We start from the raw sequence: 288,358 nt of genomic DNA on the forward strand, positions 1-288,358 counted from the left end.
GGTTGTGTTACTTATTTGATGCCAGAGTAAAGGAGAGGGGCCCAGGCCCAGCACAGACAGAGCAGAGCAGACCTGCGTCCAATTACTGTTTAAAATCTTTAAATACTTTGAGCGTTTGCCAGGTGGATGGGATTTGTAGTTTTGGGACTAATCCATTGGCCCATTAAGCCAAGCAAGTGCAATTAAGCACAGATTAAGTATTTAAAATAATATCAAATAGTAGTTGAACCCAGGTCTGGAGCAGCGCGATAGCAGGAAGTAAAGGGATAGTCACAGAGTAGAGTAGCGCTGTGGCCAGGAAACAAGACTCATGGCCAGGGGGAGACCAGCTCCAGAACGTAACAGAACCATTATTGCCTGGTGGTTCCTTGGTTTCCTCAATTTGCGTGGTCTGTGTGTGTGTGTGTTGGTGGGGGGGGTTGTGTGTACACGCGTGCATTTGTGTGTGTGCGCGCACATGTGTGCGTGTGTGATTGGAATAAGACTCTTGAGAGCTGCTGAGCAGAGGAGAGCAGAGCAGCCCAATCAGAATGGCATTTCCTCTCCTCTCCCTCTGACGGCTGGACCAGCACCTGGGTTTGGCTCTCACACACACACACACATCCACACACGCGTACACACACACATCAAAATAAACAGATTCATCTTATTATCTTAAAAGAGGATATTTGTGTTACTCACTAACTCACTAACCTCAATAACAAGGTCATAAAAAACGATTATTTCTGTTCAGTTCTCCACAGGGCTTTTACTGATAAGGCATGTGGCACTGATTTCTGGAACAAATTCTCATTGAGTTATATGAAGTCATAAACGAGGGCCATCACAATTAAATGTTTCTACTCTGAAGTGGAAAATGATACAATGGCACTGGTCCTAATTGGTTCCATATCTCTGGGTTGGTTGGCAGGAGTTTCTGTGCCCTGCACACACAGTGTTGCACACGTTACACAGAGATGCAGGCTGTTCTCCACATGCTGTTGTCGCCAGGGTGATTTGTGGTTGCTATGGAGATTTGTGGTCCGGGTGTTGACGTGGTGGTGTCACCCATTGCATCCACCCGTTTTGGGTGGTTCAGAATGTGGTTTAAAGACCCACTGTTGCCCACCAGACACCAAACCATTATTTGGAGCAACAAACTACCACTGCCTGTCAACAAACCAAAGCACATCTTAAATAGCAATGCTAATGTTAAATCTTACAAAACAAAATACTGTTTTATTTTTCTTTCACTTATATTTAATGTAGTCTTGTCTACCCAGATCGCTGTGAAGGCTACTGTACAGTATATTCAAAGTGACTCAGCTAAAAAAGCCTGAGTCTAACAGTAACTGACGTTTCGGATGCTTGCTGACACTGTTAATGACGCATTGTAGAGGAGTAGAAACGACTCAGACTGACAGCTGAGGCGGAGAAACATGAAGCCTGAATGTTTGTGTCCTCATTTGTGGCTGCAGCCCTTCTATCTGCATGTCATCAGAGACTTTATTTATACACTCTTAGAAAAAAGGGTTCCAAAAGGATTCTTTGGCTGTCCCCATAGGAGAACCCTTCTTGGTTCCAGGTAGAACTATTTTGGGTTCCAGGTAGAACCCTCTGTAGAAAGGGTTCTACATGGAACCCAAAAGGGTTCTACCTGGAACCACAAAAGGTTCTTCAAAGGGTTCTCATATGGCAACAGCCGAATAACCCTTTTTCTAGATAGCACCTTTTTTGGGAGGGTTTGGGTAAGGCTCTCTACTGTGAGGGTTTGGGTAGGGTACAGGGTACAGGGTACAGGGTAAGGAGGGGGCGAGGCTCTCTACTGGGAGTGTTTGATTAGGGTACATGGTAAGGAGGGGCCGAGGCTCTCTACTGGTAGGGTTTGGGTAGGGTACATGGTAAGGAGGGGCCGAGGCTCTCTACTGGGAGTGTTTGATTAGGGTACATGGTAAGGAGGGGCCGAGGATCTCTACTGGGAGTGTTTGATTAGGGTACATGGTAAGGAGGGGCCGAGGCTCTCTACTGGGAGTGTTTGATTAGGGTACATGGTAAGGAGGGGCCGAGGCTCTCTACTGGGAGTGTTTGATTAGGGTACAGGGTAAGGAGGGGCCGAGGCTCTCTACTGGGAGTGTTTGATTAGGGTACATGGTAAGGAGGGGCCGAGGCTCTCTACTGGGAGTGTTTGATTAGGGTACATGGTAAGGAGGGGCCGAGGCTCTCTACTGGGAGGGTTTGGGTAGGGTACATGGTAAGGAGGGGCCGAGGCTCTCTACTGGGAGGGTTTGGGTAGGGTACATGGTAAGGAGGGGCCGAGGCTCTCTACTGGGAGTGTTTGATTAGGGTACATGGTAAGGAGGGGCCGAGGCTCTCTACTGGGAGGGTTTGATTAGGGTACATGGTAAGGAGGGGCCGAGGCTCTCTACTGGAAGTGTTTGATTAGGGTACATGGTAAGGAGGGGCCGAGGCTCTCTACTGGGAGTGTTTGATTAGGGTACATGGTAAGGAGTGGCGCAGTGGTCTAAGGCACTGCATCACAGTGCTAACTGTGCCACTAGAGATCCTGGTTCGAATCCAGGCTCTGTCGCAGCCGGCCGCGACCGGGAGACTCATGGGCGGCGCACAATTGGCCCAGCGTTGTCCAGGGTAGGGGAGGGAATGGCCGGCAGGGATGTAGCTCAGTTGATAGAGCATGGCGTTTGCAACGCCAGGGTTGTGGGTTCGATTCCCACGGGGGGCCAGTATAAAAAAAAATGTATTCACTAACTGTAAGTCGCTCTGGATAAGAGCGTCTGCTAAATGACTAAAATGTAAAAATGTAAGGAGGGGCCGAGGATCTCTACTGGGAGTGTTTGATTAGGGTACATGGTAAGGAGGGGCCGAGGATCTCTACTGGGAGTGTTTGATTAGGGTACATGGTAAGGAGGGGCCGAGGCTCTCTACTGGGAGTGTTTGATTAGGGTACATGGTAAGGAGGGGCCGAGGATCTCTACTGGGAGGGTTTGGGTAGGGTACAGGGTAAGGAGGGGGCGAGGCTCTCTACTGGGAGGGTTTGGGTAGGGTACATGGTAAGGAGGGGGCGAGGCTCTCTACTGGGAGTGTTTGATTAGGGTACATGGTAAGGAGGGGCCGAGGCTCTCTACTGGGAGTGTTTGATTAGGGTACATGGTAAGGAGGGGCCGAGGCTCTCTACTGGGAGTGTTTGATTAGGGTACATGGTAAGGAGGGGCCGAGGATCTCTACTGGGAGGGTTTGATTAGGGTACATGGTAAGGAGGGGCCGAGGATCTCTACTGGGAGGGTTTGATTAGGGTACATGGTAAGGAGGGGCCGAGGCTCTCTACTGGGAGGGTTTGGGTAGGGTACAGGGTAAGGAGGGGGCGAGGCTCTCTACTGGGAGTGTTTGATTAGGGTACATGGTAAGGAGGGGCCGAGGCTCTCTACTGGGAGTGTTTGATTAGGGTACATGGTAAGGAGGGGCCGAGGCTCTCTACTGGGAGTGTTTGATTAGGGTACATGGTAAGGAGGGGCCGAGGCTCTCTACTGGGAGTGTTTGATTAGGGTACATGGTAAGGAGGGGCCGAGGCTCTCTGCTGGGAGGGTTTGGGAAGGGTACAGGGTAAGGAGGGGCCAAGGATCTCTACTGGGAGTGTTTGGGAAGGGTACAGGGTAAGGAGGGACTGGCACAAGATCCCCCATCCCTCATACTCCACAGACTCTCAACCCTTGGAACTCTCTCATGGACCCAGGGGGCAGCTGGTTAGGACTGGCTTCGCCACCTCTCTCCCATTCCACTGCCAGAATTAGAATGATTAATGACAGATGTAGAGATGGAGCGACAGACAGAGAGAGGAAATGGAGGGGTGTGAGGATTAGCCTCGTTAGCATGTAAGGTGCTGCATGCTGAAAGGAGGGCAGCATTTGAGGAGCGCCCCATTTGAAACCCGAACCACCACAAAGTAAAGTGGCAATGCGTAGAGAGTGTATGCATGTGTGTTGAGTGTGTGTGTTAAAGCCTCACTCTCATAGCTAGCGACACGCATTCCTTGGTAAGATCATAACCAGGCATTTGGACTGCTAATGGGTGGTAGCAAAGTTGCAGTTACAGATTCAGCGGGGTTGGGATGTTTTTCATTATCTCACACACACCTAATGGAGTGTGTGTGTGTGTGTGTTTTGCGTCTGCTCAGTCCCTGCTGTTTCCTATCCATCAAACATGGATGAGTGTGTTGAGTGTGTGAATGTCTGAGTGTATGAATATCTCTGTTGTTCATCTCTAGGATGACTGTGGCAAGATGGGCCAGAGAAAGGAGACATGCTTCCCTGTACAGGCCACAGAGTGTTGAGTGAACACTGAGAGAGAGAGAGAGAGAGAGAGAGAGAGAGAGAGAGAGAGAGAGAGGAGAGAGAGAGAGAGAGAGAGAGAGAGAGAGAGAGAGAGAGAGAGAGAGAGAGAGAGAGAGAGACCCAAACAGTAGGACGAACAGGAGAAGCATGAGAGCTGGGTTATGAGCGTACACAGCTAATAAATACACCACATATAGGCTTCTGTACAGCGGGCTAGTGGTGCAATGGATATTGCGTCTGACTACGGATCTGAAGTTTCTAGGTTCGACTCCTGGCTGGCTCGTGAACCTTCTGCAATATTTTCTGATGAATAAAGTTAGAGGGAAAGAGTGGGGAAGTGAAAGTGGTCCTCTGTAGCTCAGCTGGTAGAGCACGGCGCTTGTAACGCCAAGGTAGTGGGTTCGATCCCCGGGACCACCCATACACAAAAAAAAAAAAAAAAATGTATGCATGCATGACTGTAAGTCGCTTTGGATAAAAGCGTCTGCTAAATGGCATATTATTTATTTATTATTTAAAGTGAGGGGGGAGCTGGGAATGAGGAGTTTGTCCAAAAGAGCATGACCCAGTTTAGGGTGCCACGGCCTGAGGGACCCGTCCTGTGTGAGTCGGGGAAGAAATGTAGGGGTGTGTGCAATGAGCCTGAACCTCCCTATAGGCTTGGGCGGTATCCAGATTGTCATACCTTCATACGACCTTGTGCAATACCGGGATATTCGGTAATACTGGCGCTGAACACAAGGGGCGCTTGTTAACAATATAAGCTTGATTTTGGAAGAAGTTAACCACTTAGCTAGATAGCTAACTAGCTACTAAATTAGCAAACCAAATGCACAACTGCAGAGCATTTAGCACATTTTAGACAGTTAACTTAATAGTTATAAGATACAGTGGGGAAAAAAAGTATTTAGTCAGCCACTATTTGTGCAAGTTCCCCATTACAGGCCTCTCTCATCTTTTTAAGTGGGAGAACTTGCACAATTGGTGGCTGACTAAATACTTTTTTTCCCCACTGTATCTAGCTGGCAAACATTTAGTTGTGAATTCCATACTGTAGCTAGATCACCTGACGTGTGCTGCACAACAGTGAGTGACTCACAAGGCTCCGGTCTCTCGTCGTTGTGTGCTTGTAAACAAATAAGAAAATAAAACACCACGTGACTGGGGACTACCGGTAAGCTTTATAATGAAAGATTATGTGACAGATGAAATTAAGAACGGGATCTTCTTGATCTCCTAACGTATTGCACAAGTTGACTGCAGTAATTTACTTAAAAAGTAGCTACAAATATTGAAATATATTAAAAAACTTCAAATAAATAGTTTTGACGGTATTGAAAAACCATCCCGTAGCTATTTCCAAATACCCTGGTATATGGCATAAATGGTATACCGCCCAAGCCTACCACCCTTTCCCCTTTATGACCTTCAGCCTCCCTCCACCCCTCTCTCCTCCCTGCTTTCACCTCCCCCTGCCACCTCCTCCCTCCCTCCCTGCAACTCCTAACCCTGCCTCACAGCCTGGTTATGACCCTCAGCTCTTTCCTCAAGCTTTAAAGGATTTCATTTGTTTGCCAACATGATCCATTATCCATCTCCGGGGTTTGCCAACATTATCCATCTCCGGTGTTTGCCAACATTATCCATCTCCGGTGTTTGCCAACATTATCCATCTCCGGTGTTTGCCAACATTATCCATCTCCGGTGTTTGCCAACATTATCCATTATCCATCTCCGGGGTTTGCCAACATTATCCATCTCCGGTGTTTGCCAACATTATCCATCTCCGGTGTTGGACATAACACAGAGTGGGTTTAAATGGTGATGATATGATGCATGCAGCTGTTATGTTCTGCCAAACATACTATAGTGTTATTTTGTTAGCTTGTCGCTCCACAATCATGGAATGTATGCAGTTACTGCTATGACCTGCCTTATTGCTTTCTGACATGACAACCAATGACAAATCCCATACTCATCCAGATGTCTTGTTCATCTTCCTTTGACAAAAACCCCCTCCTCACCACCACCACCACCACTCATCCTGCTGGTCACAGGCCACTGCAGCTCTGGGCTAATGAGCTCTCAGCACCCACCCCAGGGTCAGAACCAATCAATTAGAGCGCAGAACTGCCAACCTGGGCCGGGGCTGAAACCCAGCTGCACAGACGGAACATTCCACAGGCAGGTGGCAGGGGTGTGTGGAGTGCGCCATGTCACGTTCATGACCAACTGAGGGGTGGGAGGGGGAGGGTGACTAGGGGGTTTCGGTTGTGTGTGCTCTCTCTCTCTCAATTCAATTCCATTTCAATTTAAGGTCTTTATTGGCATGGGTAACATATGTTTACACTGCCAAAGCAAGTGAAATAGACAATAAACTAAAATGAAATAAACAATAACAAATTCACAGTAAACATTACACTCACAAAAGTTCAAAAGAATAAAGACATTTCAAATGTCATATTATGTCTGTATACAGTGTTGTAATGATGTGCAAATAGTTAAAGTACAAAAGGGAAAATAAATAAACATAAATATGGGTTATATTTACAATGGTGTTTGTTCTTCACTGGTTGCCCTTTTCTTGTGGCAACAGGTCACAGCAGGTCTTGCTGCTGTGATTCTCTCTCTCTCTCTCTCTCTCTCTCTCTCTCTCTCTCTCTCTCTCTCTCTCTCTCTCTCTCTCTCTCTCTCTCTCTCTCTCTCTCTCTCTCTCTCTCTCTCTCTCTCTCTCTCTCTCTCTCTCTCTCTCTCTCTCTCTCTGTCAATCACTCCCAGAGTGTGTTTCAGTATAGTGTGCACGTCAGCTCTTTCTGATACTATGGATATGTTTGAAGTGGTGGTTAGGTTCAATGTGTGAAATATCTTGCCCCAAAATAACCAGGCTTTTTGTATTTTAGTCTGTCTGGACAGCCTGTGTTGGTTGGGTTGAAAAACAAATGTTGTGAAACCAGGATAAAATGTTTTTGATTCAACGTAATTGTTCTGTAGGTTGAGTGCCAAAAGTTCATACTTTGAAATGAAACAGGATTTGGTGGCCTATAAATGCCTGTATTTCGATAGCATTTCCACAAAAAGAAGTGTGTTCGTTTGCGGTGCAATAGAGCAATATGATGTAATATAAAACTAAAATGTGAAGATGTCAGTTTGAAGTTCAGCCAACTAAATGGAAATCAGAATGGAAAAAATACCTGTTTAATTATTGAGCCCTGATCAAGCCAGGCTAGATCCAGACTATAGGTGCATCCCAAATTACACCCTATTCCCTACATAGTGCACTACTTTTGACCAGAGCCCTTTGCTAAATGAGAGAATGATGGTTCTGATAAGGTTCAGCAGAGTAGGCTGGGATTGTCATGATGAATCGTTGTAACAAACACCTCCCATGGGCTTTCAGTCAGGAAGTGAACACTTCTTTTGGCATCTCTTCATATACTTATTTTAACTTGTGGTAAAGCCAGTACATTCTGTAAGTACTGTATGTATCCCAACAAAGTCTGATGAGCTATGAGTTGATGTATGAATATGAATGTTGCACCAACGCATCCCACACATCTCTCCCAGGGAGAGTTTGGCTTTTGGGTTACCACCAGGGAGGGCCTCAGACAGAGCCTGAGGATGAGCAGGAGAGGAATGTGATGGAGATAGAGGGATGGAGAGATAGAATGAGCGAGCGAGAGAAAGGGAGAGAGAGAGAGAGAGAGAGAGATAGAGTAAACAGAAATGGAATGGCAACATTTATCAGTCATTGGATCTGTGTGCGGATGAGTAAACAGAGCAATGCAGAGGTCAAGGGTCACAAAGTCATATAACCAGAGAACCAACTGGGTGAGTACAGTACTGTGGAGAGGCAGAGCGAGGGAGAGGGGGATTGACGGAGTGACTGAGGGAGGGAAGTAGGTAAGTAGAGAGAGATGTGGACTATGAAGTAAACTGCAGTGTTTTCCAAGACCTCCCTGGTCCCCTCTAGTTGACCCTGTTTTATGGCTCTTTTATAGCCCGTAGTGAGGGCTGCTCTCTGGGCTGCAGCCTGGAGCGCTTTCCACTGCGGTCTCTCTGGGTTCCAGCTCTCTGCTCTAACCGTATCCTCTCACAGCCGGAGCCTCAGGTAGCAGCACTGTATTGAAGGAAAAGTTGACCAAAGTCAGGTAAACCTCAGCAGTAGGTGAAATGGCACATCAGGCTTAGAGTATTCATTACTCTCTGATTAACCACTGACTACCATCATTAACACCAGGACTGTGTGCCACCTGACTCTACACAGGCTGTATGGGCTGTCTTGTATGGGCTGTTGGTTGTCTTGTATGGGCTGTTGGCTGTCTTGTATGGACTGTTGGCTGTCTTGTATGGACTGTTGGTTGTCTTGTATGGGCTGTTGGCTGTCTTGTATGGGCTGTTGGCTGTCTTGTATGGACTGTTGGCTGTCTTGTATGGACTGTTGGTTGTCTTGTATGGGCTGTTGGTTGTCTTGTATGGACTGTTGGTTGTCTTGAATAGACTGTTGGTTGTCTTGTATGGGCTGTTGGTTGTCTTGTTTGGACTGTTGGTTGTCTTGTATGGGCTGTTGGCCGTCTTGTATGGACTGTTGGTTGTCTTGTATGGACTGTTGGTTGTCTTGTATGGGCTGTTGGTTGTCTTGAATAGACTGTTGGTTGTCTTGTATGGGCTGTTGGTTGCGTTCAGGAGAACTGACTACCGTGTTGGATGGCAGCATGGGTCCCATCACCTCCTGGAATAGATGATGTGCCAACAGACTAACAATTTATGGTCTTCTCCCCTCAGAGAAAACTCCCAAGCTAATGGTTTCTGAAGGAAGTGAACATAAACAGTCACTGAACAATCTAACATCTCATATTGGAGAAATACAGGGCCTAAAGCTGAACGGAATCTAGACCAGACCCAGGGTTGTGTGACATTGTGTGTGTGAGTGAGTGTGTGTTAGTGCATACGTGTGTGTGTGTGTGCGTTTGTATATGTGCGCGTATGTGTATCTGTGTGCATACATGCGTGCATTCGTACATTCATGTGTGTGTGTGTGTGTGTGTGTCAGGAAAGGCCGGGTCACATTTATCCCAGTCATTTATCAGACTGTGTAGAGAGTTCCCCCAGAGCGCAGCGGCACGGCTTTAAGTTATGGCCCAAATTTAGCCCCGTCACCATGCTCTGTAGCTACTGACCTGGGAACAGTCTGTCCCAGGGGTGGATTAACAGGACTGTGTGTTCAGACTGACCAATCTGCTGTGAGACAGGCCCCAGAACAGCCAGGGCTGAGGTCCCCGAAAGGTTAGTAGCTAATGTGATACTTTATTTCTCTAGATGATCCACACCACTCATTGAACAGCTAAGTGGCCACTGGTCCTCTTCATGGAGGTTTCAACTGTAAATACACCACCTATTTATATAAGTCTCTCTCGCCCCCTATCTCTCTGGTCCTATAGCAACACTAACTTATACCTGCTCTCAATTCAATTGTCTCTCTCTCTCTCTCGCTCTCTCTCTCTCTATCTCTCTCTCTCTCTCTCTCTCTCTCTCTCTCTCTCTCTCTCTGTCTCTCTCTCTATCTATCTCTTTCATACCTCTCTGTGTGGGTGCAGTGTGTTACCTTTCTAAACAGGCACTCTGAAAAATAATAATCTAATACACCTCAGCTGAGGGCTAACTGACAAGAGAGAGGGTGTAGGACAGAGGGGCCTTCTGAGCTGCACCACATGTACAGCAGTAACCTTCTGAGCTCCACCATACTACTTACAGCAGAAACCAACCACAGAATTATGGGCCAATCAAATAAATAGGACTTTAGACACACCTGTCAGTAAGTATTTGTCTTTCAGCAGCGCTGCGCTATGTAAAACAGTCTTCTCCTCTCTCACTCCTCACAGGGTGGCAGGGTGGTAGACTAACATGTCTGCACATTTTCATTAAGGGTGAACAAGGAGACAATTTCCTTTTATGGAAAGGCCATGCAAAATGTGTTTTTAAGTGGCTTGCTGAAAATGAAAATGCCATGGAAGAGAGAGAGAGAAAGAGGAGAAAAAGAGGAAGGGCAGTGACAGAGAGAGAGACGCTACGTTCAACTTATATACTATCGTAACTTCTACACTGTGTAGATGGTGAGACTGAAGTGGACTGTAAACACTGACTGTAGTAGACTATCAATTGTATTTATAAAGCCAAAGTGCTTATACTGAAACCCAGCGGAAAACCCCAAACAGCAAGCAATGCAGATGTAGAAACATGGTGGCTAGAAAAAACTCAGTAGAAAGGCAGGAACCTAGGAAGAAACCTAGGGAGGAAGCAAGCTCTGAGGGGGGGCCAGTCCTCTTCTGGCTGTGCCCGGTGGAGATTATAAGAGTACATGGCCATCCCTTTGAGCACCATGTGTTAGAGATCAGACTGCCCTGTGCCCTCCTCTCCTCTCTGTCTGGTGGAGGTTTCTCTGGGAGCCAGAACCAGTCTGGGTCTAGGACTGGGTCTGGGTCTAGGATTGGGTCTAGGACTGGGTCTGGGTCTAGGACTAGGTCTGGGTCTGAGACTGGGTCTGGGACTAGGTATGGGTCTAGGACTGGGTCTGGGACTGTCTGCAGAACGGAACAGAACATGCCCCATAGTAAGCCTCTTCTAATGGGACTTTCCATCCTTCCTCTCCCCTTCCGCTCTTCTCCCTCAAACCCTTTCCCTCGTGCTCACTCACTTTCTCTCTCTCTCTTGACCTACTCCCTCTTTCTTTCTCTCTCTCTCTTTCTTTATCTCTCTCTCTCTCTCAACTCGCTCGTTCTCTCTCTGGCATCACACTGAACCGTGAACTGCTGTTGACCCTGTGCGGGCCTGTGATTAATGTCCCCTATACAACTTTTCATCTTGTTAAGAAAAAAAAGGTCCTTGTTATCTTAGAGAGTGAGGGAAGGAGGAGAGGGGGCTAGGAAATGTGTAGTTAGGCCTTATGCCTACTGAGGGATTGCTGAGTACGAGAGAGGTAGAGGAAGGAGGAAGAGAGAGTAAAGTAGAGGGAGCTACTAAGATGAAGTAAAATAGAGAGAAGTCTGGTCTCTCTCTGCAACAGCTGGAGCTCGCTATCCCAGAGTTCCTTGCTCCAGGGACTGGAGGGCATACAGGTGTCTGGGTCTTTCTTTCTTTCTTTCTTTCTTTCTTTCTTTCTTTCTTTCTTTCTTTCTTTCTTTCTTTCTTTCTTTCTTTCTTTCTTTCTTTCTTTCTTTCTTTCTTTCTTTCTTTCTCTCTCTCTCTCTTTCCATCCGTCTTAATGATGCCATTACGCAGTAGCCCATTTGGTGTGATCCTGCTTTGAATTGGTCTGTAATAGAACAGAATTTATAAATCTAGGGGTGTTAATCCCATAGCCCCACCTCCCCCCAGGCTACTGTTGAACTGATCCCATAGCCCCACCTCCCCCCAGGCTACTGTTGAACTGATCCCATAGCCCCACCTCCCCCAGGCTACTGTTGAACTGATCCCATAGCCCCACCTCCCCCCAGGCTACTGTTGAACTGATCCCATAGCCCCACCTCCCCCCAGGCTACTGTTGAACTGATCCCATAGCCCCACCTACCCCAGGCTACTGTTGAACTGATCCCATAGCCCCACCTCCCCCAGGCTACTGTTGAACTGATCCCATAGCCCCACCTCCCCCCAGGCTACTGTTGAGCTGATCCCATAGCCCCACCTCCCCCAGGCTACTGTTGAACTGATCCCATAGCCCCACCTCCCCCAGGCTACTGTTGAACTGATCCCATAGCCCCACCTCCCCCCAGGCTACTGTTGAACTGATCCCATAGCCCCACCTGCCCCAGGCTACTGTTGAACTGATCCCATAGCCCCACCTCCCCCCAGGCTACTGTTGAACTGATCCCATAGCCCCACTTCCTCCCAGGCTACTGTTGAACTGATCCCATAGCCCCACCTCCCCCCAGGCTACTGTTGAACTGATCCCATAGCCCCACCTCCCCCAGGCTACTGTTGAACTGATCTCATAGCCCCACCTCCCCCCAGGCTACTGTTGAACTGATCCCATAGCCCCATCTCCCCCAGGCTACTGTTGAACTGATCCCATAGCCCCACCTCCCCCAGGCTACTGTTGAACTGATCCCATAGCCCCACCTCCCCCAGGCTACTGTTGAACTGATCCCATAGCCCCACCTGCCCCAGGCTACTGTTGAGCTGATCCCATAGTCCCACCTCCCCCCAGGCTACTGTTGAACTGATCCCATAGCCCCACCTCCCCCAGGCTACTGTTGAACTGATCCCATAGCCCCACCTGCCCCAGGCTACTGTTGAACTGATCCCATAGCCCCACCTCCCCCCAGGCTACTGTTGAACTGATCCCATAGCCCCACCTCCCCCCAGGCTACTGTTGAACTGATCCCATAGCCCCACCTCCCCCCAGGCTACTGTTGAGCTGATCCCATAGCCCCACCTCCCCCCAGGCTACTGTTGAACTGATCCCATAGCCCCACCTCCCCCCAGGCTACTGTTGAACTGATTCCATAGCCCCACCTCCCCCCAGGCTACTGTTGAACTGATCCCATAGCCCCACCTCCCCCCAGGCTACTGTTGAACTGATCCCATAGCCCCACCTCCCCCAGGCTACTGTTGAACTGATTCCATAGCCCCACCTCCCCCCAGGCTACTGTTGAACTGATCCCATAGCCCCACCTCCCCCCAGGCTACTGTTGAACTGAGCACCACTGGTCTCTGATCTGGTTCTCATGATGCTGCTCTGGTAGTAGGTTCCTACTTCATGACACTGACCAGCTCTCAGACCCAGAGACTTGCTTTCACTGGTAGCACACACATGTGCACTGTTTCACACACACACACACACACATGCGCAAGCACACACACGCACACACAGATACACACACACAGTTTTCAGATCCAGGCTCTTTCTCCGGTCGGTATGGCCTGTGGTAATCTGCCCTTTAGTGTTAGTGTATCTGAGGTTGAAGGATAGCAGGACACCTGTTGAAAAGACATCAGTGGGACGTTAGCATGCAGAATTACACGCTTCCAGAGGATGGAATTTCATTACGTTTACCACTGCTCCGGTTACTGCAAACTGAGAAGCACTCTGTTATGGCTCAAATTGTCTACCCCGCCTTTAGACTGAACCATAAATGAACCAGCCTATAAAAGGTATGGTTAATACAGAGAGAACATACCGTTGAGAATTAGATTCACTGCCTGTCAGTCAGTTAGCTGGCAGATTGGAGGGTTTTGTAAATACAGTGATATCTTGTTGCTGTCATGTCATATGCACCAGCATGCTTGTATCTTGCCCTCTTTCTCTCTCTATTTCTGTCTCTCTCTCTCACACACACACACAAACACGCACAAACACACACACACACACACTGTCTGAGCCTGCCTTTGAAGAGCTGCTCCAGCAGTAGTAATCCCTGCTTCTGATGGAAGCCTTCTCAGGTATACACTGTGGTGACTAGTTCGGTTCTGATTTATTTGACTACACTTGTGCGCACTAATTCTCCACGAGTCAGTAATCAATTCACATAACTCTCCGCAGTTCTGTTTTGGTCAGAATTACCATTTCAAAGACACCGTCGACCCTGATGGCATCCAGCACCAGCCCTAGCTCCCTCACATTCACAGGAAAATAAATGTGCTCTGTCTAACTCAACAATTGAACTGAAACTGCTTTCCTAGGGTGAGTTTCTCAAAAGCTTCGTAACAATAAGATCATCTTTCATACATTGTGAACTTAAGATGATTTTACATCATGCTATAAAGCTTTCAGGAAACTCACCCCTGATGAGTTAATGAGTACTCTCTATGTAGAAGCTCAACTAAAAGTAATCCTTGATTTTACTGAATGACCGTCTGTTATACTCTCACAGGGGCCAGCCCAGACACCTGGAGGCTAAAGGCCCTCTGACCTCCTGACCCTGGCTGACCCCAAGTGGCCGACATCAGAGAGACAGGGGCAGTGACCCCCCTGGCCTGGCCCTATCAACCTCACCCCACATTAGCCTCAACTGTCCCCAGGCTAGCCCAATGTCTCTGTGATTTGCGAGCACTGTGTCTGGCTGTCTAGGATTTCCAGGCTAGGCTTGGGGGAAGATGGAGTGCGAGATGGACAGAACAGAATGGGCTTTTTTTTGTCACATGCACAGGGTCGCAGATGTATTTGCAGGGTATAGTGAAATTCTTATGCTCCGGGGGAGACCACAACAGCCAGCTGGTCTGCACATGCTCTGAGCTAGGGTTGCCGTCTGGGCCCGCAGCTTTGCGAGGGTTAACACGTTTGAATGACTTACATACTGTACGTTCTCCGTGGAGACCGTAAGCACGTAGCCCTCGTTGTCCTCAGGGGCTCTCCTCAGCAGCTCAGAGTCGTTACGCTCGTAGCGTGAGAAAACACTCAGACATAATTTACAAATGAAGCATTTGTGTTTAGTGAGTCCACCAGATCAGAGGCAGTAGGGATGACCAGGGTTGTTCTCTTGATAAGTGCGCAAATTGGACCATTTTCCTGTCCTACTAAGCATTCAAAATTGAACGAGTACTTTTGGGTGCCAGGGAAAATGTATGGAGTAAAAAGTACATAATTTTCTTTAGGTATGTAGTGAAGTAAAAGTAAAAGTAAAGTACAGATACCACAAAAAACTACTTAAATAGTACTCTTAAGTAATTTTATTTAAGTACTTTACACCACTGCTCGTCCGGTAGGGCAGCGTTGGTGTCCGCAAAGTGACTGGCTTTGAGGCAGGGCGGACTGGAGTCGATCACCTTCTGTTGTGCCGTGGACTGTGGAACTCCGGTGATTCTACGCTTGGTAAAAGTTACGTGTCTAGGGTAGCAGGCATGTTACTCTCAGGTGTTCTAAGGTGTGAGACTTGGGGCTGATTCTTTCAACAAGGAGGGCGGATGGGTGCCTGTGGAACCCAGAACAGCTCCATGGACCCCCCTCCACCCCCCACCCCTCATGTCTCTCAGCACTGAAGGATTATGGTCCAGCTGAGGATACAATACACCACTGTTACTAAAATGCAACCTGGAAAAGATCTCCCTGAGTGAAAACACACTCATTCATCTCTCTCTTCCCCCCCTCTCTCTTCCACCCCCTCTCTTTCTCCCCCCCCACATTTCTTTTTCTCTCTATTTCCCCCCTCTCTCTTCCCCCTCTCTCTTCCCCCCTCTCTCTCCCCCTCTCTCTTCCCCCCTCTCTCTCCCCCCTCTCCCTTCCCCTTCCTCCCCTCTCTCTTCCCCCCTCTCTCCCCCTCTCTCCCCCTCTCTCTTCCCCCCTCTCTTCCTCCCCTCTCTCTTTCCCCTCTCTCTCCCCTCTCTCTTTCCCCCTCTCTCTCCCCTCTCTCTTTCCCCCTCTCTCTTTCCCCCCTCTCTCCCCCTCTTCCACCCCCTCTTTCTTTCCCCCCTCTCTTCCACCCCTCTCTCTTTCCCCCCTCTCTTTCCACCTCTCTCTCTCTCTCCCCCCTCTCTCTTTCGCCTTCTCTCTTTCCCCCCTCTCTACTCCATCTCCCTATTTTTTCTTGTCATGACCTGTTGTTAGTTTACTCCATTTCCTGTCCTGAGGTGCAGCCTACAGTAAGATGCTCTGTGTCAGAGAGACATATCTCTGCCATTTCCTGAATCCTGACACACACGCCGTGTTTCCTCTCTCATTTCCCTCTAGCTGTGTACCCACATGAAAAAATACTATAGTGTATACTATAGAAGGAATACTGTAGTGTATACTATGGAAGGAATACTATAGTGTATACTATGGAAGGAATACTATAGTGTATACTATGGAAGGAATACTATAGTGTATACTATGGAAGGAATACTATAGTGTATACTATGGAAGGAATACTATAGTGCATACTATGGAAGGAATACTATAGTGTATACTATGGAAGGAATACTATAGTGTATACTATGGAAGGAATACTATAGTGTATACTATGGAAGGAATACTATAGTGTATACTATGGAAGGAATACTATAGTGTATACTATGGAAGGAATACTATAGGATTCACTGTAGTGTTTCTGCTGACTTTAGGCAGGCGGAAGGGAGAGAGGGGTTGGCACACACACAGACAAGCATGCATGTGCACGCACACACACACACACACACACACACACACACACACACACACACACACACACACACACACACACACACACACACTCACGGCCTGTGGCAAGGCTCTTTGTAGAGCAGGTCTATCTGACAACAGGTCCTAGGAACTTGAGAACAACAGAAATAATGAGAGAAAGAGAGAGAACAACAGAAAGAATGAGAGAAAGAGAGAGAACAACAGAATGAGAGAGAGAACAACAGAATGAGAGAAAGAGAGAGAACAACAGAATGAGAGAAAGAGAGAGAACAACAGAATGAGAGAAAGAGAGAGAACAACAGAATGAGAGAGAGAACACAGAAAGAATGAGAGAAAGAGAGAGAACAACAGAAAGAATGAGAGAAATAGAGAGAACAACAGAATGAGAGAGAGAGAACACAGAAAGAATGAGAGAAAGAGAGAGAACAACAGAATGAGAGAAAGAGAGAGAACAACAGAAAGAATGAGAGAAAGAGAGAGAACAGCAGAATGAGAGAAAGATAGAGAATGACAAAGTGAACAGACTAACGAATATATTATAGGGGTCTCTCACACACACACACACACACACATACACACACACACACACACACACACACACACACACACACACACACACACAGGGTCTCGTCGTGCCCTGCGGCCACACTGGCACATACCAATATCACATTCCACCCTGACACAAACTCTCTCTCTGGACAAATTGGCAGACCCTGTGTTCCCTCTCTAAACAGTGGTGTCTCCCCGTCAAAGAAGAATCACAGAGGTTAATCTCCTGAGGGGCACACACAGGGCGACACACAGCCCGGGCTGACACAGTTCACAGGAATCCTCTCTGGTCTCTGTCAGAGCTGAGAGTGACTTGTCTGTCATTCTCACTAGGAGGGAAGTCTGGAAGCTGCAGTTGCTTTTGCTTTGAGCTTCTTGGTTATGGCTGTTATCTTCTTATGGTAACAGGAGGTTGGTGGCACCTTAATTTGGAAGGACGGACGGTTTCCATGTGTTTGATGCCATTCCATTAACTCCGTTCCAGCCATTATTATTATGAGCCGTCCTCCCCTCAGCAGCCTCCACTGCCTGTGGTATGCCCGAAGACAAGGCTGCACAGTTATTGGTATATTAAGCACTTAGTCATAATGTTATTGTTAGTTTGTATGTAGTTATACAGTAAGAGCAGACCCACGGTGTTGATCCACATAACATAACAAAGTCGTTTCCAGGATTTGTGGAGTAAATAGAGGGGGCCATTCAACATGCTCAATTACTATAAAATGCCCCCTGAGAGAAAGCGATTGACCTCTTCCCTCCATCACATGAACCACATCTAAGTAACTGTAGGCTATAGCAGGGAGTCTGAGAGAGAAGAGGAGAGCCCTGTTAGGTTCACTACCCAGCAGGCCATATAAGGAAACAGATGCCCCATACATCCTCTGGACCAGCAACACAGAGAAGAAGTTCCTCCATCCTCCGTGTTTCTCTAACCATATAGTATTAGTACTAACAACTTACAGTAGTGGATCTTTTTAATCACAGTCAACTACATTTTGACGTGGTCTGAATCACTGCTCAACATCACTGGCCTGAATCACTGCTCAAAATCACTGGTCTGAATCACTGCACTGGCCTGAATCACTGCTCAAAATCACTGGTCTGAATCACTGCACTGGTCTGAATCACTGCTCAACATCACTGGTCTGAATTACTGCTCAGAATCACTGGTCTGAATCACTGCTCAACATCACTGGTCTGAATCACTGCTCAACATCACTGGTCTGAATCACTGCTCAACATCACTGGTCTGAATCACTGCTCAACATCACTGGTCTGAATCACTGCTCAACATCACTGGTCTGAATCACTGCTCAACATCAATGGTCTGAATCACTACAGGGCATCGTGAGTATACTGGTTGGTGGTCATAAGAAATATTTAGTATTTTCACCCTTGAGTGATGAAAAGCCATGCTGTTGACTTCATCCTTCCTGCTTTCGCTCAGTACCACTTGAATGGTTTCAATGTGTAGTGGCCCTAACAGAGTAGCAGACCTACTGTAGCCAAGTCATTCCTCCTTTTAGCTTCAAATGATGGAGAGAAACAGATCCGCTAGCAATTAGGCTGTAATTGATTGTACCTCAGGACTGCTTTCAAGTGCTCTGTGTCCCTGCTTCCCTGCTTGCAAACAGATGGGGCTCATGTCGATGTGGTTACACACACACGCACACACACACACACACACACACACACACAAACAGTACATAGGTAGCCTACAGTGTATGGTATGGTAACACTTTGTCTCGAGTAATGAAGCAGTTAAGTGTTCCGTGTTTGAAATGAAACTACGACACGCTTTAGTAAACAAATACAGTGGATTGCTGTAAGCAGCAACAGCCTGTTGACTCTGAAAAGCACAGGGTTTCCCGAAAGCAGCAGGGACTGTAATTGGGGTGTCCAATTATGTTTGTCAGCCTGTGTGAGTGACGTCAGAACTGATGGCAGCTCTTACAGGAAGTTGTCCGTCAGTCCGTGTGAGTGGGGTCAGAACTGATGGCAGCTCTTACAGAAGGGTGTCCCTCAGAGTGGGGTCAGGCCTGATGGCAGCTCTTACAGGAGGGTGTCCGTCAGTCCGTCAGAGTGGGGTCAGGCCTGGTGGCAGCTGTTACAGGAGGGTGTCCGTCAGAATGGGGTCAGGCCTGATGGCAGCTGTTACAGGAGGGTGTCCGTCAGTCCGTCAGAGTGGGGTCAGGCCTGGTGGCAGCTGTTACAGGAGGGTGTCCCTCAGAGTGGGGTCAGGCCTGATGGCAGCTCTTACAGGAGGGTGTCCGTCAGTCCGTCAGAGTGGGGTCAGGCCTGGTGGCAGCTGTTACAGGAGGGTGTCCGTCAGAATGGGGTCAGGCCTGATGGCAGCTGTTACAGGAGGGTGTCCGTCAGAATGGGGTCAGGCCTGATGGCAGCTGTTACAGGAGGGTGTCCATCAGAGTGGGGTCAGGCCTGATGGCAGCTCTTACAGGAGGGTGTCCATCAGAGTGGGGTCAGGCCTGATGACAGGTCTTAAAGGAGGGTATCCGTCAGAGTGGGGTCAAGTCTGATGGCATCTCTTACAGGAGGGTGTCAGTCAGAATGGGGTCAGTCCTGATGGCAGTCATATCTATCCTGTGTCCTTCATGCTCAGTCTTTGCTGTTAAGTGGACATGGATATCACGCTGCTGTTGTAGCCTATACATGTACTGTGTGTATGTGTATGGGGGCACTGCTGAGGGCAGATAGGCCGTGTCTCGACACAATAGTGAAATTCAAGAGCGTGAATTGAGTTTGGAAACCAGGCTAACTATAGGCCCTGCTTTTTATTATTTAATTTGAACGAACCAATCATCTTAACTATATTTTGAAATTCATCTATTATACAAGTGACTGTCCTGTGTGGGTAGATGCATGCGATGCATCCATTTCTCAGGTCAGTCTGAAGGGATGAGGTTGTGTTTTTATTGGCTAGATATCTTCTGGAACAATAGGAGGAGACAGTTAGCTTGCCAAGGTCTGTGTGTGTGTGTGTGTGTGTGTGTGTGTGTACAGCAGACAGATAGTCATTCACAGGCAGAGGGCTTAGCTCATCATGATGCATCTCTGTCATCATCATCGGCACGATGGGCTGGGGTCCAATGGGACATCATCATAGATGGATCTCTGGACTTAGAGGCTAGATTTGTCAATGCTAGATGCTCTCAGGTCAGCCCTGGCTTGAAATAGTCTTAAACATCCTGTATCACACTTCTATTGTATGAAACCTCTTTCTTCATATCCAGTGCTATGTATTTGAAGGGGCCTCCTTTGGGTGATATGACCTCTTCTGTTCTTGTGTGTGTCGTTGTGTGTGTGTCAGTGGAGGCTCCTCAGAGGAGGAAGGGGAGGACCATCCTCCTCAAAGAGAGATATTTCGTAATTATTTTACACTTTTACTTTCACTTACTTAGCTAGCAAATGCAGCTAGCTAGTTTAGCCTACTCAAACACCCGGCTCAAACAGAGGGATGCTATGTTAGCTAGCTGGCTATGACTATCCAACACTGGAACTCTTCCAAGTCAAGGTCAGCTTTTGGTTTTACTCATTTATTGCCACCGGCTTACTACACTGTACTGTAGGGTTGAATGGCGGGAACCCAGTTACCGAGATTTACCGGGATTTATCCGCCCAAAACCACTCACTTTTCCCAGGATGAATAACTGCGAGAAACCGGTAAATTATAATAAATAATTTATATGAACAGCATTGTGTGAAATGGAATTGTCTAAATCTGGCTTCTCTACAGCCTCTGCATGATTAATCAATCGACTTGTGTCAGGGTGCATGGAGATGCCAACTCTGATCATACACACACACACACACACAGACAGCCCTGCCCTATTCAGACTCATCCCTTATCTCTGTCTATACACTGTCCACGGTTGAAAATCCTTCAGACACTCAGGAAAGCCTTCCAGTTATTTAGTCTAGTTGGTTTACAGTAAAAACATTAGGAGAAACTAGATAGGGTTTAGGTATACCAGAGGAGGCTGGTGGGAGGAGCTATAGGAGGACGGAGGAACGGAGTCAAATACCTCAAATATATGGAAACCACATGTTTGACTCTGTTCCATTAATTCCATTCCAGTCATTACAATGAGCCCGTCCTCCTATAGCTCCTCCCACCAGCCTCCTCTGAGGTATACATATATTTTTTATATAGATTGGATTTAAGTATACATTTTGTATCAATTGGATTTAGGTATACAGCATTGCTTGCTGTTTGCGGTTTTAGGCTGGGTTTCTGTATAAGCACTTTGTGACATCTGCTGATGTAAAAAGGGCTTTATGAATACATTTGATTGATTGATTGTATAGATTGGATTTAGGTATACTAATATTTGATATAGATTGGATTTAGGTATTGTTGTGACGTGACTTTCATTATTGTGATGACTATAATTTATCGAATCAGTGTAGTAGACGATGGTTTGAAGAGAGTAACAGGATGGACCCCTTCTCAGATACAGTACTTAGAACAGCTACTCAGACGTAACATTGATTGTTAGTGGAGGCAACTTTGTCGTCTTCACCTCGTGTTGATTTTCAGGGTCGGGACCAATATGGACCTTGCTGCAGCTTGAGGTCCGTCTAGTCTTCCTGGTCTGTAGCGTTTAAACCATTTTGCCATATTCAGCTCGCGCTGCATGTCGACTGGTCTGGTTTGTTAATTCTTAACTCAATATTTTATGCACTCTGGTAAAGAGGGCGTTTACGTCATGCTGACACTCTTTCTGAGCTCACGTGGGCGTGGCTAGTTATTGGGGCAAAGTATTCTGAACACTATGATTTCGTTTAAAGAACCTTCCTATGTTTATAAAAATATTAACTTTCTCCTGGATATTTCCTACACATTATAATGGATGCAAACTTGAAATGCACAGTATGAAAGCTCCTCAAGTTACAATGTTTTCGTTATAACGTTTTCATAAAAGTTTTAATGACATCACAAAATAGACATTAATTTTCCAAATTCTCTCTTTCATCACTCCCAACATTCGGATGTTGAAATATACTGTTCCAGTGTCCACCTTTGGTCGTTTAGAGTTTTGGGCGGCAATCTGTCCCTGTAACACAGAGACATTCAGATCGCCAATACCAGCAAACCATGTAGGATTTGGCACGAGGGGTCATAAAGCCCCCCCTTGTCAATCCCTCCTTTGTTCTGCGGGAGAGAGGGAGATCTGTAGACTGTTGCTTCTCTTTATTCCGATATTGGGCTTCTCACATGAAACCATCACATGAGAGACATGACAGTATACATATATGTTTATGCGAGTGGAGATGCAGGTTATGTTGCCCTGCTCTATGAACCTCTATAGAAGTTAACAATTGCCACTTCATAAGCTATTACCCGTATCCTACCAGGTATATAGTCCTCTCTCTCTCTCTCTCTGTTCAGGCCTTCTGAAGGGATGAGCTATGGCTCCCCAAAGGAAACAGTACAGAGTCGTCTCTTCTCTGTGGCTGTGTGTTTGGCTTGGCACCTCAGGGACAGAAGGCTACCCCAGAACATCTCTCTCTCTCTCTCTCTCTCTCTCTCTCTCTCTCTCTCTCTCTCTCTCTCTCTCTCTCTCTCTCTCTCTCTCTCTCTCTCTCTCTCTCTCTCTCTCTCTCTCTCTCTCTCTCTCTCTCTCTCCCTCTCTCTCTACCTCTCTCTCTACCTCTCTCTACCTCTCTCTCTACCTCTCTCTCTACCTCTGACTGTCAGAACTCTCCTACAGGCCGAGGGCTGCACCTGAACCAAGACCGGAGACCAGGGACCAGCTCCCTGCTGGGACATCATTCAAGGGCATTATTCATGCTTCACTAAACTGAAAGGGCAATGCAAAAAGCTGGATGATTGAGTAGACTTAAGGGGACCTCAGAAGTATAAAGAACTGGTGGATGTTTGATGATATACTGTAGGATACATGGCAATGTTTTACATCAAACGTGAAGGAAGGAGCCGTCCTGTGTGGCTCAGTTGGTAAGATCGTGGATCGTGAAATATTAAGGTTGTGGGTTCAATTCCTGCAGGGATCACAAACTGAAAATGTACTTACAGTCGAATGTGTGAGTTGAGGAAGAGACAACGCAAGAGGGATAACTGGGCCAAGAGGGATAACTGGGCCAAGAAGGATAACTGGGCCAAGAGGGATAACTGGGCCAAGAGGGATAACTGGGCCAAGAGGGATAACTGGGCCAAGAGGGATAACTGGGCCAAGAGGGATAACTGGGCCAAGAGGGATAACTGGGCCAAGAAGGATAACTGGGCCAAGAGGGATAACTGGGCCAAGAAGGATAACTGGGCCAAGAGGGATAACTGGGCCCAGAATCTGTCTTCTCCAGCAGGTGTCATATGTTCGCTCACCAAGCATGTTGAATTTGGTTAACAAATTTAATGGCTTATTTGCTACGTGTGGCTTATTTGATCTAAAAGACGTTTTGTAATGATTAGGTTGTTATGAGTGTACTGATATAAGTAGGACATGTCACATCCTAACAACTTTGAGAAAAAAAACGTTATATTGGAGTTGTGCCTGTTGTTCACACGAGTATCTGCCCTCTCATTGGCTAGAATGGTCCCACTTGATCTTGACTTCTACTGACTGCCTTTAATTCTTTACGAAATGTATTTTCATTCTTAGAGCGGCCACTTGGGTATCTGGTCAATATAATGGATAATCTGTTGTTCTGTCCATAGCCTAGAGCAGGGGTGTCAAACGTACGGCCCGCGGGCCAGATCAGGCCCGCAAACGGGTTTAATCCGGCCCGCGAGATGATTTAAAAAAAAAAAAAAACGTTTTTTTTTTTTGTTTTTTTTTTTAGTATAAAATGCGCTGCAATTTTTCAATAAAGTAAACTGCTGTTCCAATTGCGTCCACTGGATGGCGCAATAGCAATTGTGTTAAGCAAGCAAACTGTTTATACCGGGGCAGAGCAAGTAGGTCAAGCACGTGCAGCCAATGAGCTACTTTGTTTTGCCCGCGATATTTATTACGGCTTCTACTTTTAACATTATGTGCTTTGGCACCCTCATTGCCCCAATATGTCTCTGTCAAAAAAGAGAAAAGTGGACGCAGAGTGCAGAGTGTTCCAAGAAAAATGGTCATCCTATTTAATCACGGAATTGAATGGGAAAGCTGTATGTTTGGTGTGTTCAGAGCATGTTGCAGTGCTGAAAGAATATAACCTTCGTCGCCACTATGTGAGTCTTCATGCCGACAAATATGACAACTTTCAAGGACAGCGGAGATGAGAGAAGGTGAATGAACTGTTGGCGGGTCTGAAGAAACAGCAGTCTGTGTTTACTCATAGCCGAGACATCAGTGACGCTGCAGTGAAAGCTAGCTACCTCATTGCAAATGAAATCGCAGTGGCTTCAAAACCATTTAGTGAGGGTGAATTTGTAAAAAAATGCATGATGAAGGCAGCGGAGATTGTGTGCCCTGAAAAGCGGTAGGCTTTTGCAAATATCAGCCTGACAAGAAACACAGTTGCAGACAGGATTTCCGATCTTTCAGTGGATTTGGACAGCCAGTTGAAGCAAAAAGTAAAGTCATTTATTGCGTTTTCGGTTGCAATTGATGAAAGCACGGACATTACAGATGTTGCACAACTGGCCATTTTTTCATCCGCGGAGTTGATGACACATTGACCGTCACCGAGGAGTTCGTGGAGTTCGTGCCGATGAAAGATACAACGACAGCAGCTGATATTTTTACCGCACTCGTCGGCGCGCTGGACAGGGTCGGAGTGGACTGGTCCCGCGCTGTCAGCCTGGCTACAGATGGTGCGCCCTCAATGATCGGGAAAAAGCAGGCGTTGTGACAAAGTTCAGAGAGAAAGTGCAATCTGCAAATGGAGGATGTGATTTTTTGACTTTTCACTGTATTTTGCACCAGGAGGCTTTGTGTTGCAAGTCATTAAAGATGGATAACGTCATGAAGGTGGTCATCCAAACTGTTAATTTCATCCGATCCAGAAGCCTGAATCACCGTCAGTTTGACAGCCTTCTCAGAGAGAAAGACCACATCTATGGCCTGCCATACCACACTGAGGTAAGATGGTTAAGCCGAGGTGCTGTGCTGAGGCGTTTCTTTGATTTACGAGAAGAAATTGAACAGTTCATGGAAGAAAAGGGCAAACCAGTGTTAGAATTTCATTCCGCAGAATGGATGCCGGACCTTGCATTTATGGTGGATGTTACAGAGCACCTGAATAACTTGAACAAACAGCTGCAAGGGCGCAACAAAGTTGTCACGCAGTATTATGACAGCATACGTTCTTTCAAGTTGAAGCTGTCATTGTGGGAGACGCAACTTGCCGGTGGTGATGCAGCTCACTTCCCCTGTCTGAAAAATGTGTGCACGACCCAACATGTGGCAGACATGAAGCGGTTCAAAGATAAAATAACTGGACTGTTACGGGAGTTTGAGCAACGCTTTCAGATTTATGTTTATATGTTTTTATGTTGATGTGCTGTTGTTTTTAATTGATTTTATTTTATTTGTATATTTAACCTATTCTTGACTCTGTGGTTCTTGCACTTGTTTGGGGAACAGGATTTCATTATTTTAATCTACATTTCTGCCTGAGAAATGACACCCTGATATAGTTCTGTGATCTGTGATATACTTCTGTGAATCACTGAGGCATTGTGTGTTTGTGTGTTCTTTGTCCTCAGAACTTTCAAATAACTTGAGGTGTGTTATGATTAATAGTGATGTTGTGCTTTTGGACACTGTCCTCAGGCTCCAGCTTTATGTTTATATGTTTTTATGTTGATGTGCTATTGTTTTTAATTGTTTTTATTTTATTTGTATATTTAACCTATTCTTGACTCTGTGGTTCTTGCACTTGTTTGGGGAACAGGATTTCATTATTTTTATCTACATTTCTGCCTGAGAAATGACACCCTGATATAGTTCTGTGATCTGTGAAACAGTTCTGTTAATCACTGAGGCATTGTGTGTTTGTGTGTTCTTTTTCTTTAGAATTTTCAACTAAACTTGACGTGTTTTATGATTAATAGTGATGTTGTGCTTGTACTATTTTGGACACACTGTCCTCAGGCTCCAGCTTTATGTTGTATGTTGATCGTATTAAAACAAAGAAAACAATCTGAAGTTGTTGTTTTTAAGTTATATATACCATGATTTTTCCGGTCCGGCCCACTTGGGAATAGATTTTCCTCCATGTGGCCCCTGAGCTAAAATGAGTTTGACACCCCTGGCCTAGAGGAAACATGGCTTGGTGTTGAACCTTGAGCCACTACACCTTGTGACTGACGGACGGTGAATGATGACTGGGCTTGGCCCTCTCTCCTGGCTCAATGCTATCCGGGATCCTTGAGACGTCCCTACCCATACCATAACCCTAACCTTAACCCCTACCATTACCCTAACCTTAACCCCTACCATAACCCTAACCTTAACCCCTACCATTACCCTAACCTTAACCCCTACCATTACCCTAACCGTAACCCCTAACATTATCCTAACCTTAACCCCTACCATTACCCTAACCTTAACCCCTACCATAACCCTAACCTCAACTCCTACCATTACCCTAACCTTAACCCCTACCATTACCCTAACCTTAACCCCTACCATAACCCTAACCTCAACTCCTACCATTACCCTAACCTTAACCCCTACCATTACCCTAACCTTAACCCCTACCATTACCCTAACCTTAACCCCTAACATTACCCTAACCTTAACCCCTACCATTACCCTAACCTTAACCCCTACCATAACCCTAACCTTAACCCCTACCATTACCCTAACCTTAACCCCTACCATTACCCTAACCTTAACCCCTACCATTACCCTAACCTTAACCCCTACCATTACCCTAACCTTAACCCCTACCATTACCATTACCCTAACCTTAACCCCTACCATTACCCTAACCTTAACCCTTACCTTAACCATTTTAACTTTCAACTTCAATGGGGGGTAGGGACGTCCCAAGGATCCCGGATAGCACGGACCCTCTCTCCTGTGCCTGGATGATGACATCACTGGGTCCATCTTCATCCTATTAGATTAAGGTCCGTGTTGCGTCGTTGTTGTTTTACTTCGTCAGGACTTGGCGCAGAGCGGAACGTGGAGAAGCAGAACAAAGCAGAACGGCGGCCCTCTAAACAGCAAAGGAAGGCTCGGTCCAGCACCACACAATTGATTTTTGGCTTAGAACCCAGCAGAGAATCTGGGAACAATTTAGCTGGAGCTTTGGAGAGGGAACCAACCTCTGCCCCAGAAACTCTCTTTCAGAGAGGGGGGTTTATGGTAAACATAATGGGGCACATGATAACCCTCCACCCCCTCCTGCCGTTTGAAGTGGTACGCCCTAACCTAATGCAAGCAAACATCATATACATGCTGCTGGACTGAAGACTGTGTTTTCCTTTTAATATATTTTCATTTCAGTTACATAACTGTATATTTTTCCATAACAATCTGAGGTGGCTGTGGTTAGAGGGAGACTGCCTGTGATTTAGACAGCCACAGTGTGTGTGTGTGTGTGTGTGTGTGTGTGTGTGTGTGTGTGTGTGTGTGTGTGTGTGTGTGTGTGTGTGTGTGTGTGTGTGTGTGTGTGTGTGTGTGTGTGTGTGTGTGTGTGTGTGTGTGTGTGCGCGCGTGCGCGTGTGTGTGTTTGCACACTCGTGCATGTGTCTGCATGTGTATGACTCTTGGTCCCCCCTGACGACAGTACGCTGTAGTTCCGATGTTAAATGAGGTGTGTGTGGAGTGCACAGAACACAGGCCAGAGGTTGTCGTCGTCGCCACTGCTCTGTGGTATTCTCACAGTGGCGGTTTCGTGGGAAGAAGTAGTCTAAGTCATCACCATCCTCCTCCTCTTAGTCTAGACCCGTCTGTGCTTGCCCAGGGTGACTCATTAGAAATGTAAAAAATGACCCGCCTGCCCGCTGGATGCAGTGAGCTATTTTATTAGGAACTATCGGATGTCATATTTTTATGAAGCCTTTGGCCATGGGCTCTCCCTTCCATCTTGCTCCAGCTTCTCTTTATTACAGTCCATTAACAGACCAGGGCTCAATGGTCCCTTTGTGCTCTTCGGTGTGCCATCTAAAAGTGGAATGTGACATGTTGTTCACTAGCCTAACCTGCTGGGGTCATGCTGTTCCTGCCTGGCTTATAGCCCGTTATCCATTCCAAACTGAATTCACGCTTCGTTTCAATACATGTAAAGTAGTGAAACAATAGTGAAATTCAAGAGTGTGAATTGAGTTTGGAAACCAGGCTAACTATTTTTATTATTTAATTTGAACGAATCAATCATCTTAACTATATTTTGAAAATCATCTATTACAAAAGTGACTGTCCTGTGTGGGTAGATGCATGCGATGCATCCATTTCTCAGGTCAGTCTGAAAGGATGAGGTTGTGTTTTTATTGGCTAGATGTCTTCTGGAACAATAGGAGGAGACAGTTAGCTTGCCAAGGTCTCTGTGTGTGTGTGTGTGTGTGTGTGTGTGTGTGTGTGTGTGTGTGTGTGTGTGTGTGTGTGTGTGTGTGTACAGCAGACAGATAGTCATTCACAGGCAGAGGGCTTAGCTCATCATGATGCATCTCTGTCATCATCATCGGCACGATGGGCTGGGGTCCAATGGGACATCATCATAGATGGATCTCTGGACTTAGAGGCTAGATTTGTCAATGCTAGATGCTCTCAGGTCAGCCCTGGCTTGAAATAGTCTTAAACATCCTGTATCACACTTCTATTGTATGAAACCTCTTTCTTCATATCCAGTGCTATGTATTTGAAGGGGCCTCCTTTGGGTGATATGACCTCTTCTGTTCTTGTGTGTGTCGTTGTGTGTGTGTCAGTGGAGGCTCCTCAGAGGAGGAAGGGGAGGATCATCCTCCTCAAAGAGAGATATTTCGTAATTTTTTTACACTTTTACTTTCACTCACCAAGCAAGCAAATGCAGCTAGCTAGTTTAGCCTACTCAAACACCCGGCTCAAACAGAGGGATGCTATGTTAGCTAGCTGGCTATGATTATCCAACACTGGAACTCTTCCAAATCAAGGTCAGCTTTTGGTTTTACTAATTTATTGCCATCGGGCCCTCCAGTGTAACTGCTAAACTGCTTACTACACTGTACTGTAGGGTTGAATGGCGGGAACACGGTTACCGAGATTTACCGGGAGTTATCCGCCCAAAACCACTCGCTTTTCCCAGGATGAATAACTGCGAGAAACCGCTAAATTATATAATAAATAGTCTACAGCCTCTGTATGATGAATCAACGCTCAGGGTGGGGGACAGACAGCCCATCTCAGTATGGAGCGCAGTTCACAATGCATGTAGACATATCATCAAATCAAATTGTATTTGTCACATGCGCCGAATACAACAGGTGTAGACCTTACCGTGAAATGCTTACTTACAGGCCCTTAACCAACAATGTTAAGAAAATATTTACTAAATAAAATAAAGTAAAAAAATAAAATAAAAAGTAACACAATAAAATAACAATAACGTGGCTATATACAGGAGGTACTGGTACCAAGTCAATGTGCGGGGGTACAGGTTAGTCGAGGTAATTTGTACATGTAGGTAGGGGTAAAGTGATTATGTGACTATCATAGTAACTTTTTTTCTTGTAACAGGTAGACCTACATTTGCTGCAACATAGCCTATGCTACAGTAATATAAAGACTGAATGCGTGTCTAATTTACCCATCTCCGTCTGGCTTTTGGGGGTCACCTTGTTTTTTAATTGTAAATAATATAATTTTTTTAATTGCAGCTACAGAGTTTTAAAACAGCCTATCACTGCACTCGCGAGCACTCTCTCACACTCTATCTCTCCATTAACACAATTCCAATGGCATACAAAATCATTTAGATAATCCTGTTCTAGATTGATATATAGCCCTATATATATATATATATACAGTGGGGAAAAAAAGTATTTAGTCAGCCACCAATTGTGCAAGTTCTCCCACTTAAAAAGATGAGAGAGGCCTGTAATTTTCATAATAGGTACACGTCAACTATGACAGACAAATTGAGAAAAAAAATCCAGAAAATCACATTGTAAGATTTTTCATGAATTTATTAGCAAATTATGGTGGAAAATAAGTATTTGGTCACCTACAAACAAGCAAGATTTCTGGCTCTCACAGACCTGTAACTTCTTATTTAAGAGGCTCCTCTGTCCTCCACTCATTACCTGTATTAATGGCACCTGTTTGAACTTGTTATCAGTATAAAAGACACCTGTCCACAACCTCAAACAGTCACACTCCAAACTCCACTATGGCAAAGACCAAAGAGCTGTCAAAGGACACCAGAAAAAAATTGTAGACCTGCACCAGGCTGGGAAGACTGAATCTGCAATAGGTAAGCAGCTTGGTTTGAAGAAATCAACTGTGGGAGCAATTATTAGGAAATGGAAGACATACAAGACCACTGATAATCTCCCTCGATCTGGGGCTCCACGCAAGATCTCACCCCCGTGGGGTCAAAATGATCACAAGAACGGTGAGCAAAAATCCCAGAACCACACGGGGGGACCTAGTGAATGACCTGCAGAGAGCTGGGACCAAAGTAACAAAGCCTACCATCAGTAACGCACTACGCCGCCAGGGACTCAAATCCTGCAGTGCAAGACGTGTCCCCCTGCTTAAGCCAGTACATGTCCAGGCCCGTCTGAAGTTTGCTAGAGTGCATTTGGATGATCCAGAAGAGGATTGGGAGAATGTCATATGGTCAGATGAAACCAAAATATAACTTTTTGGTAAAAACTCAACTCGTCGTGTTTGGAGGACAAAGAATGCTGAGTTGCATCCAAAGAACACCATACCTACTGTGACGCATGGGGGTGGAAACATCATGCTTTGGGGCTGTTTTTCTGCAAAGGGAGCAGGACGACTGATCCGTGTAAAGGAAAGAATGAATGGGGCCATGTATCGTGAGATTTTGAGTGAAAACCTCCTTCCATCAGCAAGGGCATTGAAGATGAAACGTGGCTGGGTCTTTCAGCATGACAATGATCCCAAACACACCGCCCGGGCAACGAAGGAGTGGCTTCGTAAGAAGCATTTCAAGGTCCTGGAGTGGCCTAGCCAGTCTCCAGATCTCAACCCCATAGAAAATCTTTGGAGGGAGTTGGAATGTCCGCGTTGCCCAGCGACAGCCCCAAAACACCACTGCTCTAGAGGAGATCTGCATGGAGGAATGGGCCAAAATACCAGCAACAGTGTGTGAAAACCTTGTGAAGACTTACAGAAAACGTTTGACCTGTGTCATTGCCAACAAAGGGTATATAACAAAGTATTGAGAAACTTTTGTTATTGACCAAATACTTATTTTCCACCATAATTTGCAAATAAATTCATTAAAAATCCTACAATGTGATTTTCTGGATTGTTTTTTCTCATTTTGTCTGTCATAGTTGACGTGTACCTATGATGAAAATTACAGGCCTCTCTCATCTTTTTAAGTGGGAGAAATTGTACAATTGGTGGCTGACTAAATACTTTTTTTCCCCACTGTATATATATATATACACTGCTCAAAAAAATTAAGGGAACACAAATGTTTCACCGTACAATAGTTTTACAGTTAAAATGGGTTTAAAATGGTCTGGCCAGATTTGAGTCAGATGTTATAAGATGTCAAATTTATTTTCTGCGGATTGTGTTTTTAGTTTCGTTTTCAAATGAGAGATTATTATAATACATGACATCATACATTTATTTGAGTGAAAAAATACTTTAAAGGGGCAATCTGCAATTGCTACATCCATTTGTGGGCTTATAAATTAATGATATGTACCCATTTGATTTTTTGAAGAATATAACTTATAAATGCCTCATTAGCTTAGTTTAACTGTCATACCTCGTCAAAACCCAACATATAATAAAATACACTGCTCAAAAAAATAAAGGGAACACTAAAATAACACATCCTAGATCTGAATGAATGAAATAATCTTATTAAATACTTTTTCTTTACATAGTTGATTGTGCTGACAACAAAATCACACAAAAATTATCAATGGAAATCAAATTTATCAACCCATGGAGGTCTGGATTTGGAGTCACACTCAAAATTAAAGTGGAAAACCACACTACAGGCTGATCCAACTTTGATGTAATGTCCTTAAAACAAGTCAAAATGAGGCTCAGTAGTGAGTGTGGCCTCCACATGCCTGTATGACCTCCCTACAACGCCTGGGCATGCTCCTGATGAGGTGGCGGATGGTCTCCTGGGGGATCTCCTCCCAGACCTGGACTAAAGCATCCGCCAACTCCTGGACAGTCTGTGGTGCAACGTGGCGTTGGTGGATGGAGTGAGACATGATGTCCCAGATGTGCTCAATTGGATTCAGGTCTGGGGAACGGGCGGGCCAGTCTATAGCATCAATGCCTTCCTCTTGCAGGAACTGCTGACACACTCCAGCCACATGAGGTCTAGCATTGTCTTGCATTAGGAGGAACCCCAGGGCCAACCGCACCAGCATATGGTCTCACAAGGGTTCTGAGGGTCTCATATCGGTACCTAATGGCAGTCAGGCTACCTCTGGCGAGCACATGGAGAGCTGTGCGGCCCCCCAAAGAAATGCCACCCCACACCATGACTGATCCACCGCCAAACCGGTCATGCTGGAGGATGTTGCAGGCAGCAGAACGTTCTCCACGGCGTCTCCAGCCTCTGTCACGTCTGTCACATGTGCTCAGTGTGAACCTGCTTTCATCTGTGAAGAGCACAGGGCGCCAGTGTCGAATTTGCCAATCTTGGTGTTCTCTGGAAAATGCCAAACGTCCTGCACGGTGTTGGGCTGTAAGCACAACCCCCACCTGTGGACGTCGGGCCCTCATACCACCCTCATGGAGTCTGTTTCTGACCGTTTGAGCAGACACATGCACATTTGTGGCCTGCTGGAGGTCATTTTGCAGGGCTCTGGCAGTGCTCCTCTTGCTCCTCCTTGCACAAAGGCGGAGGTAGCGGTCCTGCTGCTGGGTTGTTGCCCTCCTACGGCCTCCTCCACGTCTCCTGATGTACTGGCCTGTCTCCTGGTAGCACCTCCATGCTCTGGACACTACGCTGACAGACACAGCAAACCTTCTTGCCACAGCTCGCATTGATGTGCCATCCTGGATGAGCTGCACTACCTGAGCCACTTGTGTGGGTTGTAGACTCCGTCTCATGCTACCACTAGAGTGAAAGCACCGCCAGCATTCAAAAGTGACCAAAACATCAGCCAGGTAGCATAGGAACTGAGAAGTGGTCTGTGGTCACCACCTGCAGAACCACTCCTTTATTGGGGGTGTCTTGCTAATTGCCTATAATTTCCACCTGTTGTCTATTCCATTTGCACAACAGCATGTGACATTTATTGTCAATCAGTGTTGCTTCCTAAGTGGACAGTTTGAATTCACAGAAGTGTGATTGACTTGGAGTTACATTGTGTTGTTTAAGTGTTCCCTTTATTTTTTTGAGCAGTGTATATGGCTCATCAGGCTCAGGTAGCATCAGGTTAGAATTTTCATGCTGATCAAAGCTCTAATCAAATCCAGACATTTATATAATTTTTTATGCTTTTGACACTTTCGGTTTTGGCGGGAAATACCGGGTTTTCGGGAAAAAGGTGATTTATTCTCGGGATGGAACATTTGTAAAATACTGGGAAAACGGAAGCAAACGTGTGACACTCTGGCTCCATGAACTTTGATTATTGAGCCAGGGTTGTTCATTTTCTTTTGGGTGTATTTCTATGTTGGTTTTCTAGGTGTTCATTTCTATGTTTGTGGTGGTTCTTGATTATTCATGTGACTCCCAATCGGAGGTAACGAGTGACAGCTGTCGGCTCGTTATCTCTGATTGGGAGCCATATTTAAACTGTTGTGGTTTCACTGTGTGTTTGTGGGTTTTTGTTCCAGTGTTGTATGTTCTGTCGGTGTCACAGAGGACTTCACGTATCGTCATTTGTTGTTTTTTCGTGGTTGCTTTAATTAAATAAAGTCATCATGTTCACTCCACGCGCTGCGTATTGGTCCGCTCCTTCAGACGATCGTGACAGAAAAACCCACCGTAAAAGGACCAAGCAGCGTGTCCAGGAGCAAGACAGCTGGACATGGGAGGAAGCGCCTGGTAAGGAGATCGAGAGGCTGGCGATGGCCCAGGTGGGCAAATCGTGGTCCTGGGAGGACATGCTCGGGGGCAAGGGACCTTGGGGGAGAATCAAGGCCCTGGCGAGAGAGGAGCAACGGCGTCAGCAGGTCCATCGTTGGAAGGACGAGAGGCAACCCCAAAAAATTTTTTGGGGGGGGCACATGGCTTGGGCGGCTGGGCAGCAGGAAGCTGCCACAGGGAGATATGGAGAGAAGGCTTTCGGATTACGGGAGCCATTGGCGAGTAGAGGGAGGGAAGTTGTTGTGGCACGGCGTGAGAGACTGAAGTGTGTTACCAGTCCGGTCCGGCCCGTTCCTGATCCCCAGTTAAGGCCAGTGGTGTGTGTTCCCGGTACGGACCGGCCTGTTCCTACTCCACGCACCAGGTCCACGATGTGCGTCGCCAGCCCAGCCCGGCCTGTTCCTGCTCCACGCACCAGGGATACGGTGTGCGTCGCCAGTCCAGCCCGGCCTGTTCCTGCTCCACGCACCAGGGATATGGTGCGCTCGCCAGCCCGGCCCGGCCTGTTCCGGCCACTCGCACCAGGGATACGGTGCGCGTCGCCAGCCCAGCCCGGCCTGTTCCTGCTCCACGCACCAGGGATATGGTGCGCTTCGCCAGCCCGGCCCGGCCTGTTCCGGCCACTCGCACCAGGGATACGGTGCGCGTCGCCAGCCCAGCCCGGCCTGTTCCTGCTCCCCGCACTAGCCCTGAGATGCGTGTCCTCAGCCTGGGACCACCAGTTCCGGCACCACGCATCAGGCCTACGGTGCGTCCCCAGGGCCCAGCATGCCCTGTTCCTTCTCCCCGCACTAGCCCTGAGATGCGTGTCCTCAGCCCGGTACCTCCAGTTCCGGCACCACGCATCAGGCCTATGGTGCGTCCCCAGGGCCCAGCATGCCCTGTTCCTTCTCCCGCACTAGCCCTGAGATGCGTGTCCTCAGCCCGGTACCTCCAGTTCCGGCACCACGCATCAGGCCTACAGTGCGCCTCAGCCGGCCAGAGTCTGCCGTCTGCCCAACGGCGCCTGAACTGCCCGTCTGCCCAACGGCGCCTGAACTGCCCGTCTGCCCAACGGCGCTTGAACTGCCCGTCTGCCCAACGGCGCTAAAGCCGCCCCGTCTGTACTGAGCCTGCAAAGCCGCCCCGTCTGCCATGAGCCTTCAGAGCCGTCCGCCAGACCGGAGCCGCTAGAGCCTTCCGCCAGACAGGAGCCGCTAGAGCCTTCCGCCAGACAGGAGCAGCCGAGGTCTTCCGCCAGACAGGAGCCAGAGCCTTCCGCCAGACAGGATCAGCCAGAGCCTTCCGCCAGACAGGATCAGCCAGAGCCTTCCGCCAGACAGGATCAGCCAGAGCCTTCCGTCAGACAGGATCAGCCAGAGCCTTCCGCCAGCCATGAGCAGCCAGATCCGTCAGCCAGCCATGAGCAGCCAGATCCGTCAGCCAGCCATGAGCAGCCAGATCCTTCAGCCAGCCATGAGCAGCCAGATCCGTCAGCCAGCCATGAGCAGCCAGATCCGTCAGCCAGCCATGAGCCGTCCAGCCAGGATCCGCCAGAGCCGTCCAGCCAGGATCCGCCAGAGCCGTCCAGCCAGGATCCGCCAGAGCCGCCCAGCCAGGATCCGCCAGAGCCGTCCAGCCAGGATCCGCCAGAGCCGTCCAGCCAGGATCCGCCAGAGCCGTCCAGCCAGGATCCGCCAGAGCCGTCCAGCCTGGATCCGCCAGCCAGCCAGGATCCGCCAGAGCCAGCCAGCCAGGATCCGCCATTTAGTCCGGTACTGCCCCTTAGCCCGGTGCTGTCCCTTATCCTGGTGCTGCCCCTTATCCTGGTGCTGTCCCTTATCCTGGTGCTGCCCCTTAGTCCGGTGCTGCCCCTTAGTCCGGTGCTGCCCCTTAGTCCGGTGCTGCCCCTTAGTCCGGTGCTGCCTCTTAGTCCGGTGCTGCCCCTTAATCCAGTGGGGGTTGAATGGGAGGGTGGTCATTTGGAGGAGGCTACGTGGGCGGGTAGTGACTATGGTGGGGTGGGGACCACGACCAGTGCCAGAGCCGCCACCATGGACAGACGCCCACCCAGACCCTCCCCTAGACTGTATGCTGGTGCGCCCGGAGTTCGCACCTTTGAGGGGGTACTGTGACACTCTGGCTCCATGAACTTTGATTATTGAGCCAGGGTTGTTCATTTTCTTTTGGGTGTATTTCTATGTTGGTTTTCTAGGTGTTCATTTCTATGTTTGTGGTGGTTCTTGATTATTCATGTGACTCCCAATCGGAGGTAACGAGTGACAGCTGTCGGCTCATTATCTCTGATTGGGAGCCATATTTAAACTGTTGTGGTTTCACTGTGTGTTTGTGGGTTTTTGTTCCAGTGTTGTATGTTCTGTCGGTGTCACAGAGGACTTCACGTATCGTCATTTGTTGTTTTTTCGTGGTTGCTTTAATTAAATAAAGTCATAATGTTCACTCCACGCGCTGCGTATTGGTCCGCTCCTTCAGACGATCGTGACAAAACGGAACAAAACAGAATAAACATGCCTGAATTTGTCCAATAGAAACTCTCGTTTGCAACTGTTGGACTAATGATTACACCCTAGATCAGCTAGATGCAGGCAAGAGTGTGCAAGGCGGTATTGAATGTCACTGTCTGTCCATGTGGCACTCTCTGTCACCTCAATTCTTTCTCTCGACCTGTGTGCACCTACATTGTAAACTTTCATTCATAAACTTGGTTGTAGCAACCTCATGATGGGTACAGGGAAAATTAGAGTATCATGCAGTAGCTTAACCTTATCGAAGTTACATTGAACCGGGTGAATGGAATATGAATGATATGAATGACAATATGCTGTAATAGAAATAAGGCCATGCACATTAAGAAATAATTGTCCTCCCTGAAACGGCACCGACCAACACTGGTGTGTGTCTGTTTCTATCCCACAGAGACTGCCTGAGAGTGGATACATGGGGTACATGTAATTGCGTATCAGTTGACACGTAGTGGGCGAGCGGGTGTCTCTGTTGTGGATCAGATGACAGTATGAGGGTGATGGTGTTATGAGAAAGTGAAGTGGTTATCCACTCTGTCCTGTGCTAACCTTTTTGACTAATAGAGGTGTGTGTGTGTGTGTGCGTGTTACCAGACTGCTTAGCTTCACCATCCCACCACCTCAGTTGATTTTATTGTTAATAGGCCTGTTAGCAGCCCACACATCACTGATACATGATCATCTTAGGAACTAGGCCACATGTTCAGACCTCCATTAGGGTTGTTGGGTCCTTATATTAGCCTGTAAGAGGAAAGCTGAGAGGCCATGAAGTTGATTTACTGTGTATATTGTACTCAGTTGAAAGAGAGCATTTCAAGCTAAAACACATCGACACTTACAGCAACACTTATACATGTACGTGCAGTACATAGAAAGTCATTGTTGTAGTATTGACTGTAATTGCAGTCCTACGTGTTTGGGTCTTGTTTAAGTCACTGCGTTGCGGTGCGTGGGCAGTATTAGACATTCAGACTTGATGACTCATAAGAGGCAGATGAGGTTGAGGTAATTCATTAGAGAAGAAGTTGATGTAATAAATCCAGCTGTCTGCTATAGTGTTTTTGGTGGGCTGTGGCCCTCTGCAGGCTTCTCTAGGGGTACGTCCCAAATGGCACCCTATTCCCTATTTAGTGCACCATGTTTGACACTACTTGCACTACTTATTGTTTTCATTATAAATTCCATGCAGGAATAGTTGTGTGTTGTTTTTGGTCTGTGATTAAACAACGGCTGTGGCATTTTTTATGTCGACAAGCTAGAAAGAACTTAAGCTAGCGATTAATAATAAGAGTGTGTGTCAGAGTGTTTAAGGTCTCCTATGTTGGGCTTGTGCACAGGCAAGCAGTGGGGAGGAGAGGAGAGGAGAGGAGAGGAGAGGAGAGGAGAGGAGAGGAGAGGAGAGGAGAGGAGAGGAGAGGAGAGGAGAGGAGAGGAGAGGAGGAGTGGAGGGGAGGAGAGGAGAGGAGAAGAGAGGAGGAGGTGAAAATGACAGAGGCTTTATTTAAGCCAGCTGGATAATCACCTATTAGGAGAGAGGGTTGTAAAACATGCAGGAATTTGCCGTCAGGTCCTCTGAGGTCTTCATCAGGGAGGGAGGTAATGAGATAGGCTAAAGTTACCCTCAGGGGACCTAGAGAGAGAGTGAGAGAGAGTGACAGCATTCCCTCCCACATATGCCCCCCTAGGCACAACTATGACAACATAACCAACAAAACGGGTCACAACTCCTGCAGCTCTGTCGCACACTGGGTATGTACATAGTCAATGGTAGGCTTCGAGGGGACTCCTATGGTAGGTATACCTATAGCTCATCTCTTGGCAGTAGTACTGTAGACTACTTTATCACTGAGTCTCTCAGAGCAATCAGTCAGCCCACTGACACCCCTATCAGATCACAGCAAAATCACAGTCTACTTGAACAGAGCAATACTCAATCATGAGGCATCAAAGCCAAAGGAACTGAATAATATTAAGAAATGCTATAGATGGAAGGAATGTAGTGTAGAAACCTACCAATAAACAATTAGGCAGCAAATTCAATCCCTTTTAGACAACTTCCTGGACAAAACTTTTCACTGTAATAGTGAAGGTGTAAACTTGGCAGTAGAAAACCTAAACAGTATATTTGACCTCTCAGCTTCCCTATCAAATCTAAAAATGTCTAACAGAAAACCGAAGAAAATGAACAACAATGACAAATGGTTTGATGAAGAATGCAAAAACATAAGAAAGAAATTGAGAAACATATCCAACCAAAAACATAGAGACCCAGAAAACCTGAGCCTATGCCTTCACTATGGTGAATCACTAAAACAATACAGAAATACACTACGGAAAAAGAAGGAACAGCACGTCATTAATCAGCTCAATGTAATTGAAGAATCCATAGACTAACCACTTCTGGGAAAATTGGAAAACACTAAACAAGCAAAAACACGAAGAGGTATCTATCCAAAATGGAGATGTATGGATAAACCACTTCTCCAATCTTTTTGGCCCTATAACAAAGACAAACAGCAAAAACATATACATGATCAAATACAATTCTTAGAATCAACTATTAAAGACTACCAGAACCCACTGGATTCTCCAATTACATTGAATGAACTACAGGACAAAATACAAACCCTCCAACCTAAAAAGGCCTGTGGTGTTGATGGTATCCTCAATGACATGATCAAATATACAGACCACAAATTCTAATTTAACATCATCCTTAGCTCTGGCATCTTCCCCAATATTTGGAACCAAGGACTGATCACCCCAATCCACAAATTTGACCGCAATAACTACCGTGGGATATGTGTCAACAGCAACCTTGGGAAAATCCTCTGCATTATCATTAACAGCAGACTCGTACATTTCCTCAGCGAAAACAATGTACTGAGAAAATGTCAAATTGGCTTTTTACCAAATTACCGTACGACAGACCACGTATTCACCCTGCACACCCTAATTGACAAACAAACAAAACAAAACAAAGGCAAAGTCTTCTCATGTTTTGTTGATTTCTAAAAAGCTTTTGACTCAATTTGGCATGAGGGTCTGCTATACAAATTGATGGAAAGTCGCTCTGGATAAGAGCGTCTGCTAAATGACTAAAATGTAAAATGTAAATGTGTTGGGGGAAAAACATACGACATTATAAAATCCATGTACACAAACAACAAGTGTGCGGTTAAAATTGGCAAAAATACACACATTTCTTTCCACAGGGCCGTGGGGTGAGACAGGGATGCAGCTTAAGCCCCACCCTCTTCAACATATATATCAACGAATTGGCGAGGGCACTAGAACAGTCTGCAGCACCCGGCCTCACCCTACTAGAATCTGAACATTAAATCTCAGTAAGACAAAAATTATGGTTCCAAAAAAGGTCCAGTTGCCAGGACCACAAATACAAATTCCATCTAGATACCGTTGCCCTAGAGCACACAAAAAACTATACACACCTCTGCCTAAACATCAGCGCCACAGGTAACTTCCACAAAGCTGTGAACGATCTGAGAGACAAGGCAAGAAGGGCCTTCTATGCCATCAAAAGGAACATAAAATTCAACATACCAATTAGGATCTGGCAAAAAATGCTTGAATCAGTTATAGAACCCATTGCCCTTTATGGTTGTGAGGTCTGGGGTCCGCTCATCAACCAATAATTCACAAAATGGGACAAACACCAAATTGAGACTGCATGCAGAATTCTGCAAAAATATCGTCTGTGTACAATGTAAAACACCAAATAATGCATGCAGAGCAGAATTAGGCCGATACCCGCTAATTATCAAAATCCAGAAAATAGCTGTTACATTTTACAACCACCTAAAAGGAAGCGATTCCCAAACCTTCCATAACAAAGCCATCACCTACAGAGAGATGAACCTGGAGAAGAGTCCCCTAAGCAAACTATAATGCTATTTGGCCCTAAACAGAGAGTACACAGTGGCAGAATACCTGACCACTGTGACTGACCCAAAATTAAGAAATTATTTGACTATGTACAGACTCAGTGAGTATAGCCTTGCTATTGGGAAAGGCCGCCGTAGGCAGACCTGGCTCTCAAGAGAAGACAGGCTATGTGCACACTGCCCACAAAATGAGGTGGAAACTGAGCTGTACTTCCTAACTTCCTGCCAAATGTATGACCATATTAGAGACACATACTTCCCTCAGATTACACAGACCCACAAAGAATTCAAAAAAACAAATCCAATTGGGATAAACTCCCATATCTATTGGATGAAATACCACAGTGTGCCATCACAGCTGCAAGATTTGTGACCTGTTGCCAGAAGAAAAGGGCAACCAGTGAAGAACAAACACCATTGTAAATCAGGGACGGCCTGTTCAATAGGGCGATATGGGCGACGCACTGCCAAACGGGAAAAGGAAGGGATTTTTTTTCTAATCAATTATATCACGGCAACAGTAGTTATCAGTGTTGTAATCTATACGTCTGATCTGCCACAGTGCCACACTGCCACTAAATGTCGAATCAGGCTAAAGTCGTGCTTCAAATGGCTCCACCCCCTTTTGGGGCGATTTCAGTCAGATTGAAAATCGCCCAGAACTTCTGTCATAGACTCCCATGTAAAATCTATTTTTTTCAAATTTCAGAGCCTTCAATACAATCTCAATGGGTGTCTGTGGGCTTGCACTTACGCGCTTTCGTCATACGTTACGTAACCATGAACGTAACTGAGAAAAGAGTGGATTGTTTGAAAGAAGTTCCTTTTTGTCGGCGAACAAATGAAGATAAATTGGCAACGAAACAATTAGGACCTCCCAGACCAAATTTAATAATTCAACAGGTTTCTACTAAAGGCGGAAAGTCCTACACCCGAGGATTTTCCAAAAATTGGTACGAACTAAAAAGACATTGCCACTCACTCAACTGGATGACGAGGGATACAGGCTAGCTGTCCGCCGCCACAACGATGAGGTTAGTGTTGATAATCACAAGTTTACTGGATGTGGATATGGTGTAATAAAGGCAGTTTATTCAGAGGTAAATATATCTGGAATCGCGTTCACGGACCCGTTCGTCAAACTCTTAGGGAGCTATAAATTAAGCCCCATTACTTACCATATCAGATAAGAGAAATTGCTGCAGCTACATATATTTTACATCCTGGCCCTACATAGTTCACTATTTGCATCACTTACCAAAATATTACATGTGGTCATATATGCTTGGAAAGTGGAGATGCCATAGAACGTCAAAAAAGTAAACATTGCTGGAGACACATTGCCGTTTTGGAGAAGACATCGCGTTTGCTAGCGAAGAGATTTGTTGTGGCAAATGAACTTGGGCTGGGAATTGCCAGGAACCTCACGATAAGATATATGCATCAGCATTGCGAGTCTCATGATTCTATACGTATTGCGATTCGATACTGTGATTTTATTGCGCACCATATGTCTGTTGCAGAGGGATCAGAAAGCCATGAGAACGAAGTTTTGATCAGTCATGGAAATAAAAGTGCTGAAAACAAATTGGCTCCCAATGTGAAAAGATTGAGAACAAGCTATGAAGGAACAATAATGGTGTTTTGGTGCAGGTACAGCCAACTAGCGCTAAAATATTGCGATATTGTCAATACAGTATATCGTAAAGTATCACTATGTAACTCGATTTCTTTCACCCCAATCCCTCAAATTAATGGTAAATAACTGAATTGTTTGCCCCACATTTAGCTAAGATGATTAGCTAGCCAGCTAAAATGTTTTAGTTAGTTAGCAGTCGCATCTACAATAGTTTACTGTCAATAACATGTCTCCAAAAATGACGTGGTGTCTCCAATTGTGTTGACATTTTACAATTGCAATGCGCATCCATGAGTATCCACTTTCTGTAGCTCAGCTGGTAGAGCATGGTGCTTGTAACGCCAAGGTAGTGGGTTCGATCCCCGGGACCACCCATACACAAAAATGTATGCACGCATGACTGTAAGTCGCTTTGGATAAAAGCGTCTGCTAAATGGCATATTATTATTATTATTATTATTATTATTATTATCTGAAGAGAGCCCCGAAACATTGTGTGCAGACATTTTATGCAATAAATGAAGTAGGTTCAATCTAGTAGTTCTGATCTTCTGATTGGTCCTGATGAGTTGGGCGAGGTCCCCTGCAGGCTACTGTCACTGTTGCATTGGCTCTGAGTCGGGTTCTCTGTCTTCAAATGTTCAGCCTAAGAGAGGGATTTGTGTGTGTGTGTGTGTGTGTGTGTGTTTAACAGTGATGATGTGTGTGTGTGTGTGTGTGTTTAACAGTGATGATGTGTGTGTGTGTGTGTTTGTGTGTGTGTGTGTCCTCAGAGCAAGAACTCGTGAGTTGGAAGAACTGAGAGGCCTATGGCGTGGGTGTTGTCCTTGGCCACCTGCTGACAAGGCTGACAAGATAGGACCCTTTTGTCCATTGTTATTGGATAGGAACAGAACTTATAACCAGCTCCTGACCTAAATAGATCTTAGCACAACATTTTACTCAACATATCATATTCCATATTCACTATAACAAATATATTTACTACGACATTAGCAAGAACCGCCACATCCTCAGCCGGCTAATCCAGTGTGTGAAGTTTTGCGGAGTGTTTGAGTTAGCTTTGCGAGGCAAAGATGAAACTGAGGGCTCCACCAACCCTGGTAAGCCAACACTTTTGAGATCAGTCAATAAATGCTTCTGGTATTGACTTATATGCTGCCCCTGTCTTCATGTTGTTGCTGGACATATCTTTTTTTAAATGTGTGTAGGTCACCTAAATCATCAGAAAAATTGCCCCTCCTGAGAATTTTTTCAGGAGCCGCCACTGTTGTAAATATAACCTATATTTATGTTTATTTATTTTCCTTTTTGTACTTTAACTATTTGTACATTATTATAACACTGTACATAGACATAATATGACATTTGAAATGTCTTTATTCTTTTGGCACTTTTGTGAATGTTTTGTTTACTGTACATTTGTTATTGTTTATTTCACTTGTGTTTATTATCTATTTCACTTGCTTTGGCAATGTAAACATATGTTTCCCATGCCAATAAAGCCCTTAAATTGAATTGAATTGAGAGAGAGAGAGAGAGAGAGAGAGAGAGAGAGAGAGAGAGAGAGAGAGAGAGAGAGAGAGAGAGAGAGAGAGAGAGAGAGAGAGAGAGAGAGAGAGAGAGAGAGAGAGAGAGAGAGAGAGAGAGAGAGAGAGAGAGAGAGAGAGAGAGAGAATGTTGTTTCACTCAGTAAGCAAAAATTGATGTGTTTGAAAGTCAGATTCCCCTCTTGTCCAGTAGCCTGAGGGTGTGAGCTTTCGGCCACAATGGCAGCAACAGCAGAAACTCCATTGTGTATCCCAACAGTGGGCCAGTTGTGCAATGGATAACGTGTCTGACTACGGGTCAGAAGATTCTAGGTTCAACTCCTGGCTGGCTAGTGACATTTTGCATTAGTGTCTCTTTACTGGGGTACACAAAATGTCCCACTCATTCAAGAGAGACAGGTAAGGGAGTGATAGACAGCCAGACTAGAAATTGACAGTTGAAGACAGTTTAACACAGCTATAGCCACTGAGTTAATGAAGACTAAGATAAATTAGATAAGAACTGTGGAATCCATCCAGCAAAACTTCTGGTATGTCCTGCATCAATATCGACAGCAGGGAGTGGCCAGACGTTGCCATGGTGGTCTCTATCTCTCTCTTTCCTTGTCTCTGAAATATTTATGTTCCCTTGCACGTTTCCTAATCAGGTACTGACAGGCTCCAAGTTCACACAACAATTTTCCCCTATAAAGAGTATTCAGCAGCATGCCCTTTAAAGTGTATTCCCCATCCTATCATAAAGACTACTCACCATCCTGCTGTCATAACACAGAGAACACAGTGGGGTGGAGAGACAGAGTCAAGAGACACACACACACACACACAGTGAGAGAGAGCAAGAGAGAAACAGAAATATATTTAGAGAGAGAGAATTAGAGAGAGGGAGAGTGATAGAGATAGATAGGGCTACCGCACATAGGGCTATCGCAGACAACCCTGAGGCTACAGCTGAGGACAGGAACATGTACAGGAAGTCCTGCTACGACCTCCGCAGTCATCAACCGAGCAAAAGAACAATATAGGAATAAGGTGGAATCATATTACACAGGCTCCGACGCCTGCCGCATGTGGCAGGGGCTACAGTCCATTACGGTTTACAAAGGAAGACCCAGCCATGATCTGCCCAACGATGCCACTCTACCAGATGAACTCAGTGCATTTTATACACGCTTTGACAATAACAACACCGTACCGTACGTAAGGGCCCCCACTGACTCAGTTGACTGGGTGATCTTGCTCTCCGAGGCTGACGAGAGTAAGGTCTTTAATCAGGTCAACACTCGCATGGCCACGGGGCCGGACGGAATTCTAGGGCGCGTTCTCAGAGCATGCGCAGATCAGCTGGCAGCCATAATCACGGTAATTTTCAACCTCTCCTTGTTCCAGTCTGTATTCCCCACGTTTTAAGATGACTACCGTCATTCCTGTTCCCAAGAACAGGCTTTATGCCACAATGACTACCGCCCTGTAGCACTGTACTTTGAAAGGCTTGTTATGGCACAAATCAACTCCATCATCCCAGACACCCTAGACACACTCCAACTGCCATACCGCCCCAACAGATCCATAGACGACGCAATCTCAATTGCACTCCACACTGCCCTCACTGACCTAGATAAGAGGAACACCTATGTGAGAATGCTGTTCATTGACTACAGCTCATTCTTCAAAATGTTCTACAGCTGTACCATTGAGAGCATCTTGACTGGCTGCATCACTGCTTGGTATGGCAACAGCACCGCCCTCGATTGCATGGCGCTACAGAGGGTGGTGCGGACTGCCCAGTACATCACTGGGGCCGAGCTCCCTGCCATCCAGGACCTCTATATCAGGCAGTGTGAAAGGAAGGCCCGGAAAATCGTTAAAGACTCCAGCCACCCAAGCCACAGACGGTTCTCTCTGCTTCCGCATGGCAAGTGGTACCGGTACGTCAAGTCTGATACCAACAGGCTCTTGAACAGCTTCTATCCACAAGCCATAAGACTGCTAAATAGCTAACAGAATGGCTACACTGACTATCTGAGTTGACCCTTGTATTTTATTTGTATCTATGCACTCTCACAGGACTGTACACACTCATGCACACTGACACTCCAACACACACATAAGATGCACACACAATTATACTGACTCTACACACATACACACACACACACACACACACACAAACACACACACACACACACACACACACACACACTCACTCACATACAATCATAATTTGTGACCGACCGCCTCGATTCGGTCTTACGTAGCTACATTTGAAATTGTATTTTTTATATTGGATAAAAGTAGAGACTCAGAGCTACAAAATGGTATATCATACAGTTGAGGAACAATGGGAAGGTAATTCTGCTTTGAAAGTTGATGAGCTTGTGACCCCACTTTTGACAAAATGGCCGTTGAATGTTTTGGTACAGCTACTGGAGAGCTCTTCTTTGTCTACACCCATTCAGCGTCGTTCCAACTAGGTTCAATGTTAGCTAGCTAACATTAGGCTATAACTAGCAATGCAAATTGGTTTCTGATTTGAATATTATTACTACACAGATCATACACGTAACGTTAGCTAGCGAGCCAGCAAGCTAATGTTCACTAGCTAGCTAACAGTACGCTTTAACTTGCAATGAAAACGACTTTCTGACAAAATTAGAAACGTATAATATCTGAAAATCTAGCTAGACTCTTACCCGTATACATGGATGAACGCTTCACGGCAGACTGGAACCATTTAACTCCATTTTGTTTGTAGCTACAGTGAGGGAAAAAAGTATTTGATCCCCTGCTGATTTTGTACTTTTGCCCACTGACAAAGAAATGATCAGTCTATAATTTTAATGGTAGGTTTATTTGAACAGTGAGAGACAGAATAACAACAAACAAATCGAGAAAAACGCATGTCAAAAATTGTATAAATTGATTTGCATTTTAATGAGGGAAATAAGTATTTGACATGGCAAAACCCTTGTTGGCAATCACAGAGGTCAGACATTTCTTGTAGTTGGCCACCAGGTTTGCACACATCTCAGGAGGGATTTTATCCCACTCCTCTTTGCAGATCTTCTCCAAGTCATTAAGGTTTCGAGGCTGACGTTTGGCAACTTCAGCTCCCTCCACAGATTTTCTATGGGATTATGGTCTGGAGACTGGCTAGGCCACTCCAGGACCTTAATGTGCTTCTTCTTGAGCCACTCCTTTGTTGCCTTGGCGGTGTGTTTTGGGTCATTGTCATGCTGGAATACCCATCCACAACCCATTTTCAATGCCCTGGCTGAGGAAAGGAGGTTCTCACCCAAGATTTGACAGTACATGGCCCTGTCCATCGTCCCTTTGATGCGGTGAAGTTGTCCTGTCCCCTTAACAGAAAAACACCCCCAAAGCATAATGTTTCCACCTCCATGTTTGACGGTAGGGTGGTGTTCTTGCGGTCATAGGCAGCATTCCTCCTCCTCCAAACACGGCGAGTTGAGTTGATGCCAAAGAGCTCCATTTTGGTCTCATCGGACCACAATACTTTCACCCAGTTCTCCTCTGAATCATTCAGATGTTCATTGGCAAACTTCAGATGGGCATGTATATGTGCTTTCTTGAGCAGGGGGACCTTGCGGGCGCTGCAGGATTTCAGTCCTTCACGGCGTAGTGTGTTACCAATTGTTTTCTTGGTGACTATGGTCCCAGCTGCCTTGAGATCATTGACAAGATCCTCCCGTGTAGTTCTGGGCTGATTCTTCACTGTTTTCATGATCATTGCAACTCCACGAGGTGAGATCTTGCATGGAGCCCCAGGCCGAGGGAGATTGACAGTTCTTTTGTGTTTCTTCCATTTGCGAATAATCGCACCAACTGTTGTCACCTTCTCACCAAGCTGCTTGGCGATGGTCTTGTAGCCCATTCCAGCCTTGTGTAGGTCTACAATCCTGTCCCTGACATCCTTGGAGAGCTCTTTGGTCTTGGCCATGGTGGAGAGTTTGGAATCTGATTGATTTATTGCTTCTGTGGACAGGTATCTTTTATACAGGTAACAAGCTGAGATTAGGAGCACTCCCTTTAAGAGTGTGCTCCTAATCTCAGCTCGTTACCTGTATAAAAGACACCTGGGAGCCAGAAATCTTTCTGATTGAGAGGGGGTCAAATACTTATTTCCCCCATTAAAATGCAAATCAATTTATAACATTTTTGACAGCGTTGTGTCAAGTCATTTCGGTTCACAATGACCGTGGTGTGTACATAAAGCAGCCCATCACTTTTTCCAACTGATCTGTTGATAGCGCTTGCTAAATTCAGGCCATCAATGTTCTCAATGTTGAGAAAAGTAGCTAAACCATTGTAGTTCTCGATGGTTAACGTTATGTCTTTCAAAAACGGCACGGTAGAAAGGACTATCAACACATACTGAGCAGCTCACGTTACAGACAGATGCACGCTACATGGTAGACCAATACAAACTAATCTCCCGGCATGTCCAGCCCATCCATTGTCTCAGCCAATAATGGCTAGCAGAGAGGTTCCTGTCTTTTTCCATGACTAAACCAACTAGGCTCGTAATGTAACAATTGTATTCATATTTACGGATGGAATACAAGTTTGTTCCAGAAGGCATTACTGGTATTTTACTGCTGCTCGTTAATTATTTGTTATTTATCTATTTTTTGCTTAACACTTTTTTTCTTAAAACTGCATTGTTGGTATATAGCTTCTGACCCTGGAACTGACCCTGGAACTGACCCTGGAACTGACCCTTTATATAGCTTCTTAATTTCGTCTTATTATTTCTTATTTTTATTTCTTGTGTGTTTTTGTTCTAACTCATATTATTTTTCGTGCTACATTGATATTGATTACTGGATTGTTGGGTTTGGAGCTTGCAAGAAAGGCATTTCACTGTACTTGTGCACGTGATATAAAAACCTGAAACTTGAAAGAGATTTAGAGAGAGAGAGAGAGAGAGAAAGGGATTTATAGAGATGGAGAGAGAGAGAGAGAGAGAAAGGGAGCTCACCCAAATTACCCAGATGCCAATTAGAGAGCAGCTACCTTGAGGCTGCAGGGTGGGACGTCCAGAGAGAGGAGGGGAGGACGGGGGTGAGAAGGGGGAAGGAGGGGCTGAGTTTACAGCTGTTAACATATCATGTTTGACATCACTCTCCTGCTCTCCACCCACTACTCAGTCTAGAGATTTATAGGCCTCTGGATCGCCCCTGGGCTTCTTCCACTTTAAATTCCCTTCATTCTGCATAACTCCCTCTCCATTCCCTCATCTACCCTTTCTTTTCTCTACTTTTCTTTTCTTTTCTTCTCTCCCTCCATAGTGTGTGGAGCCTGTGATTATGGGCCAAGCTGGAGCGAGTAACACTGAGTCAGCAGGATGAAGGAAGGCAGGCAGGCAGGCAGGCAGGCAGAGCTCTCAGCCATTAGCCAACTCACTCACCCCCATAATACTAACAAAGTCCAACCCCACCTATCTAATGCACCCTCACCCCAGCCCTCAGCCAACTAACTCACTCGCCCCCATAACCCTAACAAAGTCCGACCCCAGCTATCTAATGCACCCGCCCCATTTTACCTCATACATTCTCACCACAGCCCTCACCCCAACCCTCTGCCAACTCACTCACCCTCAAAACCCTGAAGTATTACAGTCCTTCCTTATAAACCCTCAGCCTAGCCCTCAGATAACTCATGAGCCCCCTCTCATACCATCCCCACAGCCCTGGCCTGCACCACCCCTCTCATGCATTTGACCTTTCACCTTAGTCATCCACAAGCTTATGCACTGGAAGCCCTTATCCCCTCTCACCCCACCCCATCCTGACACACATCACCAACTCCACCCCCCCCTCAGCCCCCTGCCCCAATGTACTGTAACCTCATTACCACACACACATACAGTAGGGCTGGACAATTACCATATAATCGTGTAATCAACGTTTATGTATGAAGACTGTCATACATAAACGAACAGCTGACTGAAGACTGCCAGACATTCGTGCGGTTTAATCCGTTTCCGCGGTTACATGGACTCTTTACAACCTGATGAAACTTTGTTGCTCCTTTGCACCTTGCTGAAACAAGCAAGGTGTTGTAGCAAACAAGTGTTTGGTTGCCTAACATGCTGACCAAACCGCCTACGTCGCATGTTATACATGTTGTTCAATCGTTGCATCCACACTGCTCGCGCGTGTCAACAAGCTTCTGCGGAGCCAGGTGCTAAAATAGAACTTGGTTCTATTTGTGACGCTTGATGTGCTGCAAGTCCCGCCTATCCCATCTCCTAATTGGTTTTTAGTAGCATATACTCACGTGGGTAATTTAAAGATGAACTGAGGTCCAGTTGGTGGTGGTAATGCACCTTAAAGTTGGTTGCCAACCGCCATATAAAGTCCAAAGAAGAAGAAGAAGCCTGAAGGAGGAGAGATTACTAGAAACGAACTCGGTTTACCCTTTTATCTGTGGATTAGTTGTTGGAGTAGAGGACCTTGTGCATTTCAGGTAAAATAACAACCCAATGTTTATATGCCAGGACAAATTAGCTAGCAACCGCAAGCTAGCTAGCTAAATTGCCATAAATGTTTAATGCTTTTCGACCTGTCCCCAAATTAATATAGTTGGTTTAGAGTTCATTTTGATATTTCAACCTGCGTGTCCTGATCACGTCTGGTGTGGGTGGACAAAATCAACATGCACGCGATGGCTTACGTGGACGCACGCGTGCGAGCGGTGTGGTCAGCATGTAAGCAACGACTCCTTCCTGCAGCAGCAGCACATGCAGCCAGGAGAGGAGAACGTGCTATTCAAACGATTATAACGGTGATTGTCATCCAAACTTCCAGGCCTACTCACACACATACACACACACACACACACACACACACACGCACACACACACACACATCAGTGCCACTCCAAAGAGCACCGTCAGCTCATGGATGCCTGTTGATTACCAAAGCGTGTCCCTGTGAAAGGGGGGAAGGGGTTTACATTAGGATCAGAGAACTACAGTTTGTGTAGATTAGATTCAATGATCTGATTGGAGGTACATGTCTGAATTACATTATGAACAGAAAAGATGATTGGGCAGTTGTGTTTCAGGTATGGCTGCTGGAGAGAGACAGAGAGTATGGAGAGATTGGAAGGAGGGAGGGAGAGGTGAGGACACTCCCTCCCTCTCATCCCTCCACTCTCCTCCCTCCCCCTCTCTTGGTCCAGGTGCACAGCTCTGTGTGTGGTCCATTCAGGCCATGCTTTCAGACCACCATGGCCAGCCAACCCAACCTGACCCAACTCAGCCTGAATCTCTCTACTGCCAATAAATGACTTCCTGTCTCATGAAGTCAATACCTGAGCATGCAGTCAGCAAACTACATGGAAGAAGTGAAAGTATTAGTCCCACTTCTCACCTCTTAGCACCTTTCTTTTCCTCTGTGCCGTCTTGAGTAACACAACACTGGCAACACCTAATGATGAATAACAAGCTGGAATACATCAGTACAAAAAAAAGTATGAAAATGTATGCACTCACTATTGTAAGTCACTCTGGATAAGACCGTCTGCTAAAATGTAATGTAAAATGTAATGTAAATGTAAAACTTTTGCCATGTTATTGGCATAGGTAGGCATGTTTTAAAAATATATATGACTTTAGTAAGTGTCATCTGGACAAATCAAGGACATCTGCTAAATGACAAGTGTACTGAAGTGTAAATGTGTAACTATCCCAGGCTTCTGAGTATGGAATGTAAATACAAAATAGTTTGTGAGAGCAGCAGGCAATACTATACTCTACTGTACAGTAATGTGTGTGTGTGTGTGTGTGTGTGTGTGTGTGTGTGTGTGTGTGCATGTGTGTGTAGCCCTGTTAATGTTCCTGCCCCAGCCACTCACCCACTTCCCAACACACAGCCACAGCTTGTAAAAGTCACAACTGGTGTGAAACTAAAGAGCTGCTTACTGCGTTTATGAGCGCCAGCCCTCTACACGCCTCTCTAGCTATGTGTGTGAAGTAAAAGTGTGCCATGCCATGCTGCAGGGTTGACTTATCCCTCCATCTCTCACTCTCTCTCTCTCACTCTCTCTCTCTCTCTCTCTCTCTCTCTCTCTCTCTCTCTCTCTCTCTCTCTCTCTCTCTCTCTCTCTCTCTCTCTCTCTCTCTCTCTCTCTCTCTCACTTTCTATCTTTCTCACTGACTTTTTTATTTTTCTTGCCCTCTGTTTATTGCCCTCTCTCCGCCTCTCTTTCTCTTCTGTTTTTCTCTCTCTATGTCTCCGCCTCTCTCTCTCTCCTGTTTCTCTCTCTCTCCTGTTTCTATCTCTCCCTGTTTCTCTCTCTATCTCTCCCTGTTTCTCTCTCCCTATTTCTCCGCTTCTCTATTTCTCCTGTTTCTCTCTCTCTCCTGTTTCTATCTCTCCCTGTTTCTCTCTCTATCTCTCCCTGTTTTTCTCTCTCTATGTCTCCGCCTCTCTCTCTCTCCTGTTTCTCTCTCTCTATCTCGCCCTATCTCTCTCCCTGTTTCTCTCTCTCCCTGTTTCTATCTCTCTCTCTCTCTCTCTCTCTCTCTCTCTCTCTCTCTCTCTCTCTCTCTCTCTCTCTCTCTCCCTGTTTCTCTCTCTCTCTATCTCTCCATCTCTCTCCCTCTCTCTCTTGCTCTCTCTAAATTACTTACATTGTCAAAGTATACATATAGCAAAAATGGTGGGACCAACAGCAATAATAATAGTAGTAGTGGAAATGGGATTACCATTAACAGCAACTACAACAACAATATTAATGAGAATAACAAGACATTAAAGCAATAGTAGTAGACCAGTCTCAACATGACTGAGAAGACACATGACATGGTATGAAAGCCAAAACAAAACAGGAAATATTATTGACATTACATTACACTTTTCACTAGCTGTCCCTCAGGTGAAAAAGGTTGTGGCAGGAGTACACATATTTGGCTGCCAAAACTGCACATTTTGGCTTTTCACCCAATAAATATTTGATTTTATAGTTTCAAATTCTTTGTACCTAATGATAATTTTGGGAAAGAAAGATTTTCTTAGGTCTGAGTATTTGACACAGTGTAGTAGGAAATGCAGCTCTGTCTCTACCTCTCCCCGGGGGCAGAGTGAGCACAGCCTGTCCTCTCTGGGCAGCAAGGTTTGCCTGTGACGACCGGTCTCTATAGCCAGACTGTGCTCACTGAGTCTGTACCTAGTCATTGTTTTCCTCAGTTTTCTATCAGTCACAGTGGTCAGATGGTCTACCACCATGTACTGTCTGTTTAGAGCCAAATAGCATTGAAGTTTACTTAGATTTTTTGTTGTGTCTTTCCAATAGGTGATATATTTTCTTTTTCCTTTGTGATGATTTGGTTGGGCCAGATTATCTGAGTGCTGTCCTGAGGCTCTATGAGGTTGGTTTGAGTTAGTGAACTGAGCCTCAGAACCAGCTGGCTGAGGGGACTTCTCTTGTTTCATCTCTTAACATAGTAGATCTGTGTGATGGAATGTTTTGGGGTCACTTGTTTTTAGATGGTTGTAAAATTTGATAGCTTTTTTTTCTATACGAATAAGGAGGGGGTATTGGCCCAATTCTGCTCTATATGCATTATTTTGAGTTTTTCTTTGCATTTGCAATACAGTCTTGCAAAACTCTGCATGCAGTATTTTGATTGGATGTTTGTCCCATTTGATAAATTCATTATTAGAGAGCGGACCCAATACTTTGCTGCCATATAGAGCAATTGGTTATATAACTGATTGGAAATTTTTTAGCCAGATTCTAATTTGAATTTTGATTTTAATGATCCTTTTAATGGCATAGAATGCTCTTTTTGCTTTGTCTATCAGCTCATTCACAGCCATGTGAAAGCTACTTGTGTTGCTGATATTTAGTCCTAGATACGTGTAGTTTTTTGTGTGTTCTAATAGAACTGTGTCCAAATAGAATTTATATTTGTCATCCTTATTTCCGGACCTTTTTTGGAATATCATTATATTCGGTTTTTTAGATTAACGGTCAGAGCCCAGGTCTGACAGAACCTGTGCAGATGATCTAGATGCTGCTGTAACTCCTCCTTAGTGGGAGACAGTAGCACCAGGTCATCTGCTTACAGCAGACACTTGATTTCAGTGTTGTGTAGGGTGAGACCAGGTGCTGCCGATTCTTCTAATGTTTTTGCCAATTCATTAATGTAGATGTTAAATAGTGTTGGACTTATTGGGCAGCCCTGTTTCACTCCACGTCCCTGAGAGAAGAAGTATGTTTGCTTGTTGCCAATTTGAACCGCACATTTGTTTTTAGAGTACATTGATTTAATAACATCATGTTTTCCCTCCAATACCACTTTCTATTAGTTTATAAAAAATACCTTTGTGCCAAATTGAATCAAATGCTTTCTTGAAGTCTACAAACCACGAGTAGATTTTGCCTTTGTTTTGGTTGACTTGTTTGTCAATTAGAGTGTGGAGGGTGTAAATGTGGTCTGTTGTACTAGGATGTTGTGTTCATCAAGGAAATGATGTAGTCTTCTATATATGATACTGCAGAGAATTTCCCCCAAGTTGCTGTTAACGCAAATTCCTCTGTGATTATTTGGGTCAAATTTGTCTCCATTTTTATAGATTGGTGTGCTCAATCCTTGGTTCCAAATATCGGGGAAAATACCTGCAGTTAGGATAATGTTGAAGAGTTTGAGTATAGCCAATTTGAATTTGTGGTCTGTATATTTGATCATTTCATTTAAAATACCATCAGCACAACAGGTCTTTTTGGGTTGGAGACTGCAACGTTTTTCCAAAAATTCTTGTTCTGTAATTGGGTTATCCACAGGATTTTGATAGTCTTTGACTGCTGATTCAAGGATTTGTAATTTTTCTTGTATATTTTGTTGTTCTTTGTTATATTGCTGTAGAGGTTTGCAAAGTGATTTCTCCACATATCCCCATTTTGGATAGCCAATTCCTCATGATGAGGTTTGTTTAATTTATTCAATTTCTCCCAGAAGTGGTTTGATTCTATGGATCCTCAATTACATCCAGCTGATTTGTAATGTGCTGTTCCTTTTTTGTTCTAAGGGTGTGTTTGTATTGCTTCAGTGTTTCCTCATATTGAAGGCGTATATTTTTGTTGTCTGGGTCTCTGTGTTTTTGATGAGATATATTTCTTAGATTTTTTAAATCATTATCAAACCATTTTTCATTATCTATTATTTTTGGTTTGCTCTTATGTTTCTTTAGATTAGCCAAGGAGGCTAATTTGTCAAATATAAAGTTTATGTTCCAAACGGCCAAATGTACACCTTCATTGCTGTAAAATGTTGTCCAGGAGAGATTGTATTTTTTGGCTACTAATTGCTTTTTGGTAGATATCTGTACTGTTTGCACTCCATCTATAGGCCTGTTTAGTACCATGTAATTTATTGGGCCGTGATGCTTCATGGTTGGGTTCTGCTCTTCTCACATACACTGTGATTTTACTGTGGTCTGAGAGAGGTGTTAGTGGGCTGACTGTGAATGCTCTGAGAGACTCTGGGTTGAGGTCGGTGATGAAGTAGTCTACAGTACTGCTGCCAAGGGATGAGCTGTAGGTGTACCTACCAAAAGAGTCCCCTCTTAGCCTACCATTGACTATGTACAGACCCAGTGTTCGACAGAGCTTCAGGAGCTGTACTCCATTTTTGTTTTTCACTTTGTAATAGTTGTTTCTGGGGGGGTATATGGGGAGGGAAAGGTTGTTGCTTCCCGGTAGGTGTTTGTCCCCATGACTGTTAATAGTGTCTAGTTCTTCTTCTGTTCTAGCATTCAGGTCTCCACAGACCAGCACGTTGCCTTGGGCCTGAAAGTGGCTAATCTCCCCCTCTAGAATGGAGAAACTCTCTTCATTGAAGTAGGGGGGACTCTGATGGGGGAATGTATGTGGCACAGAGGAAGACGTTTTTATCTGTTAAGATAGCCTCCTTGTTAATTTTTAACCAGATAAATAATTTTCCTGTTTTGGGTGGGTCTGAAGCTCGTCTGGGTGGGTCTGAAGCTGGGCTGGGGTGGTCTGTGCTGTGCTGGCAGTGGTGGGCATTGAGGTTGTTGGTGCTGTGGCCGTGACTGGTGGGTCCAGGGTGCTGGTCTGGGGTGTTGTCTCGGGGATATCGGGGTGGTGGAGATTGCTCCGCTGTTCCTGGGTGGAGAGGTCGGGCTGCGGTTTAAAGCGACGTCCTTGAGAGTCTTGGCAAGGATGGGGACTGTCTCCCTGTACTGGTGAACATGGTCATAGAGACAGTCCAGATTGAGGGTGGGATGGTGGGCCACGTGTACATTGGGTTCGCAGGGCACAGTACCAGGAGAGGCTGGCGTTTATTCTTTGGATTGTGGCAGGGTGGAAGTCCTTCCTCTGTAGAAGGGTTGACACCACAATCCTTGAGTTAGGTAAGATTGCGGAGGCCTTCTCAATCACTCCCCGTAGTGAAGTCGCCACCCTCTCCTGCTGAGCACGCAGGTCGTTGCTTCCAGTGTGTATGATTATGTGGCTTGGCGACCCGAGCTGGGCCTTATCAAGCAGCTCCATGGCACTCTGCGTTGATGGGCACCACACCTTTCTCGTTTTGTGTTTAGGGAAAAGTTTATTCTCCTGATTTGAGTCCATCAACAGGACGATCTCAGCCAATGTTTCTTCTGGACTGGAGGGGGTAGAGTGGGGGCTGGTGGGTGTTGGAGCTGGGTTGTGGCTGGTCTGTGCCGGTGCCACTGTCAGTGGGAGGCTGTTCTGTGGGCTGGGGGGAGGCATGCAGCAGGCAGGGCTGGGGAGGCCTGGCTGGTTGAGGTGGGCTCCTCTGCTGTGTGAGGGCAGGTCATAGAGTGGTGATCTAGCTGCTCCTGCAGCCTGTCCTCTGTTCTCTCCTCTCTTAGTGCAGTCAGCTGCTTATTACTGCTCTGCCTGTCTTTTTGTTAGATCAGCCAGCTCTCTCTTGAGTCTGTCTCTCTCTTGCTGAACTTCTTTCAGCTGTGTTGCAAGGCTGCTGTCCTGCTCTGTCCGCACCTTGTTTTCGGAGCTCCTCTAAGGTGTAGATGTCTGGTTGCTGTTTGCTCACACTCTCCCTGAGCAGGACCACCTCTGGAGGGTAGAGAATGGACTCAGCACTGAGGGGGAGTGGGAACATGGTGCCTGTGGGCTCTGCTACTGCTGCTGCCAGTGTTGCCAAGTCCTCAGTAAGGAAAGTAGCTATTGGCTGTCCTAAAAGTCGCTAGAAGTCGCTAAATGACATCATCACCTAATTTGCATAATTGGCCATATGCATGTAATTGTGATTGACACTGTAGGAGAGAGGAATAACGTTGTGGGAGAGACAAAAAGTGAGTAAAAAGCCGCACGAGGATTGGGCTGCCTGTGAGTGCTTTGGGACGGGGGTGGGGCCCTGAATACTTGCTAAATATAGCGACAAAGTCGCTAAGTTGGCAACACTGGCTGCTGCTGCTGCTCTGTTCTGCTGCACCATTGCCATGGCAACCCATTTTTTGTCTGCTGCTGTTGCTAGCTAGCTCTAATTTAGCTAAAAAACCATCAAAAAGAGTGAAAAAGCTTCACACACGAAAACAGAAGATACAGTGGGGGAAAAAAGTATTTAGTCAGCCACCAATTGTGCAAGTTATCCCACTTAAAAAGATGAGAGAGGCCTGTAATTTTCATCATAGGTACACGTCAACTATGACAGACAAAATGAGAAAAAAAATCCCAGAAAATCACATTGTAGGATTTTTTATGAATTTATTTGCCAATTATGGTGGAAAATGAGTATTTGGTCAATAACAAAAGTTTCTCAATACTTTGTTATATACCCTTTGTTGGCAATGACACAGGTCAAACGTTTTCTGTAAGTCTTAACAAGGTTTTCACACACTGTTGCTGGTATTTTGGCCCATTCCTCCATGCAGATCTCCTCTAGAGCAGTGATGTTTTGGGGCTGTCGCTGGGCAACACGGACTTTCAACTCCCTCCAAAGATTTTCTATGGGGTTGAGATCTGGAGACTGGCTAGGCCACTCCAGGACCTTGAAATGCTTCTTACGAAGCCACTCCTTCGTTGCCCGGGCGGTGTGTTTGGGATCATTGTCATGCTGAAAGACCCAGCCACGTTTCATCTTCAATGCCCTTGCTGATGGAAGGAGGTTTTCACTCAAAATCTCACGATACATGGCCCCATTCATTCTTTCCTTTACACGGATCAGTCGTCCTGGTCCCTTTGCAGAAAAACAGCCCCAAAGCATGATGTTTCCACCCCCATGCTTCACAGTAGGTATGGTGTTCTTTGGATGCAACTCAGCATTCTTTGTCCTCCAAACACGACGAGTTGAGTTTTTACCAAAAAGTTCTATTTTGGTTTCATCTGACCATATGACATTCTCCCAATCCTCTTCTGGATCATCCAAATGCACTCTAGCAAACTTCAGACGGGCCTGGACATGTACTGGCTTAAGCAGGGGGACACGTCTGGCACTGCAGGATTTGAGTCCCTGGCGGCGTAGTGTGTTACTGATGGTAGGCTTTGTTACTTTGGTCCCAGCTCTCTGCAGGTCATTCACTAGGTCCCCCCGTGTGGTTCTGGGATTTTTGCTCACCGTTCTTGTGATCATTTTGACCCCACGGGGTGAGATCTTGCGTGGAGCCCCAGATCGAGGGAGATTATCAGGGGTCTTGTATGTCTTCCATTTCCTAATAATTGCTCCCACAGTTGATTTCTTCAAACCAAGCTGCTTACCTATTGCAGATTCAGTCTTCCCAGCCTGGTGCAGGTCTACAATTTTGTTTCTGGTGTCCTTTGACAGCTCTTTGGTCTTGGCCATAGTGGAGTTTGGAGTGTGACTGTTTGAGGTTGTGGACAGGTGTCTTTTATACTGATAACAAGTTCAAACAGGTGCCATTAATACAGGTAACGAGTGGAGGACAGAGGAGCCTCTTAAAGAATAAGTTACAGGTCTGTGAGAGCCAGAAATCTTGCTTGTTTGTAGGTGATCAAATACTTATTTTCCACCATAATTTGCAAATAAATTCATTAAAAATCCTACAATGTGATTTTCTGGATTTTTTTTTCTCAATTTGTCTGTCATAGTTGACCTGTACCTATGATGAAAATTACAGGCCTCTCTCATATTTTTAAGTGGGAGAACTTGCACAATTGGTGGCTGACTAAATACTTTTTTTCCCCACTGTATATTTAAAGTTAGAGTCCGTGCTCCTTTTTGATTTACTCAGTTTGGTCGTTTTATGTAGTTGTAATAACTCCCCTTGCTAGGTTTGTCCTAGGCTGACTTGTTAGCCTGCTGGCTAGGTTTTTGTGGTGTAGCTAGCTAGCGAGAGACAAAACTTCTTAATTTGAGGCGCAAAGTTATTTTTTTCAATATTCTGATTGAATAGAGTTGTTGTTCATCACTTCTTGTCTTGAATTCTTTTTAGATTTAGATTTAGTTTATCTCATTCAAAAAAAAGGAGCTCACGTTGAGCATGTCTCTCTCTCTCTCTCTCTCTCTCTCTCTCTCTCTCTCTCTCTCTGTTCTCCCTCTCTCTCTCTCTCTCTCTCTCTCTCTCTCTCTCTCTCTCTCTCTCTCTCTCTCTCTCTCTCATCTCCCTGTTTCTCTCCCTCTCTCTCTCTCTCTCTCTCTCTCTCTCTCTCCTCATCTCCCTGTTTCTCTCTCTCTCTCGCTCTCATCTCCCTGTTCCCTCTCTCTCTCTCTCTCTCTCTCTCTCTCTCTCTCTCTCTCTCTCTCTCTCTCTCTCTCTCATCTCCCTGTTTCTCTCCTCTCTCTCTCTCTCTCTCTCTCTCTCTCTCTCTCTCTCTCATCTCCCTGTTTCTCTCTCTCTCTCGCTCTCATCTCCCTGTTTCTCTCCCTCTCTCTCTCTCTCTCTCTCTCTCTCTCTCTCTCTCTCTCTCTCTCTCTCTCTCTCTCTCTCTCTCTCTCTCTCCCTCTCTCTGTTTCTCTCTCTCTCCCTGTTTCTCTCTCTCTCTGTTTCTCTCTCTTTATCTCTCCTTCTTCCTCTCACTCCAACCGTGGCCATATTCAAATCCATTACCCCGGATGATTACCCAGGATGATTCATACTGTTGTGTGTCTCCCTCACTAATACTTGTATTATGACAGCATGGCACACATCATAATATGATTAGCTGTCCATGAATGGGCACCAGTGGGTAGCGTGTCACTCCTGCTTACCCTCCGACGTGTTGAGCTAGTGGAAAACACGTAACACAATCACCCTACCCTAATGACCTGTACGACTGTATCACAACGCTGTTGTCATAAATCAGCTTGAAAATGGTTTGAAACGTTATTCCCAGTTATTCCGAGGACCGGCAACGACTTTGAAGCTGCTTTAAGGATAATGACAGTGTTTGTTAGGGCATGCATAAACCCTGCAACCTGATCCGGCCCTGCACTGGCTCAGCAGTGGGCCAGTGCAGGCAGCGGGTATTATGGAAGTGGATCGACACTGTGTCAAATCAGTTAGAAAGCATGTTTAGAGAAATAACCAGATGGATAGCTTGGTGTTTTGTTATTTACCTTCATGCCTTCTAGGACTCAGCCTTCTCGATCCCTCACTCCACTCCTCCTCTACCCTAGCCTTCCCTCACTCCACTCCTCCTCTACCCTTCCCTCACTCCACTCCTCCTCTACCAAAGCCTTCCCTCACGCCACTCCTCCTCTACCCTAGCCTTCCCTCAATCCACTCCTCCTCTACCCTAGCCTTCCCTCACTCCACTCCTCCTCTACCCTAGCCTTCCCTCACTCCACTCCTCCTCTACCCTAGCCTTCCCTAACTCCACTCCTCCTCTACCCTAGCCTTCCCTCACTCCACTCCTCCTCTACCCTAGCCTTCCCTCACTCCACTCCTCCTCTACCCTTCCCTCACTCCACTCCTCCTCTACCCTAGCCTTCCCTCACTCCACTCCTCCTCTACCCTAGCCTTCCCTCACTCCACACCTCCTCTACCCTAGCCTTCCCTCACTCCACTCCTCCTCTACCCTAGCCTTCCCTAACTCCACTCCTCCTCTACCCTAGCCTTCCCTCACTCCACTCCTCCTCTACCAAAGCCTTCCCTCACGCCACTCCTCCTCTACCCTAGCCTTCCCTAACTCCACTCCTCCTCTACCCTAGCCTTCCCTCACTCCACTCCTCCTCTATCAAAGCCTTCCCTCACGCCACTCCTCCTCTACCCTAGCCTTCCCTCACTCCACTCCTCCTCTACCCTAGCCTTCCCTAACTCCACTCCTCCTATACCCTAGCCTTCCCTAACTCCACTCCTCCTCTACCCTTCCCTCACTCCACTCCTCCTCTACCCTAGCCTTCCCTCACTCCACTCCTCCTCTACCCTAGCCTTCCCTCACTCCACTCCTCCTCTACCCTAGCCTTCCCTAACTCCACTCCTCCTCTACCCAAGCCTTCCCTCACTCCACTCCTCCTCTACCAAAGCCTTCCCTCAATCCACTCCTCCTCTACCCTAGCCTTCCCTCACTCCACTCCTCCTCTACCCTAGCCTTCCCTCACTCCACTCCTCCTCTACCCTTCCCTAACTCCACTCCTCCTCTACCCTAGCCTTCCCTCACTCCACTCCTCCTCTACCCTAGCCTTCCCTAACTCCACTCCTCCTCTACCCTAGCCTTCCCTCACTCCACTCCTCCTCTACCCTAGCCTTCCCTCACTCCACTCCTCCTCTACCCGTCCCTCACTCCACTCCTCCTCTACCCTAGCCTTCCCTAACTCCACTCCTCCTCTACCCTAGCCTTCCCTCACTCCACTCCTCCTCTACCCTAGCCTTCCCTCACTCCACTCCTCCTCTACCCTAGCCTTCCCTAACTCCACTCCTCCTATACCCTAGCCTTCCCTCACTCCACTCCTCCTCTACCCTATCCTTCCCTCACTCCACTCCTCCTCTACCCTAGCCTTCCCTAACTCCACTCCTCCTCTACCCTTCCCTCACTCCACTCCTCTTCTACCAAAGCCTTCCCTCAATCCACTCCTCCTCTACCCTAGCCTTCCCTCACTCCACTCCTCCTCTACCCTAGCCTTCCCTCACTCCACTCCCCCTCTACCCTTCCCTCAATCCACTCCTCCTCTACCCTAGCCTTCCCTCACTCCACTCCTCCTCTACCCTAGCCTTCCCTCACTCCACTCCTCCTCTACCCTAGCCTTCCCTCACTCCACTCCTCCTCTACCCTTCCCTCAATCCACTCCTCCTCTACCCTAGCCTTCCCTAACTCCACTCCTCCTCTACCCTAGCCTTCCCTCACTCCACTCCTCCTCTACCCTAGCCTTCCCTCACTCCACTCCTCCTCTACCCTTCCCTCACTCCACTCCTCCTCTACCCTAGCCTTCCCTCACTCCACTCCTCCTCTACCCTAGCCTTCCCTCACTCCACTCCTCCTCTACCCTAGCCTTCCCTAACTCCACTCCTCCTCTACCCTAGCCTTCCCTCACTCCACTCCTCCTCTACCCTAGCCTTCCCTCACTCCACTCCTCCTCTACCCTTCCCTCAATCCACTCCTCCTCTACCCTAGCCTTCCCTCACTCCACTCCTCCTCTACCCTAGCCTTCCCTCACTCCACTCCTCCTCTACACTCCTCTACTCCACCCCTCTTCTCCTGGTTTTCCAGCAGGCCTTTTGTGGAGCAGTGATTTGGGCATTTTAAATGTACCTACCTACTGTAATTCTTGTGTAGAATGTTCTGCTCTGCTCTGTTCTGTAGCCCTGCTGTTACCCGGGGTTAATAATGTCAGCCAGTAAAACTTTAGGAGCCACACTCAGAAAGCCTTTATATGATTGCACTGAAGGGACTTCCCTCCAGTCTACCAGCCAAAACCTCCCAATCTGTTCCCCAAAACGAGACACTCCGCTAGGACAGTGTAGACCTGCTGCCTCCAGCCTGGTCCCTGGCCCTCTCTAGGTTGTCCAGTCCAGGACACAGGGCAGACGTAAACCCTCCTTACATACTGTAGCCTTCCAGGGCTTGGAGGCTTAACCCACCCTGCCTCTACCTCTCTCCCCAACCCACCCTGCATCTACCTCTCTCCCCAGTCCCTCTCTCCTTAATCCACCCTGCCTCTACCTCTCTCCCCAGTCTCTCTCTCCTTAACCCACCCTGCCTCTATCTCTCTCCCCAGTCCCTCTCTCCTTAACCCACCCTGCATCTACCTCTCTCCCCAGTCCCTCACTCCTTAACTCACCCTGCATCTACCTCTCTCCCAGTCCCTCTCTCCTTAACCCACCCTGCATCTACCTCTCTCCCCAGTCCCTCTCTCCTTAACCCACCCTGCATCTACCTCTCTCCCCAGTCCCTCACTCCTTAACCCACCCTGCATCTACCTCTCTCCCCAGTCCCTCTCTCCTTAACCCACCCTGCATCTACCTCTCTCCCCAGTCCCTCTCTCCTTAACCCACCCTGCATCTACCTCTCTCCCCAGTCCCTCACTCCTTAACCCACCCTGCATCTACCTCTCTCCCCAGTCCCTCTCTCCTTAACCCACCCTGCATCTACCTCTCTCCCCAGTCCCTCACTCCTTAATCCACCCTGCCTCTACCTCTCTCCCCAGTCTCTCTCTCCTTAACCCACCCTGCCTCTATCTCTCTCCCCAGTCCCTCTCTCCTTAACCCACCCTGCATCTACCTCTCTCCCCCAGTCCCTCACTCCTTAACTCACCCCTGCATCTACCTCTCTCCCAGTCCCTCTCTCCTTAACCCACCCTGCATCTACCTCTCTCCCCAGTCCCTCTCTCCTTAACCCACCCTGCATCTACCTCTCTCCCCAGTCCCTCACTCCTTAACCCACCCTGCATCTACCTCTCTCCCCAGTCCCTCTCTCCTTAACCCACCCTGCATCTACCTCTCTCCCCAGTCCCTCACTCCTTAACCCACCCTGCCTCTATCTCTCTCCCCAGTCCCTCTCTCCTTAACCCACCCTGCCTTTATCTCTCTCCCCAGTCCCTCTCTCCTTAACCCACCCTGCCTCTATCTCTCTCCCCAGTCCCTCTCTCCTTAACCCACCCTGCCTTTATATCTCTCCCCAGTCCCTCTCTCCTTAACCCACCCTGCCTCTATCTCTCTCCCCAGTCCCTCTCTCCTTAACCCACCCTGCCTCTATCTCTTTCCCCAGTCCCTCTCTCTAGACTGGACTTAACCCACCCTGCCTCTACCTTTCTCCCCAGTCCCTCTCTCCTTATTCCACCCTGCCTCTACCTCTCTCCCAAGTCCCCATTCCACCCTGCCTCTACCTCTCTCCCCAGTCCCTCTCTCCAGACTGGACTTAACCCACCCTGCCTCTATCTCTATCTCTCTCCCAAGTCCCTCTCTCCTTATTCCACCCTGCCTGTACCTCTCTCCCCAGTCCCTCTCTCCAGACTGGACTTAACCCACCCTGCCTCTATCTCTCTCCCAAGTCCCTCTCTCCTTATTCCACCCTGCCTCTACCTCTCTCCCCAGTCCCTCTCTCCAGACTGGTTTTAAGAGCTCAGTGTGTCTGCCAGCTACACAAGCAGAGAGCCATGGCACAGAGAGGGGCGCAAGGACCTTACAGTTACAATACATTAACAGTCCATACAGTAACAGGAACAGTACGTACCAGTCTGTTCTGGTACTGTTTGCTATTTATAGTTATTTGACCGCTGGACTACCTGCAATAGCTGGCCGCAAATCCACATTACCTAGCATGAGTGGGAAAGAAAAACATTTTTGGGAGATCTTGTAAAATGGGGTACATAAACAGACCTGACCAGGGCTTACTGTACTGTATGTAGGTGGGTTCATGTCTTTCCTTTTGATTTGGACAGGATTACGGTCTGTTGGATAACAGGTTATTTTCTTCTTAAATTCAATAATAACTTTATTTATCCCACAACAATGGACAAGGTAGCAAGCCAGCAAGGAGTCAAACCTAGAATCTTCTGACCCGTAATCAGACGCGTTATCCATTGCACCACTTTCCCGCTGTGGAGATGGCCTTTGTGGGGTGTAGATTTTAGCTGTGTACAGTCGTGGTCAAAGTTTTGAGAATGACACAAATATTAATTTTCACAAAGTCTGCTGCCTCAGTTTTTATGTTGGCAATTTGCATATACTCCAGAATGTTATGAAGAGTGATCAGATGAATTGCAATTAATTGCGAAGTCCCTCTTTGCTATGAAAATGAACTTAATCCCCAAAAAACATTTCCACTACATTTCAGCCCTGCCACAAAAGGACCAGCTGCCATCATGTCAGTGATTCTCTCGTTAACACAGGTGAGAGTGTTGACGAGGACAAGGCTGGAGATCACTCTGTCATGCTGATTGAGTTAGAATAACAGACTGGAAGCTTTAAAAGGAGGGTGGTGCTTGAAATCATTGTTCTTCCTCTGTTAACCATGGTTACCTGCAAGGAAACACGTGCCGTCATCATTGCTTTGCACAAAAAGGGCTTCACAGGCAAGGATATTGCTGCTAGTAAGATTGCACCTAAATCAACCATTTATCGGATCATCAAGAACTTCAAGGAGAGAGGTTCAATTGTTGTGAAGAAGGCTTCAGGGTGCCCAAGAAAGTCCAGTAAGTGCCAGGACCGTCTCCTAAAGTTGATTCAGCTGCGGGATCAGGGCACCACCAGTGCAGAGCTTGCTCAGGAATGGCAGCAGGCAGGTGTGAGTGCATCTGCACGCACAGTGAGGCGAAGACTTCTGGTGGATGGCCTGGTGTCAAGAAGGGCAGCGAGGAAGCCACTTCTCTCCAGGAAAAACATCAGGGACAGACTGATATTCTGCAAAAGGTACAGGGATTGGACTGCTGAGGACTGGGGTAAATTCATTTTCTCTGATGAATCCCCTTTCCAATTGTTTGGGTCATCCGGAAAAAAGCTTGTCCGGAGAAGACAAGGTGAGCTTTACCATCAGTCCTGTGTCATGCCAACAGTAAAGCATCCTGAGACCATTCATGTGTGGGGTTGCTTCTCAGCCAAGGGAGTGGGCTCACTCACAATTTTGCCTAAGAACAAAGCCATGAATAAAGAATGGTACCAACACATCCTCCGAGAGCAACTTCTCCCAACCATCCAAGAACAGTTTGGTGATGAACAATGCCTTTTCCAGCATGATGGAGCACCTTGCCATAAGGCAAAAGTGATAACTAAGTGGCTCGGGGAACAAAACATCAACATTTTGGGTCCATGGCCAGGAAACTCCCCAGACCTTAATCCCATTGAGAACTTGTGGTCAATCCTCAAGAGGCGGGTGGACAAACAAAAACCCACAAATTCTGACAAACTCCAAGCATTAATTATGCAAGAATGGGCTGCCATCAGTCAGGATGTGGCCCAGAAGTTAATTGACAGCATGCCAGGGCGGATTGCAGAGGTCTTGAAAAAGAAGGGTCAACACTGCAAATATTGACTCTTTGCATAAACTTAATGTAATTGTCAATAAAAGTATTTGACACTTATGGAATGCTTGTAATTATACTTCAGTATACCATAGAAACATCTGACAAAAATATCTAAAAACACTGAAGCAGCAAACTTTGTGAAGACCAATACTTGTGTCATTCTCAAAACGTTTGACCATGACTGTACACTCATTACCCAGGTCTCATGTTTCTCCTGTTGGTCCCACTGTGGTGAGGGGGGGGTCTAAAGTACACACCCTCTGGCTAGTGGAGAGGACAGTGTTCACTGTTCAAACATGATTGACGGGCAGAGAGAAAATGTAGCAATTTTATAAAAAATGTCATGCAATTCTACTCATTTTGCCATGGGGCAGAGAGTAATTTTTGCAGTTTTAAAGCAAGTTTTCTGCAGTTCTTCACATTTTGCCATGACTTATGCTATGTTAATGATATCTGAGTGAGAGTGACTAACAAAATATATGTGGGCCCCCTGGAGGTCAGGGTCCCTGCGTGCCGGTCGGTATTTGGACATGATTACTACAAGTTTAGATAACTGGCTAACTTACCAATCTAAAAGTTGTTAGCTGACATGGCTAATTGAATGACTGTCAGTCACTGACAAACTACTGATGTGCAACCAGATTTCAAACTTGCACCTTGTGTATTCTACTATTCTAACTCTCAATAGTAAGATGAGACTGCTTATGTCGCGTATGCATGGAGCCAACCCTGGTGAGGTGAATCTGACTCTGAGATTATGTGTGTGTGCGTGTTGGAGAGAGAATTTATGGTAGATATTAATTTTGAACTATGAACTGTGTAATGTCCAGTCTTTTTGCTCTTGCCCACATTGAAACAAAGGAAGGAGGAAAGTAATAGCAAAGAAGAAGGGATGGAGGGAGGACGTGAGGGACACATAAACAAACAAGAAGTTAATTGCCCCAGAAAGAGGAAGACCGTAGGGGTGAAACATTTTGATTAAAACTGGTCCCCCAGCCTCTCGAGTGGCGCAGCGTTCTAAGGCACTGCATCGCAGAGCTAAAGGCGTCACTACAGATCCGGGTTCGATCCCGGGCTGTGTCGCAGCCGGCCGCGACCGGGAGACCCATGAGGCGGCGCACAATTGACCCAACGTCGTCCGGGTTAGGGGAGGGTTTGGCCGGCTGGGATGTCCTTGTCCCATCGTGCTCTAGTGACTCCTTGTGGTGGCCGGGCGCATGCACGCTGACTTCGGTCGCCATCTGTACAGTGATTCCTCCGACACATTGTCGTCAAGAAGCAGTGCAGCTTGACGGGGTCGTGTTTTGGAGGATGCATGGCTCTCGACCTTTGCCTCTCCTGAGTCCGAACGGAAGTTGCAGCGATGGACAGGACTGTAACTACCAATTGGATATCACGAAAAAGGGGTAAAAAGTACCATAAAAAAAACTGGCAGTGCAAAGGAAAATGCAGTGCAGAAATGACTCTAAAAGTGTACTCTTCTACAACAAGGGCGTAAAGTTTTATGACACAGGAGTACATGTTATTGCTTTCTATTTTTCAACTCCAGACGGATTAATATAGCCTATATCATCCCCTCTCTTCGAACACACACACACACACACACACACACACACACACACACACGAACACACACACACACACACAATATTGGCCTTCCTCATTGAATCAAATCCTTCAATCCCTCTGTTTTATGCACCAGGTGAAATGACCGATCTCCTGTACTGGTTCCCATTCTGTCTGTGGAGTAAGTGTGCTCTCTGGCTGGGCCAAGCAGAGAGCAGAGACTTCCAGGTATATAAAGAGAGAAATATGTGTGGATTATACTGAATGCTAGGGTGGGCGGCGGAATCTCTCTCTCTCTCTCTCTCTCTCTCTCTCTCTCTCTCTCTCTCTCTCTCTCTCTCTCTCTGTCTCTCTTTCGGTTTCTCTGTTTCATTCTTTCTGTTTCTTTCTCTCTGTCTTTCTCTCTCTCTCTCTCTCTCTCTCTCTCTCTCTCTCTCTCTCTCTCTCTCTCTCTCTCTCTCTCTCTCCCTCCCTCCCTCCATCCCTTTCCCTCTCCCCTGTCTAGATATTATGGAGCTCTTTGAGCACTTGTCGTTTGTGTCCCTTTTTCACATGAAAAGCTGAAACTTTTAAACCTCATGTTACTGTGCTCAGCTGTTATGGTTTCCTCTCTTCAGCCCTACTGTTTGGACAACATAAAACTGGAGACATCAAAGGCTGGAAGCCTTCTCCTCGTCTCTCTTCTCTTCTATTCTCTACACTTCTGTACTTTACTCTTTTCTCCTCCTGTTCCCCTCCTTTCCTCTCCTCTCCTCTCCTCTCTTTTGTCCCCCTGTTCTTCTCTCCTCCTCTGTACCTTCTCTGCGATTCCCTCTCTCCTCATGTGTGACTGATTATAAGATGGGACTGGAGGAAAACACCGGCTTTGTTTTCCCGGCCGCGGCGTTCCCAGCATTCCGAGGGATTTACAGCTCCGAGCGCCCTCAGATCACAGTGATCAATGGCACCCCCGACATGGACAGATGGAGTGTCCCTCTTTCCCTGCTCCGCACCCCCCCTCCCCCTCACCCCTTCCTCACCCCCTCCTCTCCCCCCTTACCCAGATTCCAGATGAGACAGACTCCATGTCAGTCTCAGTGGGTAGAGAGAGATACAATTAGTCCATTGAGCTGCTGAGTGACTGGTCATTTTCTCATCACAGCTGCCTCTCTACCTGTCAGTCAAAGGCTAATGAAAGGTCATAATGAAGTTATGATTTTTCCAATGGGATCCTTTGTCTCCCAGGTGGGATCCTTTGTCAGACAGATAGCACTGGGGGACGTTTGAGGAGTGTCCTCCTTGCCACCCCATGCAGAGACCTACTGTATGTGCAGATTACACACACACACAGACCTCTTCTCACGTAAACATCACAATCAGCCCCCAGACCTTCTACAGTGATAGGACAGCGAGAGCTACGAGAGTGTAATTTCTACCAAAAACAATCAGAGTAAGTGAAGCGTGGATGGATCAGAGGGTCCTCTGATTGTAGCCTAATTAAATGACGTAGAGCTGAAGCCTGAATAACAGTCAAGCCAAACAAACCTCCCAAAATAAGACTTGGAGAGTAACACAGCCATGTCATTCCTGCTAGTGATTTTACTCCGCTGGACAGATGCTGTGCAGAATGGCAGGAGTATTTGTGTATGTGTGTGGGTGTGTACAGGAGTATGTGTCCGTGCTTGTGTCTGGTTCTGTATATGTGTGTGATTGCGATTTAGGTGGTGTTGGGGGGTTGAGTGAGTTTAACTATAGGCTTTGTTGTTGGAGTTCCCATAGACGTTGTCAGAAGTGTGTGTGTGTGTGTGTGTGTGTGTGTGTGTGTCAGTGTGATGTGTGTAACGTGTGTAGCGTATGATGTGGGCTCCTCCAGATCAGGCTGATTAGATAGTAGGGTCTCTGAGGTGACTGCAGACCCCATGATATCTCTGTTGTATAACTGCAGCTGTGGAGGGGCTGTCTTGTCTTGCCTTGAGAACCCTGACAAGTAAACAGTTTTCAGATCTCTATTTAATGCTGTTAGGGCTTGATCCAGCCACACGTGGAAGCAATACTACATTCTGCTGGTTTATCCAGAATGACTGGCTGTTATGTAGAATTTGATTTGTATCTGTTCTGTTAGAAAAAATTATTCAAGGCGTTTAGCTGGGTGTGTGTAGTGGGACAGTGGGACATCATTTTAAGACATTTCTTATAGTGTTTTTTTCTCTCCCTTTGATAGAACAATTCCATTGACTAACCTGACTTAATTGTCTCAGAGTGAACAGATCTTACAGCCATCCCATCCCAACCCATCATGGTCAGCATATTCAGTGGCTAATGTTTAAACAGGAGAGTGTCTGACTGAATGAATAACTGAGTGTCTGGATGACTCTGCCTTACTGTCCTGCTCCAGTCCCCCCAGCCTGGCTCGTCCTTCCCCCAGCCTGGCTCGCCCCCCTCCCCCCAGCCTGGCTCGTCCGTCCCCCCCAGCCTGGCTCGTCCGTCCCCCCCCAGCCTGGCTCGTCCATCCCCCAGCCTGGCTCGTCCGTCCCCCCAGCCTGGCTCGTCCCGTCCCCCCAGCCTGGCTCGTCCGTCCCCCCCAGCCTGGCTCGTCCATCCCCCCAGCCTGGCTCGTCCATCCCCCCAGCCTGGCTCGTCCATCCCCCCCAGCCTGGCTCGTCCGTCCCCCCCAGCCTGGCTCGTTCGGCACCCCAGCCTGGCTCGTCTGTCCCCCCCAGTCTGGCTCGTCCGTCCCCCCAGCCTTATGGTAGGGTGTCAGTTGTTGTCAGTGGGCTGGCTGACAGAAAGACTGAGCAGGCTGTAAAAGTTCTTAGTGTCTGCATGGCTCTGGCTCTGGTCGTCTCCTTAGCATGCCTAGCTCATCAGAGAGGTCACCAGACTGCTTGACACGCCTTGATCCTAACCCGCTACCCTCTCTCTCTGCCGGGGGGCAGGAATGGATGAGGGAAGGAGTTATTTAGGACCGGGGTCTTGGTGAAGATGAATAATATCCAAGACAAATATCAAGACAAATGGAATATGTCGAACCCTTTCTGCACACCTAATAATACTCTCTTCCATGTTTGGATTTCCCGTTCTCAGCTCAGAGAGTGTTCAAATGAGACGTGTTCCTAAACGCTATCAAAACAGTTATTCTAGTGTAGATTTAAGCGTCAGGTCGTAAACGGAGATGACGGACGCACATTAAAATATCATTATTAACCCAGATGTAAGGGGCCAGTGTTTTAACGGGCGAGACCGAGACGGATTCAGAGAGAAATGTGGTCAGATATTATTACTCAGCATTTAGCTACCCTTTAGCAACCCCTACTCCATTCCACAACACACCACAAATCTGCTGAAAGTCGACACAAACACTTCAGTTCCACTTCCCCTCCTATATAAGTCATAGTGAGAGGGAGTGGAGACTGGAAAAGAGGGAAAGACAAAGAAAAGGAATGTTTCTGGAAGAGTGGATATCAAAGCAGGACTTGACTTGCTGCACTGTGTAAAAAATATATGACAGTGAGTGACTGTGTGACTAGCACCGGTTTTCTCTCTCTCCTCCCTGCTGCAGCCACCACCACTGTTCTGTTACTGAAATCTCTCATTTGTTTAGGAAAAACATTCCCTATTCACTCAACCCTTGCTCTCTATACGTGACACATGTATGCATCACATGCACTTGACCAATAGGACCTGACCTATAGCATATCATAATCACATCAATAAATTGATTATAACAAACTCTGAACACCGTAACAGCATAATGGATGCAGAGGACGTGACAAATAAACTCGAAACGGGTGAATGTTTACTGGTTGCTCAGGAGGTAAAGGGGAAGTCAGATTTGTGGAATAAATTTGACTAGTTGTGGAAAATACTGGATGATCAAGAAAAATAAGGTAAGGAGCAAGCGCTGTGTGCATATTATGTGTGACAAACAGGGGCTGTAAAAGAAATGTTAACAACACTAAATAAATGATAAGCGTACCAGAGAGTCTGTTGTTTTTTGTTAAGCATTTATTACAGCAAAGACTAAAAACAGTCGCATTCATTGGGAATGCAATTTCCAAAATGGAACGGTTTATTTATTGTTTACGCTAATTATTCAAGGTTCACTTTGTTATTTTATTTTAAATGATCAAAATAATAATAGCAATAATAACAATAAGAAGGAGATGAAGAAAAAGGAGGGTTATTATTATTACATTTGGAACAGTGTAAAGAACACTAAATGATGTCACTAAACCGATGTGGATGTGGTGGAGGAGTCAAGCGCAGGAAACAGAGGTTAGTCCAACAAGACTTTAATAGTCTAAATAACACGAGTGGAAAACCCCGACCTCGAAAATACACGAAGTGGCGAGGGAAAATTACGCACACGCGTAAAACACTAAACATGAAACAAAACGGAACACAAGCACGTAGCATCGACAAAGTGGCAACAAAATAACAACACACAATTACCCTAGAGCAAAACACGGAACTTATAAGACACGTAATCAACACCCAAACAGACACAGGTGTGACAGACAGACAAAAGCAATCAAATACAGAAACATAGAGCGGTGGCAGCTAGTACTCCGGGGACGGCGAACGCCGAAGCCTGCCCGAACCAGGAGGAGGAGCAGCCTCGGCCGAAACCGTGACAAATGAATTATAAATAATACCAGAGACCTAATTAAGTTTGGGTTTCCTCTCTCCTCACTTTTCTTAGACAAATAAATAAATTGGTCATTTAGCAGACACTCTTATCCAGAGCGACTTACAGGAGCAATTAGGGTTAAGTGCCTTGCTCAAGGGCACATCGACAGATTTTTCACCTAGTCAGCTCGGGGATTAGAACCAGCAACCTTTTGGTTGCTGGCACAATGCTCTTAACCACTAAGCTACCTGCCCAATAAGGCGAGGACTGTTTTCTCATCTCCTCATTCTGCTGCTGCCTCCGCCGCATTGTTCTCAACACCAATATGCTGGTTAACTTTGCTATGATGCAAATAGAAACATGATCTAGGAAAAGGCGCCAATTCAACAGCGCACTGATGTCTTCCAGAACCGCAGACAGGCGACCACTATCCAACGCGGGTGAAAGCGCATTTGTTATAAAATAATATATTTTTTATTAGTGTTGCACCATTGTTCTTATGTGGTCCTCTGTAGCTCAGCTGGTAGAGCACGGCGCTTGTAACGCCAAGGTAGTGGGTTCGATCCCCGAGACCACCCATACACAAAAAAAAAATGTATGCACGCATGACTGTAAGTTGCTTTGGATAAAAGCGTCTGCTAAATGGCATATTATTATTATTATGTAATATAACCATATACAATTTCAGGAGCATGTCTTAGACTGATGGATTGTGCCATCCCCACGGCCTCCACAATGGATCAGTCCACTCAGACAAGCGCGAATCAGAGAGGTGTCATGTACACCATTACATTTAAAAATATATATTTGCTACTGCTCAACTAAAGAAATCTTGGTCAACCAACAGCCTACCGACTAAACAGGGACAGGTGAGAGGGAACGAAGGAAGGAGGAGGGAGGGTCCTGGGAAGGCCTTTGTGGATTGTCAACAGTGGCTGCTCATTTCAAAGCTTGCTTGCAGACAGACGGGCTGAACTTCAAACTACACAGCAGATATTCCAGATGTGGAGACTAGTGAAAAACACTGAAGTGCCTCGCGTCTGTCTGGCTGCGACCCAAATGCCACCCTATTGCCGATATAGGACACTACTTTTGACTAGGGTCCAGACAGTCTAGAGCAGTCTAGAGCCACAGACCCTATACATGTCAGTTAGAAGATAACAGTAGCTCTCCTCTCAGGCATAGCCAGGGGACCTGCTGACTCGCATTAAAGGATAGTCAATCATGCCATTAAAAGGGGCTGTGTGGTTCTGAGTGGTTCAATTCTCTCCTCTTCCAGGGACCAGAGACCAAGGGAGGGTGGCCAGAGTGACCCAGCTAGCATCCATCAAAACCCTCATGGAAGTCTAACCAGCAAGGCCTGGGGTTAATCCAGTTTAAACCATCCAAAAGAACGCCCTTTAATCTGTAGCAAACAAGGGTGATATGCACCTCCCAACCAGTGCTGGGCAAAAACTATACTGTGACCTAAATAAATGAAAAAGAAAGTCCTACACATGGTGTAATACTGTAATCTGAGTAATCTTGGGTTAGACAGAACAAAGTGATTATAATTTGTAACTGAACCACAACTACTCGTGTGTATTTATGCTTTCATAGGTTTGGCAAACATTTAGATTTAGCATATTTTTTAAACCACATTTAGTTACAGTATCTACAGACAGAGTGGAGTTCCAGTAACACAACAGTCCACTGTTCTTCTTCTCCTTTGAAGACTGGGGGATTGGGTATATTACTGTGTGTGTGTGTGTGTGTGTGTGTGTGTATGTGTGTGTGTGTGTGTGTGTGTGTGTGTGTGTGTGTATGTGTGTGTGTGTGTGTGTGTGTGTGTGTGTGTGTGTGTGTGTGTGTGTGTGTGTGTTGAAGGCAGGATGATTGTGTACAATAGACCCACTAGATAATGGGTATATTACTTTGAGAGGAACCCGGTCAGGTTGTCTAATGTGTGTATATAAAGAAACGTTGTCTACTGTGTATCCCTTCCCTATGAGAGAACACTGGTACTTTAGATAGATGGCAAGAGCATTCTTTGAAAACAAACACAGTAGTACATTGTGAGAGTAGTTTTTCCTTACCCGGGCGCAGAGAAGAGAGGAGGAGAGGGGAAAATAGTTGAGAAGAGAAGAGAGGAGGAGAGGGGAAATAGTTGAGAAGAGAAGAGAGGAGGAGAGGGGAAAATAGATGAGAAGAGAAGAGAGGACAGCCCTTGTTTCTAGGCAGATCAGTGGTGGTACAGCCTGGTACGATATTATACTGTGATGAGAACATCTGATCCACGAAATGAAGCGGCGCGATAACATCAGGGGAGAGCAATTCTGTAAACATCTTCCATATGCCCTCCTCCTCCTTCCCCCTTTCCTTCTGTTCTTTATCCTCCTCCTCCTCCTCCTCCTCCTCCTCCTCCTCCCCTCCTCCTCCTCCTCCTCTCCTTCTCCTCCTCCCTCTCCTCCTCCTCTCCTCCTCCTCCTCCTCCTCCTCCTCCTCCTCCTCCTCCTCCTCCTCCTCCTCCTCCTCTCCTTCTCCTTCTCCCTCTCCTCCTCCTCTCCTCCTTCTCCTCCTCCTCCTCCTCTCCTCATTGTCCTCCTCTCCTCCTCCTCCTCTCCTCCTTCTCCTCCTCCTCTCCTCCTCCTCCTCTCCTCGTTGTCCTCCTCTCCTCCTCCTCCTCCTCTCCTCGTTGTCCTCTCCCCTCCTCCTCCTCCTCCTCCTCCTCCTCCTCCTCCTCCTCTCCTCCTTCTGCCCCCTCCTCCTCCTCCTCTCCTCCTTCTGCCCCCTCCTCCTCTCCTCGTTGTCCTCCTCTCCTCTCCTCCTCCTCCTCCTCCTCCTCCTCTCCTCCTTCTGCCCCCTCCTCCTCCTCTCCTCCTCCTCCTCCTCTCCTCCTTCTGCCCCCTCCTCCTCTCCTCGTTGTCCTCCTCTCCTCGTTGTCCTCCTGTCCTCCTCCTCCTCTCCTCCTCCCCCCTCCCCCTCCTCCTCTCCTCGTTGTCCTCCTCTCCTCCTCCCCCCTCCCCCTCCTCCTCTCCTTGTTGTTCTCCTCCTCCTCCTCCTCCTCCTCCTCCTCTCCTTGTTTTTTGTTTTATTGAGGCACATAACCTCCTGACTCCTGGACGTTTCAATTGCGGTAAGGGTTTGATCTTACTGGTTCCTTGACAGCCCTCACCCCTGGGGGGCTAAGGAGGGAGGTAGGGGGAGGAGGGGTGAAGTCGTGCCCGCATGTGTCCCCAATTACCCAGCTGGAAATGAAAGGGTGCAGCAGGTTTATTCTGAGGTGCTTCTCTCGACAGGAATAAAACACCTAATCAGACCCAGACCCACTGGCAGCTCTAACACACACACACACACACACACACACCCTTTACATCCACCACTACACTCCACAACCACGGCCTACCATCTCCAACCCTACTTCCACCGTTGATGCAATCATCTTCACCCTTCCTTCTCAATCCCTCCATTCTCCCCTCTACCGTGTACTGAGCAGACTTGTCTTCAGATCAGGCTTTAGGAAGCCATATTTTCTGGAGACCACTACTGGAGACCAGACCACTACTGTTTACCTGCACATTATTATTAACAACTATAGCCATCGCCACATACTCTAGACCTGGCGTATTGATGGAGAGGAAGCAACAGGAACAATATGGTCAGGTGCGTAGCAGTGTTATATTGCATCAGGAACACATTTAATCTCCTTCAGAGTCAGCAAACTGGCAGATTTCACTGACTCTCACTCTGCCTCTCTCTCTCTCTCTCTCTCTATCTCTCTCTCTATCTCTCTCTCTCTCTCTCTCTCTCTCACTCTCTCACTCTGCCTCTCTCTCTCTCTCTCTCTCTCTCTCTCTCTCTCTCTCTCTCTCTCTCTCTCTCTCTCTCTCTCTCTCTCTCTCTCTCTCTCTCTCTCTCTCTCTCTCTCTCTCTCTCTCTCTCTCTCTCTCTCTCTCTCTCACTCTCTCACTCTACCTCTCTCTCTCTCTCTCACTCTCTCACTCTGCCTCTCTCTCTCTCTCTCTCTCTCTCTCTCTCTGTGTCTATGGAAGAGTTATGGAGTGTTGGAGCTTCTTTTGTTCAGTAAGGTTTTTCAGTAGGATATGAAGTGGCAGAGCTAGAGTTAGTAGGATGTGAGGTGAGAGGGTGAGAGTGTTTTAGGGTGTTGAGGTGAGAGGGTGAAACTGTTTCAGGGAGGTGAGGTGAGAGGATGAGACTGTTTCAGAGAGGTGAGATGAGAGGGTGAGACTGTTTCAGGGAGGTGAGATGAGAGGGTGAGTGTTTCAGGGAGGTGAGATGAGAGGGTGAGCTTGTTTCAGGGAGGTGAGATAAGAGGGTGAGACTGTTTCAGGGAGGTGAGATGAGTGCATGCGACTGTTTCAGGGAGGTGAGATGAGAGGTTGAGACTGTTTCAGGGAGGTGAGATGAGAGGGTGAGACTGTTTCATGGTGGTGAGATGAGAGGGTGAGACTGTTTCAGGGTCGTGAGATGAGAGGATGAGAGTGTTTCAGGTGTCGTGAGATGAGAGGGTGAGAGTGTTTCATGGTGGTGAGGTGAGAGTGTTTTGGGATGTGGTTGAGCAGGAGTTGGCCAACCCTGGGTGTTTACTGAGTTACTGGCACCTGGAGTATTCAGTGCACCAGTATAAAGAGAGAAACAGTTCTGCTGCATTCAGTCAACCTACCGCAGGGAGGGAGAACATGTAACTCCCTTTCCCTCTCTGTCCCCCTCTCCCGTCTTCCCCTTGTTACTATTTCTACCGTAAACCCATGAGTCTAACCAGAGCCAGGTTTCCTCCATACTCCTCTCTCTTTGTTCTACTGTTTTAGAAGCCATGTTCAAGGCCATGCAGACACGGTTGGATTAAGTGTTTCCTAAAACGTATGGCACATTTCAGTCTGAAATGGCTTGTCTACAGATTGCATTTGGTACTACTGTGGACCTGTCTGTGTGAGTTTATTCTGTTCCATTCTGTACATATAGAGATCTAGTGCTGTAGTATTAACAGTAGACTCATTTTCCATGCCTAAGAGTTCTCCATTAGTCACTCACTTCACTCAGTACCCATAAAATACCTGCACAGCCTCTGGGTTGCCCCCTTTTCTCCTCAGAAATTAGGGGCTAGCCAAGCCCTCCTCCATCTCTTCTCTTCCCACCCTCCCCTCCCTCATACCCCTCTCTTCCCTCACTGGGACAGTGCCAGGCCAGGTGCTGCCTGGCGCAGCGCCCTCTTCTCACATTTTGAGACAGATCCATTAGACGGGGATCGGAAACCTGCAAAATGGGATCCTGTTTCCGTCCACATCTCGTTCTGTGTGTATGTGTGTGTGTGTGTGTGTGTGTGTGTGTGTGTGTGATTGATTAATTAATTGACTGGAGTACCAATGCCCTAGCTACCTGAATGCAGATAGCTAGGGCAATATATTACACTGGTGAGAAATCAGCATAGAAAATCTTCTGATGAACACATAATGTGGGTTTGTTTACATTTGACAAGTATGCTATACCCTCAACAGTAATTTATTTGACAGTGGCCTGTAGTTTAGTAACTGACAGTGGCCTGTAGTTTAGTAACTGACAGCGGCCTGTAGTTTAGTAACTGAATACTGCCATTATTATGGCCTGGCAGAAATGACTCTGTACAGACTTTCTCTCAGCTGTAGAATAGGTGGTCCTCTGTAGCTCAGCTGGTAGAGCACGGCGCTTGTAACGCCAAGGTAGTGGGTTCGATCCCCGGGACCACCCATACACAAAAATTTATGCACGCATGACTGTAAGTCGCTTTGGATAAAAGCGTCTGCTAAATGGCATATTATTATTATATTAATAGTGAAATGTATGAGTCAGTCCAGCAGTAGTCAGCACACGCTGTGTCTGTGTCTGTGTCTGTGTCTGTGTCTGTGTCTGTGTCTGTGTCTGTGTCTGTGTCTGTGTCTGTGTCTGTGTCTGTGTCTGTGTCTGTGTCTGTGTCTGTGTCTGTGTCTGTGTCTGTGTCTGTCAGCTCATGCTGTGCTGAGCCTGTCTCCCTCAGTCAGTCTGCTCCTGGCAGTCACCACAGCTTACTGAGCCTGTCTCCCTCAGTCAGTCTGCTCCTGGCAGTCACCACAGCTTACTGAGCCTGTCTCCCTCAGTCAGTCTGCTCCTGGCAGTCACCACAGCTTACTGTAACAGAGGACTAACACTCAGTTAAACCATGCATCTCCTAGCAGAACTTATGTTATTCTTTAATGCAGCCAATTGATCACAGTCAGCTTGATGTTCCTTCCCTACTAGCAGCATCAGCAGCAGCAGCAGTAGTAGCAGTAGTAGAAGTAGTAGTAGCAGTAGCAGTAGATGTATTAATAGTATCAGTAGCAGTAGTAGCAGTAGCAGTAGACAAAGTAGTAGTAGTAGCAGTAGAAGTGGCAGTAGTAGAAGTAGTAGTAATAGTAGCAGTAGCAGTAGTAGCAGTAGTAATAGCAATAGTAGTAGTTGTGGTAGTAGTATTAGTATTTGCAATAGTAGCAGTAGTAGTGGCAGTAGTAGTAGTAGCAATAAAAGTAGTTGTAGTTGTAGTAGCAGTAGCAGCAGCAGTAGTAGTAGTAGTAGTAGTAGTAGTAGTAGCAGCAGCAGCAGTAGTAGCAGCAGCAGCAGTAGTAGTAGTAGTATTAGCAGTAGTAGCAGTAGAAGTAGTAGTAGTAGCAGTAGTAAAGCAGTAGTAGCAGTAGCAGTAGATGTATTAATAGGATCAGTAGTAGTAGTAGCAGTAGCAGTAGACAAAGTAGTAGTAGTAGCAGTAGAAGTAGTAGTAGTAGCAGTAGCAGTAGCAGTAGTAGTAGTAATAGTAGTAGTAGTAGTAGCAGTAGTAGTGGCAGTAGTAGTAGGAATAGTAGCAGTAGTAGCAGTAGTAATAGCAATAGTAGTAGTTGTGGTAGTAGTATTAGTATTTGCAATAGTAGCAGTAGTAGTGGCAGTAGTAGAAGCAGTAGCAGTAGCAGTAGTAGTAGGAGTAGTCTTAGTAGTAGTATTAGTAGTAGCAGTAGTAGTAGTAGTAGTAGTAGTAGCAATAAAAGTAGTAGTAGTAGCAGTAGAAGCAGTAGTAGTAGTAGTAGTAGTAGTAGCAGCAGCAGCAGCAGTAGTAGCAGCAGCAGCAGTAGTAGTAGTAGTATTAGCAATAGTAGGAAGAGCAATAGTATCAGTAGGAATAGCAGTAGTGGCAGTAGTAGTAGGAATAGTAGCAGTAGCAGTAGTAGCAGTAATAATAGCAATAGTAGTAGTCATGGTAGTAGTAGTAGTATTTGCAATAGTAGCAGTAGTAGAAGCAGTAGAAGTAGCAGTAGCAGCAGTAGTAGTAGTAGTAGTAGTAGTAGTACTAGTAGTAGTAGTAGCAGCAGCAGTAGTAGCAGTAGTAGTAGTAGTAGTAATAGCAATAGTATTAGCAATAGTAGCAGTAGTAGTAGTAGTAGTTGCAGTAGTAGTAGTAGCAGTAGGAATAGCAATAGTAGCAGTAGTAGTAGTAGCAGTAGTAGTAGCAGTAGTAATAGCAATAGTAGTAGTAGTAGTAGTAGCAGTAGAAGTAGTAGTAGTAGCAGTAGCAGTAGAAGTAGTAGTAGTAGCAGTAGCAGTAGTAGAAGTAGTAATAACAATAGTAGTAGTCGTAGTAGTAGCAGTAGTAGTAGTCATAGTAGTAGTAGTAACATTAGCAATATTAGCAGTAGTAGTAGCAGTAGGAGTAGTAGTAGAAGTAGTAGTAGCAGTAGAAGTATTAGTAGTAGTAGCAGTAGAAGTAGTAGTAGTAGTAGCAGTAGTAGTAGTAGTAGTAGCAGTAGTAGTAGTAATAGTAGCAGTGGCAGTAGTAGCAGTAGTAATAGCAATAGTAGTAGTCGTAGTAGTAGCAGTAGTAGTAGTCATAGTAGTAGTAGTATTATTAGCAATAGTAGCAGTAGTAGTAGCAGAAGGAGTAGTAGTAGAAGTAGTAGTAGCAGTAGCAATAGTAGCAGCAGCAGCAATACTAGTATTAGTAGCAACAGCAGCAGTAGTAGTAGAAGTAAAAACAATAGTAGTAGTTGTAGCAGTAGTAGTATTAGCAGAAGCAGCAGCAGTAGTAGAAGTAGTAGGAGTAGCAGTAGTAAAAGTAGTAGTAGCAGTAGTAGTAATAGCAGTAGTAGCAGCAGTAGTAGTAATAGCAGCAGTAGTAATCTTGCGACTTGTGATGGCCGGCCGCCCAATAACCTGCCCGCTTGACCCTATCTCCTCCTCTCTTCTCCAGACCATTTCCGGAGACCTTCTCCCTTACCTCACCTCGCTCATCAACTCATCCTTGACCGCTGGCTATGTCCCTTCCGTCTTCAAGAGGGCGAGACTTGCACCCCTCCTCAAAAAACCTACACTCGATCCCTCCGATGTCAACAACTACAGACCAGTATCCCTTCTTTCTTTTCTCTCCAAAACTCTTGAGCGTGCCATCTCTAGCCAACTCTCCTGCTATCTCTCTCAGAATGACCTTCTTGATCCTAACCAGTCAGGTTTCAAGACTGGTCATTCAACTGAGACTGCTCTTCTCTGTGTCACGGAGGCTCTCCACACTGCCAAAGCTAACTCTCTCTCCTCTGCTCTTATCCTTCTAGACCTATCTGCTGCCTTTGATACTGTGACCCATCAGCGAGTTGGGCATCTCCGGCGCTGCTCACTCTTGGATTGCGTCCTACCTGACAGGTCGCTCCTACCAGGTGGCGTGGCGAGAATCTGTCTCCGCACCACGTGCTCTCACCACTGGTGTCCCCCAGGGCTCAGTTCTAGGCCCTCTCCTATTCTCTCTATACACCAAGTCACTTGGCTCTGTCATATCCTCACATGGTCTCTCCTATCATTGCCACGCAGACGACACACAATTAATTTTCTCCTTTCCCCATTCTGATAACCAGGTGGCGAATCGCATCTCTGCATGTCTGGCAGACATATCAGTGTGGATGTCGGATCACCACCTCAAGCTGAACCTCGGCAAGACAGAGCTGCTCTTCCTCCCGGGGAAGGACTGCCTGCTCCATGATCTCGCCATCACGGTTGACAACTCCATTGTGTCCTCCTCCCAGAGTGCAAAGAACCTTGGCGTGACCCTGGACAACACCCTGTCGTTCTCTGCTAACATCAAAGCGGTGACCCGATCCTGCAGGTTCATGCTCTACAACATTCGCAGAGAACGACCCTACCTTACACAGAAAGTGGCACAGGTCCTAATCTAGCCACTTGTCATCTCCTGTCTGGATTACTGCAACTCGCTGTTGGCTGGGCTCCCTGCCTGTGCCATTAAACCCCTGCAACTTATCCAGAATGCTGCAGCCCGTCTGGTGTTCAACCTTCCCAAGTTCTCTCATGTCACCCCGCTCCTCCGCACACTACACTGGCTTCCAGTTGAAGCTCGCATCTACTACAAAACCATGGTGCTTGCCTACGGAGCTGTGAGGGGAACGGCACCTCCTTACCTTCAGGCTCTGATCAGACCCTACACCCAAACAAGGGCACTACGTTCATCCACCTCTGGCCTGCTAGCCCCCCTACCTCTACGGAAGCACAGTTCCCGCTCAGCCCAGTCAAAGCTATTCGCTGCTCTGGCACCCCAATGGTGGAACAAGCTCCCCCACAACGCCAGGACAGCGGAGTCACTGACCACCTTCCGGAGACACTTGAAACCCTACCTCTTTAAGGAATACCTGGAATAGTATAATAGTAATCATTCTACCCCCCCCTTTACTACCACTGTCTTTTGACTAAACTAACACCTGACTTATTTCACCTGCTAGCACTGACTTGTTTAAAGAAATGTACTTATTGTGATCGAGATTTAGTTGTCCCTGATTGCACTGACTTTGCTCACAGCTGCTTGTTTGAAAAAGTGTACTTACTGTGATCAAAGATGTGGTTGTCCCACTGGCTATCCTAAGATGAAAGCACCAATTTGTAAGTCGCTCTGGATAAGAGCATCTGCTAAATGACTTAAATGTAAATGTAAATGTAGTAGTAGTAGTAGCAGTAGTAGCCGTAGTAGTAGAAGCAGAAGCAGTACTACTACTATTAATGCTGTAGTGTTTGTGGTTGTATGGTGTGGCTGTGTCAGAGATGTTAGACCGTTTTAGTGTCTCTCTGTCGGGCCCTACTGAGTTTGGCCCCCTTCAGACCCCGAGGGACAAGCTTTTCTCTCCACTTCTCTCTCTCTTCTCCCTCTTGTCTCTCTCCTCCTTCACTATCTTCATCATTACGTCTCCCAAACAGGGCTGTGGAATGCTGGATATTATTTTCTTAACCTTTAGTGGATGAGGGATTTGGACTGGAGAGAGGAATAACGCTCGCAGCTGGGCGGTGATTGACAGGGAAGAGTTTCTCGGCTTTTGTTGTCCCTCTCTTTCTTTCTTTCTCTCTCTCTCTCTCTCTCTCTCTCTCTCTCTCTCTCTCTCTCTCTCTCTCTCTCTCTCTCTCTCTCTCTCTCTCTCTCTCTCTCTCCCTCTCCCTCTCCCCCCCTCTCTCTCTCCCCCTCTCTCTCTCTCTCTCTCTCTCTCTCTCTCTCTCTCTCTCTCTCTCTCTCTCTCTCTCTCTCTCTCTCTCTCTCTCTCTCTCTCTCTCTCTCTCTCTCTCTCTCTCTCTCTCTTCTCTCTCTCTCTCTCTCTCTCTCTCTCTCTCTCTCTCTCTCTCTCTCTCTCTCTCTCTTTCTTTCTTTCTTTCTTTCTTTCTTTCTTTCTCTCTCACCCCATTCTCTCTCTTTCTTTATTTCTTTCTCTCTTCCCGTCTCTCTCCCGTCTCTCTCCCTGTCTCGCTCCCTGCCTCTCTCCCTGTCTCTCTCCCTGTGTCTCTCTCCCTGTCTCTTTCCCTGTCTCTCTCCCTCTCCTTTGGTGTTGGCTACGCTGGAATGAGAGTGGAAGAATAACAGGCAGTGTCGTTTTTCCTGGAAATAATCCCTGTGTCTGTCTAGATCTGGCCTGGGATCAGTTTAATGTGGGTTATGAGTGGAGCTGCATGGATCTGTATGCCTTAAAGGTAGGCATGGGGTCAGGTGAAAGGGGGCTCAGTGTCTCGGGAGACGTCCTAAACAGACAGGTGTTTCCTGGTCCCATGCTGAGAGGGTCAGGCCATTCATTCTGAACTGGATACAGTTATAAACTATCAACAGATCCTTGAAGTAGGTTTTTCATAATTTGATATATACCATTTTAATCTAATAGATAATTTATGTGAAATACTTTGTTGATATATACTGTATTTTAGGGTTGGGGCGGTATCCAGATTTTCATACCATTTCTGTACCATACTGGGGTATACGGTATTACCGGAAGACTACACAAGGGACGCTATAAAAAACAATTTAGGCAACATGGATGTTGATCCAGGAGGGGATTGATTGTCTCTGCTGTAACCAAGAAGCTTGATCTTGCCATCTAGCCACTTAGCTAGCAAGTTAGCAAACCAAATGCATAGCTGGAGTCCTGAGCTGGATATCATTTATTTTATACATATTAAATGTCTTATACTTATATTTAACGTATAGTTATAAGCAGTGGCGTAGCACGCACATATATTTTTCTAACAATGTTTTTGCGGTATTGAAAATCATGCCATTGCTATGTATAAATACCCCGGTGTATATATACGGTATATCGCCCAAGACTACAGTGTATTTATATATACCGTACCTTTAGTCAATCCAATATTTTCCATATTTGAAAACGAATAAAGTACACTAAGATACCCTTGTTTGTCAGTATAGAGGGGATGAGGTCTGTCTGTCAGTATAAGGAGGGATGAGGTCTGTCTGTTAGTATAGGGAGGGATGAGGTCTGTCTGTCAGTATAGGGAGGGATGAGGTCTGTCTGTCAGTATATGGAGGGATGAGGTCTGTCTGTCAGTATAAGGAGGGATGAGGTCTGTCTGTCAGTATAAGGAGGGAATGAGGTCTGTCTGTCTTTCTCTCTGTAACTGGGCATCAGTATAGGGAGGGGAGGAGGTCTTTCTGTCTCTCACTCTCTGCAGCTGGCTGTCAGTATAGCGAGGGGATGAGGCCTGTCTGTCAGTATAGGGAGGGGATGAGGTCTGTCAGTATAGGGAGGGGATGAGGTCTGTCAGTATAGGGAGGGGATGAGGTCTGTCTGTCAGTATAGGGAGAGAATGAGGTCTGTCTATCTCTCTCTCTCTCTCTCTCTCTCTCTCTCTCTCTCTCTCTCTCTCTCTCTCTCTCTCTCTCTCTCTCCCTCTCCCCCTCTCTCTCTCCCCCTCTCTCTCTCTCTCTCTCTCTCTCTCTCTCTCTCTCTCCTCTCTCTCTCTCTCTCTCTCTCTCTCTCTTTATTTCTCTCTCTCTCTCTCTCTCTCTCTCTCTCTCTCTCTCTCTCTCTCTCTCTCTCTCTCTCTCTCTCTCTCTCTCTCTCTCTCTCTCCTTTTTATTTCTCTCTCTCTCTCTCTCTCTCTCTCTCTCCTCTCTCTTTCTTTCTTTCTTTCTTTCTTTCTTTCTTTCTCTCTCACCCCATTCTCTCTCTTTCTTTATTTCTTTCTCTCTTCCCGTCTCTCTCCCGTCTCTCTCCCTGTCTCGCTCCCTGCCTCTCTCCCTGTCTCTCTCCCTGTGTCTCTCTCCCTGTCTCTTTCCCTGTCTCTCTCCCTCTCCTTTGGTGTTGGCTACGCTGGAATGAGAGTGGAAGAATAACAGGCAGTGTCGTTTTTCCTGGAAATAATCCCTGTGTCTGTCTAGATCTGGCCTGGGATCAGTTTAATGTGGGTTATGAGTGGAGCTGCATGGATCTGTATGCCTTAAAGGTAGGCATGGGGTCAGGTGAAAGGGGCTCAGTGTCTCGGGAGACATCCTAAACAGACAGGTGTTTCCTGGTCCCATGCTGAGAGGGTCAGGCCATTCATTCTGAACTGGATACAGTTATAAACTATCAACAGATCCTTGAAGTAGGTTTTTCATAATTTGATATATACCATTTTAATCTAATAGATAATTTATATGAAATACTTTGTTGATATATACTGTATTTTAGGGTTGGGCGGTATCCAGATTTTCATACCATTTCTGTACCATACTGGGGTATACGGTATTACCGGAAGACTACACAAGGGACGCTATAAAAAACAATTTAGGCAACATGGATTTTGATCCAGGAGGGGATTGATTGTCTCTGCTGTAACCAAGAAGCTTGATCTTGCCATCTAGCCACTTAGCTAGCAAGTTAGCAAACCAAATGCATAGCTGGAGTCCTGAGCTGGATATCATTTATTTTATACATATTAAATGTCTTATACTTATATTTAACGTATAGTTATAAGCAGTGGCGTAGCACGCACATATATTTTTCTAACAATGTTTTTGCGGTATTGAAAATCATGCCATTGCTATGTATAAATACCCCGGTATATATACGGTATATCGCCCAAGACTACAGTGTATTTATATATACCGTACCTTTAGTCAATCCAATATTTTCCATATTTGAAAACGAATAAAGTACACTAAGATACCCTTGTTTGTCAGTATAGAGGGGATGAGGTCTGTCTGTCAGTATAAGGAGGGATGAGGTCTGTCTGTTAGTATAGGGAGGGATGAGGTCTGTCTGTCAGTATAGGGAGGGATGAGGTCTGTCTGTCAGTATATGGAGGGATGAGGTCTGTCTGTCAGTATAAGGAGGGATGAGGTCTGTCTGTCAGTATAAGGAGGGAATGAGGTCTGTCTGTCTTTCTCTCTGTAACTGGGCATCAGTATAGGGAGGGGAGGAGGTCTTTCTGTCTCTCACTCTCTGCAGCTGGCTGTCAGTATAGCGAGGGGATGAGGCCTGTCTGTCAGTATAGGGAGGGGATGAGGTCTGTCAGTATAGGGAGGGGATGAGGTCTGTCAGTATAGGGAGGGGATGAGGTCTGTCTGTCAGTATAGGGAGAGAATGAGGTCTGTCTATCTCTCTCCCTCTGCAGCTGACCATCAGTTTAGCGAGGGGATGAGGTCTGTCTGTCAGTATAGGGAGGGGCTGAGGTCTATCTGTCAGTATATGGAAGGATGGGGTCTATCTATCAGTATAGGGAGGGGATGAGGTCTGTCAGTATAGGGAGGGATGAGGTCTTGTCTATCTGTCTCTCTCTCTGCAGCTGGCCGTCAGTATAGGGAGGGGATGAGGTCTGTCTGTCAGTATAGGGAGGGGATGAGGTCTGTCTGTCAGTATAGGGAGGGGATGAGGTCTGTCTGTCAGTATAGAGAGGGGATGAGGTCTGCCTGTCTCTCTCTCTCTTTGCAGCTGGCTGTCAGTATAGCGAGGGGATGAGGTCTGTCTGTCAGTATAGGGAGGGACTGAGGTCTGTCTGTCAGTATATGGAGGGATAGGGTCTATCTATCAGTATAGGGAGGGATGAGGTCTGTCTGTCAGTATAGGAAGGGATGAGGTCTGTCTGTCAGTATAGGGAGGGATGAGGTCTGTCTGTCAGTATAGGGAGGAGATGAGGTCTGTCTGTCTGTCAGTATAGGGAGGGGATGAGGTCTGTCTGTCAGTATAGCGAGGGGATGAGGTCTGTCTGTCAGTATAGGGAGGGGATGAGGTCTGTCTGTCAGTATAGGGAGGAGATGAGGTCTGTCTGTCAGTATAGGGAGGAGATGAGGTCTGTCTGTCTATCAGTATAGGGAGGGGATGAGGTCTGTCTGTCAGTATAGGGAGGGGATGAGGTCTGTCTGTCTGTCAGTATAGGGAGGGGATGAGGTCTGTCTGTCAGTATAGCGAGGGGATTAGTCTGTCTGTCAGTATAGGGAGGGGATGAGGTCTGTCTGTCAGTATAGGGAGGAGATGAGGTCTGTCTGTCAGTATAGCGAGGGGCTGAGGTCTGTATATCAGTACAAGGAGGGATGAGGTCTGTCTGTCAGTATAGGGAGGGATGAGGTCTGTCTGTCTCTCTCCCTGCAGCTGGTCGTCAGCCCAGTTTAATTTAAGCATACTGGTGTGTTAGGGGATGGGCCTGCTGACAGGTGTGTGTTTGTGTGTGTGCGTGTGTGTGACTCCATGCATGCGTGTGTGTGTGATGAAACACACACTGATGAAAGACAGGTCAGATGGATTGTGTGTAATAATAATGGAACCTTTCTCCTCCAATTACAAATCATCTTGCTCAACCCTCAGAATAACGGTGTTCTAATCAAAGCTCCAAACTCTATAGTCATCTCCAAGCTACTAGAGGGTGACTGTTCCTCTGGATAACAACATGAGGGTGAATGTTCCTCTGGATAACAACATGAGGGTGAATGTTCCTCTGGATAACAACATGAGGGTGAATGTTCCTCTGGATAACAACATGGGGGTGAATGTTCCTCTGGATAACAACATGAGGGTGAATGTTCCTCTGGATAACAACATGAGGGTGAATGTTCCTCTGGATAACAACATGAGGGTGAATGTTCCTCTGGATAACAACATGAGGGTGAATGTTCCTCTGGATAACAACATGGGGGGTGAATGTTCCTCTGGATAACAACATGAGGGTGAATGTTCCTCTGGATAACAACATGAGGGTGAATGTTCCTCTGGATAACAACATGAGGGTGAATGTTCCTCTGGATAACAACATGAGGGTGACTGTTCCTCTGGATAACAACATGAGGGTGACTGTTCCTCTGGATAACAACATGAGGGTGACTGTTCCTCTGGATAACAACATGAGGGTGAATGTTCCTCTGGATAACAACATGAGGGTGAATGTTCCTCTGGATAACAACATGAGGGTGAATGTTCCTCTGGATAACAACATGAGGGTGACTGTTCCTCTGGATAACAACATGAGGGTGAATGTTCCTCTGGATAACAACATGAGGGTGAATGTTCCTCTGGATAACAACATGAGGGTGAATGTTCCTCTGGATAACAACATGAGGGTGAATGTTCCTCTGGATAACAACATGAGGGTGACTGTTCCTCTGGATAACAACATGAGGGTGAATGTTCCTCTGGATAACAACATGAGGGTGAATGTTCCTCTGGATAACAACATGAGGGTGAATGTTCCTCTGGATAACAACATGAGGGTGACTGTTCCTCTGGATAACAACATGAGGGTGACTGTTCCTCTGGATAACAACATGAGGGTGAATGTTCCTCTGGATAACAACATGAGGGGTGAATGTTCCTCTGGATAACAACATGAGGGTGAATGTTCCTCTGGATAACAACATGAGGGTGAATGTTCCTCTGGATAACAACATGAGGGTGAATGTTCCTCTGGATAACAACATGAGGGTGAATGTTCCTCTGGATAACAACATGAGGGTGAATGTTCCTCTGGATAACAACATGAGGGTGAATGTTCCTCTGGATAACAACATGAGGGTGAATGTTCCTCTGGATAACAACATGAGGGTGACTGTTCCTCTGAAGAACAACATGCTTCAGTCATCAACGGATTTACAGACCAAGGCAGAGATTCAAATCTCAGTGGAAATGCTGAAATTCCGATCAGCATACGGAATGGTTTTGGAATAGATCCCAGTCCCAGGTCGTCACGATGTCTAAATCTAAATTACGTTTAAATCCAGTCACTTTATCCTGGGCTTCCCAGATTCACATCTGCCCATGGGCTAGATCAGCAGGGAGGAATTCTCACTATGATCCAATGGGATATTATCTGTCAGTGGTGCGTGTGTTCTATGCATGCACAGACAGACAGTGACACAGACAGACAGACACACACCCTGCTGCTTAAGATGACGTCAGGATTTCAGCACTCAGTCAGTACTGATCAGGTTCACCCGCATCACACACACACACACACACACACACACACACACACACACACACACACACACACAATACAGACAGACACGCAGGCACAATGACATCCACGCACACACGCACTAACCCACACACACAAACACCTATTAACACACACACTCCTGCGTGTTGTCCTGTCATGGAAAATACAAATGATCTTTACAGTAGGTGGTATTCCTATAGTCGCCCCTAAATCTGTCCTAATCTGAGTCCAGGGGGTACGGCAACGCCTTGAGCCCTGCAGTTATTAAACCGTAAGGCAAACCCGCATCTATGACACGATGCACGTCTCTCTGTGACACGCTACACGTCTGGACAAACAGGGCTGTCTGAACATGGCACCAGACTGCAATGTAAACAGCACTCTCCTCTCGTGGTCTGTGGGGATGGAGGAAGTGCTAACACACTATGCTAATGACCTGTTGGCCTGCTACGGCTGTCTGAACTAATTCACATCAGACTGTGTGTGTGTGTGAGTGCGTGTGTGTGTGTGAGTGCGTGCGTGTGACCGACCATCAGAACCAGCTGGTACTGGGATCCAACCCCCTAATATGGGTTTGACAGATCCACTTTGACCGAGAGAAGCGACTTTTAAAGGTTGTGGACATTCTTCACAATCACTGGAAACGGCCATCAAACGGGCCACAAAAATCAGTTTGTGTTTTTAACAGAGAGATGTTCTGTTTTATGCAACATTTCAGCACTGCTTGTCATGTACAGTCAATTCAGTGTGTTCAGGCTGGCTTTGACTCTCTAGTGCAACAGGAGCCTTTTCGTCCTTTCCCTCCTTTCCTGCTGAGTAATGTTTTATTCCATAAGGGCCTTGTAGTACATCCTCTGTGACTCTCCTCCTTACCTGGTTCACTGACCTGCACAGCCTTCTCTCTCTCTCCTTTCCTCTACTCCTCTCCCTCTCTTGCTCTCTCTTTCATCCTTTCTCTCTCTCTCTCTCTCTCTCTCTCTGTCTCTCGCTCTCATCCTCTCTTTCTCTGTCTCTCTCTCTCTCTCTCTCATCCTCTCTCTCTCTCTCTCTCTCTCTCTCTCTCTCTCTCTCTCTCTCTCTCTCTCTCTCTCTCTCTCTCTCTCTCTCTCTCTCTCTCTCTCTCTCGCTCTCTCTCTCTCATCTTCTCTCTCTCTCTCTCTCAGCCCTATAGTGTTATTGGGTTACCGCAGGGCTTCCTGGGATGGGACAGGGGGTTAAGTTAGTTCCTGTGTTTCGCTGCCTGTGGTGCATTCAGGTGAACACTGTGTCCCTGGGCTGTTCCCCTTTCAATGCTTGAGTTGACCAGCCAAGTACTACACTGCAACAAGTAGTCCTCAACATACACACACACACACACCACATGCAGGGGCACAGGCACACACACACACACACACTACTCAGTCCTTACCCACCACATCCAATTCCTCCATCCTCATCTCATCCACCTTCTCAAGTTCCATCACAACGTTCCATCACAACCGTGAGAGCGCCATGTTTCTCCTCTCCTGTGATGCCCGGGGTCTGGTCTGGTCTGTCCAGTGTAGCAGTTATTCCCATCAGGACAGTGACAGTGGAGCTCCCTCCAAGACCAACCTGCTCAGAGCCAAGTGGGACCAGAGCCCACCTCACAACACACAGAGTTTACAAGCATCTTCATCAGCCCTGAGCTTTCCCCCTCTCCTCTCCTCTCTCCATCCCTCTCCTTCATGAAAAGTATTTCATCTCTCCAAACCCGCTCCTCTGGCCAAGAGGCTCATCATTTCCACTTGTATCTGAGTCACATACAAGCTTAATTACTCTAATAATTCATTACGGCAGTTGGAGGGAGTTTGAGGAGCTGTAGGCTACATGGCTGCAGTCTGGACATATGCACAGTCGCACACCCCTCCAAACATGTCGCACACCCCTCCAAACATGTTGCACAGCCTTCCAAACATGTCGCACACCCCTCCAAACATGTCGCACACCCCTCCAAACATGTCGCACACCCCTCCAAACATGTTGCACACCCCTCCAAACATGTCGCACACCCCTCCAAACATGTCGCACACCCCCTCTCCAAACATGTCGCACACCCTCCAAACATGTCGCACACCCTCCAAACATGTCGCACACCCCTCCAAACATGTCGCACACCCCTCCAAACATGTCGCACACCCCTCCAAACATGTCGCACACCCCTCCAAACATGTCGCACACCCCTCCAAACATGTCGCACACCCCTCCAAACATGTCGCACACCCCTCCAAACATGTCGCACACCCCTCCAAACATGTCGCACACCCTTCCAAACATGTCGCACACCCCTCCAAACATGTCGCACACCCCTCCAAACATGTCGCACACCCCTCCAAACATGTCGCACACCCCTCCAAACATGTTGCACACCCCTCCAAACATGTTGCACACCCCTCCAAACATAATAATAATATGCCATTTAGCAGATGCTTTTATCCAAAGCGACTTACAGTCATGCATGCATACATTTTTGTGTATGGGTGGTCCCGGGGATCGAACCCACTACCTTGGCGTTACAAGCGCCGTGCTCTACCAGCTGAGCTACAGAGGACCATAACATAAACATGTTGCACAGCCCTCCAAACATGTTGCACAGCCCTCCAAACATGTTGCACACCCCTCCAAACATGTTGTACACCCCTCCAAACATGTTGCACACCCCTCCAAACATGTTGTACACCCCTCCAAACATGTCGCACACCCCTCCAAACATGTTGCACACCCCTCCAAACATGTTGCACACCTCTCCAAACATGTTGTACACCCCTCCAAACATGTCGTACACCCCTCCAAACATGTTGCACACACCTCCAAACATGTTGTACACCCCTCCAAACATGTCGCACACCCCTCCAAACATGTCGCACACCCCTCCAAACATGTCGCACACCCCTCCAAACATGTCGCACACCCTCCAAACATGTTGTACACCCTCCAAACATGTCGCACACCCTCCAAACATGTTGTACACCCCTCCAAACATGTTGCACACCCTCCAAACATGTCGCACACCCCTCCAAACATGTTGTACACTTCTCCAAACATGTTGCACACCTCTCCAAACATGTAGTACACCCCTCCAAACATGTCGCACACCCCTCCAAACATGTCGCACACCCCTCCAAACATGTCGCACACCCCTCCAAACATGTCGCACACCCCTCTAAACATGTCGCACACCCTCCAAACATATCGCACACCCTCCAAACATGTCGCACACCCTCCAAACATATCGCACACCCCTCCAAACATGTCGCACACCCCTCCAAACATGTTGCACACCCCTCCAAACATGTCGCACACCCCTCCAAACATGTCGCACACCCTCTAAACATGTCGCACACCCTCCAAACATGCTTCGCACACCCTCCAAACATGTCGCACACCCTCCAAACATGTTGTACACCCCTCCAAACATGTTGCACACCTCTCCAAACATGTTGTACACCCCTCCAAACATGTCGCACACCCCTCCAAACATGTCGCACACCCCTCCAAACATGTCGCACACCCCTCTAAACATGTCGCACACCCCTCCAAACATATCGCACACCCCTCCAAACATGTTGCACACCCCTCCAAACATGTCGCACACCCCTCCAAACATGTCGCACACCCCTCCAAACATGTCGCACACCCCTCCAAACATGTCGCACACCCTTCCAAACATGTCGCACACCCTCCAAACATGTCGCACACCCTCCAAACATGTCGCACACCTCCAAACATGTCGCACACCCCTCCAAACATGTCGTACACCCTCCAAACATGTTGCACACCCCTCCAAACATGTTGTACACTCTCCAAACATGTCGCACACCCTCCAAACATGTCGCACACCCTCTCCAAACATGTCGCACACCCCTCCAAACATGTCACACACCCTTCCAAACATGTCGCATACCCTCCAAACATGTCGCACACCCCTCCAAACATGTCGCACACCCTCCCAAACATGTCGCACACCCCTCCAAACATGTTGCACACCCTCCAAACATGTTGCACACCCTCTCCAAACATAATAATAAATAATAATATGCCATTTAGCAGATGCTTTTATCCAAAGCGACTTACAGTCATGCATGCATACATTTTTGTGTATGGGTGGTCCCGGGGATCGAACCCACTACCTTGGCGTTACAAGCGCCGTGCTCTACCAGCTGAGCTACAGAGGACCATAACATAAACATGTTGCACAGCCCTCCAAACATGTTGCACAGCCCTCCAAACATGTTGCACACCCCTCCAAACATGTTGTACACTCTCCAAACATGTTGCACACCCCTCCAAACATGTTGTACACCCTCCAAACATGTCGCACACCCCTCCAAACATGTTGCACACCCTCCAAACATGTTGCACACCTCTCCAAACATGTTGTACACCCTCCAAACATGTCGTACACCCCTCCAAACATGTTGCACACACCTCCAAACATGTTGTACACCCTCCAAACATGTCGCACACCCTCCAAACATGTCGCACACCCTCCAAACATGTCGCACACCCTCCAAACATGTCGCACACCCCTCCAAACATGTTGTACACCCCTCCAAACATGTCGCACACCCTCCAAACATGTTGTACACCCTCCAAACATGTTGTACACCCTCCAAACATGTCGCACACCCTCCAAACATGTCGCACACCCTCCAAACATGTTGTACACCCCTCCAAACATGTTGCACACCTCTCCAAACATGTAGTACACCCCTCCAAACATGTCGCACACCCCTCCAAACATGTCGCACACCCCTCCAAACATGTCGCACACCCCTCCAAACATGTCGCACACCCCTCTAAACATGTTGCACACCCCTCCAAACATATCGCACACCCCTCCAAACATGTCGCACACCCCTCCAAACATATCGCACACCCCTCCAAACATGTCGCACACCCCTCCAAACATGTTGCACACCCCTCGAAACATGTCGCACACCCCTCCAAACATGTCGCACACCCCTCTAAACATGTCGCACACCCTCCAAACATGTCGCACACCCTCCAAACATGTCGCACACCCTCCAAACATGTTGTACACCCCTCCAAACATGTTGCACACCTCTCCAAACATGTTGTACACCCCTCCAAACATGTCGCACACCCCTCCAAACATGTCGCACACCCCTCCAAACATGTCGCACACCCCTCTAAACATGTCGCACACCCCTCCAAACATGTCGCACACCCCTCCAAACATGTCGCACACCCCTCCAAACATGTCGCACACCCCTCCAAACATGTTGTACACCCCTCCAAACATGTTGCACACCTCTCCAAACATGTTGTACACCCCTCCAAACATGTCGCACACCCCTCCAAACATGTCGCACACCCCTCCAAACATGTCGCACACCCCTCCAAACATGTCGCACACCCTCTAAACATGTCGCACACCCTCCCAAACATATCGCACACCCTCCAAACATGTCGCACACCCCTCCAAACATATCGCACACCCCTCCAAACATGTCGCACACCCTCCAAACATGTCGCACACCCTCCAAACATGTCGCACACCCTCCAAACATGTCGTACACCCTCTAAACATGTCGCACACCCCTCCAAACATGTCGCACACCCCTCCAAACATGTCGCACACCCCTCCAAACATGTCGTACACCCCTCCAAACATGTTGCACACCCCTCCAAACATGTCGCACACCCCTCCAAACATGTCGCACACCCTTCCAAACATGTCGCACACCCCTCCAAACATGTCGCACACCCCTCCAAACATGTCGCACACCCCTCCAAACATGTTGCACACCCCTCCAAACATGTTGCACACCCCTCCAAACATGTTGCACACCCCTCCAAACATAATAATAATAATAATAATATGCCATTTAGCAGATGCTTTTATCCAAAGCGACTTACAGTCATGCATGCATACATTTTTGTGTATGGGTGGTCCCGGGGATCGAACCCACTACCTTGGCGTTACAAGCGCCATGCTCTAGCAGCTGAGCTACAGAGGACCATAACATAAACATGTTGCACAGCCCTCCAAACATGTTGCACAGCCCTCCAAACATGTTGCACACCCCTCCAAACATGTTGTACACCCCTCCAAACATGTTGCACACCCCTCCAAACATGTTGCACACCCCTCCAAACATGTTGCACACCCATCCAAACATGTTGCACAGCCCTCCAAACATGTTGCACACCCTTCCAAACATGTTGCACACCCCTCCAAACATGTTGCACACCCTTCCAAACATGTTGCACAGCCCTCCAAACATGTTGCACACCCCTCCAAACATGTTGCACACCCCTCCAAACATGTTGCACAGTCCGTCCTGCGTCCGCTCTTCTTTAACAACGGCTAGTGTTCCAGAGAAGTGTTTAGACTCTCCTGTAGGGAACCATGCTAGCGCTCCACTCGGATACAGAGAGAAAATATGGAGAGGGAAAATATGGAATATTTCAATATAACACTGGATCAACGGTGCACATCCTCCCCAGCTTCTAATGCGGAAATCTGATAGTCAGTTAAGATGTTGTTTTGTTATTATTCTTGGATATTATGGGATACCCCTCAATTTAATAGTTACATTCTTCAGCAAATATGAGGGAAGGGAAAGCTGGGATCCCTTAATGATAATGTAGGAGAGCTGATCCATCAACCACACACAGACACACATACACACACACACACCGCATGAAGGACATCCTACTTGGAACAGACGTCAGTTCAACGTCTAGTTTTGATTTACATTTGGTTGAGTTGTCAACTAACGTGAATTCAACGTGAAATCAACAACACATTTCACCATGTCATTGGATTTATGTTAAAAGGGGTGAACAAAACCCAAAATACCCTTATGTTGATTACTTCTCACAAATCCAATCAGTCTTCCACATTGATTCAACGTCATCACATAGATTTTGTGGGGTTGAAATGATTTGCAAACAACGTTGATTCAACCAGATTTTGCCCAGTGGGATGAGACCCAAATCATACGGTAATATTAGCCGCCTTGCATATCCGCCGCTCAAATTGAACATTTCTGATTTTATTGTATTCCTCTATTCCCCCCTTGGCCGGCTCTCTGTCTGGCCAGAGTTTAAGTCTCCTCTGTTCCACTTGTTACCACATCACATGTGGTGCTTTCACAGTTGAGCTGCGTAAAATCTGAAGAAAGTATTTTTATAGAATAAGCTCAAGTCGCTTTGTGATTTTATTATCATTATGTAAATACAGCTGGAGGGATCAGACACGGAGCTCAGTGAATATAGTGTGAGAGATCTGGATGATGAGATGCTCTGATGTGAGGTGGAAGCCTGTTTGAAGAGAGATCACTGCTGCAGAGTCCAAGGCAAGAGCATAACTAACATATCTCTCACGTCATCCAAATGTGCTACAATTGCAGTTTATTTAATTGTTTTCAATGAATGCAATATGACATTGTTTCTTCTTCCAGCACACATGTGAAATACACTGAGAAAAAAAGAAATGCACCTCTATTAACTTTTCCTCATCGTCTCCCTAATTTAATCAATCTGATTCCAGAAGTGTGTGTGTGTGTGTGTGTTTGTGTGTGTTTGTGTGTGTGTGTGTGTGTGTGTGTGTGTGTGTGTGTGTGTGTGTATGCGTGTGATTCTGTATGTGTATGTGTGCGTGTGCTTCTGTGTGCGCGCATACAGTTGAAGTTGGAAGTTTACATACACTTAGTTTGGAATCATTAAAACTCATTTTTCAACCACTCATTTTTCAATTTCTTGTAAACAAACTATAGTTTTGGCAAGTCTACATCTACTTTGTGCATGACAGAAGTAATTTTTCCAACAATTGTTTACAGACAGATTATTTCACTTATAATTCACTGTATCACAATTCCTGTGGGTCAGAAGTTAACATACACTAAGTTGATTGTGCCTTTAAACAGATTGGAAAATTCCAGAAAATTATGTCACGGCTTTAGAAGCTTTTGATAGGCTAATTGACATAATTTGAGTCAATTGGAGGTGTACCTGTGGATGTATTGCAAGGCCTACCTTCAAACTCAGTGCCTTTTTGCTTGACATCATGGGAAAATCAAAAGAAATCAACCAAGACCTTAGAAAAAGAATTGTAGACCTCCACAAGTCTGGTTCATCCTTGGGAGCAATTTTCAAATGGCTGAAGGTACCACATTCATCTGTACAAACAATAGTACGCAAGTATAAACACCATGGGACCACGCAGCCGTCATACCGCTCAGGAAGGAGACGCGTTCTGTCTCCTAGAGATGAACGTACTTTGGTGCCAAAAGTGCAAATCAATCCCAGAACAACAGCAAAGGACCTTGTGAAGATGCTGGAAGAAACAGGTACAAAAGTATCTATATCCACAGTAAAACGAGTCCTATATCGACATAACCTGAAAGGCCCCTCATCAAGGAAGAAGCCACTGCTCCAAAACCGCCATAAAAAAAGCCAGACTACGGTTTGCAACTGCACATGGGGACAAAGATCGTACTTTTTGGAGAAATGTCCTCTGGTCTGATTAAACAAAAATAGAACTGTTTGGCTATAATGACCATCGTTATGTTTGGAGGAAAAAGGGGAAGGCTTGCAAGTCGAAGAACACCATCCCAACCGTGAAGCACGGGGGTGGCAGCATCATGCTGTGGGGGTGCTTTGCTACAGGAGGGACTGATGCACTTCACAAAATAGATGACATCATGAGGAAGGAAAATTATGTGGATATATTGAAGCAACATCTCAAAGCCCTGACCTCAGTCATATAGAAAATGTGTGGGCAGAACTGAAAAAGCGTGTGCGAGCAAGGCCTACAAACCTCAGTTACACCAGCTCTGTCAGGAGGAATGGGCAAAAAATTCACCCAACTTATTGTGGGAAGCTTGTGGAAGGCTACCCAAAACGTTTGACCCAAGTTAAAACATTTAAAGGCAATGCTACCAAATACTAATTGAGTGTATGTAAACTTCTGACCCACTGGGAATATGATGAAAGAAATAAAAGCTGAAATAAATCATTCTGTCTACTATTATTCTGACATTTCACATTCTTAATATAAAGTGGTGATCCTAACTGACCTAAGACAGAGAATTTTTACTAGGATTAAATGTCAGGAATTGTGAAAAACTGAGTTTAAATGTATTTGGCTAAACCTCCGACTTCAACTGTACATGTTTGAGCGTGTGTGTCAAGTTTTTGTGTGCGTCATAAATGATATTCATGCGTGGGTCGTGTGCATATTTGTACATAGCTCCTGCTCCACAATGCCAATGCTGCAGTAACCACAGAACCACAGAACCAGTCAGCTGTTTCCTTTGTTTCCTGACCGGACATTCTTTTCTGTTTCATCTCTGCAGACCCTGGATCAGTCACTGTGACCAGCTCTAACCAAGCCCTATTTTTAGGCCTTCATTAACAAATGGCTCTAATAAAACCAACCCTTTGTTGCTGGGAAACATTAGAATGCTAATCTCCAAATTACCCTGCAATTTCCCAGATATTCCTTGATTGTGTAATGATGGGGTTCGGGTTGGCGTAGCTTGCAGATGTGAGGAGGGAACACAGGGCCTCTCATCTGGGTTGATATTTCCCCGGGACCGATCGACCGGACGGGATAGTTTGGCCTTCCCTGAAACAGACCCCCTTTACAGGCCCCTCGATAGTACACCTACCTAGCCCCCCTCTTTCTTCCATCTTATCTCCTTTCTTCTCCTCTCTCCACATCCACTTCCTCTGTAGGGTCCTCACCTGGCTCCACTTCCTCTGTAGGGTCCTCACCTGGCTCCACTTCCTCTGTAGGGTCCTCACCTGGCTCCACTTCCTCTGTAGGGTCCTCATCTGGCTCCACTTCCTCTGTAGGGTCCTCACCTGGCTCCACCTCCTCTGTATGGTCCTCACCTGCTTCCAGTTCCTCTGTAGGGTGCTCACCTGGCTCCACTTCCTATGTAGGGTCCTCAACTGGCTCCACTTCCTCTGTAGGGTCCTCATCTGGCTCCACTTCCTCTGTAGGGTCCTCACCTGGCTCCACTTCCTCTGTAGGGTCCTCACCTGGCTCCACTTCCTCTGTAGGGTCCTCACCTGGCTCCACTTCCTCTGTATGGTCCTCACCTGGCTCCACTTTCTCTGTATGGTCCTCACCTGGCTCCACGTCCTCTGTATTGTCCTCACCTGGCTCCACTTTCTCTGTATGGTCCTCACCTGGCTCCACTTCCTCTGTTGGGTCCTCACCTGGCTCCACTTCCTCTGTTGGGTCCTCACCTGGCTCCACTTCCTCTGTAGGGTCCTCACCTGGCTCCACTTCCTCTGTTGGGTCCTCTCCTGGCTCCACTTCCTCTGTAGGGTCCTCACCTGGCTCCACTTCATCTGTAGGGTCCTCACCTGGCTCCACCTCCTCTGTAGGGTCCTCACCTGCTTCCAGTTCCTCTGTAGGGTGCTCACCTGGCTCCAATTCCTCTGTAGGGTCCTCACCTGGCTCCACTTCCTCTGTAGGGTCCTCATCTGTCTCCACATAATCTGTAGGGTCCTCACCTGGCTCCACGTCCTCTGTAGGGTCCTCACCTGGCTCCATGTCCTCTGTAGGGTCCTCACCTGGCTCCACTTTCTCTGTATGGTCCTCACCTGGCTCCACTTCCTCTGTTGGGTCCTCACCTGGCTCCACTTCCTCTGTTGGGTCCTCACCTGGCTCCACCTCCTCTGTAGGGTCCTCACCTGGCTCCACTTCCTCTGTTGGGTCCTCACCTGGCTCCACTTCCTCTGTAGGGTCCTCACCTGGCTCCACTTCCTCTGTTGGGTCCTCACCTGGCTCCACTTCCTCTGTAGGGTCCTCACCTGGCTCCACTTCATCTGTAGGGTCCTCACCTGGCTCCACCTCCTCTGTAGGGTCCTCACCTGCTTCCAGTTCCTCTGTAGGGTCCTCACCTGGCTCCAATTTCTCTGTAGGGTCCTCACCTGGCTCCACTTCCTCTGTAGAGTCCTCATCTGGCTCCACTTAATCTGTAGGGTCCTCACCTGGCTCCATTTCCTCTGTAGGGTCCTCACCTGGCTCCACTTCCTCTGTTGGGTCCTCACCTGGCTCCACTTCCTCTGTTGGGTCCTCACCTGGCTCCACTTCCTCTGTAGGGTCCTCACCTGGCTCCACTTCCTCTGTAGGGTCCTCACCTGGCTCCACTTCATCTGTAGGGTCCTCACCTGGCTCCACCTCCTCTGTAGGGTCCTCACCTGCTTCCAGTTCCTCTGTAGGGTCCTCACCTGGCTCCAATGCCTCTGTAGGGTCCTCACCTGGCTCCACTTCCTCTGTAGGGTCCTCATCTGGCTCCACTTAATCTGTAGGGTCCTCACCTGGCTCCACTTCCTCTGTAGGGTCCTCACCTGGCTCCACTTCCTCTGTAGGGTCCTCACCTGGCTCCACTTCCTCTGCAGGGTCCTCACCTGGCTCCAATTCCTCTGTAAGGCCCTCACCTGGCTCCACTTTCTCTGTAGGGTCCTCACCTGGCTCCACTTCCTCTGTAGGGTCCTCATCTGGCTCCACTTCCTCTGTAGGGTCCTCACCTGGCTCCACCTCCTCTGTATGGTCCTCACCTGCTTCCAGTTCCTCTGTAGGGTGCTCACCTGGCTCCACTTCCTATGTAGGGTCCTCAACTGGCTCCACTTCCTCTGTAGGGTCCTCACCTGGCTCCACTTTCTCTGTATGGTCCTCACCTGGCTCCACGTCCTCTGTATTGTCCTCACCTGGCTCCACTTTCTCTTTATGGTCCTCACCTGGCTCCACTTCCTCTGTTGGGTCCTCACCTGGCTCCACTTCCTCTGTTGGGTCCTCACCTGGCTCCACTTCCTCTGTAGGGTCCTCACCTGGCTCCACTTCCTCTGTTGGGTCCTCTCCTGGCTCCACTTCCTCTGTAGGGTCCTCACCTGGCTCCACTTCATCTGTAGGGTCCTCACCTGGCTCCACCTCCTCTGTAGGGTCCTCACCTGCTTCCAGTTCCTCTGTAGGGTGCTCACCTGGCTCCAAATTCCTCTGTAGGGTCCTCACCTGGCTCCACTTCCTCTGTAGGGTCCTCATCTGTCTCCACATAATCTGTAGGGTCCTCACCTGGCTCCACGTCCTCTGTAGGGTCCTCACCTGGCTCCACGTCCTCTGTAGGGTCCTCACCTGGCTCCACTTTCTCTGTATGGTCCTCACCTGGCTCCACTTCCTCTGTTGGGTCCTCACCTGGCTCCACTTCCTCTGTTGGGTCCTCACCTGGCTCCACCTCCTCTGTAGGGTCCTCACCTGGCTCCACTTCCTCTGTTGGGTCCTCACCTGGCTCCACTTCCTCTGTAGGGTCCTCACCTTGCTCCACTTCCTCTGTTGGGTCCTCACCTGGCTCCACTTCCTCTGTAGGGTCCTCACCTGGCTCCACTTCATCTGTAGGGTCCTCACCTGGCTCCACCTCCTCTGTAGGGTCCTCACCTGCTTCCAGTTCCTCTGTAGGGTCCTCACCTGGCTCCAATTTCTCTGTAGGGTCCTCACCTGGCTCCACTTCCTCTGTAGAGTCCTCATCTGGCTCCACTTAATCTGTAGGGTCCTCACCTGGCTCCACTTCCTCTGTAGGGTCCTCACCTGGCTCCACTTCCTCTGTAGGGTCCTCACCTGGCTCCACTTCCTCTGTTGGGTCCTCACCTGGCTCCACTTCCTCTGTAGGGTCCTCACCTGGCTCCACTTCCTCTGTAGGGTCCTCACCTGGCTCCACTTCATCTGTAGGGTCCTCACCTGGCTCCACCTCCTCTGTAGGGTCCTCACCTGCTTCCAGTTCCTCTTTAGGGTCCTCACCTGGCTCCAATTCCTCTGTAGGGTCCTCACCTGGCCCCACTTCCTCTGTAGGGTCCTCATCTGGCTCCACTTAATCTGTAGGGTCCTCACCTGGCTCCACTTCCTCTGTAGGGTCCTCACCTGGCTCCACTTCCTCTGTTGGGTCCTCACCTGGCTCCACTTCCTCTGTAGGGTCCTCACCTGGCTCCACTTCCTCTGTTGGGTCCTCACCTGGCTCCACTTCCTCTGTAGGGTCCTCACCTGGCTCCACTTCCTCTGTAGGGTCCTCACCTGGCTCCACTTCATCTGTAGGGTCCTCACCTGGCTCCACCTCCTCTGTAGGGTCCTCACCTGCTTCCAGTTCCTCTTTAGGGTCCTCACCTGGCTCCAATTCCTCTGTAGGGTCCTCACCTGGCCCCACTTCCTCTGTAGGGTCCTCATCTGGCTCCACTTCCTCTGTAGGGTCCTCATCTGGCTCCACTTAATCTGTAGGGTCCTCACCTGGCTCCACTTCCTCTGTAGGGTCCTCACCTGGCTCCACTTCCTCTGTAGGGTCCTCACCTGGCTCCACTTCCTCTGCAGGGTCCTCACCTGGCTCCAATTCCTCTGTAAGGCCCTCACCTGGCTCCACTTTCTCTGTAGGGTCCTCACCTGGCTCCACTTCCTCTGTAGGGTCCTCACCTGGCCTCCACTTCCTCTGTAGGGTCCTAACCTGCCTCCAATTCCTCTGTAGGGTCCTCACCTGGCTCCACTTCCTCTGTAGGGTCCTCACCTGGCTCCATTTCATCTGTAGGGTCCTCACCTGGCTCCACTTCCTCTGTAGGGTCCTCACCTGGCTCCACTTCCTCTGTAGAGTCCTCACCTGGCTCCACTTCCTCTGTAGGTTCCTCACCTGGCTCCACGTCCTCAGTAGAGTCCTCACCTGGCTCCACTTAATCTGCAGGGTCCTCACCTGGCTTCACTTCCTTTGTAGGGTCCTCACCTGGCTCCACTTCCTCTGTAGGGTCCTCACCTGGCTCCACTAACTCTGTAGGGTCCTCACCTGGCTCCACTTCCTCTGTAGGGTCCTCACCTGGCTCCACTTCCTCTGTAGGGTCCTCACCTGGCTCCACTTCCTCTGTAGGGTCCTCACCTGGCTCCACGTCCTCTGTAGGGTCCTCACCTGGCTCCACTTAACCTGCAGGGTCCTCACCTGGCTCCACTTCCTTTGTAGGGTCCTCACCTGGCTCCACTTAATCTGTAGGGTCCTCACCTGGCTCCACTTAATCCGCAGGGTCCTCACCTGGCTCCACTTTCTCTGTAGGGTCCTCACCTGGCTACAATTCTTCTGTAGGGTCCTCACCTGGCTCCACTTCCTCTGTAGGGTCCTCATCTGGCTCCACTTCATCTGTAGGGTCCTCACCTGGCTCCACTTCCTCTGTAGGGTCCTCACCTAGCTCTACTTCCTCTGTAGGGTTCTCACCTGGCTCCACTTAATCTGCAGGGTCCTCACCTGGCTCCACTTTCTCTGTAGGGTCCTCACCTGGCTACAATTCTTCTGTAGGGTCCTCACCTGGCTCCACTTCCTCTGTAGGGTCCTCACCTAGCTCCACTTAATCTGTAGGGTCCTCACCTTGCTCCACTTAATCTGCAGGGTCCTCACCTGGCTCCACTTTCTCTGTAGGGTCCTCACCTGGCTACAATTCTTCTGTAGGGTCCTCACCTGGCTCCACTTCCTCTGTAGGGTCCTCATCTGGCTCCACTTAACCTGCAGGGTCCTCACCTGGCTCCACTTCCTTTGTAGGGTTCTCACCTGGCTCCACTTAATCTGTAGGGTCCTCACCTGGCTCCACTTAATCTGCAGGGTCCTCACCTGGCTCCACTTTCTCTGTAGGGTCCTCACCTGGCTACAATTCTTCTGTAGGGTCCTCACCTGGCTCCACTTCCTCTGTAGGGTCCTCGTCTGGCTCCACTTCCTCTGTAGGGTCCTCACCTAGCTCTACTTCCTCTGCAGGGTTCTCACCTGGCTCCACTTCCTCTGTAGGGTCCTCACCTGGCTCCACGTCCTCTGTAGGGTCCTCACCTGGCTCCACTTCCTCTGTAGGGTCCTCACCTGGCTCCACGTCCTCTGTAGGGTCCTCACCTGGCTCTACTTAATCTGCAGGGTCCTCAGCTGGCTCCACTTCCTTTGTAGGGTCCTCACCTGGTTCCACTTCCTCTGTAGGGTCCTCACCTGGCTCCACTAACTCTGTAGGGTCCTCAACTGGCTCCACTTCCTCTGTAGGGTCCTCACCTGGCTCCACTTCCTCTGTAGGGTCCTCACCTGGCTCCACTTCATCTGTAGGGTCCTCACCTGGCTCCACGTCCTCTGTAGGGTTCTCACCTGGCTCCACTTAATCTGCAGGGTCCTCACTTGGCTCCACTTCCTTTGTAGGGTCCTCACCTGGCTCCACTTAATCTGTAGGGTCCTCACCTGGCTCCACTTAATCTGCAGGGTCCTCACCTGGCTCCACTTCCTCTGTAGGGTCCTCACCTGGCTCCACTTCCTCTGTAGGGTCCCCACCTGGCTCCACTTCCTCTGTAGGATCCTCACCTGGCTCCACTTCCTCTGTAGGGTCCTCACCTGGCTCCACGTCCTCTGTAGGGTCCTCACCTAGCTCCACTTCCTCTGTAGGGTCCTCACCTGGCTCCACTTCATCTGCAGGGTCCTCACCTGGCTCCACTTGTGTTAGGAGAGCCAGCGAGCCGTCACGCCTCTCTCCCCTCTCCACTATCCACCTCCTGGGTTTTTCTTACTATGATTACATCATAAAAACGAGGCTACGTTATAGCTCATGAGACTGTTTGTAGTTTCATTAGATTGAAGTCTCAGCCACAGCCCCTGTAGTCTTTACTAGAGTAAATAGAACCCTCCCTAGAGTTCCACAGCCTAGAGTAAATAGAACCCCCTCTAGAGTTCCACAGCCTAGAGTAAATAGAACCCTCTCTAGAGTTCCACAGCCTAGAGTAAATAGAACCCTCCCTAGAGTTCCACAGCCTAGAGTAAATAGAACCCTCCCTAGAGTTCCACAGCCTAGAGTAAATAGAACCCTCTCTAGAGTTCCACAGCCTAGAGTAAATATAACCCTCTCTTGAGTTCCACAGCCTAGAGTAAATAGAACCCTCTCTAGAGTTCCACAGCCTAGAGTATATAGAACCCTCTCTAGAGGTCCACAGCCTAGAGTAAATAGAACCCTCTCTAGAGTTCCACAGCCTAGAGTAAATAGAACCCTCCCTAGAGTTCCACAGCCTAGAGTAAATAGAACCCTCCCTAGAGTTCCACAGCCTAGAGTAAATAGAACCCTCTCTAGAGTTCCACAGCCTAGAGTAAATAGAACCCGCCCTAGAGTTCCACAGCCTAGAGTAAATAGAACCCTCTCTAGAGTTCCACAGCCTAGAGTAAATAGAACCCTCTCTAGAGTTCCACAGCCTAGAGTAAATAGAACCCTCTCTAGAGTTCCACAGTCTAGAGTAAATAGAACCCTCTCTAGAGTTCCACAGCGTAGAGTAAATAGAACCCTCCCTAGAGTTCCACAGCCTAGAGTAAATAGAACCCCCTCTAGAGTTCCACAGCCTAGAGTAATTAGAACCCTCCCTAGAGTTCCACAGCCTAGAGTAAATAGAACCCTCCCTAGAGTTCCACAGCCTAGAGTAAATATAACCCTCCCTAGAGTTCCACAGCCTAGAGTAAATAGAACCCGCCCTAGAGTTCCACAGCCTAGAGTAAATAGAACCCGCCCTAGAGTTCCACAGCCACATTCAGCAGTGTCATCATCAACATCACCCACAAGTATGAATCAGTGTGCCAAAACATTCCATCAACACTAATTTTTATGTGCTGAAATACACCTGATTATAATACCAGCATGTTGTTTACAGCCACAGTAACAGGTGCAGCAGTCCTACACCATGCAGCCTCATTAACCCAGGCTAGATTCCTGCACCGCACTCGTTATTCCCTCCCAACACTCCACGCGTTGAACCGCAGATTATCACCCAATTAACACCTCCCAGTCCGTTCCACCACAGCTCTCACAGGACCTCTAGTCTACTGCCTCACACTCTGCCACTCCTCTCTCACTACCATGGCCCTCTGCTCTGAACCCAGATGGCACAGCTGCGGTTGGTAATCAGTCATAAATCTGTTATAAGAAGTGAGACCTGGCTAATCTTGTGTGTTATTTGGATTCTCATCTTTTGCTCCTGCAGGATAGTGTATAGTATGATATATTATTATAGTGAAGTGAGTAAGGATAGTGGATTCAGTAAGTGGACAATTTGGGTCAGTTTGAAAGGTTCCGTTGAGCAGGGGTGGGGTGTCTCCAGTAAGGCTACTAACAGTAGAGTCTGAGGCCTTGACAGAGAAGGCCCATGTCTGTCTGTCTGTCTGTCTGTCTGTCTGTCTGTCTGTCTGTCTGTCTGTCTGTCTGTCTGTCTGTCTGTCTGTCTGTCTGTCTGTCTGTCTCTCTCTCTGTCTGTCTGTCTCTCTGTCTGTCTGTCTCTCTGTCTGTCTGTCTCTCTGTCTGTCTGTCTGTCAGCAGTCTGTCCATTCGTAATGTTAAACAAGCACAGCAACCTGCAGAGAGGCTGTGGGAGCCTGTCCCATTAAACACACTCACTCAGACATGGCTGTGCATGGGGACTCACTACTTCACAGAGAGGCGCAGAGAGAAGGAGAAAAAAATCTATGAGAGAGAGAGAGAAGAAGTTGGACAGAGAGAATCGGAGAGATACAGGTTGTAAATGTGTTGACACCAGTCGGTCAGAGAGAGCTACATTATAATAGTTTCTGACCCACACAGCTCCAGGACAGAAATCACCTGGATGTGAATAGTTCATTCTGCCTGTCTCATCTCTGGATATGAAACATAGCCTGCATCCCAAATGACACCCTATTCCCTATATACAGTAGTGCACTACTTTTGAAAAGGGGCTCTGGTCAAAAGTAGTGCACTATGTAGGAAGAAGAGTGCCATTTAGGATGCAGACAGAGAGGAGAGCTGCTGTGTTCAGGTATTAATAAGACCGGAGCATGACTCCATGATGTTACCTATCTGATACTACTGCCCTCTGGTCTTCAGTAATAACATTATTATTATTACTCAGGGATGAACTGTCTTTACTGCTTTTATATTTTCTTCTTAAATGTAAAACCCTGCTTTTCTCCCTGTCCATGTGTATGACTTGATGGCGGAGCAACCCAGTAACAGTAATTTCTCCTCTCTCTCCTGTCTACAGGGTCTGAGTTCCCCCAGGACCCCAGTGTTGTAGCCACCTCCACTTGGAACAGCTCAGGTGAGAGATAACACGTCTAACAGACAGCAAACACACGATGATGTACACATAAACACACAATGATGTACACACAAACACACGATGATGTACACACAAACACACGATGATGTACACACAAACACACAATGATGTACACACAAACACACGATGATGTACACACAAACACACGATGATGTACACACAAACACACAATGATGTACACACAAACACACAATGATATACACACAAACACACAATGATGTACACACAAACACACAATGATGTACACACATAAAACTTTGACACACACACACACAGTGGTGTACACAGACAGACGAACAAACAATTAGATAAACAAACAAAGATAAATATGCCTGTTAGAAGGATACCATTGTGACCTCCCAGGTAGAGACGTGGGTGGGATAAAGAAGAACCAATGGGTGAACTTGTTACTGTGATGACGATAAGACCAACCAATGGGTGGACTTGTTACTGTGATGATGATAAGACCAACCAATGGGTGGACTTCTTACTGTGATGACGATAAGACCAACCAATGGGTGGACTTGTTACTGTGATGACGATAAGACCAACCAATGGGTGGACTTGTTACTGTGATGATGATAAGACCAACCAATGGGTGGACTTGTTACTGTGATGACGATAAGACCAACCAATGGGTGGACTTGTTACTGTGATGACGATAAGACCAACCAATGGGTGGACTTGTTACAGCGATAACTGTGATGTTGATTATTTGGCATGTTATGTCAATGTTGTACTCCATGCACTTTGGACCAGGATCCTGTGTTGTTTGTTTGTGTCTATCAGCTGTTCCACTCCACTATTCCTTCAACACAGAGGCTAAGATCGTATTCATGCCAAAGCAGGAGTCCTGTACTTTGTATATCAGCATCCCTCCACTCCACTATGTTTAGCCTACAACACAGTGGCTAGCTAGCTAACGTATGTCTCTGTTATCTGATGGAAGGATGCTGATTGGCCAGTGTTGTGTCTGGAGGCAGGGTGTGGTTTTGATTCATCGAGCAGACAGCATTTAGGTCCAACGAAAGCAGCTGGGTCTATCTGCATGCTCCACTGGAATTAAGTCATTATTGGGAAAGAGAGACATATTGTGGCTGTCTGACGTTAGTTTACAGCTACATAAACCTGAGTTTACATCCTGGGGTTTTCCCATAGACTGAGTGTACAAAACATTGACATAGAATGACCAGGTTAATCCAGTTGAGAGCAATGATTCCTTATTGCTGTCACCTGTTAAATCCACTTCAATCAGTGTAGATGAAAGGGAGAAGGATTTTCAAGCCTTGAGACAATTGAGACATGGATTGTGTATGTGTGCCATTCAGAGGGTGAATTGGCAAGAAAAAATATTTAAGTGCCTTTGAACAGTGTATGGTAAGTGCCTTTGAACAGTGTATGATAGTAGGTGCCAGGCGCAGCGGTTTGTGTCAAGAACTGCAACGCTCCTGGGTTTTTCACGCTCAACAGTTTCCCGTGTGTATGCAGAATGGTCCACCACTCAAAGGACATCCTGCCAACTTGACACACTGGAGTCAACATGGGCCAGCATCCATGTCGACACCTTGTAGAGTCCATGCCCCTACGAGGCTGTTCTGAGGCCAACTGAATATTAGAAAGGTGTTCTTAATGTTTTATACCCTCAGTGTATATATTTACCGTTGAAGTCGGAAGTTTACATACACTTAGGTTGGAGTCATTAAAACTTGTTTTTCAACCACTCCACACATTTCTTGTTAACAAACTATAGTTTTGGCAAGTCGGTTAGGACATCTACTTTGTGCATGACACAAGTAATTTTTCCAACAATTATTTATAGACAGATTATTTCACTTATAATTCACTGTATCACAATTCCAGTGGGTCAAAAGTTTACATACACTAAGTTGACTGTGCCTTTAAAAAGCTTGGAAAATTTCAGAAAATGATGTCATGGCTTTAGAAGCTTCTGTTAGGCTAACTGACATCATTTGAGTCAATTGGAGATGTACCACGCAGCCGTCATACCGCTCAGGAAGGAGACGCGTTCTGTCTCCTAGAGATGAACGTACTTTGGTGCCAAAAGTGCAAATCAATCCCAGAACAACAGCAAAGGACCTTGTGAAGATGCTGGAGGAAACAGGTACGAAAGTATCTATATCCACAGTAAAACGAGTCCTATATCGACATAACCTGAAAGGCCGCTCATCAAGGAAGAAGCCACTGCTCCAAAACCGCCATATAAAAGCCAGACTACGGTTTGCAACTGCACATGGGGACAAAGATCGTACTTTTTGGAGAAATGTCCTCTGGTCTGATTAAACAAAAATAGAACTGTTTGGCCATAATGACCATCGTTATGTTTGGAGGAAAAAGGGGGTTGCTTGCAAGCCGAAGAACACCATCCCAACCGTGAAGGATGAGGGTGGCAGCATCATGCTGTGGGGGTGATTTGCTGCTGGAGGGACTGGTGCACTTCACAAAATAGATGGCATCATGAGGAAGGAAAATGATGTGGATATATTGAAGCAACATCTCAAGACATCAGTCAGGAAGTTAAAGCTTGGTCGCAAATGGGTCTTCCAAATGGACAATGACCCCAAGCATAATTCCAAAGTTGTGGCAAAATGGCTTAAGGACAACAAAGTCAAGGTATTGGAGTGGCCATCACAAAGCCCTGACCTCAATCCTATAGAAAATGTGTGGGAAGAACTGAAAAAGCGTGTGCGAGCAAGGAGGCCTACGAACCTGACTCAGTTACACCAGCTCTGTCAGGAGGAATGGGCCAAAATTTACCCAACTTATTGTGGGAAGCTTGTGGAAGGCTACCCGAAACGTTTGACCCAAGTTAAACAATTTAAATGCAATGCTATCAAATACTAATTGAGTGTATGTAAACTTCTGACCCACTGGGAATGTGATGAAATAAATAAAAGGTGAAATAAATCATTCTCTCTACTATTATTCTGACATTTCGCATTCTTAAAATAAAGTGGTGATCCTAACTGTCTTAAGACAGGGAATTTTTACTAGGATTAAATGTCAGGAATTGTGAAAAACTGAGTATAAATGTATTTGGCTAAGGTGTATGTAAACTTCCGACTTTAACTGTATGTACGTCATTGGGTTTTCCACACCTTGTAGTGAGGCGGAGTTGGCTGGCGGTAGACAGTACAGTATGACACTGTTGTGGTGAGGAAGACAGATATTATAACAGCTCTGCATCACCTACACTGTTACATATAAGCAATAAGGGGGTATGGTATATGGCCAATATACCACGGCTAAGGGCTGGTTTTAAGCATGATGCAACACGGAGTGCCTGGAAACAGCCGTTAGCCGTGGTATATTGGCCATATACCTCAAACCCCCGAGGTGCCTTACTGCTATTATAAACTGGTTACCAACGTAATTAGAGCAGTAAAAATAAATGTTTTGTCATATCTGTGGTATACAGTCTGATATACCACGGCTGTCAGCCAATCAGCATTCAGGGCTCGAACCACCCAGTTTATAATATGGAACATTCTAGTGAGAATACAAAGAGATTATACACTTACTGTGCTTCTAATGTGTTTGGCTCATCTTGATTGTATACATTTCCATCATAGCTTTCACACGTGCACACGCAGGCACACACACACACATACACACACATGCACATGCACACACATGCACACACAGACTCCTAGCAGCTCTTTTGCTTATCATATGGATTTAGAGCTTCACCTTTGCCAGAGCTGGCTACAGTGTAGAGCAGGGCCAGGCAGCTCAGCATCACTCCCATGTTATGTTAGCTGTGCTCCAGGTCAGGTTTCTAGCCTGTCTACTGCTGTGCGGGCCAGGCCAGCAGACTTTCTATGGCAGTATCAGACTGTATTAACCAATGACTTACTTACAGTAGCACACACAATGTGTGTGTGTGTGTGTGCATGTGTGTGTGTGTCTTTGTGTGTGTGTGTGTGTGTTTTTCCCCCTCTCAGACACGGGTCCAAACAAAGCCACAGTAATAAAGAGAGGAGTGATGATGGGAACAATTTAGTAATCTGGTGATATTAAAGAAACGTCATGAGCCAGGCTGGGTTTTGGTTTCAGAGGGATTGGGTTGCCAATCACTACAACACTCCACACAAGACAATTAGGGGAAGAATGGGCTTGTTGTACAAACATTGGCAGGACATCGCTTTCCTCCTCTCTCCTCCTCCTCTCCTCTTCTCCTCTCCTCTCCTCCAGCTCTGTTAGCTATAATTAAGGCAGGCAGGGGAGTGTGCATACAGGCTGTTCCAAAAGTCATTTTCCCCTCAACCTCTTCAGCCAATCAGAGTGTGGTATATTGGGATTTGACATTTTGTGACCTCTGTCATGGTCCTGTTAAGTTGCGTCAATTCAAATCTGATATTGGAACAAAAAGAGGTCAATACACGTCTTCTAAAATAGACTAGTATTTTAATTAATGCAAAACACTTCAATGGTAAATATGATGTTCGTTTATACGGGTCCACTGAAAAACCACGCAGGGCAGTCAGAGAACTGGTCCATTGTTATAAGTTCTTCTTTAAATACTCTGACAGAGATAGTTCCCGCTCCCTGCTGGCCTATCAGAGTAGAGACTGAGCGTGGTTTAGACTTACTCAGCCTATCGTTGGCGCACAGGCTGGTCCCAGCCCCTTGGCGCTTCACTGTTGCCAGGTGTCAGTTGTTTTCTCCACAACTTGTCCCGAGTCAGCAAACCCAGACATCTTTGTAGCAGGACACATGTCCTTGAGCGTTCTAACAAAGAAGCTGTGTTTGTGTAAGTGAGACACAAGTCTTATCTCATCCTACCCCCTAACGTTCCTCACATTAATCACAGCTTGTTAGGTTAAACAATTTATATCAGTACAGTACAAACCTTTTATGTTTAATCATTAATGCTTTCTTTTTAAGCTAACAGCACGTCTAAAATATAAGAGAATAATTTCCCACAGTCCCAAACATTTTGCCTCATGGGGAGGAGTGAGTTTACAGACAGACAGACAGACAGGTGCACACACACACACACACACACACACACACACACACACACACACACACACACACACACACACACACACACACACACACGCACACGCACACAAACTGTCATCTCAGAAGTGTGTGCTTAGACAGCTCTCTATGTGGTGCCTGAGTGTGAGAGATCTTGACCTCTGAAGAGGAGAGTGGAGTCTGTGAGTGGTAGAGTGCTCATCCTATCAGACGTGTCCAGACATGAGTCACACATCGCTGGCAGACATAGTGCTCTGTGTACGAGGTACCACATCACCTAACATAGCTCTGACACACAGACACATAGACCTGACACCGGACTAGCCACGGTTAGCCTAGCACCACAGCCATGTAGTTTTGGCTGGTCGCAGTAGTAGGGAAACTTAAATGCTGGAGCTATAGTCTCATGTTGTATTCATTTAGTCCGCTATGAGAGTTATGACGTGTTAAACTGTGTTGGGATCAAATGAATGCAGACTCTTTCTCTGCTGTACAGGTCAGGTCAGACAAACCGACTATCTGTTTGTGCAGTCAGTGGCTTGTGTTTGAGTGATTTCCAACAGACTCCTCTCAGAATGCTACAGTGAATGGTTTGAGGTAGCCATACGGAGCACTGCAACTCTCAGAATGCTACAGTGAATGGTTTGAGGTAGCCATACGGAGCACTGCAACTCTCAGAGGCAGTTAACAACATGCATGGAGAAACAATCTAAACCCCTCTATCATAAAAAGTTTTAGTATTTGTTCACTGTTTTTTAAATAGATTATTTTGAGCTATAAAGCACATGTTCTCGTCATATTCCCCATCTCTCTCTCCATCTCTCTCTCTCTCTCTCTCTCTCTCTCTCTCTCTCTCTCTCTCTCTCTCTCTCTCTCTCTCTCTCTCTCTCCATCTCTCTCTCTCTCTCTCTCTCTCTCCATCTCTCTCTCTTTCTCTCCTCTCTCTCCTCTCTTTCTCTCTTCTCTCTCTCACCCCTCTCTCTCTCTCTCTCTCTCATCTCTCTCTTTCTCTCTCTCTCTCTCTCTCTCTCTCTCTCTCTCTCTCTCTCTCTCTCTCTCTCTCTCTCTCTCTCTCTCTCTCTCTCTCTCTCTCTCTCTCTCTCTCTCTCTCTCTCTCTCTCTCTCTCTCTCTCTCTCTCTCTCTCTCTTTATTATCAACCCTTATTTTACCAGGTAAGTTGACTGAGAACACATTCTCATTTACAGCAAAGACCTGGAAAATAGGGCAATTTTTTTGACCATAGGAAAGAGTGCGTCCTACTGGCCCTCCAACACCACTCACATTGTTTGTTTCTTTTATGCCTTTTTAAACAGTTTTATGTTTTATGGGAATTTAAAAATATAAACTACGTGACCAAAAGTATGTGGACACCTTTGCTGCTATAACAGCCTCCACTCTGCTGGGAAGGCTTTCCACTAGATGTTGGAACATTTCTACGGGAACTTGCTTCCATTCAGCCACTAGAGCATTAGTGAGGTAAGGCACTGATGTTGGGCGATTAGGCCTGGCTCGCAGTCAGCATTCCAATTCATCCCAAAGGTGTTCGATGGGGTTGAGGTCAGGGCTCTGTGCAGGCCAGTCAAGTTCATCCACACCGATCTCGACAAACCATTTCTATATGGACCTCGCTTTGTGCACTGGGGCATTGTCATGCTGAAACAGGAAAGTGCCTTCCCCAAACTGTTGCCACAAAGTTGGAATCACAGAATCGTCTAGAATGTCATTGTATGCTGTAGTTTTAAGATTTCCCTTCACTGGAACTAAGGGGCCTAGCTCGAACCATGATTAGTCTGTCGGACTGCCAGATGGTGAAGCGTGATTCATCACTCCAGAGAATGCGTGTCCACTGCTCCAGAGTCCAATGGCGGCAAGCTTTACACAACTCCAACCGACGCTTGGTATTGCGCATGGTGATCTTAGACTTGTGTGCGGCTGCTCGGCCATGAAAACCCATTTCATGAAGCTCTAGACGAACAGTTCTTGTGCTGATGTTGCTTCCTGTGGCATATTGGAACTCGGTAGGGAGTGTTGCAACCGAAGACAGACGATTTTTACACGCTACGCACTTCAGCACTAGGCTTGTGTGGCCTACCACAATAAGAGCACTTACAGTTGACCGGGGCAGCTCTAGCAGGGCAGAAATCTGACAAACTGACTTGCTGGAAAGGTGGCATCCTATGACGGTGCCACGTTGAAAGTCACTGAGCTCTTCAGTAAGGCCATTCTACTGCCAATGTTTGTCTATGGAGATTGCATTGCTGTGTGTTCGATTTTATACACCTGTCAGCAACGGGTGTGGCTGAAATAGCCGAATCCACTAATATGAAGGGGTGTCCACATACTTTTGTATATATAGTGTATACTGTATCTCAGTGACCGTATGGCAGACAGTGGGGCTATATCTCAGTGACCGTATGGCAGACAGTGAAGCTATATCTCAGTGACCATATGGCAGACAGTGAGGCTATATCTCAGTGACCGTATGGCAGACAGTGAGGCTATATCTCAGTGACCATATGGCAGACAGTGAAGCTATATCTCAGCCAGTGACCGTATGGCAGACAGTGAAGCTATATCTCAGTGACCATATGGCAGACAGTGAAGCTATATCTCAGTGACCGTATGGCAGACAGTGAAGCTATATCTCAGCCAGTGACCGTATGGCAGACAGTGTGGCTATATCTCAGTGACCGTATGGCAGACAGTGAGACTTTTTAGGGCAACTGAGGTTGTGTCCTGATTCTCCAAACTTCTCCCAAAGTGTACACTTGCACACTCCCCATGGTTGGTGTAAGATTTGGCTGGAGGGAGTTTCCACATTGTTAAATCCATGATGGAGAGTGTGCAAATTTGGCTGGTCAGAGGTCTGTAGACACACTCTGGTCCATTCCACACGTGTGTGTTTCAGCCTGGTAGCTGAGGACCATGTGGCCAGTGGCCCCTGTTGGCCCCCTCAGGCCCCTTGTTAAGTCAGAGGTGATTCATAGCTTCCACCCCCTCTACCCAATGCAGGTTAGAAAGTTAATAAACAGGGTTGTATGTGTCTCTGACATCTGTCATTACAACCCTCCTGACGATCATACGGCCGCCGCCGTTTCGAGTCCTTAGGTAGGTACAACCCTCCTGATTATAACTGTCAGTACAACCCTCCTGATTATTACTGTCAGTACAAAGTTAATAAACAGGGTTGTATGTGTCTCTGACATTTGTCATTACAACCCTCCTGATTATCACTGTCAGTACAATCCTCCTGATTATTACTGTCATTACAACCCCTCCTGATTATTACTGTCAGTACAACCCTCCTGATTATTGCTGTCAGTACAATCCTCCTGATTATTACTGTCAGTACAATCCTCCTGATTATTAATGTCATTACAATCCTCCTGATTATTGCTGTCAGTACAATCCTCCTGATTATTACTGTCATTACAACCCTCCTGATTATTACGGTCAGTACGGCCCTCCTGTTCATAAACACTACTATCGGTCAGTGTCAGTACAGCCCTCCTGTTTATAAACACTACTATCGGTCAGTGTCAGTACGGCCCTCCTGTTTATAAACACTACTATCGGTCAGTACGGCCCTCCTGTTTATAAACACTACTATCGGTCAGTACGGCCCTCCTGTTTATAAACACTACTATCGGTCAGTACGGCCCTCCTGTTTATAAACACTACTATCGGTCAGTACAGCCCTCCTGTTTATAAACACTACTATCGGTCAGTACAGCCCTCCTGTTTATAAACACTACTATCGGTCAGTACGGCCCTCCTGTTTATAAACACTACTATCGGTCAGTACGGCCCTCCTGTTTATAAACACTACTATCGGTCAGTACAGCCCTCCTGTTTATAAACACTACTATCGGTCAGTACAGCCCTCCTGTTTATAAACACTACTATCGGTCAGTACAGCCCTTCTGTTTATAAACACTACTATCGGTCAGTACAGCCCTCCTGTTCATAAACACTACTATCGGTCAGTACGGCCCTCCTGTTTATAAACACTACTATCGGTCAGTACAGCCCTCCTGTTTATAAACACTACTATCGGTCAGTACAGCCCTCCTGTTTATAAACACTACTATCGGTCAGTACAGCCCTCCTGTTTATAAACACTACTATCGGTCAGTACAGCCCTCCTGTTCATAAACACTACTATCGGTCAGTACGGCCCTCCTGTTTATAAACACTACTATCGGTCAGTACGGCCCTCCTGTTTATAAACACTACTATCGGTCAGTACAGCCCTCCTGTTTATAAACACTACTATCGGTCAGTACAGCCCTCCTGTTTATAAACACTACTATCGGTCAGTACAGCCCTCCTGTTTATAAACACTACTATCGGTCAGTAAAGCCCTCCTGTTTATAAACACTACTATCGGTCAGTACAGCCCTCCTGTTTATAAACACTACTATCGGTCAGTACAGCCCTCCTGTTTATAAACACTACTATCGGTCAGTACAGCCCTCCTGTTTATAAACACTACTATCGGTCAGTACAGCCCTCCTGTTTATAAACACTACTATTGGTCAGTACAGCCCTCCTGTTTATAAACACTACTATCGGTCAGTACAGCCCTCCTGTTTATAAACACTACTATCGGTCAGTACGGCCCTCCTGTTTATAAACACTACTATCGGTCAGTACAGCCCTCCTGTTTATAAACACTACTATCGGTCAGTACAGCCCTCCTGTTTATAAACACTACTATCGGTCAGTACAGCCCTCCTGTTCATAAACACTACTATCGGTCAGTACAGCCCTCCTGTTTATAAACACTACTATCGGTCAGTACAGCCCTCCTGTTTATAAACACTACTATCGGTCAGTGTCAGTACGGCCCTCCTGTTTATAAACACAACTATCGGTCAGTACGGCCCTCCTGTTTATAAACACTACTATCGGTCAGTACAGCCCTCCTGTTTATAAACACTACTATCGGTCAGTACAGCCCTCCTGTTTATAAACACTACTATCGGTCAGTACAGCCCTCCTGTTCATAAACACTACTATCGATCAGTACGGCCCTCCTGTTTATAAACACTACTATCGGTCAGTACAGCCCTCCTGTTTATAAACACTACTATCGGTCAGTACGGCCCTCCTGTTTATAAACACTACTATTGGTCAGTACAGCCCTCCTGTTTATAAACACTACTATCGGTCAGTACAGCCCTCCTGTTTATAAACACTACTATCGGTCAGTACGGCCCTCCTGTTTATAAACACTACTATCGGTCAGTGTCAGTACGGCCCTCCTGTTTATAAACACTACTATCGGTCAGTCCGGCCCTCCTGTTTATAAACACTACTATCGGTCAGTACAGCCCTCCTGTTTATAAACACTACTATCGGTCAGTACGGCCCTCCTGTTTATAAACACTACTATCGGTCAGTACAGCCCTCCTGTTTATAAACACTACTATCGGTCAGTACAGCCCTCCTGTTTATAAACACTACTATCGGTCAGTACAGCCCTCCTGTTTATAAACACTACTATCGGTCAGTAAAGCCCTCCTGTTTATAAACACTACTATCGGTCAGTACAGCCCTCCTGTTTATAAACACTACTATCGGTCAGTACAGCCCTCCTGTTTATAAACACTACTATCGGTCAGTACAGCCCTCCTGTTTATAAACACTACTATCGGTCAGTACAGCCCTCCTGTTTATAAACACTGCTATTGGTCAGTACAGCCCTCCTGTTTATAAACACTACTATCGGTCAGTACAGCCCTCCTGTTTATAAACACTACTATCGGTCAGTACGGCCCTCCTGTTTATAAACACTACTATCGGTCAGTACAGCCCTCCTGTTTATAAACACTACTATCGGTCAGTACAGCCCTCCTGTTTATAAACACTACTATCGGTCAGTACAGCCCTCCTGTTCATAAACACTACTATCGGTCAGTACAGCCCTCCTGTTTATAAACACTACTATCGGTCAGTACAGCCCTCCTGTTTATAAACACTACTATCGGTCAGTGTCAGTACGGCCCTCCTGTTTATAAACACAACTATCGGTCAGTACGGCCCTCCTGTTTATAAACACTACTATCGGTCAGTACAGCCCTCCTGTTTATAAACACTACTATCGGTCAGTACAGCCCTCCTGTTTATAAACACTACTATCGGTCAGTACAGCCCTCCTGTTCATAAACACTACTATCGATCAGTACGGCCCTCCTGTTTATAAACACTACTATCGGTCAGTACAGCCCTCCTGTTTATAAACACTACTATCGGTCAGTACGGCCCTCCTGTTTATAAACACTACTATTGGTCAGTACAGCCCTCCTGTTTATAAACACTACTATCGGTCAGTACAGCCCTCCTGTTTATAAACACTACTATCGGTCAGTACGGCCCTCCTGTTTATAAACACTACTATCGGTCAGTGTCAGTACGGCCCTCCTGTTTATAAACACTACTATCGGTCAGTACGGCCCTCCTGTTTATAAACACTACTATCGGTCAGTACAGCCCTCCTGTTTATAAACACTACTATCGGTCAGTACGGCCCTCCTGTTTATAAACACTACTATCGGTCAGTACAGCCCTCCTGTTTATAAACACTACTATCGGTCAGTACAGCCCTCCTGTTTATAAACACTACTATCGGTCAGTACAGCCCTCCTGTTTATAAACACTACTATCGGTCAGTAAAGCCCTCCTGTTTATAAACACTACTATCGGTCAGTACAGCCCTCCTGTTTATAAACACTACTATCGGTCAGTACAGCCCTCCTGTTTATAAACACTACTATCGGTCAGTACAGCCCTCCTGTTTATAAACACTACTATCGGTCAGTACAGCCCTCCTGTTTATAAACACTACTATTGGTCAGTACAGCCCTCCTGTTTATAAACACTACTATCGGTCAGTACAGCCCTCCTGTTTATAAACACTACTATCGGTCAGTACGGCCCTCCTGTTTATAAACACTACTATCGGTCAGTACAGCCCTCCTGTTTATAAACACTACTATCGGTCAGTACAGCCCTCCTGTTTATAAACACTACTGTCGGTCAGTACAGCCCTCCTGTTCATAAACACTACTATCGGTCAGTACAGCCCTCCTGTTTATAAACACTACTATCGGTCAGTACAGCCCTCCTGTTTATAAACACTACTATCGGTCAGTGTCAGTACGGCCCTCCTGTTTATAAACACAACTATCGGTCAGTACGGCCCTCCTGTTTATAAACACTACTATCGGTCAGTACAGCCCTCCTGTTTATAAACACTACTATCGGTCAGTACAGCCCTCCTGTTTATAAACACTACTATCGGTCAGTGTCAGTACGGCCCTCCTGTTTATAAACACTACTATCGGTCAGTACGGCCCTCCTGTTCATAAACACTACTATCGGTCAGTACGGCCCTCCTGTTTATAAACACTACTATCGGTCAGTACAGCCCTCCTGTTTATAAACACTACTATCGGTCAGTACAGCCCTCCTGTTTATAAACACTACTATCGGTCAGTACAGCCCTCCTGTTCATAAACACTACTATCGGTCAGTACGGCCCTCCTATTTATAAACAATACTATCGGTCAGTACAGCCCTCCTGTTTATAAACACTACTATCGGTCAGTGTCAGTACGGCCCTCCTGTTTATAAACACTACTATCGGTCAGTACGGCCCTCCTGTTTATAAACACTACTATCGGTCAGTACAGCCCTCCTGTTTATAAACACTACTATCGGTCAGTACAGCCCTCCTGTTTATAAACACTACTATCGGTCAGTACAGCCCTCCTGTTCATAAACACTACTATCGGTCAGTACGGCCCTCCTTTTTATAAACAATACTATCGGTCAGTACGGCCCTCCTGTTTATAAACACTACTATCGGTCAGTGTCAGTACGGCCCTCCTGTTTATAAACACTACTATCGGTCAGTACGGCCCTCCTGTTTATAAACACTACTATCGGTCAGTACAGCCCTCCTGTTTATAAACACTACTATCGGTCAGTGTCAGTACAGCCCTCCTGTTTATAAACACTACTATCGGTCAGTACAGCCCTCCTGTTTATAAACACTACTATCGGTCAGTACAGCCCTCCTGTTTATAAACACTACTATCGGTCAGTACAGCCCTCCTGTTTATAAACACTACTATCGGTCAGTACGGCCCTCCTGTTTATAAACACTACTATCGGTCAGTACGGCCCTCCTGTTTATAAACACTACTATCGGTCAGTACGGCCCTCCTGTTTATAAACACTACTATCGGTCAGTACAGCCCTCCTGTTTATAAACACTACTATCGGTCAGTGTCAGTACGGCCCTCCTGTTTATAAACACTACTATCGGTCAGTACAGTCCTCCTGTTTATAAACACTACTATCGGTCAGTACGGCCCTCCTGTTTATAAACACTACTATTGGTCAGTACAGCCCTCCTGTTGATAAACACTACTATCGGTCAGTACAGCCCTCCTGTTTATAAACACTACTATCGGTCAGTACAGCCCTCCTGTTTATAAACACTACTATCGGTCAGTACAGCCCTCCTGTTTATAAACACTACTATTGGTCAGTACAGCCCTCCTGTCGATAAACACTACTATCGGTCAGTACAGCCCTCCTGTTTATAAACACTACTATTGGTCAGTACAGCCCTCCTGTTGATAAACACTACTATCTGTCAGTACGGCCCTCCTGTTTATAAACACTACTATCGGTCAGTACGGCCCTCCTGTTTATAAACACTACTATCGGTCAGTACGGCCCTCCTGTTTATAAACACTACTATCGGTCAGTACAGCCCTCCTGTTTATAAACACTACTATCGGTCAGTACGGCCCTCCTGTTTATAAACACTACTATCGGTCAGTACGGCCCTCCTGTTTATAAACACTACTATCGGTCAGTACGGCCCTCCTGTTTATAAACACTACTATCGGTCAGTACGGCCCTCCTGTTTATAAACACTACTATCGGTCAGTACGGCCCTCCTGTTTATAAACACTACTATCGGTCAGTACGGCCCTCCTGTTTATAAACACTACTATCGGTCAGTACAGCCCTCCTGTTTATAAACACTACTATCGGTCAGTACGGCCCTCCTGTTTATAAACACTACTATCGGTCAGTACAGCCCTCCTGTTTATAAACACTACTATCGGTCAGTACGGCCCTCCTGTTTATAAACACTACTATCGGTCAGTACAGCCCTCCTGTTTATAAACACTACTATCGGTCAGTACAGCCCTCCTGTTTATAAACACTACTATCGGTCAGTGTCAGTACGGCCCTCCTGTTTATAAACACTACTATCGGTCAGTACAGCCCTCCTGTTTATAAACACTACTATCGGTCAGTAAAGCCCTCCTGTTGATAAACCCTACTATCGGTCAGTACAGCCCTCCTGTTTATAAACACTACTATCGGTCAGTGTCAGTACAGCCCTCCTGTTTATAAACACTACTATCGGTCAGTGTCAGTACGGCCCTCCTGTTTATAAACACTACTATCGGGTCAGTACAGCCCTCCTGTTTATAAACACTACTATCGGTCAGTACGGCCCTCCTGTTTATAAACACTACTATCGGTCAGTACAGCCCTCCTGTTTATAAACACTACTATCTGTCAGTACGGCCCTCCTGTTTATAAACACTACTATCGGTCAGTACAGCCCTCCTGTTTATAAACACTACTATCGGTCAGTACAGCCCTCCTGTTTATAAACACTACTATCGGTCAGTACAGCCCTCCTGTTTATAAACACTACTATCGGTCAGTACGGCCCTCCTGTTTATAAACACTACTATCGGTCAGTAAAGCCCTCCTGTTGATAAACACTACTATCGGTCAGTACAGCCCTCCTGTTTATAAACACTACTATCGGTCAGTACAGCCCTCCTGTTTATAAACACTACTATCGGTCAGTGTCAGTACGGCCCTCCTGTTTATAAACACTACTATCGGTCAGTACAGCCCTCCTGTTTATAAACACTACTATCGGTCAGTACAGCCCTCCTGTTTATAAACACTACTATCGGTCAGTACAGCCCTCCTGTTTATAAACACTACTATCGGTCAGTAAAGCCCTCCTGTTTATAAACACTACTATCGGTCAGTACAGCCCTCCTGTTTATAAACACTACTATCGGTCAGTACAGCCCTCCTGTTCATAAACACTACTATCGGTCAGTACAGCCCTCCTGTTTATAAACACTACTATCGGTCAGTACAGCCCTCCTGTTTATAAACACTACTATTGGTCAGTACAGCCCTCCTGTCGATAAACACTACTATCGGTCAGTACAGCCCTCCTGTTTATAAACACTACTATTGGTCAGTACAGCCCTCCTGTTGATAAACACTACTATCTGTCAGTACGGCCCTCCTGTTTATAAACACTACTCTCGGTCAGTACGGCCCTCCTGTTTATAAACACTACTATCGGTCAGTACGGCCCTCCTGTTTATAAACACTACTATCGGTCAGTACAGCCCTCCTGTTTATAAACACTACTATCGGTCAGTACGGCCCTCCTGTTTATAAACACTACTATCGGTCAGTACGGCCCTCCTGTTTATAAACACTACTATCGGTCAGTACGGCCCTCCTGTTTATAAACACTACTATCGGTCAGTACGGCCCTCCTGTTTATAAACACTACTATCGGTCAGTACGGCCCTCCTGTTTATAAACACTACTATCGGTCAGTACGGCCCTCCTGTTTATAAACACTACTATCGGTCAGTACAGCCCTCCTGTTTATAAACACTACTATCGGTCAGTACGGCCCTCCTGTTTATAAACACTACTATCGGTCAGTACAGCCCTCCTGTTTATAAACACTACTATCGGTCAGTACAGCCCTCCTGTTTATAAACACTACTATCGGTCAGTACAGCCCTCCTGTTTATAAACACTACTATCGGTCAGTACAGCCCTCCTGTTTATAAACACTACTATCGGTCAGTGTCAGTACGGCCCTCCTGTTTATAAACACTACTATCGGTCAGTACAGCCCTCCTGTTTATAAACACTACTATCGGTCAGTAAAGCCCTCCTGTTGATAAACCCTACTATCGGTCAGTACAGCCCTCCTGTTTATAAACACTACTATCGGTCAGTGTCAGTACAGCCCTCCTGTTTATAAACACTACTATCGGTCAGTGTCAGTACGGCCCTCCTGTTTATAAACACTACTATCGGTCAGTACAGCCCTCCTGTTTATAAACACTACTATCGGTCAGTACGGCCCTCCTGTTTATAAACACTACTATCGGTCAGTACAGCCCTCCTGTTTATAAACACTACTATCTGTCAGTACGGCCCTCCTGTTTATAAACACTACTATCGGTCAGTACAGCCCTCCTGTTTATAAACACTACTATCGGTCAGTACAGCCCTCCTGTTTATAAACACTACTATCGGTCAGTACAGCCCTCCTGTTTATAAACACTACTATCGGTCAGTACGGCCCTCCTGTTTATAAACACTACTATCGGTCAGTAAAGCCCTCCTGTTGATAAACACTACTATCGGTCAGTACGGCCCTCCTGTTTATAAACACTACTATCGGTCAGTACAGCCCTCCTGTTTATAAACACTACTATCGGTCAGTGTCAGTACGGCCCTCCTGTTTATAAACACTACTATCGGTCAGTACAGCCCTCCTGTTTATAAACACTACTATCGGTCAGTACAGCCCTCCTGTTTATAAACACTACTATCGGTCAGTACAGCCCTCCTGTTTATAAACACTACTATCGGTCAGTAAAGCCCTCCTGTTTATAAACACTACTATCGGTCAGTACAGCCCTCCTGTTTATAAACACTACTATCGGTCAGTACAGCCCTCCTGTTTATAAACACTACTATCGGTCAGTACAGCCCTCCTGTTCATAAACACTACTATCGGTCAGTACAGCCCTCCTGTTTATAAACACTACTATTGGTCAGTACAGCCCTCCTGTTTATAAACACTACTATCGGTCAGTACAGCCCTCCTGTTTATTTACACTACTATCGGTCAGTGTCAGTACGGCCCTCCTGTTTATAAACACAACTATCGGTCAGTACGGCCCTCCTGTTTATAAACACTACTATCGGTCAGTGTCAGTACAGCCCTCCTGTTTATAAACACTACTATCGGTCAGTACAGCCCTCCTGTTTATAAACACTACTATCGGTCAGTACAGCCCTCCTGTTCATAAACACTACTATCGGTCAGTACGGCCCTCCTGTTTATAAACACTACTATCGGTCAGTACGGCCCTCCTGTTTATAAACACTACTATCGGTCAGTGTCAGTACGGCCCTCCTGTTTATAAACACTACTATCGGTCAGTACGGCCCTCCTGTTTATAAACACTACTATCGGTCAGTACAGCCCTCCTGTTTATAAACACTACTATCGGTCAGTACAGCCCTCCTGTTTATAAACACTACTATCGGTCAGTACAGCCCTCCTGTTTATAAACACTACTATCGGTCAGTACAGCCCTCCTGTTCATAAACACTACTATCGGTCAGTACGGCCCTCCTGTTTATAAACAATACTATCGGTCAGTACAGCCCTCCTGTTTATAAACACTACTATCGGTCAGTACGGCCCTCCTGTTTATAAACACTACTATCGGTCAGTACGGCCCTCCTGTTTATAAACACTACTATCGGTCAGTACAGCCCTCCTGTTTATAAACACTACTATTGGTCAGTACAGCCCTCCTGTTTATAAACACTACTATCGGTCAGTACAGCCCTCCTGTTTATAAACACTACTATCGGTCAGTGTCAGTACGGCCCTCCTGTTTATAAACACAACTATCGGTCAGTACGGCCCTCCTGTTTATAAACACTACTATCGGTCAGTGTCAGTACAGCCCTCCTGTTTATAAACACTACTATCGGTCAGTACAGCCCTCCTGTTTATAAACACTACTATCGGTCAGTACAGCCCTCCTGTTCATAAACACTACTATCGGTCAGTACGGCCCTCCTGTTTATAAACACTACTATCGGTCAGTACAGCCCTCCTGTTTATAAACACTACTATCGGTCAGTACGGCCCTCCTGTTTATAAACACTACTATCGGTCAGTACGGCCCTCCTGTTTATAAACACTACTATCGGTCAGTGTCAGTACGGCCCTCCTGTTTATAAACACTACTATCGGTCAGTACGGCCCTCCTGTTTATAAACACTACTATCGGTCAGTACAGCCCTCCTGTTTATAAACACTACTATCGGTCAGTACAGCCCTCCTGTTTATAAACACTACTATCGGTCAGTACAGCCCTCCTGTTTATAAACACTACTATCGGTCAGTACAGCCCTCCTGTTCATAAACACTACTATCGGTCAGTACGGCCCTCCTGTTTATAAACAATACTATCGGTCAGTACAGCCCTCCTGTTTATAAACACTACTATCGGTCAGTACGGCCCTCCTGTTTATAAACACTACTATCGGTCAGTACGGCCCTCCTGTTTATAAACACTACTATCGGTCAGTACAGCCCTCCTGTTTATAAACACTACTATCGGTCAGTGTCAGTACAGCCCTCCTGTTTATAAACACTACTATCGGTCAGTACAGCCCTCCTGTTTATAAACACTACTATCGGTCAGTACAGCCCTCCTGTTTATAAACACTACTATCGGTCAGTACGGCCCTCCTGTTTATAAACACTACTATCGGTCAGTACGGCCCTCCTGTTTATAAACACTACTATCGGTCAGTACGGCCCTCCTGTTTATAAACACTACTATCGGTCAGTACGGCCCTCCTGTTTATAAACACTACTATCGGTCAGTACAGCCCTCCTGTTTATAAACACTACTATCGGTCAGTGTCAGTACGGCCCTCCTGTTTATAAACACTACTATCGGTCAGTACAGTCCTCCCTGTTTATAAACACTACTATCGGTCAGTACAGCCCTCCTGTTTATAAACACTACTATTGGTCAGTACAGCCCTCCTGTTGATAAACACTACTATCGGTCAGTACAGCCCTCCTGTTTATAAACACTACTATCGGTCAGTACAGCCCTCCTGTTTATAAACACTACTATCGGTCAGTACAGCCCTCCTGTCTATAAACACTACTATTGGTCAGTACAGCCCTCCTGTTGATAAACACTACTATCGGTCAGTACAGCCCTCCTGTTGATAAACACTACTATCTGTCAGTACGGCCCTCCTGTTTATAAACACTACTATCGGTCAGTACGGCCCTCCTGTTTATAAACACTACTATCGGTCAGTATGGCCCTCCTGTTTATAAATACTACTATCGGTCAGTACAGCCCTCCTGTTTATAAACAGTACTATCGGTCAGTACGGCCCTCCTGTTTATAAACACTACTATCGGTCAGTACATCCCTCCTGTTTATAAACACTACTATCGGTCAGTACGGCCCTCCTGTTTATAAACACTACTATTGGTCAGTACAGCCCTCCTGTTTATAAACACTACTATCGGTCAGTACAGCCCTCCTGTTTATAAACACTACTATCGGTCAGTACGGCCCTCCTGTTTATAAACACTACTATCGGTCAGTACAGCCCTCCTGTTTATAAACACTACTATCGGTCAGTACGGCCCTCCTGTTTATAAACACTACTATCGGTCAGTACAGCCCTCCTGTTTATAAACACTACTATCGGTCAGTACTGCCCTCCTGTTTATAAACACTACTATCGGTCAGTACGGCCCTCCTGTTTATAAACACTACTATCGGTCAGTACGGCCCTCCTGTTTATAAACACTACTATCGGTCAGTACAGCCCTCTTGTTTATAAACACTACTATCGGTCAGTACGGCCCTCCTGTTTATAAACACTACTATCGGTCAGTACAGCCCTCCTGTTTATAAACACTACTATCGGTCAGTACAGCCCTCCTGTTCATAAACACTACTATCGGTCAGTACGGCCCTCCTGTTTATAAACACTACTATCGGTCAGTACAGCCCTCCTGTTTATAAACACTACTATCGGTCAGTACGGCCCTCCTGTTTATAAACACTACTATCGGTCAGTACGGCCCTCCTGTTTATAAACACTACTATCGGTCAGTGTCAGTACGGCCCTCCTGTTTATAAACACTACTATCGGTCAGTACGGCCCTCCTGTTTATAAACACTACTATCGGTCAGTACAGCCCTCCTGTTTATAAACACTACTATCGGTCAGTACAGCCCTCCTGTTTATAAACACTACTATCGGTCAGTACAGCCCTCCTGTTTATAAACACTACTATCGGTCAGTACAGCCCTCCTGTTCATAAACACTACTATCGGTCAGTACGGCCCTCCTGTTTATAAACAATACTATCGGTCAGTACAGCCCTCCTGTTTATAAACACTACTATCGGTCAGTACGGCCCTCCTGTTTATAAACACTACTATCGGTCAGTACGGCCCTCCTGTTTATAAACACTACTATCGGTCAGTACAGCCCTCCTGTTTATAAACACTACTATCGGTCAGTGTCAGTACAGCCCTCCTGTTTATAAACACTACTATCGGTCAGTACAGCCCTCCTGTTTATAAACACTACTATCGGTCAGTACAGCCCTCCTGTTTATAAACACTACTATCGGTCAGTACGGCCCTCCTGTTTATAAACACTACTATCGGTCAGTACGGCCCTCCTGTTTATAAACACTACTATCGGTCAGTACGGCCCTCCTGTTTATAAACACTACTATCGGTCAGTACGGCCCTCCTGTTTATAAACACTACTATCGGTCAGTACAGCCCTCCTGTTTATAAACACTACTATCGGTCAGTGTCAGTACGGCCCTCCTGTTTATAAACACTACTATCGGTCAGTACAGTCCTCCTGTTTATAAACACTACTATCGGTCAGTACAGCCCTCCTGTTTATAAACACTACTATTGGTCAGTACAGCCCTCCTGTTGATAAACACTACTATCGGTCAGTACAGCCCTCCTGTTTATAAACACTACTATCGGTCAGTACAGCCCTCCTGTTTATAAACACTACTATCGGTCAGTACAGCCCTCCTGTCTATAAACACTACTATTGGTCAGTACAGCCCTCCTGTTGATAAACACTACTATCGGTCAGTACAGCCCTCCTGTTGATAAACACTACTATCTGTCAGTACGGCCCTCCTGTTTATAAACACTACTATCGGTCAGTACGGCCCTCCTGTTTATAAACACTACTATCGGTCAGTATGGCCCTCCTGTTTATAAACACTACTATCGGTCAGTACAGCCCTCCTGTTTATAAACAGTACTATCGGTCAGTACGGCCCTCCTGTTTATAAACACTACTATCGGTCAGTACATCCCTCCTGTTTATAAACACTACTATCGGTCAGTACGGCCCTCCTGTTTATAAACACTACTATTGGTCAGTACAGCCCTCCTGTTTATAAACACTACTATCGGTCAGTACAGCCCTCCTGTTTATAAACACTACTATCGGTCAGTACGGCCCTCCTGTTTATAAACACTACTATCGGTCAGTACAGCCCTCCTGTTTATAAACACTACTATCGGTCAGTACGGCCCTCCTGTTTATAAACACTACTATCGGTCAGTACAGCCCTCCTGTTTATAAACACTACTATCGGTCAGTACTGCCCTCCTGTTTATAAACACTACTATCGGTCAGTACGGCCCTCCTGTTTATAAACACTACTATCGGTCAGTACGGCCCTCCTGTTTATAAACACTACTATCGGTCAGTACAGCCCTCTTGTTTATAAACACTACTATCGGTCAGTACGGCCCTCCTGTTTATAAACACTACTATCGGTCAGTACAGCCCTCCTGTTTATAAACACTACTATCGGTCAGTACAGCCCTCCTGTTTATAAACACTACTATCGGTCAGTACGGCCCTCCTGTTTATAAACACTACTATCGGTCAGTACAGTCCTCCTGTTTATAAACACTACTATCGGTCAGTACGGCCCTCCTGTTTATAAACACTACTATCGGTCAGTACGGCCCTCCTGTTTATAAACACTACTATCGGTCAGTACAGCCCTCCTGTTTATAAACACTACTATCGGTCAGTACGGCCCTCCTGTTTATAAACACTACTATCGGTCAGTACAGCCCTCCTGTTTATAAACACTACTATCGGTCAGTACAGCCCTCCTGTTTATAAACACTACTATCGGTCAGTACAGCCCTCCTGTTTATAAACACTACTATCGGTCAGTGTCAGTACGGCCCTCCTGTTTATAAACACTACTATCGGTCAGTACAGCCCTCCTGTTTATAAACACTACTATCGGTCAGTAAAGCCCTCCTGTTGATAAACACTACTATCGGTCAGTACAGCCCTCCTGTTTATAAACACTACTATCGGTCAGTGTCAGTACAGCCCTCCTGTTTATAAACACTACTATCGGTCAGTGTCAGTACGGCCCTCCTGTTTATAAACACTACTATCGGTCAGTACAGCCCTCCTGTTTATAAACACTACTATCGGTCAGTACGGCCCTCCTGTTTATAAACACTACTATTGGTCAGTACAGCCCTCCTGTTTATAAACACTCATATCTGTCAGTACGGCCCTCCTGTTTATAAACACTACTATCGGTCAGTACAGCCCTCCTGTTTATAAACACTACTATCGGTCAGTACAGCCCTCCTGTTTATAAACACTACTATCGGTCAATACAGCCCTCCTGTTTATAAACACTACTATCGGTCAGTACGGCCCTCCTGTTTATAAACACTACTATCGGTCAGTAAAGCCCTCCTGTTGATAAACACTACTATCGGTCAGTACGGCCCTCCTGTTTATAAACACTACTATCGGTCAGTACAGCCCTCCTGTTTATAAACACTACTATCGGTCAGTGTCAGTACAGCCCTCCTGTTTATAAACACTACTATCGGTCAGTACAGCCCTCCTGTTTATAAACACTACTATCGGTCAGTACAGCCCTCCTGTTTATAAACACTACTATCGGTCAGTACAGCCCTCCTGTTGATAAACACTACTATCTGTCAGTACGGCCCTCCTGTTTATAAACACTACTATCGGTCAGTACGGCCCTCCTGTTTATAAACACTACTATCGGTCAGTATGGCCCTCCTGTTTATAAACACTACTATCGGTCAGTACAGCCCTCCTGTTTATAAACACTACTATCGGTCAGTACGGCCCTCCTGTTTATAAACACTACTATCGGTCAGTACATCCCTCCTGTTTATAAACACTACTATCGGTCAGTACGGCCCTCCTGTTTATAAACACTACTATTGGTCAGTACAGCCCTCCTGTTTATAAACACTACTATCGGTCAGTACAGCCCTCCTGTTTATAAACACTACTATCGGTCAGTACGGCCCTCCTGTTTATAAACACTACTATCGGTCAGTACAGCCCTCCTGTTTATAAACACTACTATCGGTCAGTACGGCCCTCCTGTTTATAAACACTACTATCGGTCAGTACAGCCCTCCTGTTTATAAACACTACTATCGGTCAGTACTGCCCTCCTGTTTATAAACACTACTATCGGTCAGTACGGCCCTCCTGTTTATAAACACTACTATCGGTCAGTACGGCCCTCCTGTTTATAAACACTACTATCGGTCAGTACAGCCCTCTTGTTTATAAACACTACTATCGGTCAGTACGGCCCTCCTGTTTATAAACACTACTATCGGTCAGTACAGCCCTCCTGTTTATAAACACTACTATCGGTCAGTACAGCCCTCCTGTTTATAAACACTACTATCGGTCAGTACGGCCCTCCTGTTTATAAACACTACTATCGGTCAGTACAGTCCTCCTGTTTATAAACACTACTATCGGTCAGTACGGCCCTCCTGTTTATAAACACTACTATCGGTCAGTACGGCCCTCCTGTTTATATACACTACTATCGGTCAGTACAGCCCTCCTGTTTATAAACACAACTATCGGTCAGTACGGCCCTCCTGTTTATAAACACTACTATCGGTCAGTACAGCCCTCCTGTTTATAAACACTACTATCGGTCAGTACAGCCCTCCTGTTTATAAACACTACTATCGGTCAATACAGCCCTCCTGTTTATAAACACTACTATCGGTCAGTACGGCCCTCCTGTTTATAAACACTACTATCGGTCAGTAAAGCCCTCCTGTTGATAAACACTACTATCGGTCAGTACGGCCCTCCTGTTTATAAACACTACTATCGGTCAGTACAGCCCTCCTGTTTATAAACACTACTATCGGTCAGTGTCAGTACGGCCCTCCTGTTTATAAACACTACTATCGGTCAGTACAGCCCTCCTGTTTATAAACACTACTATCGGTCAGTACAGCCCTCCTGTTTATAAACACTACTATCGGTCAGTACAGCCCTCCTGTTGATAAACACTACTATCTGTCAGTACGGCCCTCCTGTTTATAAACACTACTATCGGTCAGTACGGCCCTCCTGTTTATAAACACTACTATCGGTCAGTATGGCCCTCCTGTTTATAAACACTACTATCGGTCAGTACAGCCCTCCTGTTTATAAACACTACTATCGGTCAGTACGGCCCTCCTGTTTATAAACACTACTATCGGTCAGTACATCCCTCCTGTTTATAAACACTACTATCGGTCAGTACGGCCCTCCTGTTTATAAACACTACTATTGGTCAGTACAGCCCTCCTGTTTATAAACACTACTATCGGTCAGTACGGCCCTCCTGTTTATAAACACTACTATCGGTCAGTACAGTGTCACAGTTCCCTCAGCCAGAACCCAGAAGCAGACCAGGACAAGGAGAGTTGAACGAAAGTGAGGGTTTATTCGGATACAACAAAAGGTGCAGAATAATCCAGGGACAGAGCGGGCGGCGTGGATGAGTAGTTGGGGGTGCAGTATAGGTCCAGTGATGGCTCGGCAGCCGCCGACCATCAGGCAGAGGTGGGGTGAAGGTTCCGGACGTGTGATGTTCATGGCTAACGATCCGGCAGGAACTGGATGTTGGGCCAGAGCCTAAGAAGGGTGATGATTAGGCCCAGGTGTGCAGATTGCTGATGGGAAGCAGGTGCGGAAACCAGAGCGCTCCCGGAGCGTTCCCGAACCCTCGGGAAACTGGAGATTACGACCAGGAACACTAGTCACCAGACAGGACCCGACTCAGACAGCCGGGATCGTTACAGTACCCCCTCCGACGAACGCCACCGGGCGGACTCCCCGGAGCGCCAGGATGGAGGCGGTAGAAGTCCCTGATGAGATCCGGATCTAGGACCTGTCGCCGCGGAATCCAACTCCTCTCTTCAGGACCATACCCCTCCCAGTCCACGAGATACTGGAAACCCCGGCCCCGCCGTCTGGAATCCATAATGCGACGCACCGTGTAGGCAGGACCACCTCCAATCATCCGAGGAGGAGGAGGAGGAGGCGGAGGAGGCAACAGAGGACTGAGGAAGACAGGCTTGAGGCAGGAGACATGAAAGGTGGGATGGACTCTGAGCGTCCTCGGTAGTTTGAGTCGAACTGCCACTGGATTGATCACCTTCTCCACCACAAACGGACCAATGAACTTCGGTAACAACTTCCTAGACTCAGTCCGTAACGGAAGATCCCGTGTGGCCAACCAAACCCTATCTCCGATGGTATAGGTGGGAGCGGGGATCCGGCGACGATTCGCCTGGAGCTGATACCGGTCCGAACCTCTAAGGAGTGCCTTTCTGGCCCGATGCCAGGTCCGGTGGCAACGACGAATATGGGCCTGAACAGAAGGCACTGAGAGCTCCTTCTCCTGAGAAGGGAACAGGGGAGGTTGGTAGCCATACAGGCACTGGAAGGGAGACATCCCAGTGGCAGATGTAGGGAGAGTATTGTGGGCATACTCAACCCAAGGCAACTGAGAGGCCCAGGAGGTGGGGGTTGGAAGAGACCAGACAGCGTAGCGTGGATTCCATCTTCTGGTTGGCTCTCTCCGCCTGACCATTGGATTGGGGGTGAAAACCAGATGTGAGACTGACTGTAGCTCCAATGGCCGAACAGAAGGACTTCCAGACAGCAGAGGTAAACTGAGGGCCACGGTCGGAAACGATATCACTGGGCAAACCGTGGACCCTGAAAACCTCCCTAACCAGGATCTCGGACGTCTCCGAGGCAGAGGGAAGCTTGGCAATAGGCACAAAGTGGGCGAACTTGCTGAACCTGTCCACGATAGTCAGAACGACCGTGTTCCCCTCAGAATCGGGCAACCCCGTGACGAAGTCCAGGGCCAGATGCGACCATGGACGCCGGGGAATAGGAAGGGGGTGAAGTAGTCCAGAGCTGGGCCGATTGGTACTCTTATTCTGCGCACACACTGGACAGGCAGCAACAAAACCCCGAGTATCCTCGGCCATGGCAGGCCACCAAAAACGTCTGCGAAGAAACGCCATTGTCCGAGCCACGCCAGGGTGACAAGCCATCTTACTGGCGTGGGACCATTTGAGAACAGCAGGACGAACCGACTCAGGCACAAACAACCGACCGGGTGGACCGTTACCGGGACCGGGCTGAGTCCGAAGGGCCGCCAGCACCTCCTCCTCAATCCTCCACATAACTGCTCCCACGACGCAGTTCCGGGGGAGAATTGTCTCGGTCTTGGACCCACTCTCCTCCGTCTTGGAGAACATCCGGGACAAGGCGTCCGCCTTGCCGTTCTTAGATCCAGGTCGGAACGTCAGGACAAACTTGAATCGTCCGAAAAACAACGCCCACCTGGCCTGACGGGGAGTTGGAGACGTTTAGCCGATTGCACGTAAGCAAGATTCTTGTGGTCAGTCCAGACAATAAACGGTTGCTCCGCCCCTCCAACCAGTGGCGCCACTCCTCCAAGGCAAGTTTCACCGCGAGAAGCTCCCGGTTACCCACATCGTAATTCCTCTCCGCAGGTGAAAGGCGACAGAGTAGTAGGCGCAGGGATGGAGTTTACTGTCCGTGGAGCATCGCTGCGACAGGATGGCGCCAACTCCCACATCAGACGCGTCCACTTCAACGACGAACTGACGGGCCGTGTCCGGTTGAGAGAGAATCGGTGCGTTGGTGAATCGCCTCTTCAAATCCAGAAACGCTCGATCCGCCTCCGGATTCCACTTGAAGGTCCTGATGCTGGAAGTCAAGGCAGTTAATGGAGCGGCCACACGGCTGTAATCCCGGATGAATCTGCGGTAGAAATTCGCAAACCCCAAAAATCTCTGGAGCTGCAATCTCGTACCGGGCTGGGCCCATTCCAGAACCGCTCTAACCTTCTCCCTGGTCCATCCTAATCTCACCCCTGGAGATGATGTACCCGAGAAAGGATGTCGTGTGGGCGTGAAACTCGCACTTCTCGGCCTTCACGAACAGGCGATTCTCCAATAATCGCTGCAGAACCTGCCGGACATGCTGGACGTGGTCGGAAGGTTCCTTCGAGAAGATCAGAATGTCATCCAGGTAAACAAACACGAAGAGACCGATCATATCTCTCAGGACGTCGTTCACCATACTCTGGAATACCGGCGGGAGCATTGGTCAGTCCAAACGGCATCACCTGATACTCGAAGTGCCCCATCGGTGTATTGAAACCCGTCAACCACTCGTCCCCCTCTCTGATCCGGACCAGGTGATACGCATTGCGTAGGTCTAACTTGGTGAACACCGTAGCACCCTGTAAGGAGTCGAAGGCAGAACTCATCAAGGGCAGGGGATACTTGTTCTTGACCGTGATGTCATTCAACCCCCCGATAATCAATACATGGTCGAAGAGAGCCATCCTTCTTACCCACAAAGAAGAATCCTGCCCCCCAGGGGTGATGACGAGGGACGAACGAGACCAGCAGCTAGGGACTCCTTGATGTAGGTCTCCAACGCCTCACGTTCAGGTCGGGAGATACTGTATAACCTTCCCTTGGGGTAGACAGCTCCAGGAACCAGGTTGATGGCACAATCATATGGTCGGTGGGGAGGGAGTGACAGAGCCTTCTGCTTACTGAAAACTTCCCCAAATCGTGATATGTCTCGGGAACCAGGGACAAATCTGGAGGTTTAGCCTCAATCACCTGACTGGGAACCGAATGGGGGCAGGCAGTCTTGAGACAGTTAGCATGACAATCCAGGCTCCAACTCGTTACCTTGCCCGTCACCCAATCGAACGTGGGATTGTGTTCCTTCAGCCAGGGGTATCCAAGGACCAGAGGAACATGGGAAGACGGCAGAATGAAAAATGAAATCATCTCAGAATGATTCCCTGACAACCGCATCTTAACCGGTTCAGTCCTCATCGTGATACGTGCCAGACTACTGCCGTTCAGAGTGGTCGCTTCAATGGCTTCCGGCAATTGCTCCTTGGAAAGCCCCAGCTGTTCCACCAACTCGGCATCAAGAAAGCTTCCATCGGCACCTGAATCGATAAAAGCGTTAAGCGCTAAGCTCTGATTCCTGTTCACAAGGGTAGCCGGGAAGCGGGGTCTGACAGAGGTACTGAGAGGTTGAAACTGGCTCGCTAAAAGTCCTCCCAACTTTAGCGAGCCGGGCAGTTTGACGACCGCAGGGAGCAAGTGGAGATGTAATGTCCCGAGCGACCACAGTAGAGGCAGCAGTTGGTCCTACGTCTATGTTGACGCTCCTCCTTGGTTAACCCGTGCCGCCCCACTTGCATGGGTTCAGAATCGGGAGAGAGGTCCTCTCCACTACTCCTTTGTGGTGGAGAATGATCGACGTGTTCTGGTCCACCACCCGACCCGACTGGGAACTGAGAAGCTGATCGATTGGACGGACCCCATTGCTTCTCCCTCCTTCGCTCTCGGACTCGATTATCCACCCGAATAGACAAGGCTACCAAGCTGTCCAGGTCACTAGGCTCCGGATAGGAGATCAACTCATCCTTGAGCTGCTCCGACAGGCCCTGGTAAAAGGCCGCTTGCAAAGACTCCTCGTTCCATCCACTCTCCACAGCCAACGTCTTGAACTCGATCACGAAGTCGGCCACGCTGCGAGTTCCTTGGTGAAGAGAAAACAGACGCCTAGCTGCGTCCCTCCCTCGGACGGAATGGTCGAAGAGCTTCCTCATCTCGGCCGTGAACCCCTGGTATGAAGCCATGCAGGGATCCTGTCGTTCCCAAACGGCTGAAGCCCACTCCAGCGCCGACCACGCAGCAACTCAATCAAAAAGGCTATCCTAGCCTTGTCAGTGGCATAAGAGTAGGGCTGTAGATCGAACACTAATCCACACTGCATAAGGAAGGAACGGCATCTTCCCAGCTCCCCCTCATATTTATCCGGCGTCGGAACCTTGGGCTCACGGAGGGACACAACTTCAGAAGCGGCAGGCGAGATGGGTGAAACCGATAGTGGGTCCTCCACCGGACACTGGCGTTGGTTCTGGACCTCCGTCAGGCCGGTAGAAAGGTTCCGAACTGACAACGCGATCTCCTGTAGTACCATGCTATGATGGCCCAACATCTTCTCCTGCTGGGTAATGGCATGGCGAACAGAGTCCAGGTCCGCTGGGTTCATATTTGGCCGGATCGTTCAGTCACAGTTCCCTCAGCCAGAACCCAGAAGCAGACCAGGACAAGGAGAGTTGAACGAAAGTGAGGGTTTATTCGGATACAACAAAAGGTGCAGAATAATCCAGGGACAGAGCGGGCGGCGTGGATGAGTAGTTGGGGGTGCAGTATAGGTCCAGTGATGGCTCGGCAGCCGCCGACCATCAGGCAGAGGTGGGGTGAAGGTTCCGGACGTGTGATGTTCATGGCTAACGATCCGGCAGGAACTGGATGTTGGGCCAGAGCCTAAGAAGGGTGATGATTAGGCCCAGGTGTGCAGATTGCTGATGGGAAGCAGGTGCGGAAACCAGAGCGCTCCCCGGAGCGTTCCCGAACCCTCGGGAAACTGGAGATTACGACCAGGAACACTAGTCACCAGACAGGACCCGACTCAGACAGCCGGGATCGTTACATACAGCCCTCCTGTTTATAAACACTACTATCGGTCAGTACGGCCCTCCTGTTTATAAACACTACTATCGGTCAGTACAGCCCTCCTGTTTATAAACACTACTATCGGTCAGTGTCAGTACGGCCCTCCTGTTTATAAACACTACTATCGGTCAGTACAGCCTTCCTGTTTATAAACACTACTATCGGTCAGTACGGCCCTCCTGTTTATAAACACTACTATCGGTCAGTACAGCCCTCCTGTTTATAAACACTCATATCTGTCAGTACGGCCCTCCTGTTTATAAACACTACTATCGGTCAGTACAGCCCTCCTGTTTATAAACACTACTATCGGTCAATACAGCCCTCCTGTTTATAAACACTACTATCGGTCAGTACGGCCCTCCTGTTTATAAACACTACTATCGGTCAGTAAAGCCCTCCTGTTGATAAACACTACTATCGGTCAGTACGGCCCTCCTGTTTATAAACACTACTATCGGTCAGTACAGCCCTCCTGTTTATAAACACTACTATCGGTCAGTGTCAGTACGGCCCTCCTGTTTATAAACACTACTATCGGTCAGTAAAGCCCTCCTGTTGATAAACACTACTATCGGTCAGTACGGCCCTCCTGTTTATAAACACTACTATCGGTCAGTATGGCCCTCCTGTTTATAAACACTACTATCGGTCAGTCTCAGTACAGCCCTCCTGTTTATTAACACTACTATCGGTCAGTACAGCCCTCCTGTTTATAAACACTACTATTGGTCAGTACAGCCCTCCTGTTTATAAACACTACTATCGGTCAGTGTCAGTACAGCCCTCCTGTTTATAAACACTACTATCGGTCAGTGTCAGTACAGCCCTCCTGTTTATAAACACTACTATCGGTCAGTACAGCCCTCCTGTTTATAAACACTACTATCGGTCAGTACAGCCCTCCTGTTTATAAACACTACTATCGGTCAGTGTCAGTATAGCCCTCCTGTTGATAAACACTACTATCGGTCAGTACAGCCCTCCTGTTTATAAACACTACTATCGGTCAGTGTCAGTACAGCCCTCCTGTTTATAAACACTACTATTGGTCAGTACGGCCCTCCTGTTTATAAACACTACTATCGGTCAGTACAGCCCTCCTGTTTATAAACACTACTATCGGTCAGTACGGCCCACCTGTTTATAAACACTACTATCGGTCAGTACGGCCCTCCTGTTTATAAACACTACTATCGGTCAGTACGGCCCTCCTGTTTATAAACACTACTATCGGTCAGTACGGCCCTCCTGTTTATAAACACTACTATCGGTCAGTACGGCCCTCCTGTTTATAAACACTACTATCGGTCAGTGTCAGTACAGCCCTCCTGTTGATAAACACTACTATCGGTCAGTATGGCCCTCCTGTTTATAAACACTACTATCGGTCAGTCTCAGTACAGCCCTCCTGTTTATAAACACTACTATCGGTCAGTACAGCCCTCCTGTTTATAAACACTACTATTGGTCAGTACAGCCCTCCTGTTTATAAACACTACTATTGGTCAGTACAGCCCTCCTGTTTATAAACACTACTATCGGTCAGTATGGCCCTCCTGTTTATAAACACTACTATCGGTCAGTCTCAGTACAGCCCTCCTGTTTATAAACACTACTATCGGTCAGTACAGCCCTCCTGTTTATAAACACTACTATTGGTCAGTACAGCCCTCCTGTTTATAAACACTACTATCGGTCAGTGTCAGTACAGCCCTCCTGTTTATAAACACTACTATCGGTCAGTACAGCCCTCCTGTTTATAAACACTACTATCGGTCAGTACAGCCCTCCTGTTTATAAACACTACTATCGGTCAGTACAGCCCTCCTGTTTATAAACACTACTATCGGTCAGTACAGCCCTCCTGTTTATAAACACTACTATCGGTCAGTGTCAGTACAGCCCTCCTGTTTATAAACACTACTATCGGTCAGTACAGCCCTCCTGTTTATAAACACTACTATCGGTCAGTACAGCCCTCCTGGTTATAAACACTACTATCGGTCAGTACAGCCCTCCTGTTTATAAACACTACTATCGGTCAGTACGGCCCTCCTGTTTATAAACACTACTATCGGTCAGTACGGCCATCCTGTTTATAAACACTACTATCGGTCAGTACAGCCCTCCTGTTTATAAACACTACTATCGGTCAGTACAGCCCTCCTGTTTATAAACACTACTATCGGTCAGTACAGCCCTCATGTTTATAAACACTACTATCAGTCAGTACGGCCCTCCTGTTTATAAACACTACTATCGGTCAGTGTCAGTACAGCCCTCCTGTTTATAAACACTACTATCGGTCAGTACGGCCCTCCTGTTTATAAACACTACTATCGGTCAGTACGGCCCTCCTGTTTATAAACACAACTATCGGTCAGTACGGCCCTCCTGTTTATAAACACAACTATCGGTCAGTACAGCCCTCCTGTTTATAAACACTACTATCGGTCAGTACGGCCCTCCTGTTTATAAACACTACTATCGGTCAGTCTCAGTACGGCCCTCCTGGTTATAAACACTACTATCGGTCAGTACAGCCCTCCTGTTTATAAACACTACTATCGGTCAGTGTCAGTACAGCCCTCCTGTTTATAAACACTACTATCGGTCAGTACAGCCCTCCTGTTTATAAACACTACTATCGGTCAGTACGGCCCTCCTGTTTATAAACACTACTATCGGTCAGTGTCAGTACAGCCCTCCTGTTTATAAACACTACTATCGGTCAGTACGGCCCTCTTGTTTATAAACACTACTATCGGTCAGTACGGCCCTCCTGTTTATAAACACTACCATCGGTCAGTACAGCCCTCCTGTTTATAAACACTACTATCGGTCAGTGTCAGTATAGCCCTCCTGTTGATAAACACTACTATCGGTCAGTACAGCCCTCCTGTTGATAAACACTACTATCGGTCAGTACGGCCCTCCTGTTTATAAACACTACTATCGGTCAGTATGGCCCTCCTGTTTATAAACACTACTATCGGTCAGTCTCAGTACAGCCCTCCTGTTTATTAACACTACTATCGGTCAGTACAGCCCTCCTGTTTATAAACACTACTATTGGTCAGTACAGCCCTCCTGTTTATAAACACTACTATCGGTCAGTGTCAGTACAGCCCTCCTGTTTATAAACACTACTATCGGTCAGTGTCAGTACAGCCCTCCTGTTTATAAACACTACTATCGGTCAGTACAGCCCTCCTGTTTATAAACACTACTATCGGTCAGTACAGCCCTCCTGTTTATAAACACTACTATCGGTCAGTGTCAGTATAGCCCTCCTGTTGATAAACACTACTATCGGTCAGTACAGCCCTCCTGTTTATAAACACTACTATCGGTCAGTGTCAGTACAGCCCTCCTGTTTATAAACACTACTATTGGTCAGTACGGCCCTCCTGTTTATAAACACTACTATCGGTCAGTACAGCCCTCCTGTTTATAAACACTACTATCGGTCTGTACGGCCCTCCTGTTTATAAACACTACTATCGGTCAGTACGGCCCTCCTGTTTATAAACACTACTATCGGTCAGTACGGCCCTCCTGTTTATAAACACTACTATCGGTCAGTACGGCCCTCCTGTTTATAAACACTACTATCGGTCAGTACGGCCCTCCTGTTTATAAACACTACTATCGGTCAGTGTCAGTACAGCCCTCCTGTTGATAAACACTACTATCGGTCAGTACGGCCCTCCTGTTTATAAACACTACTATCGGTCAGTATGGCCCTCCTGTTTATAAACACTACTATCGGTCAGTCTCAGTACAGCCCTCCTGGTTATAAACACTACTATCGGTCAGTACAGCCCTCCTGTTTATAAACACTACTATCGGTCAGTACGGCCCTCCTGTTTATAAACACTACTATCGGTCAGTACAGCCATCCTGTTTATAAACACTACTATCGGTCAGTACAGCCCTCCTGTTTATAAACACTACTATCGGTCAGTACAGCCCTCCTGTTTATAAACACTACTATCGGTCAGTACAGCCCTCATGTTTATAAACACTACTATCGGTCAGTACGGCCCTCCTGTTTATAAACACTACTATCGGTCAGTGTCAGTACAGCCCTCCTGTTTATAAACACTACTATCGGTCAGTACGGCCCTCCTGTTTATAAACACTACTATCGGTCAGTACGGCCCTCCTGTTTATAAACACAACTATCGGTCAGTACGGCCCTCCTGTTTATAAACACAACTATCGGTCAGTACAGTCCTCCTGTTTATAAACACTACTATCGGTCAGTACGGCCCTCCTGTTTATAAACACTACTATCGGTCAGTCTCAGTACGGCCCTCCTGGTTATAAACACTACTATCGGTCAGTACAGCCCTCCTGTTTATAAACACTACTATCGGTCAGTGTCAGTACAGCCCTCCTGTTTATAAACACTACTATCGGTCAGTACAGCCCTCCTGTTTATAAACACTACTATCGGTCAGTACGGCCCTCCTGTTTATAAACACTACTATCGGTCAGTGTCAGTACAGCCCTCCTGTTTATAAACACTACTATCGGTCAGTACGGCCCTCTTGTTTATAAACACTACTATCGGTCAGTACGGCCCTCCTGTTTATAAACACTACCATCGGTCAGTACAGCCCTCCTGTTTATAAACACTACTATCGGTCAGTGTCAGTATAGCCCTCCTGTTGATAAACACTACTATCGGTCAGTACAGCCCTCCTGTTTATAAACACTACTATCGGTCAGTGTCAGTACAGCCCTCCTGTTTATAAACACTACTATTGGTCAGTACGGCCCTCCTGTTTATAAACACTACTATCGGTCATTACAGCCCTCCTGTTTATAAACACTACTATCGGTCAGTACAGCCCTCCTGTTTATAAACACTACTATCGGTCAGTACGGCCCTCCTGTTTATAAACACTACTATCGGTCAGTACGGCCCTCCTGTTTATAAACACTACTATCGGTCAGTACGGCCCTCCTGTTTATAAACACTACTATCGGTCAGTACGGCCCTCCTGTTTATAAACACTACTATCGGTCAGTGTCAGTACAGCCCTCCTGTTGATAAACACTACTATCGGTCAGTACGGCCCTCCTGTTTATAAACACTACTATCGGTCAGTATGGCCCTCCTGTTTATAAACACTACTATCGGTCAGTCTCAGTACAGCCCTCCTGTTTATAAACACTACTATCGGTCAGTACAGCCCTCCTGTTTATAAACACTACTATTGGTCAGTACATCCCTCCTGTTTATAAACACTACTATCGGTCAGTGTCAGTACAGCCCTCCTGTTTATAAACACTACTATCGGTCAGTGTCAGTACAGCCCTCCTGTTTATAAACACTACTATCGGTCAGTACAGCCCTCCTGTTTATAAACACTACTTTCGGTCAGTACAGCCCTCCTGTTTATAAACACTACTATCGGTCAGTGTCAGTATAGCCCTCCTGTTGATAAACACTACTATCGGTCAGTACAGCCCTCCTGTTTATAAACACTACTATCGGTCAGTGTCAGTACAGCCCTCCTGTTTATAAACACTACTATTGGTCAGTACGGCCCTCCTGTTTATAAACACTACTATCGGTCAGTACAGCCCTCCTGATTATAAACACTACTATCGGTCAGTACGGCCCTCCTGTTTATAAACACTACTATCGGTCAGTACGGCCCTCCTGTTTATAAACACTACTATCGGTCAGTACGGCCCTCCTGTTTATAAACACTACTATCGGTCAGTACGGCCCTCCTGTTTATAAACACTACTATCGGTCAGTGTCAGTACAGCCCTCCTGTTGATAAACACTACTATCGGTCAGTACGGCCCTCCTGTTTATAAACACTACTATCGGTCAGTATGGCCCTCCTGTTTATAAACACTACTATCGGTCAGTCTCAGTACAGCCCTCCTGTTTATAAACACTACTATCGGTCAGTACAGCCCTCCTGTTTATAAACACTACTATTGGTCAGTACAGCCCTCCTGTTTATAAACACTACTATCGGTCAGTGTCAGTACAGCCCTCCTGTTTATAAACGCTACTATCGGTCAGTGTCAGTACAGCCCTCCTGTTTATAAACACTACTATCGGTCAGTACAGCCCTCCTGTTTATAAACACTACTATCGGTCAGTACAGCCCTCCTGTTTATAAACACTACTATCGGTCAGTACAGCCCTCCTGTTTATAAACACTACTATCGGTCAGTACAGCCCTCCTGTTTATAAACACTACTATCGGTCAGTGTCAGTACAGCCCTCCTGTTTATAAACACTACTATCGGTCAGTACAGCCCTCCTGTTTATAAACACTACTATCGGTCAGTACAGCCCTCCTGGTTATAAACACTACTATCGGTCAGTACAGCCCTCCTGTTTATAAACACTACTATCGGTCAGTACGGCCCTCCTGTTTATAAACACTACTATCGGTCAGTACGGCCATCCTGTTTATAAACACTACTATCGGTCAGTACAGCCCTCCTGTTTATAAACACTACTATCGGTCAGTACAGCCCTCCTGTTTATAAACACTACTATCGGTCAGTACAGCCCTCATGTTTATAAACACTACTATCGGTCAGTACGGCCCTCCTGTTTATAAACACTACTATCGGTCAGTGTCAGTACAGCCCTCCTGTTTATAAACACTACTATCGGTCAGTACAGCCCTCCTGTTTATAAACACTACTATCGGTCAGTACGGCCCTCCTGTTTATAAACACTACTATCGGTCAGTACTGCCCTCCTGTTTATAAACACAACTATCGGTCAGTACAGCCCTCCTGTTTATAAACACTACTATCGGTCAGTACAGCCCTCCTGTTTATAAACACTACTATCGGTCAGTACGGCCCTCCTGTTTATAAACACTACTATCGGTCAGTCTCAGTACGGCCCTCCTGGTTATAAACACTACTATCGGTCAGTACAGCCCTCCTGTTTATAAACACTACTATCGGTCAGTGTCAGTACAGCCCTCCTGTTTATAAACACTACTATCGGTCAGTACAGCCCTCCTGTTTATAAACACTACTATCGGTCAGTACGGCCCTCCTGTTTATAAACACTACTATCGGTCAGTGTCAGTACAGCCCTCCTGTTTATAAACACTACTATCGGTCAGTACGGCCCTCTTGTTTATAAACACTACTATCGGTCAGTACAGCCCTCCTGTTTATAAACACTACTATCGGTCAGTACAGCCCTCCTGTTTATAAACACTACTATCGGTCAGTACAGCCCTCCTGTTTATAAACACTACTATCGGTCAGTACAGCCCTCCTGTTTATAAACACTACTATCGGTCAGTACTGCCCTCCTGTTTATAAACACTACTATCGGTCAGTGTCAGTACAGCCCTCCTGTTTATAAACACTACTATCGGTCAGTACGGCCCTCCTGTTTATAAACACTACTATCGGTCAGTACGGCCCTCCTGTTTATAAACACTACTATCGGTCAGTACAGCCCTCCTGTTTATAAACACTACTATCGGTCAGTGTCAGTACAGCCCTCCTGTTTATAAACACTACTATCGGTCAGTACGGCCCTCCTGTTTATAAACACTACTATCGGTCAGTACGGCCCTCCTGTTGATAAACACTACTATCGGTCAGTACAGCCCTCCTGTTTATAAACACTACTATCGGTCAGTACAGCCCTCCTGTTTATAAACACTACTATCGGTCAGTACAGCCCTCCTGTTTATAAACACTACTATCGGTCAGTACAGCCCTCCTGTTTATAAACACTACTATCGGTCAGTACAGCCCTCCTGTTTATAAACACTACTATCGGTCAGTACAGCCCTCCTGTTTATAAACACTACTATCGGTCAGTACGGCCCTCCTGTTTATAAACACTACTATTGGTCAGTACAGCCCTCCTGTTGATAAACACTACTATCGGTCAGTACGGCCCTCCTGTTTATAAACACTACTATCGGTCAGTGTCAGTACGGCCCTCCTGTTTATAAACACTACTATCGGTCAGTACGGCCCTCCTGTTTATAAACACAACTATCGGTCAGTACAGCCCTCCTGTTTATAAACACTACTATCGGTCAGTACGGCCCTCTTGTTTATAAACACTACTATCGGTCAGTGTCAGTACAGCCCTCCTGTTGATAAACACTACTATTGGTCAGTACAGCCCTCCTGTTTATAAACACTACTATCGGTCAGTACGGCCCTCCTATTTATAAACACTACTATCGGTCAGTACAGCCCTCCTGTTTATAAACACTACTATCGGTCAGTACGGCCCTCCTGTTTATAAACACTACTATCTGTCAGTACAGCCCTCCTGTTTATAAACACTACTATCGGTCAGTACGGCCCTCCTGTTTATAAACACTACTATCGGTCAGTACGGCCCTCCTGTTGATAAACACTACTATCGGTCAGTACGGCCCTCCTGTTGATAAACACTACTATCGGTCAGTACAGCCCTCCTGTTTATAAACACTACTATCGGTCAGTACAGCCCTCCTGTTTATAAACACTACTATCGGTCAGTACAGCCCTCCTGTTTATAAACACTACTATCGGTCAGTACAGCCCTCCTGTTTATAAACACTACTATCGGTCAGTACAGCCCTCCTGTTTATAAACACTACTATCGGTCAGTACAGCCCTCCTGTTTATAAACACTACTATCGGTCAGTACGGCCCTCCTGTTTATAAACACTACTATTGGTCAGTACAGCCCTCCTGTTGATAAACACTACTATCGGTCAGTACGGCCCTCCTGTTTATAAACACTACTATCGGTCAGTGTCAGTACGGCCCTCCTGTTTATAAACACTACTATTGGTCAGTACAGCCCTCCTGTTTATAAACACTACTATCGGTCAGTACGGCCCTCCTGTTTATAAACACTACTATCGGTCAGTACAGCCCTCCTGTTTATAAACACTACTATCGGTCAGTACGGCCCTCCTGTTTATAAACACTACTATCTGTCAGTACAGCCATCCTGTTCATAAACACTACTATCTGTCAGTACAGCCATCCTGTTCATAAACACTACTATCGGTCAGTACAGCCCTCCTGTTTATAAACCCTTCTATCGGTCAGTACGGCCCTCCTGTTTATAAACACTACTATCTGTCAGTACGGCCCTCCTGTTTATAAACACTACTATCGGTCAGTACAGCCCTCCTGTTTATAAACACTACTATAAAACAGCCATCCTGTTCATAAACACTACTATCTGTCAGTACAGCCATCCTGTTCATAAACACTACTATCGGTCAGTACAGCCCTCCTGTTTATAAACACTACTATCGGTCAGTACGGCCCTCCTGTTTATAAACACTACTATCGGTCAGTACGGCCCTCCTGTTTATAAACACTACTATCGGTCAGTACAGCCATCCTGTTCATAAACACTACTATCTGTCAGTACAGCCATCCTGTTCATAAACACTACCTTCCTTCAAATACTATCTCTGTCTGTGAGCATCAGGCCATTGGGTCACACACACACACACTCACACACACACACTAGCAGTACAGTTAGTACAGATCCTTCTCTAAACCCTGGTATCATAACAAACATCAAAATCATTACTGCAGTTATTCCATTTCATTATTAATTCAATTAGCTAGGTAAACAGACAAGAGAGAAGAATGTGGTTGTGTGGGTGTTTCTGTGTCTGTGTGTGTGTTTCTGTGTGTGTGTGGGTGTGTGTGAGTGTTTCTGAGTCTGTGTGTGTGTGTTTGTGTGTGTTGCTGTGTCTGTTTGTGTTTCTGTGTCTGTGTGTGTGTGTGTCTGTGTCTGTGTGTGTGAGTGTGTGTTTTGGGTATAGGAGAGAATAGTGTTTTGATCACGGGTGACCGTGACGCATACATGTCCTACATTCATTACTGGAAACATGCGTTAGAGTGATCACAGGGGTGGAACAGCCTGTATCTGAGGCTAATGTAATAATATCCACTAATAATATCCACTCTCTCTCTGTTTCTCTCTCTCTCTCTCTCTCTCTCTCTCTCTCTCTCTCTCTCTCTCTCTCTCTCTCTCTCTCTGGGGAGACTGGGGAGGCTGGGGAGACTGGGGGAGACTGGGGAGGCTGGGGGAGACTGAGGGAGGCTTGGGGGGAGATGGGGAGACTGGAGGAGGCTGGGGAGCCTGGAGGATGGGGGAGAAAGGGGGAGAGGGGAGGCTTGGGGAGGCTTGTAGGAGAGGGGGAGACTGGGGGGAGACGGGGAGTCTGGGGGAAGGGGAGACAGGGGAGCAGGGGAGACTGGGGGAGAGAGGGGAGGCTGTGTCTGGGGTTGCAAAGGGTACATGCCAAGACAAACGTCCCCACACACACATCTCTCAAACACCAACACACACACATCAGACACACATCACACACACACACACACACACACACATCAGACACACCCCGTGACAGCGTGTTAGGTCTGTGACTCAGTCAAGAGCCTTTATAGAACAACAACAAGGACCACTGTGTGGTTGCTATAGCGATGCTGAGGACTGAGACATGTGTGGGATAACTGGTATATACCAGCTACCAGTTTAATGCCATATCAGCTTGGTTGATCGCCCTAATAATGACCTGTTAAGTGTACTGAAACCTTTCATTGTGGTATTACCTTTCACTATTTTCAGTCCATTCAAGAGGTTGATTTACATACATTATTGAGAAAGAAGAGAGGGTTTTCCCAAATCCTACTAGTCACTCCATCACATTAAGAAAAATATTGATCCTCTTAATGGTTTATGATTGGCTGATGAAGTTTCATTGTTCATTACAGGACAATATAGTGGTTTACATAATTACATTTACATCATTTAGCAGACGCTCTTATCCAGAGCGACTTACAGTTAGTGAGTGCATACATTATAATTATTTTATTTTTTTCATACTGGCCCCCGTGGGAATCGAACCCACAACCCTGGCGTTGCAAACGCCATGCTCTACCAACTGAGCTACATCCCTGCCGGCCATTCCCTCCCCTACCCTGGGGCAATTGTGCGCCGCCCCATGGGTCTCCCGGTCGCGGCCGGCTATGACAGAGCCTGGATTTGAACCAGGATCTCTAGTGGCACAGCTAGTACTGCGATGCAGTGCCTTAGACCACTGCGCCACTCGGGAGGTTATAATGTAAAGTATCAAGTGATTATTTATTTTACTAAATTCCATTAAATTGGCCTTTTACATTTTTACCTTTAAAATACCTTTACAAACTGATGAACAAGATTACAGATAGTGTTGGTTATAGGAGAAGGATCTAGGACCTCCTTGTTCGGGCAGGCTTCGGCGTTCGTCGTCACCGGCCTTCTAGCCACTGCCGCTCCACATCTCATCATTCCATTTGTCTTGTCTTGTCAATTACACACACCTGGTTCATATTCCCCTCATTAGTATGTGTTTAAGTGTTCCCTCTGCCCCCTTGTCCTTGTGGGTGATTGTTTATTGTGAGGATTAGTAGCTCAGTTGAGCTCAGTATTTTGTATTGCCGGGGTATTTTCCCGTGTGCATGTTTGTTCCAGTGCGCCTGTTTTGTGCACTGGACTGGTTACGCTGGATTACGGAATAAACTCTGTATACTGTGATTTACCCTCCTGCGCTGTCACGCCCTGGCTCTGGGGACTCTTTAATGTTGAGCCAGGGTGTTAGTTTCTATGTTTTGTGTTTCTATGTTGGCCGGGGTGGTTCTCAATCAGAGGCAACGTGAATCAGCTGTTGCTTGTTGTCTCTGATTGGGAACCATACTTAGGTAGTCGTTTGGCATTTGTGTGGTGTGGTATCTTGTTCCGTGTAGGTTTGTGTTTGTGAACATGTGGACTTCACGTATCGTTTGTTGTTTTTGTTCGTGTGTTGTACATCTAATAAATCATGTACGCTTATCACGCTGCGCCTTGGCCCGTTTCATTAAATGACGATCGTGACAGAAGATACCACCTCGACTGGGTCAAGCAGCGTGAAGAGGAGAGAGGTTGGACTTGGGAGCAGAAGAGGGAGAGTCTGGCGAGAGCCATGGAGGCCATATCCACGGGGGAGAGACAAGCCCAATACATTTTTAGGGGGGGGGCTCACACCGTGGACGACGGGGCTGCTGGAGGCAGATAAGGGGCGAGTTTGTGGACAAGGAGAGAAGGGAGCCATTGGTGATTAGAGGGAAGGAAAGTGTAGAGGCACGGCGAGAGGTACTGAAGTGTGTTGCCAGTCCGGTCCGGCCCGTTCCTGATCCCCGTATAAGGCCAGTGGTGTGTGTTCCCAGTGCGGTCCGGCCTGTTCCTGTCCCTCGCACCAAGCCTGTGATGCACGTCGCCAGCCCGGCCCGGCCTGTTCCTGCTCCTCGCACCAAGCCAATGGTGCGCGTCGCCAGCCCGGCCCGGCCTGTTCCTGCCCCTCGCACCAAGCCTATGGTGCGCGTCACCAGCCCGGCCCGGCCTGTTCCTGCCCCTCGCACCAAGCCAATGGTGCGCGTCGCCAGTCCAGTCCGGCCTGTTCCTGCTCCCCGCACCAAGTCAATGGTGCGCGTCGCCATCCCAGCCCGGCCTGTTCCTGCTCCCCGCACCAAGTCAATGGTGCGCGTCGCCAGCCCGGCCCGGCCTGTTCCTGCTCCCCGCACCAAGCCTATGGTGCGCGTCCCCAGCCCGGCCCGGCCTGTTCCTGCTCCCCGCACCAAGCCTATGGTGCGCGTCAACAGCCCGGCCCGGCCTGTTCCTGCTCCCCGCACCAAGCCTGTGGTGCGCGTCGTCAGCCCGGTCCGGCCTGTTCCTGCTCCCCGCACCAAGCCAGTGGTGCGCTTCGTCAGCCCGGTTCGGCCCGTCCCTGCTCCCCGCACCAAGGCAATGGTGCGCGTCGTCAGCCCGGTCCGGCCCGTCCCTGCTCCCCGCACCAAGCCTGTGGTGCGCGTCGGCAGTCCGGCACAGCCCGTGCCCGTTTCACCGGTGCCTGGTCAGGTACTGGTCAGCTGCTCCACACCGGAGCCTAAGCAATCCGCTCCACCGATGTCCAGTCCAGCTCCAGCCAGCGGGGCCAGACCAGACCAGGGGCGCTACGGGGGGTTGGTAGAGGGTGGCGGTCAAGCCCAGAGCCGGAACCGCCTCCGAGGAGGAATGCCCACCCGGTCCCTCCCCTGTGGTGTTTGGTTGGGGGGTACTGTCACGCCCTGGATCTGGGGACTCTTTAATGTTGAGCCAGGGTGTTAGTTTCTATGTTTTGTGTTTCTATGTTGGCCGGGGTGGTTCTCAATCAGAGGCAACGTGAATCAGCTGTTGCTTGTTGTCTCTGATTGGGAACCATACTTACAGTGGGGAAAAAAAGTATTTAGTCAGCCACCAATTGTGCAAGTTCTCCCACTTAAAAAGATGAGAGAGGCCTGTAATTTTCATCATAGGTACACGTCAACTATGACAGACAAAATGAGAAAAAATATTCCAGAAAATCACATTGTAGGATTTTTAATGAATTTATTTGCAAATTATGGTGGAAAATAAGTATTTGGTCAATATCAAAAGTTTCTCAATACTTTGTTATATACCCTTTGTTGGCAATGACACAGGTCAAACGTTTTCTGTAAGTCTTCACAAGGTTTTCACACACTGTTGCTGGTATTTTGGCCCATTCCTCCATGCAGATCTCCTCTAGAGCAGTGATGTTTTGGGGCTGTCGCTGGGCAACACGGACTTTCAACTCCCCTCCAAAGATTTTCTATGGGGTTGAGATCTGGAGACTCCAGGACCTTGAAATGCTTCTTACGAAGCCACTCCTTCGTTGCCCGGGTGGTGTGTTTGGGATCATTGTCATGCTGAAAGACCCAGCCACGTTTCATCTTCAATGCCCTTGCTGATGGAAGGAGGTTTTCACTCAAAATCTCACGATACATGGCCCCATTCATTTTTCCTTTACACGGATCAGTCGTCCTGGTCCCTTTGCAGAAAAACAGCCCCAAAGTATGATGTTTTCACTCCCATGCTTCACAGTAGGTATGGTGTTCTTTGGATGCAACTCAGCATTCTTTGTCCTCCAAACACGACAAGTTGAGTTTTTACCAAAAAGTTATATTTTGGTTTCATCTGACCATATGACTTTCTCCCAATCCTCTTCTGGATGCACTCTAGCAAACTTCAGACGGGCCTGGACATGTACTGGCTTAAGCAGGGGGACACGTCTAGCACTGCAGGATTTGAGTCCCTGGCGGCGTAGTGTGTTACTGATGGTAGGCTTTGTTACTTTGGTCCCAGCTCTCTGCAGGTCATTCACTAGGTCCCCCCGTGTGGTTCTGGGATTTTTGCTCACCGTTCTTGTGATCATTTTGACCCCACGGGGTGAGATCTTGCGTGGAGCCCCAGATCAGGGTTCTTCAATTCCGGTCCTGGAGGGCCGAAACACTTCTGTTTTTTATTTCTACCTGGTAGTTAATTGCACTCACCTGGTGTCCCAGGTCTGAATTAGCCCCTGATTAGAAGGAGAGGATGAAAAACAGAGGTGTTTCGGCCCTCCAGGACCGGAATTGAAGAACCCTGCCCCAGATCGAGGGAGATTATCAGTGGTCTTGTATGTCTTCCATTTCCTAATAATTGCTCCCGCAGTTGATTTCTTCAAACCAAGCGGCTTACCTATTGCAGATTCAGTCTTCCCAGCCTGGTGCAGGTCTACAATTTTGTTTCTGGTGTCCTTTGACAGCTCTTTGGTCTTGGCCATAGTGGAGTTTGGAGTGTGACTGTTTGAGGTTGTGGACAGGTGTCTTTTATACTGATAACAAATTCAAACAGGTGCCATTAATACAGGTAACGAGTGGAGGACAGAGGAGCCTCTTAAAGAAGAAGTTACTGGTCTGTGAGAGCCAGAAATCTTGCTTGTTTGTAGGTGACCAAATACTTATTTTCCACCATAATTTGCAAATAAATTTATTAAAAATCCTACAATGTGATTTTCTGGATTTTCTTTTCTCAATTTGTCTGTCATAGTTGACGTGTACCTATGATGAAAATTACAGGCCTCTCTCATCTTTTTAAGTGGGAGAACTTGCACAATTGGTGGCTGACTAAATACTTTTTTCCCCACTGTAGGTAGTCGTTTGGCATTTGTGTGGTGTGGTATCTTGTTCCGTGTAGGTTTGTGTTTGTGAACCTGTGGACTTCACGTATCGTTTGTTGTTTTTGTTCGTGTGTTGTACATCTAATAAATCATGTACGCTTATCACGCTGCGCCTTGGCCCGTTTCATTAAATGACGATCGTGACATGCGCATGACTCCTTCAAATCACGCATCACAGATATATTGTGAAATTACCTATATACTGGTATGAATCCACACACTGGTATATATTTTATATATATTATATACAGTGCTAAATTAAATGAAATTAAATGACTACTTCACTGTCAGTTTTGTATAAAATCTTCATGGGGATGAACTACTCATAAAGCACATTTAGAACTTCTGTTATTCAGAAACATGCAATACCGTCAAAAATGAGAAAAGTATTGTGATATGATATTTTGGCCCTAGAAGAATCTGACCCCAACACACACTCAGACTCACACATACACAACCTACGCCCCTGGAGAGAGCGGAATGTGTGTGTTGTCTGCAGTGTTCTGTGTGTGTATGTATGTGTGTGTCCAACACACAGACAGCTGTAGGGTCCGCGGCCCCCTCCTGCCCCTCTAGGGGCCACTTTGGGCTCAGAACAATGTGCTTTCATTAACGTGGCCCTCAACGTCACATTCCATGCATTGCTATATGAACTCAGCAAAAAAAGAAATGTCCTCTCACTGTCAACTGCGTTTATTTTCAGCAAACTTAACATGTGTAAATATTTGTATGAACATAACAAGATTCAACAACTGAGACATAAACTGAACAAATTCCACAGACATGTGACTAACAGAAATTGAATAATGTGTCCCTGAACAAAGGGGGGGTCAAACTCAAAAGTAACAGTCAGTATCTGGTGTGGCCACCAGCTGCATTAAGTACTGCAGTGCATCTCCTGCTCATGGACTGCACCAGATTTGCCAGTTCTTGCTGTGAGATGTTACCCCACTCTTCCACCAAGGCACCTGCAAGTTCCTAGACATTTCTTGGGGGAATGGCTCTAGCCCTCACCCTCCGATCCAATAGGTCCCAGACGTGCTCAATGGGATTGAGATCCGGGCTTTTCGCTGGCCATGGCAGAACACTGACATTCCTGTCTTGCAGGAAATCACTCACAGAATGAGCAGTATGGCTGGTGGCATTGTCATGCTGGAGGGTCATGTCAGGATGAGCCTGCAGGAAGGGTACCACATGAGGGAGGAGGATGTCTTCCTTGTAACGCACAGCGTTGAGATTGCCTGCAATGACAACAAGCTCAGTCCGATGATGCTGTGACACACCGCCCCAGACCATGACGGACCCTCCACCTCCAAATCGATCCCGCTCCAGAGTACAGGCATTGGTGTAACGCTCATTCCTTCGACGATAAACGCGAATCCGACCATCACCCCTGGTGAGACAAAACCGCGACTCGTCAGTGAAGAGCACTTTTTGGTCCAGCGATGGTGGGTTTGTACCCATAGGCGACGTTGTTGCCGGTGATGTCTGGTGAGGACCTGCCTTACAACAGGCCTACAAGCCCTCAGTCCAGCCTCTCTCAGCCTATTGCGGACAGTCTGAGCACTGATGGAGGGATTGTGCGTTCCTGGTGTAACTCAGGCAATTGTTGTTGCCATCCTGTACCTGTCCCGCAGGTGTGATGTTCGGATGTACCGATCCTGTGCAGGTGTTGTTACACGTGGTCTGCCACTGCGAAGACGATCAGCTTTCCGTCCTGTCTCCCTGTAGCACTGTCTTAGGCGTCTCACAGTACGGACAATGCAATTTATTGCCCTGGCCACATCTGCAGTCCTCATGCCTCCTTGCAGCATGCCTAAGGCACGTTCACGCAGATGAGCAGGGACCCTGGGCATCTTTCTTTTGGTGTTTTTCAGAGTCAGTAGAAAGGCCTCTTTAGTGTCCTAAATTTTCATAACTGTGACCTTAATTGCCTACCGTCTGTAAGTTGTTAGTGTCTTAACGACCGTTCCACAGGTGCATGTTCATTAATTGTTTATGGTTCATTGAACAAGCATGGGAAACAGTGTTTAAACCCTTTACAATGAAGATCTGTGAAGTTATTTGGAATTTTACAAATTATCTTTGAAAGACAGGGTCCTGAAAAAGGGACGCGTCTTTTTTTGCTGAATTTACATGAAAGCCTGTCCATGGCCTCCCTCTCATACAGAGAGCAGTGGGTATGGAGAGCTGTCAGCGAGAGAGAGAGAGATCAAATATAATGTAATGTTATTTGTCACATGCTTGGTAAACAGTGAGAAAATAGAGAAATAATAGAAAAGTAATACATGTAAAACGAATACTGAAAGTAATAATAAATACACAATGAGTAGCGATAACTTGGCTATATACACGGGGTACCAGTACTGAGTCGATGTGCAGGAGTACGAGGTAATTTAGGGAGATACTGTATGTACATATAACTAGGAATAAAGTGACTAGGGAACAGGATCTGTGGAGGCTGCTGAGGGGAGGACGGCTCATAATAATGTCTGGAAAGGAGCGAATAGAATGGCATCAAATCGTGGTCATTGCTCCAGCCATTACCACGAGCCTGTCCTCTCCAATTAAGGTGCCACTAACCTCCTGTGAACAGGATAGATAATAAACAGTAGCAACAGCGTATGTGATGAGTCAAAAAAGTTAGTGCAAAAAGGCATATAGTCTGGGTAGATATTTGGTTAACTATTTAACTAACTATTTAGTGGTCTTATGGCTTGGGGGTAGAAGCTGTTCAGGGTCCTGTTGGTTCCAGATTTGGTGCATCGGTACCACTGAAAGCAATGGCTAGCTAGTATGCTAACTATTCTAGCTAACTAACTGGCTGAATAAGTTGACGACGGACTCGCTCAAGCTGTCGGGACTAACTCACAACGTTAGACACGGACACGAATGATCTGCTTGGCGTGTTGACACACTGGTGGTTTGTTGTGGCCGAGTATTAGTGCTAAACCGTGTTGTTGGAGTCCGGCATGCTAGCTGGCTGTGGCGTCTTATGACTAGGTGCCCTGGACGATTTTCACGGAAGAATACTGTACCAAGTTAGCTAGCTGAATAAACTAAGTTAGTCTATTCCTAGAAAACATTGAACCGTTGTAGTTTACAACAATTATAGTTTCTGAGGTGGAAGTTGGGAGAGTTATATTTGGGTGTTGTGGTGAGGGAGGCCCGCTCTCTCCTTTCCCAGATGTTTAGTTCATTTCATTCCGATCTCCTTTGCATTATTGTAGCCATTTTCTGTAGCCTGTCAACTATGCCTCTGTCTATCCCTGTTCTCTCCTCTCCGCACAGGCTATGCAAACGCCTCACACTGCGTGGCTGCTGCCTCTCTAACCTGGTGGTCCCTGCACGCACCACCCACGTGGAGTTCCAGGTCTCAGGCAGCCTCTGGAACTGCCGTTCTGCTGCCAACAAGGCAGAGTTCATCTCAGCCTATGCTACCCTCCAGTCCCTCGACTTCTTGGCGCTGACGGAAACATGGATTACCACTGAAAACACTGCTACTCCTACTGCTCTCTCCTCGTCTGACCATGTGTTCTCGCATACCCCGAGAGCATCTGGTCAGCGGGGTGGTGGCACAGGAATCCTCATCTCTCCCAAGTGGACATTCTCTATTTTTCCCCTGACCCATCTGTCTATCTCCTCATTTGAATTCCATGCTGTCACAGTCACTAGCCCATTTAAGCTTAACATCCTTGTCATTTATCGCCCTCCAGGTTCCCTTGGAGAGTTCATCAATGAGCTTGACGCCTTGATAGGTTCCTTTCCTGAGGATGGCTCACCCCTCACAGTTCTGGGGGACTTCAACCTCCCTACGTCTACCTTTGACTCATTTCTCTCTGCCTCCTTCTTTCCACTCCTCTCCTCTTTTGACCTCACCCTCTCACCGTCCCCCCCCTACTCACAAGGCAGGCAATACGTTTGACCTCATCTTTACTAGATGCTGTTCTTCTACTAATCTCACTGCAACTCCCCTCCATGTCTCCGACCACTACTTTGTATCCTTTTCTCTCTCGCTCTCCTCCAACACTACTCACTCTGCCCCTACTCAGATGGTAATGTGCCGTCACAACCTTCGCTCTCTCTCTCCCGCTACTCTCTCCTCTTCCATGCTATCATCTCTTCCCTCTGCTCAATTCTTCTCCCTCCAATCTCCTGATTCTGCCTCCTCAACCCTCCTCTCCTCCCTTTCTGCATCCTTTGACTCTCTATGTCCCCTATCCTCCCGGCCGGCTCGGTCCTCCCCTCCAGCTCCGTGGCTTGATGACTCATTGCGAGCTCACAGAACGGACCTGGCATCTTTTCACTCCCTCCTCTCTACATTTTCTTCATCTGTTTCTGCTGCTAAGGCCACTTTCTACCACTCTAAATTCCAAGCATCTGCCTCTAACCCTAGGAAGCTCTTTGCCACCTTCTCCTCCCTGCTGAATCCCCCCCCCCCCCCTCCCTCTCTGTGGATGACTTCGTCGTCAACCATTTTAAAAAGAAGGTTGACGACATCCGATCCTCGTTTGTTAAGTCAAATGACACTGCTGGTCCTGCTCACACTGCCCTACCCTATGCTTTGACTTCTTTCTCCCCTCTCTCTCCAGATAAAATCTTGCGACTTGTGACGGCCGGCCACCCAACAACCTGCCCGCTTGACCCTATCCCCTCCTCTCTTCTCCAGACCATCTCCGGTGACCTTCTCCCTTACCTCACCTCGCTGATCAACTCATCCTTGACCGCTGGCTATGTCCCTTCCGTCTTCAAGAGAGCGAGAGTTGCACCCCTTCTCAAAAAACCAACACTCGATCCCTCTGATGTCAACAACTACAGACCAGTATCCCTTCTTTCTTTTCTCTCCAAAACTCTTGAGCGTGCCGTCTTTGGCCAACTCTCTTGCTATCTCTCTCAGAATGACCTTCTTGATCCAAACCAGTCAGGTTTCAAGACTGGTCATTCAACTGAGACTGCTCTTCTCTGTGTCACGGAGGCTCTCCGCACTGATATAGCTAACTCTCTCTCCTCTGCTCTTGTCCTTCTAGACCTGTCTGCTGCCTTTGATACTGTGAACCATCAGATCCTCCTCTCCACCCTCTCCGAGCTGGGTATCTCCGGCGCGGCTCACTCTTGGATTGCGTCCTACCTGACCGGTTGCTCCTACCAAGTGGCATGGCGAGAAGCTGTCTCCGCACCACGTGCTCTCACCACTGGTGTTCCCCAGGGCTCAGTTCTAGGCCCTCTCCTATTCTCGCTATACACCAAGTCACTTGGCTCTGTCATATCCTCACATGGCCTCTCCTATCATTGCTACGCAGACGACACACAACTAATCTTCTCCTTTCCCCCTTCTGATAACCAGGTGGCGAATCGCATCCCTGCATGTCTGGCAGACATATCAGTGTGGATGACGGATCACCACCTCAAGCTGAACCTTGGCAAGACGGAGCTGCTCTTCCTCCCGGGGAAGGACTGCCCGTTCCATGATCTCGCCATCACGGTTGACAACTCCGTTGTGTCTTCCTCCCAGAGTGCGAAGAGCCTTTGCGTGACCCTGGACAACACCCTGTCGTTCTCCGCTAACATCAAGGTGGTGACCCGATCCTGTAGGTTCATGCTCTACAACATTCGGAGAGTACGACCCTGCCTTACACAGGAAGCGGCACGGGTCCTAATCCAGGCACTTGTCATCTCCCGTCTGGATTACTGCAACTCGCTGTTGGCTGGGCTCCCTGCCTCTGCCATTAAACCCCTACAACTCATCCAGAATGCCACAGTCCGTCTGGTGTTCAACCTTCCCAAGTTCTCTCACGTCACCCCGCTCCTCCGCACACTCCACTGGCTTCCAGTTGAAGCTCGCATCTGCTACAAGACCATGGTGCTTGCCTACGGAGCTGTGAGGGGAATGGCACCTCCGTACCTTCAGGCTCTGATCAGTCCCTACACCCAAACGAGGGCATTGCGTTCATCCACCTCTGGCCTGCTGGCTCCCCTACCTCTGCGGAAGCACAGTTCCCGCTCAGCCCAGTCAAAACCGTTCGCTGCTCTGGCACCCCAATGGTGGAACAAGCTCCCTCACGATGCCAGGACAGCGGAGTCACTCACCACCTTCCGGAGACATTTGAAACCCCACCTCTTTAAGGAATACCTGGGATAGGATAAAGTAATCCTACTTTTTGAGGATCTGAGGGTCCATGCCAAATCTTTGCATCCTCCTAAGGAGGAAGAGGCGTTGTCATGCTCTCTTCACGACTGTGTTGGTGTGTGTGGACCATGATAGGTCCACGTCGATGTGAATGGGGACGTGCTCGGCCCTCCGTTTCCTGTTGTCCATGATCAGTTCCTTTGTCTTGCTGACATTGAGGGAGATGTTGTTGTCCTAGCACCACGCTGCCAGTTCTCTGACCTCCTCCCTATTGGCTGTCTCATCATCGTCGGTGATCAGGCCTACCACCGTTGTGTTGTCAGAAAACGTAATGATGGTGTTGGAGTCGTGTGCGGCCACGCAGTCGTGGGTGAACAGGGAGGAGGGGACTAAGCACACACCCCTGAGGGGTAGGCTTGGTCCGTGTACTATATATACCGTATACCAGGGTATTTGGAAATAGCCATGGGATGGTTTTTCAATACCATCAATACCTTTGAAGCTATTTCTTTTAAGTTTTTCAATACATTTTAATATTTGTAGCTACTTTTTAAGTAAATACCTGCAGTCAACTTGTGCAATACGTTAGGAGATGAAGCAGATTGCGTTCTTCATTTCACCTGTCACATTATTTTACATTATGAAGCTTACCGTAGTTCCCCAAAACAGTTGAGCCAGTCAGGTGTTTGTTTGAGTCCAGCTGTGTATTGACAGGGGTCGCATTTTATATTGAAAGTTAACAGTGTTGTTTTGCTTCAATAGAGTGATCAGGGGCATGCAACTATAGTTTTCCTTCACAGAAAATACATTAGTGCTACACATTCAGCAGAAAATAGCTTCATTTTCATCAGATGACAACAGAAGTGCAAAGCTATTTGGCTGGCAGCCACACAAGTAAATGAACTTACAATGAAAAAGCAAGGCATTTTTGCAAAAACTATGCATAGCCATCATATTTCTAATGTTTATCATAGAAAGAATGTAGTCAGCTACATTTCCTAATGTTTTTCTTAAAGTTAATCTTGCGTTTTACTGGAGAAAAGTAGGCTGGCTACACCAAGAAAAGTACATGAAGAAAAGTAGCTACACATCTGTCAGAGCGCTGTCTGCTGATAGAATACGCGCTGTCTGCTGATAGAATACGCGCTGTCTGCTGATAGAATATGCGCTGTCTGCTGATAGAATATGCGCTGTCTGCTGATAGAATATGCGCTGTCTGCTGATAGAATGTGCGCTGTCTGCTGATAGAATATGCGCTGTCTGCTGATAGAATATGCGCTGTCTGCTGATAGAATATGCGCTGTCTGCTGATAGAATATGCGCTGTCTGCTGATAGAATGTGCGCTGTCTGCTGATAGAATACGCGCTGTCTGCTGATAGAATATGCGCTGTCTGCTGATAGAATACGCGCTGTCTGCTGATAGAATGCGCGCTGTAAATTCTCATCCGAGTGGAGAAGTGCAACTGAAGCATAAAATTAGTCTGATGCTGAGCAGAAATTACCATAACAAGCATTTTAGATCTGCATTGACAAAACGCCGCAAGATATTTCTTATGCGTTTAATATAGATATTTTTTTTCTGCTTGAAAAACGCAGAATTCTGCGTTATCGCTACCCCTAAGTTTAACTTGCTAGTTATCTATGTAAGTGGCTGAATTAATAAGGTGATGTGGCATCATATGGTGTTAGCTTTCTGCAATGTTTGAGAAGTCAAAGCGCTTTGGATGAATTATCTGTACAGCTGTCACTGCTATCTTGATTTCCTTGCATTTTTTTCTCCTCTCCGACTCCAGACTCCACACAGACACAGCGTGTACACATGCTGCTCCAGAGCCAGCACTGCTCTTCCTTCAGAAAAGCATGCGTAAAAAATGTATCTTGTTCACATTCACATTCGCTTGTAATTGTCAAAAAATGACATTCGGTAGCTACTAACTATATATGTATAACTTTATGAGCTGTTACTTGTGCTAATTTTGTGCAAATTTCTGTAGCATTATGGTAACAGATGCCCACTGAGCTTTTTTTGCGCCCCCTTGTGTACTAAGCCGGTAATACCATACATCTTATATGACGATAAGAAAATCTAGATACCGCCCAACCCTACTGAGGGGCCCCTGTGTTGAGGTTCTGCGTGGTGGATGTATTGTTGCCTACCCTCACCACCTGGGGGCGGCCGTCAGGAAGTCCAGGATCCAGTTGCAGATGGAGGTGTTCAGTCCCAGGGTCCTTAGCTTAGTGATGAGATTGGAGGGTACAATGGTGTTGAACTCTGAGCTGTAGTCAATTAACAGCATTCTCACATAGGTGTTCCTCTTGTCCAGGTGGGAAAGGGTAGTGTGGCGTGCAATAGAGATTGCGTCATCTGTGGATCTATTGGGGCGGTATGTTAGAGGACACCTGATATCTCCAGGAGTGATAAGTGTATTTTTTGTCTTTATCTGTTGGCTAGTACTGTGTTTTTGCTAGCTAGGGCCATTTACCTTTGGTGCTGCCTGTTTTCCCAGTAGCCTACTTGGTGTGTGAACTGCTGACTGCGCATAACTTGCAGATGATTGTTGACACATCAACCAGGATCAAGGGGTAGGGCAATTTGTGACTTGTTTTGGTAATCAGTGGCTGTATTGGAGGGGGAGTGGTTTCTCCTCTCCTAGGCAATCAGCAATTAGTACAGGGAGGTGTGCTCTTCACCTCTGCTAGGCAGTTAGCTATTAGTGTTAGTACTTCAGTCTCCCCTGGTTTCTCAGCGGCAGCTGTAGGCGGTGGTCGTGTCAGTGGTGGTCTCGTCGACAAAACTAAGACCATCACTGAAACAAAGACTGTTTTGCAGAGTTGTTCGAGGAAGGAAAGAGAGGAAGGCTCCACCCCACTCTCTCACTTGAGTATCTTACCTAGTTATTTTCTGATTATCTAATTTTGCTCTTTTTTAGCTTTGTCAACTATGTGTGTGTTTTCTATACCTGTTCGCTCCTCTCCCTGTAGGCTTTACAGACTTTCCCCACCCCTTGGCTGCAACCCTTCTAATTTAGTGTAACCTGCGCACACAACCCATGTGGAATTCCGTGTCTCTGGCCGTGTTTGGAACTGCCGATCTGCGGTCAAGAATGCCGAGTTCATTTCAGCCTATGCTGCCTTTCAGTCCCTTTACTTTTTGTCCCTAATGGAGACATGGATCACCACAGAGAACACTGCTACTCCAGCTGCTCTCTCTTCATCTGACTACATATTCTCTCATAGTCCAAGAGCATCTGGTCGTCACAGTGGTGGCACAGGGCTACTGATTTCTCCTTACTGGAGATTTTCTATTTTCTCCCTCTCTCACTTGTCCATCTGTTCATTTGAATTCCATGCTGTCACTGTCACTTGTCCACTCAAGCTTAACATTGTTGTCATCTATCGCCCACCAGGTGCCCTTGGAGAGTTCCTCAATGAGCTTGACACCTTGATAAGCTAATTTCCTGACGATGGCTCACCGCTCTTCGTACTTGGCGACTTCAACTTCCCGACATTTGCCTTCAATTCATTTCTTTCCAACTCTCTCTTTCCCCTCTTTGCCTCTTTTGACCTCACCCTTTCCCAATCCCCTCCAACTCACAAGGCAGGCAATACGCTTGACCTCATCTTTACTAGAGGCTGTTCGACTACTAATCTCACTGCAAACTCCTCCAGGTCTCTGATCACTACTTTGTTTCCTTTTCTTTCTCATTTTCCTCCAACCCTAGCCACTCAGCACTTACCCAGATGGTCATGCACCATTGCAATCTTCGCTCTCTCTCCCACTACTCTTTCCTCTTCTATCCTATCATCTCTCCACTCTGTTAAATCCTTCTCCCTCCTGTCTCCTGATTCTGCCTCTTCGACCCTAATCTCCTCCCTTTCCGCATCCTATGACTCGCACTGTCCCCTTTCCTCCCAGCCGTCTCAGCCCTCCCCTCCTGCTCTGTGGCTGAGTGACTCATTGCGAGCTTACAGAACAGGGCTGCGGGCAGTTGCGCGAAAAAATTGAGGGAAACTAAACTTCTGGAGGACCTATCATCCTTTCACTCCTTACTCTCTACATTCTCTTCCTATGTAGCCACTTTATATCACTCTACATTTCAAGCTTCTGCCTCTAACCCTAGGAAACTATTTTCCACCTTCTACCCCCTCCCTCCTCCCTCTCTGCGGACAACTTTGTCAACCACTTTAAAAAGAAGGTTGACGACATCTGCTCCTCAGTCACTCAGCCTATTGAGTCCACTGGTCCCACACATAACTACCTTACGCCTTGACCTCTTTCTCCCCTCTCTCTCCAGATGAAATCCTGCGACTAGTGAGGTCTGGCCACCCGACAACCTGCCCGCTTGACCCCAGCCCCTTCTCCCTTCTCCAGACCATCTCTGGAGACCTTCTCCCATTCCTCACTTCCCTCATCAACTCATCACTTGCTGCATCCCCTCTGACTTCAAAATGGCCCGGGACGCTCTCCTCCTCAAGAAACCAACACTCGACTCATCTGACGTCAAAAACTATAAACCTGTGTCCCTTTTTATTTTCTTTCCAAAACACTTGAGCATGCTGTCTCTGATCAACTCTCTCACTATCTCTCTCAGAATGACCCTAACCTGTCAGGCTTCAAGACGGGTCACTCAACCGAGACTGGTCTTCTCTGTTCTCATCCTGCTAGATCTATCCGCTGCGTTCGACACTGTGAACCATCAGATCCTGCTCTCCCCCCTCTCAGGGCTGGGCGTCTCAGACTCTGCACACTCTTGGATTGCATCATACCTGGCAGGCCGCTCCTACCAGGTGACGTGGAGAGGATCTGTGTCTGCACCACATACTCTCACTACTGGTGTCCCCCAGAGCTCGGTTCTAGGCCCTCTCCTCTTCTCTATATACACCAAGTCACTCGGCTCCGTCATATCCTCACATGGTCTCTCCTATCATTGCTATGCGGATGACACTCAACTACTTTTCTCCTTCCCCCCTTCTGACACCCAGGTGGCGACATGGATCTCAGCTTGGATGTTGGCCCACCACCTCAAGCTCAACCTCGACAATACAGAGCTGCTCTTCCTCCCGGGGAAGGCCTGCCTGCTCAAAGACCTCTCCATCACGGTTGACAACTCCACAGTGTCGCCCTCCCAGAGTGCAAAGAACCTTGGCGTGACCCTGGACAACACCCTGTCGTTCTCTGCAAACATCAAAGCAGTGATTCGCTCCTGCATGTTCAGGCTCTACAACATCTTTAGAGTACGACCCTACCTCATACAGGAAGCGGCGCAGGTCCTAATCCAGGCACTTGTCATCTCCCGTCTGGACTACTGCAACTCGCTGTTGGCTGGGCTCCCTGCTTGTCCCATCAAACCCCTACAACTTATCCAGAATGCTGCAGGCCACCTGGTTTTCAACCTTCCCAAGTTCTCCCATGTCACCCTGCTCCTCTGCACACTCTACTGGCTTCCAGTCGAAGCTTGTATCCACTACAAGACCATGGAACTGCCCCTCCCTACCTTCAGGCTATGCTCAAACCCTTCACCCCAATCCGAGCACTCCGTTCTGCCACCTCTGGTCTCTTGGCTCCTACGGGAGGGCAGGTCCCGCTCAGCCCAGTCTAAGCTTTTCTCTGTCCTGGCACCCCAATGGTGGAACCAGCTTCCCCCTAAAGCTAGGACAGCAGAGTTCCTGCCCATCTTCCGAAAGCACCTGAAACCCTACCTCTTCATAGAGTATCTTAAATAATCCCCCGCCCCATCTCGACCCCCCCAAAAAAGAAAACCTTTCCTGAACCAACACTTGCACTTGACTCCCCCTTTCTAGCTCAGACTTTGCTGATAACTACTTTATTGAGGAAAAGTATACTTACTATGCCTGTGATATGTGGTTGTCCCACATAGCTATCTTAAGTTGAATGCACGAACTGTAAGTCGCTTTGGATAAGAGCATCTGCTAAATTACTAAAATGTTAAATGTCCAGGGTGTCTAGGATGATGGTGTTGATGTGAGCCACGACCAGCCTTTCAAAGCATTTCATGGCTACAGATGTGAGTGCTATGAGGCAATAGTCATTTAGACAGGTTCTTGGGCACAGGGACTATGGTGGTCTGCTTGAAACATGTAGGTATTACAGACTGGGTCAGAAAGAGGTTGAAAATGTCTGTCACGTTCGTTGAAGGATGGGTCAGACCAAGGCGCAGCGTGAAATGCATACATGTTTATTATCAAGATAAACACACGAACAAAACAACAAAACAACGTAACGTGAAGTCCTCAGGCTGAAACACAACACAAGCCTCTACACGGAACAAGATCCCACAACTAATGATTGCCAATAGGCTGCCTAAGGATGATCCCCAATCAGAGACAACGAGCGACAGCTGTCTCTGATTGGGAATCACACCCGGCCAAACATAGAACTACAACACCTAGAACGTAAACATAGAAAATACAACATAGAACTCCACACCCTGACTCAACATACTAGAGTCCCATAAGTCAGGGCGTGACAATGTCAGTGAAGACACTTGCTCTGAGTATGCTTTCTGGTAATCCGTCTGGCCCTGCAGCATTGTGGATGTTAACCTGTTTAAAGGGTTTACATCGGCTACAGAGAGTGTGATCACACTGTTTCCAGAACAGCTGGTGCTCTCATGCATGCTTCAGTGTTGCTTGCCTTGAAGTGAGCATAGAAGGCATCTGGTATGCTTGCGTCACTGGGCATCTTGCGGTTGGGTTTCCCTTTGGAATCCGTGATAGTTTGCAAGCGCTGCCACATCCGACGAGCATCAGAGCCGGCGTAGTAGGATTCGATCATAGTCCTGTATTGATGCTTTGCCTGTATGATGACTCGTTGGAGGTCGTTGCGGGATTTCTTATAAGCGTCCGGGTTAGTCCTCTCCTTGAAAGCAGCAGCTTTAGCCTTTAGCTCAGTGCAGATGTTGCCTGTAATCCATGGCTTCTGGTTGGGAAATGTACGTACGGTCACTGTGGGGTCGACGTTGTCAATGCACATTAATGAAGCCAGTGACTGATGTGGTAAACTCCTCAATTCCATCGGATAAATCCAGTCTGTGCTTGCGAAACAGTCCTGTAGCTTAACATCCACTTCATCGGACCACTTCCATATTGAGGCGTCACTGGTACTTCCTGTTTGAGTTTTTGCTTGTAAGCAGGAATCCGGAGGATAGAGTTATGGTCACATTTGCCAAATGGAGGGAGAGGGAGAGCTTTTATGCGTTTCTGTGAGTGGAGTAAAATTGATCAAAAGTTGTTTCGCCTCTAGTTGCACAGGTGACATGCTGGTAGAAATGCTAATTAACTAATTAATTAACTAATTTCTCTTTCCCTGCATTAAAATCACCAGCCACTAGGATCGCCGCCTCTGGATGAGCATTTCCTTGTTTGCTTATGGCCCTATACAGCTCATTGAATAGACAGCTATGAAAAATATAGATAAACTTTATCCATATATTCACCCACTACAAACTTTACTTATGGTTAGAGTTCATTGGAATGTTAAAACATGACAATGAGTTTAGTATTACTAGGGCTGTTACGGTGACCGTATTACGGCCACACCAGCGGTCACGAGTCATGACGGCAGTCAAATTCCAGGTGACCGTTTAGTCACGGTAATTAGGCTTCTCCAAGCTCTGACGCTGCTGATGGTCATTAGTAGTCTACCAAACTTGCTAACTGCCTGGTACTCAGCACTCTTTTGTTCCTCTAATCACTCTGACATCAATGCAAATGTAATCGAAAATCGAATCAAACACTTCATGAGAGCCCATGAGCTCATGTTGCGCATCATTTCTATAGGCTGTGCAATTGCATGAGAAAACAGAGTGATGTCCTCTATTAAAAAGAGGAGGATCCCATCAGCTTTCTATACATCAACCACCCGAGCCACAACCTGTTCACCCTGCTATCATCCAGAAGGCGATGTCAGTACAGGTGCATCAAAGCTGGGACAGAGAGACTGAAAAACAGCTTCTATCTCAAGGCGATCAGACTGTTAAATAGCCATCACTAGCCGGCTACCACCCGGGTTACTAAACCCTGCCCCTTAGAGGCTCACTTTAATGTTTACATACTGCTTTACTCATTTAATATGTGTATACTGTATTCTATTCTACTGTATTTTAGTCAATGCCACTCCGACATTGCTCATCCTAATATTTATATATTTATTTTTTTCCATTATTTTACTTTTAGATTTGTGTGTATTGTTGTGAATTGTTAGATACTACTGCACTGCTGGAGCTAGGAACACAAGCATTTCGCTACACCCGCAATAACATCTGCTAAATATGACCAATAAGATTTGATTTGATTTTGATTTGATTTATAGGCTAGGCCTACTATAATTATTTCTCAACTTTCCTAATATTAAGCACATTGCTTCTCATTACAACAGGAGTATAGCTTACCTGGCTGGCATGAAAATGAACCACGGGAAAAGTGTCCTCCATTCGCTATTTATTAAGTTCCTTGGTGTCCACATCAACAATGAACTGACATGGTCCAAACATCACCAATGAACTGTCATGGTCCAAACACACCAAGACAGTCGTGAAGAGGGTACGACAACACCTATTCCCCCTCAGGAGACTAAAAAGATTTGGCATGGGTCCTCAGATCCTCAAAAAGTTCTACAGCTGCACTATCGAGAGCATCCTGACTGGTTGCATCACCACCTGGTATGGCAACTGCTCGGCCTCTGACCGCAAGGCATTACAGAGGGTAGTGCGTACGGCCCAGTACATCACTGTCAGAGGAAGGCCCTAAAAATTGCCAAAGACTCCAGCAACCCTAGTCATAGACTGTTCTCTCTGCTACCGCACGGCAAGCGGTACCGGAGCGCCATGTCTAGGTCCAAAAGGCTTAATGGCTTCTACCCCCAAGCCATAAGACTCCTGAACAGCTAACCAAATGGCTTTTCTGACTATTTGCATTAACCCCCCCCCCCCATTTTTACGCTGCTGCTACTCTCTGTTTATTATCTACGCATAGTCACGTTACCTCTACCTACATGTGCATATTACCTCAATTACCTTGACTATCCTGTGCCCCCGCACATTGACTCTGTACCGGTACCCCCTATATACAGCCTTGTTACTGTTATTTTATTGTTGCTCTTTAATTATTTGTTATTTTTCTATTTATTTATTTTATTTATTATTTACTTCAGTTTATTTACTAAATGCTTAACACTTATTTTTTCTTAACTGCATTGTTGGTTAAGGGCTTGTAAGTAAGCATTTCACCTGTTGTATTCGGCCCATGTGACAAATAAAATTTGATTTGATTTATTTAAGTGCATAGATGATGTATTTTTTTCCGCTGCCCCTGTTTCAAGACAGGTGCATGATAATGGACAATTCTAAATCAAAACAAATTTCACACATATATTATTTAGTATATGTAAAGACGAGATTAAATCCAGAATAATGTGATGTAGGACAATATTAGCCTATCACTTGTGAATTATATATTATCACTTGTGAATGAGGCCCAGCACATGCTTTTTTGGGACTTTTTCAAATCATAGTCGCACACCTCATGTAGCCTAGCCCATAAGCCTATATGTTTTGATAAGGTTTGTATTACAATTAAGTGGCCAAATAACTTCTTAAAATGAAGCACATTAATCCGCTTTACAACGGGTGTAGAGCCTAACTGGCATGCATACGCAGCGCTCAGTTTCAATTTTGGGGAAGATAATTTTCAACATAAAAATGAACCTTTATAATAAAAGCATTACATGCATAATCAAATTTGTGGTCACTTTTGAGAATGGTGTTTTCCTGCTAATGGAACATTCGAGCTTATAACCTACTGCCGTGTGCGCATTGCTGTGCTTACAATGTGAATAGATAACCTAAGAGTTTATCAATATTTTAAGCTAAACATTCTCATCTGTTGCATCAGGCTCATTGCTTAAAATAAGTGTTTTGATGCTAGTGGTTGTATTTATTTGGGAGGTATTGCATCCCACAACTGTCCCAGACTATGTTTGGCATATTTATTTCTTGCACAGAATAGAATAGGTCAACTTTTGTACTATGCTAGTGCTTTTGCTGTTTGTTAGGCCTACTCATCTTGTTGGCTGACGAAAAGTAAATGTGGACAGTTCTTCCAATATCTTCAATATGCGCCTTGGAATTGGATAACGACGTGCGCAGTTGCGTCCCCGATGTGTCTGTCTTCACTTGTAGCCTGTGAGACAACATAAACATAACAGGGTAGGGGCCGGGTGGGCATTCCGCCTCGGAGGCGGATCCGGCTCGGGGCGTGGCGACCTCTCACTCTCCGCCTCCCTGTTGCGCCCCTGGTCTGGTCTGGACCTCAGCGTGCTGCTTCCCCTCTCCTTCCTCCCACGATACGCCAGGCCCAGTCTGGCCCCTGGTGTGGGAGACCCCGAACCTGGAGAGGGGCTGACGTCATGGTCTGGACTGGAGCCGCTGACCGGAGCTGGATCAGGCACCGGTGGAGCGGCCTGCTCTGGCTCCGGAGTGGAGCCTCTGACCGGAGCTGGACTGGACCCTGGTGGAGCGGACTGCTCTGGCTCCGGAGTGGCGCAGCTGACCGGAGCTGGATCAGGCACTGGTGGAGCGGACTGCTCTGGCTCCGGAGTGGAGCAGCTGACCGGAGCTGGATCAGGCACCAGTGGAACAGGCACGGGCCGTGCCGGACTGGACAAACGCACCACTAGTCTGGTGCGAGGAGCAGGCACGGGCCGGACCTGACTCGGAACACGCACCACTGGCTTGGTGCGAGGATCAAGAACGGGCCGGGCCGGACAGGCGACACGCACCACAGGCTTGGTGCGAGGAGCAGGTACAGGCCGGGCTGGCGACGCGCACCACTGGCTTGGGTGCGAGGAGCAGGAACGGGCCGGGCTGGCGACGCGCACCACTGGCTTGGTGCGAGGAGCAGGAACGGGCCGGGCTGGCGACGCGCACCACTGGCTTGGTGCGAGGAGCAGGAACGGGCCGGGCCGGGCTGGTGACGCGCACCACTGGCTTGGTGCGAGGAGCAGGAACGGGCCGGGCCGGGCTGGCGACGCGCACCACTGGCTTGGTGCGAGGAGCAGGAACGGGCCGGGCCGGGCTGGCGACGCGCACCACAGGCTTGGTGCGAGGAGCAGGTACGGGCCGGACTGGCGACGCTCACCACTGGCTTGGTGCGAGGAGCAGGAACGGGCCAGGCTGGCGACGCGCACCACTGGCTTGGTGCGAGGAGCAGGAACGGGCCGGGCCGGGCTGGCGATGCGCACCACTGGCTTGGTGCGAGGAGCAGGAACGGGCCGAGCCGGGCTGGCGACGCGCACCACTGGCTTGGTGCGAGGAGCAGGAACGGGCCGGGCCGGGCTGGCGACGCGCACCACTGGCTTGGTGCGAGGAGCAGGAACGGGCCGGGCCGGACTGGCGACGCGCACCACTGGCTTGGTGCGAGGAGCAGGAACGGGCCGGGCCGGACTGGCGACGCTCACCACTGGCTTGGTGCGAGGAGCAGGAACGGGCCGGGCCGGACTGGGAACACACACCACTGGCTTGGTGCGGGGAGCAGGAACGGGCCGGACCGGACTGCCGACACGCACCACGTGCTTGGTGCGAGGAGCAGGACTGGGTTCCTTTATTAACCCCCCCTCCTTCTGCTGCCTAACCAGCTCCTCTCGCCGTGCCTCTACTTTTTCCTTCTCCCTTTTAGCCTCCTGTAGCGCCTCCCTCTGACCGAATAACTCCTGCTCCCTCTGAGCCAACAGCCCCTGTAACATGGTGGCCTCCTCTCCTAACCTGCAGATCCGCCCTTTCACGGCCTCCTGCTGCCTCGTGGTCCACACCGTGTGCCCCCCCAAAAATGTTTCTTGGGGTTGCCTCTCGGGTCTCCATTGTCGGCACTGTTGGTGCCGTTTCTCCTCTCCTACCCGGGCTTCCTCCTTCATCGCCTTCCGATAACGGACGGCCTCCTCCTCTGTAATTCTCCCCCAACCGAGGAGGACATCTACTAAAGTTACTTCCTGTTGAGTCCCAGGCGTTTGCTCCTTCTCGGCACGCTGCTTGGTCCTTGTTTGGTGGGATCTTCTGTCACGTTCGTTGAATGACGGGTCAGACCAAGGCGCAGCGTGACATGCGTACATGTTTATTAAACTTTAAACACACGACAAAACAACAAAGGAAACGAAACGTGAAGTCCAAGGTAGAACACACAACATACCTTACAAGGAACAACATCCCACAACTAGACAGTGCCAATAGGCTGCCTAAGTATGGTCCCCAATCAGAGACAACGAGCGACAGCTGCCTCTGATTGGGAACCACACCGGCCAACATAGATCCACACATACTAGATCGACAACATAGAAAAAGCACAACAAGGAAAGATACACACCCTGACTCAACATATAAGCGTCCCCTGAGTCAGGGCGTGACAATTAGACTTTTTTAAATGTAGATGTTCCAAACGTCTTCATCAGTGGCTTGTAGGCTATGTGTGGAAGCCAGGAGATGCTAAATGTGTTTATGTTTATTAACGGTCAATTACCATGAGACCAGCAGTTATTTGCTTCACAATCATCGGCTGACAAAATGTCATGACCATAAGCATTCTTTAAAATGAATTGTAATACATTTTGTTACGTTTTCTTTAAACGGGGAGGGAGATGAGAAAGAGCGAGAGGGAGCGCGAGAAAGAGAGAGCAGTCTGGTGTTTTCCTCCCCTGTTGAAAAGGTTGACCTTGATGCCAACAGCCAATACTGCACAGAGCACAGAGCACAGAGCAGGAAGTGCTTTCTGTGGTGTGTAGTTGGACAGAATTCAGCTAGCTCTGCTCTGCACCCCTGGGTCACTGGGACTTCCTGTCATGTGACCACATAGAACACATGGAACACTCAAAATTCACACACTGGAATTAATATAGGCCTACACACTACATACTTCATAGAAGCCCAAGATGTATTGCTACAGTATATCTGTATTATACAAATAGAAACAGACACACATGCAAACACACACAGATATTAATACTTATTTTGGAGTTGTGTGTCTGTTCTGTTGAGTTATGGAATCTAGCAGGGCCAGGAATGTGTTCCATCACTGGGAGTCCCTGGCAAGGCGCTAGTATAGTTCCCATAGGCTGAAAGAACTGACTGGCTCTCTGAGTCTGTGTGGGCCAAGCATACTGCATCACTAACACTAGCTATCACTAGCTAACAGTGAAAAAATTGGCTAGGTAGCTAACGTGATTCTTCTTACAAAGTTAAAAAGCATTGGATTAATGTGAACATGGGCATCCACCATATTTTTTACACCAGCCTCGGCGCTATTCCTTTTAAATCTAAGTTCTGTGGTGAAGTGGGGGCTATGAAATAGATTATGCAACAATTTCGATGGAAACTTATTTATGCACAAATGTTGATATAATAACCATCACGTTGAAGTAAACTTGGTGTCGCGACGATATGTTACGTTGTACCACCACAACATGGAAAGGCATGAAGAGTTTTTAGGCAGATGAAATAAGTTATGATGAATGTCGTAACTTATTTAATAACCTCATAACTTATGGTGGTTAAGTGCACAGTGATGTGCTTCATGCAAATATCTAACAAATATCAAGGGTATTATTTGAATGCTGGGACATGATGATCGGTGCTTGGCTGCCAATTATCAAATAAAAAGGATCTTGCTTTTATCTCATCATGTAACCTACCCTATTTCTTTATGCTGATTTTAGAATATTTGCATAAAAATCTGTTTGGATGGAAACCTAGCTCCTAAAACTAAAACTGAAACGAAATAATATCAAAATGAAATAAAAATATATTTATACAACTTAAACTAAATAAAAACTAGCAAATCAGGTCTGAAAACGAACAGAAACTAAACAGAATTTCAAATAAAAATCGAAAAAACGAATAGAAATAAAAACGAATATAAAAACACAAAATGATAATAACCTTGCTACACACCCACAAACACGTCTAGTGTATCACGCTGCAGAATGTTGGGCTGTCCTGTTGATGTTGACCCACCAGTAAGACCAGGCAGCTTTTGGAGAGGAGAGGGAAGTTTCCAAGGTTTTATATGACTTTAGTGCTCCTGGAAACCCCTCTGGCAACACACAGCCATGGTGAAAAGGCTGATAATTTGTGACCACAGCGGCAACCACAAAATATCTTGTGAATGATTCCAACCTGGCAGTTAGAGTGAGTTTGTTGTACACACACACACACACACACGTACGTACACACTTTGGCTCACACACGTGAACACACACACACACACACACACACAGATTAGAGTCATTTATGAGTAGTGTTATTCAAAGAGGGAAAATTAATGGAGCTTCAGGGGGAGTTAAACCATAGAGATGTGGGAGAGTTGAAACCTTGTTTGAGGAGGGTCCAGATAACTGAACTCAAGGTTGTGGTAAAAGCCTTGGATGTCTTCTCAGTACGGTCAGATTGAGCTCTTAGAACTTTTAGAAATAATAATTCATATTTTCAGCTGGCCATTCCATTAGTGGATGTGTTTATTACTTAGTCCTTTGATATAAATTGAATGATTACACATCATAACAGTTCTCTGTTGATCTGATTTGTCTCAGTGATGTACACTGTACTTAGTAAAGGTTACAGGATAAAAACGCACTCCTCATACTCTATGCCTGTATAAATATGTTGTACTGTTCTGACCCGAAGGGTGATCTTCATCTATTATTTTTATGGTACTTATACACTGAATGTACAAAACATTAAGAACACCTTCTTAACATTGAGTCCCCCGCTTCCTCCCCTTCTTGCCCTCAGAAGAGCCTCAGTTCGTCGGGGCGTGGACTCTACAAGGTGTCGAAAGCGTTCCACATGCATGCTAGCCCATGTTGACTCCAATGCTTCCCACAGTTGTCCAGTTGGCTGGATGTCCTTTGGGTGGTGGAACATTCTTGATACACAGGGGAAACTGTTGAGCGTGAAAAACCCAGCTACCATACCCCATTCAAAGGCACTTACGTATTTTGTCTTGCCAATTCACCCTCTGAATGGCACACACAAAATCCATGTCTCAATTGTCTCAATGCTTCTTTAATCTGTCTCCTCCCCTTCATCTACACTGATTTAAGTGGATTTAACAAGTGACATCAATAAGGGATCATAGCTTTCACCTGAATTCACCTGGTCAGTCTATGTCATGGAAAGAGCAGGTGTTCCTAATGTTTTGTACACTCAGTGTATATACTTTAATATATTTTTATAGACCACATTATGTTATTTATAAAGTCTTCATCTAGAGTTGGATGTCCACTCACATAAATAATTCCAATGTAGTTGTGATTAATGTATTTGAAATATTTCTCACTATTATCTCTCTACCTCTCCCTGTCTCTTTGGCTATCTTTGTTCTAATCATTGCCAAGAGAAGACTTTGGCCCTGTCCTCCGTTTTAATAGACCTACTTTTGTTTGTTTGTTTATGTATAAAGCAAGAGCCATTAAATACTGATGTCCACATCTAATTTTCCCTCTCTCTCTCTCTCTATCTTCCTCTTTCTCCCCCTCTCACTCCCTCTCTTTCCCTCCCATTAAATGCTCCCATTAAAATGTCCATATCTTATTCTTTCTCATCCCCCCCTCCTCACATCACAGCTCTCTTCTTGCATCTGGAGGCTCCTATGAACAACATCACCACGTCTCTGGGCCAGACGGCAGAGCTGCTGTGTCGTGTGTCCGGTAACCCCACTCCCACGGTGCGCTGGCTGAAGAATGACGCCCCCGTGGTCCAGGAGCCTCGCCGGATCTCCTACCGACCAACGGCCTACGGCTCCCGCCTCCGCATCCGTAACCTGGACACCACAGACACAGGCTACTTCCAGTGTGTGGCCACTAACAGCTACGGCACCGTCTCCACCACCGGAGTACTCTTCGTCAAGTTTGGTAAGACTAATAGAACGAGGCTTTGATATTGTTATGAAGTGTTTAGAAGTCCCCAATGAAGCAGCTATTAATGACATCAATCAAACCAAGCAATTTCATGCATTTAGACTGATTATCTAAAGCTACGTGTCTGTCTGGTCGATCTAATCAATGCATGTTCAAAGTAGTTAGGACAGAGGTCAGAGTTGACTGTCTACTTTGATAGCATGAGCTTAGTGTAGATCTGTTCTGCTAAAGCTGCCTGTGGTTGGGGCCAGAGCTAGGCCTGAGCTCTGGCAGCACGCATGGCTCTGGCAGCTATTGAGAAGAGGTCTGGTAGCAATTGTTACCCCTGTTGTTTAAATCATCCCTGTCTTCTATTCCAGATCCACTCCCTACACCAATGCCAGGAAGGCCCTATCCGTAAGTCAATTTTTTTCTGTCCATACATCCATAATTTTATTTTTTTACTAACCACAACCCAACACTGGCTCCTGTTACAAACAGAGAGAGGAAGAAAGATACAAACTTTTTAAGAAATGAAGGAGATGATAGCTAATCCTTAAGGTGAAAGAATGATGGGAAAGGTTGTGTAATAAAGTGATGAGTTAATAGTCGTGAAAGGAGAAGTGTTTAAATGATGGCTGGCCAAGGCTTTCACGCCAGTCACATACTTTATGGATCTCTTATAGACTTCAGAGCTTGACGGAGGAAAGCTTGCCGATTTTTGTCTGAATCACCGACAGGTCAGGTTCTCTTAGAGTGTGAACTCTTCTCAAACCTCTAAAGATGATGCTGCTTCAAGTAGATGTATGATTTGAGTGTGCCTCTTGTGTCAGATATATTGAGTGTAAATAGAGAGAGGTGGAGTAGAGACAGCTCAGGGTACAGTAGAGTGAGAACAGGCATCTTATCACCAGATCTCATCACTCTACCGGACTGTACTGTACTCCACTCTACTGTATTCTACTGTACTGTATTCTACTGTACTGTACTCTACTGTACTGTACTCTACTGTACTCTACTCCACGCTACTGTACTGTACTGTACTGTACTGTACTGTACTGTACTCCACTCTACTGTATTCTACTGTACTGTATTCTACTGTACTGTACTCTACTGTACTGTACTCTACTGTACTGTACTGTACTCTACTCCACTCTACTGTACTCTACTCCACGCTACTGTACTGTACTGTACTGTACTTTACTCTATTCTACTGTACTGTACTGTACTGTACTGTACTCTACTCTACTCTACTCTACTCTACTGTACTGTACTGTACTGTACTGTACTCTACTCCACTCTACTGTACTCTACTGTACTCTACTGTACTGTACTCTACGCCATTCTTCTTTACTCTACTCTACTCTACTCTACTGTACTGTACTGTACTGTACTGTACTCTACTCCACTCTACTGTACTTTACTGTACTCTACTGTACTGTACTCTACGCCATTCTTCTTTACTCTACTGTACTCTACTCTACTCTACTCCACTCTACCCTACTGTACTCTACTGTACTGTACTGGAGCTTCTGTTCCTCTTATTCATCCAGACCAGACCAGCATCTGGCCCTTTTATAGAGCCAAGATAGTGTTTGACCAAGATAGTATTTATCTGCTTCCAATCAAGATCACTTGACAGAATAGAGATTGTAATCACCTGGTCTTGTTGTACTGCAAGTTTAATCTAGCATCTTTGTGTTGTATGCTGCTTGCCTCTGCTAGCATGTGTTAGCACATTATCTAGCCCATCTCTGCTAGCATGTGTTAGCACGTTATCAAGCCTATCTCTGCTAGTATGTGTTAGCACGTTATCTAGCCTATCTCTGCTAGCATGTGTTAGCACATTATCAAGCCTATCACTGCTAGCATGTGTTAGCATGTTATCAAGCCTATCTCTGCTAGTATGTGTTAGCCCGTTATCAAGTCTATCTCTGCTAGTATGTGTTAGCATGTTATCAAGCCTATCTCTGCTAGTATGTGTTAGCATGTTATCAAGCCTATCTCTGCTAGTATGTGTTAGCCTGTTATCAAGCCTATCTCTGCTAGTATGTGTTAGCACATTATCAAGCCTATCTCTGCTGGCATGTGTTAGCACGTTATCAAGCCTATCTCTGCTAGTACAGTCGTGGTCAAAAGTTTTGAGAATAACACAAGTATTGGTCTTCACAAAGTTCACTGCTTCAGTGTTATGAGATATTTTTGTCAGATGTTACTATGGTATACTGAAGTATAATTACAAGCATTCCATAAGTGTCAAAGGCTTTTATTTAAAATGTATGCACTCACTAACTGTAAGTCGCTCTGGATAAGAGCGTCTGCTAAATGACTAAAATGTAAATGTAATTGACAATTACATTAAGTTTATGCAAAGAGTCAATATTTGCAGTGTTGACGCTTCTTTTTCAAGACCTCTGCAATCAGCCCTGGCATGCTGTCAATTAACTTCTGGGCCACATCCTGACTGATGGCAGCCATTCTTGCATAATCAATGCCTGGAGTTTGTCAGAATTTGTGGGTTTTTGTTTGTCCACCCGTCTCTTGAGGATCGACCACAAGTTCTCAATGGGATTAAGGTCTGGGGAGTTTCCTGGCCATGGACCCAAAATGTCGATGTTTTGTTCCTGAGCCACTTAGTTATCACTTTTGCCTCATGGCAAGCTGCTCCATCATGCTGGAAAAGGCATTGGTCGTCACCAAACTGTTCTTGGATGGTTGGGAGAAGTTGCTCTCGGAGGATGTGTTGGTTCCATTCTTTATTCATGGCTGTGTTCTTAGGCAAAATTGTGAGTGAGCCCACTCCCTTGGCTGAGAAGCAACCCCACACATGAATGGTCTCAGGATGCTTTACTGTTGGCATGACACTTTAGGAGACGGTCCTGGCGCTTGCTGGACTTTCTTGGGCGCCCTGACGCCTTCTTCACAACAATTGAACCTCTCTCCTTGAAGTTCTTGATGATCCGAAAAATTGTTGATTTAGGTGCAATCTTACTAGCAGCAATATTCTTGCCTGTGAAGCCCTTTTTGTGCAAAGCAATGATGACGACACGTGTTTCCTTGCATGTAACCATGGTTAACAGAGGAAGAACAATGATTTCAAGCACCACCCTCCTTTTAAAGCTTCCAGTCTGTTATTCTAACTCAATCAGCATGACAGAGTGATCTCCAGCCTTGTCCTCGTCAACACTCTCACCTGTGTTAACAAGAGAATCACTGACATGATGGCAGCTGGTCCTTTTGTGGCAGGGCTGAAATGCAGTGGAAACGTTTTTGGGGGATTAAGTACATTTTCATGGCAAAGGGGGATTTTGCAATTAATTGCAATTCATCTGATCACTCTTCATTTACATTTACATTTTAGTCATGACATTCTGGAGTATATGCAAATTGCCATAATCAAAACTGAGGCAGCAGACTTTGTGAAAATTAGGATTTGTGTCATTCTCAAAACTTTTGACCACGACTGTATGTGCTCAGTTAATTTCACCATCCCCAGCCGGTGTTTCATAGCACCAGGACATGGCAATGTGGGCAGTTGATAATCTCAAATCTAGTGTCTGTCTGGGGCTTAGTTCCAATCCTCCCTTCTGGTCTTTTCTATATCCTCCTTTCTCTCCTCCTCCTCCTCCTGCTCCTCCTGCTCCTCCTCCTGCTCCTCCTCCTCTCCCTCCTCCTCCTCCTGCTCCTCCTCCTCTCCCTCCTCCTCCTCCTCCTGCTCCTCTCCCTCCTCCTCCTCCTCCTCCTCCTCCTCCTGCTCCTCTCCCTCCTCCTCCTCCTCCTCCTCCTCTTCCTCCTCCTCCTCCTCCACCTGCTCCTCCTCTCTCCCTCCTCATCCTCCCCTTCCATGGTGTACTTTCATCCTGGTTCACTAGGCTGTGTCAGGACCCTCTGAACTATCTTTGTGTCCTTAGCTTATTTCAACACTTTCTCCTGTGGACTGTCCTGTGATGTGGATATGGAGTGAGAGTGTATTTACTCAATGGTTTATTAACTGGCAAACATATACAGAGGTTCAATGTAGTTTGTTTTGTCAAGTAAATCGAATTGTCGATGTTTGCTTTAGAGCTCTCTGAAGTTGTATAGGAGAAATGTGCATGTTGTTTTCTAAAGAGCTTCAATCTCTTTGGTTCCAAGGAAGGGGATTTTTCCTCAATGACAACATCAAGGCAGCAAGCCATATTCCACACACACACATACCTCCACACAAACACACACACACACACACACACACACACACACACACACACACACACACACACATACAGTACATGGTCTCACACATCTATTTCTGCCATACAATTTGTTTTATTTACATGTTGCTGAAATATCCTGCAAAACATTCTTCACATATTGTGCTGTCTCTCTCTAGACGACCTAGAGAGAGTTGGGTGAAGTGTATTTTCTCCCTCACAGCCCCTCTCTCAGAGACTCAGCCAACTCTCCCCTCTGGCCACACACCAGAGCATGTTAATGTTGATTGAAGTCCACAGGACCTGCCTCTGTGCATAGGCTACAATCAGCTGGCCGGCCCAGGTGGCAGTGCAGGATAAATCTGGACTCATTTGGTTTAAACACAGTCATTATGGCCTTTCATTAAATCACACAGCACAGGGCCTCTTTTGACTGGGGCCAGGGGCTGGGGATGAGCCTTGTTGGTCGTCATTAGTGTCATCGTCAGCTGATTAGCTGTCAGAGGGGCGGCAGGGCAGACCTACATTAGGGAGATGGGGTCAACTAATGGTGGCATGTGGCGGCCTCTGAGGTTGTTTTGGTATTTTCCATTGATGTGCCAAAACGTCAGTCATGGTTGTGGAGGTGGACTGGGTAGAGAAGCACCTGGTTTAGCTGGAGTAAGACTGACTGAGGCTCCTGGTTGTTGCGTTTGTGGTCAGGGAAAAGATGTACAGTTTTCCCATAGGGTTTGCGGTTTGGTTTTCTCCCTGTAGGTTTTTAGTGGTCACTGATGGGGGTTCTAGGTCTTTGCCCAGTGGTTTTTCTGTATGTATACGCTGGTCTGGTGGGGTTTAGATGGTGGACACTAATGTATGTAATATTTATGCCCTGGCCTTGATCTGTCAAGTAGGCCAGCCACAGACGGACAGACCCAGAGCCCAGAGCCCACAGCTCTTCAGCCCAGAGCCCACAGCTCTTCAGCCCACAGCCCAGAGGCCAGCCGTCCCTGTGTACATTACGCTGTGGCTTTGACCACACCAGATCTGACAGCTCAGCCACAGCTGGACATATCATGGAGAGAAGGAGGGGTGGGTGAGAGACAGTAAGAGGAAGTGAGAGGTGAGAGTGAGCTAAAGAATCAGATAGAGATACAAACAGACGGAGAGAAAGTCAGGAAAGAGAGAGAGGATAAGGAATAGAGGGGAGATGGACAGGGGCGGGAACATTTTAGTCCTGCTCTCAATATTATTGTAATTAGTTGGGTGAACATCCAAACATGGAACCCTGAGGGTCAACACACACAGACCCTGGGGTCAACACACACACACACCCTGGGGTCAACACACATACACCCTGGGGTCAACACTATGCTTTTGTGTGGCTTAGGACAGGGGTTCTCAAACTTTTTGAGGCAGTGGCCCCCTTCATAATCAGAACACATCTCGAGTGAGATAAAAAAATAATTACATACACAGAGTTTTACTATGACTTTGGCAGTCCAGACAAACTATGTCTTGGGCCATGGAAGGAAAACATTTAGCAACATTTTCAGAGCTAAAATGTTGCTGTTTTCAAGCTAGTTTCCTGCAGTTCTACACATTTTGTCATGGGGCAGAGATACTTTTTGTTGTTGTAGTTTTAAAGCTAATATCCTGCAATTCTACACATTTGCCATGAGGCAGAGAGAAAATATTTCAGTTCTAAAGCTTAAATTACAGTATTGAGTTAAAAAATGTATAATTGGTGGAGTACTGTGGAGACCAATATCCCTGTGAGCCTCCCTGGCCCATGTTGCACAGGCTTAAGAACATTAATTGTAGATTAAAGGAGCTATATGTAATATTTTTGCATTGTAATTTCAGAAAATGTCCGTAATATATCTACAGTAATAGTGGAATGATAGTGTTTCACAATATCCCCCCCCCACAATATTGGGCCCACACAAAATTGCATTCTAATGGTGCAACCTACTTATTGGTCACCAAAATACTGACCGTCTCTTGTTGTCACGTTGACTGAGGCCAGCAAATCTCTTGTTGTCACGTTGACTGAGGCCAGCAAATCTCTTGTTGTCACGTTGACTGAGGCCAGCAAATCTCTTGTTGTCACGTTGACTGAGGCCAGCAAATCTCTTGTTGTCACGTTGACTGAGGCCAGCAAATCTCTTGTTGTCACATTGACTGAGGCCAGCAAATCTCTTGTTGTCACGTTGACTGAGGCCAGCAAATCTCTTGTTGTCACGTTGACTGAGGCCAGCAAATCTCTTGTTGTCACGTTGACTGAGGCCAGCAAATCTCTTGTTGTCAAATTGACAAGGGCCAACAAATCTCTTGTTGTCAAATTGACTGGGGCCAGCAAATCTCTTGTTGTCAAATTGACAAGGGCCAACAAATCTCTTGTTGTCAAATTGACTGGGGCCAGCAAATCTCTTGTTGTCAAATTGACTGTGGCCAGCAAATCTCTTGTTGTCAAATTGACTAGGGCCAGCAAATCGCTTGTTCTCAAATGGACTGGGGCCAGCAACTCTCTTGTTGTTAAATTGACTAGGGCCAGCAAATCTCTTGTTGTCAAATTAACTGGGGCTGAAATATTTCTACTGTACATGTTTGACGATTGCCCTTTGCTGGCCCTAGTCAATTTGGCAACAAGAGATGGTCTTTTGTTGACCAATAAGAAGGCTGCACCCTTAGAATTTTGTGTGTGGCCAATAAAACAACAAAAACATATTGTGAAACACTATCATTCCACTATTACTGTAGATATATTACGGACAATTTCTGAAATTACAATGCAAAAATATTACATATAGCTCCTTTAATACACCCTCTAAACATATTAATCTGTCCGTGTCCATCTGTATGTTTGCCCCTCATCTGCCTCATCTGCTCTCAGTGAGCCTTGCCTTTCTGCCTGCCTGCCTGCCTGCCTGCCTGCCCCATGTAACATGGTGTTAGAGCTGTTCATTCACAGCTTTTAATAACCACTCAATGTTTTCTCTGCTTATTCTTTTACGTGAGTTCCTTTACAGGGACCACCTGGAATCTGCAGTAACATAATCCTTGGGATGAGGTATAGTAAGGGGGGGGGTTAGAGGGGGGACAATGACGCCCGTTGTGGCGGCGACTGGTTGTCAGTCATGTTGGCGGCTGGCCTCACACCTCTCTCCTCCTTTGCCCCCTCTCCCTCGTTCCCTCCCTAGCTCCCTCCCTCCCTCCCTAGCTCCCTCTCTCCTCAGAGATGTTTTCACAGGCCAGAACAAACACACGAGGGGGAAAAATGTCTCTGCGTCCAAAATTATCTGGAGTAGCGAGCAGCCTCCTTACCCCAACCACCCCTCCCTCTTCAGGAAAAGAGAGAGGGAGAGAGAGAGGGAGATAGAGAGAGAGAGAAAAAAAAAAAAAAAAACAGTGTTAGTGGGAGATGGAAGATGGTGGGTGCCATTAACACTTGGTTGTGTGTGCTCTTTGATCGTGGCCTTGGGTCGCAGTATTCACCTCAGATTAGGACTGAGAGATCCAAGATTTAACTCTGAACAGACAGAGATCGTACACTTAATACTTAATAGAAGGTCGTCTGGTCTCCACAAGTAAGGCTGAAAGAGTGGAGACTAGAGCCCAAAGAACATTGGGTAGAGAGGGGGAGGGGTGGGAGACATGGAGAGAGAACAAGAGAAAGAGTATGTTCATGCTTTCATTCTGTCTTCCTGATGTTTAGGACATGCTGTAAATACAACCACAAAGGCCTCAGAGAACAAGCCTCATTCATGAAATTGACCCAAATTAATAATGTGTGAAACTGTAGCCATAGTTTTTACATTATCAACAGAGCATCAGTTGAATGTAAAGCAACCAGATTTCTGGTCTGATATTTTCCTCTTAAGATACAGGGTGATATATACAGCCTTGAGTTGGCTGGTACGTATTAATATATGAAACGTGGTGAGCAGCCTTTCTACAAGCATGTATCTCCTGTACAGACCAAAAGCCTGGCGTCTACGCCTGTGTTTATAATACGGTGTTGTCTGCTGTTAAAAAAAAAGATTAATACCACTGCAGTTTTGCTGTCAGACCTGTTTAACTTTCCCAAAGCTTTCTCCCTCTCGACTAGAGCAGGACTTTTCTCTCAGCGCTGAAACAAGCAATTCCCCCTCTTCCCTTCAATCCCTTCACCAACCCCACTCGTCTCTTATGATAGGATAAGAGAGAGGGGTTTTAACGAAGACCAGATCCCCTTCTCTCCTATCTCTCTCTCCTCTCTCTGTCTATATCTTTCTATCTCTCGCTCCCGATGTCTCTCTTTCCATCTCCTTGCTGATATCTGTCTGTCTGATTCTGCTTCCCCCATCTTTCCCCCCAAACTCAAATTTGCCGATCCTACTCCTCTCGCTCTCACTCTCTCTCAATTAAATTACATTTAAGGGCTTTATTGGCATGGGAAACAGATGTTTACATTGCCAAAGCAAGTGAAACAGATAGTAAACAAATATAATAATATTTAAAACAATAAAAAACCTTACGCTGTATTCCAAAGGAATATTGTTGTAACGATGTGCAAATAGTTAAAGTACAAAAGGGAAAATAAATAAACATAAATATGGGTTATATTTACAATGGTTGTTGTTCTTCACTGGTTGCCCTTTTCTTGTGGCAACAGGTCACAAATCTTGCTGCTGTGATGGCACACTGTGGTATTTCACCCAATAGATATGGGAGTTTATCCAAATTGGATTTATCCAAATTGGGTCTTTGTAATCTGAGGGAAATATGTGTCTCTAATATGGTCATACATTTGGCAGGAGGTTAGGAAGTTCAGCTCAGTTTCCACCTCATTTTGTGGCCAATGTGCACATAGATTGTCTTCTCTTGAGAGCCAGGTCTGCCTACGGCGGCCTTTCTCAATAGCAAGGCTATGCTCACTCAGTCTGTACATAGTCAAAGCTTTCCTTAATTTTGGGTCAGTCACAGTGGTCAGGTATTCTGCCACTGTGTACTCTCTGTTTAGGGCCAAATAGCATTATAGTTTGCTCTGTTATTTTGTTAATTCTTTCCAATGTGTCAAGTAATTATCTTTTTGTTTTCTCATGATTTGGTTGGGTCTAATTGTGTTGTTGTCCTGAGGCTCTGTGGGGCCTGTTTGTGTTTGTTTTGGGGACTCTTCTCCAGCCTCATCTCTCTGTAGTTGATGGCTTTGTTATGGAAGATTTGGGAATCACTTCCTTTTGGTGGTGTAGAATTTAACGGCTCTTTTCTGGATTTTGTTCATTAAGCAGGTATCGGCCTAATTCTGCATGGCATGCATTATTTGGTGTTTTACGTTGTACACGGAGGACATTTTTGCTGAATTCTGCATGCAGAGTCTCAATTTGGTGTTTGTCCCATTTTGTGAATTCTTGGTTGGTGAGCGGACCCCAGACCTCACAACCATAAAGGGCAATGGGTTCTATAACTGGGATTAAGAATTAAAATATAGGACAAAACACACATCACGACAAGAGAGAAACCACAACACTACATAAAGAGAGACCTAAGACAACAACATAGCATGGCAGCAACACATGACAACACAGCATGGTAGCAACACCACATGACAACAACATGGTAGCAACACAACATGGCAGCAGCACAACATGGTAGCAGCACAAAACATGGTACGAACATTATTGGGCACAGACAACAGCACAAAGGGCAAGAAGGTAGAGACAACAACACATCACGTGGACCAGCCACACCTGTCAGTAAGAGTGTCCATGATTGAGTCTTTGAATGAAGAGATGGAGATAAAACTGTCCAGTTTGAGTGTTTTTTGCAGCTCATTCCAGTCGCTAGCTGCAGCGAACTGAAAAGGGGAGCGACCCAGGGATGTGTGTGCTTTGGGGACCTTTAACAGAATGTGACTGGCAGAACGGGTGTTGTATGTGGAGGATGAGGGCTGCAGTAGTTATCTCAGATAGGGGGGAGTGAGGCCTAAGAGGGTTTTATAAATAAGCATCAACCAGTGGGTCTTGCGATGGGTATACAGAGATGACCAGTTTACAGAGGAGTATAGAGTGCAGTGATGTGTCCTATAAGGAGCATTGGTGGTAAATCTGATGGTCGAATTGTAAAGAACATCTAGCCGCTCGAGTCAATTAGTTAGTTAGTAAAATGTTAAAGTGATACTGATTACAGTTTGGGTGTTCATTACACCTATTCACACCTCAGTGCCAGTGTCAACAGCCCTGTGTGTTACAGCTGATGCCACCCACCAGCCTTGATATATACTGTTTTATATTAACTACAGCACTTTTTATAGAAATAACCCTTATGTACCAAGGGTCTGGTTACAGTAACGTGTGTGTGTGTGTGTGTGTGTGTGTGTGTGTGTGTGTGTGTGTGTGTGTGTGTGTGTGTGTGTGCGAGTGTGTGTGTGTGTTCAGAATCTTGGTGTAAACTCATGAGGAATGTAGTCTCTCAGAGGGTAGAAAAAAACAAAAGGCTTTTCGACAGACTGTTTTTTTTTCTTCCTTAGCGTTTCACATCCGGTGCAGACTGAGGTTTTTCTCCAGTGTGACCCCAGTGTAATAAACCCAACAGCACGCACACACACATTCACATAAACATGCACGCACACACACACACACACACACTTTCTCTCTTTCTCTCCCACACACACACACTCGCTCCCCACAGATTTACATGTTCAGCTAAGCCCTCGGAGGGGCTCAATTGCCTCCTTGTTATGGATCCTTTCTAACTAAGTGTTGATTGATTGGGGATCAGGGTCCTACTATGGCCCACTAGGGGACGGCCCTTTGACACAGTCTCTATGGTCATAGCACTGTTTGAAACTGGAGCCCTATACTACCTACCACCACGCAGGCTAAATACTTCGGAGCCTAACCACCATGCAGATACATCAATACTTCTGCTAAATAGGCCTCTTCTTTAGTCAGGGCAGGGGATATACAGTTGAAGTCGGACATTTACATACACCTTAGCCAAATACAACTCAGTTTTTCACAATTCCTGACATTTAATCCTAGTAAAAATTCCCTGTCTTAGGTGAGTTAGGATCACCACTTTATTTTAAGAATGTGAAATGTCAGAATAATAGTAGAGAGAATGATTTATTTCAGCTTTTATTTCTTTCATCACATTCCCAGTGGGTCAGAAGTTTACATACACTCAATTAGTATTTGGTAGCATTGCCTTTAAATTGTTTAACTTGGGTCAAACGTTTCGGGTAGCCTTCCACAAGCTTCCCACAATAAGTTGGGTGAATTTTGGCCCATTCCTCCTGACAGAGATGGTGTAACTGAGTCAGGTTTGTAGGCCTCCTTGCTCGCACACGCTTTTTCAGTTCTTCACACAAATGTTCTATAGGATTGAGGTCAGGGCTTTGTGATGGCCACTCCAATACCTTGACTTTGTTGTCCTTAAGCCATTTTGCCACAACTTGGAATTATGCTTGGGGTCATTGTCCATTTGGAAGACCCATTTGCGACCCATCTTTAACTTCCTGACTGATGTCTTGAGATGTTGCTTCAATATATCCACATAATTTTCCTTCCTCATGATGCCATCTATTTTGTGAAGTGCACCAGTCCCTCCTGCAGCAAAGCACCCCCACAGCATGATGCTGCCACCCCCATGCTTCACGGTTGGGATGGTGTTCTTCAGCTTGCAAGCGTCCCCCTTTTTCCTCCAAACATAACGATGGTCATTATGGCCAAACAGTTATATTTTTGTTTCATCAGACCAGAGGACATTTCTCCAAAAAGTACGATCTCTGTCCCCATGTGCAGTTGCAAACCGTAGTCTGGCTTTTTTATGGCGGTTTTGGAGCAGTGGCTTCTTCCTTGCTGAGCGGCCTTTCAGGTTATGTCGATATAGGACTCGTTTTACTGTGGATATAGATACTTTTGAACCTGTTTTCTCCAGCATCTTCACAAGGTCCTTTGCTGTTGTTCTGGGATTGATTTGCACTTTTCGCACCAAAGTACGTTCATCTCTAGGAGACAGAACGCATCTCCTTCCTGAGCGGTATTTACATTTTTAAATTTTAGTCATTTAGCAGACGCTCTTATCCAGAGCGACTTACAGTTAGTGAGTGCATAAATTTTTTCATACTGGCCCCCCGTAGGAATCAAACCCACAACTCTGGCGTTGCAAGCACCATGCTCTACCAACTGAGCTACACGGTATGACAGCTGTGTGGTCCCATGGTGTTTATACTTGCATACTATTGTTTGTACAGATGAACGTGGTACCTTCAGGCGTTTGGAAATTGCTCCCAAGGATGAACCAGACATGTGGAGGTCTACAATTTTTTTCTGAGGTCTTGGCTGATTTCTTTTGATTTTCCCATGATGTCTAGCAAAGAGGCTCTGAGTTTGAAGGTAGGCCTTGAAATACATCCACAGGTACACCTCCAATTGACTCAAATGATGTCAATTAGCCTATCAGAAGCTTCTAAAGCCATGACATCATTTTCTGGAATTTTCAAAGCTGTTTAAAGGCACAGTCAACTTAGTGTATGTAAACTTCTGACCCACTGGAATTGTGATACAGTGAATTATAAGTGAAATAATCTCTGTAAACAATTGTTGGAAAAATTACTTGTGTCATGCACAAAGTAGATGTCCTAACCGACTTGCCAAAACTATAGTTTGTTAACAAGAAATGTGTGGAGTGGTTGAAAAACGAGTTTTAATGACTCCAACCTAAGTGTATGTAAACTTCCGACTTCAACTGTAAATGTAAGAAACCTCCCTGAATCCCATTACCTCCAACCTCAAACCCTGCAATCATGCAACCCTACTACGTAGATCCACTAAAACACTACTCTCTCTCTCTCTCTCTCTCTCTCTCTCTCTCTCTCTCTCTCTCTCTCTCTCTCTCTCTCTCTCTCTCTCTCTCTCTCTCTCTCTCTCTCTCTCTCTCTCTCTCTCTCTCTCTCTCTCTCTCTCTCTCTCTCTCTCTCTCTCTCTCTCTCTCTCTCTCTCTCTCTCTCTCTCTCTCTCTCTCTCTCTCTCTCTCTCTCTCTCTCTCTCTCTCTACCTCTCTCTCTCTCTCTCTCTCTCTCTCTCTCTCTCTCTCTCTCTCTCTCTCTCTCTCTCTCTCTCTCTCTCTCTCTCTCTCTCTCTCTCTCTCTCTCTCTCTCTCTCTCTCTCTCCCTCTCTCTCCCTCTCTCTCTCTCTCTCTCTCTCTCTCTCTCTCTCTCTCTCTCTCTCTCTCTCTCTCTCTCTCTCTCTCTCTCTCTTACCCTACAAACTGTCCCTCTGTATGGAAGTTATTCTTATCTTACCCTCTTCCAATCACCCTAGAAACACACTTTCTATCGCTCCATTACCTCTCTCTCCCCCTCTCCCCCAGTAGACAGGCCTATATTGTTTAGGCAGTGTGAGGGGCAGCCTGGTCAGGACCTCAGGGACCCCAGTTCCAGACAGATCATCTGAGAAGGGAGGGAGGGGCCATGGCTAGGGCACTTCCTGTTTCCTGTTCCCAGCTGCTCTTGCAGGAGTCTGTCTGAAGTTTGTCTGAGGTCTCCACTGGCAGGTCTGACGCAGGTCTGGCTGATAAAGTTTGTGGTTTGTATAAATCATGTCTGTTCCCAATGGGGATGCAGTGGTTTAGACTTTTCCCCCACTCCTACACATACCCACAGACACTCTGACTCTCACACCCACAGACAAACTCACACACACACACACATATACACAGACACAGACACACTCACACACACACTCACAGACACACTCACACACACTCAGCGGTCTTGCTTCTCTAGCAGTAAGGTGTCCCTCGCTGAGGGTTCAGAGGGGTTGAGGGTCGTTGTATGAAGGTCGTTCTATATAGTGTGTTAAGGGTCGTTGTACAGTGGGGGAAAAAAGTATTTAGTCAGCCACCAATTGTGCAAGTTCTCCCACTTAAAAAGATGAGAGAGGCCTGTCATTTTCATCATAGGTACACGTCAACTATGACAGACAAATTGAGAAAAAGAAATCCAGAAAATCACATTGTAGGATTTTTAATGAATTTATTTGCAAATTATGGTGGAAAATAAGTATTTGGTCACCTACAAACAAGCAAGATTTCTGGCTCTCACAGATCTGTAACTTCTTCTTTAAGAGGCTCCTCTGTCCTCCACTCGTTATCAGTATAAAAGACACCTGTCCACAACCTCAAACAGTCACACTCCAAACTCCACTATGGCCAAGACCTAAGAGCTGTCAAAGGACACCAGAAACAGAATTGTAGACCTGCACCAGGCTGGGAAGACTGAATCTGCAATAGGTAAGCAGCTTGGTTTGAAGAAATCAACTGTGGGAGCAATTATTAGGAAATGGAAGACATACAAGACCACTGATAATCTCCCTCGATCTGGGGCTCCACGCAAGATCTCACCCCGTGGGGTCAAAATGATCACAAGAACGGTGAGCAAAAATCCCAGAACCACACAGGGGGACCTAGTGAATGACCTGCAGAGAGCTGGGACCAAAGTAACAAAGCCTACCATCAGTAACACACTACGCCGCCAGGGACTCAAATCCTGCAGTGCCAGACGTGTCCCCCTGCTTAAGCCAGTACATGTCCAGGCCCGTCTGAAGTTTGCTAGAGTGTATTTGGATGATCCAGAAGAGGATTGGGAGAATGTCATATGGTCAGATGAAACCAAAATATAACTTTTTGGTAAAAACTCAACTCGTCGTGTTTGGAGGACAAAGAATGCTGAGTTGCATCCAAAGAACACCATACCTACTGTGAAGCATGGGGGTGGAAACATCATGCTTTGGGGCTGTTTTTCTGCAAAGGGACCAGGACGACTGATCCGTGTAAAGGAAAGAATGAATGGGGCCATGTATCGTGAGATTTTGAGTGAAAACCTCCTTCCATCAGCAAGGGCATTGAAGATGAAACGTGGCTGGGTCTTTCAGCATGACAATGATCCCAAACACACCGCCCGGGCAACGAAGAAGTGGCTTCGTAAGAAGCATTTCAAGGTCCTGGAGTGGCCTAGCCAGTCTCCAGATCTCAACCCCATAGAAAATCTTTGGAGGGAGTTGAAAGTCTGTGTAGGCCAGCGACAGCCCCAAAACATCACTGCTCTAGAGGAGATCTGCATGGAGGAATGGGCCAAAATACCAGCAACAGTGTGTGAAAACCTTGTGAAGACTTACAGAAAACGTTTGACCTGTGTCATTGCCAACAAAGGGTATATAACAAAGTATTGAGAAACTTTTGTTATTGACCAAATACTTATTTTCCACCATAATTTGCAAATAAATTCATAAAAAATCCTACAATGTGATTTTCTGGATTTTCTTTTCTCATTTTGTCTGTCATAGTTGATGTGTACCTATGATGACAATTACAGGCCTCTCTCATCTTTTTAAGTGGGAGAACTTGCACAATTGGTGGCTGACTAAATACTTTTTTTTCCCCACTGTATGTGTGTGTGTGTGTGTGTGTGTGTGTATGTGACAGCCCCACAGTTAAGGAGGCCAGTGGTTGAATAGAGGGGCATTTGGGAGGTGGGTAACCCTCTGGGCAGCCACCCCTCATGAATAAGCCTGTTTCGCAGACTCCAAAAACTAACGTAGCCGATACCTCCGTTAACCATGAACAAAAGGTTTTATCTGGCTTTGACCCTCTCATTCTGGCTCCTATTCCACAATAGTGCTCTCTCTCTCTGAGCCTCTGAGCTTTTAAGATTATTCTTACTCACATTTCACAACTCCATCCACTTCAGCCACAATATGTCCTTACTTTCCCTGTTGTGCTATTGAATGAAACAGCTCCTCTGGTTCTAGTAAAGAGCCTGCCTGGATGTGTCCTAGAGTGGTGTAACAGAACTCTGTCACAGTGGAAGGTCCTTTCAGAAGGTTCTAATGTAGAGCTGACATCTAGTGTCTCCATACTAAAGGTTGTGGCATGGAGTACTGTATGTTCCCTCAAGAGCCTTGCCCATGGATTTCCATGGTCATCATGTCTTTGTAGCTCTAATTTTGTTGCATTAACATAAGGGATGTTATGGTATTCTCAAACATCTGGAAATAGTTGAATAGGTCTTTTCACCACAGGTCTGTCTGAACACAATGGGATTCTTTGTCATGTAGGACAACAGCAGGACAAAGGTAGTGCACTCTCACTCTAAAGGGGTACAAAACAACAGCAGGGCGAAGATGGTACCCTCTACACTGTAAATGGTGAATGCAGTGAACCCACAGGTGAGTGTGTATATACTGGCATGGGCCCAGGCCAGACATGATGCCTGACTCTGGGTGGGTGGGCTCCTGCTCCCTCCTGACTCTCTACCTGTTGCCTTACGGAAATGTATGCACTCACTACTGTAGTCGCTCTGAATAAGAGTATCTGCTGAACGACAAAACATTGTTTTTTATTATTAGAGGGATCAGATGACAGACCTGAGAGAGAGAGAGAGAGAGAGAGAGAGAGAGAGAGAGAGAGAGAGAGAGAGAGAGAGAGAGAGAGAGAGAGAGAGAGAGAGAGAGAGAGAGAGAGAGAGAGAGAGAGAGAGAGAGAGAGAGAGAGAGAGAGAGAGAGAGAGAGAACAACACAAAGAGTTATCTATCCAAAACGGAGGATAAACCACTTCTCCATACTTTTTGGCCCTATATCAAAGAACAAACAGCAAAAACATATACTTGATCAAATACAAATCTTACATTGAATGAACTACAGGACAAAATACAAACCCTCTAACCCAAAAAGGCCTGTGGTGTTGATGGTATCCTAAATGAAATTATAAAATATACAGACTACAAACTCCAATTGGCTATACTTAAACTCTTTAACATCATCCTTAGCTCTGGCATCTTCCCCAATATTTGGAACCAAGGACTGATCACCCCAATCCACAAAAGTGGAGACAAATTTGACCCCAATAACTACTGTGGGATATGCATCAACAGCAACCTTGGGAAAATCCTCTGCATTATCATTAACAGCAGACTCGTACACTTCCTCAGTGAAAACAATATACTGAGCAAATGTCAAATTTGATTTTTACCAAATTACAGTATGAAAGACCACGTATTCACCCTGCACACCCTAATTGACAAACAAACAAACCAAAACAAAAAAGCTTTTGACTCAATTTGGCATGAGGGTCTGCCAACCAAGAATTCACAAAATGGGACAAACACCAAATTGAGACTCTGCATGCAGAATTCTGCTAAAATATCCTCAGTGTACAACGTAAAATAATGCATGCAGAGCAGAATTAGGCTGATACCCGCTAGTTATCAAAATCCAGAAAAGAGCCGTTAAATTCTACAACCACCTAAAAGGAAGCGATTCCCAAACCTTCCATAACAAAGCATTCACCTGCAGAGAGATGAGGCTGGAGAAGAGTCCCTTAAGCAAGCTGGTCCTGGGGCTCTGTTCACAAACACAAACAGACCCCACAGAGCCCCAGGACAGTAACCCAATTAGACCCAATCAAATCATGAGAAAACAAAAAGAGAATTACTTGACACATTGGAAAGAATTAACAGAAAAACAGAGCAAACTATAATGCTATTTGGCCCTAAACAGAGAGTACACAGTGGAAGAATACCTGACCACTGTGACTGACCCAAACTTAAGGAAAGCTTTGACTATGTACAGACTGAGTGAGCATAGCCTTGCTATTGAGAAAGGCCGCCGTAGGCAGACCTGGCTCTCAAGAGAAGACAGGCTATGTGCACACTGCCCACAAAATGAGGTGGAAACTGAGCTGCACTTCCTAACCTCCTGCCATATGTATGACCTTATTAGAGACACATATTTCCCTCAGGTTACACAGACCCACAAAGAATTTGAAAACAAATCCAATTTTGATAAACTCCCATATCTATTGAGTGTAATTCCACAGTGTGCCATCACAGCAGCAAGATGTGTGACCTGTTGCCACAAGAAAAGGGCAACCAGTGAATAACAAACACCATTGTAAATACAACCCATATTTATGTTTATTTATTTTCCCATTTGTACTTTAACTATTTGCACATTGTTACAACACTGTATATATACATAATATGACATTTGAAATGTCTTTATTCTTTTGAAACTTCTGAGTGTAATGTTTACTGTTAATATTTATTGTTTATTTCACTTTTGTTTACTATCTACTTCACTTGCTTTGGCAATGTTAACACACGTTTCCCATGCCAATAAAGCCCTTAAATTGAATTGAATTGAATTGAGAGAGAGGAAGAGAGAGAGAGAGGGAGAGAGAGAGAGACAGGAAGAGAGAGGGAGAGAGAGAGAGAGACAGAGGAAGAGAGACAGAGAGGGAGAGAGAGCGAAAGAAAGAGAAAGAAAGAGAAGGAGGGAAGATTTAGTCAACATCAGAGACACAAGCGAGGTTGAGACAACTGATTCAATGCTGAGCTATACTGCTGTGGACTCATCTGAGATCATCTGCCATCTTTTAATTTTTCTCTTTGTTATGCCAGTATTATAATACTTTGACATCACTGGGTTATTGAGGTCGTACCCATGAATCAAGAGGATACAGTAGATGTCTGTGGTTTGGTTTATCTTCTCCAGATGTTCTGATAAACAGGGATGTATTCAGTCGTGATCAGTGTTAATTCAGATAGGATGTGTTCTGTAGACTAAAGCTAGCCTCTAGGCTGGATACATACAGACAGAGCAGCCAAGATTATTTAACTTAGCTAAACCTCAGGCCCCAAAGTGTCTTTCAGGCCAGCCCCTGTCTCCCCTCTTACCCTCACTCCCTCCCTCTTTCTCCCTCACTCCCTCCCTTTCTCTCCTCTCACCCTCCCTCTCTCCATTTAACCCCCTTGAGTTTTCCGTGTTCAAAGCCAGTCTGCCAAGGCCTTCAACAGAGTTTTCCATTTGAGCAACACAGAAGGGCAGACGCGTTCTGAGAGCAGTAACTGTAAATATGAATGAAAGCTCTGAGAGGTTCTTTCTCTGCCCTATTTTTAGGTTTCTGTCTTTTCGTTCTTTTTAATGGCGACGGTTAATATTCTGTTCATTTTGCAAACCTTTCTTTCTCCCCCGTAGACAAATCTTAAGGTCAAAGAACTACTGTAGGACCCAGACACAACATTATATGTCCATGCAAGACAGTTACAAAGTCTTAGACCCCAGAAAAAGGCCTTTCTCTTTCTCCGACAGACAGTTTGGCCGAAAGGGGATGATTTATACAGACGGACCGCTCCAAGGCCGATACAGTGTTTTCCTTCCCCGTGATCTATGCCTTGAGAGAGTGACTGCTAATGGCTCTTGTTAAGGATGAACTCCTCTAGCCAAAGAAGTCACGCTTCATGTTTAACATGCGTCTTCTTGTTCTCTAAGTACCCGCCTCACTGCCTTGTCGAGCCAAACATGTGTTCTCATGTTCCTGTATGTACACGTCTTTTGTCTGTGATCTGTGATCTACTACACGTTGGGGTGTAAATCAACCAGTTGAATAGAGGGACATGTATAGCTGGCATTCTTACAGTACCTGGGTTGCTCTCGGCGATTCCTTTCTTCCCCTTCTTGTTGATCAGTTTTTCCTACTTTTCCTGTTATTACTCCCCAACAGTTTATATGTGATGTTTTGGTTCCTAGCTAAAGGACAGGGAGAGTAGGTTGGAATGAGAAGCAGGCGGTTAGTTTGGCATGGCAGACCCAGGGCCCTTCATGATGAGCCCTAACAACGGTGTTTGTTTTAGAGGCTAGCGCTCCAGCCTACCACACCACCTGGGAGGATTCTACAGAGTCTTTTGTTTTAGAGCCTAGCGCTCCAGTCTACCACACCGCCTGGGAGGATTCTACAGAGGCTTTTGTTTTAGAGGCTAGCGCTCCAGTCTACCACACCGCCTGGGAGGATTCTACAGAGGCTTTTGTTTTAGAGGCTAGCGCTCCAGTCTACCACACCGCCTGGGAGGATTCTACAGAGGCTTTTGTTTTAGAGGCTAGCGCTCCAGTCTACCACACCACCTGGGAGGATTCTACAGAGGCTTTTGTTTTAGAGGCTAGCGCTCCAGTCTACCACACCGCCTGGGAGGATTCTACAGAGGCTTTTGTTTTAGAGGCTAGTGCTCCAGTCTACCACACCGCCTGGGAGGATTCTACAGTCTTTTGTTTTGGAGGCTAGCGCTCCAGTCTACCACACCACCTGGGAGGATTCTACAGAGGCTTTTGTTTTAGAGGCTAGCGCTCCAGTCTACCACACCACCTGGGAGGATTCTACAGTCTTTTGTTTTAGAGGCTAGCGCTCCAGTCTACCACACCGCCTGGGAGGATTCTACAGAGGCTTTTGTTTTAGAGGCTAGCGCTCCAGTCTACCACACCGCCTGGGAGGATTCTACAGAGGCTTTTGTTTTAGAGGCTAGCGCTCCAGTCTACCACACCACCTGGGAGGATTCTACAGTCTTTTGTTTTAGAGGCTAGCGCTCCAGTCTACCACACCGCCTGGGAGGATTCTACAGTCTTTTGTTTTAGAGGCTAGCGCTCCAGTCTACAACACCGCCTGGGAGGATTCTACAGTCTTTCGAGCCCTCCCTCCTTTTCTTCCACTCTCTCATCTTTATCTATCTTACGTCCTCCCTGCTTCTCTCTGCCAGCTCTGTTTGTTTTTGAGGGATCTGTACATGATGGGTCAGTGGACACAAAAACAAACCCACTCTGTTTTATTGAAGTACCTCTCTCTTTCTCTCTCTCTCCCTCTCTCTCTCTCTCTCTCTCTCTCTCTCTCTCTCTCTCTCTCTCTCTCTCTCTCTCTCTCTCTCTCTCTCTCTCTCTCTCTCTCTCTCTCTCTCTCTCTCTCTCTCTCTCTCTCTCTCTCTCTCTCTCTCTTTCTCTTTCTCTCTCTCTCTCTCTCTCTCTCTCTCTCTCTCTCTCTCTCTCTCTCTCTCTCTCTCTCTCTCTCTCTCTCTCTCTCTCTCTCTCTCTCTCTCTCTCTCTCTCTCTCTCTCTCTCCCCCTCCCTCCCTCCCTCCCTCCCTGAGTTGTGATGGACTCCTACCAGTCTGACCCTCAGCTCCCTGTGTTTAGTAAATCAGTGAGCTTAGCGTCTGTAAACGTGACCAGGATTTGTGTATGGAGCCCTAGTGCTCTTTTGACTTCCCCTCTGACTCTCAAAACTTTCCCCAACATTTTTTTTATTTTCTAAAATCTCAGCTAAAGAATTCCAGGTTGGTGGATTCCGTTGCAGATCTGCATCTTATTCCTTGCTGATTCCTCCAACCGGGATGTGATGTCACTAGGTCAGAGGTCACAGTGAAGAGTGATGGGATTGGGGTGGGTCTCTGTCTCTCTCCACGTCCTAATCCTTTCCTGTCCCTGAGGACTGAGAAGGGGAGGGTTGAGGAAGCACTAGTCTTACTTGATCTGATTGACATACTACTATCTCCATACCTGCTGTGATGACTACTGTAATGTTGATGGACATGTGTCCATTACTTCCTCTTTCATCTATTTTCTGTCCCTCTCCCATCGCTCCCTCCTTTTCTCTCTGCTTCCTCTTAACTCTCTCTGAGGGGAAAGCAGCAGTAAGTCCCTTTCTCTCTCTTCCCCTGTTCCCCTGCTCTGCGACAGAGGCCTGTATTGTTCCAGTCAGGGTAACATGAGGACTCATGAGGGACCCTTTCTCCATTGTGTTCTAATGGAGTCCCTCAGTGGCCCTGCTCTCTATCTGTTCTCTATGTGGTCACGGGCCACTGGGACCCACAGACCCGGCCGACCCCAGCCGCTGGCGGCCATTTTGTTTCCATTGTCACTGAGCTATCATTACCCTGGCATCCACACATACAGTTCAGATGTCTTCATGGGGTTTGGCCCTCACGTCTGTCTGGCTTATCTTGTTTAATGTGACCTGCTCACAACAACACCGCAGCCGTACACATGAGATTTGTGCAATGTTTTTTATTGTTTATGGCACCGAAAAATACAACACCAGACATATAAAGCATATTGCATTAAGAAAAAAGGAACACACACAATCTTAATATGGAAGATAATGATAAACAGACCTGTTTTTCTCTGTCTCGATCTTCTTCTCAAACATTAAAAGCTTTGGTTTGAGTTGGAAACCCAGTCACTCGAGGAGAAGAGTCGTCTCGACTGTCCAATCTCTCTCTCTCTCTCTCTCTCTCTCTCTCTCTCTCTCTCTCTCTCTCTCTCTCTCTCTCTCTCAGTGGTTCTTTCATTTGGGGCTTGGAGAAGCTTGGAGAGACTTGTAGAGGTTTGGAGAGGCTGGTTTGGAGAGGAGAGTAGAGTAGAGGAGAGGTTTGGTGAGGAGAGTAGAGTAGAGGAGAGGAGAGATTTGGAGAGGAGAGGTTTGGAGAGGAGAGGTTTGGAGAGTAGAGGAGAGGAGAGATTTGGAGAGGTTTAGAAAGGAGAGGAGAGGAGAGATTTGGAGAGGAGAGGTTTGGAGAGGAGAGGTTTGGAGAGTAGAGGTTTGGAGAGGAGAGGAGAGGAGAGGAGAGATTTGGAGAGGTTTAGAAAGGAGAGGAGAGGTTTGGAGAGTAGATGAGAGGAGAGTTTGGAGAGGTTTAGAAAGGAGAGGAGAGGTTTGGAGAGTAGATGAGAGGAGAGGTTTGGAGATGAGAGGAGAGCAGAGGTTTGGAGAGGAGAGCAGAGGAGAGCAGAGGAGAGGTTTGGAGAGTAGAGGAGAGAAGAGGAGAGGTTTGGAGAGGAGAGGAGAGCAGAGGAGAGGTTTGGAGAGTAGAGGAGAGAAGAGGAGAGGTTTGGAGAGGAGAGGAGAGCAGAGGAGAGGTTTGGAGAGGAGAGGAGAGCAGAGGAGAGGTTTGGAAAGGAGAGGAGAGCAGGACAGAGGAGAAGACGAAAAGAGAAAAGAGAGGCTTGGAGAGAATCCTCCTCTAGAAGACTTCCTGAGGATAGAGAGAAAACAGATCCTCCACTAACAAGGCAGAGACGTCTCCAAACAGGACGTAAACGCCTGTGACCTCACAGTGGTGACAGCTCATATCCTTGTCTGTCAACACCATCAGAAGCATCAAGATAGAACCAGGCCTCAGCCGTCCTTGTCATCAGGACCCTCCCCTGTCTCTTCACTCCCAATCACTTCCTCTCCTCTGTGTCTGTTTGTCTGTGTGTGTGTGTGTGTGTGTGTGTGTGTGTGTGTGTGTGTGTGTCCTCTCATCTAAAGGGTGGTAACAACATCTCAACTTCAATGTAAATCAATTGAATTAGCAAAGAGTTTATGAACTGTAGCTTTAAAGAGATCTACACTGAGGGTACAAAACATTAGGATCCCCTTCCTAATGTCCTCAACTGGCAGCTTCATTAAATAGTACCCGCAAAACACCAGTCTCAACGTCAACAGTGAAGAGGCGACTCTGGGATGCTGACCTTCTAGGCAGAGTTGCAGACTGGCCAATAAAAAAATAAAAGATTAAGATGGGCAGTCTGAGATATGGCTTTTTCTTTGCAACTCTGCCTAGAAGGTCAGCATCCCAGAGTCGCCTCTTCACTGTTGACGTTGAGACTGGTGTTTTGCGGGTACTATTTAATGAAGCTGCCAGTTGAGGACCTGTCAGGCGTCTGTTTCTCAAACTACACTCTAATGTATTTGTCCTCTTGCTCAGTTGTGCACCGGGGCCTCCCACTCCTCTTTTTATTCTGGTTAGAGCCAGTTTGCGCTGTTCTGTGAAGGGAGTAGTACACAGCGTTGTACGAGATCTTCAGTTTCTTGGCAATTTCTCGCATGGAATAGCCTTCATTTCTCAGAACAAGAATAGACTGACGAGTTTCAGAAGAAAGTTATTTGTTTCTGGCCATTTTGTGCCTGTAATCGAACCCACAATTGCTGTTGCTCCAGATACTCAACTAGGCTCAAGAAGACAGTTTTCAGCTGTGCTAGCATCATTGCAAAAGGGTTTCTAATGATCAATTAGCCTTTTAAAATGATAAACTTGGATTAGCAAACACAACGTGCCATTGGAACACAGGACTGATGGTTGCTGATAATGGGCCTCTGTAGATATTCCATTACAAATCAGCCGTTTCCAGCTACAATAGCCATTTACAACATTAACAATGTCTACACTGTATTTCTGATCAATTTGATGTTATTTTAATGGACAAAAAAATTGCTTTCTTTCGAAAACAATGACATTTCTAAGTGACCCCAAACTTTTTTTTACTCAGTCAGGCTTCGACCCCTGGTATCATATGAACACACATAAGACATGGAAGAATGCATAGAATTGCACGAAATTAGCTTTAAAACAGCAAAATGTTCTCTCTGCCAACAAGAGGTGTGTGAACAGTTTGGGTGGGGGTTTGTTACTACGCAGATAAATTACATTATCCGTCTGGACCGTTGCCACCTAGAAAATGTGTGTGACCGGACCTTCTCAAATAGTATTTGAGTACCCCTGGTCAATGTCATGGAAAGAGCAGGTATTCCTAATGTTTTGTACAGTCAGTGTAAGTGTCCAATGAATGGCCTGTGAAGGCGTTGAAAATTAATACCAAAGACAATATGAAAAGAGCCAATATGTCTGCCGATAAATAGAGTTTCAGTTTTGATGCTTTGCCTTTGTGTTCCCACAAAGTCCCTCTGTCCCATCCTATTACCGCATGAATCTAAGGCTCACAAAGAGGGAATCACGTCAGCGGCCCAATACAGTCATCAAACCCAGGGTTAGATACTGTATAGAGAGTGTAGAGAAGCCTCGTGTAGAGTTCATATCTCACATTCAATCCGGTCTGCTCCTAAATCTTTGGCTGTCTTATTGACAAGCCTGCTGGGAAGAGGAATCCACAGACGCACGCCAGGAAACTACAGGAGAAAGAGGAAGAGAGGGAACAATTGGGGAAGTAGGAGAGGGATGACAGGATGGATGAGGTTTTGGAATGGGTTGGAAGGAAAACATTCCTGCTTTTGAGAATTTGAGGGATGTTTTATTGGCCTCCAGAGGTGCTGAGTAGCCTCCGTTAGCTTTGGAGAACCAAATCCATTAGCCTTGCTCCTCTGTGTTGAGCGTGCAATATAACATTGACATCTCCATAGGCTCAGGACTCCCTGTGTTTTAGTGGCTGTGGAGAGCATTTACAAAGCTGTATGTGCATTTACAGATTCCAATAGAATGATACAATACAACTCCGCAGCAGTCAAGCCAGAATATTATTTTATTCTAGGTGGACTGATTCACTGGCCAGTACGACCAGTAAAGTCTGTGGTCTGAAACGTCATACCTAATGTCTTCACCTTCATCAACTTTAGCTTTCCGCCTTTAGATGTAGTTTTCCCAGAAAACTACATCTAAAGGAGCTAACACACAGATGGAGTTGACTAGGATGAGCTAACACACAGATGGAGTTGACTAGGATGAGCTAACACACAGATGGAGTTGACTAGGATGAGCTAACACACAGATGGAGTTGACTAGGATGAGCTAACACACAGATGGAGTTGACTAGGATGAGCTAACACACAGAAAGGAGTTGACTTAGATGACTGTACGTTTGTCAACAGTCAGAGCCCACAATCTCTGCCCCCTCGGGCCCTCTCCTGTCACTGAGGTCAAAGCCTTAGCAGCAGTGTGGCTGATGTCTTACCTTTATAGTAAAAACACATTGGGCTTCAGGGAGCTCCATCTTCCTAATGTTCTCTGGTGTCTCTCCCCCAGGGATGACTGGGAACATAGGGCAGGCAGGCTAACACACACACGCAGACACACATACACACAGACACACGCACACACAGACACACGCACATGTACGCACACACACATGCATGAACACACACACACCTACCCATACACACCAGTGGTCCTTGGGGACCAATGGTAAAACAGCCTCCTGTTGCTGTTTTATGGCTTTACACGGCCAGACCTGTGTAAAGCCAACAGGACCAGTAGACGGTGTGTGTATGTGTGTGTGTGTGTGTGTGTGTGTGTGTGTGTGTGTGTCTGTGTGTGTCTGTGTGTGTCTGTGTGTGTGTGTGTGTGTGTGTGTGTGTGTGTGTGCTGTGTGTGTGTGTGTGTGTGTGTCTGTGTGTGTGTGTCTGTGTGTGTCTGTGTGTGTGTGTGTATGTGTGTCTGTCTGTGTGTGTGTGTGTGTGTCTGTGTGTGTGTGTGTGTGTGTGTGTCTGTGTGTGTGTGTGTGTGTGTCAGTGTGTTTGTGTGTGTCTGTGTGTGTGTGTGTGTGTGTGTGTCTGTGTGTGTGTAAGCAAGACTGTAAAACATGTGCCTGTGAACCAATGTTTGCTTTTGTTTCTGTGTGTTTCTATGCATGTGTGTGTTCATGTCGAGTGGAATGTGTTCATGTGTGTGTTCATGTCGAGTTGTGTGTGTTTATGTCGAGTTGTGTGTGTTCATGTGTGTGTGTGTGTTCTTTCGCTCTCTCTCTCTCTCCCTCTCTCTTCCTGTCTCTCTCTCTCTCTCTCTCTCTCTCTCTCTCTCACGCACTCTCTTTCTCTCTCTCGCTCTGTCTCTCTCTCTCTCTCTCTCCCTCTCTCTTCCTGTCTCTCTCTCTCTCGCTCTCTCTCTCTCTCGCTCTCTTTCTCTCTCTCGCTCTGTCTCTCTCTCTCTCTCTCTCTCTCAAACAGAACCCATGATGTAAGCTTAGCCTAGGCAAACACAGTCGGTCGCTGCTCACAGTCAGTTTAAAGGAGAAGTCTTTCCTGTAATTAGCCATTATAAACTATTACTACAGACATTCCCCCTTCACAGAGTGTGTTGGTGGTTTATCTAAATAGCAACCACACTCACTAGGTCTTGCTTGCCTCCCAGCATGTGACGGCCTCAGCCTATCACAATGCACACACAGACAGGAACCACCTTCATTGAACAGGCTTTGTGGAGGATGGTGGTTAGTGGACTTAGGGCCTAAGTTTTTTTTAAATATGTTTTGAACCATGCATTGTTGTTTGACTGATTTGGACATTGGACTTTTTAACCTTTCTGGAACAGAGTTGCTGGGCGAGGGATGTTGGTTGAGGTCTGAGTAGGTATTTTGGATGGACCAGGGTTGTAATTTGCTGCTGGCTCAGGATGCGGAGCGGGACTCGGAGGGAGCGGGACTCAGAGGTAGCAGGGTTGTGTACTATTCCTTGTCATTTAGCCTTCTCAGTGCTGTCCCGTTCCCTGTGACTCGCTGGACACACTCCAGACTCTGCCAAATGATTATATGTGTCTGCACGTGTGTGTGTGTGCGTATAATTTAACATATTTACATTTAAGTCATTTAGCAGACGCTCTTATCCAGAGCGACTTACAGGAGCAAATAGGGTTAAGTGCCTTGCTTAAGGGCACATCAACAGATTTTTCACCTAGTCGGCTCGGGGATTAGAACCAGCGACCTTTCGGTTACTCGCACAACGCTCTTACCCACTAGGCTACCTGCCGCTCTGGCCATAATAGTGTGGTAATAGGCCATAATAGTGTGGTAGCAGCCCAGTCAGCCAAACGTCCTCTGATTAGTGAAGCCCTTTCCTGCAGTCAAATGACCAAAGCGCCCTCTAGTGGCCTCATGGGTGGAATGTTATTAATATTTTTCATAATTCCATAATTAATCAAATAATAATGATTAAAGCCGCCGAAAATCCGGTTAACTTTTACTGCAGTGGGCTAAATCAGGGTCACACAGAGTGTTTCTTGGTAGTCTTAAGCAAATCTACTTTGAAACAAAAGTATACACCTCACACACATGGTTATGGGCTTAAAAAAAGAAGACACCTGTACCATGTCAGATATAGAGTTGAAATATATTCAATGTTGAGACCCAGTATTACACTTTATATACATCACAGAAGACTGAAATATAACAAAACCGTTTAACAAAGAAACACTGGATTTTCGGCATTTTTTTTTTATAATTGTGGATTAATTCTGAAAGTATGAAAAAGATAAATAACATTGCACCCATGATGCCACTAGAGGCCGATTTGGTCATTTGACTGCAGGAAAGGGTTTTAAGCTTATACATGTAATGTTATTGTATTTCCTATGGAATCTTGGAACCTCTAGTATGTAGACCAGAGCCCTGTGTTTGTGTGTGTGTGCGTGTGTGTGAGTGTGCGTGATTGCATGTGTGTACGTCTGTCTGGAAATCCCATTCTGCAGCAGACGGGAGATGTGGTGGGGTTAGGGGTTAAAGGTCAGTGTAGAGAGGTAATCTTGGCCTCTGAGACTTAATGCTGTCCTCAGAGTTAATGACCCCTTTGACCCCTGACTCACAGCCCGCTTCGCTCGGCCCCCACCCCAGCCCAGACACCGATAGGGTTACCCTTAGATGTTCTCTGTTAGTGTGTGTATGTGTGTGTGTCTGTCTGTCTGTGTGTGTGCGTGTGTGTGTGCGTATGTATGTGCGTATGTGTGTGCGTATGTGTGTTCGAGGGTGGATGTACCCCTGGAGTAACATGAGTCCGCTCCAGGGCATCTGCCCCACTCAGCCATAATGTTCCAGGGTGGTTCATGTGGTTATGAAGCAGGAGGATGTAGGACAGGGTGCTTACTGTGACAATATGATAATAGTTATGTGTGTGCCTCATGATGTCATACGCCCTTATATGGTCTCCATCTGGCATGGCTTCAGTCACATGACTGAATAAGGTCATAGTGAGAAGACGTCTCTGTGAGTCGTGTGATTCCTGTGAGTCGTGTGAGTCGTGTGTGTGTCAGAGTTTATCTGTGAAAGTTCATGTCCTAGTAGGCCTTTCATGGTTTCCATCAGTGTCCACACACATGCACGCATACAGAGCACATGTCCCCAGTTGGTCAAATCTTTGTTTGTTTACTATTCTTGTGGGGACTTCTGGTCCCCATAAGTATAGTTAAACAGTCCACATACAGTGAGGGAAAAAAGTATTTGATCCCCTGCTGATTTTGTACGTTTGCCCACTGACAAAGACATGATCAGTCTATAATTTTAATGGTAGGTTTATTTGAACAGTGAGAGACAGAATAAAAACAAAAAAATCCAGAAAAACACATGTCAAAAATGTTACAAATTGATTTGCATTTGAATGAGGGAAATAAGCATTTGACCCCTCTGCAAAACATGACTTAGTACTTGGTGGCAAAACCCTTGTTGGCAATCACAGAGGTCAGACGTTTCTTGTAGTTGGCCACCAGGTTTGCACACATCTCAGGAGGGATTTTGTCCCACTCCTCTTTGCAGATCTTCTCCAAGTCATTAAGGTTTCGAGGCTGACGTTTGTCAACTCGAACCTTCAGCTCCCTCCACAGATTTTCTATGGGATTAAGGTCTGGAGACTGGCTAGGCCACTCCAGGACCTTAATGTGCTTATTCTTGAGCCACTCCTTTGTTGCCTTGGCCGTGTGTTTTGGGTCATTGTCATGCTGGAATACCCATCCGCGACCCATTTTCAATGCCCTGGCTGAGGGAAGGAGGTTCTCACCCAAGATTTGACGGTACATGGCCCCGTCCATCGTCCCTTTGATGCGGTGATGTTGGCCTGTCCCCTTAGCAGAAAAACACCCCCAAAGCATAATGTTTCCACCTCCATGTTTGACGGTGGGGAGGGTGTTCTTGGGGTCATAGGCAGCATTCCTCCTCCTCCAAACACGGCGAGTTGAGTTGATGCCAAAGAGCTCCATTTTGGTCTCATCTGACCACAACACTTTCACCCAGTTCTCCTCTGAATCATTCAGATGTTCATTGGCAAACTTCAGACGGGCCTGTATATGTGCTTTCTTGAGCACGGGGACCTTGCGGGCGCTGCAGGATTTCAGTCCTTCACGGCGTAGTGTGTTACCAATTGTTTTCTTGGTGACTATGGTCCCAGCTGCCTTGTGATCATTGACAAGATCCTCCTGTGTAGTTCTGGGCTGATTCCTCACCGTTCTCATGATCATTGCAACTCCACGAGGTGAGATCTTGCATGGAGCCCCAGGCCAAGGGAGATTGACAGTTATTTTGTGTTTCTTCCATTTGCGAATAATCGCACCAACTGTTGTCACCTTCTCACCAAGCTGCTTGGCGACGGTCTTGTAGCCCATTCCAGCCTTGTGTAGGTCTACAATCTTGTCCCTGACATGCATGGAGAGCTCTTTGGTCTTGGCCATGGTGGAGAGTTTGCAATCTGATTGATTGATTGCTTCTGTGGACAGGTGTCTTTTATACAGGTAACAAGCTGAGATTAGGAGCACTCCCTTTAAGAGTGTGCTCCTAATCTCAGCTCGTTACCTGAATAAAAGACACCTGGGAGCCAGAAATCTTTCTGATTGAGAGGGGGTCAAATACTTATTTCCCTCATTAAAATGCAAATCAATTTATAACATTTTTGACATGCGTTTTTCTGGATTTTGTTGTTGTTAATCTGTCTCTCACTGTTCAAATAAATTTACCATTAAAATTATAGACTGATAATTTCTTTGTCAGTGGGCAAACGTACAAAATCAGCAGGGGATCAAATACTTTTTTCCCTCACTGTACACACACACACACACACACATACACATACATACATACATACATAGGGCGGCAGGTAGCTTAGTGGGTAAGAGCGTTGTGCCAGTAACCGAAAGGTTGCTGGTTCTAATCCCCGAGCTGACTAGGTGAAAAATCTGTCGATGTGCCCTTAAGCAAGGCACTTAACCCTAATTGCTCCTATAAGTCGCTCTGGATAAGAGCGTCTGCTAAATGACTAAAATCTAAATGTACAGACATACATACACATGCTTATTTCCCGAGCCCCTGCTCCTCGTGTTTCATTGTAAAGTCCATGATGACATCCTTCTCCCATAAACAACGGCCAACCTTTAACTCTGTATACAGTTCACATCTCTACTCTGGGAAGGACTGTGATGTTACAGTTTTTTTTAAATTGCTAACATGCATTGGTCAAAACTGAAGTCACATTGTCAAAATTCTTCACACAGTCAGCGAAACAGAAGTGTATGTGGACCAAACTGTGAATCATTTTTCATTGTTTTCACACAAAATGCATTCAATGACCACATTCTCTGAAATCCATGAACTATTTTCTCATTCATACTCCACCACCTGCAAAACTATATATTTGCAGCACATGTTTTCAAATGCTAACACACTGTTTCCAAAACTGTTAAAAACACATTCAAAACAGAATGATGGCAAATGTTGTGCATTTCTGCAGTAACCAGATTGAAACATAGAAAATCTCAGCAGAATATTTAATCATTCCAAACACAGCTGATTGCAATTTCAGCTGAAAGCCTACCCAAGTGTCCTGTTTTTAGTCTCGTTACCAAACAGACAAAAGAGGACGGCTTCGGAATGATTTAGTTTGGAAACATGGATCAAGGAAGACAGGTTGGTGGGGAAAGAAGAGTGGCAGGGAGAGGGAGAATGTGTGGAGGACAAAGGAGAGGAAGACCAAGAGCAGTGGTCTCTGATGAGATAAGGGCCACAATTATTGACCATGTTGTAAACCATGGTCTCTCTTTGAGAGAGGCCGGTTTAAGGGTGCAACCAAATCTGCAGTGTTCAACTGTGGATTTACTGTATTTTAGAGAGTAATGGAGATGGAAGTGTCACGTCTCCTCCCGTTGCTCCCCTCCGGCGCTCTGATTCGCCAGTCTACTGAGCCACCGGTCTGAGCGCACCACCTCGGCAACACCGAAATGGAAACCCAACGCACCCTAATCACCTCCAGCGCACCTGCACCTCATCATCTCATCACCACCTCTATATAGCCCTGGACTGTTCAGTGTTGTGTTGTGTGTGATTGTTAGTGTCTTGTCGTGTACTCGCTCTTTGTTGTTCTCTTGCTCAGTGTTAAGTAAACCTTTACATTGTTGATTCCTGCGTCTGCGTCCTGCCTCTTCGTATCCTCAGTACTCGTCACAGGAAGCCAGGCAAACTGCACATACATTCATCTCTGTGGATGAAGCTGGATTCAACCTGGCAAAAACACGCCACATGGGAAGAAATGTGATTGGACAGAGAGCAACCGTGGATGTCCCGGGCCAGAGAGGAGCTAACATCACAATGTGTGCAGCACTGTCCAATGATGGTTTGCTGTTACACAAACCACTCATTTGCCCCTACAATACAGAGAGGCTCATTTCTTTTCTGGGTGACCTGCATAATCGACTTGTGCCAGCGGAGGAGAGAGCAGCAAGAAACTCCCCTACCTTCATTGTTGTGTGGGATAATGTGGCATTCCACCACTCTGCTGCAGTCACAGACTGGTTTGCTGCACATCCCAGGACGTCAGTACTATTCCTGCCTCCATACTCCCCCTTCCTAAACCCCATAGAGGAGTTTTTGTCTGCGTGGAGGTGGAAGGTTTATGACCACCATCCACATGACCAGACGTCCTTACTGGATGCCATGAATGCGGGGTGTGGAGACACTTCTCCTGAAGACTGCCAGGGTTGGATTAGACATTCCAGAAGATACTTTCCAAGATGCATCGCCAGAGAAGAAATAAGATGTGATGTTGATGAGAACTTGTGGCCAAATGCAGGAGAGCGGGAGAACTAGAACCCTCGCAGTACTGTACAGTATGAGGGATTATACTATACATGTTGTTGATGTTTTTTTGTAATTATTATTGCAGCCCTGGAATTTCAGGATTTTGTTTTTTGTTTCAACTTTTTATTTTTCAGAAGTAAATTACTATATGCAAAGATATAGGGGCGGGGGGGGAGGAGGCTATTGAAGCAAACTGCTGCATTTCTGAATCATTCTTGTTACATATACTTTAGTACAGTCAATAAAGTGAAAAGGTGTTATTCTTATTCTATAATGAAATACTGATTTTATGTGAAAAATCATTCAAACTTCAAAGAGAAAAGTTAATCATTTATGTAATGCTTCCAGTTGTTAGTTTTTTAGGTCAGTGTGTTATGAGTGACAATGTATGCTTTCTGAGTGAGAATTTTTGCCAGTGTTATGGTCAAACAAGCTTATTTTGAGACATGTATTAAGTGTTTTGGTGGTTTGAGTGAGTTTTGGAGGTGAGATTAACTGTTTGGCCAAGATGCATGTTGGTAATGCAGACTGTGTGAAGAGTTTTGAAAAAAAAGAGTGGCTTCTGTATTGACCGATGCTTGTTAGTAATTGAATAGATGTTAGAACAGGACTGAAACTCTACTCTCTGTTCCAGTGTGTGTGTGTGTAGATATAGATGAGAGACTGCCACATCCCTATTATTGTGTAATGTGTGGTGCCCTCTAGTGGTCATAATTCTAACTGTAATGTATACTCATTCTCTCTCCCTCGCGCTCTCTCTCTCTCTTCCCCACTCTCTCTCGCTCTCGCTTTCTTCCCCTCTCTCTCTCGCTCTCTCTCCACCTATCTCTAACAGTGATGATTTTGATGAGGAGGGGTTCTGCCAACCGTACAGGGGAGTGGCCTGTTCTCGCTTCATAGGAAACCGTAGCATCTTCGTTGACTCGCTGCAGATGCAGGGCGAGATCGAGACCCAGATCACAGGTACGCTGCCTCCCTGTGTGTGTGTGTTTCGTGTTTCCCTTCCATCCTCGTGTTTTGATTTTAATCAGACATGGAGTACAGGGATAAGGGTCATGCTCCAGATTTGGTATTCTGTGTAAACCAGACAATTTCAATCCAGACGTGTGTGTGTGTGCTCCCATCTGACCCTGGTTGAGTCTGTAGCTTGTCATTACTGTCAGTGAGGATGAATAGAGGATATCTGGTTGAGGGGTGAGAGGGAGTTCAGGATGATAAAGTCACAGTATGGAGCACACATGATCTACACAGTATGGAACACACATGATCTACACAGTATGGAACACACATGATCTACACAGTATAGAACACACATGATCTACACAGTATAGAACACACATGATCTATACAGTATGGAACACACATGATCTACACAGTATGGAACACACATGATCTACACAGTATAGAACACACATGATCTACACAGTATGGAACACACATGATCTACACAGTATGGAACACACATGATCTACACAGTATGGAACACACATGATCTACACAGTATGGAACACACATGATCTATACAGTATGGAACACACATGATCCACACAGTATGGAACACACATGATCTACACAGTATGGAACACACATGATCTATACAGTATGGAACACACATGATCTATACAGTATGGAACACACATGATCTATACAGTATGGAACACACATGATCTACACAGTATGGAACACACATGATCTATACAGTATGGAACACACATGATCCACACAGTATGGAACACACATGATCTACACAGTATGGAACACACATGATCTATACAGTATGGAACACACATGATCTACACAGTACGGAACACACATGATCTACACAGTATGGAACACACATGATCTACACAGTATGGAACACACATGATCTACACAGTATGGAACACACATGATCTACACAGTATGGAGCACACATGATCTACACAGTATGGAGCACACATGATCTACACAGTATGGAACACACATGATCTACACAGTATGGAACACACATGATCTACACAGTATGGAGCACACATGATCTACACAGTATGGAGCACACATGATCCACACAGTATGGAACACACATAATCTACACAGTATGGAACACACATGATCTACACAGTATGGAACACACATGATCTACACAGTATGGAACACACATGATCTACACAGTATGGAACACACATGATCTACACAGAATGGAACACACATGATCTACACAGTATGGAACACACATGATCTACACAGTATGGAACACACATGATCTACACAGTATGGAACACACATGATCTACACAGTACGGAACACACATGATCTACACAGTATGGAACACACATGATCTACACAGAATGGAACACACATGATCTACACAGTATGGAACACACATGATCTATACAGAATGGAACACACATGATCTACACAGTACGGAACACACATGATCTACACAGTATGGAACACACATGATCTATACAGTATGGAACACACATAATCTACACAGTACGGAACACACATAATCTATACAGTATGGAACACACATAATCTACACAGTATGGAGCACACATGATCTACACAGTATGGAACACACATGATCTACACAGTATGGAACACACATGATCTACACAGTATGGAGCACACATGATCTACACAGTACGGAACACACATGATCTACACAGTATGGAACACACATGATCTATACAGTATGGAACACACATGATCTACACAGTATGGAACACACATGATCTACACAGTATGGAACACACATGATCTACACAGTATGGAGCACACATGATCTACACAGTATGGAACACACATGATCTACACAGTATGGAACACACATGATCTATACAGTATGGAACACACATGATCTACACAGTATGGAACACACATAATCTATACAGTATAGAACACACATGATCTACACAGTATGGAGCACACATGATCTACACAGTATGGAGCACACATGATCTACACAGTATGGAACACACATGATCTACACAGTATGGAACACACATGATCTACACAGTATGGAGCACACATGATCTACACAGTATGGAACACACATGATCTACACAGTATGGAACACACATAATCTATACAGTATGGAACACACATAATCTATACAGTATGGAGCACACATGATCTACACAGTATGGAACACACATGATCTACACAGTATGGAACACACATGATCTACACAGTATGGAACACACATGATCTACACAGTATGGAACACACATAATCTACACAGTATAGAACACACATGATCTACACAGTATGGAACACACATGATCTACACAGTACGGAACACACATGATCTACACAGTACGGAACACACATGATCTACACAGTACGGAACAAACATAATCTACACAGTACGGAACACACATGATCTACACAGTACGGAACACACATGATCTACACAGTACGGAACACACATAATCTACACAGTACGGAACACACATAATCTACACAGTACGGAACACACATGATCTACACAGTATAGAACACACATAATCTATACATTATGGAACACACATGATCTACACAGTACGGAACACACATGATCTACACAGTACGGAACACACATAATCTACACAGTACGGAACACACATAATCTACACAGTACGGAACACACATAATCTACACAGTACGGAACACACATGATCTACACAGTATGGAACACACATGATATACACAGTACGGAACACACATGATCTACACAGTACGGAACACACATAATCTACACAGTACGGAACACACATAATCTACACAGTACGGAACACACATGATCTACACAGTATGGAACACACATGATCTACACAGTACGGAACACACATGATCTACACAGTACGGAACACACATAATCTACACAGTACGGAACACACATAATCTACACAGTATAGAACACACATGATCTACACAGAATGGAACACACATGATCTACACAGTACGGAACACACATGATCTACACAGTATGGAACACACATGATCTACACAGTATGGAACACACATGATCTACACAGTACGGAACACACATGATCTACACAGTATGGAACACACATGATCTACACAGTATGGAACACACATGATCTACACAGTACGGAACACACATAATCTACACAGTACGGAACACACATAATCTACACAGTATAGAACACACATGATCTACACAGAATGGAACACACATGATCTACACAGTATAGAACACCCATGATCTACACAGTATAGAACACACATGATCTACACAGTATAGAACACACATGATCTACACAGAATGGAGCACACATGATCTACACAGTATAGAACACACATGATCTACACAGAATGGAGCACACATGATCTACACAGAATGGAGCACACATGATCTACACAGAATGGAGCACACATGATCTACACAGTATGGAACACACATGATCTACACAGTATGGAGCACACATGATCCACACAGTATGGAGCACACATGATCTACACAGTATGGAACACACATGATCTACACAGTATGGAACACACATGATCTACACAGTATGGAACACACATGATCTACACAGTATGGAACACACATGATCTACACAGTATGGAACACACATGATCTACACAGTATGGAACACACATGGTCTACACAGTATAGAACACACATGATCTACACAGTATGGAGCACACATGATCTACACAGTATGGAGCACACATGATCTACACAGTATGGAACACACATGATCTACACAGTATGGAACACACATGATCTACACAGTATGGAACACACATGATCTACACAGTATGGAACACACATGATCTACACAGTATGGAACACACATGATCTACACAGTATGGAACACACATGATCTACACAGTATGGAGCACACATGATCTACACAGTATGGAGCACACATGATCTACACAGTATGGAACACACATGGTCTACACAGTATGGAACACACATGGTCTACACAGTATGGAACACACATGGTCTACACTTTGTGTCTCATCTCTGAATCCAATTTTACCTCTACAGATGCCTTTGTGCGTGCATGCCTGCCTTTTTGTGTGCGTGTGTGTTCTCTCTGACTATGTAGAATGTAGCCGGTCAAAGTTGAATGAGTTGACATGGAGCTGCCACTGTCTGTCTGTGGTTGTCAGTCCCAACTCAGAAACCCAGAGATTGTGTGGAGCACGTAACTGTAAAACACAGTATCATACAGGCACTGTAATACAGACAGACAGACAGACAGTCCTTTACTTGATAGCACCCTAGATCTCTGATACTCACTACAGGACCAGACATGATCTGTGTCTGACTGAACCGGACAATGTTCCCCAAAAGTTTTGACGTATGCAATGTGTGCGTGGTTATGACTGCCCTGTATGATACTTGATCTTGATCTTCCTGGGAAAATAAAGGTTAAATATATTCCACATAGTTATAGTAAGTCTTTCTAAACTTCAGACAACATCTGATGTCCATATATTCACATTCCCACTTTTCCCATCCAGCCGCCTTCACCATGATCGGAACGTCCAACCACCTGTCGGACCGCTGCTCCCAGTTCGCCATCCCGTCTCTGTGCCACTTTGCCTTCCCGACATGTGACCGCAGCTCTGGGGCAGACAAGCCCAGGGACCTGTGTAAGGTATGATGACATGCTTCAAAACTACGACTATACCTACATCTATTTAGGCTTGTAGCGTTAAACACTGACTGTGGCCGAAATGGCACCCTATTCCCTATGGTTCCTGGTCAAAAGTAGTGCACTATTTAGTGAATAGGATGCCATTTCAGACACAGCCGCTGACTGATTACATATTTTTTTAACTGCAGCTACAGCTAGACCTATTCATGTCAATAGATATAACCAATCATTTATTTGGTGTGAAATGGCCTTAGCTAGTTTAGTAGTAGTAATTGCCTTCTGGGGTAGGCTAACGTGTTCAAATGTTGTGTTGCTTTTATTGTTTGTATGACCCTCAACTCTCTCCTCCTGTCCTCTCTGTGTAAGGATGAGTGTGAGATCCTAGAGAATGACCTGTGTAAGACCGAGTACATCATCGCCCGTTCCAACCCCATCATCCTGAAGAGACTGAAGCTACCTAACTGTGAGGACCTGGCAGCACACGACAGCCCAGAGGCTGCTATCTGTATGAGGATCGGAATCCCCATGGTCGAGCCCATCAACAAGAGTAAGACTGGAATTTTATTTAATTTAATTTTAATTTAATTTTAATTTATTTTTTTGGGGGGTAGATCAGCTTTAATATTGCGGATAGACTTTGAGTTCTATCAAATTAATAGTTTGCATCATTTGGATGGATATGGAATGATATACTGTACACAAAGACTATTGCACATCTTCATATCAGACACGATCGACTAGAGAAAGATACTTTTTACTTATTTTTACTGTCTACCTCAGTGTTTTCTATTAAGGGAACACTTAAACAACACAATGTAACTCCAAGTCAATCACACTTCTGTGAAATCAAACTGTCCACTTAGGAAGCAACACTGATTGACAGTGCTTTCACTCTAGTGGTAGCATGAGACGGAGTCTACAACCCACACAAGTGGCTCAGGTAGTGCAGCTCATCCAGGATGGCACATCAATGCGAGCTGTGGCAAGAAGGTTTGCTGTGTCTGTCAGCGTAGTGTCCAGAGCATGGAGGCGCTACCAGGAGACAGGCCAGTACATCAGGAGACGTGAAGGAGGCCATAGGAGGGCAACAACCCAGCAGCAGGACTGCTATCTCCGCCTTTGTGCAAGGAGGAGCAGGAGGAGCACTGCCAGAGCCCTGCAAAATGACCTCCAGCAGGCCACAAATGTGCATGTGTCTGCTCAAACGGTCAGAAACAGACTCCATGAGGGTGGTATGAGGGCCCGACGTCCACAGGTGGGGGTGGTGCTTACAGCCCAACACCGTGCAGGACGTTTGGCATTTGCCAGAGAACACCAAGATTGGCAAATTCGCCACTGGCGCCCTGTGCTCTTCACAGATGAAAGCAGGTTCACACTGAGCACATGTGACAGACGTGACAGAGTCTGGAGATGCCGTGGAGAACGTTCTGCTGCCTGCAACATCCTCCAGCATGACCGGTTTGGCGGTGGGTCAGTCATGGTGTGGGGTGGCATTTCTTTGGGGGGCCACACAGCCCTCCATGTGCTCGCCAGAGGTAGCCTGACTGCCATTAGGTACCGAGATGAGATCCTCAGACCCCTTGTGAGACCATATGCTGGTGCGGTTGGCCCTGGGTTCCTCCTAATGCAAGACAATGCTAGACCTCATGTGGCTGGAGTGTGTCAGCAGTTCCTGCAAGAGGAAGGCATTGATGCTATGGACTGGCCCGCCCGTTCCCCAGACCTGAATCCAATTGAGCACATCTGGAACATCATGTCTCGCTCCATCCACCAACGCCACGTTGCACCACAGACTGTCCAGGAGTTGGCGGATGCTTTAGTCCAGGTCTGGGAGGAGATCCCTCAGGAGACCAGCCGCCACCTCATCAGGAGCATGCCCAGGCGTTGTAGTGAGGTCATACAGGCACGTGGAGGCCACACACACTACTGAGCCTCATTTTGACTTGTTTTAAGGACATTACATCAAAGTTGGATCAGCCTGTAGTGTGGTTTTCCACTTTAATTTTGATGGTGACTCCAAATCCAGACCTCCATGGGTTGATACATTTGATTTCAATTGATAATTTTTGTGTGATTTTTGTTGTCAGCACATTCAACTATGTAAAGAAAAAAGTATTTAATAAGATTATTTCATTCATTCAAATCTAGGATGTGTTATTTTAGTGTTCCCTTCATTTTTTTGAGCAGTGTAGTTGTTCTGTTAGAACCCATAGGGTCCATTAACAAAATCCCTATATACTTTAATGTTAACATGTCACTGCATATTGGAGTGAAGCCCATCAACAATAAATTAAAACCCTCTCACTTATACATACAAATTGTCTAACAATGTTCTTATGTTCTTCTCCCTTTTAACCAGACCACAAGTGTTTCAACAGCAGTGGTTCAGACTACCGCGGGACAGTCAGTAAGACCAAGTCAGGTCGTCAGTGCCAACCTTGGAACTCCCAGTACCCTCACAGCCACACCTACCTGGCAGTGCGCTTCCCCGAGCTCAGCGGAGGACACTCCTACTGCCGTAACCCCGGCAACAAGCAGGAGGGACCATGGTGTTTCACGCTGGACGAGGGGGTCCGCATGGAGCTATGTGACATCAATGTCTGTGGTGAGATATAGGGGGGGTTTAAGGTTTTATAAGCGCTAGTGACATCCCTATCTGTGGTGAGAGGGTGTTAGCAGTGTGCCAGGCTGGGTTATAAGGCTTTATAAACACACAGTTATGCTTTTCACTGTTTTGTTATTATTGAGAGTCAGTGCTGCGACCTATCAAATAGACACAGTAGTTGTTATGCGTTATGTTATGGTCTGTTTAACAATAAGTGACAGTACCACCTGAGTTCATTATGTTAGTAATTTACAATGTATTTACAGTGTTTGGGTTGCCAAGACCTGACATTAACCCTGTGTCCCATCTAGATTATAAGGAGAAGCGTGGGGGCAGTAACATGGAGATTCTGTACATCCTGGTCCCGAGCATAGCCATCCCTCTGGCCATCGCACTCCTCTTCTTCTTCATCTGTTTGTGTCGTAACAACCAGAAGGCTTCCCGCCCCCCAGCCCCCAGACAGCCCAAACCTGTCAGGGGACAGAACGTTGAGATGTCCATGCTCACCAACTACAAACCCAAGGTATAATATGTAGCTAAGTCTCCTCTCTTTCTCGCTCTCTCTTTCGTTCTCTCTCTCTCTTTCATCCTCTCTCTCTCTCTCTCTCTCTCTCACTGGGGCTCTTTGTAATGTGTGACAACAGTATGAGTATTTTGCCTATAAGTTCATTCATATTCTCCTGCCGATCATATTAGTCAACACTCCATTCTTATAATGTTATTTCTGACATATCTCGTTTAGAAGGTTATCCAGGCTGTGTTATGATGTGAGACAAAGGTCTACTCCCTGATGTTATAGCCAATCAAAGCTACAGCTGTAGGGGACTGGCTCTGTCAGACAGGCCAGTGTTGTGGTCCCCATCAAAGTCCCTGTCATCTCTGATTTAGATTGACCTGTGGGAATCTAGAAGAGTGTATCCTTCTGTCACAGAAAAACTACAACCACTAACAATACAGTGTCTACTGTCTGAGTCTGTCTGTCATCCCTAAATACATCTGCCCCACCGCTCCTGTCCTCCTCCTCAATGTCACTGCTATCCACCAGGCCTTGTTCCAGGTCACCTAGGGTTTGTTGTTCATGACAGCATTGGCCCCGCCCGGCCCGGCATGCTGCGAGGAGAGGATGAGCCTGGTTTGGCCCCAGGGAGGGAGGGAGAAACCCAAACCAAAAACATCTGTCCCCCTTTCATAACATTATGTCACGATCGTCTGAGGAAGCGGACCAATACGCAGCGCGTTGAGTGAACATGATGACTTTATTTAATCAAAGCAACCACGAAAACAAATAAACGAATGACGATAGTGAAGTCCACAGTGACAAAATACTGTACATGGAACAAAAACCCACAAACCCAACAAGAAAACATACAGATTAAATATGGCTCCCAATCAGAGATAACGAGCCGACAGCTGACACTCGTTACCTCCGATTGGGAGTCAATGACCAAACCTAGAAATACAACCAACAGAAAGGCAAACCTAGAAATACAACACCAAACCCCAACAAATCAAAATACACCCTGGCTCAAATATAAAGTCCATGGAGCCAGAGTGTCACAGTACCCCCTAAAGGTGCGAACTCCGGGCGCACCAGCATACAGTCTAGGGGAGGGTCTGGGTGGGCGTCTGTCCATGGTGGCGGCTCTGGCACTGGTCGTGGTCCCCACCCCACCATAGTCACTACCTGCTTACGTAGCCTCCTCCAAATGACCACCCTCCAATATAACCCCACTGGATTAAGGGGGCAGCACCGGACTAAGAGGCAGCACCGGACTAAGGGGCAACACCGGACTAAGGGACAGCACCAGGAGAAGGGGCAGCACCAGGATAAGGGGCAGCACCAGACTAAGGGGCAGCACCGGACTAAGGGGCAGCACCGGGATAAGGGGCAGCACCGGGATAAGGGGCAGCACCGGGCTAAGGGGCAGCACCGGACTAAGGGGCAGCACCGGGCTAAGGGACAGTACCTGACTAAATGGCGGATCCGGGCTGGACGGCTCTGACGGATCCTGGCTGGACGGCTCTGGCGGATCCTGGCTGGACGGCTCATGGCTGGCTGACGGATCTGGCTGCTCATGGCTGGCTAACGGATCTGGCTGCTCATGGCTGGCTGACGGATCTGGCTGATCCTGTCTGGCGGAAGGCTCTGGCTGATCCCGTCTGGCGGAAGGCTCTGGCTGATCCTGTCTGGCGGAAGGCTCTGGCTGATCCTGTCTGGCGGAAGGCTCTGGCTGATCCTGTCTGGCGGAAGGCTCTGGCTGATCCTGTCTGGCGGAAGGCTCTAGCGGCTCCTGTCTGGCGGAAGGCTCTAGCGGCTCCGGTCTGGCGGACGGCTCTGAAGGCTCATGGCAGACGGGCGGCTTTGCAGGTTCAGTACAGACGGGCGGCTTTAGCGCCGTTGGGCAGACGGGCAGTTCAAGCGCCGTTGGGCAGACGGGCAGTTCAGGCGCCGTTGGGCAGACGGGCAGTCCAGGCGCCGTTGGGCAGACGGGCAGTCCAGGCGCCGTTGGGCAGACGGGCAGTTCAGGCGCCGTTGGGCAGACGGGCAGTTCAGGCGCCGTTGGGCAGACGGGCAGTTCAGGCGCCGTTGGGCAGACGGCAGACTCTGGCCGTCTGAGGCGCACCTTAGGCCTGGCGCGTAGTGCCGGAACTGGAGGTACCGGGCTGAGGACACGCATCTCAGGGCTAGTGCGGGAGAAGGAACAGGCCGGACCGGGCTGGCGACGCGCACCGTAGACTTGGTGCGGGTGGCAGGAACAGGCCGGACCGGGCTGGCGACGCGCACCGTCAGTTTGGTGCGAGTGGCAGGAACAGGCCGGGTCGGGCTGTCGACGCACACCGTATCCTTGGTGCGTGGAGCAGGAACAGGCCGGGCAGGGCTGTCGACGCACACCGTATCCATGGTGCGTGGAGCAGGAACAGGCCGGGCAGGGCTGTCGACGCACACCGTATCCTTGGTGCGTGGAGCAGGAACAGGCCGGGCTGGGCTGGCGACGCACACCGTAGGTTCTGTGCGTGGAGCAGGAACAGGCCGGGCTGGGCTGGCGACGCACACCGTGGGCTTGATGCGTGGAGCAGGAACAGGCCGGGCTGGGCTGGCGACGCACACCGTAGGTTCTGTGCGTGGAGCAGGAACAGGCCGGGCTGGGCTGGCGACGCACACCGTGGGCTTGGTGCGTGGAGCAGGAACAGGCCGGGCAGGGCTGTCGACGCACACCGTATCCTTGGTGCGTGGAGCAGGAACAGGCCGGGCAGGGCTGTCGACGCACACCGTGGGCTTGATGCGTGGAGTAGGAACAGGCCGGTCCGTACTGGGAACACACACCACTGGCTTTAACTGGGGATCAGGAACGGGCCGGACCGGACTGGTAACACACATCAGTCTCTCACGCCGTGCCGCAACAACTTCCCTTCCTCTACTCGCCAATGGCTCCCGTAATCCGATAGCCTTCTCTCCACGTCTCCCTGTAGCAGCCTCCTGCTGCCCAGCCGCTAAAGCCATGTGCCCCCCCCCAAAAACTTTTTGGGGTTGCCTCTCGTCCTTCCAACGATGATGGCCCTGCTGACGCCGTTGCTCCTCTCTCGCCAGGGCCTTGATCTTCCCCCAAGGTCCCTTGCCCCCGAGCATGTCCTCCCAGGACCACGATTTGCCCACCTGGGCCATCGCCAGCCTCTCGATCTCCTTACCAGGCGCTTCCTCCCATGTCCAGCTGTCTTGCTCCTGGACACGCTGCTTGGTCCTTCTATGGTGGGTTTTTCTGTCACGATCGTCTGAGGAAGCGGACCAATACGCAGCGCGTTGAGTGAACATGATGACTTTATTTAATCAAAGCAACCACGAAAACAAATAAACGAATGACGATAGTGAAGTCCACAGTGACAAAATACTGTACATGGAACAAAAACCCACAAACCCAACAAGAAAACATACAGATTAAATATGGCTCCCAATCAGAGATAACGAGCCGACAGCTGACACTCGTTACCTCCGATTGGGAGTCAATGACCAAACCTAGAAATACAACCAACAGAAAGGCAAACCTAGAAATACAACACCAAACCCCAACAAATCAAAATACACCCTGGCTCAAATATAAAGTCCATGGAGCCAGAGTGTCACACATTAACATCCCCCACCACCATTCCATTGCTAACCAGCCCACTCCCCCAAACAGTCCTCCCCTTCCATCCCCTAACCCCCCCTCTTAGCTGACTGTGGCCTCTGTCAGGAATTTAATTTTTCATTTGGGAGTTCCTGGAATCTTTCATCTCCTCCTCCCTTCACCTTATATCTCCTCCTGTCCTGACTTAGCCGGAGCCCCCTTGTAACAACCCCCCTTGTCGGTTCGGTCGGTGTCATTAATTTTCAGATTATTGTCCCAGCTCTATCAAGTCCTCTTTACTGTAGTGCATTTGACTAATGATTGAAGATGAACATTCCATTTAATTTCAAGTCAATTCAGGAAGTACACTAACGGTCAACAGTTTTAGAACACATACTCATTCAAGGGTTTTTCTTTGTTTTTACTATTTTCTACATTGTAGTATAATAGTGAAGACATCAACTATGAAATAATACACATATGGAATCATGTAGTAACCAAAAAAAGAAATCAAAATATAGTTGAGATTTGAGATTTTTCAAATAGCCACCCTTTGCCTTGACAGCTTTGCACACTTTTGGCATTCTCTCAACCAGCTTCACCTGGAATGCTTTTCCAACAGTCTTGAAGGAGTTCCCACATATGCTGAGCACTTGTTGGCTGCTTTTCCTTCACTCTGCCGTCCGACTCATCCCAAACCATCTCAATTGGGTTGAGGTCGGGGGATTGTGGAGGCCAGGTCATCTGATGCAGCACTCCATCACTCTCCTTCTTGGTAAAATGGCCCTTACACAGCCTGGAGGTGTGTAAGGGCCAGGTGACTACCAGGTGACTACCTCATGAAGCTGGTTGAGAGAATGCCAAGAGTTTGCAAAGCTGTCATCAAGGCAAAGGGTGGCTATTTGAAGAATCTCAAATATAAAATGTGTTTTGATTTGTTGAACTCATTTTTGGTTATTACATGATTCCATATGTGTTATTTCATAGTTTTGATGTCTTCACTATTATTCTACAATGTAGAAAATAGTAAAAATAAAGAAAAATTAGTAGGTGTTCTAAAACTTTGGGCCAAGAAAATGTGGAATTGGAATTTGGTTTACTTTCTGAATTGACTGGAATTGAAATGTAATTGACCCCAACCCCAATTCCCTATGTGCGATGGCAGGATTGATCTACACGTACAAGTTGTGTAGTTTTGGAGTTCGGTCCATACCTTTTTGTTTGAGGGAGGGGGGATTGACAGTTTCCTAAATTAAAACCAGACTAAGTCAGTGGCACAGAAGATAAATATATTTCAAATGTTGATGTTTGGTTGTGTTGACAACAAAACACAATTCAATATCACAAAATATCATCACATTTTAAATCAACCAGATCTGGAAACCCTAGGCCTATTGTATTGTCTATTGTTAGTTGAATTCTGGGTTGAATTTAAACAATAGCTGTTGATGACTTTGAAAATGCTATATAGGTCTAAATAGCATAATTGATTATATATAATATAATATGCCATTTAGCAGACGCTTTTATCCAAAGCGACTTACAGTCATGCGTGCATACATTTTTGTGTATGGTTGGTCCCGGGGATCGAACCCACTACCCTAGCGTTACAAGCGCCGTGCTCTACCAGCTGAGCTATATGAGTGATAAAGTATGGTCACATTTCATTTGCTCTGTTAATCCTTTCTTTGGAATGACTTTGATAGCAACAGTGAATCTATTTTTTCTTTAAGTGGAGATATCTCAACAATCATTCTAACTATAGCACATTGGTAGTAGTCAGTGACAAACATTACATTTTACATTTTAGTCATTTAGCAGACGCTGTTATCCAGAGCGACTTACATTTTAATTTTTTTTAGTTAAGCTGTACCTAGATCAACTCTCCAGGAAGAGGTGCTGCCCAGACTATTGTATATTTTCTGATAGTGGAAATAAGTTGAAGATCTGACGTTGTTTTAAAGGTACAAATTCAACCAGTAGAGGCTGCTGAGGAAAGGACGGCTCATAGTAATGGCTGGAACGGAGCAAATGGAATGGCATCAAACACCTGGAAACCACTTATTTCCGCTCCAGCCATTACCACGAGCCCGACCTCCCCAATTAAGGTGCCATCAACCTCCTTTGAATTCAACATATTCTATACAAGGTTTTTCTATGTTGAAATTGTTTCCATGATGACATAATCCTGTGGTTGAAATTTCACCCTCAAAACAACAGTTTTGAGTTCCTCATCCATTGATTACTTTTTTCAAATCCAATGTATTTTTCATGTAAATTCCACGTCACAATACGTTGATAAATTACGTTGAAACAACGTTGAGTCAACCAGTTTGTGCCCAATGGGTCTTGGCTCCCCTCTAGTTCTCATGGTTCAGTCCCCGTCTGGGTTGATAATTACAGTTATCTGTCATCCCTCAAACCAATGTTCACCTTCTGTTATTAATGGGTCTCATTTATACCACATTAATAATTACATAGAAAATTGATTACCTGCAATTTCTGAAATCTGCACTAACGGTTTATTGTTTGTGTTGGGAGCACGTTGCCAGATTGTGTTGGGAGCGTGTTGCCAGATTCTAGGCTGGCGTTGGTATATTTATGCATTTTTCTGTCTGGAGCTGAAGTGATTTATTGACGAGTTGAGCTGAGGCGAGGAGAGAATGGATACAGACTAATAGATAATTATGAAGTCTCCAGGCAATACACTCTTATATTAGGCACTTTTCCTACCTAAAATTATAACGAGCACCAATTGTAAGCTGTTAAGTTTGAATGTCTGTCTACATACAAGACAGTTATGAGTGCTGAATATGTGTATAAAGCTGACTGGAAATTTCAGCATGTAACCCTTTCTCCCCCTCTTTCTCTCTCCCTCTCTCTCTTCTCTCCATCTTTCTCTCTCTTCTTCTCTCCATCTATCTCTTCTTCTCTCCATCTTTCTCTCTCTTCTTCTCTCCATCTTTCTCTTCTTCTCTCCATCTTTCTCTCTCCCTCGCTCTCTCCAGAGTAAGGCCAAGGAGCTCCCCCTATCCGCAGTGCGTTTCATGGAGGAGCTAGGTGAATGTGCATTTGGTAAGATCTACAAGGGCCACCTGTACATGCCTGGTATGGAGCATGCCCAGCTTGTGGCCATCAAGACCCTGAAGGACTTCTCCAGCCCTGGCCAGTGGGGGGACTTCCAACAGGCATGTTATTATTAATGTTACTGTGTTGTGGTAGTAATTTATGCTATCTTTGATTGGTGCTTTTGATGCTCTCTGATGTTAGCTACTGTTATTGTGTTATGGTATCCATTGATGCTGTCTTTAATTGGTGCCTCTGATGCGCTCCGATGCTATTTGATGCTCGCTGATGCTCGCTGATGCTATCTGATGATATATTTTGGTGATCTTTAATGGTACTTATGGTTTTTGGTATTCTGTTTTTCGTCTTGGACATTATGTCAGGTTTTTTGTCTGCTGCTGTTTGGCATTTGACATGAAATTTCCCCGGCAATATTTTTTAAAGTACCTATCTACTTATCTATCTATATCTAGGAGGCATCAGTCATGGCTGAGCTGCACCATCACAACGTGGTGTGTCTGTTGGGGATAGTGACCCAGGAGCAGCCTGTCTGCATGCTGTTTGAGTTCCTAAACCAGGGGGACCTCCATGAGTTCCTCATCATGCGCTCTCCTCACTCTGACGTGGGCTGTAGTAGTGATGAGGACGGGACCGTCAAGTCCATCCTGGACCACGGAGACTTCCTGCACCTGGCCATCCAGGTAGCTACCATAAATACTGTATCATCTACTACTGTTGGGCCTTTGAAAAAGGCACTTAACCCAGCTCTCCATCCAGGGGCTCTGCTCCATGGCTGACCCTGGTCCTCTCAACCTGTGTTTGGGGGGTTGAGATCGTAGTCCAAGAAGAAGAAATAGAAGAGATATAATACACATTTCTGTCGCTCACAAAAATGGACACTAAAGGATCTATTCTATTCTACTTTACTCTATTCCAGGTGGCTGCTGGTATGGAGTACCTGGCCAGTCACTCCTTCGTCCATAAGGACCTGGCGGCCCGTAACATCCTAGTGGGGGAACGGCTCCACGTCAAGATATCTGACCTGGGTCTGTCCCGAGAGATTTATGCCTCTGACTACTACAGGTACTGTAAATGGCTACCTGTCTACCTGACCCTAACCCTAGACCTGACCCTAACCCTGACCCTGACCCTAACCCTAGACCTGACCCTAACCCTGACCCTGACCCTAACCCTAGACCTGACCCTAACCCTGTACACCTACCACAGGCATGTTAAATTTACATTTTAACATTTTAGTAATTTAGCAACCTTATACAGAGCGTCTTACAGTCAGTGCATTCATTGCATATTTCCTTGTTTAGTTGACTCACCTGGTTAGTGTGTCATTGCTGTAATGTTTAGTGTGATTTGATGTTCCAGCTGATTTTTATTAATTTTAGAATAGAAAGTAACTTTGGGTGTTTTGAAAAAAGCTTATAAATGTATTATTATTATTATTCCAGGGTCCAGCCCAAGGCTTTACTCCCCATCCGCTGGATGCCTCCTGAGTCCATGGCCTATGGGAAGTTCACGACGGAGTCAGACATCTGGGCTTTTGGCGTGGTGCTGTGGGAGATCTTCAGCTATGGCCTGCAGCCCTACTACGGCTTCAGCAACCAGGAGGTCATGGAGATGGTGAGGAAACGCCAACTGCTGCCCTGCCCAGAGGACTGCCCCCCCAGGGTGTTCAGCCTGATGACAGAGTGCTGGCAGGAGGGCCCAGCGAGGCGTCCGCGGTTTAAGGATATCCACGGTCGTCTCCGGGCCTGGGAGGGGCTGTCATCCCACGGCAGTTCTAGTACCCCATCAGGAGGCGGGGGCAACGCCACCACCCAGACCACCTCGTTGAGCGCTAGCCCTGTCAGTAACCTCAGCAACCCACGCTACGCCACCGCTGCAGGCTACCTCTACCCAGCCCAGGGGATGCCCGCGCCAGGTCATCCAGGCCACCAGATGGCAGGCTGGACCCCTATGACCCATGGAGCGCCCATGGCCCAGAACCAACACCAATGCTTCATCCCTGTCAACGGGTACCCCATCCCCCCGGGCTATGCTGCCTTCCCTGCAGCCCACTTCCAGGCCCAGGGCCCCCCCAGGGTGGTGCAACACCTCCCCCCGCCCAAGAGCAGATCTCCCAGCAGTGCTAGCGGCTCCACCAGCACCGGTCATGTGGCCAGCGTGCCATCCACGGGGTCCAATCACGACGCGAACACGCCACTGCTGTCGCACTGCGTGGCAATATCCACCCTGCCAGGGGGCGGTACCATGCAGGTGTACGGACACATGTCCCAGAAGGCTTTGCAACAGATGGACCCCTCGCAGACGTCCACGCTGCTGGCCGACGCCAACAGACTCATGTACAGCGACTCGATCATCACCGCTGACCTGTAAATACACTACAGACCTGTACTATATAATATCTCACCTGGTTGATTTGATGCTTTGTTTCCTTTTACCTGTTTTGTTTGTTTTTGTAAGAAAATTATTATAATTATTGTTTCAACTTTTTACTCTACTTGTAAATACATGTACGTAAACCCCGAATGAATGAGATGCAAAGATTTATATTAAAATAACTTTTTAAATAAGAGAGCTAGTAGTCGTGGCCTGCCTCCTATTCTGAAACTCAAACTGCCTGGATAGACTTTTAATGAGTCTACTCTACCTGCCTGGATAGACTGTTAATGAGTCTACTCTACCTGCCTGGATAGACTCTTAATGAGTCTACTCTACCTGCCTGGATAGACTCTTAATGAGTCTACTCTACCTGCCTGGATAGACTCTTAATGAGTCTACTCTACCTGCCTGGATAGACTCTTAAAGTCTACTCTACGCTGTTTTATGAGTCTACTCTACCTGCCTGGATAGACTCTTAATGAGTCTACTCTACCTGCCTGGATAGACTCTTAATGAGTCTACTCTACCTGCCTGGATAGACTCTTATGAGTCTACTCTACCTGCCTGGATAGACTCTTAGAGTCTACTCTACCTGCCTGGATAGACTCTTAATGAGTCTACTCTACCTGCCTGGATAGACTCTTAATGAGTCTACTCTACCTGCCTGGATAGACTCTTAGTGAAGCTACTCTGTTCTGCAGCAGGGTGTGTTGTTGTTGAACTGGAGGGGCCATGTTCTGCAGTAGGGTGTGTTGTTGGTTGGACTGGAGGGGCCATGTTCTGCAGCAGGGTGTGGTGTTGGTTGGACTGGATGAGGCCTGTACTGCAGCAGGGTGTGGTGTTGGTTGGACTGGATTACGCCTGTCATACACAACACTATGCAATAACATAGCACTCATACCCTCTGTGTCACTCTCCACAGTTATGTGTCTCCACTAGACTCTCTCCTCAATACAGGGTTCTATCAATTCATATTTCAGAAATATATAGGTACTAGGACTGAATCAGATGAGTGTTTTACCAGCCATACTTCTCTCTCCAATCTGTGACCATGTCTCTCCTCCCCTCTGTCATCCTCTTACAATGGATCTGCTACTAGCAGCTATGCAATATGGCTCTTACATTGGCTATGTAGTCTTTGATCTATCCATTTATTGTATTTTTTTATGATATGAAGAAATAGTACTGATACGTGTGTTCATCACAACTTCTTTCTCAAAGCGATCAATCTAATAATAATGTCTGACAATAGGCTGAATGAATGATGAAATCTTTTGATAAAATACAGGTATGAATCTGATATCCTTCCACATTTTACCAGACAGCTCACAGAAGCAGCTACAATACAGTATATTTCACCTCCGTTGAAAGTGTTTGTTGCTATGCAACTACTTAGTACAAAGACTCACTGCTTGCCTGTACAGAAAGAGGACAATCCTGCCTTCCATTCTTACTTTGGTATAATAAACATCTCTGTCATGTTAAACCCATCCTTATTTTGTATCAATAAAGTATGATGACCATGTTCATTTGAGTACTGCTATCCTGGACCTTTCTAAGACGTGTCAAAATGTACCGTCCCTCTTATTTTTACTCTTATCCAGAGTGACTTACAGTGAGTGCATACATTTTTTTCATACTGGCCCCCCGTGGGAATCGAACCCACAACCCTGGCGTTGCAAGCACCATGCTCTACCAACTGAGCTACACATCTTTCTTTTTCTAAAGCAGTTTTACCTACCTAGGTATCTGGAGTTTTATACAGGTATCCTCTGATGTTATATGAATTTAAGTGTGTGTATATACCAGTTCAAAACCACTTAAACACAAGACTGTGAACCTTGGGACTGGCTATTTTGTCTTGGGCAGAATATCATTCTTGTGCTGTTTTTATTTTGTTAAAAATGTTTTATGTTAGATCAGTTCCTTTTTCTAGGTCAGTCTTTTTCAAACAGCATTTTTAGATTACAGTGTATTCATCAGAAAGGTTTACATGCATAATATTCGATTTACCAAGAGGCCTTGTCTTTGTAATTTCGGAAGATTTTTGCACAGAAGTTTTGTATGGCAAAATCATTATTAAATAATTACATTGTTTGGTCATATTGGGTTGTATCATTATTTCTGGGAAACCCCTATGTTAGTATCTAAGAATTGTGACATTTGTAGGGCCTGGATTGTAGTTTTTTGGGTTGATAGATATTGAACTGTCTGGTTGGACAATGTAGTGTTGACTATAAAGGTCCACAAGGGGGCAGTAATTACTTGAGCTGTATCTCCAGCATTGGTAGCCGTAATGTCCAAACTATATTTGCTTCAAAATCAGCTTTGACCACACAATTGTGCAATTCAGCTATTAGTCATAATATAATTTGTCCAGTATTACGTTGTAAGTCTCAGCTCAAGACACTTGAAAGGCATTTGAGAAACAAGTTAAGTTTGGTCATATTTAAATTGAAATGATTATGTGTCAGGTGCAATATATGTTTTCCTCATAAGGGTTCTTCAACATCAAAGTTTGTTGAAGGATATGAAGATTCCATTGGAATACATCTGACCAAAACATGGTATTGTCTAAACAAATGCACTGAAATCTTTGAACTAGCCAGCCTGGTCTCATAGACTAGACGTAACATAGTCAATGTAAATCCGGGACGCTCAAATTACAGTTGTTGTTTTTTATCGCTTTGGTACTATTTTCACAAGTATGTGGTAAAATCTCACAACTCTTAGTGCAAAACTCGAAACAGATAATCAAAAAGGCAGTTTTTTCAAAACTGTAAGCACATTTTCAATTGACTAAGTACCACACACAAAACCACACAGTAACTTTTTCACCAAACCTAATCAGTGTTTAATCTAAAAGTACCAGGGGCGGTGTGTTCATTAGGGCGATATGGGCGACGCACTGCCAAACGGGGAAAAGGAAGGGATTTTTTTTCTAATCAATTATATCACGGCAACAGTAGTTCAGTGTTCTAATCTAGACGTCTAATCTGCCACTAAATGTCCAATCAGGCTAAAGTCGTGCTTCAAATGTCCCTGCCCGTTTTGGGGCGATTTCAGTCAGGTTGAAAATCGCCCAGAAGTCTCTCATAGCCTCTAATGTAAAATATATTTTTTTCAAATATCAGAGCTTTCAATACAATCTCTATGGGTTTCTGAGGGCTTGCACTTACGCGCTTTCGTCATACGTAACGTAACGTAACCATGAACGTAACTAAGAAACTACTCTTTCACCCTGAAGGCGGCACGGCAGACAGCACCGCTTGGACAGCGACTGGTGTAACCGACATGCACCATCTTTCAGAAAAGATTAAGGAAAATGAGCTGTCAAAGACCCACATGGATAGCTGTTTGAGATTGTCTGCTTTGGGGAGAGTGAATATATTTACTACGACACTAGCTGTCCGCCGCCACAACGATGAGGTTAGCAACAGCAGAGTCGTGAACACTGTCTACGAGAATCGAGACGACCTCATAGAATGTTTTGAAGCCATCCGGACGGGTTCATTCATTCACGGGTTCATTCACATAGACAACAATACTGTACAAAGCCAACAAACACATTGGTCTGTTTGCCTTCAGGGACTCCTCTCAACAGCAGCTGCAAGAAGCAACAGGAGCCAAAAGACCCAGAACAGCTTTGAGAGAAGAGGAGAAGCAGAGGCTGTCTGAAGAGGTCTGCAACACCATCCTGGATCACACCAAAGAAAGGTTCTCTTTCTCTGGCCACCTTGTGAGTGCTACCTTACTGCAAGCAGACATGTTTGAAAGGTACTGCCATTCAAAAAAATAAAAAATCTGTTCATGTTCATTTTTACAAATCTATACAATTGGCCAGAATATGGTTGTTCATATTTACAAATCTATACAATTGGCCAGAATATGGTTGTTCATTTTACAAAGCCATACAGATAGCTGTGTTTACCTTTTCTAGAAATTACTTTCAAATTCTGTTTTCAGGCGAAATGTCTATCACTGTTCATTTTCACAAATCTATACAAGAGGGCAGAATATGGAAGTCTATAAAAATTTCTTATTACCAATAACTTGCATCAATGTTTTCAGTAGCCTCTATCAAAAGCTCCTGCTTGCTTGTTGTGAATTATGCTCAGGTGCACATATTTCCAATTCAACCATGAGGCAAAAAAATTGGTAAAAGCTCTTGTTGATCCTGCAATCTGAACAAATACCAAGATGCTGTATTTTCAGCTGATATTTCATTTGTTTATGGAAATGCATATTGTTTATGCAGTGTTGAGGAATGTGAAAGAACACCCTTGATTATTTTTACTGTGATAACTTATTTTGCTTTTGTAAGCCAACACTTTTGAGATCAGTCAATAAATGCTTCTGGTATTGACTTATATGCTGCCCCTGTCTTCATGTTGTTGCTGGACATATCTTTTTAAAAATGTGTGTAGGTCACCTAAATCGTCAGAAAAATTGCCCCCCCTGAGAATTTTTTCAGGAGCCGCCACTGAAAAGTACTTTACCTTTCATATAAAGTAATTGCCTTTAACAATGCAATGCTCACAATACTTTTGATATGATTCTCTTCTCATTTGTTTAAATATATATGACCATCACTTAACCCAACTGCGCTTAATAGTTAATCACTTAACCGTTTGGTAAACCTATAGATCTTAAACTGGTTTGTCTACTATATATGGATTTTGATAACTACAAAAATAAAATGTGTGTTTGTAAAGTATAAACATCTAAATTATATGTATGATACATGATAACCATACATAATAACTACTCATTATTGCTAATTGATTTCACATAGTGCTAACCACAATCGGTCACCATATAAAAGGGTGCGTGTGAACACTTGCAATTTCTTTCAACATGGAGCAGGATAGACAGCAAGGGAGAGGAAGAAATCAAAGAGGTCGTTGACAAGGGGCCCGTCAGAGAGGAGGGCATGAGTCCCATCAAAGAGGTCAAAGAGGTGGGCATTGGCCCCATCAAAGAGGTGGGCATGGGCCCCGTCAAAGAGGTGGGCATTGGCCCCATCAAAGAGGTGGGCATGGGCCCCGTCAAAGAGGTTGACATCAGCGAGAGGGAGGCACATAGCAGGGAACTGTTGTGTCTAATGACGTCCGGGCCATCGTCGTTGACCATGTGGTAAACAGAGGCCTTACCATGGCAGAGGATGCCAGATTAGTTCACCCGAATCTGAAAAGATCAACTGTCAATTCGATCATGAGAACATTTCGGCAAAAGAAGCAAGTCTCCAGATTTATGCACTATGCGTTACAATTCCATTTACAGTAAATGACATATTGTAAAGCATGTAAATTCACAAAACATGTTAGTGTTCTTACAGTATGATCTATTGACAGTATGCTCTGTTCTACCCTCAGTATGCTCTGTTCTACCCTCAGAATGCTCTGTTCTACCCTCAGAATGCTCTGTTATACCCTCAGAATGCTCTGTTCTACCCTCAGTATGCTCTGTTCTACCCTCAGAATACTCTGTTCTACCCTCAGTATGCTCTGTTCTACCCTCAGAATGCTCTGTTCTACCCTCAGTATGCTCTGTTCTACCCTCAGTATGCTCTGTTCTACCCTCAGTATGCTCTGTTCTACCCTCAGTATGCTCTGTTCTACCCTCAGAATGCTCTGTTCTACCCTCAGTATGCTCTGTTCTACCCTCAGTATGCTCTGTTCTACCCTCAGTATGCTCTGTTCTACCCTCAGTATGCTCTGTTCTACCCTCAGAATGCTCTGTTCTACCCTCAGAATGCTCTGTTCTACCCTCAGAATGCTCTGTTCTACCCTCAGAATGCTCTGTTCTACCCTCAGAATTGACAGAAGACCTCCATTGTGGTGGCCGTGTGTGGATCGACCAGCAGGAGTGGGCAGTGGTGGAAATGGTGAGGGCCAGGAATGACATACGGCTGTCTGAAATAAAGCAGGCCATTGAGGAGAATGATGACACCTTTGCCAATGTGGCATCCATCAGCCTACCAACAATCACCTGCCTTTTGAAGAGGCACCAGGTATCTATAAAACACATTTACCTGGTGCCTTTTGAGAGAAACAACAACCGGGTGAAACAACTGCGGGCCGAGTATGTTCAGCTACAGCACTATATACTGTATTACTGTTACTATTTGATGCACATGCTACTTCACAATATCATATTGGAACTATAATGTAAAAATAACTAACCAAAATATATTTTAGAGGGTGATGCTGCTGTGAACCATCACAAGTATATCTTTGTTGACGAAGCCCGCTTCAACCTGGCCAAAACTCGGCGCTGCGGCCGGAACCTCATCGGCCAACGGGCGACCGTCCAAGTGCCTGGACAACGTGGGGGAAACATCTCCATGTGTCAGCTACCTCTGTAGATGGTGTGGTAGGACGTAGACCATTACTTGGATCCTACCACGCTGCACACCTCATTGTGTTTCTCAATGAAATTGAGCAGGCCTGTCAAGGTGTCACCTATGTCATTGTGTGGACAATGTCCGGTTCCACCATGCAGAGGTGGCTCAGGCATGGTTTCGGGGCCCATCCCGATTCGTGACCCTATTATTATATATTTTTTTGTTCAGCATGGAGGTAGGTGTACGATCGCCATCCCCATGAGTGTGCCACCCTCCTTCTGGCCATGGATGAGGCATACGACGACATCAATACAGACCGATATCAAGCTTGGATTCGCCATGCCAAAAGGTTTTTCCCGCAGTGCATGAACAATGAGGACATTCACTGTGATGTGGATGAGAATTTATGGCCAAATGCTCAAGACAGACTTGATGCAAATTAATGCGTGCTAAACATTATGTTTTATTTTCATTTAATTTGTTTCATTTAATTTCTTACATTTGATTAGACAGTACACCTATGTTGCAATTATATCTGAAAAATAAAATGTTTTTTGCATTAATGATTTTAGAGGATGTCTTCATTGATCACCCCTTTGATTACACGTTGGATAGATTTGATGGAAATGATAGATTTTCTGTCAATTTTGTTGGGTAATGTAAGGATTGCCTACACGTTGAAACGCGTATCTTGCATTGTTTGCTATTGAATTAACTGGTAGTTCAAATGATTCAATTGAAAAGATATCATTATGTTGCGTTTTGGTGATTTAAACAAATGTTCTCATTACATTTCACAATAAACTTATATTTTGAATCAATGGTTGTGTGGTGAGAGATGTTTACAATCCAAATGAATGCACAATGAAAGGTTTTGAATGAGACTGGCTTCATTACAAGTGTGACCAGTTTGGAGTTTTGCACTGAGCTGTGAAAATGTACCACATACTTGTGAAAACGGTACCAAAGCAATAAAAAAGAGAACTGTAATATGATATGCTACGTTTGGTATGGTTACTTAAGGCAAAAACTAAATTAGGGTGGTTGGTCAGGTGTATAACGAGAACGTCTAGCAACCCAAAGGTTGCAAGTTTGAATCTCATCACGGACAACTTTAGCATTTTAGCAACTTTTCAACTACATACTACTTTTGCTCTACTTTGAAACTACTTAGCATGTTAGCTAACCCTGACCTTAACCCTATTAGCTAACCTTAACCCTTTAACCTAACTCCTAAACTTAACCCTAACCCCTAGCCTAGCTAACGTTAGCCACCTAGCTAGAATTCGTAACATATCATACGTTGCAAATTCGTAACATATCATTGTTGCAAATTCGTAACATATATGAATTTTAATTCGTAGGATATCATACGAATTGCGTGATGGACATCCACAAATTAATATATACCACGCGAAACCTAAAATATCATACTAAATGGAGTGTCTCGGATTTACGTACAGAATAATACGAAATGCTCTGAGACCAGGTTGGGGCAATGGGTTGTGGTTCTGTTACTATACCCTTGCTCGCATTGTCCGAGTGTGTGTGTGTTTCTGTGAATTTGTGTGGTATCTGGGTGCGTGTGAGTGTACCTTCAATCCTGGAATCACTTTCTGCAGAGCCCTCAATAAACACAATCTATTAGAATTTTCCTCATTTGTAAAAAGAACAGGGTGTATGTGTTTGCCAAGGAAAAGGGTGAATAATTGTGCACATATGGAGAGATTATTTGATGAACACACTCCTGGCAGGGAGAGCTGGACCTCGTGAAAAGTGTGCGTGTGTGTGTGTGATGTGGGGAATGTTTTTCATCAGGACTATGCCCAGCTTCCACTTCTCCCATTTGGAGAAATCCCAGAATTCTCTTTTTGATTCTGGAATGTTACATGCTATTGACAAGTTTCTATTTTCTACACCACTGCTCTCTGAAACTTGTTATTTTTCAACAGTACATATGTGCAGCACACTTTGTCCAGTTTGATTGATGTCGTATTTTTGTTTTATTGTGTGGTACATTAATTCAATTAACTGTGAAATGTACAAATATTGAATCCCAATGAAATTCCGAAGAATACTTTTTTTTTACAATTCAAATTCAAATTGTCCAAACAGTCTAATTACCATTCAATTCCAATTCCATAACTTGAAGATTGTTGAAATTCAAATTGAATTCAACATGAATTTAAGAATGGAATTGGAATTTCAAATTAAAATGGAATTGACCCCAACCCTGGTTGTTATAGCCCCTCATGTCTATAGCCTGCTCTATCCAGCCCAGTCTCAGAGCAGGAGACAGGATCCCACACTGGGTTTGTCTGTGAGTGGCAGACTGCAGCAGGCCAGCTAGCTGGGTCTGAACTGGGACAGACAGATAGAACCAATACCCCCTTCTCCAAACACACACACTGACCTAACTACACACACAGACACACCTACGCATGCATGCATGCACGCACGTTCACACATCACAAATTAAATATAGATGAGGCCTTAAATGTTTATGTGCCCCCAGTGCACGACATGTCAGTCCGTCTGCATTCCTCAACCCCTCTGAGTCTCCTCTCATAAGCATCTTCTCTGGAGGAGAGAGGGAGACGGGGAGAGACAGAAAGAGGTAGAAAATAGATAGAGGAGGGACAGAAAGAGGTAGAAAATAGAGGAGAGACAGAAAGAGGTAGAAAATAGAAAGAGGAGAGACAGAAAGAGGTAAAAAAATAGATAGAGGAGAGACAGAAAGAGGTAGAAAATAGAGGAGAGACAGAAAGAGGTAGAAAATAGATAGAGGAGGGACAGAAAGAGGTAGAAAATAGAGGAGAGACAGAAAGAGGTAGAAAATAGAAAGAGGAGAGACAGAAAGAGGTAAAAAAATAGATAGAGGAGAGACAGAAAGAGGTAGAAAATAGAGGAGCGACAGAAATAGGTAGAAAATAGATAGAGGAGAGACAGAAAGAGGTAGAACATAGATAGAGGAGAGACAGAAAGAGGTAGAAAATAGAGGAGAGACAGAAAGAGGTAGAAAATAGAGGAGAGACAGAAAGAGGTAGAAAATAGATAGAGGAGGGACAGAAAGAGGTAGAAAATAGAGGAGAGACAGAAAGAGGTAGAAAATAGATAGAGACAGAAAGAGGTAGAAAATAGATAGAGACAGAAAGAGGTAGAAAATAGATAGAGGAGAGACAGAAAGAGGTAGAAAATAGAGGAGAGACAGGAAGAGGTAGAAAATAGAGGAGAGACAGAAAGAGGTAGAAAATAGAGGAGAGAGAAAGAGGTAGAAAATAGATAGAGACAGAAAGAGGTAAAAAATAGAGGAGAGACAGAAAGAGGTAGAAGATAGAGGGGATACAGAAAGAGGTAGAAAATAGATGGAGACAGAAAGAGGTAGAAAATAGAGGAGAGACAGAAAGAGGTAGAAAATAGAGGAGAGACAGAAAGAGGTAGAAAATAGATAGAGGAGGGACAGAAAGAGGTAGAAAATAGAGGAGAGACAGAAAGAGGTACGCCAACAGACTCATGTACAGCGACTCGATCATCACCGCTGACCTGTAAATAAACTACAGACCTGTACTATATAATATCTCACCTGGTTGATTTGATGCTTTGTTTCCTTTTACCTGTTTTGTTTGTTTTTGTAAGAAAATTATTATAATTATTGTTTCAACTTTTTACTCTACTTGTAAATACATGTACGTAAACCCCGAATGAATGAGATGCAAAGATTTATATTAAAATAACTTTTTAAATAAGAGAGCTAGTAGTCGTGGCCTGCCTCCTATTCTGAAACTCAAACTGCCTGGATAGACTTTTAATGAGTCTACTCTACCTGCCTGGATAGACTCTTAATGAGTCTACTCTACCTGCCTGGATAGACTCTTAATGAGTCTACTCTACCTGCCTGGATAGACTCTTAATGAGTCTACTCTACCTGCCTGGATAGACTCTTAATGAGTCTACTCTACCTGCCTGGATAGACTCTTAATGAGTCTACTCTACCTGCCTGGATAGACTCTTAATGAGTCTACTCTACCTGCCTGGATAGACTCTTAATGAGTCTACTCTACCTGCCTGGATAGACTCTTAGTGAGTCTACTCTACCTGCCTGGATAGACTCTTAATGAGTCTACTCTACCTGCCTGGATAGACTCTTAATGAGTCTACTCTACCTGCCTGGATAGACTCTTAATGAGTCTACTCTACCTGCCTGGATAGACTCTTAGTGAGTCTACTCTATCTGCCTGGATAGACTCTTAGTGAGTCTACTCTACCTGCCTGGATAGACTCTTAATGAGTCTACTCTATCTGCCTGGATAGACTCTTAATGAGTCTACTCTACCTGCCTGGATAGACTCTTAGTGAGTCTACTCTACCTGCCTGGATAGACTCTTAATGAGTCTACTCTACCTGCCTGGATAGACTCTTAATGAGTCTACTCTACCTGCCTGGATAGACTCTTAATGAGTCTACTCTATCTGCCTGGATAGACTCTTAATGAGTCTACTCTATCTGCCTGGATAGACTCTTAGTGAAGCTACTCTGTTCTGCAGCAGGGTGTGTTGTTGTTGAACTGGAGGGGCCATGTTCTGCAGTAGGGTGTGTTGTTGGTTGGACTGGAGGGGCCATGTTCTGCAGCAGGGTGTGGTGTTGGTTAGACTGGATGAGGCCTGTACTGCAGCAGGGTGTGGTGTTGGTTGGACTGGATGACGCCTGTCATACACAACACTATGCAATAACATAGCACTCATACCCTCTGTGTCACTCTCCACAGTTATGTGTCTCCACTAGACTCTCTCCTCAATACAGGGTTCTATCAATTCATATTTCAGAAATATATAGGTACTAGGACTGAATCAGATGAGTGTTTTACCAGCCATACTTCTCTCTCCAATCTGTGACCATGTCTCTCCTCCCCTCTGTCATCCTCTTACAATGGATCTGCTACTAGCAGCTATGCAATATGGCTCTTACATTGGCTATGTAGTCTTTGATCTATCCATTTATTGTATTTTTTTATGATATGAAGAAATAGTACTGATACGTGTGTTCATCACAACTTCTTTCTCAAAGCGATCAATCTAATAATAATGTCTGACAATAGGCTGAATGAATGATGAAAATCTTTTGATAAAATACAGGTATGAATCTGATATCCTTCCACATTTTACCAGACAGCTCACAGAAGCAGCTACAATACAGTATATTTCACCTCCGTTGAAAGTGTTTGTTGCTATGCAACTACTTAGTACAAAGACTCACTGCTTGCCTGTACAGAAAGAGGACAATCCTGCCTTCCATTCTTACTTTGGTATAATAAACATCTCTGTCATGTTAAACCCATCCTTATTTTGTATCAATAAAGTATGATGACCATGTTCATTTGAGTACTGCTATCCTGGACCTTTCTAAGACGTGTCAAAATGTACCGTCCCTCTTATTTTTACATTTCAGTCATTTAGCAGACGCTCTTATCCAGAGTGACTTACAGTGAGTGCAAACATTTTTTTCATACTGGCCCCCCGTGGGAATCGAACCCACAACCCTGGCGTTGCAAGCACCATGCTCTACCAACTGAGCTACACATCTTTCTTTTTCTAAAGCAGTTTTACCTACCTAGGTATCTGGAGTTTTATACAGGTATCCTCTGATGTTATATGAATTTAAGTGTGTGTATATACCAGTTCAAAACCACTTAAACACAAGACTGTGAACTTTGGGACTGGCTATTTTGTCTTGGGCAGAATATCATTCTTGTGCTGTTTTTATTTTGTTAAAAATGTTTTATGTTAGATCAGTTCCTTTTTCTAGGTCAGTCTTTTTCAAACAGCATTTTTAGATTACAGTGTATTCATCAGAAAGGTTTACATGCATAATATTCGATTTACCAAGAGGCCTTGTCTTTGTAATTTCGGAAGATTTTTGCACATAAGTTTTGTATGGCAAAATCATTATTAAATAATTACATTGTTTGGTCATATTGGGTTGTATCATTATTTCTGGGAAACCCCTATGTTAGTATCTAAGAATTGTGACATTTGTAGGGCCTGGATTGTAGTTTTTTGGGTTGATAGATATTGAACTGTCTGGTTGGACAATGTAGTGTTGACTATAAAGGTCCACAAGGGGGCAGTAATTACTTGAGCTGTATCTCCAGCATTGGTAGCCGTAATGTCCAAACTATATTTGCTTCAAAATCAGCTTTGACCACACAATTGTGCAATTCAGCTATTAGTCATAATATAATTTGTCCAGTATTACGTTGTAAGTCTCAGCTCAAGACACTTGAAAGGCATTTGAGAAACAAGTTAAGTTTGGTCATATTTAAATTGAAATGATTATGTGTCAGGTGCAATATATGTTTTCCTCATAAGGGTTCTTATTTTTTTTCACTCAACATCAAAGTTTGTTGAAGGATATGAAGATTCCATTGGAATACATCTGACCAAAACATGGTATTGTCTAAACAAATGCACTGAAATCTTTGAACTAGCCAGCCTGGTCTCATAGACTAGACGTAACATAGTCAATGTAAATCCGGGACGCTCAAATTACAGTTGTTGTTTTTTATCGCTTTGGTACTATTTTCACAAGTATGTGGTAAAATCTCACAACTCTTAGTGCAAAACTCGAAACAGATAATCAAAAAGGCAGTTTTTTCAAAACTGTAAGCACATTTTCAATTGACTAAGTACCACACACAAAACCACACAGTAACTTTTTCACCAAACCTAATCAGTGTTTAATCTAAAAGTACTTTACCTTTCATATAAAGTAATTGCCTTTAACAATGCAATGCTCACAATACTTTTGATATGATTCTCTTCTCATTTGTTTAAATACATATGACCATCACTTAACCCAACTGCGCTTAATGGTTAATCACTTAACCGTTTGGTAAACCTATAGATCTTAAACTGGTTTGTCTACTATATATGGATTTTGATAACTACAAAAATAAAATGTGTGTTTGTAAAGTATAAACATCTAAATTATATGTATGATACATGATAACCATACATAATAACTACTCATTATTGCTAATTGATTTCACATAGTGCTAACCACAATCGGTCACCATATAAAAGGGTGCGTGTGAACACTTGCAATTTCTTTCAACATGGAGCAGGATAGACAGCAAGGGAGAGGAAGAAATCAAAGAGGTCGTTGACAAGGGGCCCGTCAGAGAGGAGGGCATGAGTGCCATCAAAGAGGTCAAAGAGGTGGGCATTGGCCCCATCAAAGAGGTGGGCATGGGCCCCGTCAAAGAGGTGGGCATTGGCCCCATCAAAGAGGTGGGCATGGGCCCCGTTAAAGAGGTTGACATCAGCGAGAGGGAGGCACATAGCAGGGAACTGTTGTGTCTAATGACGTCCAGGCCATCGTCGTTGACCATGTGGTAAACAGAGGCCTTACCATGGCAGAGGATGTCAGATTAGTTCACCCGAATCAGAAAATATCAACTGTCAATTCGATCATGAGAACATTTCGGCAAAAGAAGCAAGTCTCCAGATTTATGCACTATGCGTTACAATTACATTTACAGTAAATTACATATTGTAAAGCATGTCAATTCACAAAACATGTTAGTGTTCTTACAGTATGATCTATTGACAGTATGCTCTGTTCTACCCTCAGTATGCTCTGTTCTACCCTCAGAATGCTCTGTTCTACCCTCAGAATGCTCTGTTCTACCCTCAGTATGCTCTGTTCTACCCTCAGTATGCTCTGTTCTACCCTCAGAATGCTCTGTTCTACCCTCAGTATGCTCTGTTCTACCCTCAGAATGCTCTGTTCTACCCTCAGTATGCTCTGTTCTACCCTCAGAATGCTCTGTTCTACCCTCAGTATGCTCTGTTCTACCCTCAGAATGCTCTGTTCTACCCTCAGAATGCTCTGTTCTACCCTCAGAATGCTCTGTTCTACCCTCAGAATGCTCTGTTCTACCCTCAGAATTGACAGAAGACCTCCATTGTGGTGGCCATGTGTGGATCGACCAGCAGGAGTGGGCAGTGGTGGAAATGGTGAGGGCCAGGAATGACATACGGCTGTCTGAAATAAAGCAGGCCATTGAGGAGAATGATGACACCTTTGCCAATGTGGCATCCATCAGCCTACCAACAATCACCTGCCTTTTGAAGAGGCACCAGGTATCTATAAAACACATTTACCTGGTGCCTTTTGAGAGAAACAACGACCGGTTGAAACAACTGCGGGCCGAGTATGTTCAGCTACAGCACTATATACTGTATTACTGTTACTATTTGATGCACATGCTACTTCACAATATCATATTGGAACTATAATGTAAAAATAACTAACCAAAATATATTTTTAGAGGGTGATGCTGCTGTGAACCATCACAAGTATATCTTTGTTGACGAAGCCCGCTTCAACCTGGCCAAAACTCGGCGCTGCGGCCGGAACCGCATCGGCCAACGGGCGACCGTCCAAGTGCCTGGACAACGTGGGGGAAACATCTCCATGTGTCAGCTACCTCTGTAGATGGTGTGGTAGGACGTAGGCCATTACTTGGATCCTACCACGCTGCACACCTCATTGTGTTTCTCAATGAAATTGAGCAGGCCTGTCAAGGTGAAGGGGTCACCTATGTCATTGTGTGGACAATGTCCGGTTCCACCATGCAGAGGTGGTTCAGGCATGGTTTCGGGCCCATCCCCGATTCGTGACCCTATTATTATATATTTTTTTGTTCAGCATGGAGGTAGGTGTACGATCGCCATCCCCATGAGTGTGCCACCCTCCTTCTGGCCATGGATGAGGCATACGACGACATCAATACAGACCGATGTCAAGCTTGGATTCGCCATGCCAAAGGTTTTTCGCAGATGCATGAACAATGAGGACATTCACTGTGATGTGGATGAGAATTTATGGCCACATGCTCAAGACAGACTTGATGCAAATTAATGCGTGCTAAACATTATGTTTTATTTTCATTTAATTTGTTTCATTTAATTTCTTACATTTGATTAGACAGTACACCTATGTTGCAATTATATCTGAAAAATAAAATGTTTTTTGCATTAATGATTTTAGAGGATGTCTTCATTGATCACCCCTTTGATTACACGTTGGATAGATTTGATGGAAATTATAGATTTTCTGTCAATTTTGTTGGGTAATGTAAGGATTGCCTACACGTTGAAACGCGTATCTTGCATTGTTTGCTATTGAATTAACTGGTAGTTCAAATGATTCAATTGAAAATATATCATTATGTTGCGTTTTGCTGATTTAAACAAATGTTCTCATTACATTTCACAATAAACTTATATTTTGAATCAATGGTTGTGTGGTGAGAGATGTTTACAATCCAAATGAATGCACAATGAAAGGTTTTGAATGAGACTGGCTTCATTACAAGTGTGACCAGTTTGGAGTTTTGCACTGAGCTGTGAAAATGTACCACATACTTGTGAAAACGGTACCAAAGCAATAAAAAAGAGAACTGTAATATGATATGTTATGTTTGGTATGGTTACTTAAGGCAAAAACTAAATTAGTGTGGTTGGTCAGGTGTATAACGAGAACGTCTAGCAACCCAAAGGTTGCAAGTTTGAATCTCATCACGGACAACTTTAGCATTTTAGCAACTTTTCAACTACATACTACTTTTGCTCTACTTTGAAACTACTTAGCATGTTAGCTAACCCTGACCTTAACCCTATTAGCTAACCTTAACCCTTTAACCTAACTCCTAAACTTAACCCTAACCCCCTAGCCTAGCTAACGTTAGCCACCTAGCTAGAATTCGTAACATATCATACGTTGCAAATTCGTAACATATCATTGTTGCAAATTCGTAACATATATGAATTTTAATTCGTAGGATATCATACGAATTGCGTGATGGACATCCACAAATTAATATATACCACACGAAACCTAAAATATCATACTAAATGGAGTGTCTCGGATTTACGTACAGAATAATACGAAATGCTCTGAGACCAGGTTGGGGCAATGGGTTGTGGTTCTGTTACTATACCCTTGCTCGCATTGTCCGAGTGTGTGTGTGTTTCTGTGAATTTGTGTGGTATCTGGGTGCGTGTGAGTGTACCTTCAATCCTGGAATCACTTTCTGCAGAGCCCTCAATAAACACAATCTATTAGAATTTTCCTCATTTGTAAAAAGAACAGGGTGTATGTGTTTGCCAAGGAAAAGGGTGAATAATTGTGCACATATGGAGAGATTATTTGATGAACACACTCCTGGCAGGGAGAGCTGGACCTCGTGAAAAGTGTGCGTGTGTGTGTGTGATGTGGGGAATGTTTTTCATCAGGACTATGCCCAGCTTCCACTTCTCCCATTTGGAGAAATCCCAGAATTCTCTTTTTTGATTCTGGAATGTTACATGCTATTGACAAGTTTCTATTTTCTACACCACTGCTCTCTGAAACTTGTTATTTTTCAACAGTACATATGTGCAGCACACTTTGTCCAGTTTGATTGATGTCGTATTTTTGTTTTATTGTGTGGTACATTAATTCAATTAACTGTGAAATGTACAAATATTGAATCCCAATGAAATTCCGAAGAATACTTTTTTTTTTACAATTCAAATTCAAATTGTCCAAACAGTCTAATTACCATTCAATTCCAATTCCATAACTTGAAGATTGTTGAAATTCAAATTGAATTCAACATGAATTTAAGAATGGAATTGGAATTTCAAATTAAAATGGAATTGACCCCAACCCTGGTTGTTATAGCCCCTCATGTCTATAGCCTGCTCTATCCAGCCCAGTCTCAGAGCAGGAGACAGGATCCCACACTGGGTTTGTCTGTGAGTGGCAGACTGCAGCAGGCCAGCTAGCTGGGTCTGAACTGGGACAGACAGATAGAACCAATACCCCCTTCTCCAAACACACACACTGACCTAACTACACACACAGACACACCTACGCATGCATGCATGCACGCACGTTCACACATCACAAATTAAATATAGATGAGGCCTTAAATGTTTATGTGCCCCCAGTGCACGACATGTCAGTCCGTCTGCATTCCTCAACCCCTCTGAGTCTCCTCTCATAAGCATCTTCTCTGGAGGAGAGAGGGAGACGGGGAGAGACAGAAAGAGGTAGAAAATAGATAGAGGAGGGACAGAAAGAGGTAGAAAATAGAGGAGAGACAGAAAGAGGTAGAAAATAGAAAGAGGAGAGACAGAAAGAGGTAAAAAAATAGATAGAGGAGAGACAGAAAGAGGTAGAAAATAGAGGAGCGACAGAAATAGGTAGAAAATAGATAGAGGAGAGACAGAAAGAGGTAGAACATAGATAGAGGAGAGACAGAAAGAGGTAGAAAATAGAGGAGAGACAGAAAGAGGTAGAAAATAGAGGAGAGACAGAAAGAGGTAGAAAATAGATAGAGGAGGGACAGAAAGAGGTAGAAAATAGAGGAGAGACAGAAAGAGGTAGAAAATAGATAGAGACAGAAAGAGGTAGAAAATAGATAGAGACAGAAAGAGGTAGAAAATAGATAGAGGAGAGACAGAAAGAGGTAGAAAATAGAGGAGAGACAGGAAGAGGTAGAAAATAGAGGAGAGACAGAAAGAGGTAGAAAATAGAGGAGAGAGAAAGAGGTAGAAAATAGATAGAGACAGAAAGAGGTAAAAAATTGAGGAGAGACAGAAAGAGGTAGAAGATAGAGGGGATACAGAAAGAGGTAGAAAATAGATGGAGACAGAAAGAGGTAGAAAATAGAGGAGAGACAGAAAGAGGTAGAAAATAGAGGAGAGACAGAAAGAGGTAGAAAATAGATAGAGGAGGGACAGAAAGAGGTAGAAAATAGAGGAGAGACAGAAAGAGGTACGCCAACAGACTCATGTACAGCGACTCGATCATCACCGCTGACCTGTAAATAAACTACAGACCTGTACTATATAATATCTCACCTGGTTGATTTGATGCTTTGTTTCCTTTTACCTGTTTTGTTTGTTTTTGTAAGAAAATTATTATAATTATTGTTTCAACTTTTTACTCTACTTGTAAATACATGTACGTAAACCCGAATGAATGAGATGCAAAGATTTATATTAAAATAACTTTTTAAATAAGAGAGCTAGTAGTCGTGGCCTGCCTCCTATTCTGAAACTCAAACTGCCTGGATAGACTTTTAATGAGTCTACTCTACCTGCCTGGATAGACTCTTAATGAGTCTACTCTACCTGCCTGGATAGACTCTTAATGAGTCTACTCTACCTGCCTGGATAGACTCTTAATGAGTCTACTCTACCTGCCTGGATAGACTCTTAATGAGTCTACTCTACCTGCCTGGATAGACTCTTAATGAGTCTACTCTACCTGCCTGGATAGACTCTTAGTGAAGCTACTCTATCTGCCTGGATAGACTCTTAATGAGTCTACTCTATCTGCCTGGATAGACTCTTAATGAGTCTACTCTACCTGCCTGGATAGACTCTTAGTGAAGCTACTCTGTTCTGCAGCAGGGTGTGTTGTTGTTGAACTGGAGGGGCCATGTTCTGCAGTAGGGTGTGTTGGTTGGACTGGATGAGGCCTGTTCTGCAGCAGGGTGTGTTGTTGTTGAACTGGAGGGGCCATGTTCTGCAGTAGGGTGTGGTGTTGGTTAGACTGGATGAGGCCTGTACTGCAGCAGGGTGTGGTGTTGGTTGGACTGGATTACGCCTGTCATACACAACACTATGCAATAACATAGCACTCATACCCTCTGTGTCACTCTCCACAGTTATGTGTCTCCACTAGACTCTCTCCTCAATACAGGGTTCTATCAATTCATATTTCAGAAATATATAGGTACTAGGACTGAATCAGATGAGTGTTTTACCAGCCATACTTCTCTCTCCAATCTGTGACCATGTCTCTCCTCCCCTCTGTCATCCTCTTACAATGGATCTGCTACTAGCAGCTATGCAATATGGCTCTTACATTGGCTATGTAGTCTTTGATCTATCCATTTATTGTATTTTTTTATGATATGAAGAAATAGTACTGATACGTGTGTTCATCACAACTTCTTTCTCAAAGCAATCAATCTAATAATAATGTCTGACAATAGGCTGAATGAATGATGGAAATCTTTTGATAAAATACAGGTATGAATCTGATATCCTTCCACATTTTACCAGACAGCTCACAGAAGCAGCTACAATACAGTATATTTCACCTCCGTTGAAAGTGTTTGTTGCTATGCAACTACTTAGTACAAAGACTCACTGCTTGCCTGTACAGAAAGAGGACAATCCTGCCTTCCATTCTTACTTTGGTATAATAAACATCTCTGTCATGTTAAACCCATCCTTATTTTGTATCAATAAAGTATGATGACCATGTTCATTTGAGTACTGCTATCCTGGACCTTTCTAAGACGTGTCAAAATGTACCGTCCCTCTTATTTTTACATTTCAGTCATTTAGCAGACGCTCTTATCCAGAGTGACTTACAGTGAGTGCATACATTTTTTTCATACTGGCCCCCGTGGGAATCGAACCCACAACCCCTGGCGTGCAAGCACCATGCTCTACCAACTGAGCTACACATCTTTCTTTTTCTAAAGCAGTTTTACCTACCTAGGTATCTGGAGTTTTATACAGGTATCCTCTGATGTTATATGAATTTAAGTGTGTGTATATACCAGTTCAAAACCACTTAAACACAAGACTGTGAACCTTGGGACTGGCTATTTTGTCTTGGGCAGAATATCATTCTTGTGCTGTTTTTATTTTGTTAAAAATGTTTTATGTTAGATCAGTTCCTTTTTCTAGGTCAGTCTTTTTCAAACAGCATTTTTAGATTACAGTGTATTCATCAGAAAGGTTTACATGCATAATATTCGATTTACCAAGAGGCCTTGTCTTTGTAATTTCGGAAGATTTTGCACAGAAGTTTTGTATGGCAAAATCATTATTAAATAATTACATTGTTTGGTCATATTGGGTTGTATCATTATTTCTGGGAAACCCCTATGTTAGTATCTAAGAATTGTGACATTTGTAGGGCCTGGATTGTAGTTTTTTGGGTTGATAGATATTGAACTGTCTGGTTGGACAATGTAGTGTTGACTATAAAGGTCCACAAGGGGGCAGTAATTACTTGAGCTGTATCTCCAGCATTGGTAGCCGTAATGTCCAAACTATATTTGCTTCAAAATCAGCTTTGACCACACAATTGTGCAATTCAGCTATTAGTCATAATATAATTTGTCCAGTATTACGTTGTAAGTCTCAGCTCAAGACACTTGAAAGGCATTTGAGAAACAAGTTAAGTTTGGTCATATTTAAATTGAAATGATTATGTGTCAGGTGCAATATATGTTTTCCTCATAAGGGTTCTTCAACATCAAAGTTTGTTGAAGGATATGAAGATTCCATTGGAATACATCTGACCAAAACATGGTATTGTCTAAACAAATGCACTGGAAATCTTTGAGCTAGCCAGCCTGGTCTCATAGACTAGACGTAACATAGTCAATGTAAATCCGGGACGCTCAAATTACAGTTGTTGTTTTTTATCGCTTTGGTACTATTTTCACAAGTATGTGGTAAAATCTCACAACTCTTAGTGCAAAACTCGAAACAGATAATCAAAAAGGCAGTTTTTTCAAAACTGTAAGCACATTTTCAATTGACTAAGTACCACACACAAAACCACACAGTAACTTTTTCACCAAACCTAATCAGTGTTTAATCTAAAAGTACCAGGGGCGGTGTGTTCATTAGGGCGATATGGGCGACGCACTGCCAAACGGGAAAAGGAAGGGATTTTTTTTCTAATCAATTATATCACGGCAACAGTAGTTCAGTGTTCTAATCTAGACGTCTAATCTGCCACTAAATGTCCAATCAGGCTAAAGTCGTGCTTCAAATGTCCCTGCCCGTTTTGGGGCGATTTCAGTCAGGTTGAAAATCGCCCAGAAGTCTCTCATAGCCTCTAATGTAAAATATATTTTTTTCAAATATCAGAGCTTTCAATACAATCTCTATGGGTTTCTGAGGGCTTGCACTTACGCGCTTTCGTCATACATGTAACGTAACGTAACCATGAACGTAACTCAAGAAACCACTCTTTCACCCTGAAGGCGGCACGGCAGACAGCACCGCTTGGACAGCGACTGGTGTAACCGACATGCACCATCTTTCAGAAAAGATTAAGGAAAATGAGCTGTCAAAGACCCACATGGATAGCTGTTTGAGATTGTCTGCTTTGGGGAGAGTGAATATATTTACTACGACACTAGCTGTCCGCCGCCACAACGATGAGGTTAGCAACAGCAGAGTCGTGAACACTGTCTACGAGAATCGAGACGACCTCATAGAATGTTTTGAAGCCATCCGGACGGGTTCATTCATTCACGGGTTCATTCACATAGACAACAATACTGTACAAAGCCAACAAACACATTGGTCTGTTTGCCTTCAGGGACTCCTCTCAACAGCAGCTGCAAGAAGCAACAGGAGCCAAAAGACCCAGAACAGCTTTGAGAGAAGAGGAGAAGCAGAGGCTGTCTGAAGAGGTCTGCAACACCATCCTGGATCACACCAAAGAAAGGTTCTCTTTCTCTGGCCACCTTGTGAGTGCTACCTTACTGCAAGCAGACATGTTTGAAAGGTACTGCCATTCAAAAAAATAAAAAATCTGTTCATGTTCATTTTTACAAATCTATACAATTGGCCAGAATATGGTTGTTCATATTTACAAATCTATACAATTGGCCAGAATATGGTTGTTCATTTTTACAAAGCCATACAGATAGCTGTGTTTACCTTTTCTAGAAATTACTTTCAAATTCTGTTTTCAGGCGAAATGTCTATCACTGTTCATTTTCACAAATCTATACAAGAGGGCAGAATATGGAAGTCTATAAAAATTTCTTATTACCAATAACTTGCATCAATGTTTTCAGTAGCCTCTATCAAAAAGCTCCTGCTTGCTTGTTGTGAATTATGCTCAGGTGCACATATTTCCAATTCAACCATGAGGCAAAAAAATTGGTAAAAGCTCTTGTTGATCCTGCAATCTGAACAAATACCAAGATGCTGTATTTTCAGCTGATATTTCATTTGTTTATGGAAATGCATATTGTTTATGCAGTGTTGAGGAATGTGAAAGAACACCCTTGATTATTTTTACTGTGATAACTTATTTTGCTTTTGTAAGCCAACACTTTTGAGATCAGTCAATAAATGCTTCTGGTATTGACTTATATGCTGCCCCTGTCTTCATGTTGTTGCTGGACATATCTTTTAAAAATGTGTGTAGGTCACCTAAATCGTCAGAAAAATTGCCCCCCTGAGAATTTTTCAGGAGCCGCCACTGAAAAGTACTTTACCTTTCATATAAAGTAATTGCCTTTAACAATGCAATGCTCACAATACTTTTGATATGATTCTCTTCTCATTTGTTTAAATACATATGACCATCACTTAACCTAACTGCGCTTAATGGTTAATCACTTAACCGCTTGGTAAACCTATAGATCTTAAACTGGTTTGTCTACTATATATGGATTTTGATAACTACAAAAATAAAATGTGTGTTTGTAAAGTATAAACATCTAAATTATATGTATGATACATGATAACCATACATAATAACTACTCATTATTGCTAATTGATTTCACATAGTGCTAACCACAATCGGTCACCATATAAAAGGTGCGTGTGAACACTTGCAATTTCTTTCAACATGGAGCAGGATAGACAGCAAGGGAGAGGAAGAAATCAAAGAGGTCGATTGACAAGGGGCCCGTCAGAGAGGAGGGCATGAGTCCCATCAAAGAGGTCAAAGAGGTGGGCATTGGCCCCATCAAAGAGGTGGGCATGGGCCCCGTCAAAGAGGTGGGCATTGGCCCCATCAAAGAGGTGGGCATGGGCCCCGTCAAAGAGGTTGACATCAGCGAGAGGGAGGCACATAGCAGGGAACTGTTGTGTCTAATGACGTCCGGGCCATCGTCGTTGACCATGTGGTAAACAGAGGCCTTACCATGGCAGAGGATGCCAGATTAGTTCACCCGAATCTGAAAAGATCAACTGTCAATTCGATCATGAGAACATTTCGGCAAAAGAAGCAAGTCTCCAGATTTATGCACTATGCGTTACAATTCCATTTACAGTAAATGACATATTGTAAAGCATGTAAATTCACAAAACATGTTAGTGTTCTTACAGTATGATCTATTGACAGTATGCTCTGTTCTACCCTCAGTATGCTCTGTTCTACCCTCAGAATGCTCTGTTCTACCCTCAGAATGCTCTGTTATACCCTCAGAATGCTCTGTTCTACCCTCAGTATGCTCTGTTCTACCCTCAGAATACTCTGTTCTACCCTCAGTATGCTCTGTTCTACCCTCAGAATGCTCTGTTCTACCCTCAGTATGCTCTGTTCTACCCTCAGTATGCTCTGTTCTACCCTCAGCATGCTCTGTTCTACCCTCAGTATGCTCTGTTCTACCCTCAGAATGCTCTGTTCTACCCTCAGTATGCTCTGTTCTACCCTCAGTATGCTCTGTTCTACCCTCAGTATGCTCTGTTCTACCCTCAGTATGCTCTGTTCTACCCTCAGAATGCTCTGTTCTACCCTCAGAATGCTCTGTTCTACCCTCAGAATGCTCTGTTCTACCTCAGAATGCTCTGTTCTACCCTCAGAATTGACAGAAGACCTCCATTGTGGTGGCCGTGTGTGGATCGACCAGCAGGAGTGGGCAGTGGTGGAAATGGTGAGGGCCAGGAATGACATACGGCTGTCTGAAATAAAGCAGGCCATTGAGGAGAATGATGACACCTTTGCCAATGTGGCATCCATCAGCCTACCAACAATCACCTGCCTTTTGAAGAGGCACCAGGTATCTATAAAACACATTTACCTGGTGCCTTTTGAGAGAAACAACAACCGGGTGAAACAACTGCGGGCCGAGTATGTTCAGCTACAGCACTATATACTGTATTACTGTTACTATTTGATGCACATGCTACTTCACAATATCATATTGGAACTATAATGTAAAAATAACTAACCAAAATATATTTTAGAGGGTGATACTGCTGTGAACCATCACAAGTATATCTTTGTTGACGAAGCCCGCTTCAACCTGGCCAAAACTCGGCGCTGCGGCCGGAACCTCATCGGCCAACGGGCGACCGTCCAAGTGCCTGGACAACGTGGGGGAAACATCTCCATGTGTCAGCTACCTCTGTAGATGGTGTGGTAGGACGTAGACCATTACTTGGATCCTACCACGCTGCACACCTCATTGTGTTTCTCAATGAAATTGAGCAGGCCTGTCAAGGTGTCACCTATGTCATTGTGTGGACAATGTCCGGTTCCACCATGCAGAGGTGGCTCAGGCATGGTTTCGGGCCCATCCCCGATTCGTGACCCTATTATTATATATTTTTTTGTTCAGCATGGAGGTAGGTGTACGATCGCCATCCCCATGAGTGTGCCACCCTCCTTCTGGCCATGGATGAGGCATACGACGACATCAATACAGACCGATATCAAGCTTGGATTCGCCATGCCAAAAGGTTTTTCCCGCAGTGCATGAACAATGAGGACATTCACTGTGATGTGGATGAGAATTTATGGCCAAATGCTCAAGACAGACTTGATGCAAATTAATGCGTGCTAAACATTATGTTTTATTTTCATTTAATTTGTTTCATTTAATTTCTTACATTTGATTAGACAGTACACCTATGTTGCAATTATATCTGAAAAATAAAATGTTTTTTGCATTAATGATTTTAGAGGATGTCTTCATTGATCACCCCCTTTGATTACACGTTGGATAGATTTGATGGAAATGATAGATTTTCTGTCAATTTTGTTGGGTAATGTAAGGATTGCCTACACGTTGAAACGCGTATCTTGCATTGTTTGCTATTGAATTAACTGGTAGTTCAAATGATTCAATTGAAAAGATATCATTATGTTGCGTTTTGGTGATTTAAACAAATGTTCTCATTACATTTCACAATAAACTTATATTTTGAATCAATGGTTGTGTGGTGAGAGATGTTTACAATCCAAATGAATGCACAATGAAAGGTTTTGAATGAGACTGGCTTCATTACAAGTGTGACCAGTTTGGAGTTTTGCACTGAGCTGTGAAAATGTACCACATACTTGTGAAAACGGTACCAAAGCAATAAAAAAGAGAACTGTAATATGATATGCTACGTTTGGTATGGTTACTTAAGGCAAAAAACTAAATTAGGGTGGTTGGTCAGGTGTATAACGAGAACGTCTAGCAACCCAAAGGTTGCAAGTTTGAATCTCATCACGGACAACTTTAGCATTTTAGCAACTTTTCAACTACATACTACTTTTGCTCTACTTTGAAACTACTTAGCATGTTAGCTAACCCCTGACCTCAACCCTATTAGCTAACCTTAACCCTTAACCTAACTCCTAAACTTAACCCTAACCCCTAGCCTAGCTAACGTTAGCCACCTAGCTAGAATTCGTAACATATCATACGTTGCAAATTGCGTAACATATCATTGTTGCAAATTCGTACATATATGAATTTTAATTCGTAGGATATCATACGAATTGCGTGATGGACATCCACAAATTAATATATACCACACGAAACCTAAAATATCATACTAAATGGAGTGTCTCGGATTTACGTACAGAATAATACGAAATGCTCTGAGACCAGGTTGGGGCAATGGGTTGTGGTTCTGTTACTATACCCTTGCTCGTATTGTCCGGGTGTGTGTGTGTTTCTGTGAATTTGTGTGGTATCTGGGTGCGTGTGAGTGTACCTTCAATCCTGGAATCACTTCTGCAGAGCCCTCAATAAACACAATCTATTAGAATTTTCCTCATTTGTAAAAAGAACAGGGTGTATGTGTTTGCCAAGGAAAAGGGAGAATAATTGTGCACATATGGAGAGATGATTTGATGAACACACTCCTGGCAGGGAGAGCTGGACCTCGTGAAAAGTGTGTGTGTGTGTGTGTGATGTGGGGAATGTTTTTCATCAGGACTATGCCCAGCTTCCACTTCTCCCATTTGGAGAAATCCCAGAATTCTCTTTTTTGATTCTGGAATGTTACATGCTATTGACAAGTTTCTATTTTCTACACCACTGCTCTCTGAAACTTGTTATTTTTCAACAGTACATATGTGCAGCACACTTTGTCCAGTTTGATTGATGTCGTATTTTTGTTTTATTGTGTGGTACATTAATTCAATTAACTGTGAAATGTACAAATATTGAATCCCAATGAAATTCCAAAGATGACTTTTTTTTTACAATTCAAATTCAAATTGTCCAAACAGTCTAATTACCATTCAATTCCAATTCCATAACTTGAAGATTGTTGAAATTCAAATTGAATTCAACATGAATTTAAGAATGGAATTGGAATTTCAAATTAAAATGGAATTGACCCCAACCCTGGTTGTTATAGCCCCTCATGTCTATAGCCTGCTCTATCCAGCCCAGTCTCAGAGCAGGAGACAGGATCCCACACTGGGTTTGTCTGTGAGTGGCAGACTGCAGCAGGCCAGCTAGCTGGGTCTGAACTGGGACAGACAGATAGAACCAATACCCCCTTCTCCAAACACACACACTGACCTAACTACACACACAGACACACCTACGCATGCATGCATGCACGCACGTCACACATCACAAATTAAATATAGATGAGGCCTTAAATGTTTATGTGCCCCCAGTGCACAACATGTCAGTCCGTCTGCATTCCTCAACCCCTCTGAGTCTCCTCTCATAAGCATCTTCTCTGGAGGAGAGAGAGAGATGGGGAGAGACAGAAAGAGGTAGAAAATAGATAGAGGAGGGACAGAAAGAGGTAGAAAATAGAGGAGAGACAGAAATAGGTAGAAAATAGGTAGAGGAGAGACAGAAAGAGGTAGAACATAGATAGAGGAGAGACAGAAAGAGGTAGAAAATAGAGGAGAGACAGAAAGAGGTAGAAAATAGAGGAGAGACAGAAAGAGGTAGAAAATAGATAGAGGGACAGAAAGAGGTAGAAAATAGAGGAGAGACAGAAAGAGGTAGAAAATAGATAGAGGAGAGACAGAAAGAGGTAGAAAATAGATAGAGGAGAGACAGAAAGAGGTAGAAAATAGATGGAGACAGAAAGAGGTAGACAACCAATAGAGGAGGGAAAGAGACCATCAGAAGGAAATAAAGAGGAGAAAACAGAAAGAGAGGGGGAATGTAGACACAGGCAGCTCTGATTGATACAGTTCTGGAGAGAGAGACAGATACCAGAAAAGCAGACAGAGAGAGAGACAGATACCAGAAAAGCAGACAGAGAGAGAGACAGATACCAGAAAAGCAGACAGAGAGAGAGACAGATACCAGAAAAGCAGACAGAGAGAGATAGTGACAAAAGAGAGAAGAAAGGAATGTAGGCAGCTCTGATTGATACAGTCCTGGAGAGGAGGAGAGGCAGAGAGAGGCCAGGGTTCCAGGACTGGCTCTGTCTGGAAGGAGGAGAGGCAAAGAGAGAGGCCAGGGTTCCAGGACTGGCTCTGTCTGGAAGGAGGAGAGGCAGAGAGAGACCAGGGTTCCAGGACTGGCTCTGTCTGGAAGGAGGAGAGGCAGAGAGAGGCCAGGGTTCCAGGGTTCCAGGACTGGCTCTGTCTGCTCTGTCAGATACATGTCATTAGCATAAAGAGAAACAGAAGCTACACGCCGATTGACATCCTGTTAATATCACAGACCAACATTTGTGTCATTTATCGACCAGCTAGTATACAAATTCAATGCTACAAATTCAAGTTCAATGACCTTCAAAGCTCCACCCACAACAATGGAAATTGTCAATTTCCATAGTGCAGCGTATGTGTTCCAGGAAGCTTAAGGACGACCTATAACCCCTCCCTCTCTACCAATGACGGGCTAGGCCCTGAGGGAATACTATACACTACAGCAGTAGGAGGGCCGTGTTAACCCTCTTGACCCTATCTTTAACAGCCTAAACACAACAGTCCCAACAGAGGGAGGGGAGGGGAGGTGAGGGGTGAGGGGAGGGGAGGGGAGGCAGAGGTGGAGGTGTTTAGGTACACTATAGATACAAAAGTATGTGGACACCTCTTCCAATTAGTGGATTTGGCTATTTTAGCAACAGCCGTTGCTGACAGGTGTATAAAATCGAGCACACAGCCATGCAATCTCCATAGACAAACATTGGCAGTAGAATGACCTTACTGAAGAGCTCAGTGACTTTCAATGTTGCACTGTCATAGGATGCCACCTTCCAACAAGTCAGATCGTCAAATTTCTGCCCTGCTAGAGCTGCCCTGGTCAACTGTAAGTGCTGTTATTGTGAAGTGGAAATGTCTAGGAGCAACAACGGCTCAGCCGCAAAGTGGAAGGCCACACAAGCGGAAGCGTGTAGCGCGTAAAAATCGTCTGTCCTTGGTTGCAACACTTACTACTGAGTTCCAAACTGCCTCTAGAAGCAACGTTAGCACAAGAACTGTTCATTGAGAGCTTAATGAAATGGGTTTCCATGGCAGAGCAGCCGCACACAAGCCTTGATGACCATGCGCAATGCCAAGCGTCGGCTGGAGTGGTGTAAAGCTCGCCGCCATTGGACTCTGGAGCAGTGGAAACTTGTTCTCTGGAGTGATCAATCACGCTTCACCATCTGGCAGTCCGACGGATTAATCTGGGTTTGGCGGATGCCAGGAGAATGCTACCTGCCCCAATGCATAGTGCCAACTGTAAAGTTTGGTGGAGGAGGAATAATGGTCTGGGGCTGTATTTCATTGTTCTTAACGCTACAGCATACAATGACATTCTAGACAATTCTGTACTTCCAGCTTTGTGGCAACAGTTTGGGGGAGGCCCTTTCCTGTTTTAGCATGACAATGCCCCTGTGCACAAAGCGAGGTCCATACAGAAATGGTTTGTCGAGAATGGTATGGAAGAACATGACTGGCCTGCACAGAGCGTGACCTCAACCCCATCGAACACCTTTGGGATGAATTGGTACGCTGACTACGAACCAGGCCTAATCGCCCAACAGTGCCCGACCTCACTAATGCTCTTGTGGCTGAATGGAAGCAAGTCCCCGCAGCAATGTTCCAACATCTAGTGGAAAGCCTTCGCAGAAGAGTGGATGTTGTTATAGCAGCAAAGTGGGGACCATCTCTATATTAATGCCCATGATTTTGGAATGAGATGTTCGAGCAGGTCATGTAGTGTAGTTCAAGGTGTTGGAGAATAGGGGTTATACTACATGTAGCTAGTTACCAGGACTGCATAGAGAGAGGAAGAATAGTTGAGTGAAGGATGTGTATGTTAGTTACAGGGGTTTGAGAGAGGGGGAGGTTCTGTCTGTAGTCAGATTTAGAGTTCTTTTTTAGGGATCTGGCATGGTTCGAATCACCATGGATTCAGCTGAGGGATCTGGCATGGTCCGAATCACCAGAAGAGAGAGAGAGAGAGAGAGAGAGAGAGAGAGAGAGAGAGAGAGAGAGAGAGAGAGAGAGAGAGAGAGAGAGAGAGAGAGGGGGGAGGGGGAGAGAGAGAGAGAGAAAGGGGGGAGGGGGAGAGAGAGAGAGAGAGAGAGAGAGAGAGAGAGAGAGAGAGAGAGAGAGAGAGAGAGAGAGAGAGAGAGAGAGAGAGAGAGAGAGAGAGAGAGAGAGGGGAGAGAGAGATGGGGGATGAAAGTGCTAATAGAGGGTGATAGAGGGTTAGAGCAGTGTTGCAGAATTAGCTAGAATTATGGGAAGGAATAATTATAGGGAAAGGGAATATGGAGGGGAGAAAAACAAGTGAGCAAAGAAGGGTGAGAGAGTGACGGATAGATATTGTAGAGTGGCCCTTATTGAATGTATAGTAATGTAACGTACATACGGTGAAAGACAGCCAAACGGTAATAACTTTTTAAATACTGTTTTCATTCTTTCCGATAATTTGTTCTGGAATCACATGCAGACAGACAAAAAGTTGAAAGATCTGAATGGAACTGTCGTTTTCACTCCCACTTCATTCAATACTGGATACAATACTACACTGGGGTTAATATCTGATCTGCTTGGAGAACAAGCCGTCCATTGACCCAGAGGCAGACAGACTTACTGACCGACAGGTGGGATAAAGGTGCTCAGATTAGCACCCCTCCCCTGTATACCCCCTCCCCCCTTCCCAAATCCCCTGTCAGTTTGTGACAGCTGATTTAGCTTTGTCAGTAGATCAAAGGTAGGTTGGGATAGAGGGAGGGAGGGAGGGAGGGAGGGAGGGAGGGAGGGAGGGAGAAAAAGGGAGGTATCAAGTTTCACTCCTATCTCTCAGGGCCAGGTTCCTCCTCGTCTCTCTGTGATGGCTGCAATGACTCACACAAACCCCTGTTTGTCAGAGAACATGGCGTGTTATTGTTGAGGGCTCATAGGCAGTTGACCCCTAGTTAAAGGAGATTACTGTCCAGGCTGTAACATGGTGACCTTGGACAGGGGAAGTGAACACTAGGCCCTTGAACGCGCTCAAGTGGCTCATCATTTTCAACTTAGCCTCCCAGGCTACTGGCTGTCCCCTTCATCTCCTTGGTTACTGGTTACTCATGGAAATAGTTAATAACCTTTTACTGCAGTGGGCTATATCAGGGTCACACAGAGTGTTCCTTGGTAGTCTTAAACAAATCTACTTTGAAACAAAAGTATACACCTCACACACATGGTTATGGGCTTAAAAAGAAGAAGACACCTGTACCATGTCAGATATAGAGTTGAAATGTATTCAATGTTGAGTTTGCATCCCAATATTACACTTTATATGCATCACAGAAAACTGAAATATAACAAAACCATTTGACAGAAACACTGGATTTTCGGCAGGTTTTTTGAAATGTTTATTCATGATGAAATTATGAAAAATATTAATAACATTCCACCCATGAGAACACTAGAGGCCGATTTGATCATTTGACTGCAGGAAAGGGATCTATCTGATTTTGACTATTTGTTGTGACAGAATTAAAAATATATATTAATAGCATTTACACTGAGTGTACAAAACATGCTCTTTCCATGACATAGACTGACCAGGTGAATCAAGGTGAAAGCTATGATTATGTCACGATCGTTGAACTGAGTAGACCAAGGCGCAGCGTGATGAACGAACATACTTCTTTTATTTAATGAATGCACGAACAACAAAACAACAAACGATAACGTGACGTCCTATGTTAAACACGGAACACACCAAAAGGAACAAGATCCCACAAACACTAAGGGAAAACAGACTGTTTAAATATGGCTCCCAATCAGAGACAACCAGCAACAGCTGACACTCGTTGCCTCTGATTGGGAACCACTCTGGCCAACATAGAAATACAAGAACTAGACTGTGAACATAGAACAAAACACATAGAAACTACACACCCTGGCTCAACATATAGAGTCCCCAGAGCCATGGTGTGACAGTACCCCCAAAGGGCGCGGACTGCGCCCGCGCCTCCACATAACCCAAACGGGGGAGGGCTGGGTGGGCATTCCTCCTCGGAGGCGGTTCCCGGCCCGGGCTTGCCCACCACCTTCCAATAATCCCCGTAGCGCCCCTGGTCCGGTCTGACCCCGCTGGCTGGAGCTGGACTGGACATCGTAGGAGCGGATTGCTTCAGCTCCGGTGTGGAGCAGCTGACCGGTACCTGACCAGGCACCGGTGACCCAGGCACGGGTTGTGCCGACTGACGACGCACACCCCTGGCTTGGTGCGTGGAGCAGAAACGGGCGGACCGGGCTGACGATGCGCACCCTGGCTTGAGTGCGTGAGCAGCAACGGGCCGGACCGGGCTGACGGGCGCACCCCTGGCTTGGTGCGTGGAGCAGGAACGGGCCGGACCAGGCTGACGATGCGCACCCCTGGCTTGGTGCGTGGAGCAGCTCACGGGCCGGACCGGTTGACGATGCGCACCCCTGGCTTGGTGCGTGGAGCCGGAACGGGCCGTACCGGGCTGACGATGCGCACCCCCTGGCTTGGTGCGTGAGCAGGAACAGGCCGGACCGGGCTGACGACTCGCACCCCCTGGCTTGGTGCGTGGAGTAGGAACAGTCCGGGCCGGGCTGGCGACGCGCACCGTAGGCTTGGTGCGAGTGGCAGGAACAGGCCGGGCTGGCGACGCGCACCGTAGGCTTGGTGCGAGTGGCAGGAACAGGCCGGGCCGGGCTGGCGACGCGCACCGTAGGCTTGGTGCGAGTGGCAGGAACAGGCCGGGCCGGGCTGGCGACGCGCACCGTAGGCTTGGTGCGAGTGGCAGGAACAGGCCGGGCCGGGCTGGCGACGCGCACCGTAGGCTTGGTGCGAGTGGCAGGAACAGGCCGGGCCGGGCTGGCGACGCGCACCGTAGGCTTGGTGCGAGTGGCAGGAACAGGCCGGGCCGGGCTGGCGCCGCGCACCATTAGCTTGGTGCGGGGAGCAGGAACAAGCCGGGCTGGGCTGGCGACGCGCACCGTAGGCTTGGTGCGAGGAGCAGGAACAGACCGAGCCGGGCTGCCGACGCGCACCGTAGGCTTGGTGCGAGGAGCAGGAACAGGCCGAGCCGGGCTGGCGACGCGCACCGTAGGCTTGGTGCGAGGAGCAGGAACAGGCCGGGCCGGGCTGGCGACGCGCACCATTACCTTGGTGCGGGGAGCAGGAACAGACTGGACCGTACTGGGGACACACACCACTGGCCCTACGCAGGGATCTGGAACGGGCCGGACCGGACTGGTAACACACCCCAGTACCTCTTGCCGTGCCTCTACACCTTCCTTCCCCTCTTTGACCAGTGGCCCCCGTAACCTGGCGGCCTCCTCTGCCAACCTCCCAATTCGCCCTGTGGCAGCCTCCTGCTGCCCAGTCGCCCATGCCGTGTGCCCCCCCCCTAAAAACACTGTTGACGCCGTTGCTCCTCTCTCGCCAGGGCCTTAATCTTAGCCCATGGCCCTTTTCCCCTGAGCATGTCCTCCCAGGACCACACTTTGCCCACCTGGGCCATCGCCAACCTCTCCAGCTCCTTTCCCGGCGCTTCCTCCCATGTCCAGGCTGCCTGCTCCTGGACACGCTGCTTGGTCCTGGTATGGTGGGATCTTCTGTCACGATCGTTGAACTGAGTAGACCAAGGCGCAGCGTGATGAACGAACATACTTATTTTATTTAATGAATGCACAAACAACAAAACAACAAACGATAACGTGACGTCCTATGTTAAACACAACAAACACGGAACACACCAAAAGGAACAAGATCCCACAAACACTAAGGGAAAACAGACTGTTTAAATATGGCTCCCAATCAGAGACAACCAGCAACAGCTGACACTCGTTGCCTCTGATTGGGAACCACTCTGGCCAACATAGAAATACAAGAACTAGACTGTGAACATAGAACAAAACACATAGAAACTACACACCCTGGCTCAACATATAGAGTCCCCAGAGCCAGGGTGTGACAGATTCCTTATTGATGTCACTTGTTAAAGTGCCTTTGAACGGGGTATGGGTAGTAGGTGCCAGGCGCACCAGTTTGAGTGTGTCAAGAAACGCAACGCTGCTGGGTTTTTCACACTCAGCAGTGTCCTGTGTGTATCAAAAACGGTCCAACACCAAAAGGACATCCAGCCAACTTGGCACAACTGTGGGAAGCATTGGAGTCAACATGGGCCAGCATCCCTGTGGAACGCTTTCGACACCTTGTAGAGTCCATGCCTGACAAATTGAGACTGTTCTGAGGGCAAAGGGGGGTGCAACTCAATATTAGGAAGGTGTTCCTAATTTTTTTGTACACTCAGTGTACATAGCTATACAACTGCCGAGCAAAGACAAGTGCTGGTTACGGTACATTGTTTTTGGAGAGAATTATTCTTCTGTATGTCGTTAAAATAAAGTAGTAATAAACTCATCTTGTGTATGATATGGTTGTCTTGTCAGCTGGACCTAAATTGTACCAAGTTGGATCCATTCAGTGGTTTAAACATTCAACGCCCTATTCAGTGTTTCACTGATACTCTACTCATATGACCACAGTGGAAAAAATACAAGGAATAGGGTTAGAGTGAATGGAAGAGAGGCGAGATCCACATTCCACTCTCCATTCAAGCTTCACAGGGCAGACTCAGATCACATAACTCAGACATGGGTTCCGCCTTGTGATGATGTCACATGCCACTTCAGCTCAGCAGAGAAAAAGAAGGATAGAGAGAAAGAGAAAGAGAGCGAGAGAGGGGGAGAGAGAAAGAGAGGGAGAGAGAGGGGGGAGAGAGAAAGAGAGGGAGAGAGAGAGGGGGAGAGAGAAAGAGAGGGAGAGAGAGAGGGGGAGAGAGAAAGAGAGGGAGAGAGAGAGAGAGGGAGAGAGAAAGAGAGGGAGAGAAAGAGAGGAAGAGGGAGAGAGAAAGAGAGAAACTTCCCTCAGATTACACAGACCCACAAAGAATTAGAAAACAAATCCAATTTTGATAAACTCCCATATCTATTGGGTGAAATACCACAGTGTGCCATCACAGCAGCAAGATTTGTGACCTGTTGCCACAAGAAAAGGGCAACCAGTGAAGAACAAAAACCATTGTAAATACAACCGATATTTATGTTTATTTATTTTCCTTTTTGTACTTTAACTATTTGCACATCATTACAACACTGTATATATACATAATATGACATTTGAAATGTCTTTATTTTTTAGAACTTTTGTGAATGTATTGTTTACTGTTAATATTTATTGTTTATTTCACTTTTGTGTATTATCTATTTTACTTGTAAACATACGTTTCCCATGCCAATAAAGCCCCTAAATTGAATTGAATTGAATTGAGAGAGAGAGAGAGAGAGAGAGAGAGAGAGAGAGAGAGAGAGAGAGAGAGAGAGGGATGATGATGGTTGGATGGATGGTGATGAGTATCATGTTGGCCCTGATAACTGGCTGAGAGATATTATCATCATCAAGAGTCCAGGGTGAGAAGCCATTTCAAAGTTAACTGATTTCTTCAGATTAGATATTTATTTATTGTCCGATTTTCACAGATATTTGCTTTACGTTAAATAAAATGCACTGCAATAAGGAGAGAAACATAACATCAAACACACAAGTTCATGAAAAACAAAACAACAATGACAGCTTAAGGACTCTTGCTCCGCCCTCCCTCATATACTCAACATTACACATCGCCTTAATGTCCAAGGTCCCTGAGCGTTGCACGTTATTGCACAACCATATCATTTCAATGTCCATGATTCCATGATTATTTTACACAGTTAGTTACATTTCACTTATCACTTTTCACTATTGCACGTTCCCGAATGAGTGAGTCCGTCCCCATACCCCTAATGTCCTCCTTATTTGTTCATAAGGGGTCAGTGCGTGTGGCGCAAATTAGTTTTTGTACCTGACCAGTTTACACCGGAGAGTCTGTAGTGCTTCCTGGATGGCAGGAGCACACACTCTGAGTTGAGCCCATGGGAGGAGTCCTCTGCTATTTTGTTTGCCATCCTTGGCATGTTTGTGGTACCTGTCCAGAAAGGTTTTGTTGGTGGGCTTGCTGATTATTTTTTGAGGCAGTTTTCAGCAGACTTGTCACCCTGGTTTTTTGCCTGTACCGTGACATTCTGGATAGTGGAGCAGGAGATTTCAGACCTTGCCCAAAAAGACCTCAGCCTGCGGAGAACTTACATGCGTTGTTGCACCTTAGCAGACACATGGTCCACATGGACACTCCATGTCAAGGCACATAGTCCACATGGACACTCCATGTCAGGGCACATAGTCCACATGGACACTCCATGTCAGGGCACATAGTCCACATGGACACTCCATGTCAGGGCACATAGTCCACGTGGGCATGGTCAACATGTACTCCCAGGTATTTATAGGAGTCGACCAGCTGGATGTGTTCACTGTGAATGACGACCTGGATCCGGTCAGCCACTGACCTGGGGTCAAAGATAACCTCCTGTGTTTTTGTGACATTCAGGACCAGAGAGTCACACACTTTCACAAGGCTGTCTATATACAGTGGGAGGTCGCTGTTGTCATCCATCAGAGCCAGCAGGACGGTGTTGTCGGACAACTTAATGATGTAATGCTTGGTGTTTTAATGGTGCAATCGTTGGTGTACGGAATGAAGAGGACGGGTGAGCTCACACGGTTGGTGACTACAGAAGGGGAGCGAGAGAGTGTTGTTTACTGAGAAAATAGTGATACCAGTGAATGAGGTGTGGGTTCATGTCCAGTTCTTTTCTTTTGTCTAGTAGAAGGTGTGACATGTTTGGTGTTAAAAAAATCTATAAAGAGTGGTATGGAGTAGGTTTATCATATGGTTGGTCAAGGTGTTTCAGGATCACATGTGTGAGGATGGTCACTGCATCCTCTGTACTGCGCCCGTTTCTATAGGCAAACTGGTAGGGGTCCAGTTTCCTCTCCACAGAGAGTTTTAGGTTCCCAACCACTATCTTCTCCAGAGATTTGACGAGCACTGAGTTCAGGGCCACTGGTCGGTAGTCGTTGTGCTCCTTGGGGCATGGCTTGTTCGGGATGGGGATGAAGTGAGATGTCTTACAGGCCGGTGGTATTGTGTGTGAGTCGAGGGATGACTGGAAGATGAGTTGCCAGACTGGACCAAGCTTCTCAGTGAAGGTCTTGAAGAGGAGTGGGATCACATTATCTGGCCCCGAGGCCTTCATTGGGTTCAACTGTTTAAACACCTTTGTCACCTGCTCTGTGGTAATGATGATCTCCTCTGCGTCAGAGGTAGGGACAGTCTGTAGGGCTGCAAAGCAGTCATTTGTGAGATTATGGGTGTCGAATCTTTTGCAGAACAGGTTCAGTTCCTTAACAAATGTGGGGTCCTCCACGTGGAGGGGTTTGCGGGGTGCTGACATGCTGGCCATACTCTTCATGGTTTGCCTGGCTAGCCTAGGGTTGGCTGCTGTGAAGGCTCTCTCCAGTTGTTCTCTGTGGGCCCGCTTCCCCTCCCGCAGCATGGAGTTGATCTGTTTCTGAATCCTGTTAACCTCCCCCTGTCCTTGTTTTTGAAGGCCCTTTCTTTTCTTTGAGAGCCTTTGTAATGTCCTTTTTAACATAGGGCTTACTGCTGGGGTAGACCTTGACTGTTTTAGTGGGTATTACTGTCTCTACACAAAAGTTAATATAGTCTGTGTTTACGGTGGTGCAGAGTCAGTGCATAGGAGACAGCCTTCTTTTAGAATGTCACGAACGTCAGGGAGAGACCAAGGCGCAGCGTTGAATGCGTACATATTTATTAATAGAATGATCACACGATCAAAACAACGGACGATAACGTGATGTCTACGGTTTAACACAAACCAAACAAGAACAAGAAACCACAAACACAAAGTGAAAGACAGACAGTTAAATATGGCTCCCAATCAGAGACAACCAGCTGACACTCGTTGCCTCTGATTGGGAGTCACTCAGGCCAACATAGAAATACAAACATAGAATTACACACCCTGGCTCAACATAACAGTGTCCCCAGAGCCAGGGGCGTGACAGTACCCCAAAGGCGCGGACTCCGACCGCGCCAACTAAATACCACAGGGAGGGACCGGGTGGGCACTCCGCCTTGGCGGCGGATCCGGCCCGGGCCTGATCCCCACTCCCTCTCCAACCCCCCAAAGTACCCCTGGTCCGGTCTGGCCCGCTGGCCGGAGCTGGACTGCACACTGATGGAGCCGGATTGCTCTAGCTCCGGCGTAACGCATCTGACCGGTGCCGGACCAGGCACCAGTGGAACAGGCACGGGCCGTGCCGACCGACGACGCACACCACTGGCTTGGTGTGGGGAGCAGGAGCGGGCCGGACCGGGCTGACGAGCGCACCACTGACTTGGTGCGGGAGCTTGGATGGGCCGGACTGGGCTGGCGACGACGCACCACAGACTTGGTGCGGAGAGCAGGAACGGGCCGGACAGGGCTGACAAACGCACCACAGACTTGGTGCGGGGAGCAGGAATGGGCCGGACTGGGCTGGCGACGCGCACCACAGACTTGGTGCGGAGAGCAGGAACGGGCCGGACAGGGCTGGACGAAACGCACCACAGACTTGGTGCGGGGAGCAGGAATGGGCCGGACTGGGCTGGCGACGCGCACCACAGACTTGGTGCGGAGAGCAGGAACGGGCCGGACAGGGCTGACGAAACGCACCACAGACTTGGTGCGGGGAGCAGGAATGGACCGGACCGTACTGGGGACACACACCACTGGCCCTACACCGGGATCTGGAACGGGCCGGACCGGACTGGCAACACACGCCAGTACCTCTCGCCGTGCATCTACATCCTCCATCCCCTCTTCGACCAGTGGCCCCCGTAACCTGGCGGCCTCCTCTGGCAACCCGCTGGGCCGCTCTATCGCGGCCTCCTGCTGGTCCGACGTCGTGAGCCCCCCCCTAAAATTTTTCTGGGAGTCTCTCCTCCCCGTGGGCCAGGCCTCGATAATTCTCGCCCAACTCTCGCTCTTCTGCTTCCAATCTCCGCCATTCAGCTCCTCATTCGGCTTGACCCAGTCGAAGCTCTGCCTCCACTGTTGCCAAGTCCACCCACTCTGCTCCTCACTAGGCTGCTTGGTCCAGTTCTGGTGGTTTCTTCTGTCACGAACGTCAGGGAGAGACCAAGGCGCAGCGTTGAATGCGTACATATTTATTAATAGAATGATCACACGATCAAAACAACGGACGATAACGTGATGTCTACGGTTTAACACAAACCAAACAAGAACAAGAAACCACAAACACAAAGTGAAAGACAGACAGTTAAATATGGCTCCCAATCAGAGACAACCAGCTGACACTCGTTGCCTCTGATTGGGAGTCACTCAGGCCAACATAGAAATACAAACATAGAATTACACACCCTGGCTCAACATAACAGTGTCCCCAGAGCCAGGGCGTGACATAGAAGAACACAATTGGTCTTAAATGGTGTGTGGCTAGTTAGTAATAAAGTAATAATAATAATTATTATTATTTGGTGGGTGTGTATTATACGCATGTGTGAAATGGAAATGTGTTTTATTCATATTCCAACTCCCCCAGAGACACCCTCGGAGAGTGGGGTCACGGCCAGGGTCAGCCATTGTAAACGGCGACCCTGGAGCAAATAGGGTTAAGTGCCTTGCTCAAGTGTACATCGACAGATATTTCATCTTGTCGGCTCAGGGATTCAAACGAGTGACCTTTGGGTTACTGACCCAACACTCTAACTGCTAGGCTACCTGCTGACTGATACACAGTATAATGTGAGACCTGTGAGGAGAATCTGTTCTGAGGATCTGTTTATGATTGAGGGATAAAAACCTGGGTTGTCATTGCATGTGACTCATTGGATGTGTTAGGGCCAGGGTTAGGGTTAGGGTTAGGGTTAGGGTTGAGCCTGAGTGTGGACATGAAGCTAGGGTTAGGGTTAGGGTTGAGTCGGGGTGTGGACATGAAGCTAGGGTTAGGGTCTCTCTCTCTCGCCCTCCCGTCTGTATTTCAGGGCATTCAACCAGGTGTTAACAGAGACTTACCTTGACTTTGGGTATAAATATTAAGGGCTCTATTCAATCTGAAAAGCTGAAGCATTACAGATTACGCGATTTCAATTTCAGATTGAGCCGACATACGCAGCGTTTACCATGAATGCAGTCTCCACTAAAGCAGGAAAATTTCCTTTCAATTTCAATCACGCTGTAAAGCTGAACTTCCGCGATGCGGATTGAACAGGGCCTTAACTCTCAGAGCTCCAGTAGTAATCCAAGATGAAACTATTAAACCAATGGCGTACACAAGGGCACAATCCAACAACATAGCTTAATAGGATACATGATGTTTTAGTGGTGATACGCTTCAATGTTTGCGTGACGTGAGTGTCAGAGTTATATGTTTTGTCAGTCCATAAGAAAGAGAACTCAGAATACCTGTAACACACAGACAAAAGAAGAAGGCTCCTCTGCAGTTTAAGTCCATGTGAACGGAGGGTAACAATTGTGATGGTACATTGAGCACTCTGAGGACAATCATTCCTACTAGGACACAGAGTTCCCGGAGGAATGTGTGTGTAAAATGTTCCCACTTTCTGGTTTTTAGGGACACAAAAGTGTGTCAGGAGAGTGAGGCGGAGGTGGATAGACAGACAGACACACACACACTGTGGAGTTTCTTTACAAACGAGCAGGAAGGAGGACATTTAAGGAGAAACGGGGTCATTGATAGAGGATGGTCATCCACATCATGAGACTAGAGTTTACTGGAGTTAGAGAGTACAAATGACCCCTCCTGAGTGACTGTCTGATGTACTATATGCAGAGGAAGTTACTCCTGCTCATGACTAAGACTATGGTGGCCTTTGTAATACTATCATCGTTATAAAACTGCATATTCAGCTTTGCAAAATGAGTGCCTAATTTTAATACTCCACCAAAATGTAGATGAAAAGATTTTTTGATTATCTCCTGCTCATGTCGCCTGTATGTGTCCATGCCAGAGGATGGTGTGACTGCTCTCCCTACTTAAGATTGTAGGCTGGTGTCCCCCTTCCCCAGTCTCTGGTCTCCAGTCTGCAGGCTCCAGCAGCTCTAATCCAGCCATCTCCGTGTTGGAATGGAGGCTGAGGCTTGGCTAATGTGTTCCATCTGGCTGTGCTGTGTGTTCCAGGGATGAGTCTGAGCATGCCATTCGCTCTCCCCAGCTCGCACCCCAGCCCACACCCCCAAGTCTGGTTCCACTCAGCCCCTACATTCCTCCCTACATTGGGGCCCCTGGCATGGGGAAAAAGGGAGGGCCGGGCCCCTGCGACCTGGATCTATAGTACATGGGGCTAGGATTGAGGCTGGGGCTGGGGTGGTATGGATGTTCATTGTTGTGTCTCTATGTAGCTATGTATCTCAGGAGGAGTGACATTATCATAGAAAAGGATGCATAGGAGAGGAATAAGTAGATTTGTGAATAGCCTTATGATGGGCAGTTATTCAGCCTACCTGCCATGGACAGGAAATGATACAGCCAGTTCACTTCACAAGCTAAAAGTGGTAAAGCATTTACTAATTCCTGTGCTTTGATGTAGTTTTACTTTCTGTGTTCACCATCTCAATGATCTAGCAGGAACACCCATGGAGTATGGTTTATGTACTAAAATATGTATGGTATTTAGAGAGTGTCACATCTCCTCCCGTTGCTCCCCTCCGGTGCTCTGATTCGTCGGTCTACTGAGCCACCGGTCTGAGCGAACCTCATCATCTCATCACCACCCCTATTTAGCCCTGGACTGTTCAGTACTGTGTTGTGTGTGATTGTTAAGCATCGTGTCATTTACTCTCTCTTTTTTTTTTTTTTTTGGGGGGTAGATCAGCTTAATAATGCAGATAGATTGTAACTTCCATCAATGTAATTGTCTGCATCACTTCCAATCCCCCATGTTATATATATATATATATATATATATATATATATATATATATATATATATATATATATATATACATATATATATATATATATACACACATATATATATACACATATATACATACATATATACACACATACATACATATACATACACATATACATATACATATACACACATACACACACACACCCACATACATACATACACATACATATCCTTTAAAAAGAAAAAAATATTCCCCTTTATTACTTTCCAACCCCGCCACCCTTTCCCCACTTGGAGTAAACTAGTGAACAACATCGCCTAGGCCTCTACTTCCAGCCCATACCCACTATCTACATTTTATGGACACAGTCAATTTTACAGTAATTACATTTTGTTTGTTCTTTCTCCTGAACTTCTTCTACTCTCAACCTCTCCGATCATTTTCATGATGTCCATCCGGTTTGCTTCTATGTGTCATATCTTTATAACTTTGCTCCTTCACAAAAGCTCCCAACCTACAACCCATACACTTATTATGGACACAGCATGCCTACATTATTAGTTATCTTGTTATTGTTTGTTGTTAGTTGTTATTAGTCCCATCCTTCAATTCCATTCAACACCTCCCATCTTTCTTTTAACACCATCCATATAGGATTTCTATTTGCCATATATATTTCAACTGTACTGTGATGTCTTACAAAAGTTCTGAACCTTTCTATTCTCATTGTTTCTACAGATTGTGAATTGAAAATATTTTTTTTTGCTAATAGTATTATTATGTTATTGATCGATTGACTATGACTTTTCAGATCACCCAGTAGTGCTATCTGTAGGGTTAGCTCCAGGTAAATATTGCAATCCTTTAGCCATTCCTGGACCTGTGTCCAAAAACAAGCTACAAATGGACAGTACCAAAACAAATGATCTAACGATTCTGTCTCTTCGCAGCAAAATCTGCAGAGCTGGGAAGATTGTATCCCCCATATAAATAACATTCTATTGGTAGCAAGAATTTTATATAATAATTTAAATTGAAAAATGCTAAGTTTTGAATCCGGTGTCATTTTGCGTATCAGTTCATAAACACTATGCCATGGGATCGGTACGTCAAAAATCTCTTCCCAACTATTTTGCAATCTACAGTGAGGGGAAATAAGTATTTGATCCCCTGCTGATTTTGTACGTTTGCCCACTGACAAAGAAATGATCAGTCTATCATTTTAATGGTAGGTTTATTTGAACAGTGAGAGACAGAATAACAACAACAAAATCCAGAAAAACGCATGTCAAAAATGTTATAAATTGATTTGCATTTTCATGAGGGAAATAAGTATTTGACCCCCTCTCAATCAGAAAGATTTCTGGCTCCCAGGTGTCTTTTATACAGGTAAGGAGATGGAATTAGGAGCACACTCTTAAAGGGAGTGCTCCTAATCTCAGCTTGTTACCTGTATAAAAGACACCTGTCCACAGAAGCAATCAATCAATCAGATTCCAAACTCTCCACCATGTCCAAGACCAAAGAGCTCTCCAAGGATGTCAGGGACAAGATTGTAGACCTACACAAGGCTGGAATGGGCTACAAGACCATCGCCAAGCAGCTTCGTGAGAAGGTGACAACAGCTAAGGGGACAGGACAACTTCCCCACATCAAAGGGACGATGGACGGGGCCATATACCGTCAAATCTTGGGTGAGAACCTCCTTCCCTCAGCCTGGGCATTGAAAATGGGTCGCGGATGGGTATTCCAGCATGACAATGACCCAAAATACACGGCCAAGGCAACAAAGGAGTGGCTCAAGAAGAAGCACATTAAGGTCCTGGAGTGGCCTAGCCAGTCTCCAGACCTTAATCCCATAGAAAATCTGTGGAGGGAGCTGAAGGTTCGAGTTGCCAAACGTCAGCCTCGAAACCTTAATGACTTGGAGAAGATCTGCAAAGAGGAGTGGGACAAAATCCCTCCTGAGATGTGTGCAAACCTGGTGGCCAACTACAAGAAACGTCTGAGCTCTGTGATTGCCAACAAGGGTTTTGCCACCAAGTACTAAGTAATGTTTTGCAGAGGGGTCAAATACTTATTTCCCTCATTAAAATGCAAATCAATTTATAACATTTTTGACATGCGTTTTTCTTGATTTTTTTGTTGTTATTCTGTCTCTCACTGCTCAAATAAACCTACCATTAAAATTATAGACTGATCATGTCTTTGTCAGTGGGCAAACAAAATCAGCAGGGGATCAAATACTTTTTTCCCTCACTGTATATGAGACGGCTGTAAATCCTTTGGTCCTTAAATGAAACTGATATACTTTTTTATTTATCACAGTTTTCCTTAACCAATTATGTTCTTTAATGCAAGGCCGACAGACAAGTTCCATACTTTCTCCTCCTTCCACTTTCCTCTTCCATTTTTGCGGTAAGGCTGCAATTATTTGGTTGTAATTTTGGGTAGAGCAGACATTTCCATATGTTTTTGTTAGCTGCATGTGCGACATAACTCCACCAGTCCTGCCGATGATATCATTTACAAAGATGATACCTTTTTTAAACATTTTGTCCAAAAAAATAGTTTTTTTGTCAATTAGTATATTTGAGTTTAACCACAATATTTGTTGTATTATTTGTTCTGTCGTTTCTGGAGGATTAAATTGAAATTGCAACCAACTTCCTATGGCTTGTTTTAGAAATGGTGATATCTGGGAGATGATTTCCTTTTCAAATAACTGAAACTGAGTGGTTGTAATCTGAATAGATGGAAAAAGGCCATTCTTGAACATTGGGTGAGACAATCTTACTAATTTGCTAGAGAACCAGTTTGGATTTAAGTATAACTTTTGTATGACTGAAGCTTTTAGTGATAGGTCTAATGCTTTAATATTTAATCATTTCTGTCGTCCGAATTCATATTCATTATATAAATAGGCCCGTTTAATTTTGTCTGGCTTGCCGTTCCAAATAAAATGGAATATTTTTTTCTCATATAATTTAAAAAATGGTTCGTTAGGCATAGGTAAGACCATAAGCAAATAGGTAAACTGGGATAATACTAAAGAGTTAATCAGGGTGATTTTTCCACAAATTGACAGGCACCCACCTTTCCATGGTAGCAAGATCTTATCTATTTTTGCTAACTTTCTATTATAATTTATTGAAGAGAGATCATTTATTTCATTTGGGATATGTATTCTGAGTATATCCACATCACCATCAGACCATTTTATTGGTAAACTACATGGCAATGTAAAAATTGTATTTTTTTATTGATCCAACACGTAATATAGTACATTTGTCATAATTTGGTTGTAATTCAGAGAGGTTAGAAAATGTGTCTAGATCCTCTATGAGGCTGTGCAGTGATTCTAGTTGTGGATTTAAAAGAAAACATGAATCATCAGCGTACAATGACACCTTTGTTTTCAAGCCCTGGATTTCTAATCCCCTGATATTATTGTTGGATCTGATTTTAATAGCTAACATCTCGATGGCCACAATAAATAGATATGCCGATAGTGGACAACCTTGTTTCACTCCTCTTGACAGTTTAAAACTTTCTGAGAAATAGCCATTATTTACTATTTTACACCTAGGGTTACTATACATGATTTTGACCCATTTTATAAGAGATTCACCAAAATTGAAATGCTCCAGGCATTTATATATAAACCACAGTCGTACTTTATCAAATGCCTTTTTGAAGTCTGCTGTGAATAGCAGGCCTGGTTTCTCCGATTTTCCACAATGTTCTATTGTTTCCTATACTTGCCTTATATTATCTCCAATGTATCTTCCATGTAAAAACCCTGTCTGATTAGAATGAATAATGTCCAACAATACCTTTTTAATTCTATGCGCTATACATTTTGCTAGAATTTTTGCATCACAACACTGAAGTGTAAGGGGTGTCCAATTTTTTTAATGGACTGGATCTTTATATTTTCCACTTATATCCTGTTTCAGTAATAATGAGATCAGACCTTCTTCTTGAGTGTCAGATAATCTACCATTTACATAGGAGTTGTTAAAACATGCTAATAACGGTCCTCTTAGTATATCAAAAAAGGTTTGGTATACTTCGACTGGTATGCCATCCAACCCTGGAGTTTTCCCAGACTTAAAGTCTTTAATTGCATCCAGAAGTTCCTCCTCTGTAATTTCACCTTCACATGAGTCTTTCTGTTTGGCTGTTAATTTTACATTATCAATAGAAAAAAAATCTCTACAATTAGCTTCAGTTAGAGGAGATGGAGGCGACTGAAACGAAAACATATGCTTAAAGTACCTTGTTTCCTCCTTCAAAATATCATTTCAAAATATCATGGGTTACTCCGTCAATTGTTATCAGTTTCATTAAATTATTTTTGGTAGCATTCCTATGTTGAAGATTAAAAAAGAAATTGGTGCATTTTTCCCCATATTCCATCCAGTTTGCTTTATTTTTTATAATATATTACACTTGATCTTTCTTGAATAAGTTTCTCCATTTCTTTTAGTTTTTCCTCTAATTTATTCTGAGCCTCTATGTTACAGTTTTTATTGCCATCTATCTGTTCTGTTAAACTTTCTATTTCTTTTGTTAGTATAAACTCTTTTGACCTAAATTGCTTTTGTTTTCGAGATGAGTACTGAATTGCATGGCCTCTAAAGGCACATTTAAAGGTATCCCATACAATAAGGGGATTTGCTGTACCTATGTTATGTCGGAAAAAGTCAGTTATAAATTCCTTTGTCCTAGTTAAAAATAAATTATCATCCAATAGGCTTTGATTAAATTTCCAATATCCTCACCCACGTGGAAATTCATTAAGAGTAATGTATATGCCAATTATATGATGGTCCAACCGCATTCTGTCCCCTATCAACACTTTTTAAACTTTTGGTGCCAACGACAATGAGATAAGAAAGAAATCAAGACGACTAGCTTGATTGAGTCTCCGCCATGTATATCTCACTAGATCAGGATATTTAAGCCTCCATATATCTACTAGTTCTAATGTATCCATGACATTCACGATTTCCTTAAGAGCATGTGGGTGATTGTTTGTGGTGTGATTTCCTTTACGGTCCATTGAGCTATTTAAAACTGTATTATAATCCCCCACCATAATAATATTGTCTTGAATTGCTTGCAGGGTTGATAATTTATTATATATATTGTCAAAGAAGTGTGGATCATCATTATTTGGTCGTAAATGTTAATGAGCCATATCTGTTTATTGTCCAATAACATATTTAAAATAATCCATCTACCTTGCGTATCTATTTGGACAATTTGCCCATTCGGATCGAAATTACTATAAATTAATATCATCACCCCTTTTGATTTTCTTTGCCCATTGGAAAAGTATATTTCGCCCCCCCATTCCTTTTTCCACGCAACTTTATCTAGAATTGTTGAATGAGTTTCCTGTAAACAATAGATATTATATTCCTTCTCTTTGAGCCATGTAAATATTGTTATTCTTTTGTTATTATCAGCTAAGCCATTACAACTATAACTGGCTATACTTATTTCACCATACACCATAATGAGATACAAGTTTCAAGTCTATTTATCATTATATATGTTTGTAAATTTACCATAAAAAAATACTGTAATGATTGAGTGTCCATATAGCTGTACCATGATATTTGCATTGCTACTAAGTATCCCTTCAATTGTTCTCCACTAATTCCCCCGCTAAAGCCCCTCCCCATCCCAAGTTGAGCCGTCATCCCAGTGATCGGCATCCCACCCATATCCCTCCGGATCCCTAGGGCCCCGAGAGGCCAGGACCCATCCATCGAAAACAGCACACAGTGCCATGCACGTTTACTCTCTCTTTGTTATTCTCTTTATCATTATTAAGTAAATCTTGACCTTGTTAATTCCTGCGTCTGCGTCCTGCCTCTTCGTATATATCAGTACTCGTCACAGAGAGGAGCTAATTGTACACAGGGAGGTTTTTTACAGTAATGAAGTCGTGTCATGGTGGAGGAATGAACTATATCAGTCAGCCATTTTGTATGATCAAGTGGTAATATAGCGATGACAGACGGGTGGATGGTATAGATGGGCTGAGAGAGTACAGAACATCTCCTGCCAGTCTTCAATGTTATGCTCTTTTGGTTGAGAAGAATCCTTTCAGTTTTTCAGTTAATTTGTTCCTTAAAGAGGAGATGATAACGCCAACAACACAATTTTTCTCCACCTTTGAGATCTTAATACCTCTATTGGCACAAACTATTCAGACGTTAGGCATTATCAGTGCTAACCCAGCAGGCTAATCATCGGACTGTTGTTTGTTGGTCTGCATGCGCACACACACGCTTACAAGTCCTGATGGCAGAAGCAAAAGCATACTGTTTCAAGCTAGATCCAGAAATAGCAATGTCTTCGACTGGGAATCTGCTTAGACTTCAAAGGCAAATTCTGATGTAGGAAAAGAGAGGGGAAATGGGGGGAACAGAACAGATCTGGTTATATTTGGCTGAAAAAAAAAATAAAGAAAAAAAAGAATTGTGTTGTCATGGCAACTGGGCCTGCTTTCCTTCATAGTTTTCCTCCCAAAAAAATCTATGAAAATGGAGGGTAATACTGAGGGTCTTTTGTGAGGCGCAGATTTTTCCAAAAAAAACTCTGAGTCAGACACTTTCCCTCCCTTCTCTTTCCTCTCTTCCTCAACAGCAGCACTCTAACAATGTCTGAGCAGGTCACAGATCATATCCATGTGTGCATTATTTCTGGCTGGCCTAGCATTGAGGCTAACTCAAAGAGCAGCAACTCCTCCAGTTTCCCCTTTGAGGTTAGCAGCACTACAGCACTCTCTGATCCAGTGGTGGAAGGGTTGTTGTCCCATATAGGCTTTTTATTATATCTGTCTTCAGAAATCTGGGTTAAATCAAGGCTTGGACCAATCCCTCCCTAGCCGCAAATTATAATCCTGATACGTAATGGAGGGGTTCCAACAGAACTAAAAACCCAACTGAAAACCCAACCAGTGATGAAGCACTGAATGCCAACCAATCTGCAGGTTTTGATACTGTGGTTGTCACTCAGACATGTTGTTGGGCATTATAAGGGGAACCTGTCTGAAAGAGAGGGGCGAGGTCACTGACGGGAATGCAGCTAGGGGTCAAGGGTCAGGGGTCAATGACCTGGTTAATTTTATGACTGCCACCACATGCCCCACTGTCCTCTCGTACTCAGAGTTATTTATCTTTCTCTTTCTCTCTCTCTCTCTCTCTCTCTCTCTCTCTCTCTCTCTCTCTCTCTCTCTCTCTCTCTCTCTCTCTCTCTCTCTCTCTCTCTCTCTCTCTCTCTCTCTCTCTCTCTCTCTCTCTCTCTCTCTCTCTCTCTCTCTCTCTCTTTCTCTCTCTCTCTCTCTCTCTCTATTCCAGGACCTGCTGTGAAGTGACATATTTTTACCTTTTGGCATTGATTTTTCTATGTAAGTATGTACAATAGCTTAATAAAGGTTTCCTTTTTAAAATATAGATATCCCCCCACCAATCGCCTCACTCCCTGGCCAAGAGTCAGGAGAAGACCCTGGTGTCCTTTAAGGTTTTCCTGTCTGCTGATGGATCACTGCGGTGGGACTCTGATCCAGGACCAGCTGAGGAGGAGGATGGCTCATGGCACAGAAGATACTGATTGACTCAATGTCTATTTATTTTGTGATTACTGTAGCTAACGCAACTTCAGATATGTATTGTACAAGGCAGTTTTGTGATTACTCAAGCTAACGCAACTTCAGATATGTATTATACAAGGCAGTTTTGTGATTACTGTAGCTAACGCAACTTCAGATATGTATTATACAAGGCAGTTTTGTGATTACTGTAGCTAACGCAACTTCAGATATGTATTATACAAGGCAGTTTTGTGATTACTGTAGCTAACGCAACTTCAGATATGTATTATACAAGGCAGTTTTGTGATTACTCAAGCTAACGCAACTTCAGATATGTATTATACAAGGCAGTTTTGTGATTACTCAAGCTAACGCAACTTCAGATATGTATTGTACAAGGCAATTTTGTGATTACTGTAGCTAACGCAACTTCAGATATGTATTATACAAGGCAGTTTTGTGATTACTCAAGCTAACGCAACTTCAGATATGTATTGTACAAGGCAATTTTGTGATTACTGTAGCTAACGCAACTTCAGATATGTATTATACAAGGCAGTTTTGTGATTACTCAAGCTAACGCAACTTCAGATATGTATTGTACAAGGCAATTTTGTGATTACTCAAGCTAACGCAACTTCAGATATGTATTATACAAGGCAGTTTTGTGATTACTGTAGCTAACGCAACTTCAGATATGTATTATACAAGGCAGTTTTGTGATTACTCAAGCTAATGCAACTTCAGATATGTATTGTACAAGGCAGTTTTGTGATTACTCAAGCTAACGCAACTTCAGATATGTATTGTACAAGGCAATTTTGTGATTACTGTAGCTAACGCAACTTCAGATATGTATTATACAAGGCAGTTTTGTGATTACTGTAGCTAACGCAACTTCAGATATGTATTATACAAGGCAGTTTTGTGATTACTCAAGCTAATGCAACTTCAGATATGTATTGTACAAGGCAATTTTGTGATTACTCAAGCTAACGCAACTTCAGATATGTATTGTACAAGGCAATTTTGTGATTACTGTAGCTAACGCAACTTCAGATATGTATTATACAAGGCAGTTTTGTGATTACTGTAGCTAACGCAACTTCAGATATGTATTATACAAGGCAGTTTTGTGATTACTGTAGCTAACGCAACTTCAGATATGTATTATACAAGGCAGTTTTGGCAAATCCTGTTTAGGTTGTGGGATAGCTTTCCATATATCCCTTTCATACTAAGACGTTTTTTCCGAAAACATTACCATACCGCTAACTTTTTAACACCTTTTCTTTATATCTGAAAGGTATTACCGGGATCAAAGCCTAAACTTTTATTTCCACCAAGGTAGTAATCATTTTGGTAAAGTTACATTTTAGTCATTTAGCAGACGCTCTTATCCAGAGCAACTTACATGATCTTTTTATTTTATTTTTCACACTGGCCCCCCTGGCGTTGCAAACGCCATGCTCTACATCCCTGCCGGCCATTCCCTCCCCTACCCTGGGCCAATTGTGCACCGCCCCATGGGTCTCCTGGTCGTGGCCGGCTACGACAGAGCCTGGATTCGAACCAGGATTCGAACCAGGATCTCTAGTGGCACAGACCACTGCGCCACTCGGGAGTCCAAGTTCTGCCTAGTATAAATGTAGCCATAATGCTGGGGCAGCATTTGCATGCACTATGCTCTGTATCAGTTAAAACATTGAAGTTACTGTATTTACAGTGCCTTGCAAAAGTATTCATCCCCCTTGGCGTTTTTCCTATTTTGTTGCATTACAACCTGTAATTTAAATTGATGTTTATTTGGATTTCATATAATGGACATACACAAAATAGTCAAAATTGGTGAAGTGAAATTAAAAAAAGAACTTGTTTCAAAAAATTCAAATAAATAAATAACCGAAAAGTGGTGTGTGCATATGTATTCACCCCCTTTGCTATGAAGCCCCTAAATAAGATCTGGTGCAACCAATTACCTTCAGAAGTCACATAATTTGTTAAATAAAGTCCACCTGTGTGCAATCTAAGTGTCACATGATCTGTCACATGATCTCAGTAAATATACACCTGTTCTGAAAGGCCCCAGAGTCTGCAACACCACTAAGCAAGGGGCACCACCAAGCAAGCAGCACCATGAAGACCAAGGAGCTCTCCAAACAGGTCAGGGACAAACTTGTGGAGAAGTACAGGTCAGGGTTGGGTTATAAAAAAATATCCAAAACTTTGAACATCCCACGGAGCACCATTAAATCCATTATTTAAAAAATGATGTGGGAGACTCCCCAAACATATAGAAGAAGGTACTATGGTCAGATGAGACTAAAATTGAGCTTTTTGGCCATCAAGGAAAACGCTATGTCTGGTACAAACCCAACACCTCTCATCACCCCGAGAACACCATCCCCACAGTGAAGCATGGTGGTGGCTGCATCATGCTGTGGGGATGTTTTTCATCGGCAGGGACTGGGAAACTGGTCAGAATTTAAGGAATGATGGATGGCGCTAAATACAGGGAAATTCTTGAGGGAAACCTGTTTCAGTCTTCCAGAGATTTGAGACTGGGACGGAGGTTCACCTTCCAGCAGTACAATGACCCTAAGCATATTGCTAAAGCAACACTCAAGTGATTTAAGGGGAAACATTTAAATGTCTTGGAATAGCCTAGTCAAAGCCCAGACCTCAATCCAATTGAGAATCTGTGGTATGACTTAAAGATTGCTGTACACCAGCGGAACCCACCTAACTTGAAGGAGCTGGAGCAGTTTTGCCTTGAAATATGGGCAAAAATCCCAGTGGCTAGATGTGCCCAGCTTATAGAGACATACCCCAAGAGACTTGCAGCTGTAATTGCTGCAAAAGGTGGCTCTACAAAGTATTGACTTTGGGGGGGGGGGGGGTGAATACTTATGCACGCTCAAGTTTTCTGTTTTTTTTGTGTTATTTGTTGTTTGTTTCACAAAATAAAGTATTTTGCATCTTCAAAGTGGTAGGCATGTTGTGTAAATCAAATGATATAAACCCCAAAGAAATTACAGGTTGTAAGGCAACAAAATAGGAAATATGCCAAGGGGGGTGAATTATTTCGCAAGCCACTGTAGGATATGTCAATCTAGCTAGCTAGTAAGCCAGGCAACTAAAAGCAACTTTCTAGACAACAATGTTTTGGTTTGTTGCTAACGTTAGCTATCTATCTGGCTAGCCAGCTCATAATTAGCCAACTTTTTATTCACCATAACAGGAAAATTAACACATTACAAGGTAATTATTTACAAATGATTTACAAGTATGACAAGCTGCTAACTTACTGTTGTCAATGTGAAAAAATTAAAGCAGTGCTGTCACTCAGGTTATGACAACAATCACAACAACAGGGTCAAAGTTGAATGTCTATTTCTCCTTCCCGGCAAAAGCAGTGGCAATATAAAACTTGAATGCATACAAGAATGTGGTAAACATTTGGCGGTTTGAAAGGGGACCTTACCCACTGGGCACAGACGTCAGTTCAACGTCTAGTTTTGATTTACATTTGGTTGAGTTGTCTACTAATGTCACGCCCTGACTCAGGGGACTCTTATATGTTGAGTCAGGGTGTGTATATTCTTTGTTGTGTGTGTTATATGTTGTATTATCTAATATGTTTAGTTCTATGTTGGCCGGTGTGGTTCCCAATCAGAGGCAGCTGTCGCTCGTTGTCTCTGATTGGGGACCATACTTAAGCAGCCTATTGGCACAGTCTAGTTGTGGGATCTTGTTCCGTGTAAGGTATGTTGTGTGTGCTACCTTGGACTTCACGTTTCGGTTATCGTTTTGTCGAGTGTTTATTAAGTTAAAATAAACATGTATGCATATCACGCTGCGCCTTGGTCCGTCCCGTCCGTCAACGAGCGTGACAGAAGATCCCACCAGACCTGGACCAAGCAGTGTGCCGAGGAGGAGCAGAGAGGATGGACTTGGCAGGAGATAAGAGAGGATCTGGCAAGAAAGATGGAGGCCCTGAAAGGGATCAGGGTGGAGAGGCAATCCCAAGGAAATATTTTGGGGGGGGCACACGGTGTGGACGACGAGGCAGCAGGAGGCCGCGACAGGAAGGATCTGCTGGTTAGGAGAGGAGGCCACCATATTACGGTTCAGAAGGAGCAGGAGGTATTCGGTCAGAGGGAGGCGCTACAGGAGGCTAGCAGGGAGAAGGAAGGTGTAGAGGCACGGCGAGAGGAGCTGGTTAGGCAGCAGAGCGGGGGTTAATAAAGGAACCCAGTCCTGCTCCTCGCACCAAGCAAGTGGTGCGTGTCGCCAGTCCGGTCCGGCCCGTTCCTGCTCCCCGCACCAAGCCAGTGGTGCGTGTTCCCAGTATGGCCCGGCCCGTTCCTGCTCCCCGCACCAAGCCAGTGGTGCGCGTCGCCAGCCCGGCCCGTCCTGTTCCTGCTCCTCGCACCAAGCCAGTGGTGCGCGTCGCCAGCCCGGCCCAGCCTGTTCCTGCTCCTCGCACCAAGCCAGTGGTGCGCATCGCCAGCCCAGCCCGGCCTGTTCCTACTCCTCGCACCAAGCCAGTGGTGCGCGTCGCCAGTCCGGCCCGGCCTGTTCCAGCTCCTCGCACCAAGTCAGTGGTGCGCGTCGCCAGTCCGGCCCGGCCTGTTCCTGCTCCTCGCACCAAGCCAGTGGTGCGCGTCGCCAGTCTGGCCCGGCCTGTTCCTGCTCCGCGCACCAAGCCAGTGGTGCGCGTCGCCAGTCCGGCCCGGCCCGTTCCTGCCCCTCGCACCAAGCCAGTGGTGCGTGTTCCTAGTCCGGTCCGGCCCGTGCCTGCTCCTCGCACCAGACCAGTGGTGCGTTTGTCCAGTCCGGCACGGCCCGTGACCGTTCCACCGGTGCCTGGTCCGGCACCGGTCAGCTGCTCCACTCCGGAGCCAGAGCAGTCCGCTCCACCGGTGCCTGATCCAGCTCCGGTCAGCGGCTCCACTCCGGAGCCAGAGCAGTCCGCTCCACCGGGGTCCAGTCCAGCTCCGGTCAACGGCTCCAGTCCAGACCATGACGTCAGCCCCTCTCCAGGTTCGGGGTCTCCCACACCAGGTTCCAGACAGGGCCTAGCGTATCGTGGGAGGAAGGAGAGGGGAAGTAGCGCGCCGAGGTCCAGACCAGACCAGGGGCGCAACAGGGAGGCGGAGAGTGAGAGGTCGTCACGCCCCGAGCCGGATCCGCCTCCGAGGCGGAATACCCACCCGGCCCCTACCCTGTTATGTTTATGTTGTGCGGTCGGAGTCCGCACCTTTGGGGGGGGGTACTGTCACGCCCTGACTCAGGGGACTCTTATATGTTGAGTCAGGGTGTGTATATTCTTTGTTGTGTATGTTCTATGTTGTATTATCTAGTATGTTTAGTTCTATGTTGGCCGGTGTGGTTCCCAATCAGAGGCAGCTGTCGCTCGTTGTCTCTGATTGGGGACCATACTTAAGCAGCCTATTGGCACAGTCTAGTTGTGGGATCTTGTTCCGTGTAAGGTATGTTGTGTGTGCTACCTTGGACTTCACGTTTCGTTTCGTTTATTGTTTTGTCGAGTGTTTGTTAAGTTAAAATAAACATGTATGCATATCACGCTGCACCTTGGTCCGTCCTTCAACGAACGTGACAACTAATGTGAATTCAACGTAAAATCAACCCAAAATGTTACCTTATCATTGGATTTAGGTTAAAAAAAAATGAAATTCCCTTATGTTGATGACTTTTTGCAAATCCAATCAGTTTTCCACATTCAACATTATCACATTGGATTTTGGGGTTGAAATCACATGGAAACAACGTTGATTCAACCAGTTCTTGCCCAGTGGGCATAAACATTGCCCAATTCTTTATTTTCAGGCAACATTCTGCAAATCCTATGTGAATTAGGTATTACTAGAGATGCAACTAGGCTTAGACTGATCTGCAGCTTGGTATGCTATGGTATACTTTCAAACATTGCTTGTACAGAGCCTATATCTACAGTCACAATGTCTCTCTATGGATTATCCTGGGAACCTCTGTCTAGACTGGGGTGGTGTATTAGAGGCATATCCAGAATAGTCAATATAGTAATTGCACCACACTATAGCTGGGTTGGTGGATGTAACAATGGAGCATTCAAGCAGTAACAGCACTATAATACAAGGTCTATAATACAAAGACAAACAAGTTGTCCGTGATTGAGCGTCCTGGTACGCAATATGTCTGGTCCTTGTGTATTATAGAGTCCAGATGGGACTTCAATCTGTTAGCGAGGGCCTTGGCAAATATCTTGTAGTCCGCACAGAGCAATGCCACAAGTTCACACAAGTCCCCCTTTTTGGGCAGGAGAGTCAGAGCCGCCCGCCGGCAGCACATCGGCAACTCTCCTACCCCGACGCACTCAGGCAACACACAAAAGAAGTTCAGTCCAATTATTCCCCAGAATTTTTTATAAAACTCCACTGGGAGTCCATCGACCCCCGGTGCACGGCCAGGGGACATCTGGGTTACGGCCTGCCAGTTCATGGGACAACAGGGGAATGTCCATTTCATCCCTCTGTACCTTACGTTGTACATCCTCTGTGTACAACGTAAAACACCAAATAATGCATGCAGAGCAGAATTAGGCCAATACCCGCTAATTATCCAAATCCAGAAAAGAGCCGTTAAATTCTATAACCACTTAAAAGGAAGCGATTCCCAAACCTTCCATAACAAAGCCATCATCTACAGAGAGATGAACTTGGAGAAGAGCCCCCTAAGTAAGCTGGTCCTGGGGCTCTGTTCACAAACACAAACAGACCCCACAGAGCCCCAGGACAACAACAACAACAACACAATTAGACCCAACCAAATCCTGAGAAAACAAAAAGAGATTTACTTGACACATTGGAAAGAACAAACAAAAAAACTGAGCAAACTAGAATGCTATTTGGCCCGAAACAGAGAGTACACAGTGGCAGAATACCTGACCACTGTGACTGACCCAAACGTAAGGAAAGCTTTGACTATGTACAGACTCAGTGAGCATAGCCTTGCTATTGAGAAAGGCCGCCGTAGGCAGACCTGGCACTCAAGAGAAGACAGGCTATGTGCACACTGCCCACAAAATGAGGTGGAAACTGAGCTGCACTTCCTAACCTCCTGCCAAATGTATGACCATATTAGAGACACATATTTCCCTCAGATTACAGCGATCCACAAAGAATTCGAAAACAAACACAATTTTGATATACTCCCTTATCTACTGGGTGAAATACCACAGTGTGCCATCACAGCTGCAAGATTTGTGACCTGTTGCCACAAGAAAAGGGCAACAAGTGAAGAACAAACACCATTGTAAATACAACCCATATTTATGTTTATTTATTTTCCCATTTGTACTTTAACTATTTGCACATTGTTACAACACTATATATATATATATATATATATATATATATATATATATATATATATATATATATATATATATACATAATATGACATTTGAAATGTCTTTATTCTTTTGGAACTTCTGAGTGTAATGTTTACTGTTAATATTTATTGTTTATTTCACTTTTGTTTACTATCTAGAGAGAGAGAGAGAGAGGTAGAGAGAGAGAGAGAGAGGGAGAGGGAGAGAGAGAGAGGGAGAGAGAGAGAGAGAGGGAGAGAGAGAGAGAGAGAGAGAGAGAGAGAGAGAGAGAGAGAGATGAACAGAGCAGTTTTCCTCTCTTTTCTTCTCCCTACATCTGGGCTAATGTATTCTCAGCTCTAGGGTCCTGTGCTAATCAGCCTCACACTTTCTTTCTCTCTCTCTCCCTTCTCTCTCTCTCTCACTTCTTTCTCTCTCCCTCTCCATTTATCTTCCCCAACCAGGTGACGTTGTAGTCGAGCGGGATAATTAAAATTATGCAAATGAGATAATCCTATAAGACAAATCCCTCTCTCTTAACAAGGCCCCCTCCCTGGCTTCTTGTGTAATGAAGTATTTCTCCCAAAATAAACGACTCGTCAGTCGTCTGGGAAGACAGGCTACCCACCATCCAGCCAGACAGGCAGTGGGGTTAGTGTTTCATACACTACTTAGGGAGGGTGCTGCTGTCTGAAACCGATCAAATTGATAAACAGTCAGTAGCTAACAACTCCAATGTATTAATAGATAGTGAAGCTGGCTATTTGAATGGTCTGTCAAACATTATTGCTATTCATAGCATGTGTAGCTAGCTCACTGCTGCTCACTGTAGCAGCAGTTCAAAGGCAGGCTGGCATTTCTGTTTCATGTGTGTTCCAACTACCAATCAGTGGAGTTGAGCTAATGTAGGGGTTGGAAATGGGTCTTTCTAAAGGTAATGATTGTGAGCTTCAGCTTGTTAGTGGTACATTGTGTGTGTGTGTGTGTGTGTGTGCGTGCGAGCGTGTGTCATCATGTGAGAGTGTTTGCTCATATCTCTTCTTTGGGTGAGCTTGGTGCTGAGGACATTACACAGAGACCTCAACAGCACACAGCAACAGAGGACAGATGAATCCCATTACTCCACAGCACTCTGTTTGATGTGTGCATGTGTGCGTTCGTGTGTGTGTGTGTGTATCACTCTGTTTGATGTGCCCCAGTCTTGGAGCGATGGTACTGGCTAATTAGGCAGGGGGTTTATAAAACCCATACAGGCTGGTTTAATGAGGCCAGAGCAGACAGCAATGGCTCCAGCGTTGTAGCCTCACCACACCACACACCACACCACACCACACCACACACCACACCACACACCACGCCACACACCACACACCACACACCACACCACACACCACACACCACACACCACACACCACACACCACACACCACACACCACACACCACACACCACACCCCTCACCACACACCACACACCACACCACACACTACACCACACCACACCACAAACCACACCACACACCACACCACACCACACACTACACCACACCACACTACACCACACCACACCACACCACACCACACCACACCACACCACACTACACTACACTACACTACACTACACTACACTACACCACACCACACCACACCACACTACACCACAAACCACACCACACACCACACCACACCACACACTACACCACACTACACCACACACCACACCACACACCACACCACACACTACACCACACCACACACCACACCACACACCACACACCACACACCACACACCACACACCACACCACTCTACACACCACACACCACACCACACACCACACACCACACACCACACCACACACCACACCACACACCACACACCACACACCACACCACACACCACACACCACACACCACACACCACACACCACACCACACATCACACACCACACCACCACACCACACACTACACCACACACCACCACACCACACACCACACACTACACACTACACACTACACACTACACCACACCACACACCACACACCACACACCACACCACACACCACACCACACACCACAACACACACCACACACCACACCACACACCACACACACCACACCACACACCACACACCACACCACATACCACACCACACAACACACCACACCACACACCACACACCACACACCACACCACACACCATACACCACACACCACACACCACACACCACCACACACCAAATGACAGATTCACTGGATTACATGTAGCTTAGAGGAGAGAGATGAGATGATCACATGCTAAAGCAGGCTGGTGAGAGGTACTAATTGTATATCAGCAATGTGCATGTGTGGTGTGTGTGTGTGTGTGTGTGTGTGTGTGTGTGTGTGTGTGTGTGTGTGTGTGTGTGTGTGTGTGTGTGTGTGTGTGTGTGTGTGTGTGTGTGTGTGTGTGTGTGTGTGTGTGTGTGTGTGTGTGTGTGTGTGTGTGTGTGTGTGTGTGTGTGTGTGTGTGTGTGTGTGTGTGTGTGCGTGTGTGTGTGTGTGTGTGTGTGTAAGCACCTCATCACAAAAGGAAAGGAATAAACTTCTCACGCTATTTAAAGACAGAAGATTGGTCATCATTCATCTAGCCCATATCAGTGTCGCTCCAAACACCCGTCTCCAGCAGGGATACCAGAGGTATTTTCACAGTCCCCAAGTCCTACATAGAGCCCTGACTACATGGAACTGTCTTCGACCTCAGTTATCTCAAGCTAGCAGTAAAATCAGATTTTAAAAAAACAGATAAAACTATACCTCACGGAGAGACGCACTCTACACACACCCACACACTATTCATAGTAATGTAATGTAATATTGTAGTGTAATGATGGAGCAATGTAAAATTGTATAACACACAATGTTTTGTATGATGTAAGGTTTTGGACACCAGGAAGAGTAGCTGCTGCTCTGCTGACAAGTATATTTTACTCCCCTCATACAGGAGTAATAAAGGCCCTGTTAATACACCCTCAGCACCCCTACTGCTCTTCTCCTCTTGTTAATGTCATTCATTATTGCAGTAGTAGTGTTTTATGCAGCAAGTCTGTCTGCTGACGCATTGAGACTAATGAAGGCTCCTCTGCCGCTCATCTTTTACTGAGAAACACCTTTAAATACACACTCACTCATTCACATTACAGCACGTCATATAATTACACTCAACTGGTTGTGCTGTGTCCCATAAGGGTGTGTAATTAAGTGTGTGTGTGTGTGTGTGTGTGTGTGTGTGTGTGTGTGTGTGTGTGTGTGTGTGTGTGTGTGTGTGTGTGTGTGTGTGTGTGTGTGTGTGTGTGTGTGTGTGTGTGTGTGTGTGTGTGTGTGTGTGTGTGTGTGTGTGTGTGTGTGTGTGTGTGTGTGTGTGTGTGTGTGCATACACTCTGTCTGACGTGTCAAAACAGACATGTTTTTCAACTCACAATGAACACTATAAATATGTGCATAACCTCCCACAATAATGAATGTCCTCTCTGACAAGCAGCCTACAGCTGTGAAGTCCATGCCTTGATCTTGGTCTGGTGCCTGGCCTGGTGAGAAACATCTGCATGTAAAAGGTGGCCAAATCCATCCACTGGAGCAATCCAATCCCTGATTCACTAGAATCCACAATGGAGCAGAGGCCTCCTTTGAACAGCGCTCCAAGACCTCACTCTCTTCTCTCTACCTCCTCTCTCACCATATTCCTGCCAAGTTAGACAGCGGGCTGCCATTAGACCACACACTTCTCGCGAGACTTCCTACCACAAAAGCTACCACTGTTTACACAGCAGGAATATGATTTGGATAAAAGTTGGATTCTGACGTTTATTTGATCGTGAGGGACACATTTCACTTTACGTCTGGTAAGTAGAGTTTCTAGAGATTATAGATACATATGCTTTTGCTAACAGGAAAGTTTTCTGGGTGAAGCCGGATATATTGTGGTAGGGTTATTTTCCGTCGCCAACAACCAGAACGATGCACAACTCAGGGAGTCCAACCAATACACAGACTCCCAATGTTGTGTCCCAAAGCTACTGATTGGCTGGGCAGTTTTTCCACATAAGATATTATCTGTTTCCACTGCTGTTTTGCCTTTGGGTGTGACAAGCAGCCTGGCTCTTACTGACATGGCTCAGAAAGAGCTTGGGTGGCATGACACTGGAGGAAATCTACAATGAGTGTTCTGCCAGCTCCCTCACCTCATTCACACACTCACACACAACACTGTAACCAGGACACAGATACACACACACAGTCGTGCACATACGCACATGTACACACACACTCAAACACACACATATTGAGAAGGCAGCTGTAGCGCTCTCCCCAGGTGTGAAGCAGAGAGCTGTCTGTTTCTATGTTCTAATCCTCTCCACTCATCAGCACCTTTCCCTGACATTTGACCTCAGATGAGGTCACCTCTGCCTCACTGTGGCCTGGACGCACGTAGAGAGGAGAGGAGGGGAGGGGATGAGAGGAGAGGAGGGGATGAGAGGAGAGGAGGGGAGAGGATGAGAGGAGAGGAGAGGAGAGGAGAGGAGAGGAGAGGAGAGGAGGGGAGGGAAGGGGATGAGAGGAGACGAGAGGAGAGGAGTGGGGGTGAGAGGAGAGGAGGGGAGGGGAGGTTAGGAGGGGCACCACAAACCGATGCTGGCACTAAGATTGCACTCAATGAGCTGTATAAGGCCATAAGTAAACAGGAAAATGCTCATCCAGAAGCAGCGCTCCTAGTGGCCGGGGACTTTAATGCAGGGAAACCTGTATCCGTTCTACCTCATTTCTACCAGCATCTTAAATGTGCAACCAGAGGGAAAACAACTCTAGACCACCTTTACTCCACACACAGAGACGCATACAAAGCTCTCCCTCGCCCTCCATTTGGCAAATCTGACCATAACTCTATCCTCCTGATTCCTGCTTTTAAGCAAAAACTAAAGCAGGAAGCACCAGTGACTCGGTTAATAAAAAAGTGGTCAGATGACCTAGATGCTAAGCTACAGGACTGTTTTGGTAGCACAGACTGGAATATATTCCGGGATTCTTCCGATAGCATTGAGGAGTACACCACATCAGTCACTGGCTTCATCAATAAGTGCATTGATGACGTCGTCCCCACAGTGACCGTAGGTACATACCCCAACCAGAAGCAATGGATCAAAGGCAACATCCACACTGAGCTAAAGGGTAGAGCTGCCGGTTTAAAGGAGCGGGACTCTAACCCGGACGCTTATAAGAAATCCCGCTATGCCCTCCGACGAACCATCAAACAGGCAAAGAGTCAATACAGGACTAAGATTTAATCATACTACACCGGCTCTGACGCTCGTCGGATGTGGCAGGGCTTGCAAACTATTACAGACTACAAAGGGAAGCACAGCCGCGAGCTGCCCAGTGACACAAGCCTACCAGACGAGCTAAATCACTTCTATGCTCGCTTCGAGGCAACCAACACTGAAGCATGCATGAGAGCATCAGCTGTTCTGGATGACTATGTGATCACGCTCTCCATAGCCGATGTGAGTAAGACTTTTAAGCAGGTCAACATTCACAAGGCCGCAGGGCCAGACGGATTACCAGGACGTGTACTCCGAGCATGCGCTGACCAACTGGCAAAAGTCTTCACTGACATTTTCAACATGTCCCTGACTGAGTCTGTAATACCAACATGTTTCAAGCAGACCACCATAGTCCCTGTGCCCAAGGACACTAAGATAACTTGCCTAAATGACTACCAACCCGTAGCACTCACGTCTGTTGCCATGAAGTGCTTTGAAATGCTGGTCATGGCTCACATCAACACCATTATCCCAGAAACCCTAGACCCACTCCAACTGACATACCGCCCCAACAGATCCACAAATGATGCAATCTCAATTGCACTCCACACTGCCCTTTCCCACTTGGACAAAAGGAACACCTATGTGAGAATGCTGTTCATAGACTACAGCTCAGCGTTCAACACCATAGTCCCCTTCAAGCTCATCACTAAGCTAGGTACCCTGGGACTGAACCCCTCCCTCCTTATATATTCTTAATTCTGTTGCTTTACTTAGATCTGTTGGAGCTAAAAACACAAGCATTTCGCTACACCCGCAATAACATCTGCTAAACACGTGTATGTGACCAGTAACATTTGATTTGATTTGATTCTAAACTGGATCCTGGACTTCCTGGTGGGTCGGCCCCAGGTGGTGAGGATAGTTAACAACACCTCCGCCACGCTGATCCTCAACACGGGGGCCCCTCAGGGGTGCGTGCTCAGTCCCCTCCTGTACTCCCTGTTCACCCATGACTGCATGGCCAGGCACGATTCCAACACCATCATTATGTTTGCCGACGACAACGATGAGACAGCCTATAGGGAGGATGTCAGAGACCTGGCCGTGTGGTGCCAGGATAACAACCTCTCCCTCAACGTGATCAAGACAAAGGAGACGATGTGGACTACAGGAAAGAAAAGAGGACTGAGCACGCCCCCATTCTCATCGACAGGGCTGTAGTGGAACAGGTTGAGACCTTCAAGTTCCTTGGTGTCCACATCACCAACAAACTATCATGGTCCAAACACACCAAGACAGTCGTGAAGAGGGCACGACAAAGCCTATTCCCCCTCAGGAGACTGAAAAGATTTGGCATGGGTCCTCAGATCCTCAAAAGGTTCTACAGCTGCACCATCGAGAGCATCCTGACTGGTTGCATCACCGCCTGGTATGGCAACTGCTCGGTCTCCGACCGCAAGGCACTACAGGGGGTAGTGTGTACGGCCCAGTACATCACTGGAGCCAAGCTTCCTGCCATTCAGGACCTCTATACCAGGCGGTGTCAGAGGAAGACCCTAAAAATTGTCAAAGACTCCAGCCACCCTAGTCATAGACTGTTCTCTCTGCTACCGCACGGCAAGCGGTACCGGAGCGCCAAGTCTAGGTCCAAAAGGCTTCTCAACAGCTTCTACCACCAGGCCATAAGTCTCCTGAACAGCTAATCATGGCTACCCGGACTATTTGCACTGCCCCCCCCCCCCATCCCCCTCTTTTACGCTGCTTCTACTCTGTTAATTATGTATGCATAGTTACTTGAACTCTACCCACATGTACATATTACCTCAATTACCTCGACTAGCCGGTGCCCCCACACATTGACTCTGTACCGGTACCCCCCTGTAT

The 288,358-nt window shown here is 45.9% G+C and overlaps 2 protein-coding genes across 2 annotated transcripts; both read left to right on the top strand.

Annotated features, from left to right (window-relative positions):
- Positions 1-79,119: 79,119 nt before the first annotated feature.
- LOC123481430 (uncharacterized protein DDB_G0271670-like) lies at positions 79,120-80,358 on the top strand (the record flags this gene model as incomplete). The annotated part of the gene is made up of 1 exon (XM_045205452.1): positions 79,120-80,358. A coding segment is annotated over one exon (1,239 nt), but the record flags the coding sequence as incomplete, so codon positions are not given.
- A 25,997-nt stretch (positions 80,359-106,355) lies between these two features.
- On the top strand, positions 106,356-224,899 carry ror1 (receptor tyrosine kinase-like orphan receptor 1). The gene is made up of 13 exons (XM_041838730.2): positions 106,356-106,389; positions 107,039-107,095; positions 173,881-174,168; positions 174,534-174,570; positions 207,558-207,685; positions 212,189-212,325; positions 212,692-212,872; positions 214,685-214,930; positions 215,242-215,453; positions 222,042-222,221; positions 222,573-222,800; positions 223,037-223,182; positions 223,563-224,899. The coding sequence occupies exons 1-13, from the start codon at positions 106,356-106,358 to the stop codon at positions 224,488-224,490; spliced, it is 2,802 nt and encodes a 933-aa protein (XP_041694664.2). The 3' UTR covers positions 224,491-224,899.
- The last annotated feature ends 63,459 nt before the right edge of the window (positions 224,900-288,358 follow it).

The sequence above is a fragment of the Coregonus clupeaformis genome, chromosome 20 (genome assembly GCF_020615455.1).
Source record: "Coregonus clupeaformis isolate EN_2021a chromosome 20, ASM2061545v1, whole genome shotgun sequence".
NCBI lineage: Eukaryota > Metazoa > Chordata > Actinopteri > Salmoniformes > Salmonidae > Coregonus > Coregonus clupeaformis.

Coding starts and splice junctions, on each gene's coding strand:
- ror1 (XM_041838730.2), top strand. CDS start 106,356: ATGTTAAACAAGCACAGCAACCTGCAGAGAGGCT. Junction 207,686..212,188: donor GATCGAGACCCAGATCACAG/GTACGCTGCCTC, acceptor TTTCCCATCCAG/CCGCCTTCACCATGATCGGA. Junction 212,873..214,684: donor GGTCGAGCCCATCAACAAGA/GTAAGACTGGAA, acceptor CCTTTTAACCAG/ACCACAAGTGTTTCAACAGC.